The following is a 288,358-nucleotide window of genomic DNA, read 5'->3' on the forward strand; positions in this document are numbered from 1 at the left end:
GAGACCGAAAATACGTTAAACTGTTTCACTCAGGACGAGGTAGACGTTTTATTATTCTCGATACCGTCAGAAATCAGTTATGACCTGGTGCTAGGCGAGCGGGGATAGCCGCGCGGTCTAAAAGCGCCTTGCCACGGTTCGCGCGGCTTCCCCCGTCGGAGGTTCGCGTCCTCTCTCGGGCATGGATATTTGTGTTGTCCTTAGCGTAGGGTAGTTTGTGTTAGATTAGGTAGTGTGTAAGCCTAGGGGCCGATGACCTCAGCAGTTTGGTCCCACAGGAATTTACCGCTCACCTGGTTCTAAGTCAGACAAGTAAGGTGGTTGGTCTAACACTGGAATCCCGTGCTTCGTTACAACACTCTTTACAGGCAAGACGGTATGAACCGATGCGTTGTCTTGATGCAACACCAATAACTTGTTCTTCCACAATTCGGGTCGTTTTTTCTCATTTTCTCACGCAGTTGAGTAAGAAACTTTAGGTAGTAATGTTGATCAATAGTTTCACCTTCAGGAACTTAGTGCAGGTATACAATTCCGTGTATATCGAAAAAACAGTGATCACCGCTCTGAATCTAGATTCACTCATTCGAGAGCTTTCTTCACTCTCAGTGGAGTTGGGTCCCGTCCAATGTGCGGAAGGCGCTTAGTTTCTGGATCATAAGTAAAAAACCAAGGTTCGTCACATGCTATGACTCTTCCCAAGAAATTAGGTCATTTTTAGTGGTGTTAAAACTGACTGTACAAACATTTTCACGAACTTCTTTTTCGTCAATCGTGAGAATTTTTGGCATCGGTTTCCCACACGCTTTTCTCGTGTTTAATTGCTCATGTAAATTATCCCTTACGCATTTTTTGTCTATTCCTATTTTCAACAATTGATCGAATTATCGAACGACGGTCAGATCGAATCAGATTAGCTACTTTTTCGACATTTTCATCCGTTTTTGATGTTGTCGGACGTTCGGGGGGTATGAGTCATCTTCAACACCTCGGCCACTCAAAAACTCGCGTACGTGATAAACAGCCTTCGCCATACACTTCATTCAGTAACAGATAAGTTTCAGTAGCAGTTTTTTCCAAGTTTCATGTGAAAGTTCACGGCAATTCGTCGCTCTTTTGTTACACTCATAATTTTTCCGGCAAAACATAACAGCTCTAACACAAACGAAGGCCACGGCGAAACAGATCTGGCTACAGGCACCAGAGATGCTGTACTCGACTGAGAAGGCTTCACAGGTATTGGTCATTCGTCTCTGTCACATGCGTACTTACCCTGTGACACCATCACTTCCGTAATTTTATAGTCACATCTCGTATTACATTCCTCTGGTCAGAACGTAGGCGATCACTGAGAAGCCTGGCGTCATCTACCATACTAGCTTCCACCTGTACGGCCGTACTCGCGGAGTCCACTGAACCCTTAATTCTGACTGGAGGAAACACAGACCGTCGTGTTCGCGACTTGTTCATCGGTGGACTGGTCTGGCAATCTCGATTACCAGGACAGCTGACAAACATCTAGCAGAGGGCATTGGTTAAAGCGAGAAGTGTATGTATGATGGACACTCTCCTGCTGCAAAAGTACAATTCCATGATGTAGTTGGAACGCCGACATAATGCTCTGGATGTAGTCTACACTCTTATTTCTTTGACAATAGCTAGAGGTTCGATAGTCGCGTCCTATGGCCTACGTAATCGCCGGAACTGGTCCTGTATATACTGTACATACCTGTGAACTCCAGTATCTGACGCAGCTCTGCTCAGTACCGCACTTGCAGCTGGAGATCACTGGTCCTAGAGAGGAGTCCGCTCTCAAAGTAACAGACAACTTTGCCTCCAGCTGCTTCTCCACTGTACCGTCCTAGTCTTGTGGTTCCGTGCAGAGTGCCAGCTGAGTCAGAATACCTCGCGAAAGACGTCCTTGCCGTAGATAAGCAAACATTTCCAGTTAGTTCCAGTACACCGTAGATTAAGGTCACATACGGCGTAAAATGTAATCTAAGTTAACATACAATAGATACAAACATAATGGAATCAGCAGCGATTATCTGAAGCCTACATATTCAAAAAATTCAAGTGATATCTACCATTGCTTAGAAAGTAATTTCGCCGAGAAAGCCTACGAAGTCAGTAGTTTCTGCACAAATCAATAAAAAGGGATTCCTGGAGATTGTTACTCTTGTAATAAAGGAATGTTCATGTATTTGGCCGGCCGGAGTGGCCGAGTGGTTCTAGGCGCTACAGTCTGGATCCGCGCGACCGCTACGGTCGCAGGTTCGAATACTGCCTCGGGCATGGATGTGTGTGATGTCCTTAGGTTAGTTAGGTTTAAGTAGTTCTAAGTTATAGGGGACTGATGACCTCAGATGTTAAGTCCCATAGTGCTCAGAGCCATTTGAACCATTTTGTCCTTCAAAGTAGTCACCAGCGTTGTGTGCATGCGATGTGAAAGGCATAGTATACCTTTAGCAGAGCCTTTTCTGTTGATGGTGCGAATGGAGCGGTCTATTGCCTGTCGAATCCCTGGAACAGTTCTGAAGCGAATGCCGCGAAGTGGTTCCTTCATTATCGGAATCAAATCAAAGTCACAAGGTTCAGAATGGTTCAGATGGCTCTGAGCACTATGGGACTTAACTTCTGAGGTCATCAATCCCCTAGAACATAGAACTACTTAAACCTAACTAACCTAAGGACATCACACACATCCATGCCCGAGGCAGGATTCGAACCTGCGACCGTAGCGGTCGCTCGGTTCCAGACTGAAGCACCTAGAACCGCTCGTCCACACGGCCGGCAGAGTCACAAGGACTCAAGTCCGGGGAGTATGGTGGATGGTAAAGTACTTCTGAGTCCCATCGACCGAACAAGAGCAGCCACAGCTTGCGCAGTATGCGCACGCGCATTGTCGTGCAAAACGATTGGTAGGTTGCACAGAAAGTGTCACCGCTTTTTCGCAAAGCTGGTCGCAGGTGATTCAAATCCTTATGACTTTGATTTGATTTCAAAGATGAAGGAACCACTTCGCGGCATTCGCTTCAGAACTGTTCCAGAGATTCGACAGGCAGTAGGCCGCTCCATTCACATCATCAACAGAACAGGCTCTGCTAACCGTATATTCTGCCTTCCACATCGCTGGCAACGGGTTCTACACCACGCTGGTGCCTACTTTGAAGGACAGCAACAGGTGCAAACATGTAACTCTTTTGTATCGGTTGTGAATAAACAGTTGCCGCTATTTAAGTTCCAACCCTCGTAATGATAACTTAAAAGTATTGAGGTAACATAGTAAGTATCGTAAATACGCCTTACAGGAGTGACAAAGTTTTAAATACGCCTTACAGGAGTGACAAAGTTTTTCAGTTGTCACTGTGTTTAAAAAACAGCAATCGAAATCATGTGACCGATCAGAGGTTGGATCAGCCTATATTGTCTCAGATAACATTCGCATTGTGGCCAGCGCATACTGTACGTGACTGAAAAAGAATTAAACATTATGTAAGTTCGTGTGCTTCAATAGGAATCTGACAAAACAGATTTCGAAGGAGGAAAATGACCTCTTCTTTTTTGCATATACATAACAACATTCCACTCCCATTACCGTAAAACACTGAAATGTTGTCATGTATGGGGTTAGAAAGTAATAGAAAAAGGTGGCATCAGGGCTGGGATGACTGACTAGATTTGAAGCTGATTTATTAGGTCATACTGCTTTCCTCGCCTCATTATCAAAGGAGGGAACTTGGTATCAAAACGAGAGCTACACATACCCGCTCTCAAGGAAAAAAGGGGTTTACAGTTCCCTGGCCCTGTCGTCGTTCGTAGAATGCGGAAAGAATTACGTAGTATTGCAGACAGTCGACGGTCGCGCTGGAGAAACAGCGCTCGCGTCACGATCGACGACCACGTGGTGACGTGTTTTGTTATCTCGCGTCTCTGTCGACTGAGAGGATGCAGAAGATTATTGGTTTAATCCCACATCATGAGAAAGTTAATTCAAGGATATTTCCTAGATCTTTATTGGATATCATGCTTTTTTCATAGACGCCAATGAAATTCAGTATGGCCTTAGACGATACTGTACTGATTCCTAATATCTTCCAACGAGCAGAATTCCTAACGAGATACACTGCGTTTGCACTAGCAGATATTGACCACAAAATAAGCTTCCCCCGTTGGCGTATCTCTTGTTTGTTATGACACCTTAACGCTGTGTCCCAGAATTGCTGTATCCCATCAGTATCGCTGTTCCACTAAAGATTACCGGGAAACGATCGTGATTTTGGGCATACGAGCACATACACTTTGCACGGCATCTAAGTTGTTGGAAGATTTTGTTTCAGAATGGTAAAATTCACAACAGCACTAAGCATGGTGGGCGCGTACATTTTTAGTGAATGTATACCTTGATGAAAAGAAACATTGATGTGAAAGAGTAAGACTTCTCCCAAAGGATCCTGTGTTAACGACAGAACTCGCGCCGATACTACGAACTGAATATGATGACAGCATAGATTCGCGTTATGTGTTGATGCTACTGATGAAAACAGGAGCATTTGTGACAATTGTATTGTCGTGATGAAAAGACTACAGTGGTGTGAGCGTAACAGCGCCGCAAGTGAGACGAGATAAAGATGTCTGTATGGGGCAGTGCACTACAGTCGGATTCCGCCCGTAAGACTGACCCGAGGCTGTGAGACTACAAGGTACAGCCGGTTGGAAAAGCAGATGGCCTCTTTCATATCAGTATGAGGCCCGGTACTATTATGCAATGATCCCGAACATTCCGTTGACATATGTTAAACGATCATTCTAGAGACAGTATTCTCCTCCGATTTTATCGGTAACATCAGTCTGCATTATATCAGGTGACTAAAAAAAAAAGTGTTCTTAATTAACAATTTTGTGCGCATTTCAAAAAATTCTTAGTTTCCTTCTGTTCACGTACAGTTTTCCCCAATGGAATAAAATTTATTCTGTAGAAGTTTTATTAGAATAGCAAGCTGGCTACATAATGCTCTGCTTTTCATACGAGTGGAATAACTGGGAAAAGCGCAAGCACTGGAATGTAAAGGTTGACGAAACTGGAAACATTCTGTGCCTGGTACTAAAAACGTCTTGTCGCTTCTAGACCGCAAAAAAAGTGCCTCCACCGCTATACAGTAAACTAGGCTTCATAAAGTACACTACTGGCCATTAAAATTGCTACACTAGGAAGAAATGCAGAAGATAAACGGGTATTTATTGGACAAATATATTATACTAGAACTGATATGTGATTACATTTTCACGCAGTTTAGGTGCATAGATCCTGAGAAATCAGTACCCAGAACAACCACCTCTGGCCTTAATAACGGCCTTGATACGCCGCCTGGGCATTGAGTCAAACAAAGATCGGATGGCGTGTACAGGTACAGCTGCCCTTGCAGCTTCAACACGATACCACAGTTCATCAAGAGTAGTGACTGGCGTATTGTGACGAGCCAGTTGATCGCCCACCATTGACCAGACGTTTGCAATTGCTTAGAGATCTGGAGAATGTGCTGGCCAGGGCAGCAGTCGAACATTTTCTGTATACAGAAGGGCCCGTACAGGATCTGCAACATGGGGTCGTGCATTATCCTGCTGAAATGTAGGGTTTCGCAGGGATCGAATGAAGGGTAGAGCCACGGGTCGTAACATATCTGAAATGTGACGTCCACTGTTCAAAGTGCCGTCAGTGCGAACAAGAGGTGACCGAGACGTGTAACTAATGGCACCCCATTCCATCGCGCCGGGATGACGAATACACGCTTCCAAAGTGCGTTCACCGCGATGTCGCCAAATACGGATGCGACCATCATAATGCTGTAAACAGAACCTGGATTCATCCGAAAAAATGACGTTTTGCCATTCGTGCTCCTGTCTGTGATGGAGCGTCAAGGGTAACCGCAGCCATGGTCTCCGAGCTGATAGTCCATGCTTCTGCAAACGTCGTCCAACTGTTCGTGCAGATGGTTGTTGTCTTGCAAACGTCCTCATCTGTTGACTCAGGGATCGAGACGTGGCTGCACGATCCGTTAGAGCCATGCGGATAAGATGCCTGTTATCTCGACTGCTAGTGATACGAGGCCGTTGGGATCCAGCACGGCGTTCCGTATTACCCTCCTGAGCCCACCGATTCCATATTCTGCTAACACTCATTGGTTCTCAACCAACGCGATCAGCAATGTCGCGATACGATAAACCGCAATCGCGATAGGCTACAATCCGACCATTATCAAAGTCGGAAACGTGATGGTAAGCATTTCTCCTCCTTACACGAGGCATCACAACAAAGTTTCACCAGGCAACGCCGGTCAACTGCTGTTTGTGTATGAGAAATCGGTTGGAAACTTTCTTCATGTGAGCACGTTGTGGGTGTCGTCACCGGCGCCAACCTTGTGTGAATGCTCTGAAAAGCTAATAATTTGCATATCACAGCATCTTCTTCTTGTGGTTAATTTCGCGTCTGTAGCACATCTTCGTGGTGTTGCAATTTTAATGGCCAGTTGTGTAGTTTGTAAGGATTCTTCCACAAGGTGAACCCTGCGTAAAGTTCCTTTCTATGAAATTTCCCATTGTTTTTGAGAATACAATGAATGTGAGAGAAAATTATGCGAACTATTAGTGAAAACTTTCTATGGAATAAAAAAACATTAAAACACACGAAGATTATCAATGCTATGAAGGAAATTTTCATAAAGTTGAGTTGTAAAATCCACTTCTTACACTCGCATGCTGAGTATTTCCCTTAATAACTGAGGTGACAAAAGTCGTGGGATTCTTCCTAATATCGTGTCGGACCTCCTTGTACCCGACGTAGTGCGGCATCTCGACGCGTTATGGACTCAAAAACCCTTGGAATTCCCCCGCAGAAATATTGAGCCATGCTGCCTCTATTGCCGCCCATAACTGCGGAAGTATCGCCGGTGAAGTATTTTGTGCACGAACTGATCTCTCGATTATATCCCATAAATGCTAGATGGAATTCATGTCGGGCGATCTGTGTGGGCAAATCATTCACTCGAATTGTCCAGAATATTCTTCAAACAAACCACGAACAACTGTGGCCCAGTGACATAGCGAACTGTCATCCGTAAAAATTACATCGTTGTTTGTGAACATGAGGTCCATAAACGGCTGCAAATGGTCTCCAAGTAGCCGGACATCCAAAGGACCCACTCCATTCCATGTAAACACAGCCCACACCGCTATGGAGCCGCCACTACCAGTTTGCACAGTGCCTTGTTGACAATGTGGGTACATGGCCTATGGGATCTATGGCACACTCGGCCCATACCATCAGTTCTTAGCAAGTGAAATGGGGCCTCATATGACCAATTAGTAGTTTTAGAAGCTAATCCAGCTAACGACTTACCCTCACATGTTGATGCCTCCCCGCTAGTGATAACACTTATTACATCATACTCGACATTCCCAGAAATATAGACTCTGATCAAGAATCGCTTGCGTGACTCACAGCCGCGTGAGTGTCCTTATCTCGTCACCTGCTTGTCTCGCACTAGTGACCGATATCTTTTTATCTCGGTGCAAGTGACAACGTCACGTTTTTGGATGCGTTTTTCCCGTTGCATAGACTTTGAGCGGTATCACGTATCTTTAAACAATATACTTCACATCGAAGACATGACTTTCATTTATTGTTCATCTCAGCGTTCCAACAACCGTAATTTTCTTGCCTTTAACAGAGATTATACAGGGTGTTCCAAAAGTCGCTCACATCAATAAGTAATTAAGTACACTCGTATACAGCCCTATTTTATTTCATAATCTCACACATATTGCTTATAATATACGCTCAAAATGGTTACCCTTTTCGATTACGCATTCTCAAACTCCTATTACTGTCTGAGGCCACTTTGCGGAGCATGTCGACATTGTGTTGCTAACCTCTGTTGCTATGTTCATCTTCATTTATGTCACTGTGTGCGGTCTGTTTTTATGGAGCCTTGTTTTCTGATAGCATCACACGAACGGGTCTATAGATGTTAACTCAGGAAAATGTAGAGGCCTACAACCCTTTAGAGACAATTCCTTCATTTAAAAATCCGCTTACGAATTTATTCGCTTCTTTAGACGTGTGGCAAGCAAGTACTACCGTTCTGCTGCAACATTCATCCGCCTGAATAAGCGAAATGAATAGTGTAACAATGCCTCGGCACACAACACTTCATTGTAGAAAACAAGATCCACTATTCGACGACGCTATACGAAACACCATAGTCAAATTTTCTGACAAGGCAACATGTTTTCTGGAAAGACACGTGGATTTTCGGTTGACATCATTTTCGTGTTTCGGCTATTCACGTATCCACTAAGGTAAAACAATATCTTATCAATAGAAAAAAAAACATGCCCAAATATGGGATTCCATGAATGAAAGGAAGGAAACCATGTCTAGTACGCTGAACTCTTTTCTTTGTGCTGTGCCTTCAGTTCCTGCGAACTACGAGAAAGATATGCGCGTAATTTTAACATCTGCATCTCTTGCTGAGCCCTAGCGTACGAAACCTGAAACCACAGAGATACTCTCCTTAAAGTTTTTGAAGGCGAACGGATCATCACATTCGTCACCTCAGGCAGTTTAGCGTACTGTGAAATGGGCGGACACCTGGTTCTGTTTTAGTTTGCAACTGATCCACATTCCCCCAAAAGAGCGATTAATTTCGTTATTGCCGAACTGTTCATCATTGGGGAATCTGGATATTTCCAGCGAAATGTGTCTACAACGCATGCATACAAACAGTTGGCAAAATTCTCTTCAACAGTGACAACACTTTTTTTATCTTGGGAAAACGACACGTTTATTAGGCAACAAACTGCTCAGTATTACAGACGTCAAGTGATCACTAACCGTTACATAGGCACCTTCATTTGTAGTCGGTAATACCAGTGGTGCTATCTTGCGTTCGCTGACACAGCGAATGCAGTGCAACTCCTGTTTAGAGACACATTTACACTCCTGGAAATTGAAATAAGAACACCGTGAATTCATTGTCCCAGGAAGGGGAAACTTTATTGACACATTCCTGGGGTCAGATACATCACATGATCACACTGACAGAACCACAGGCACATAGACACAGGCAACAGAGCATGCACAATGTCGGCACTAGTACAGTGTATATCCACCTTTCGCAGCAATGCAGGCTGCTATTGTCCCATGGAGACGATCGTAGAGATGCTGGATGTAGTCCTGTGGAACGGCTTGCCATGCCATTTCCACCTGGCGCCTCAGTTGGACCAGCGTTCGTGCTGGACGTGCAGACCGCGTGAGACGACGCTTCATCCAGTCCCAAACATGCTCAATGAGGGACAGATCCGGAGATCTTGCTGGCCAGGGTAGTTGACTTACACCTTCTAGAGCACGTTGGGTGGCACGGGATACATGCGGACGTGCATTGTCCTGTTGGAACAGCAAGTTCCCTTGCCGGTCTAGGAATGGTAGAACGATGGGTTCGATGACGGTTTGGATGTACCGTGCACTATTCAGTGTCCCCTCGACGATCACCAGTGGTGTACGGCCAGTGTAGGAGATCGCTCCCCACACCATGATGCCGGGTGTTGGCCCTGTGTGCCTCGGTCGTATGCAGTCCTGATTGTGGCGCTCACCTGCACGGCGCCAAACACGCATACGACCATCATTGGCACCAAGGCAGAAGCGACTCTCATCGCTGAAGACGACACGTCTCCATTCGTCCCTCCATTCACGCCTGTCGCGACACCACTGGAGGCGGGCTGCACGATGTTGGGGCGTGAGCGGAAGACGGCCTAACGGTGTGCGGGACCGTAGCCCAGCTTCATGGAGACGGTTGCGAATGGTCCTCACCGATACCCCAGGAGCAACAGTGTCCCTAATTTGCTGGGAAGTGGCGGTGCGGTCCCCTACGGCACTGCGTAGGATCCTACGGTCTTGGCGTGCATCCGTGCGTCGCTGCGGTCCGGTCCCAGGTCGACGGGCACGTGCACCTTCCGCCGACCACTGGCGACAACATCGATGTACTGTGGAGACCTCACGCCCCACGTGTTGAGCAATTCGGCGGTACGTCCACCCGGCCTCCCGCATGCCCACTATACGCCCTCGCTCAAAGTCCGTCAACTGCACATACGGTTCACGTCCACGCTGTCGCGGCATGCTACCAGTGTTAAAGACTGCGATGGAGCTCCGTATGCCACGGCAAACTGGCTGACACTGACGGCGGCGGTGCACAAATGCTGCGCAGCTAGCGCCATTCGACGGCCAACACCGCGGTTCCTGGTGTGTCCGCTGTGCCGTGCGTGTGATCATTGCTTGTACAGCCCTCTCGCAGTGTCCGGAGCAAGTATGGTGGGTCTGACACACCGGTGTCAATGTGTTCTTTTTTCCATTTCCAGGAGTGTATTTTCATATGCGCGATTTTTCGATGGCACTGTACACCTACATACGGGACGTTGCCAGAGATATGGAAGCACCACAAACACAGTACATTACCAGGCCTAATACGGTGTAGGAAAATCGTTGACACTCAAAACAGCTTCCAGTCATCTCAGAATGGATAAATACAGGTCTTGTATCTTTTTACAGAGAACCTTATATGTTTCCCCCAAGATAGTGGCAAATTCAGGTAATGCTGATGGAGGTGAGTAGTGGACACGCACCCTTCTCTCCAAATCTGACTACAAATTCTCAATAATACTGAGATCCGGTGAGTGTTCCGCCCAGGGGAGATGTGACTATTCATTCTCGCCCCCACAGAACCAGTCCTGGACGATGCGAGTTCTGTGAACAGGGATCCTGTTGCTTTGGAACACAGCATCACCATTCGGGAACAGACATACTACCATGGAATAGACCTTGCAGAGTACACATGGGGACGCGGAATACCACCGCATCCCAGTCATGTTTTAGTCTTCGCAGCAAGCATTGGCCAGAAGTCGTGAACAATGTGAAAGAAGACTGAAACTTCCTGGCAGATCAAAACTGTGTGCCCGACCCAGACTCGAACTCGGGACCTTTGCCTTTCGCGGGCAAGTGCTCTACCATCTGAGCTACCAACGCACGAGTCACGCCCGGTCCTCACAGCTTTACCTCTACCACTATCTCGTCTCCTATCTTCCAAACTTTACAGAAGCTCTCCTGCGAACCTTGCAGATCTAGCACTCCTGAAAGAAAGGATACTGCGGAGACATGGCTTAGCCACAGCCTGGGGGATGTTTCCAGAATGAGATTTTCACTCTGCAGCGGAGAGTGCGCACACTCAGTGGATGTTTTCCGCTTTCCTTGTACGCTGTATAAATCTTCGGTGCAGTGCCTCTTGAATTACCAGACACTTCGGCTACCTTTATTAGGGAAGCAGCCACCATACGAACACCGACAATTTGCCCACGTTCGAATGCACTTAGCACCAACACAGTGTACTCAGAATTACACAGAATACTGTTCTCACCGTGACTGACACCTGCAACGTACTGAGGACATTGCACAGGTGGCGTTCGTTTTCAGATACAACAGCGCCACCTGTCGGCCTGGCCAGCATCTGCGTGTTCAATCACGCCTTTCTCTCTGTGGTCCCATATTTTTGTCCAGTCCCTGTACAGTGTGTAAACGTTTAGATGGCAGACCTCTCCCTAGTCCTAAATCGGTAGAAGTCGGTAAACGTCGGGAGGCTTCGGTAGGCACGCAGTTTCGACTGCTGCCAACATTACGTAGCTGTGTTGTACAAGGTAGCCATTGTCGTCTGCTTCGTTATTGTTTTGCGCTGTACTGTTCTGCGTGTTTTTATTGTGCAGTTGTGCTAAACATTATCAAAATGAGTGAAGAGGCAGTTGCTGGCCCATCTCGGGAGTCGCCAACAACCCCTACCGGTAGGCCTACGGTTGCGATGCTCGCAAAATTATATTGCGTGTGATTGAATGCTGCGAAAGGGAAAGGGAGCAGAAAAAATTGCTTCACCCATTTACAAATCTTCAGTGAGAGCTGCTACATACACAGGACAAAGCATGCGTAGCATTGGAAGATTCAAACTGTTTTCCAAGAATCATCCTGGCGTATCACCACAAACGCCTGGCAAGAAAGGGTGAGTTTCCATTTCAGATATTTTGTTCGCGATCACTTTGAAGGAGCCCCCTATTTCGTCCGAATTATCTTATATTTCATTTTTCCTTGCTACCGTATTGCTTTGTATGGAAACACCACTGGTTACTGTATTATTTCGAAACACATTCATATTACAGTACTTTGCAATCGGATGACTGGTTTGTGAGCGCATAGTAGACAAAAATACATTTTAATGTACATGACGATTTCAGTTTCGTTTACGAACAACATTTAAAGCGAGTTTTACATCCAAGCCTTTCGTCTGCTTTCGTGTAAGCATGACGCGCAATTTGTAGTGCCAGCACTGCAACTGGTAGGCGTGCCTTGTCACCCCCCCCCCCAAACGGCTCCTCTCCTCCCGCCAGCCAATGCTTGCCTCCTCCTCTCCCCGTACTCCCAACACTGCCGTCTTACAGTTAACACACTGTAGTACCGTATTCCAACAGATGCGCTATGTTTAGCTGGTGTATTTCCCGTATCGTCTTCCGACGTATCCCAGTTTCTTTCTGGTATTCACAAGTTTAGGAAAGGAAGGTTAGGGATGAAATGCCGGCCTCCGTGACCGAGCGTTTCTAGGCACTTCAGTCCGGAACCGTGCTGCTGCTACGGTCGCAGGTTCGAATCCAGCCTCGAGCATGGATATGCGTGATGTCCTTAGGTTAGTTAGGTTTAAGTACACTCCTGGAAATGGAAAAAAGAACACATTGACACCGGTGTGTCAGACCCACCATACTTGCTCCGGACACTGCGAGAGGGCTGTACAAGCAATGATCACACGCACGGCACAGCGGACACACCAGGACCCGCGGTGTTGGCCGTCGAATGGCGCTAGCTGCGCAGCATTTGTGCACCGCCGCCGTCAGTGTCAGCCAGTTTGCCGTGGCATACGGAGCTCCATCGCAGTCTTTAACACTGGTAGCATGCCGCGACAGCGTGGACGTGAACCGTATGTGCAGTTGACGGACTTTGTGCGAGGGCGTATAGTGGGCATGCGGGAGGCCGGGTGGACGTACCGCCGAATTGCTCAACATGTGGGGCGTGAGGTCTCCACAGTACATCGATGTTGTCGCCAGTGGTCGGCGGAAGGTGCACGTGCCCGTCGACCTGGGACCGGACCGCAGCGACGCACGGATGCACGCCAAGACCGTAGGATCCTACGCAGTGCCGTAGGGGACCGCACCGCCACTTCCCAGCAAATTCGGGACACTGTTGCTCCTGGGGTATCGGCGAGGACCATTCGCAACCGTCTCCATGAAGCTGGGCTACGGTCCCGCACACCGTTAGGCCGTCTTCCGCTCACGCCCCAACATCGTGCAGCCCGCCTCCAGTGGTGTCGCGACAGGCGTGAACGGAGGGACGAATGGAGACGTGTCGTCTTTAGAGATGGGGGATCCGCTCTTGAACTAATTCATAGAGTTGAATCTTTCAAAGGAGTGAACAATCAGTGATTCAGAAAAAAAGAACGGTAGCTCCAAACGTTTCCCACGGCAGTGAGAGAGAGAGAGAGAGAGAGAGAGAGAGAGAGAGACGGAGCATATCAGCAGCGCCTCTGCTGGTCAGAGCACAGTGCACGCCACACAACACAGCCAGCGCCGGCCTCTGCCCTGCTTCTACCTTGGCTGCCTGCATTGTGCAGTGCCCCATTGGATTTTGTGTTTCACATATGCCGTGCCGTCTCTGTGCGTCGTCTGCCGTGTGCAGTGTCTGGCGCAGCTTAACTTCGCATCGCACTCTGTCGGCGATCGTTTCAGTCGCACGTCCTGCCCTCTGGGCAGTTGATGCGAGCAACAGGACAGAGAGCCACCTAGCGGATAACATAGGAACTACTTGCAAAAACCTGCTCGCAAGGGAACCGACGATTTGGCTCGGAGCGGGTGAGCTCCCCCCACCCTCGGAACTCGCCCGCTCAACGCTCACCCCACCGTCTCGACTCTAGCCAGAGCGTTGAGCAAAGCGACTCAGGTGTCACTCTGGTCTCTGCGGTCTCAGCTCATGCAGTAATACAGCTTGCGGCTCGACCTGCTCGACTCAGCGCCTCTGCATCGGAGTTCCTCTCTACTGGATATTGTTCTTCGTAGTAATACCGCTATGTATATTACATTATTATGTTATGGATACATCAATCGTTTTTATTTTATTTTTATTTGTTTAAACTGATTAGATTAGGTTCCTGATGACTCCTCTTACCATAGGATTTTTATTATGGATACTCGAATTTACGCCTTAATTACGAGCGAACCGATAAAAGTATCGCAAAATGTGATACACCAATATTTTCCTTGTTTTATTCTGCGTAAGGCTATATGCAGCACTTTCGTTTTACAGTCAAATTTATATTTTTTTTTCTTATTCTGGTACGGATTTTGCGATTTTAGGCGTCTTCGGAAGGAAACGTTCACTTTAAAAATATATGGCTTGCGATGTATTTGTATGAGGTTAATGAAATTTTAATACATTATAGCCAAATATATTGTTAATGTAAATCTCAAGTTACAACATTTTCCGATCACCCAAAAAACCACGATAGTGCAAAATAAATCAATAATCAAAAACTTTGTTATATCGTGGAAATTTCAATAAACAATACAAAATTCTTACTCATTATCTGTGTTACTTCAAAATAGGATCAAATAAGATCAAAATACAGGTATAGTACTGGAATAAACCAAGTTTAAAGGGCAATGTGCCTTCCATTTATTTTCTATTGTAAGTGAGTGGTGAGTCATGAAAAAGAGCTAATTCATTTCAGGGAGCGAACAGTTCTGATCCAATCTCTGAAAAGAACAGTTTTGCCCATCTCTAGTCGTCTTCAGCGATGAGAGTCGCTTCTGCCTTGTTGCCAATGATGGTCGTATGCGTGTTTGGCGCCGTGCAGGTGAGCGCCACAATCAGGACTGCATACGACCGAGGCACACAGGGCCAACACCCGGCATCATGGTGTGGGGAGCGATCTCCTACACTGGCCGTACATCACTGGTGATCGTCGAGGGGACACTGAATAGTGCACGGTACATCCAAACCGTCATCGAACCCATCGTTCTACCATTCCTAGACCGGCAAGGGAACTTGCTGTTCCAACAGGACAATGCACGTCCGCATGTATCCCGTGCCACCCAACGTGCTCTAGAAGGTGTAAGTCAACTACCCTGGCCAGCAAGATCTCCGGATCTGTCCCCCATTGAGCATGTTTGGGACTGGATGAAGCGTCGTCTCACGCGGTCTGCACGTCCAGCACGAACGCTGGTCCAACTGAGGCGCCAGGTGGAAATGGCATGGCAAGCCGTTCCACAGGACTACATCCAGCATCTCTACGATCGTCTCCATGGGAGAATAGCAGCCTGCATTGCTGCGAAATGTGGATATACACTGTACTAGTGCCGACATTGTGCATGCTCTGTTGCCTGTGTCTATGTACCTGTGGTTCTGTCAGTGTGATCATGTGATGTATCTGACCCCAGGAATGTGTCAATAAAGTTTCCCCTTCCTGGGACAATGAATTCACGGTGTTCTTATTTCAATTTCCAGGAGTGTAGTTCTAAGCCTAGGGGACTGATGCCCTCAGCTGTTAAGTCCTATAGTGCTTAGAGCCATTTGAACCAAGGGATGAAATCTCGTCGACTACTAGGTCATTAAGGGTGGAGCACAGGCTCAGAAATGGGAGAAAAGCGAAGCGGCCGTGCCCTATGGCACTGTCACCCTCCCGATTACCAAACCAGTTCTCGTCCGGTTATATAATCGCTGCCAATAACAAAGAGATGTACACAGTGATGGGTAATCGAGTTAAGAGACTCCTTCCTACCACGAAGTGAACTTTTGCCTGTATATCGTGTTCAGTGATCTCGATTTTATGCACAGCATTGGACACTTGAAGGCACAATTACTAGCTGCCTGAAATCACAGCCAGAGTTAAGTCCGATACAGCACTGACTTGAATGAAATTCGTAAGTCTATATTTTTCTGTTTAGCTTGGGACACGAAAGTGAGGAAGTATTACTTCAAAAATTAATTGATACTGATCTTGTCAATACTCCTGACCTCCTCCAAGAAAGCACGAAGTATTTTCTGCTAATAGAATATGCTCGTATTAACGATATAGATAGTATACGTCAACCACATAGATGTGAGTTCGTAAATGATCGCTGTAGCGTGTAACCGCTCTTTAGAGAGTGGTTATACAGAAACGAGTATTAGGTTAAATTCTGTAATACGAAATGACCTAAGAGCCAAAAAACGGTAGGATTATTTCGAAGTAATAGCTAGTTAAAATTTTACAAAGAGGAGATAATCGAAATAGAGTAACGCAAAATAGTACAAATTGTTTTGAATGTAACATCTAAACCAATGCGCAGCATTGTTAGGTCCCTTGAGTTTTTGTTTTCAGCGGTGGCGAGTGTGTTCGCAGTTCTTCCGTGGTAGTCGGAATTTTGGAATTAGAAGCCTAATTAAATTGCATTCTTAGAACTGGATTAGACATTGGAGTGGTGGAGAATAGATTATTTTGGGATAAATTCAGAAACGGAGTCAGAGGTGATTGGGTGTACGAACATTGATATTCAAGTGAATGGTGATTGTACGCGTTAAACGAAACGCTGTGATCGTATACTTACGATTGTGAAGAGATGTATCGACAATACGGAAACTTTCATGTTGAATTAGGACTTTATTCGCTGTATGCGAATTATTAAAGAGTATTGGGACCGAAAATAGTTTGGATCTTATCACACTAGTATCTTTGCCGCTCGTTGTCAAGGTGATTCCGCTAATAAAAGAGAAGTGAAAAATAGTGCCCGTTAAGAGACTAAACTTGTGCTGAACAGACATTGAAAGGATTCGAACCCATCATTAATATCATGTCGTGAGAATTGAGAAGCTTATACATTGTAAGCCACAGCAACACATTTATAATTTATCGGACATTAATGGCAAAGGACAGTTTTATGGAAAATCATATCTTTGGTGATAGGTACACGAAGGAATGTAGTACTGACTGACTGTTGTCATACCGCAACAATACACACTAGGATCAACTCTCCTTTCATTGATCATTTTCATTGATCTCATTAATTTAAGAACTTAATTGTGTCAATAAAACAGAAATATACGAGGCATTCCCAGTATTTACTAAATTCCATAAGCAGCTAGTAGGCCTACATAGACAATAATATCTGTGAACATTAAAAGGATTATTGAAGGAAGCTGATAAACCTTTTTACAAACAGATTATGATTCAACGAATGCATACAGACTGTTAAAGTAACTAAATCAAATTACTCAGGGAAACAAATTAGTAAAAATAGACTGGAACTCCAGAGTAATAAAAAAAGGAAACAAAACTGTCTTCGGATCCGTCGTGGTTGAAAGTGTATGAAATATTTTCAACTGCTAGTTCACACGACTAGATTCAAAACGTGATTTAGAGATGTTTTATGTCCGACCCTTACGGCAGGGAATGGTTCTTAACTAGCCGGGACAATATATACACAAACTTTTGAGCTCAGATTTGCTGCCAGTTGGGGGGAGGGGGGGGGGGGGACGGCGAAGCGTTATCTGTGAAGTCGCGACGACGGTGGTGGGTGTGCGGGCATATACTGTATCATGTTCGAATCCATCTGAATTTCTTTCTTTTTCCACCGAAAGAGATACATTTTCAAATCAACAGTTTGTTATCTATGAAGCCCTCCATTGCATTATATGAAATATACACTGAAGACCCAAAGAAACTGGTACACCTGCCCAGTATTGTGTACAGCTCCTGTGAGCAAGCAGAAGTGCCGCAATACGACATGCCATGGATTCGACCAATGTCTGAAGTCTGCAGGGTTGTGCACAAATCCGTAAGACTACCAGGGGGTGGAGATCTTTTCTGAACAGCACGTTGCAGGGCATCCCAGATATGCTCAATACTGTTCATGTCTGGGGAGTTTGCTGGCCAGCGGAACTGTTTAAACTCAGAAGAGTGTTACTGAAGCTACTCTATACCAATTCTGGACGTGTTGGGTGAGGTATTGACCTGTTGGAATTGCCCAATTCCTTCGGAATGCACAGTGGACATGAATGGATGCATTTGATCATACAGGATGCTTACATACATGTCACCTGTCAGACTCGTATCTGGAGGTATCAGGGGTCCCATATCACTCCAAATGCACAAGCCCCTCATCATTACAGAGCCTCCACCAGCTCAACCAGTCCCCTGCTGCCATGTAGGGACCATAGATTCATGAGGTTGTCTCCATACCCGCACATGTCCATCTGCTTCATACAATTTGAAACCAGACTCGTCCGACAAGGCAACACGTTTCCAGTCATCAACAGTCCAATGTCGGTGTTGATGGGCCCAGGCAAAGTGTAAAGCTTTGTGTCATGCAGTCACACAAGTGTGCCTTCGACTCCAAAAGCCCATATCGATGATGTTTGTTGAAAGCTGACACTTGTTGATGGCCCAGCACTGAAAGCTGCAGCAATTTTGTCACACTGAACAATCCTCTTTAGTCCCATTCTTGCAGGAACTTTTTCTGGCCACAGTTATGTCAGAGATTTGATGTTTTACCGAATCTCTGATATTCACGGCACACTCGTGAAATGGTCATACAGGAGAATCCCCACTTCATCGCTTCATGCTGTATCCCATCACTCATGCTCCAACTATAACACAACATTCAAACTCGCTTAAATCTTGATAACCTGCCATTGTAGCAGCAGTAACCAGTCTAACAACTGCGCCAGACACTTCTTGTCTTACATAGGCGTTGCCGACTGCAGCGCCATACTCTGCCTGTTTACATATCTCTGTATTTGAATATGTGCTGGCGTAAGCTGTCACCAGTACACTGGTTGGCAAAGATGTAGCGCGAAGATCGATACAAGGTGCTGTATCAAGTGTGCCTTTTGTGAGAGTGTCCAAAGACACACTCACAAGCAACGAACTGCCAAAACCCTCTAGACCAGGGCTTCACAACATACGTGCTCGCGGAGCAAGCTGTGAGCAGCAAGGCGCGAGCACGGAGCAGCGCGAGCACGCTACCCCCCACTACTGGACCAGAGCGGAGAGTGGGGAGAGTCACGTGGGGCACACAACAGCTGCCGCCAGTCGATGGAAATCCGCGGCCACCTGCAGGGATATCACTCACGAATTATTACTGCGACAAATGAAACAAATAAAGGAGAACGTACACGTGCCACATAATTTTATTAGCTTAGTGTATGCCTCTACCATCTGTAGACACTGAAACTAAAGAATTCCACGACAATCCTATATTTTCAACACTTTCTTCAACACTACTTAAAATATCACCTCCGGTTGTAGTGTTCTTCATGGTTACTACATCGAAGAGCTCCTCCCTCACCTGAAGATCTCTGTTAACACCTCTAATAAATATGGCAAGCTGCGCTGTTCCAGTGATATCAACACTTTCGTCCAGAGCTAGAGAATACGCCATAAAATCTTAACAGATATTTGCAAGCTGGCTCTGGACGTCGTCTGCCATGTCCTGTATGCGACGCATAATGGTCATGTTAGATAATGGCACAATCCGAAACTGTTCAACTTGAGATGGACACAAATGTTCCGCTGCAACTACCAAACATTCTTTTATTAAATCGCCATCGGTTAAGGGGCGCAGGGATTTTGCTAAAAGCAAAGCAATTTTGTAACCCACTCTGAGAGCTGCCTCAGTTGATTTTTCTTCGTCGTCCAGATCTTCTTCGGATAGCTTCCTTTTATGTTTAATAACTTCCTGTGCACGATCTGGTCAATCACATTTTCCACGTCCGTAGTCTTTCGCGTGGTACGACATATAATGTCGCTGCAAATTAAATTTCGTAAAAGAATTCAGCGTTTTGTGACATACTAAACATTTTGATACGACATATAATGTCACTGCAAATTAAATTTCGTAAAAGAATTCAGCGTTTTGTGACATACTAAACATTTTGCAACACCATCTTTTTCAGTAAACAGATACAATTTCTTAACCAGCGAAGTGACTGTTAAGAGCTGATCGTAGTACTTTAAACGTTACACAGTCGGCGCGAATTCAATAGGCACGCTGCGGCCCTATTCAAACGTGCGCGCGCATTTCCCCTCCCTCCCCACCCTCCGTACTCCGCGACCTTGCAGCTGCTCGCGAGCACGTGCTTGAGCAGACGCGAGTACTCGCGCTCAAAACCGGCCAGTTGTTAAGCCCTGCTCTAGACTGCAAGTATTTACGGCGCCATCGCTGACTGGAGGGTCACAGTCGCGGACTCACACTCCAGTTTGGCGTCTGTCATTCATTGCAGTGCAGGCTCATCTCAGGCTACGACAGTACGTTGGGTCACTTTACCAATATTGTCTGTAAGACATTGATTTTTTTGCGGCATGCACTGCAGCTGTAGCGGTTATAAAGCAAAGTACTGACAAACTTACTTGTGTGCTGTTATACAGCTATTAAATTTAATAGTTTTCGGAGGTGTTTCGTGCAGTTTGTGGCGAAATAACGATTTAATAAACGTTTGGAAACGTTGTGTGGCTGTGTTTTTTAGAGTTTTCTGTGCGTTTTTGTCATTTAGTAAATTTCATGCTTTAGTTTTCAGATGACGTTTCTTATTGTTTCTAGTGAAATATTTCAGTAAAAGTTTCATTTAGTGTTTTAACTTCGTTGACTGTTCCAGTGGCCGTTTGAATTTTTGGTTTTAGCTAATAGTTTTGTGGGATTTTGTTGGTATTGGTATTAGTTATGGTATAGTAGTATTAATACACATACTTGGTTTCTTAGTAGACAGAGAATTTCGAGACTGCTATTGTTAGTTCTATAAATAGTTCTACTGGTGTAACTGAACTTCGGTAATGCAGACGTATAGTTTTTTTCAGTAACTGTAAAATTTTACCATGAGTGAGAAGTGTGGGCTCTGTTGTAGGTTTGTGAATAGTGGGTTACGGTGTGGGATTTGTTTGAAGTATTTTCGTAAGATCTGAGCACTTCAGGTACAGTTACAACGCGCAAAGAAGGACTAGGTAGGTTGAGGAGGGTGAAGGGTGGTTGGGAATGGGAACTGGCAGTTGGCAAGAAGGCAGCTAGGAAGAGGAGGTCTTCAAACAGTTATACTTTGCTTATATGCAATAGATTTGACCAACTGTTAGAGCTGAGTGGAGAGGAGCCTCGTGTAACTGTAGATGTAGGTAACATGCAGCAGTCCTCAGCGGTTAGGAGACCTAAGTCAGTTGCAAAGTCTAACAGAAAGAAGAAGGTTCTGCTGCTAGGTAGTTATCACAGTAGAGGTGTGGGCCAGCAGTTGCAGGAAGTGTTGCGGAGTAAGTACCAGGTCACCAGCATTGTGAAGCCTAGTGCAGGGTTGGCTCCAGTGACTGACAGCATAGGGGAGTTCTGTAGGAATTATACGAAGGAGGATCAGGTAGTGATAGTGGGTGGAGCAGGGTACGGTCTTGATAGGGATGAGGAATACGATGTAGGTGGTGACCTGGTAAAGAAAGCTCCTCAAACTGGTGACACTAATGTGCATTTTATGCAACTGTTTCAGTGTCATGATTGGCCTCATCTTAATGTTGCTGTTAGGCACATTAACATGGGGCTGTGGAGAGCGCTGATGGCAGAGGGCATGGGTCACATCTCAGCGATGCCAGTTGGGTCTATCAGTAGATTGGGATTCACTAGGCATGGCCTGCACCTCGATAGGTATGGGAAGGGGACGCTGCCAAAGCTTATAGATAACAGTGTTGTAGGTGGTGGTGGGATCACTCATGCAACAATTATTGTAGTACTTTGTGTTAGAGCGGCACCTTTTTTAGATTGAAGTCAGCTGATAGGGATACCTGCTTAAAGGAAGTCCCTCTAACTAAGGGCTCACCTTCTGAGGATGTAATGTTTCCAAGTAGAGAAGGAATTAGCATATTTCATCGAAATATAAGAGGTGTTAGAGGTAAAGTTATTGAACTGCTTATAGATGTTAACTCTGAAGTTATTGGTATATCAGAGCACCACCTAAATAATTTGACAACTCAAAGGCTTTCTTTACCAGGATACAAGTTATCTGGCTGTTCTTCAAGGAGCTCCTTGCAGGGTGGGGGAGTGGCTGTGTACGTCAACAACAGTATTCCATTTGAGTCCATACACGTATCACTGCGCTGTACTGAACAGATATTTGAATGTTGTGCAGGTGCAGTTGAATTTAGTGAAACTAAACTTCTAATTGTTGTTGTTCATAGGTCCCCTAACTCTGACTTCAGATCATTTCTGCACAAGCTACAGAGGGTTCTTGATTCACTTTGTAGGAAGTACCAGAAGTTAGTTATATGATGTGACTTCAATATAAATTTTGTATCTGATTGTGCAAGAAAAAGGATGTCAGTAGATCTCCTAAACTCATATGATCTGATGCAAACTGTGTTTTTTCCAACTAGGGTGCAGGGGAACAGTAGTACAATCATAGACAATATTTTTATTCATTCTTCATTACTAGATGGGCATTCTGTTAGTGAAAGGATGAATGGCCTTTCAGATCATGATGCACAAATTTTAACACTAAAAGGTTTTAGTACTCAAACAAATGTCATATTTAATTACAAATTATGTAGGAAAGTTAATCCAACAGCAAGATAGAGTTTTTTAAACCTTGTGAAGGAACAAGAGTGGCAGGATGTTTACAGTGTTGACAATATAGATGATAAATATAATGTTTTCCTTAACACATTTCTCATGCTCTTTGAGAGTTGCTTTCCATTAGAACGTTCTAAATGGAGTACTAGCAGTAATAGTCAGCCCAGGTCGCTGACTAGTGGGATAAGAATATATTGTAGAATAGGAATTATATCAAAATGTTAGAAGTAGTCACAATCAAGCTACAGTAGCCCATTACAAGCAGTATTGTAAGGTGCTTAAAAATGTTATTAAGAAGGCAAAGAGTATGTGGTATGTAAATGGAATAGCTAATTCACAGGATAAAATGAAAACCATATGATCAGATGTGAAGGAAGTGTCTGGTCAGCAGCAAAAGGCTGACAATATAAAGTCAGTTCACATTAATAATATTTCTGTTACTGATAAGTCAGATATATGTACAATATTTAACAATCATTTTCTGAGCATTGCTGGTGAATTAAATAAGAAATTAATTTCTAATTGGAATAATATAACTCTCTTGGCAAATTACTTTCTGAGATTGATGTCTGACACACTCCTCTGTGATACAGGCAAGAGGGAGGTTGAGTCAATAATGAAATCACTGAAGACTAAGTACTCTCACAGTTATTATGGAGTGCCTAGCACAATATTAAAGTACTGTGCTGCACATGTTGGCCTTGTATATAGCCATATTTGTAATTTTTCCTTTAGGAATGGTCAGTTTCCTGAACGATTAAAGTACTCGGTACTAGTGCTGCTTTATAAAAAGGGAGACAAGAATAATGTAGACAATTTTAAACCTATTTCTATGCCATCAGTGTTTGCAAAAGTTATTGAAAAGGCTGTGCTTGTAAGGATAATTGAGAATTTTATATGACATGATTTGCTATCAAATGTACAGTTCGGCTTTAGTAGTCGTTTAACAACTGAAAATGCTATATTCTTTTTTCTGTGAGGTAACGGATGGTTAAACAAAAGGTTTCGAACGCTTCGCATGTTTTTTGATTTAACTAATGCATTTGATTGTGTTGATCACAAAATATTGCTCCAAAAATTGGACCATTACAGAATACCGAGAGTGGCTCACAATTGGTCAACTCTTACTTTAGCAACAGACAGCAGAAGGTCATTATTCACAATGCTGAGAATGGCTGTCATGTGGGGTCTGAGTGGTATATGGTCAAGTGGGGGCTGCCCCAGGGATCAGTGTTGGAGCCACTCCTGTTCCTTATTTATATAAATGATATGCCCTCTGGTATTATGGCTAACTCTAAAATATTGACAGGTAAACAGGCCTGTAAATTTAGTGAGTCTTGCCCTAGATGTTTTGCTCGCCATAAAAGACAGGACTGCCCATTAAGTCATGCAAAGTGTTAACTTGTGGAAAAAAAAGGCCATGTCCAAGCTGTTTGTTTGCAACGGCACAAAAACATTAGTTTTGCCCGTTCCCAGAAAAAATAGACTCGTGCACATGCAGTGAACGCTGTGCTTTCAAAACCGACATCAGCTTCTGATAAAAGTAAGATTAAGATTGTGCCTCCTCCTCGCCCCAGTGCTGCGCAAAGACATTCTAAAAAACTATTTGTCTCATTACGAATTGCTGGACATTGTGTGAACTTTCAGCTACACACAGGTGCCTCAGTAACTCTGCCCAATCGTGCCATGTTCGAACAGTTAGGCTCACCACGCCTTTCTAAATCTAGCAAGCACCTCACTGCTTACAACGGACGGATATTCCAGTATAGTTTGCCTGCCATTTACAAATCACACATTAGCACAGTGAATTGTACTGTGTTGAAATCGAGAGACAGTGAGAACATATTCGATTTAGATGCCTTTGATTTCTTGGAAATTCGTATCCAATATAATATACCTTCAGTCTCCGATTTTGAGCCAAAAAACGCTGTATCTAGCTTGCTTAAAGGATTTCCCAAACTGTTTTCGGATGGAATGGGAAAATCAAATAACTTTTAAGCGCATGTTATATTGAAAGACAATGCACAGCCCAAGTTTTTCCTGGCCCACGCCGTTCCAATTGCTTTAAGAGACGACGTAGCCACTGAATGGAAATAATTAAAAAATATAAGAGTTTAATTGCTCCCATTCAAGCTAGCCAATGGGCAACTCCTCTCGTTTTGTTGCCTAAGGTTTTGGTCGCATTCACATTTGTGTTGACTTCAAGTCTACAGTCAACCCACAAACAATAGTTGACACTTACCCACTACCTCGCCCTGAGGAACTCATGGACAGGATTGGTGCAGGACGTTACTTTTCTAAGATACATTTGCGTGATGCCTACTTGCAAATTCCATTGGATGAAGAATCACAGAAAGTGTTTGTTGTAAATACATACTTGGGATTGTTCAAATATTTGCGTTTGCCCTTCGGCAGTGCTTCCGCACCCCCTATTTTTCAATGTTACTTGGAACAAAATGGTTCAAATGGCTCTGAGCACTCTGGGACTTAACTTCTAGGGTCATCAGTCCCCTAGAACTTAGAAATACTTAAACCTAACTAACCTAAGGACATCACACACATCCATGCCCGAGGCAGGATTCGAATCTGCGACCGCAGCGGTCGCGCGGTTCCAGACTGTAGCGCCTAGAACCGCTCGGCCACTCTGGCCGGCTACTTTGACGTAGTACCATTGAAGAATAGTGTTCCATATTTTGTATAGAAGGTTTGCCAGAAGTACTTTTGTCGGACAATGGGCCACAGTTCACTTCACATGATTTTGAACAGTTTTGTGAACGAAATGGCATTCGTCATCTAACAAGTGCTCCACTTCACCCCAGTCCAACGGAGAAGCAGAATGCTTCATATGCACTTTCAGACAACGGGTGACCAAGCCTCGCATCACCCACGCGGGAACAGGTGCTGCAACTCTTTCTTGCCTCCTATCGCTCCCACCCACGAGATGGACCATCATCTGTAGAACTTCTGCATGGCCGCCGCTGTCGGTCACTGCAACACTTGCTACACCCACTGCAGAATCTGGCGCCAACAATGAAATGCAAGTATCGCTTTGCGCCACGCGATCTTGTTCTACAGGGTTTATGGTAACTGTGTGCGCTGGGAAACAGGAGTGATCCAGAAACGCGTTAGCTCTTTTATGTACTTGATTGCAAGGGCTCTGATGGTTTGCAGCGCCGCTACCAGAACCAAATTCGTGCATGTCGTTTGCCCGGTGATTCTACTGCTTCCCTCTCCCCCCCCCCCCCACACACACACATTCACATCCTCATGGGACCGTGCAGTCTTCGCAGCCGTCCACTGGTGCCACCAGGGTATCCCAGGAGGAGTGGATGGACGATGCGCCTTCGCCTCCGCCGTCCCTGCTCGTCGATCTAATGGATGTTGACCCTCAGGCGTGTACCTTGGCAGCAGTTTTCCAGAGCATGTTCCTGTACCCTCGCAAGCCAGATGGTGGGGTATGGTTGAGAGTACGTCGTCCTCCACAGTTATGGCTCCTGGCCCCTCTCTACATCCAGCGTCCTTCCTTCCTCCCCGTTACCGTTCGCATCCTCCCTACATGACAATGGTGCGGCGTTTTGGGGGAAGGAATGTGCTGGCATAAGCTGTCGTCAGCGCACTGGTCGGCAAAGATGAGAGGCCAAAGACACACCCACAAACAACACACTGACAATACCCTCTCAACAGCAAGTATGTAGGCCGCTGCCACTGTCCGGAGGGCCTCAGGCACTAGCTCCATCACTCTGACTCATTCTAGTTTGGCATCTGTCATTCATTGCAGTGCAGGCTCTGTTCACGTCTTACGCTATGATAGTACATAGCGCCACATTACCAATATTGACTGCAAGAGGACTCTTACGGATGAGCTTGTACCACAACTCATGTACTCTATTAAAGTTAAGTAAATAAAGAACCATGTTAATCCACATGTGCATTTGTGTTATAGAAAGAGGATACTGGCCACCCATAACAATATCCTCTCCTTTGCTTCCTACGGTACAATACACATGCCCACACCAGTTTCTTTGGCGCTTCAGTGTATTTCGATTATGTCCAGCTAATACCTCACAGAAGTTGAGATGAAGTTTCGGCTATAAATTTTAATGCGATTCTGTCTGTTTTAATTACTCGGGAATTGACCGTCTGGTTTTAAACTTTCTTTGCTTTTTGCGTTAAATTTATTGGGAAACCGTTGAGATTGAACTTAACATATACATGGATGGACATGAGAGATGAAAGGTTGCAATAAATTTTTCATCTGTGATTATTACTTAACATATGAAATATTCTGTTTCAGATTAATAAAAATGAAATTCTTTGAATATTCCAAAATAATGATTCAAGTTTTACTTTTATTCAAGTACTAAAGCTGTTTCTGCAAGAATGAAAACATTATTGTCCATCGAACTTACCAAACGTTTTCACGTTGCAGTGGATTTTTGTTTAACTGGATATACCCCGACTAGCTTTGAAGCATAAGACTATCTTTACTACATGAAAATGTTTTCTTTTTTTATATTGCTAAGCTCTTATGAAAATTATCCACGTTTAAATACACTTTACGATATGTTCAGAATTTATCACTTTTTTGAATGAAAATTTACAAAAGCTGCAGCTTGTATCCACCTGTGAACGCACAAGATAAAATCTACTATCTCCTTTTATTCAGCGTCTGGAATACTGTGAAAAGAAACACGTAATTATTTTCCTTCACCTCTACCTGTACCCTATTTAGGATGTGGTCGTTATTGTGATCGTATATTTAAATCTGCCGCTCCGCGCCGCCAGCGATATCCAATAAAATGCTGAAATTTCTTAAATAAAATGGGTAATGTCCGGTGCGAACTTTGCAGTAATTGTGACAAACAGATTTTACTAGGTAAATATATTTTAACAAAAACAATTAAAATCTTTACACACCTTTTACAATCCCATCTACAAATGGCGTCGATCATCGACTTATGACAAATGAAGACTACCTAAGAGCCAATGCAACGTCACGAGTTCCTCTCCCATTCAGTCCGTGCAGAAGACAAGCGATTCTATTACAATATATTGCCTATTTATGTCTTAACTAATTCTTGTACAGTGTTTGTCATTTTTAATTACATATCGTTTCTTCTGTGGCGGTTTTCACATCCTCCGATACAGATAGTATTTCACACTCTTTCAATAATCATTTATAACAGCAACATTCATAATTATCTTTTTCCTCAAAAAATTAAGCGTCCTTTTGAAATTCAATTAACAGAAATACACATAAATTATTTGTTACAGTGAGCATTATACATCGAAATGTTCTTTTAACTTTCACTTTGGATGCGTGCTGCCGGAGAACGTCACAAAATTAATGAGAGCCTCTTCTGGTGGAGAATGACCTCGCTGGAGACGAAAACTGAAATTTACTATCTCTGTTTCACATAAGAGGTGAAAACTATTCACACAGGTTCACTTTTGTTCCGTGAAGATAGACTTACTGTCTGTCACTGCAGGTTAGGTCTGCAAGCGCACCATTCTGTTCATAATAGCCAACGACAGTACAAGAGCAAGGTCGAATACCTGCACCACGTCACTTTCAGTCGAATCACATTACTCGTTTGCGACTACGGTTCAAACCCACGTCTGGCCATCCATATTAAGGTTTTCTGTGATTTCCCTAAAATTCTCCAGGCAAAGGCCAGGATGGTTCCTTTGAAAAAGGGCATGACTTCTTTCCTTCCTTGTCGTTGGCGAAATCCAAGCTTGTGTTCTGTCTCTAATGACCTCGATGTCGACGGGACGTTAAACCCAAGCTTCGTTCCTTCCTTTATTCATTCGTCAGGACTCATGAAGGGGCTATTGGTGACGGCGTCATTGTTATTGCGAAGGAAGGCATTTTGATGGCGTCGCGGTCTGAAGCCGAGGCACATGTGCGTTCCTGAGTGCACTGTGCGACCGTGGATGAAACGTTATGCAGATACTGGAGAACCAGGACGCTTGTGATAATTACAGTTTTTCGAATAATAACAGCTGCTCAGCATAATAACCTTCTCAACACGTCACGGCAAAATCCATTTTTAAACACAGTGCAGTCGAATCATACTACTACTGTTTGCCAGACATAGTACTTAGCAAATGTACGGCCATGGAACAGAGGCTCCATGATGACTATCGACCGAGGACAATCTCAGTCGTAACTGGCGGAACGTGATGTTTTCCGACGAATCGGTGTTTTCCTCGACGAGTATGATCGAGCAACAGTATACAGGCTGCCAGGTGTCCATGAGTGGCCATAAGCCTGTGGCAATTTCGGATTGGATGTGTTTCTGTAGACTTGGAATGCCTCGCAGGATGGATGGTCAGCTTGTTGCTGCCCAGTACAGCCGTATTATGAGTAATATTACGGTCCCATCAGTGTAACAATTACACTACTGGCCATTAAAATTGCTACACCATGAAGATCACGTGCTACAGACGCGAAATTTAACCGACAGGAAGAAGATGCTGTGATATGCAAATGATTAGCTTTTCAGAGCATTCACACAAGGTTGGCGCCGGTGGCGACATCTACAACGTCCTGGCATGAGGAAAGTTTCCAACCGATTTCTCATACACAAACAGCAGTTGACTGGCGTTGCCTGGTCAAACGTTGTGATGCCTCGTGTAAGTAGGAGAAATGCGTACCATCACGTTTCCGACTTTGATAAAGGTCGGATTGTAGTCTATCGCGATTGCGGTTTATCGTATTGCGACATTGCTACTCGCGTTGGTCGAGATCCAATGATTGTTAGCAGAATATGGAATCGGTGGGTTCAGCAGGGTCATACGGAACGCCGTGCTGGATCCCAACGGCCTCGTATCACTAGCAGTCGAGATGACAGGCATTTTATCCGCATGGCTATAACGGATTGTACAGTTACGTCTCGATCCCTGAGTCAACAGATGGGGACATTTGCAAGACAACAACCATCTGCTCGAACAGTTCGACGACGTTTGCAGCAGCATGGACTGTCAGATCGGAGACCATGGCTGCGGTTACCCTTGACGCTCCATCACAGACAGGAGCGCCTGCGATGGTGTACTGAACGACGAACCTGGGTGCACGAATGGCAAAACGTCATTTTTTCGGATGAATCCAGATCCTGTTCACAGCATCACGATGGTCGCATCCGTGTTTGGCGACATCGCGGTGAACGCACATTGGAAGCGTGTATTCGTCATCGCCATACTGCGTATCATCCAGCATGATGGTATGGGGTGCCATTGGTTACATGTCTCGGTCACCTCTTGTTCGCACTGACGGCACTTTGAACAGTGGACGTTACATTTCAGATGTGTTACGGCCCGTGGCTCTACCCTTCATTTGATCCCTGCAAAACCCTAAATTTCAGTAGGATAATGCACGACCGCATGTTGCAGGTTCTGTACGGGCCTTTCTGAATACAGAAAATATTCGACTGCTGCCCTGGCCAGCACATTCTCCAGATCTCTGACCAATTGAAAACGTCTGGTCAATGGTGGCCGAGCAACTGGCTCGTCACAATACGCCAGTCACTACTCTTGATGAACTGTGGTATCTTGTGGAAGCTGCATGGGCAGCTGTACCTGTACACGCCATCCAATCTCTGTTTGACTCAATGACCAGGCGTATCAAGGCCATTATTACGGCCAGAGGTGGCTGTTCTGGGTACTGATTTCTCAGGATCTATGCACCCAAATTGCGTGAAAATGTAATCACATTAGTATGTGTATAATATATTTGTCCAATAAATACCCGTTTATCATCTGCATTTCTTCTTGGTGTAGCAATTTTAATGGCCAGTAGTGTATATCCTGAGGGAGCAATCTGTTTCCAGCAGGACCGGTATCATATACACATGTCAGCCATAGTGCAGGAATGATTTGCGGAACCGAATGAGATTTCTCTGAAACCAACAATAGTGGCTAACGGGCAAAAATTTTAACAATCAAGGAAGTAAGGAGCCACTAGGATCAGGCGAGGAAGCACGGCCAAGTGCTGGTAGAAGTAACACAACACCTTACTTCTAATGCATTTATTAAAACTAGCTAAAATACAATATACAATCTGCCAAGATAATGAATATAGGGAGAATCAAACCTTAAGAAACTAGTTCATCAACAATTTAACGTTGTATTACGCAACATAGTACTGCGCATGTCTTAAGGGCTGCAGTCGCAAAGAAGGCCTGAAGGGTCAATTTAGCAAGAATACATATAACGTATTCAGCCTGAAGGGCTAGTAAATTTACAAACCAAAATTCACTTCACTTCAAAATTTAAGATATAAAAGACCAATACCACAGACAAGAAATATTCAAATATAAACATATGAACAGAAGGTTCGAGCCTGAAGGGCCACCAAAATAGTTAATTAGACTTTAGTTAAAGAGCAGATTTTCCAACAGTCTAGGCAAGGCTTTGTGAAACAATAAAGAGGCCTGAAGGGCCGTGCAACTTCCAAGTAAAGGGCTTGAAGGGCCAAATTAACAAAGTAAGAAAATCTTAAAAATATCAACTGGAAAATAACAAGTGCTTATTAACAACTCGACCCTATGGGCCAGGTAATAAATGAAATTAGTCAAACAAATTCTACAATAAGTAAGTAATGGCCAGGAATTTATCAGTAAGCTGGCCTTAAGGGCCCCAGTACACTAACAAGGGAGGTTAAGTATTAAAACTAGATTTCAAAGCCTTAAGGGCTGTAGAGCTTCCAAAAGGGGGGGGGGGACTGAAGGGCCAATTCATCAAGTTACTTAATAAACAGTTCAGCCTGAAGGGCTGGCCGATGGTTAAGGTTAGGCAAGTTCTCAAAAATAGAAGGCAAATCAACAAATTTATCAGTAATCGAGCCTTAAGGGCCACAGTACATTTAGAATCCACATTAATCGTTAAGAACTATCATACAGCGAAGCAATTCCCTAAAACTTAGCAACCTTAAATAAATCAATTGATACTATCCAGCTTAAAACCTAGGGACAACAATACATGCATATAGCTTTAAAAGGTAAGCTTGCATAAAGTCTAAATTTAAAATGTAAACAATCGCACACCAACATGGCCAGAAAATTCACAAAAGTTTAACCACAGTTGCTGAGTATGAAATACAAGCAGCTACAGGGCTACCAGTCAGTCATCGTGCCCCAATATCATGATTTACATTCTTCAGGTAGTACGAAACAGGAAAAATACAAGGCGAGCCCCAAAGAGGAATTAAATGGTGCCTTTCAATTACAAATCATTCAACCGCAGCGTAAAGCTGCCACATTTCACAAACTGGCGTAAAAGCCACCAGCTCAATCGACACTGTTCATATAGGCAAACATACAAATAAAATTCTCTAACCCTGTGAAATTTTCAGTCCAAAAGGGGGCTGATAATAACATACGGTATTAAAACAATCTTTAAGATAAACACATGCACCAACAACTTTTAAGGTGAGCACAGCCACGTACTTCACAATTTTCTTTTCTTTCTCTCACATACATAGAACACGTATGCTTGGAACTGACTACCAAATTGGTCACAAGAACCAATAGATAGCCACCAATACATCAGTACCTAATTAGACAGTCTTCCAGTGTGACATGACAGAGCAACAGTTCACATTCACAGCCTTTGATTCAACATGTTCTACTATCCTCGTTGTACATCGATCATGCCCGGAGTGCCTACTGCTAATTTTAACCAAGCAATTCACGCTCACGTCGACGCCTAACCGAGGAACCAGACCAGCAGTACAAGAACAACCTACATACGCGAAGTCAAACTCCGCAAACGCAGTGCAGAACTAACATTCAACCTTTTCCTTCATAGGTTCAGAACCGGCGAGCTAAACCGGTGGACGGAAAACACACAATGTCGGCGGCAGCAACATAAAGGAAGTCGCAAACACCACCCTAATACAAGGCAATAGCAAGTCAAAAGCACAACGGCAACAGCGAGATATACTCAACTTCAGTCCCGGAGGAAAACCTGCCGCCCTCAGTGCTCAAAACATTCCCGGAGCGACCGTCCTCGGCCACTCCCACTATTCTCCGGAACAGCGACATCACAGCTCCTTATTTCAATTCTCTTCCGAGAAGAACATGCATGATCGCAGCTAACGGCTTCTCCAAGTCAGAACCTCACGGTGAAATGAGCCATCCGACACCACACAAACCACCGCAAGTAAGACAAACAAGCACTTCCGGAGTCGATGGCGTACTGCCACGCTTCACGACCCAGTCACTCCACTCCACCGACCTAGAGGGCAGGGCATGAGACGAGGAGAACAGACGGCGCTGCCACGCGGAAAAGCGCCGGCGGGAAGCCAAGGCGTTACTAGGGCGCGTGTTTAAACGAGACGGACAGAAGCACGTCTCATTCTCTTTTCGAGTTGCATCCTGTAAAAAACTTTACCCTACTGAAATCGTACGGGCAGAGACGAAATTTACCGTATGAGAAAACTGGCCTGACCCTGTGGCGGGATCCCGTGATGACCTGAGGAAAGTCACCCCACCTGCCTGGGAGGAGGTGGCGGAAAATGAAAGATTTGTTACCCTCTTCCAAGACTCACTTCCTCGCCGACTGCAGACAGTCAATGAAGTTGGAGGCCTTTCGTCGGGAAATCAAGTGGTAAAGAAGCCACGCGCTGTGCTCTTTTGAGGGCGCAGTTTTCTTGCGTGTTTTTACAGGGCGCGTCCTTGTGGTAAGGGTTGAAAAGGCGTTAAACCTTCCACTACACACGCAGTAGGAAGTATCCTTTTATGAGTATGTCTGTACACCCTGTGATGTGATTGGCTCCTGCGTGACATGGTGGGTAATTCACGCTCGACCATTTTTAATGGTATCAAGTGTACATCTGCATTGAAAGTGGCTAATTCGTTTTTGTTGTATGATAATATTTTGTAATATTTATTGGTATTTTGTCTGTGTGGTAATGTGAAGTTAAACTTGTGATTAGAGAAACAGTTAACTTCATATTTAAGGTCATAAGTAATCTCGTATTTCTTGAAAAGTGATCAGCAATTCAAACGTTAGTCAGAAACGGAACATTAAATAGTGTACTGAAACGCTTGTGGCGAGATACAGTCTGTTCTGCTGAATTTAGGAAATATGAAACATAAATAACTACCAGAAAGGCGCTGTCTTAAAAGTATGTCACTGTTAAAATGGTAATTGGTTAATTGTATCACACAAAAATTGTAAGTAGCCTGCCTGTTTGCGCAATGCATAAATGCTATCCTGCTGCTATCTCCAAACTACTGCAGCTGCTGCTTCTACGCTAGTTAAAAAATAAAAATTCAAACTACTATCAACGCGATGTGCAATTCGCGCTTTAAACTGTGGAGACGTCCACAAAACTTCTGTACTGATAAATCTCATTACTGCAATGATCACTGTCAACTAAAGTTCTGTTACTGAGAAACTCGGGAAAACAAAAGCACTTATGTGGAACTTTAAATAAAGAGACGAATGCTGATTGATGGAAAAACAACAAAAAGTATTAACGAAACATTACATCACTAAGACAAAGTATTTTAACACTTTAAATATTAAAAATTCACTTTACATTAATAGTGAAAAAACCTGAACAAATTTTCTTTAGTTTCTGACAAACGTGAATGCTATCCATCTTTGAAGAAGAGTCAGTGAATCATCTGTTGTTACATTATCATACTAATCTCCAGTTCCAAATCCCTGACCAAATTAATTACTATGCTTGGATGTCTCAGCAAATGCGCTATTACAGTGTCTTTTGAAGTCTTCTGAATGAATTTACAAAATATCTCTCCATAATTGAAAAATATCATAAGAAAATTATTTCCAGCACAAAGCATGGACTAACACATCTTACTTCATCACAGGATACAATTTGACTGTTCCTCTCACTCTCCAAGACTGCACTCCACTCACTTGAACATCCTGCAACACATCACTGGTGTGGCATCTGAAAAATAACCTTGAATTAATAGCAATACACATTTCTGTGGGTAACACACTACTCTTCTTTAACATGTTTACTATATGTCTTTACTGTCTTACGTTGTATTTAAATTTCGCTTCTATAGGAACACATCAGTCAGAAAACTCTTCTTTACAGATAGACTGGCGTTCTTTGCACTTTTACAGAAAATGTATAACAAATGTTGCAGATCTCACAGCAAATGAAGCTCAAACATTCACAATATTCCTTCTTATAACACAGAATTAAATCTCTTTAGTAAGCCATCTTCATGACGTTGCCACCTCTCACGACTCGGGCTTGCGTAGAGTGTGCTACGATACTACCACAGCCGACTTTACACAAGCCTGAGTAATGACAAGTGGCAGAACTGTGAAGATGATCTACTACTGATGCAGTGCTATATTCAAGGATATACGAATTGTGAACGTTTTGACTTCATTTGTAGTAAGGGGTGCACTGTCTGGTAAAATGTTTCCCCTAGACGTCAAAAGACAGCTAATCTCTCTGTATGTAAAGGGAAGTTTTCCTAGTGATTTTCTGTTATAGAAACGATATTAAAAGATAGTGTAAGAGTTTGAAGACAAAGAGTAAAGTGCATAGCTGTAACATTAGTAAAGAGCTGTGTATTACTTATGTGTATTGTTAGTAGATGTGTATTGTTATTAATTAAATAACATTTTCCAGATGCCATATACAAATACGTTGTCGCTGGATGTGCGAACTGTTGTTACAGAGGCGATATGAGCTAAACCATGGTATTCTCTTTATCAGCAGATACCTACAAGTATGGAGCAATTTACAGGAAAATCGGGGTAGTTCCGAATATATCCATGGTCCATGTGAAACATTTTGAAGAGGAGAACATTAATAGTAATTAATACTTTTCAAGATTTGCAAATAAATGAGCAGAAGAATTCAAGAAATCGTCCAAAATTACGTGAAGGTGCGAATTTAAGAATGTTCCCCAGTGTACCACGTTATTTAATTTAAACAAAAAAAATCAGAGTGTGGAAAATATGCTACTGAAAGTATATGGAAGCGAAAGCAAGATATTCATGAGAGAAATTAAGAGTGGTCTGCAGAAAATGTAATTAAAAGCTTCACTGACATTTGTGAAAATGTGCATAAGATTGCAGGAAATGACAAGTTGTACCATACTGCAATAAACCATTCATAATGTTTCTGTGGGTCATTACTGGAAGGATTTCCAAAATTCATCCCGGTGTAAAGATTCACAGTCGTAAAATTATAACTTCCTTACACAGTTCAGCTGAAAATAAGTCAAATAAAACTATATTTAAGCCATGTCATACCTGGCTCTCAAGTATATGATTCTAGTTTTTACCTGTTGGTTTTTCTGGGTAGGCAAATGTGCTAATAAAACAGTAAAAAAAACTAAATATGTACCAATTTCAAACAACACTACTCAAAACCTTATGCTACCACAAAATGTTTTAAACAGTTATCGTAATTAAATTGAAGTTGTATTCACACTGTGCATGTTCGCTTGCTTTCCATTTTTTTTTTTTGTAGATTTTCCTTTGAGTAATTACTCCTGGATATACAAACATCTGCAATTAACTTATTAAAGAAGTTAATCAGAAGACTGTTGTTTGTAAAACCAGACATATCACATCTTGGTATTTACACAGATTAACAGATAATGAAATTCTTTTTAATTAAGCGTGTGTATAATAACATTACAAATGACTTTTTTGCATCTTACATGTAATGTATGATAGCAAGTTATCATCATCTTTTAGATCTGTTGCCATGGTATAATTCTTTTGATGTGTTATGTGTATATACCATACAGTGGCAGTGAAATTTTTCTGAATTGTTTTTTGTATAATCTTCATTTACCTTATACCGCTTAAAAACACAATAAAATAGCAAATATGGCGATTGTAAAGTTATAAACATAATCCAGGAAATAGTGTAGCTAATAATAGGATGTGTACAGAAGTGCATTCAACTGTATGTGTGTGTGTGTGTGTGTGTGTGTGTGTGTCCGTGTGCATGTGTGAATGCAGTATTGTAGTTGGTTAGGTCCACCAGCTTTGTTGGTTTTCTGCATACTTTCGTAGGTGTGTGAGGATATGCTGTGGTGACACATTTTATTGAATAATATTAGGGGTTTGGAGCTGCTTGGATTTGAACAACAGTTTGCCAGCTCACCCCCTGCTGATGTTCATTCTTATTCTAGATGTAACTGTTTCTGTGGTATGATAGTGGTATAGTTCTAGTGTAAAATTTAAAATGGTATAACTGTGGGAGGACGCATGTGACTTATTCCTCATTGGGAATGCTACAGAGAGTAACTGTTGGGAATGATCCTGGCTTTTGCTTTACGGCCAAGGGGAAAAAAAACCTCTGGGAAAAACCTTAGCCAAGAGACCTTTCATTTGTATTTTACCTAACACATTAACTAATAAAATCTTTGTTCTGACTGATTACTTGTACAGTAGTTGAATGTGGCTACTCTTCTGACTGGAGCACATATCAATTACTCTGTTATCAAAGTTTGAGATTTCTATGATTTACTCCTTATTAATGATACAAAAAAATCTGTGTGTTCCCCCTTTGTGCGCCCAAGCTATTCCTGAGGAAGTTTTTAATTCTTTTAATAGTGCAGTAACTGCACTCTGCTTCTGCTGCTAAAACAGGTCAAGTTATTGCAACCTGCAAAGTTTCATGCATATCAGTGAATGATCCTTCAAAGGGATATTCTCCAAGAAAAGTGAACAGATCCCAAACCAATATAACGCTTTTTTAAAATATCACTGTGATGAATCACTGGCAGTTCATTTTTGAATTTATCATGGCAAGTAAATGGACTGTATCAATTATTATTGTTTATTCGCCTTAACCTTACTGCAGTTAATTAAAGAGAATTGTACACCAGGCGCATTTCACTTTTATTTACAAAGCATCTTCTGTCCTCGTTAGTGCTTCTACCTCTTGTTCACATATTCTCCAAACCACTGCTTCTTCCCTCTTTGTTAGCAGAGGCTGGTATCGAAAGAAACTTCGTTACACATATGTACTTGGCAGTTTTTTACCTTTATGCACTTTTTCGTATGCTGCATTTGCGTTATTTACAATTCACCTCACTTTTGGAAGTCTAACTGAAGTTATGTGTGTTCTAACTCAGCAGAGTATTACAGTGTTTGTGTCTATTCAATCTGAATGAAGCAAACTTTTCTGGTTCAACAATTTCGAAAATATTAAATACATGAGTTTTGGAATCTTCCTTTTAGTTGGTTTCTCATACTTCACACACTTCTTTGGCATCTGCTGGATCGTTTTCGTGTAGAATTGAAACATTGATCTTGAGAAAGGCGATACCTTACAATGTTCTCTCGTATTTCAGAAATTTTCGACTAAAAATTACGTAATGTATTGCAATTTGCAAAGTTTTACGCATATGAGACAATGATTCTTCAAAGGAATATTCTACAAGAAAAGTGAACAGATCACAATCCAATGTAATGTTTTTAAAAATATCAATGCGATCAATAGTACTGGTACATAGAACTGGCATTTCCACTCCAAATATTAACTGTGTTTTTCAAAACATCAACATATTTCATAATCTGATAGGAAAAATTTTGAAGGAACAAAAAGTCTGGAGTTAGAAGTAACTTTCTTAAAGCAAAAGTTTCTCTTATTAGAATGTCATCCCAGGTATCCACTTCCTCAATCGTATCAAAACCTTCCAGTAAGTGTAATTTGTTTCCTTTTACACTATCTACAACGCAAGACTGGAAGTTCCATCAAGTTTAATGGTTCCAAACTTGGAGTTAATTACCCCCTTGAGCGGTAAAATGTAATTTCCCAAGGGTGAAAACCAAAGGGTGCAATTGAGCACTGGTTATGAAACTAAATTACTTTTAAAAGATCATTACCACTGTCACTATTCTGTAAGATTGTAGCAAAGATTACATAAGTTACCAATAATTATATTTCTTAAAGCACTAACTTTAACATGTTACACAATGTGACAGAGGTTACAGATCGTGAAATGAATGTCCAGACAACCTCTTCTTTACTTACTCTACCCACTACACACATACTTCATATGTGTGCAGTGCCTCTATGACGTAAAACTGAGACATATACATAAATTTTACTTAAATACCTCGTGAAAATACCTTCTTCGAGTTGTAGGTAGTTACTGCAGTAGACGAGAAATTGCTTCATTACTCACTTCACAACAGTGACTATGAAATGCTACTGCACTGCATTATTATTATTATTGTTGTTGTTGTTGTTGTTATTGGTGGCTGCGGTCAAACATAAAGCACTGGCTACCTCAAGTACTTCACTTTGTGCCAGCTCGGAAGTAAGGAGCCCAGCAGTCAAGCAATTTACAAACTGTTGGCCGAAGTATAGTGCAGTTTGATTGATTTTTAAGTGGGTTCATGGAGTGTGGATGAAGAAAGTGTGTCTAGGGTGGGGAGTGCCGAAGAGCAAACGTGTTTTATGACAAGTTTTTATCCTCAATGTGGATAGTTGGCTTTGGCTTTCGAGAAAGAGTTGCAGGTAACACTCATGGTGCTCGGAAAATTGCTCCGTCTTTCTATAAAAAAAGATGGTTACAAGTAAACAGTGGCAATTCTCTCTCTGATTCATTAGTTTATGGTTTAATAAAACCCCTAAATATCACTTAGCTTTCATCACTCTAATAATGAAAGTGCTAAAAGAGAATTTATTTCCTGCTGAAGTTTGGTTATGCACTAATGTTGGTGAAGGTGGGGCGAGGGTACGGGGAGGACTAGCTAATATGTATTTCCATACAGAGGTAATGATCTCATGTTGGTTGGGAACCACTGTTCTATTTGAAGATTTCCTAAAAGACATGGCGCATTTAAGAAACTGGCACTATTGCATGACTCCTGTTTTTCATTGTGAGCCTTTAGTGCTAACTCATGAATTCAACAAAAGACTAAGCACTCTGCTACTCTGTTTAATATGTGTCTGTTCTTCGTAACTTACATGTTATGTTTCCAAACTGACGTTATATTCACTGAATCAGTCTGAACAGCACTGTTAATGGTGCCAAATCTTTTGTATCTACAAGTATTTTTCTAAATATAATCCACTTTGCTCTTTCTTTTTATTTCGTTCACTTAAATGGTTTTGATCCTTACAGCTTCACACAATCCTTCACCTCCAAACAACACACAATAGAAACAAAATAATTTTTGTCTCTCTTCGCTCACTGTTAGCAGTGACTTCTTGCAGTATCAAGTATTGCAGAAAGTTCTGTTTTTCTTTCCGAGTTGAGGCATTGTGAAATCTTTTGCTTGATGTGCATCTGTCTGCTTGATTTTAGCTTCTCTTCTGTACTTATTAACAATTAGCTTTATTCATTTTAATGTCACTGTAAGAACATTAGAGTTTCAAACGCTCAGCTCCAGAGTAAGGATCACTACTGAGAGATGGGTCCATTTGCTGTTCGCAACATTTCTCATAGTCAGGAAGGGAGAAAGGAATGCAGTAAGGGACGTCGCAGCAACTACAGGAATGATAAGTTATGTGGGTGAAAATTCAGGCAATGGGCGCAAGCTGGCTGGCCCAAATATTGTGTAGATGTGCAGACACGTGAGCAAGGAGGGGAGAGTGGTAAATGACAGACAGCGGGGTTAGCTGCAATGTAGGGAAAGATAGGTATGCATGGGCTGGTCTATCCACTGGGCCTGCTCGAGCTGGCCCTAAGCCATGCTATGTTGAGGGGCGAGGTGGAGAAAGGGAAATTGTTTGGTCATGACACTATGACTGCAATTTTGGGAACTGGGGATGTGTAGGGAATATAAGCCACCTGACACTCGCCTTCAGCATTGGATGAAGGGGTTAGGGAAAGGAAAACAGGTTCATCACTGTGTGAGGATGTGCTGATTGGAAGGGTGAGAGAGGAGTGGTGGGAGGACCTGGCCCAACCACTGGCAGCTCAGAGTAGCATCGTGTGTCTCTGTAATAGAGCACTGGGAACTGGGCCTTGTTACCTCTGGTTGCTATGACTCGTACTACACCAAAATCATGTCATACTCTAACTACTTGAAATAATACTGAAAAATAGCGTGTAATAAAATTATATCACAAAATTCCTTGTGGGAATAGATTCCCCTGCTCTAAAACAATCTGCCTCTGTCACCATACATTCTGTGTTATACCCGACAGATGCACAATGTTTAGTTTTTGTGTGTCATAGTCTTTCGAATTTCTTGAAATTCGACTCCTACCCATTTAAACAGCGCCAGTGTTATGATTCGTTCTAGTGCACATGTGCTAATTGTAGCATTGTGTTTATGTATAAGCATATGATACGTCACATCATACAGGTTTCCGCATTGTGCACAATGTTCTGTTTTCATGTTTCATAATTTTCGACACTTCTCAATATTACATTTGTGGAGATTTAAGTAGGAAGTTATCAGTGATTGGTTCTTTTGCGCTTGTTTAAACACACAAATGCGTGTATTAGAGAGTAAAAAGACTTTGTTTTTAATTTGCAAAAAGGCGTCCATTATGTGAGTCTGGCCATCTATTTGACAGCTGCGCAGTGTTGTCATACTGAAGACTCTGGCTTGTGTAGAGTAGGCTATGATAACTGTTAGAAGCGCTGAATTTGGACAGTGACTGAGAATGCATTTATTTTTCTGACTGGTTGAGTTTGCTGTATGTTTACTCTTGGTTCTAGTTTTGATACTTCTGTTTGGTTTTAGTTGTCAAGCAAAAATCCTGATTAATCAAGTTAATAAATTTTGTTAACCAGAGTTCATATGAGTCTCTGTATATTTATGGCTGAAATGATGGAAGCAGCCTGTAAATTGATGACCTTGAAATTACACGAAAAAGCAGAGACTACAGAGACAAAAGGGGCCAGACAGATGAACTGCTTTTATGCCTAGAAGAAGACCTACAGAAGCAGATGAGGAATGTGCAAAATCTAATAGCAGCATGAAACGACACGAGTTTATACCATTTCCTCTCTAAAGATGAAAACACATTTACCAAAGTTTCTGCTAGAGAAGCCTGAACTGGGGTTCACAATGTTAAATTTTCAATTGATGAAAAGCAGCGATACTAGCGATTATACGAACTTTGCTGTAGTGGTTAACGGCTTGGATGCTCGAGTATTCGAAATGATGTCGAATGTTATTTTGAAACCACCCTCACAACAATGGTATCTGTACTTGAAGGTTACCTTGGTCTGACAGATGTATGTCATTGGACCAACGAATGCAAGTAGTTCTTCAGTTCGAGCATATCGGCGATAGAACGCCATCTCAATTCTGGTGACATCTGAGGAGCATCACAGAAGATGAAGCAATGTCAAACAAAACACTACAGCGTGTATAGCTTATGCAACTAACGCTTCCAGTGAAAGTGGCAGCATCCATCTAGCAGAAAGAAACACGCAGCCAGATTGTATGAGGATGACGAAATCGTCAATTATGTTGAAACCACAAGCGTTTTTACAATCAGCCAGCGAGATGCAAGTTTCCCTATGCATTCCCAAACGGGTGCAATGACCAGTAGTAGGTGCAACAGGCCACACAGTTCCACAGTAGCGCCAAAGTGTAGATGAGGGCGTTGCCACTATTTCTGCAGACACCAGGGCTGACGTAACCAGAAGGCGCCATAACCCAGTACTCGAGATTGGTCCAATTATTTGTGATTAATCGACCACGTCCGCAGATACAGTGAAGCAACAGTGCCTGCTCACATTATCAGGCCATTTGTATCTGAAAGACAGAAAGGCAGATCAGTGCTGCTTCGTCAACTCGGACGTAAGTGCCCTGCCATTCAGGCAAAGTAATACCACAGTGGTGGGCACAACTCTCCACCTTAAGGACCCTAACAACTCGTCCATCACAACGTATGGCGACTGTGAAGCGGTAGTGGACCTGGACTTCAGTAAAAAGTTTAAGTGGAACTTCACACCGGCAGATATTAATGAACTGGTATTAGGTGCGGACCTCACACGCCACCAAGGACTGGAAGTAAAGGCAAGTATGGCACAAATTATGTTGGGCAGTGCAGCTGTAATGGACACTGTAGGCATAAATTGTAGCAATGATGTTACCTCACCCAGCAGCTTGGTAGTCCAGGAGCTAGATAAGAGGTTGTTGGCCACTTCAGAAGGAATTGCTTACGATAGTGCATCACACTGAGGCAACATCTGGCCAGCTGATCTCTCAACATTCACAGAGACTACTGCCAGACCATTTTTTGGTAGCGAAAGTGAAATTTGAAGAGATATTAAGTGCAGGCATCATACAAAGATCTGACAGCCCATGAGCATCACCATTTCATCTAGTTAAAATGAAAGACAGCACCTGCAGACCCCGCCAGGAGTCCCACACTCTAAACACACAAACAATCCCTGACCGCTATCCCAGTCCTAACCTCAGGGATTTCATGTAGCCAGATCTACAAGCTTCAGCTTCGTGGACTGCAAGGAGGCTTATAACCAGCTTCTGCTCACAGAAGTAGACATTACCGAGATTCCTATTTGGTATCTTCCAATATCTAAACATGCTGTTTGGTTTAAAGAATGCAGCTCAGTTATTGCAGAGGTTTGTGCACAAAGTACTAAGGGGCTGCTCCGTCTACCTTGATGATCTTTTGCTATTTTCAAAGACAGCTGGATTGCATGATGAGCACCTAAAATAGGATACATAAGTATGGTCTGGTGATAAATGAGGCAAAATGTGTTGTGTTCTGCATCAAAATCAGGTGACATTTGTCGGTCATGCAGTTCAGCTACTGATATTTACATTTTCAAAGAAAAGATAGAGGTCATTAAGAACATTCATTGGCCATCATGTTACCAGTAATTAAGAAAATTCTGGGGCTCATCAATTTTTATCGAAGTCACCTACACAGAACAGCAAATTCACTGGCAGTCACAATGCTATGGGAAGGCATCCCCCACCAATTATATCCAGGACGCGGTGAAGGCTAGTTTGCAAAAACCAATTGCCTTATCTCACTAGGTCCATAATTCACCATTAGCGAGAGTAGTGGATCCCAATCATCATGCTATCGGGGCTGCTCTCCATCAATGTGTCATGAGTATTTGGAAACCTTTGGGGTTTTCTCCCAAAAGCTGACAGATGTCCAGGCTAATTTGAGTGCTTATGATTAAGAGCTGCTGGCTGTTTGTGAAGCCGTATGACACTTCCACCCATACATTGAAGCTAGACCGTTTACAATCTACACAGATCATAAGCCAGTTGCTTTCAACAAGAACAAGGAAGATTGTTTTCCCCAGCAATTCTGCCAACTGGGGTTTATTGGGCAGTTCACAATAGACGTAAGATGCATAACACAGGCAGAAACTGTATTAGCTGATTGTCAGCACAATTTAGTTTGCAGTAAATTACCTTCAACTTTGGGCAGTCTAAGCTGCAGACAAGCAGCTGCAACAATATTTGCACAATTGCTCAACAGCTCTGCAGCTCAAACAACTGTGGTTGCTAGGCAAATGGTTCAAATGGCTCTAAGAACTATGGGACTTAACATCTGGGGTCATCAGTCCTCTAGACTTAGAACTACTTAAACCTAACTAACCTAAGGACATCACACACATCCACACCTGAGGCAGGATTCGAACCTGTGATCGTAGCAGCAGCGTGGTTCTGGACTAAAGCGCCTAGAGCCGCTCGGCCACAACGGCCGGCCCGTTTGCTAGGCACAAAGGACCTAGTTTGGTACAACATGTTTAGACCCTCACCTAGACTATTCATGCCCAGATGCTACAAAGAGCAGTTTTTGACAGTGTTCAGACCTTGCTCATCTCAGTGCAAAAGCCACCACTAACTTGATGATGCTTAAATATGTGTGGCCTAGTATTAAAAAAGACTGTCACCAGGATGTTAACAACACGAAGTTGGCAGACAGGTATTCAAGCCAGTGGGAGAATTTCTTGAGACAAGAAGTCCTGTCTCTCATTTTCACATAGACCTCGTTGGCCCACTTCTGCCTTCAAAGGGATATCATTATATGTTTATAGGTATAGGCAGATATACACATTGAATGGAGGTAATGCCAATTGGCGATTTATCAGAAGTGACAGCGACAGCTAAGGCATTCCTAAAAATGTGGCTTCCCCATTTCGTCTGCCAGCTCATGCCACTACAGATCACAGATGGCAATATGAGTCAACACTATTTCTGAAACTGTCTCGATTGTGTGGGTTCCAGCATCATCATACAACTAGCTACCATACCGCAGAGATGGTATATGAAGAGACGATGTGCCTGCCATTTGATTTTTTTCTGTGACAGTGATGCAAATGGAGACAGAGCTACTATATATTCCGCAAAAACTAACACTCCAAATAGCTAAGCTGCTCCCCTCACCAGCGGCCCATTGTGGAGATCGAAGAGAGTTCACCCAGAAGAACCTTCAAACATGCTCACATATGATGTTGCAAACAGATATGGTATGCTCACCATTGCAACGACCATACTCTGGACCTTTCCAGAGAGACGTACAGTGCAAATAATGTACAATGACAAGCTAATGATGGTGTCTTACTAACTCTAGATATACTGGCACAACAGCAAGATATCTTACAACGTTTAGTCATCCAGATAGGGCTACTGGTCTACCAACAGCAATGTCACCATCGACTCAGTGAACAATCCCGCAGGAAGGGCCAAAGACACTAGTAACTTATATAAGGGCGAGTTGACAGGTATGAGATGGATGTCCACATATCTCAGGACCTCCACTCTACTGCAAGGGGGCTGTATCAGTGGCGGATACAGAAAAACCTCAAAGAAGGGGCGCTAAAGATATCTTGAGCTACCTTTACTTTTACCTTAATAAAAACTGATCAAGCCACATGCAAAGTTTAAGAATATTTGGCAAATAGTCCGTATTTATGACACTACGTAACGAAGGTTCTCTGTACAAGAAAACAGTAGAATATTCGCGACTTTCCTCGAACGAATGCCAGACAGAATAACGTATCGAGATCACTAGAATGGCCGCGACTTTTCTCGTAGGTACGTGTATATGCCAGACAGAAACGTATAAAATACGATGACTTGGACGCACGTGCTTCACAGGAAAGTACAACTACTCGATAACTCGATTCAGTCGATCGACTGACGACAGAAACGGACGAATCTCGAAACGAAAATAGCCAATAGCATTTCAGGGTAGCGATATCCAATAGGATTGCTCGTTTCGAAAGAGCCGTGGCGCATTTTTCTCTTTCGAAAGTTACACACACGTGCGGTTTTGTCAGCAGATACGTATGGAATAAGTGTATTTTGCCCTTACTGTTACTTTGTGCTGTGGAGTTGTCCGTGTAAGCAGTGAAATTTCTGTGTCCAACATGATTTTTCAGTGTCATGTGTGCGAGAAGGTCTATCCTAAAAAAAGGAAATTTGAATAGACACCTGTTAGAGGTTCATGGACTGCAAATACAGCAGAAAAAATTGTTTGTGTGCGCCCTGTGTAATGAAAGAAGTACTTCTGAAAAGTGCCTGTTTGAACATTTACGGTCGGCACATGAAGTAGATGTGAAATGTGAAATATTACGTTTTAGCACCGCTGATGAATTTCAGAAGTGGAAGGAGGAAACTGAGCAGACAACGCTCTCAAAGTTCGTCAAACGTCGTGGTTCCCATGCTAAGGTTGATTCAGAAGTTGTTTCTTATATTTGTCACAGGTCTGGTAAGTTTGTGTCTAGAGGAAAAAACGTGCGATGTCTTAAATTGCAAGGTAGTAGTAAGATTGATGCACTGTGCCCTGCTAAGATGAGAGTAGATATGAAAAAGAATGGAACCTGCTGTGTGAAATATGTTTCAACCCATGTTGGCCACAAATCCGAGTTATGTCATCTGCAGCTAACAAAAAGAGAAAGGGAAAGTATTGCTGCAGATATAGCAAGTGGCATACCATTCTCTGTCATATTAGACAAAATTCGAGATACAGTTGTAGATTCGAACTTGGAAAGGATACATTTGATTACGAGACAGGATCTACATAATATAGATCAGTCTTATAATTTGTCCTTCAAGTCAATAAGACACCATAATGATGCAATAAGTGTAGAAGCATGGGTAATTGAAGTAAATGGTGGAGACAGTCCTTGTGTGCTTTTCTATAAACCACAGGATGTAGTCCTTGATTCGTACCCACAATTAAAGCGCTCTGATTTTGCATTGATAATTATGAACAATGCTCAAGGCGAAATATTAAAGAAATATGGGAACGACTGCGTTTGTGTTGATGGGACACATGGTCTTAATGGATATAATTTTGAACTTATAACTCTACTAGTGCTAGACGATCTGAGACAAGGGTTTCCATGCGCGTTTCTAATATCTAACAGAAATGACTCCCAGATGCTGTCCATATTTTTCCAGCACATAAAGAGGCAGGTAGGATCAATTTCGCCAAATGTTTTTATGTCGGATTTAGCCGAGTCTTTCTTTATTGCATGGAATGATGTCATGGCAGCTCCATCTATGCGACTTTATTGTACATGGCATGTTGATAGATGTTGGAGGAAGAATATCAAATGTAAGATTCAAGGTGCAGAAAAACAAGGTGAAGTATACAAGCAAATCAGAACTTTGATGCATGAGCAGGATGTAGATTCATTTGATGAGATGTTAAATATTGTGCTAGAGAGATTGGAATGTGATCCTGATACAGTTCAATTTGCCACATACTTCAGAGAGAACTATGTTGGGAATGCAAATTGTTGGGCATATTGCCATAGATTGAATGCTGGAATCAATACCAACATGCATATAGAAAGAATGCATCGCACTATTAAATATATATATCTAGGTAGTAAATGTGTCAAGCATTTAGACAAAGCTATTTTTGCATTGATGTCATTTGTGAAGCACAAGCTGTTTGACAGGCTTATTGTGCTAAATAAAGGTAAACTGACGAGTAAACTTACGGACATTCGCCTTTGGCATAAATCAGGGAATAATATTAAGGAGGACTTCATTACTATGGAGTTTTCTGGTTGGAAAGTGCGTTCTTCTTCAAGGTCAACAGATTATTTTGTATATGATAATGAATTTCAGTGCAACTGCAGATTGATGTGCATTAAATGCAGGGCTTGCATTCATAGGTATTCTTGTACATGTATTGACTATACCATCAAATGGAATATGTGCAAGCACATACATAGTGTTTGCCAGATTCAGTTAAAGCAGCAACCTTCTGAACACCTAAGAAATAGTGAAGTTACACTTATTGAGAGTGAAGATATTTCTGTTGTAGACGAGAAAACAGAAATACTAGCGGAGGTAACGAAAAAAGTGTTAATGATTCTGTACCTTTGTCAGTCCAAAGAAGGGAACTTATCGCAGAGTTTTCTGGTATTGTATCTGAACTGACCTCAAATGACTTGGAAACTGCTAAAAAAATGTTATCATCACTAAAGGCAACTGTAGCTGTCGGAATGTTGCAGCAAAAACAGCCACTGCTGCAAATAGAAAGGAAACAAGCACAAAAGATTTTACCTCAACGTAGACTGTACTCTACAAAGAAAAACAAAAGGGGTAATAATGCATCCCTGGTGCTACCAAATTCAGAAGAATCCAGTTTGATCAAATTATCTCTACTGGCAGACAAAGAAGATGCACTTGTGGAAAAAGGTATGTTACTAGTGCCCCCACCCCCTTCCCCTCCCAACAACGTACATCCCTGCAGCAAAAAATGCTTGTAATGAAGCAGTCTGGTAAAATTCTACGTATGACTCAAGTGGCATAGTGTGCTGCTGATGGCAATGATCAATTATGAAGTAAATAATTAATGCTGTTCCTGTTCTCTAGTTGTCAGGTTCTCGTATGTACCCTTGTTTGCTCAGTAATTTAATTATCCTTGTAAAGCAAACATTTAGAACAAGTATTTACAAAAAACAAAATATACACAATAAATAAACCGTCATTGCCAGTATCACAGCACCACGCCGCCTGAGCTATAAGTAAAATTTAACCAGTGCTCTATTATCTGTTAATGTCAGCAGTCTAATATAATATACTGTTTGCAGGTTCAGCTGTTCAAAAGCAACCAACAATAAAAAATACAGAGGGTGTAGCAGGTCCATTCCCCATTACAGCATGTGCCCTACAGCACAGCCCGACGAATCGTGAGTATTATAAATCCAGGTGTTAATGTCCCTTTTTGTTATAAAATATCATTCTAGTTTTATGCCCTAGTTCCTCGTAAGTTACAGCAATCCGGTTTGCAATTCTGCTTGCAGGCTCAACTCCCATGATTCAGCCAATAGCAAAACAGGCTGAGGTGGTATCTAGTCTGTCTCTCGCTACATCGCATGTGCTGAAACACAGCCCGAGGAATAGTGAGTACTATGAATCAAGATATTAGTGCACCTCTGTGTTATGCCATTGTTTATTTTTGTCACAGCTCCTTATAAATTACTTACTGTAACTTAGTTTGCATTTCTGCCTGCAGGCTCAACTTCAATTCAACCAATACCAAAACAGGCTGTGGTGGTACCACATCCATCCATCCATCCATCCATCGGTACAGTGCGTATGTTGCTACACAGCTCAACAAATGGTGATTTTCTATGAATTCAGGCATTAGTGCATCTCTTTATTATAAAATGTTATTCCAGCTTTATGCCATAGTCCCTTGTAAGTTATTTATAGCAATTTGGTTTTAAATGCTGATTGCAGGTGCTGTTCTCCCACATTTAAACCAGTGACAGGGCAGGATAAGATGGTATCAGTGCCTTCCCTTACTACAGCGCATGTTCTGCAACACGGCTATGGAATGGTATTATAAATTCAGGCAGTATTTGTGGATCCTTTCTGATCTGAAATTTTGCTTGTCAACTACAACCTTCCTTATGACATTTCATTTCTGATTTATACCTAAGACAAGTGTCCTTTTGTTTAATTGAAATTTTTTACCACTTGTCAGACTGGTTTTTCTTCACAAAATATATTAGTACAAATATAGCTATATAATAGTGTGATACATTCTTTCTGTATTGATGATATTATGGCCAATATTGCACATTACAGGCATAGGCAATTGTCTTGGTTACGAATTAAACTGTATCGGGATCACATACATCTTTGTTGTGAATCATGTTGTCTGCACTGGCGATTTGTTCACGTGTCCCAGTACGCCTCGCACATGAAGTACACTTCACTAGGAAAATTAAAAAATGCTGTAACTTTTGAATCAATGCAGATAGGATGTAAACTTTCACCTTAATCCATAAGAAACACTACAGTTTACATCCTTAATGGACATTACATGCTAGTTACACCAAGAATTATATTTAGCAATCATTTTTAAATGAGGCTAAATTTCACTCCATAGTCTTCCTTATAATAATATCATACACACTTTATTTTACTCCTCACTAAACTTGAATTCAGAGAATCTTACCTTGCTCACTGAGGAGAAAGTGTCAGATGCAGTAAACACCAAATGAAAAGGCTAAATAAGACAATGCAGTGTGGTAGTCAGCACTCAGTATGATATAACCACCACTAGATATTGACATCTTCAGCCTTTAGTGCATAATTTCAAAAGTTTGATTAGTTGAACAATCTTTTTAGCTTGAAGTAAATGAAGTTGTCAACATAGAAAATACCCGACATTTTTATAATTTTCATTCAAGTTATGACTCGCTATAAATAGATTTTTAAAACACAGGTCGGTTGTGAGACAGCATGGATGTGATAGATGGAATGTGCCATACGGTATATAGGCAAGATTGTGAACTCACTTTGTATCAGTGTTTTTCTCCATAATTCTCTCCCATGCTGCTCAGATGTCTAAAAATGTATTCTTTGTGAAGACTGTCTCTGTAAGTTGAAGCAGTGACCAGCAACACAATATTCTGTTTACTCTTGATTCAATGCTTAACATATTCTGCAATTGACACTTATTACAAGTTAATAGCACATGCATAAGCCAACAGCGAATGTGTTAATTGCTAATATTTGAAACTTGTGAGTAGCTAAATGACATAATGCTAGTTTAATGGCTTCCTACTGCCCTCACAAATTATAAGTATTAGTTTTTGAAATTTTTTTCCCCTTCACACCACTTTTCAGCACCTGATATGTCCTTGCAACATTTTTGCTGTTTGGAAAGGTTTTAAAACATTTTATTTCAACACAGTTAGCCAAGATATTTTTAGCCAAAATAATCAAAGTTTAGTTCTGCTAGCTGCAAAGGTATGCAGTGAACTCTTTAAATGCTATTATTAGACCTTACATGAGGATTGATTGTTGGGGATATGGTAGTTACTTTATGCATTGATTATCTCTTTGTTCTGTGTTCAGGATATATATGTAATCTTCACATGCAGGTTCGCAACAGATAATATGGTAGTTTATGCATTGATTATCTCTTTGTTCTGTGTTCAGGAGTGTAACAGGCTCGTACTGTATGTGATGAGACTAAAAGTTTTCCAATGAGAGTGTGGATGTGCAGTTCTTAACATACTAGACTTCCATTTGTTGGTGTGACAGTCAATTCCTAATCTAACAACACAGGTTCGTTTTTTCACTATTTTTGAAACTCCCTCCAGACTAATAGCCAGAATGCTTCTTTTGAGAATTTAGGGATTTTTCCTCCTAACTTTGGATGCCTGTTTCATTGTTAGCTGTTTCACCCTGTCAGTTACATATAATGGTAAAATTTTACTTGTGGTTCAGGTGGCGTGCTGTGCTGATGTCAACAGAGACCAACCATGAAATAAATCATTAATCCTGTTCCTACTCTATGGTTGACGTGTTCTTGCATGTACCCGCGTCTGCTCAGTAAATTAATTATCCTAGTAAAGCGAACATTTAGAAAAAGTGCTTACAAGAAATGAAATATTAGAGAATAATTTCCAGCACTGCACGGTCGTTGCCAACATCACCGCACGAGGGCGCCTAAGCCGTAAGTAAAGTTTAACCCATATAAATGTGATATCTTCTTGTTTCCTCATTGTCATGCCACAAGGAGCATGAGTGCACCAGTTAATGCGCAGCATTAAGTTAATAAGTTACTTGTCCTGTGACGAGTCGGAGAATTAAAGTCCCATAAGATTACACCAAGCTTCCTGGTACGACAGTGGCCACCAATAGACACTGTAGTATTTGTGAGGGTGAGTGTGTCAAGTTGACAGATTCTCAGTATGTCCTACAAATAATTATTTGATAGTGTGCGCACTTGATTGTATGTGGGCCTAACTTTTTGTTCTTAGTATTGGTTACGTTGAGGCTTCTGTGCATCTCATCTCTACTGTGATTTTCAGAGCAACTGTATTACCTAAATTTCTAATCCAAAGTTCCATTAATGTGGTTGTTCTTGAATCCTGTAGTCTAGGATTATCTTTTCACACAATTTCTTATGGTATTTCCAGTACTTGAGAAGGAACTCACAAATTGTTCATTGTTTTGAACACATATTATCCACTGCCCACTTACTGTTCCATATTGAAGCATAACTACTGTTTTGTAATAGGATTAGTTACATTTGGCTTGTAAATGTCATGTGACGTTACACATTGTGCCACAATAATCTTTACTAATCGTTAATTGTGTCTAAAATTAATAAAGTCTTAGGCCAACATTCCTTACTAGTTCCAAACTGTTTGCAGTTTTCACCACTGGCTTGTGAAATATACTTGATTACACTTTCGATACACATAATGTACTAGTGCTACCATTGTGTGTCTGTGCCCAGTGCATGTCAGGAGAGCACCAAACTGGGCAGTGACTTTTAAGTATTTTATTTACTGCCAAAAATATGTCAATAAATGTGATCTTTAAAAACAAATAAATCACCAAAGTAAAAACTGAGATTAACCCATCTGGAACTGACAAACTTCCATTGCTCGACTGATTGCTGTGGGATGTTGACAGTTGGATAAAATAAAATGGTGTGTTTTTTTTCCTTCGCAACATATAGTGTAAACCATCATCCCATCCCCTGTGTTAGTCTCACCTGCAAAAGTTAACAAACATCCAAAGGTTATACTTGACAGTATTACATTTCCAGATCAGTATGATCAGTATTTAAATTCTAGTTTTCTGTACATTTGAGGTGCAATGAGTCTCATGTCTTATGCTGATTTCTCTTAGACAGGTAACTTTTGAAACTGAATAAGCTCACTGCACTGTTCATGGTAACAACTTATTTATAGTTTCCATCAGATAATACTAACCTTACAAGAATTCTTGAGCTATAGTTTATGGGTTGAAAGGCTGTGGTCAGTGTATAAAACTACTACTCCAAGTGCGGGAGACATCTTCAGAGGTACAATGGTAACTTCCATTCTACCTCGGAAGATGTCTCCCGCAGTTAGAGATGAAACGTCAGGAATAAGTAATTTTATACATCAACCTTGGCCTTTTAACCTGGAAATTTTGTCTCAAGAAAATGCTGGCCATGAAAGTCTACATTGTATGACTTTACAAAAATTGTCACCTGCCGTGTCCCATAGAAGTAAATAGTTAATAGTAGTAATGTTTAAGCACATACTAAATAAATCAATTATATTCAGCAACATGTTCAAGCATATTTATTTAAGGATGTATCATTCAAAATTAAGCACAATTTGTTTGTTTTCACTGAGAAAGAAATAGAACTACACAAACAATTTATTTTACGATATTTTAAACCAGCATGCCGACCATGTACCAGTATTTACGGATGGCTCTAAACAGGGGGACTCTGTTGGTTGTGCTGTTGTTTTCCCTGATCGAGTCACCAAGTTACGGCTTCCTGCAGCGTTTACCATCTTTGATGCCGAATTGTTTGCGATCTTGCAGGCATTGGAGCAGATGAGATGTGTTCCCAATCTTAAGTTTCTCATCTGTTCTGACTCCCTGAGTGCCCTTCAGACCATGCAACAATTGTACCCAGCAGATACGGTCGTCCAGAACATCCATGATGTCCTACTCCAGCTGCAACGGCAGGGGAAGGAGGTTTCTTTCTGCTGGGTGCCGGGGCACGTGGGTATTAGGGGAAACGAACTGGCGGATGTGGCTACCAAAGATGCATGTTCCCTCCCTCACGTTGTTGAATGTGCCGTCCCCCTCCATGCTGTTACCTCCCTTTTGCGTTTTCGTGTTATGCGTCAATGGGAAGAGGAGTGGCTGACAGTCAGTGAAAATAAGCTGCGTTTGGTCAAGGCCACCACGCGGCCATGGCATACGTCCTACCAGTCAATGCAGGCGGGATGAGGTTCTCCTCACTCGCCTCCGCATCGGGCACAGTCCCTTAACGCACGGTTTTTTACTCCGGCGGGAGGACCCCCCAATCTGCAGTGCTTGTGGCGTCCAGATAACTGTCCGCCACATTTTACTTGAGTGTCCTTTATTCTCTGACCAGAGGGCGGTGGTTTCCTTGCCACCGGATTTGCCCTCTATTTTGCAAGACGACGCAACGACTGTGGTTAAGGTCTTACGGTTTTGTGTCCCGTCCAATTTGTTGCCTCGGATTTTAGGGAGAGGATTTTAATGTGCTGCTGGGTGACTGGCTCACCCAGGCTTTAGGTAAGAGGTCCGCCAGTCACGATTACCTACTTGTTTCACTTCAATTTCTGTTCTCTTTTCCTTGTGTTTCCTTTCCTTTTTTAGTGCATTTCTTCTCCTCTTGTTTTGCCTCTGTATGCGAGGATTTGTAACTGCGTCAGGTCTGTGTCTTTTAGCCGTTCTCCTTGTTCGCTGTCCGTCTTCGTCCCTTCACTGCATGTGTTCCTGTTTCTATGCGTTTGGGCGCTGATGACCACGCTGTTTAGCGCCCGAAAACCTCAAACACACACACACACACACACACACACACACACACAATGTATTCTACACTATGCTAATCTTTATTTTACATCTTTGTGCTGTTGTGAATTGGAAATAATACCTGGCAGAAGAGATATGGTGTGATTTGGATCCATTGTCTGAATGGAAATGTTGGTATACGTAAAAGCTTTATAGAAGAGGTCAGGACATGTCAAATTAGCAACAGATATAATATTTGCGCACCGTTATTTCTAGGTACTATTTTTGTACTACAATATGCTAAGAGGGCAGATTATCTATATTGATCTGTTTCACCTTGTTCAAGTACTTAACACTATGTTGCCTAGTATGTAGCCTTTTGACATTGCATACAGCTAAACAAAAGGACACTTTCATTTTGGGAACTGCTTTTCAACAATGAAATTATTTCAGAGATAGTACTCAGAACCATTGAAAAAAGACTACATCATTGCCAGATAAGTAAAGCAAAATTCTGTCTGAAAAGTAACTGACAATACGTAAATCAAGATAATTGTTGGTGTTTGTTATTTTTGGGGAGCTTTTAGATAAGTGTGTGAAGAACTGGATTGGTTGTATGCTATAAACGGCACTGGTAGACTGAATTTTGGAGCAACTATACCCTTGAAATGTCTATTATTTTGCCCTCGATTTGATGTTTCAGCAACCTGTGATGCCAGGAAACTCACAGATAAACTAAATCATGTGCCAGATGTCTAGCACCATTGTGTTTGGAAGTTCCATTGTTCTGTGTGCAAACAGTTTTGGAAGTTTGGATGAATCAAGTTTCTGAAACTGACTGGAAAGAAACTTAATTTTCAAAAACTAAGATTTTATTGCAATTCATGATACTGAGAAATATTTTTATAATTGCTGTACATTCAGCTAAAAGTTACAGTAACATTTTCTTGTAAGTTATGCCTGCAGAAACTTTTGTACTGAATTTAATATTTTCTTTTGGTTTATAATTTTGATGTAAAATCTATTTTCTGTTTATATATGAAGTTTCAATTGTGTATCTTAATATTTGTAGCTGATGTGTAGAATATTTGAAAACTGTTTTCATGTTCTGTATGTTTTGTACGTCACTGTATTACTTCATAGTCTATAAGATATGATGACAAATTATGAATATAGTCTTAAAATTGTACTAATAAATCCTAATTAAAAATTTAATATTTAAATTCCAATCAACTGTTTAATTTTTTTCCCATAACATACTCAAAATGTAAATGTGTCCTGATGACCCTGGTGTATCTTACCTGTTGCAATGTTTAAGTGTGCCAAGTAACAGGTAATAATGAGAGACAATTCGTATGAGTGACTGCATTGGCAGTGTAAGCTGTGAACGCAATTTCATGTTAGCAAAAGCAAGCATCATCTGCAGGGAACCAGCGACTGTTGGCTATTGAAATTGTAGACCAGCCACAAGTTACCAGACTGTATACAGCACCGACGTCATACGAAAATAAAACAACGAACGAATGGACATCCATGTTAGTTTTTGGGATTTGAAATAAGTTGCTGATCTCGACCTGATACTTTGATTCTGTCTTTATTCAATGTCAAAGAGCCTATGCTTTGAAAGGACCTTTTAATTTGCAGAATATTTCTAAAATTTTCCAGCTTGGAAGTTTTTGAATAATGAAGTAAAATAAATTTCTGGTAACATGAAACTCTTGCAGTTAGGTGGTTGTAACCCGCATATAGTTCATTGCACTTTTAAAACTGGAGTGTCACAAACAAATTAGGAAAGACCACCATTTTCAGAGCCTTGTATTGTGTGTTTCACGATTTGCCTACGCGAAGGTGTCAATATACAGAATATATAGTGTCTTCAGGTTTTCCTTTGCAATTCTGTGGCCCAACTAGCTTTAAAATTCTCCCACATCTAAGAACTTATATTTCTCAATTGGCTAAAAATTAAACTCTTACCTGATTCAGAGTGTTTGAAAATTCTATCTTAACAATTGGAGACAAATTCTTAGGTCAAAAATTGGCTTTTTTTTTTCACTGACAGCACATCCTTTCGAAAAATTTTATGTGATTTTCTAACTGATGTACCTATGGCTTATTTTTTCTGTAACGAGTTGTTCACTTGTACCACCTGATTAATGCAGCAAGTTGTCAGTTCAGACATTTTGCATAATCGGAAAATCCCTCATGTAGGCTGACATGAATATTAAGAATCTGATCACTGCACAATGCTTCGTGTATTTTGGATTTCACTGCAAAGGTACCAAAAGAAAGTTAAGGACTTGACTGACTGACATCTTGAGACTAAGAGAAGAAATGTATTCCTGTATTATTGGTATAATACAAAAGCTACTTGAAGGCGAACCACTGAAATATAAACCTACTCATACCATTTCATGTTTGGACCCATCAGCAGCATTAAATCAAGAAACAGCTGTATAAAGATTGACATTATGACTTTAAATTCTCTTTCTGGTGAAAATTTGTGTTTGTGTCAAACAACAATTTGTCAATATTTGTAACGATGCTCATATTCAAAGAAAAAAATTGGCATTTTTCAAAATAAGTGAAACTTGGTTGGATGAACCTCATTACATTGCCACAAAAGAATGTTGTAATTTTGTAGAATTTCTTAAAATGTCAGTACTTTTGCCTGGAAATGCTGTTGTAGAAAGAGGTTTTTCAATAAACTGAATGTATTTCCAGAACTGATACTCACTCTGTAGCAGTGTGTGCGCTGATATGAAACTTCCTGTCAGATTGAGAATGTGTGCCAGAGCTAGACTCAAACTTGAGTAGGCAGTGATGTACTGGCAGAAATGAGGTTGGGGTTTGAGTCGTACACGGGTAGTTCAGATAAGAGAGCACTTGCCCGAGTTCGAGTCTTGGTCTGGCACACGGTTTTAATCTGTCAGGAAGTTTCTGAGTGTATTGTTGAGAGTTATAGTGAAAAGTATTCTTGCTCATAATGCTTTCACAGTGTTGACAATTTTAAAATCAACAGAAGTTTAATTCTGTCTATGTGTAATGCAAGTTGCTTGTACATAGATGACAAAAGAAGCAACTAAGTGAAACTGAAAAACAACAAGGACAAAAATTATCCACAAAAGGAATGAAATCTAAAATTAATGTGTTACAATCCCTGAAAACAAGAGTCAGCTGAAGCACCTAAAATTATGTCAGAAATTGATGTTTGAGAAAGTATACATTGGTAAGTGTGCTACAGAATGGTCGGTCAAAGTCAAACATGCAGGGTAGCTAATGCAGATGGGCAGGGATATGCAGGGTGTATGTTGTACCTGTTACTCACACTTTATCACTGGTCTCAACAGACTTGATGGGATGAAAAATCAGCTTTCCTGACAAACATTCAAACTGTCACATCACCAAGTAATCATTGATGAGTCGCCACAGTTTATTCAAATATAGCTAATACACAGTTCTGTAACTTCATATTGCATAGTGTAGGTGTAATGACAATTTGCTGCAAAAGGAATTTTTTTTTGTAAACAAATCAATGTAAGATTATGAATATCTTAACAAAATTCAACGAGAAACTTCAAGTTTTCTTTCAAGATTAACTGTAACATTCTACCATCATTAATCCATGAGATGTGACTGTGGATTTTAATCTCTCTGTTCTGTGTCACATTTTCATGTACTGGCCATTTAACCCTTCAGTTGACCCTAATATGTCTGGCTTAAACAAACAGACAGTGTTGCATAAATGCAACCATGTGACATTTTGATGTGCACTATCTTTCAGATGATCACTCCACTTGGTCAGTCATGCTGTATGTGGTGTACATCTTGACATGGTTCATATCGGACATAATATATTTTTAAAACAAGCAATTTGTTCTTTCCAGTGTAGTATGTATGCCTAAACCCATACAGTAAATATAATACATGACAACATTGAATTTGAAAATTCAAATTTGTTGGCCACCCTGATGTTTGTACAAAGAATAAATTACTTTTCTGCAAATAGATTCTGAAATTATGTAAAGCCTCAGTTTCATTATAATAGGTAGCAGCCAAAAGCAAGGAAATGTCTGGCCATAGTGAGGTTTAACATGGCAAAAATTGGGGAAATGTGCCATTTCATTTTCAATATTTTCGTTTGCTTTTGTTATATAATTTAGAACACTCGCTCCCCACAGAATTTGAAACTATAGAATTACTGAAGTAATCTGTAAACTAATTTGTATAGCAATCGTCCTTAATCGGGCCATCAGTGGTGCCTCGACCCTACTTATGTTAAGCTACCATGGAACATGCCATATCCCAGTCAGTTTGCTGCACTAATTGTAACACTTACAGAACAAAAGCCACTAAATATTACATGTAGTACATGTGTGTGAAGCTACAGTTAGGGAACGGGACAACTTTGCTTTACACCCTTTACGTGTAAAATCTTAATTACTTTCACTAGGCCCAAATATAATGAGAATTAAAACATGTCTAAAGTGCGAAAATTACGGAACAAACCAGAGTCGAACACCTTAATCTCAAAGTCCATTCTCTGTTGTGTACAAAATTGTTTCTTGTGATACGTGCTGACACTGCATACAACATAATGAGGGAAATACGGAAGCGTCCGATCCCACCCGTCTGCTTTGACCCATGACGTCACAAATATGGCGGAAACAAAAACAAACACACACACTTTCCACAAGAAGCCTAATGACACTAACGGGACAAGCTCGGGAAATGGGGTGTGTTGGGTGGGGGGCATACTAAATATAAACAAATTTAGACGCCTTGCGTAGCTACAACGTGTAAGTGAAGACAGCCATGCATGAATACCCACCCACCTCCCCAGGGGTCGTAACCCCTGCAACCCATAGAAGATAAAGATGCTTCAGTAGCTGATTAGTGTTTTTTGTCTTTTTTAAAAAAAAAATCTCACGGGATAGAACGAACAGATCAGAAAGATAAATATAATAAACTAAAACAGAAATTCGAGGAAACAGATAATTAAAATAAGTAATAAGTGTTTTTAAATTACAAAAAAAAAAAAAATCTCACGAGATAGAACGAACAATCAGAAAAGTAAATAAAATAAGATAAAACAGAACTGGAGACTGCCACACTCAAACCAAACTCCGCGCCGTCATGACGTCACACACGACAACACCCTTACGTCACGGGTCAAAGCCGACGCGTGGGATCGGACGCTTCTGTCGACCCAATAAGTGTTTTTAAATTAAAAAAAAAAAAAAAATCTCACGAGATAGAACGAACAGATCAGAAAAGTAAGTAAAATAAGATAAAACAGAACTGGAGACTGCCACACTCAAACCAAACTCCGCGCCGTCATGACGTCACACACGACAACACCCTTACGTCACGAGTCAAAGCCGACGCGTCGGATCGGACGCTTCTGTCGACCCCATAATGAGTTAAGTTTGTTACAGGAATAACTTTATTACCAATCTAGAGGGATATCGAAAAAGTTGCAGAAGTGGATGGCTTTGAATATATCCACATGAAACTAAACTGAAACGTTCAAAGGAATTTTACATTGCAATGTTACAAATTATTTTTCTACCAGCTTTATGTGATTTTTTCGCGGCATATACACTGCCATTTTTTTGTTATAAGATAAATGATCATTTAATGACAAATAAACAGATAATTGTAGCAAGCAACAAAGCAAGACAGATATTCATTAAACTAAGTGCTACAAGTTACAAAAATATCAGTGTTCCAGCACAATAAGCACACGCATATTGACAGAAGAATGTTGAAGATTAGGTGGGTGGATCACGTAACTAATGAGGAGGTATTGAATAGGATTGGGGAGAAGAGAAGTTTGTGGCACAACTTGACTAGAAGAAGGGATCGGTTGGTAGGACATGTCCTGAGGCATCAAGGGATCACAAATTTAGCACTGGAGGGTAAAAATCGTAGAGGGAGACCAAGAGATGAATACACTAAGCAGATTCAGAAGGATGTAGGTTGCGGTAGGTACTGGGAGATGAAGGAGCTTGCACAGGATAGATTAGCGTGGAGAGCTGCATCAAACCAATCTCAGGACTGAAGACCACAACAACATTGACAATATGAATCACGTTATGTTTACCTCCCTTTTTTCACAAAAATGACAGCAGTGACAAAATACACCATTGCACTTCTTATAAAAAAGTAACGAAACATTTCACTAGTATAGTTGAAAAATCGTCAAAAAGCTGTTGCCAAACGTATTTTGTCTTCCTCTCCTAAGTAATCGTACCACTAAAAGACTGTCAGTGCAAGGAAAACAGGTAATTACTGATGATGCGTAATTTTGTTGCTCGTAAAAAGAGTTGTCAACACGTTTCACTTGGCCGCATGTAAAAACGGTAGGTATCGTACTAACATAAGGAATTTCGCAGTAACTACGTTAACTGTACATCTACATGTGAAAAGGCAACATGACAAGACCATTTATTGTTAAAATTAATGCCAAATTTCAGTTATAAATGAGAAAACCAATAACTATCTCAAAAGATCGGCGCGTATGCAGTCCACGTTATTGAAGATGACATGTAAACACCAAAGATAATGTTGTTCACGCCAGGTTCATCCAAAGCGAAGCAATCCTATTGGCTCTAGCTACCTTGAAATTCTATTCGTTGGTCTCGTTTCGAGCCGAGCTGTCCCCAACGGCAAGTCGAATAAAGTGCAGGCCGACTGGCGAGGGCGGCGCGGGTGGCAATGCTGGCGGCCCCGCAAGAGGGGAGCGCACCCCCCCCCCCCCATATGTATACGCCACTAGGTTGTATGAGAGGCACCGAATTCGGACAGTGATTGAAAACGCGTGTATTATTCTTTGGTCGACCTGCCGTATTTGCTGTATGTTTACTCTTACCTCTAGTTCTGACAGTTCACTGTTTAAATCTGGTTGACAAGTGAGAATCTGATTATTAATCAAGTGAATAAATCTTGTAAACCAGAGTTTGTGTTTCTGTATATCTATGGCTGAAATGATACAAACAGCCTATAATACTACATGATACCGCATACGTGTATCTAACTTTCATATACAGCAAGAAACATTGCTCAAAGGAAGTTCAAAGGTACTTCTACTCCTTCATTTACTTTTCGAACTACACTTCGTCCTCTTTCAACAATGCTTTTATTAACGTGTCTGACAACCCCAAACACATCTCATAAGAAATACATTTTTGTAGCCAATAAATGTGGCATCGTGTTCTTTTTATTAACGTTTCTGGGATCTCTTGAGCCAAAAGCTGCACAATTATATTTACGTCTCCACAATTCATTTCAACACAACAGGAACCAGCAGAAAATCGGATTGTGCAAGTCGAAAGTCTTGTTGACCTCCGCTAACAGTGATTGTGGTGGCGGGGGGGGGGGGGGGATACATGGACATTTTTCGATAGAGACTAGAGTGTCAATAATTCAATATCTAGTAAACAACGACTACTGCGCCAAAGATTCTACATCAACCGCACCAAAGTGATCTTTGTTTACGTAAGATTTTGTTCGCGGCGGACCGGCGGTTGTGTTAAATTGTGGAAGGAGGGGACGGAGTCTATGGGCCATGTGGTAAGTCCGATGCCTTGTTTAAACGTTTTAGGCAACTACATTTTCGTCATAAGTTTATCGTTGTTTTGTTAGAATTGTAGGTTCCATGTGGAAAGTGCAATATGTTTTGTAAGCGTTTTGAGGCAACTGCAGTTTAGCTTTTCTGGTAAGTTTGTCGTTGTTTTGTTATTATTTAGTGATGCTTTAGCTTTAACGTTGACTTGATCATGCTGTATTCGGCCACTGGCACATCATACAGAACTGATATTGCATAAACCAATTCACTAAACTATCCGAAAAATTAACAAGAAGATCCAACTTTAACTGCTGAAATCCGTTTTACAGTTTCTATGAAGTTATGAAAGTTACTATTGTCTTTTTGAAAGCACTGTATTTGTAGACAGTAGCCTAAAGTACTGTAGCAGTGAAATTTTATGAAGAAACATTGGTCGTGGTTAAACTGTTGCCAAAAATATTAAGGTTCGATGAGTTAAAAACGTCCACATTGGCAGAAGAGAAAGTTCGATGTCTACTTTCTTTGAAGGCGTATTAACCACTTTGCTGTTGCTTTCCGCTACACATTATATGGTTATGTTTAAGCTCTCCATAGAAATTATAGAGTATACTTTTCGTATGACGTTAATGTTGTTGTCTTCATTCCAAAGACTGATTTGCTTTAGCTGCCAATGCTACTCTATCCTGTGCAAGTGTCTTCATCTCAGAGTACCTACTGCACCGTATATCCTTTTGAATCTGCTAAGTGTATTCATCCCTTGCCTCAGAACGTGTCCTTCCAAACGATCCCTTCTTATAGTCAAGTTGTACAACATACTCCACTTCTCCCCAATTCTATTTAGTACCCCGTCATTAGTTATGTGATCTACCCATATTATCTTCAGCATTCTTCTGGACCACCACATTTGAAAAGCTTCTATATATTCTCTTCTCCTCTACACTGTGTATCTCCCATGTTTAACTTCCATACATGGCTATGCTCCATACAAATAATTCCGGAATAGAGTTTGACATTTAAATCTATACTTGATAACAAATTTCTCTTCTTCAGAAACACTTTCCTTGCCATCACCATTCTACATTTTGTACCCTCTCTACTTCGACCACCATCAGTTATTTTGCTGCCCAAATAGCAAAACTTATCTACTATTTTTAAGTATCTGATTCCCTAATCTAGTTCCCTCAGCATGACAATATTCAGTTTGAGTACATTCCATTATCTGTGTTTTGCTTTTGTTGATCACTTATATTCTCCTTCCAAGACACTGTCCATTCTGTTCAACTGTTCTTCCAAGTCTTTTGCTGTCTGACAGAATTACAGTGTCATCAGCAAACCTCAAGGTTTTTATTTCTTCTTGGATTTCAATCCCTTCTCCATATAGCCACTGTTTAATACTGGTCCGTACTTAGTAGTAGACAAACCTTGGAATGCAGATGTAGTGAGCATTGACATCACTAACACCAAGAGTTAATGGCAAATAAAAAGTTCTTACTGTACAGGAATTCTTTAATATATGTATACATCAAGCTTTTGTTTGGATGAGTGCAGGTTTTGCTAAACAAAAACTAAAAGTACTCAATTAATTTGTTTTTAGGCAGTAGCAGGTTGCTTAAATTACGTGAGATGTAGATTGTATGTGGAATAAGATATTATGACTTCATTTCTGCAAGTACTGTGTTGCTGGTTGACACCCCCCACCCCTCCCCCACCCTCAGCACCACCGTCACCCACCCTGTATGTATCCTGTCATGTTATGACTATCTTAACTCATGGTTTGTGCAAAATAACAGGCAACAGTGTAATATGAACACCCCCCCCCCCCCACTCCACCCCCAGTGAAATCTTGATTGAGGTGACGAGTCTGTAGCATAGTCCAAGATCCAGGTAGGCCTAAGTTGAAAGGTGATAATTTGGATCTAGTTGACAAAGATGACAAATGTTGATCATCATAAACTAAAACTGCAAGATAAATTTAGAAAACGTGTTTCAGATAGTGCAAACTTCCAGTGAGCATTTTGCTTCATATTATGTGCGTATGTGGTGTATGAACTAATAGAAGTGCAAGTGGGACTCTACTGTGTAATGCTTATAAATGTAACTCCAGCTATGGACATTTATTTCCTCACATTTGGCCATTGCATTATAATAATAGTAATAATAAAAAAAATTGTCATTTAGCTCCTACAGCAATAGACAAAGTCAAAAGCATACATTTGTACTTTAACTAATGTATCAGTGTAATTTATTTTACAAGAAATAGGTAAAACTAGAAACTACATGTTAGAAAGTAGTATTTTCACCTTCAAAAAATTCATCACCTGTGTTAAAAGAATTGGTTACTAATAGTGTACACAATTTCTTTAAAAATATTTAAAGGCAATTCTTTAAAATCTGATCTTAGCCCATTGTGCAGGATCAGTTATAGACTCGTATCACAATGTAGTCGTGATGAAGAATGGGCTGTAATTTAAGAAATTACTCGGGAAGAATCAATATGCAAAGAAGTAGGATACGGAAGTGCAAAGGAATGACAAGATAAACTTGAAGTTCTGTAAGGTTATAGATGCAGCAATAAGGAATAGATCAGTGTACAGCACAGAGGAATGGACATACCTAAAAATGGCAGTCACAGAAGTTGGAAAGAAAAGAATAGGTACAGAAAAGCTGCAAAGAAACCATGGGTAACAGAAGAAATACTTAAGTTGATAGATGACGGAAGGAAATACAAAAATGTTCAGGAAAATTCAGGAATACAAAAATAAAGTTGCTGAGGGATGAAATAAACAGGAAGTGCAGGGAAGCTAAGGCAGAATGGCTGCATGAGAAATGTGAAGTCGAAAAAGAAATGGTTGTTGGAAGGACTGACTTAATATATAGGAAAGTAAAAACAACCTTTGTTGAAATCAAACGCAAGGATGGTTATGTTAAGAATACGACGGGAATTCCTCTGTTAAATGCAGAGGAGAGAGTGGACTAATGGAAATAGTACGTTGAAGGCCTCTATGAGGGGGAAGATTTGTCTGATGGGATAGAAGAAGAAACATGTGTCGATTTAGAAGAGATAGGGGATCCAGTATTAGAATGAGAATTTAAGAGCGCTTTGGAGGACTTAAGATCAAATAAGATAGAAGGGATAGATAATATTCCATCAGAATTTCTAAAATTATTGGGGGAAGTGGCAACAAAACGACTATTCATGTTGGTATGTAGAATATGTCTAGAGACATATCATCTGACTCTTGGGAAAGTATCATCCACACAGTTCCCAAGACTCCAAGAGCTGACAATTGTGAGAATTACTGCACAATCAGCTCAACAGATCATGCATCAAAGTTAATGAGAAAAATAATATACAGAAGAATGGGAAAGAAAATTGAGGAACTGTTAGATGACGATCAATTTGGCTTTAGGATAGGCAAAGGCACTAAAGGCAATTCTGATGTTATGGTTTATAATGGAGGCAAGAAGACAAATTCATATGATTTGTGGGCCTGAAAAATCGTGAAAGTGTAAAATGGTGCAAGATCTTTGAAACCCTGAGAAAAATAGGGATAAGGTATTGAGAGAGAAACAGGTAATATATACAAGAGCCAATAGGGAATAATAATAGTGGACGATGAAGAACAAAGTGCTTGAATTAGAGTGTAAGACAGGGATGTAGTCTTTCACCCTACGAAGAGGCAGTGATAGAAATTAAAGAACAGTTCAGGAGTGTAATTAAAATTCAAGGTAAAAGGATATCAGTGATGTGACTCGCTGATTGCATTGCTAGCCTTGGTGAAAGTGAAGAAGAATTACATGATCTAGGTGAAATGAACATTCTGATGAGTACAGTGTGGATTGAGAGTAAATCAAAATGAAAGTAATGAGAAGTAGTAGAAGTGGGAACAGCGAGGAACTTAACGTCAGGGTTGATAGTCACAACGTAGATGAAGTTAAGGAATTCTGGTACCTAGGCAGCAGAATAACCAGTGATGGATGGAACAAGGAGGTCATCAAAAGCAGCCTAGCACTGGCGAAATAGGCATTCCTGGCCAAGAGCAGTCTGCTGGTATCAAACATGGGCCTTAATTTGAGGAAGAAATTTCTGGGAATGTATGTTTGGAACACAACATTGTGTGGTAGTGAAACACGGACTGTGGGAAAACCAGAATAGAACAACATCGAAGCATTTGAGATGTGATTCTACAGATGAATGTTGAAATAGATGGCTGATAAAGTAAGGAATGAGGTGGTTCTGGGCAGAATTGGAGAGGAAAGGAATATATGGAAAACACTGACATGCAGAAGGGACAGGATGATAAGACATCTGTTAAGACATGAGGGATTGACTTCCATGGTACTGGAGAATGCTGTAGAGGGCAAAAACTGTAGATTGGAATACATCCAGCAGATAATTGAGGATGTAGGTTGCAAGTGCTACTCTGAGATGAAAAGGTTGGCACAAGAGAGGAATTCATGGCAGGCCACATTAGACCAGTCAAAAGACTGATGACAAAAGTCCAAGGACTAGTTAGGAGTTGTGTGATTTAGATAATCTGTCATATGGCATGTCTACATGTATGTTCTATTTCTAGTGTCACAGCTATGTACATCACTTCTCAATACAAATTAGAAACATTTTTCTGACATACAGTAAAAAATTGTAGGTGAATAAATTTGCTACTGTCTGACATTGCAGTTTAATGAACAGAGGTTTACAATGGTCTGTTTTATTGGAATCAGTTATTCTTATTACTTTCTTCTGCAAGAGTAAAATGTCATTTACATGACAACTACAACCCATATGATAAGATACTTTGGAAGAAAGCAAAATATGATGATCTTACATAGTTATTTGGAACATATGTTTAAAGTCCTAATTAAATAAATAACTCTTTAAAGCATAGCAGATATATTTTTAATGTGTGTTCCCAGGTCAGTTTATTGTCAGTAAGAATGTCTAGAAATTTAATAGTTTCTAAATCATGATGGTTACGAATCTCTTTGAGGTTAAACTTAAATACGGGTGTTTTACTTTCATTTAGTAGAAAAGTGTTTACTCTAAACCACAGTGAAGACTGGGTGGGGGTATTTTCGGTTTGTTCCTTAGTTCTCTTTCTTTCTTTTTGTAGTTACTAATATTTACTGTACAGTTTTTCAGAGGGATGTTGGTTTCAAATATATTTAAAAATGCGGAGGAAAAACTCATTGAAAACATTATCAGAGGAACAACATTGAAATCTATTGAAAAGGGAGTCCCAGCTGTAACAAGCAAGGGCATGTCTAAACCTGTCCATCATCTCTTTTCTAATCAGTGTAATAGTCACAGTTTTAGATTTTGGTTTGGAGCAGTCTGAAGGTATAATACTAAGACTAATAAATACTGCATCATGATCTGAAAAAGGGAAACTAAATGCATCAGAGGATATACAAATTCTATTAATATTTGTAAATAATTTAAAATGGGCCAGGCCTCTTGTAGGTTTACAGTTAACTTAGTAAAGGTTTCAATATAATGAAAAGGATAGTTGCTACTCACCATATAGCGGAGATGCTGAGTTGCAGAAAGGCACAACAACAAGACTGTTGCACAATTAGCTTTCGACCAACAAGGCCTCTGTCAAAATTAGATGACATACACACACGCTCATGCAAACGCAGCGCCTACACTGTAACCACAGTTTCCGACAGCCCGAATCAGGTTAAATTGTCAAAGCACATTTTGAGCAGTCAAGATTCTTTTTGTCCTGCAGTACACAAAAATTTTAATTGACATCTCCACCAATGACCATATCATATTTTTCCTATTTTAGTATAGTACAGATGCACGTTAGGATGTCAGTTTGTAAAGAAAGATTTGGGGGATCATCACTAGGTAGCCTGTATGCTATTACTACAACTACCTTCAGACTCTAAATTACTGCACCTGATATTTCAAAATGCAGTTCAACAAAAAGTGTAGAGATCTAGCCTACCAAAGTTTGGCACAAGAGGTATTCCCCCCTCCCAGGGTAAGTGATGTCCTCTACTACAGCAACTAAGCAATGTGTAATCATTCAGTACTTTTTACCTAAGCTCTTCCTCTTAAACATACAATGTCCAACTTTCATTTAAAAATTCATTAGTTATTAGGTTTTTATCTGCCATACCCTGAATGCTGAGGAAGCCTGTTTTAAAATCTATTTTTAGAATTACTTTTTTTGCACATTTACTCAGTTGAAATAGGCTAATCTTACCATGTAAAAGTTGACCAGGTTGTGTCGTAGTGGTACTGGAACATCTAACCTGGTCTAATCTTGTAAGTTTTTTGTTATCTCAGTTGAAACATAAACCAGAGTACTAATCTTTCTTCCTTTCTAAGCTTATCCAATACTATTCTGAGAATTGTATCATGTAAAACTTATTCACACAGTTTGTTGAGATGTTGGCCATGCTTGGTACACCAATCTCTTCTATAACTACAGGTGTTAACTACAGAAACATTCTTAAAGAGCTTACAGATAGCTTTGTACTCTGTGTTGGTTTTTTTCACTTTGTTCTTCACACATGACCACTGAGGCAAATCATGCTGATGAGGCACATTGATGACAATCACATTGGTGTGGGTTAAAACTTTCTGTTCTTCAGTGTCCATGCAGCTATCTTACTCTCATTTCTGCTGACGCTGTTTGCTCCGGCCGATACCATTACAAAGTCTTTGTCTGCAAGGGTTGTGCTGTCTTTCTTGATTAATGTTTCAAAATCTCGTAAACCGGCCCCTGGTTTAATGATTCCTTCCATTTCAAACTTTTCCATCACAGAAACTCTACTATCCATTAACATAACTGATAATCCTTGCACATAATTGTGTAAATCTTGATTTTTATGTTTCTTCTGATGTATTAGTTTGCTGTTTACTATGTTTTGAGTCTCTTGCATTGCCCTATCAGATGAGGATGCTGATAAATTTCCACACCATCCGTGTTTCGCAATGAATTATATTTATTAATTGGTAGAACAAAATCCTGCCCATATTTATTTTTGATGGGTTTGTAAGAGCTCCTCTTCGATTTCAGTTTCCCATTCTCAGCTGGACCTGTTACTGTGATCCACTACAGTCCTAACCTAAGTTCCTGGCAATCCTTCCAATTTAGGAATATTGAGACATACCTGATGATCACTCTCTTCCAAAGTATGCTCGAATCTTCTGTTTTCATCACTTAGTATTTTTAAGTCCTTTTGTAGCTTAGCAATTATTGATAATAAGGAATTTTTATCTTCATCAGATAATGAGTTAGGTTTTACAATGTTACTGATTGTTTCACCATTCCTTGGACAAATCCACTCAGCACTTTCTTTTCGGTAATATTTGCGCAAGCATAGCGATTCCAGTGATCATACAAGATACCATTTTTATTAGGTTTTACATATTTAATACTACGGTCAACCTGTTTGTAAGGGAACTGAATCACTACCTAGTACTTAGACTGCCGCCATCTTATAATAAATATGGGGCTTTAAGTAATTGTAGAAATTTATTCTTTATACAGAAACATAAGGGAACAAATATACAGTGCGTAGATAAAACTTGTAGCAGCTGAGTGGAACAGAAAAACAATTAACAAACATTGTAATGGCTGGTGTAAAAAAAAAAATCTAAAGTTAATTACCCATTAGAAGTTAGAAAAAGAGATGTCATCCATGTTAAAAGCTCAGTTTAGGTCATTTAACACACCCTTATCATTCAGATACATCCCAGAACTAATTTCTTATTTTTCTCCTATGTAGTGGAACTTACTAGCTCCACTAATATTCAGTATCTTTTTGTGACAAAATTTTGCCTCTCTTGAGAAAGCCATATGCAGCCTTGGAACATCTCAAATCCACCTTTTCAATAAGTTTTCGCATAGACACACAGTGATTTTCCCTAGTAACTGGAAACTCAATGTTGGAACAGTAAAGAATTAAATCCATCAACATTTTCTATGCCTCCGTCTCCCACCCAATTTCTCTTAAGACAGTGTCCAGTAGATTTTTATGGACATAGACCAGAAATTTTAATTCATAATGTTCTTGTAGGATCATACAATATGGCTTGCAGTAGCAACTTTCTTCAGCAGTAGCCTTCAGTCCATTTTTAACTGCGCTGGGAGAATACTGAAATCCTTTATTCTGTGGTTGACTCAAAAACCTTGAGATACAAAAATATTATATTTTTATAATTTGTGTAGCACATTTTACAATGTTACAAGGGTAGGTAAATATATATGAGATGCTCAGGCGAGACTTCATTAGGTCTATCTTGATATAAAAAATCAGAAATATTTCAAATCAGCCTACTTAAATGAAATTAGTATAATTAGAATTCAGGCCAAATCTGTATTATAGATGTTTTGTATAAATTTTTAAAAGTTGCCAATGTTATGATGACGATGATCGAATAGTCACCAATGTGAATGTCTGGTGGCCAATGCTAAATAGAAACATATAAATATTTTCTTTGCATATACAGCAGATTTGTCAGTGAGGTCGATAAGGAGCTGACTGCATGGTCCTGGTCTACAACGAATAAAATAATTAGAAGTCGTTGGTAAAAAATATATATATAATGGTACAGGAGTCTCCATAGTCAGGAGATATATCATTACTAACAGAGAGCTATAGAGGCATCACATAGGCCATACTTTAACTAAGTGCCTTGTTAGAGGTTGCTTCCTATCAGCTGAAGGCTATACTATTTTCCTACTTGACGTCCCGAGCAAGAATGGCCGAGCACACGCTAGAGATTTGTTGCAAACTGCGGAGCGGCGCTAGTCTCGACTCGTGGGTCCATAGATACCAGCATGGAGTGCGGTCGATAATATAAACATGAGGTGCCTGCACTTTTACAACTATGGGAGGAACCAAAGGGCTGACCTCCATTGGTTCGGGGCACCTGACAGGCAACGAGGACTGGAAACTCGAAGTGCAGACTGTTCTATGGCCGTGGACGGCGTCGTAATCGGAAGTTCACTGTGCACTATCACACTGGAAGGCACCTGGTCCATATGGTCATCTGGTTGCCGCAGCAATGCTGGCGCTGCAGATGACTCCGGCACAAGACATGACATCTGCGCTGGCACTTTGGTGCGTGGCAAAGGCTAAGCTACGGGTGCCGGCACCCTGGTGCGCCCCCCCAGGGGATCCACAACTCTTTTGTGGATACGTGCGTAGCGAGCACGGGACCCCGAGCTGATGTGGCCTTCCTTCCTTTCCGGGCTGCATACCTTCCCTTTCCGCATCCTTCCCCGTCCCCCATCTTCGCCCCCCCCCCCCCCCCCCTCACCTCTGGCTCTTCCCTTACCTTTCTCCCCCTCTGGGAGTATAGTTTGTGCCTACGTCCGGAGACGGACGCTCGAAACTGTTCCAAATTCCTTGATTTCTACGCTTGCAAGTCCTTGTCCTTCCTCTGTCCTTCTCTTTTCCTTCCCTTTTCTCTTTGCCCTTTTCTCCGCTGCGGCGTTTGAGACCCCCTCTTCTTTCCTTTCCCTTTCTCTTTTTTCCTCCCTGTGCGTGTCTGAAGGCCGACCCACGCACTTCCATGCGTAGCCGGTGACGGGGTAACGCGTAATTCCCCGCCCCGGGTAGACAGGTAGGACACGTACGTACCCCCTGGTAACGGCCAGGCCCAGGGAGGGGTGATTACCCGAGCTGATACCTTCCGAAAGTGCCGATTGGTCCCTCCGTCCGTTTGTCGGGAGGTGTGACCTGAGGTGTGAACAATCACCTAAGGCGGGAGTGCCCTCAGAGAGGGCCCCCACAAGGGAGGAGCGCGCCATCGGAGACGCCGGTAATCATGGGGGATTCTTCCGCAATGGTTTCCTCACCTTCCACTATGTCTGCTCACAAACGTAAGTTCACTGAGTCTCAGCCACAGACGGTTCTTCCATCGTTGCCACAGTTCCTTGTTGTTTCTCGGTCTGACGAAGGTCACGACTTCTCCACGGTCAACCCTTTCATTATTCAGAAAGGTGTCGACGCAATTGCAGGTCCTGTAAAGTCTTGTTCCAGATTACGGAATGGCACCCTGTTGTTAGAAACACACAGTGCCCTCCAGGCACAAAAATTGCTGCGTACTTCTCTGCTCCACACCTTCCCTGTCCGGGTGGAACCGCACCGTACCTTAAATTCCTCGCGTGGAGTCGTTTATACACGCTCCCTCGATGGATTGTCTGACGAAGAAATTCAGCACTACCTGTCTGACCAGGGCGTAATGGCTGTTCATAAAGTTACGAAAAGGGTTGACACGAAGATCGTTCCAACCCGCACTGTCTTCTTGACATTTGACAAAGTTCAACTACCATCGAAAATCAAAGCCGGCTATGAGATAATTTCCGTTCGCCCTTACGTCCCGAACCCTACGCGTTGCTATCGGTGCCAGCGGTTCAATCACACCAGCCAGTCCTGTTCCAATCCGGCCAAATATGTTACGTGTGGCAAGGATGCCCATGAGGGTGTTTGTCCACCTCCATCCCCTCGCTGCATCAACTGTATGGGTGACCACGCTGCTTCCTCTAGAGATTGCCCAGTTTTTAAGGACGAAAAGCTCATCCAGGAAATAAGAGTGAAGGAAAAGGTGTCGACCTTTGCTGCTCGAAAATTATTCGCCAGTCGACAGCCCACCGTGCCTCAGACAGGCAAATACAGCACTGTCCTTGCTTCCCCTCGGCCAACAAAGGAGGCGGCCACGCAGACTTGCGACCTCATCTTTAGTGCCACGGTCGTCCGATCGGCCAGCGCAAAGATCGCCCGTTCAACTTCACCACTTTCGCCTGCCCACTCTATGGCTCACCCTTCGTCGGGTTCTGCTAAATCTCGAGCCCAAAAGTCAGACACCAAGTCTTCGAAGAAAGAGCATACTCGTGAAGAGTTTTTACGTACGGCAACTTCACCACCATCGGTTCCTCCTTCATCTAAATCTCATACTTCCAAGAAGGCTACAAAGAAACCCAGTTCCTCTCCTTCTCCGCCAAGGCGTGTCCCATCCACAGCGCCACCTGGCGGAAATCGCCCTCGGCCGTCTTCTGTGTCGCCGAGGCGCACTGCTGTTGGCCGGTCAACCGGCCGATCGCTGGTGGCAGGAGCTGCTCCTGACCAACCTATGGATCAGGATCTTCTGCCTTCGGCTGAATGCCATTCCCTGCTGTCGGTCGCAAGCTCTGAGCAGTTGTTGAGTTGACAGCACCCTTGGTCACAATCCTCCATTTTCTGTTCACCCTATGTCCATTATCCACTGGAATATCCGCGGCATTCGAGCCAATCGGGATGAATTGTCGATCCTCTTACGATCCTACTCGCCGGCCATCTTCTGTCTTCAGGAAACAAAGCTGCGTCCTAATGACCGCTTTGTTTTCCCTCATTTTCAGTCCGTCCGATATGACCTCCCCTCTGTGGAAGGCACTCCAGCCCATGGAGGACTCATGATTCTTCTCCATGATACTCTCCATTATCATCCAATCCCGTTAAACAGTTCCTTCCAAGCTGTCGCCGTCCGTCTTTCCCTTTCTGGATACACGTTCTCTCTTTGTACTGTATACATTCCATCGTCCACACCAATGGCACGAGCTGATCTCCTTCATCTTCTTGGTCAGCTTCCACCCCCCTATTTGCTGGTTGGGGACTTCAATGCCCACCACCCGCTTTGGGGATCTCCACATCCTTGTCCACGTGGCTCCCTATTGCTAGACGTCTTCCACCAAGCGGATCTAGTTTGCCTCAACACTGGGGTCCCCACATTTTTGTCTGCCTCCACGACAAATTTATCTCATTTGGACCTTGCGACCGGTACTGTTCCGCTAGCTCGGCGCTTCGAATGGTTCGCCCTTGATGATACACACTCCAGTGACCACTTTCCATGTGTCCTTAGGCTGCAGCCTCAACTGCCATACATGCGCCTGCGACGCTGGAAGTTTGCCCAATCCGATTGGACACTTTTTTCGTCTCTAGCGACATTCGATGACCGTCGCTTTCCCAGCGTCGACGATGAGGTCACACATATTACCGACGTTATCCTTACAGCTGCGGAACGTTCAATACCACGCACCTCCGAATTGCCCCGGCGCCCCCCAGTTCCTTGGTGGAACGAGGCATGCCGTGACGCAATACGTGAGCGGCGACGTGCTCTTCGCATTTTCCGTCACCATCCTACTTTGGCAAACTGTATCCGCTATAAGCATCTCCGTGCGCGATGCCGTCGCGTCATTCGCGATAGCAAGAAGGCAAGCTGGAAATTCTTTATTAGCTCCTTTAACACCTTCACTCCCTCCTCGGAAGTTTGGAGTCGGCTTCGACGGTTCTCAGGCGCGCCTAGTTTCTCCCCGGTCTCTGGGCTCACTGTCGCGCATGATACCTTAGTGGACCCCGTCGCAATTTCTAACTCATTGGGTCAGCACTTTGCTGAGATTTCAAGCTCTTCAAATTACCCGCCAGCGTTTCTCCCGAAGAAACGTGCAGCGGAAGTGCGACATCTTGCTTTCTCCTCTCAAAATCACGAAAGCTACAATACTGTTTTCTCCATGCGGGAACTTCAACATGCCCTCTCTTCTTCTCGCTCCTCCGCCCCTGGATCGGATGGTATCCATGTCCAAATGTTGCTGCATTTATCAACCCATAGTCTGCGTTACCTCCTTCGCCTTTATAATAGAATTTGGACCGACAGTACCTTTCCCAGACGATGGCGGGAAGCTATCGTCGTTCCCATTCCGAAACCTGGAAAGGACAAACATCTCCCCTCTAGCTATCGCCCTATTTCTCTCACGAGTAGTGTCTGTAAGATTTTGGAGCGTATGGTGGATTACCGTTTAGCTTGGTGGCTGGAATCACGCAGTCTTTTAACACCTGCCCAATGCGGATTCCGAAAGCATCGCTCTGCAGTTGACCATCTCGTTGCTCTCTCCACTTATATCATGAACAATTTTCTCCGGAAACGCCAAACGGTAGCAATATTTTTTGATCTGGAGAGAGCATACGATACCTGTTGGAGGACAGGCATCCTCCGCACACTATTCTCTTGGGGCTTTCGAGGCCGGCTGCCCCTTTTTCTTCGCGAATTTATGGCAGAGCGAACATTTAGGGTGCGGGTGAACACTACTCTCTCCCGTACTTTCTCTCAAGAAAACGGGGTACCCCAGGGCTCCGTGCTGAGTGTTGTACTGTTTGCCATCGCTATAAATCCAATTATGGATTGTCTCCTTCCTGATGTCTCGGGCTCCCTCTTTGTGGACGATTTTGCGATCTACTACAGCTCTCAACGGACCAGCCTTCTTGAACGACGTCTTCAAGGATGTCTCGATCGCCTCCACTCTTGGAGCCTAGAAACCGGCTTCCGTTTTTCTCCCAGTAAGACCGTTTGTATTAATTTTTGGCGACGTAAGGAGTTTCTTCCGCCCTCATTACATCTAGGTCCTGTCAACCTTCCGTTTTCAGACGTCACTAAATTCTTGGGTCTTATGTTTGACAGAAAACTGTGCTGGTCCTCCCACGTTTCCTATCTTTCGGCTCGCTGTCTGCGAACGCTCAACACCCTCCGTGTCCTGAATGGTACCTCCTGGGGAGCGGACCGAGTGGTCCTTCTCCGCCTCTATCGCGCCTTAGTGCGCTCGAAATTGGACTATGGAAGCATAGTCTACTCCTCTGCTCGGCCGTCTATTCTTCGGCATCTCGACTCTATCCACCACCGTGGATTACGTTTAGCGTCTGGAGCTTTTTACACTAGCCCTGTGGAAAGCCTTTATGCTGAGACTGCTGAACCTCCACTGTCCAATCGGCGAGCGGTCCTTCTGAGCCGTTATGCTAGCCATCTGTCTTCCATGCCTGCTAATCCAGCCCATGACCCTTTTTTCGACGCCTCCTTTGATGTAGGGTATGCAGGCCGCTCCTCCTCCCTACTACCCCCGGGAGTCCGCTTCCGTCAACTGCTCCATTCTCTTTCCTTCCGCTTTCCTAAAACCTTCTTGACAACTTGGGGTACAGCACCGCCTTGGCTCCGTCCCCGGATCTGTCTGCTCCGTGATCTTTGTCAATTTCCCAAGGATGGTACACCTTCACTTGTTTATCGTCGGGCATTTGCTGCTCTATGTGCACAAATGACGGACGCCACCTTTATTTACACCGACGGCTCGAAAACATCGTTGGGTGTAGGGAGTGCCTATATTGTTGGCGACGCCCCAAATCACTTTTGGCTTCGCGACCAGTGTTCGGTTTATACTGCGGAGCTTTTCGCTGTTCTCCAGGCTGTCCACTACATCCGCCGCCATCAGCGGATACAGTACGTAATCTGCTCAGATTCTCTCAGCTCTCTCCTCAGTCTCCAAGCTCTTTACCCTGTGCACCCTCTGGTCCACCGGATTCAGGACTGTCTGCGCTTGCTCCACCTGGGGGGCGTCTTGGTGGCGTTCCTCTGGCTCCCGGGACACGCTGGTATCTGTGGGAATGAGGCGGCTGATATAGCAGCCAAGGCTGCAGTTTCTCTTCCTCGGCCAGCTATTCAGTCGCTTCCCTTCACCGATGTACGGAGCGGTTTATGTCGCAAAGTTGCTCAATTATGGCATGCGCATTGGTCAACACTTCCCCGAAATAAATTGCGGGAAGTGAAAGCCCTTCCTTGCGCTTGGACCTCTTCCTCCCGAACGCGTCGTCGGGAGGAGGTAATTTTAGCTAGACTCCGGATAGGGCACTGTCTTTTTAGCCATCGACATCTTTTAAGCGGCGATCCTCCCCCACTCTGTCCGCACTGCTCTCAGCTGTGGACGGTAAGACACCTTTTAATTGAATGCCCCTATTTTAATCCGTTACGCTCCTGTCTACAGCTATCGCCTGATCTATCGTCGATTTTAGCAGATGACACGCGCTCAGCCGACCGCGTTCTCCAGTTTATTAGTGACAGTGAAATGACGTCAGTCATTTGAAGTTTTGTCGGGGACCGTCAACCCATCTCTGTAGTGGACTTTTAAGCCTTGTTTTTGCTTTTAGTGTCTCCAATTATTTGAGTTTCGTTCCCATTTTTGCTGTTTTCCATTTTTAGTTTTTATTATTTCCTCAGTCACGGACCGGGCGCTAATGACCATAGCAGTTTTGCGCCCTAAAACCACAAAAAAAAAAAAAGAAAAAAAAACCCTGGTGCGAGGAGAGCAAGGAAGAGGGCCCGGGGGGGAGGGGGGGGGGGCAGCGCCATCGGCATCGAGACTGGGAACATAGGGCAAGCGGCAGAAACCCCATGACGAAAGAAGTGCATCTGATTCTGATGCCTGCACACCTCACCAGACGGACCTGAGGTGATAAACAGTGCGGCCAAGATGGCGGAGAAAGCGCCCTTTCAGCCATCGGCGATTGCCGTGGAAATGACTAAAATAGACAATATCATCTGGCCAGAATTTGTGGGTCTGCCATGGCAAAGAAACACAGTTTGGAGGATGCGACAAATTCATCAGAGTTCTGTGAGGATGACCATGCAACAATTCAGCTGGCGAAGCACTGTCACGGGGCTGCGATCGGTATGAATATAAAAACAACAAAAGAGCGTCCACGCGAGAGTGAGAGGCGTGCGATTTAGATATTTGCGACTAAACATCCGAACGAATCTTTGAGTGGCTCCGTTCGATTGAGGAGAGAACGGTGCGGAAGTTAAATGCTGAATACCATTAGATTCACAAAACTTTGAACTCTGCAGACATAAATTGTGGTCCATTGTCACTGACAATGACTTGTGGCAATCCTTCAATGCAAAATATAGAAGAAAAGGCTTTAATGGTAGCTGACTATATCATTGATGACATGCGAACAACAAATGGAAAATCGCTAAAAGAATCAACAAGAATTAACTATTGCGCATCCCAAAAAGGACCAGTGAAATCTAAATACAAATGATTCCATGGCAAAAGAACAACAAATTTTGGTTATGTCACTATCAATTCCAAACCAGGTACAGTGATGGCAAGCTAACTGTTTTGTCCGTGTGAGACCCCAGTGACCTTGGTGAAGAAGTTGTAGCACAGCTGACTGCAAAGAACTTGGAAACAACACGAGACTGATCATTCTCCGTGCACTCAATCCAATTTTTAGACAAAGGCCATTGCGTATTGACATAACGCAAAATAACACTTAATACTGGGTCGTTAGCTGTTGCTGTTGCTATACAACAAAAGTCGACAGGAAAACTTTCCACATCAACATTTTGCACATCTCTGAACATACAAGCCTGTTCGGGAGAGTCGAACAGCATGTCTTCAGCTATAGGCAATCAGGATAACGCGTCGGCGTTACCATGCTGGGCAGTAGGCCGATACAAGATGTCGTAACAGTACTGCGACAGTGATCAACGATTAAATTTTTGAGCCATACGCGGAGTCACGGGCTTTGATGGGTGAAAATTGGACATCAAAGTCTTATGGTCGGTGAGAACTGTAAACTTGCGAGCATGTAAGAAGTCGTGGAATTTCATAACTCCAAAAATCAAAGCGAGAGATTCCTTCTCTATCTGCGAGTAGTTACACTGCGCAGAGGAGAGTAGCTTCAATGCAAATGCGATCGGGCGAGCAAACCAAATTTATGAGCAAAAACAGCTCTGATCCTGAAATCGGAAGCATCCACCATGAGGACAAGAGGTTTTGTAGGATCGAAGGGCGTAAGACATGTACTAGATGACAACGCAGATTTAAGCTGCTGAAAGGCATGTTCGCATTCAGGCGACCAAATGAACGGAACGTTCTTCCGACGTAGTCGTTGAAATGGTGCTGCAAGAGGTGCTGTGTTAGGCAAAAACTTGTGATAATAATTGAGCTTTCCAAGGACGAATTGTAATTCTTTAACTGTCTTGGGTGCTGGTAGCCCTGATATTGCTCTTAAATGATCCGGACTTGGATGGGTGCCTTGAGAGTTGATTATGTGTCCCAAGTAGAATAACTGCTCAGAAAAAAAAAAATTACACTTGTCCCTATTGAGTCTAAGTCCATTATCACGTAGCACTTCAAATAACTGTCTCAAATTATGCAGATGTTCATGCTGCGTAGAATCAGAAACTGCAATGTCATCTAGATAATTACACACCGAAGGAATTGCCGCACAGAGTCTGTGAGTATTGCTGAAATAGTGCCGGGGCAGAGGCACATTTGAATGGAAGTCTTAAATTTGTAGAGACCTAAATGGGTATTCACGACAAGAATCTTCTGGGATTTGTCATCCACAGGAATATGAAGATAAGCATCTTGCAAATCTAACTTAGAAAAATATTTGCCGGAACACAATTTGTCAAAGAAGTCTTCTGGATGTGGTAAAGGAAATGTTGCAACAAGTTGAGGACTGATGGTGGCTTTAAAATCCACACACAGTCACAGTTTGCTCAATGGTTTCATTAAGATAACCCACAGCGTTGTCCTGCAGTTCAATATGCGCCTGAAAATTTTTCGCCACAACCTAAACGTGGTGAAAAATGTTGGCAAACTCTTGGACTGTAGTGACGGCTAGTAAATCATACTGCACAGTTAAGGAAAATACATCAAATAAATCAAAACCAAAAATATTTACAGGTGAGGGTGAACACAGACATGAAAAGAAACCACTTGAGTTTTTCCACGATATGTTGCTGGCAAACTACACAGTCCTAATACCGGGATACTTTGACCACTATAGGTAGCTAAAGTAAAATTTGCGTTACGCATTGGAGGTGAACCAAGCAATTCGTAAGTTTTGTGTTTCATTAGTGAAACAGACGCGTCAGTGGCCATCTGAAAATGAATCGTATGATTCCGAATGTTCAAGTCGACAAAAAGTTTATTCTGACGTCGGCGTAAAATGTCGGTCGGAGAAGCCATGTTTACTGGCAAATGTGGACGGGCAGATCAGATCAGGCGTAGTGGGACATCTTTAGTCGGCGTGCACTAGCCTTACAAGCAGTTGTCACAATCGGGTAAAGGCACAGTTACTGGGGTGAATTTACAACATTTATTTCCATTTTTACAACATTTATTTCCATTGCTTGGGGCTCGTTGTGATAGGAAGTCTTACATCGGGAACTGTTCCAGCGGAAGCTACTTCATCCGGAAACGTGATACTGTCAGATTTTTGTCGTTTGAGGCACACTGCCTTGATATGTCCCTTCTTGTTGCAAAAATGGCACATGGCCTTGTGCGATGGGCAATTCTGGTGAGAGTGCTTTGAATTACATTGCAGGCATTGAGCGCAAAGCAGGCGGCTGCTGCCGGCGCATAATAGGTGTCTGTTTCCCGAAAGTGAATTGGGCAGGAGCTCGATGAGCTAATAAAGCACCAAGTACATGGGAACGCTCAGCTGGCTTTCTAACCTGACAGACAGCGGGAGGCAATTCGAAAGAATTTGCAACAAAGTCCAGTGTCCTGTCTGTCCAAAATGTCCAACACTTGTTCTAAAGAGAGGTTGAATAATTTAAGAATTTGGTCTCTAATGCATGTGTCTGACACGTTTTGCGCAGTAGCGTCCCGTACCATTATGTCAGAATATGATATTCCACAAGAACACGAAAATTCAGTCATGAGTGAGGCCTTGCGTAGTGGCTACCCTCTCTCGGTAATTTCGCTGTAGGGCATGTGTTGTGCAGAAAAATGTTTACCGCTTAGCCACAATATTTGTTTTCCTTGTAATAACTCGTTAATGCCTGAAAATGTTCTTCAAAACTGTACTGATCTGGAGAACTTCTCGGGAAGAGTTTGAGGAGGATTCTGTACGATACCATACCGACTCGATAAAAGCGCATGCAGCTTTGTTGTACCTTGGATGTCATTTGCAGCAAGGTGGTGTGAAAATTGTGCCTACCGCTTCCACCATCTTTCCACGCTGGCATCGAACACTCGAAACGGCGGGGCTGTGGCCCGCTGTACGGTCGGCTCCTGTGCAGCCAGCACATGTGGCACAGCGTGTTGTCCTTGGACAAGCTGTCCCAAGGCTTGCAGTAGTATGTTAGACTGCTCATTCTGTAATCGTAACAGGTCTGCCAGTACATTTTGTTCCTCCAGATTTGCCATCACAAATAAATCAAATAATCACAAATGGGAGTAGGAAAAAATGTCTTTCACTCTTCACTCCCACAGTGCGGTGAGGATGGGTGGTACAGCCGGGTATATAATCTGTAAACACACATAAATAGAGATAGTGTAAACACAAATAAAATAAATGTCTCGTCTCCGATGTATCGTTGAATCAGCTCTGCTTTCACTGCTCTGCTTTCCAAATAATCCATTGCCACTTCCAAATAACGACGAAAGAAACGAACAAGAGATTTACACTGTACGTCGCTGACACTGTTAAATAACGATGAAATACTTTTACCCTCGTCGCCAGTTATTATGACGACGAACGAATGGTTACCAATATGAAGGACTGCTGGCCAATGCTAAATAGAAACATACGACTCTTCTTCCTATACATACAGCAGGTTTGTCAGTGAAGTCGATAAGAAGCTGGCGGCATGGTCTGGGTCTACAATGACTAAAATAATTAGAAGTTGTTAGTAAAAAAATAATATATTGCACTTAACTGGTAGTACAGGAGTCTTCATAGTCAGGAGAAATAAAATTTCAAACAGAGAGCTATAGAGGCATCACATAGGCCATACTTTAACTAAGCGCTTTGTTAGAGGTTGCTTCCTATCAGCTGAAGGCTCTATTACTTTCTTACTTGACGTCCCAAGCAAGAGTGGCCGAGCGCGCTCTAGAGGCTTGTTGCAAACCGCAGAGTGGCACTAGTGGCACTTCACTCGACTCAACTTGCGGGTCCAGCGATTAGTATTACGGTCCGCGGTCGATAACTGAAACCCCTACCAAGTGTGCTATCGAACGTTGATACCACAGCCAAAACAAGGCACAAATGTCTGTACTTACTGTCACAAGTATGGCCGTAACACGGAACCAGGACAAAATATGGATTCGTTTACGGCCATAAAAGTTTAATGGTTTATTTTTGGGTTGCACTATATTTAAAATGTAAGAAATGGAACTGTAATACATAACTGTACCTCCAAACAGATTAAGTTTGTTCTGATGTTTAAATAAAACATCTAAAATATTAAAAACTAACTATAAATTGCTTGAAGAAAAACTTCACAAAGCTCGACATTTTCAACACAGATCATTTTCACAGGAATATGGCTCCAAATAAGAACTTACGAAGAAATGCTTCTATATCTACCTGAATAGCACATTTCATATTGTTTATAATAAGCTATTGTAAGACTAGCTGCTGTGCAAAAAGGCTTAAAAATTCACTAATTACATCAAAGTAACCACTAGTGGGGTAGTGGCTAAAAATGGAGCCTGAGCCCTAGTCTCATCTGCTCTGGCTACTCTAAGGGTATCTGAAACTTGGAAAGTGCAAAAGACTAGTCTGGTTACACATTAAATATGAAATAGTAATTAGGTAGTACAGCTTTAGAATCCAGCTACTCTTAACTTGCTTTGATTATAAGTGTGCTGCATGGGCTCAGTTGTTACAGGTTGTTCCAGTGTTGGATGTATTACTCTACTTGGATTCGGAAATATCATGCTGGCACAGTTGTCAGTCCCAACAAGTACTACACTAAGCATTCATCTGTACAGTAAGTGCTTGTGGAGCACCTCAGGTATTACCCTACAAATTTTGGCTTTATAACAGCAAAGATTTGACCAGCAATTAATTTTCACAATCTCATTGGAGTTTGTGACATGATGATGGACACACATGCAGTCTGTTTCATTATGTAATCTTTCTTGCATCAGAGACTATTTCTTTCTCAATCATCAAGAAACTCTGAGTTAACTGTATCTTGTTCTAATGTATAAATGCTACTGATTGAATGGCATAATAAAAAATTCTCAGTAAAAGAAAAATCAGTGCTGTGAAAGCAGAGGAGAGCAAAGCACTACATGCAAAGAAAGTGTTCACAGTAGGCATCCAGTTAAAAGGTCTTGCATTATAGCTCTTCCACAATATTTACACGTGGTTACAAAATTGTTAGACCATAGGTTTATAATTTATAAAAAAAACAGCTACCAGCCACATGTATGGTTTAAAAGGTTTATTATCTTCAGACCATGACCGGCTTCGGATTTTTCTTTACAAATCCATCTATAGATGGCAGTTACTAGCATTCTTAGTTGGACCTAGTTTTGTTTTTGTTATTCGTTTGCTGCACTGGGAAAGAAAAGAAATATTTTGTTGTCATATTGGTAATGGTATTTTTATGAAAGATTTACTTCTTTTCAAAATCTAATTGCTCATGAGATAGTTTTTTGTTGTAAACTTAGTAAACGTGCAGGTTAGTGTACTTACGAGCTATGTAGTTCTGCCTGACGAAATATTCGTGCGTTTATGTTTTCGAACGCAAGCTTAATACACTTTTCAATATGCACTATGTGAGTGCTATTCCAGTCAATGGATGTCACTTTCAACCTCATCATCTTAATTACACACGCAGCACACACGAATAACGTTTACAAAATGTGGCCCAGCTTCATATTACAAACGAGAACAATATTTGCAAAGAGCTTACAGTCATAACGATGTTAACTTACAGATGCTGTGTAGTCGATATGGGTACAGTAAAATATCTCTTTGCTAGTGTATGAAATTAATCTAAAATGGAATAAATAAAATTACATACAAATAAGATTAAAAACATTATATGTAGTACAGAATTACTGTGTGTTACTAATTAGTTGGTACAATTGTAGGAGATAAATTCTAATATATGACATGATAAGCTTGCACGTGTTTTCATTATGCAATGTTTCAATGACATATAAGCAGTTTTTGGGGTCCTGTATACTGAATGTTTTTAATGGAATATTAGGCTTAAGTTATTTTAAAAAAGTGAAAGCTTCTTCAAAGTTATTTAGGAAGGGGTTGTTAACCGACTCTGTCTGTTCATTCAGAATGAGATCAGGGAACCTGTTTTTATGTGTATGAATCTGTCTCCTCTAGGAGATTCAATGTGAAACCCTTGTCTTTGAGGTGTAATATCTGCAGGTTGTTTTCTATATTCTCAACTGTGTGATTGTTTTCTGCAAGATGGGTGGCAAAAGCAGATTTGCTTAGGTTTTTCAGACGTAGGGCATCAAGGTGTTCCTTGAATCTTGTTTCAAAAGCTCTACCTGTTTGGCCAATGTAGAATTTAGGACAGTTGTTACACTTGAGTTTATAAATTCCAGATCTTTTATGGGGTATGCTATTGTGTGGGAGTGAGTGTATGACTCTTTGTTGGAGTTTGTTATTGGCAGAGAAACTGATTTTGACATTCTTCTTCTTGAATAAGTTGGAAATTTTGTATGAAAGTGGGCCTATATATGGTTGTTTCTAATGTTGTGTATAAGATGCTTACTTGTTTACAGTGTGTTGACACTGACAGTAAACATTTCCAACATAATTTTTGCATCATCTTCTATACTATGCTCAGTTAAGAGTTTGCTTGTTGCTCATCTTTAATAGTAGTCAACTTACAGGATGAGGGTCATTCTGTGTGATGAAGTGGGACTTTTGCATAACATTTTAACATGTCTCACTTTCCAAAATTGAACCCTGTGGTGCATGATTTTCACTGCAGTGGACAGCTTTTAATGATTATTTCTCTGATGTTTTCAGTCTTCGTGCTGTTAATGCATGGAGGGCACAATGCCAGTAGGGGAGGGTCCACGGCAGTGGGCTGTATGCATTTGCTTTCTCAGGACTGATTGAAAGTGCCAGAGAAGTGCCTATTAACAGCTGTCCACTGTAGTAGACACTATGCAACTCAGGGCAAATTTATATTGAGACAAACTCTTTTTCTCTGGCCTTCAAATGGTGTTGTGCTAAATATAATTTTAGTAAAATAAAGTGACTGTACCGAAAGTACAGATTCCATCCATCTGCGTGGCATGATCAAGATGGTGGATACCCCTGTTTCAAGCACAAACATAATGCCACTAAATATATCCGTGAACGATGAAGAAAATGACGTGAAATATTTAACTCTAGCACTGAAACGAAACTAGTGAGACAACTGTAAGGAGTTTGAGGTTTTGTGTGGCAATGGCTAAATGTAAGACAATAATTAGACTAAAAAGTATAAAATAATGTCTCCTAGCCCCATACAGATTCCTAACTCCATACAGTTACTGCTGAAAATTTGTACTTCTGAAATTTAATAGCTATAACAATGCAGTAAACCATGTCATGTTCTTCTGTAAAATTTTCCGGAGATAATAGTCCCCCAATCAGATCTCCATGTGGGACAACGTGAGGGGAAAGAATCCCAATTTTAACATAGCCAGTTGGAATGTGAGAACACTGCTTCAGTGTAGCAAACTTGAAAATGTAAAACTTGAAATGGAGCGACTGGAAATAGATATCCTAGGCATATTGGAGATGAGGTGGACCCAGCCAGGTGATTTCTGGCCTGGGGAATAGTCATTCACACTGGAACTGACCAAGATAGACCAGGGATGGAAGGAGTTGGAATAATTCTGAGGAAAAACTATGGCTCACGTGTCAAGGGATATGTGCAATATAGCTCTTGAATAATGCTAGTCAAACGTGAAACTAAACCAAAGGACACTGTGATAATACAAATATACATGCCAACATCCAAAGAAGAAGATGCAGTCATTGACGAAATATATGAAGAAATATGTAAGGTGATGAGAAATGTTAAGGGAGATGAAAACCTGATTGCCATGGGCGACTGGAATGCGATTGTGGGTGAAGAACCGGAGGAAGGAATTGTTGGCAAATATGGACTTAGAAGAAGAAATGAAAGAGGAGATAGACTTATCAAGTTCTGCTCGAGGAACCAATTAGTAGCTGCAAACACACTTTTCCAACATCACAACCGAAGAAGATACACATGGAAGGCCCCTGGAGACCTGTGGAGACAACAGATTGATCACATTCTGGTGAAAGCACGTTTTAGGAACCAGATAAAAGATTGCAGGAGCTATCCATCTGCAGACATAGGCATTGATCATAACTTGGTCTTGATGAAAAGTTCACTGAGATTCAAACATTTGAAGCAGAAGCCAGTAAAACTTAAATGGGAACTAGAAAAAATGAAAACTGAAGGACTGGCAAAGCGCTATACTCATGAAACAGATAAATTAGCTAACAATTTTCAACATGGCGGAGTAAATGAAGACTGGGATAAAATTAAATCTGGTATATCCAAAGCAGCAGAAAAATAGTTGGAAGAACTGAACCCAAAAACAAGAGGAAATGGATTGCAGCAGATATTATTGAGCTTACAGAAAACAGGAGATTATACAAAAATGCAACTGATGAACAAGGAAAAGCTGAATACAGAAGACTAAGGAATTTAATTAATAGAGAAGCTAGGAAAGCAAAAGAAATTTTTCTTGAAGAAATGTGCAGAGAAGTGGAAGAAAATATGCTAAACGGAAGAACTGATTTAGCCTATGGAACAGCAAATCAATTTTTTTTAACAAACGTAAAACGACACTCTCAGGCACAATAGAAAATAAAGAGGGGAAAATGCTGTTTGGTGAAGACATGGTGAAGAGATGGAAAAAATACATAGAGGAGTTGTATGCTGGAACACCTCTTTCGAAGGAAGTAATAGGAAGAGAAGAGCAAGTAGATGAAGATAACAAGGGAGGTGGACATTCTGCAAGAATAATTTGATAGAGTTCTAAAAGAACTACCAGACAACAAAGCAATGGGTATTGATGACATCCATGCAGAACTAATAAAGAATGCTGGTGACAGCATGAAAATGATGCTGCTTAAACTTATTAGGTCCATCTATAACCCAGGAGAGATACCGACAGACTTCCAGAAATGTATTATTGTTCCTATACCAAAGAAGGCAGCAGCTACAAAATGCGAACAGTACCGAACTCTAAGCCTAATATCACATGCATCAAAAATTCTCATAAAAATAGTTCTGAAGAGAAGGTGGAGGATATGCTGGGTGAAGATCAGTTTGGTTTCAGAAAGGGATTGGGAACAAGAGAGGCGACTCTGGCACTGAGACTTGTTATCGAAAAGCAATTACAGAAAAATAAACCAACTTATATTGCCTTTGTAGACATGGAAAAGGCATTTGATAACGTTATCTGGCAAGAGATGCTCAGAGTGCTGAGGAAAAGTGGAATAAAGTACAAAGACATCTGTTTGATACTCAGTTTCTATAAGAATGAGGTGGCAGTGATTAGGAACTGTCACCATGAACAAGAAGCAAATATTAGAAAAGGGGTAAGGCAAGCATGTGCTCTCTCTCCTCTTATATTCAGTGCTTACATCAGGAAGCTATAGACAAAGTTCAAGAAACTACTGAGGTGGGGATCAAAATTAATGGGCAGAAGATAACCATGCTACATTATGCAGATGATATTGCTGTATTTACGGAGACAAAAGAAGATCTAGAGGAAGTCCTCAGAACAATGGAAAAAATTCTATGCAATCAGTATGGAATGAGAATAAACAAGAAAAAGACTAAAGTGAGGGTATGCAGTACAGGAGCAGAATATGAACCTCTGAGAATGAAAATTGGAAGAGAGGAGCTGGAAGTGATAGAGGAATTTACTTACCTGGAAAGCAAAACCACAAGAGATGGTAGAAGCCGGAAAGAAATTGCGACCAGAATCCAAAAGGCCAAAATTGCATTTAATCAGAAAAGGAACTTACTCACCAGCAACATCAGTCTGAAAATAAGGAAACGTACCATGAAAGGTTTCGTTTGGAGTGTGGCCCTATACGAATGTGAAGCTTGGACAATTGGAAGAGAAGAGAGAAGATGGCTAGAGGCCCTGGAGATGTGGTGCTATAGAAGGATGATGATCAGCTGGAGAGACAAAGTAACAAGTGAAGAGGTGCTTAGCAGAGTACAGGAAACCAGATCTCTGTGGAGGCATATCCAAACAAGAAGAGACAAACTTGTAGGGCACATCCTACGACACATCATCATTATTGGAACAATAGCAGAAGGAGCTATTGAGGAAAGGAATCGGCAAGGGCCAGCAAGGATATCATACATGCAACAGATCACGAATGACGTTGGATGTAAGACATACGTGGAAATGAAGAGGAAGGCAGACAGAAGAGAGGAATGGTGCTCTGCTGCAAACCAACCTCAGGGGTGAACACTAAAAGAACAACAATGCTTACAAAATTTTAAACAAATAACATGGTATGCCTGCATTAATGTATGAATAGCTCAGCTTTTTTTTATTCCACTGTAAATTAAAAGAACTGTTGTGTGATGTTTTTGACAGCTACTCTCTGCACTCCTTACTATTATCTATCGCACACGTCCCATGTGTTTTATTTTAAATTTTATAAGTATTGGCAATTGGGAACACTGGACAAAAATGGGTTAACATTCACAACTCAAATTTGATTAAATGTATTTGCATTTAAAAGTTGCAACACAGAAACAGGAGGAACTGGAGGCGACTCACATCCAGTGTGTAGAGGCAGCTGTCTGATGACTTTCTTTCCATTCCTGTGAAAGAGTGGGCTAACACGCCAACTAACACAACTTGGTCATTGGGATGTTGGGATCAGTCAAAACGGGTAGGTATCAGTTAATAGGGAAAAGATATCAGTACAACAAGCATGCATTTTCAATACTTAATAACTTCAGTGGATCTAAGTTGTTGTCACCACTTGGAATTAATGCAATGTGGGAATGTGGAAAACACTCTTATTACTGAAAAACTGATACTATAAGCAAATGCCCAAAGAAACTTTTACTGCGTGCACAGAAGACAAGATAAATATAATTCATACATTAATAACCTCATTGGACACACACACACATGGAAGATGAAGATGTAACAATATCTTAAAGATCACTTACGTCTGACAAGGGCATTTCAGACGTGAAAGCCTCCAATATCACATGCAACACACATGAAATACTATAGTGAACCAATAGGAGGCAACACAGCAGCTGAGTCAGCTTTTCCATTTTGTGCTATTGTTCCATTATTGGACAAGGCTCTATGAGATGAATTATAACTGCCACTGCTGTTTACGTAGACAGTATTGGACTTTTGTTTGGATAGTGTTTGTCATGCTTTCTAGTTAACTGCATGATTAGAGTGATGTGCTTGTTGTCTGCATTTCATAGGCTGCTTTATCATTTTCATGTAGTTGTATTTGGTGAGTGTGTGTTTGACCACTGTGCTTAATATTATAAAGCAATATGCATGAACAGCAGCAGCTGAATTGGTCTTCGTTGTAATCAGGAGCTATTTTAGTTTGGTTTTTTGGGCTAATAAAGAATTTAATCTGTTAGAAATTTTATTTTGTGTTCAACAAATGTTGGTTCTAAAGTGAGTGTAACAGTACATACATCAAAGCCAAGTAGTGTCTAATGTAACCAGAGATTATCACTAGTGATAAAGTACTTTTTACTAAAATAACTTATTCTGAGTAAAATGTACCACAGTGGCAGAAACAATACTGTTCACAGATGACAGCAACTTCTTAATTACTGCTGAGTTGCCAGAAATATCGAGGTCATAATTGTACCTATGGTAGTACAAACAGAGGCAATAAGTAGCAGAGGTACATAGATAAATTGAAAACAATGAACTTCTGCATAACGAAGAAACCTGACCTTGTAAATCTTAACATTATCTAGGCGCGCAGTCCGGAACCGTGCGACTGCTACGGTCGCAGGTTCGAATCCTGCCTCGGGCATGGCTGTGTGTGATGTCCTTAGGTTAGTTAGGTTTAAGTAGTTCTAAGTTCTAGGGGACTGATGACCACAGCAGTTGAGTCCCATAGTGCTCAGAGCCATTTGAACCATTTTTTTAACATTATCTGAGTCCCAAACACTAAAATCTTAGCTGTGTATGCTGAAGGGCAACTGATATAGGACAAGCACATCAAATACCTTTGAAATATAATGTACACACTACAAATACCAGACCATCTACATAACTGCTCATGATTTAGAACATTTTACTTGTTTGGTGGAAATGGTGTTGTTATTCCGAGGTCTGATGTGGCATGAAACTCCACTAGTGATTAGATACATCTGAAACACAGTCCTATGCCCCAGAAATATTTCAAAACTGAAGCACAAGAAATTATTTTTTATAACTGTCACATAACACAGTTCAGATTCACAACTACCTAACATTTTGAACCAGTGCATGCATAGCAGAGGTTTTGCTGGCCATAGTGTGGCAAAATTTCAATCACATATTCTTCTTTATTTTCAGGCAGAACACCTTAAGGCAAAATCTGACATCATTTCTCTAATTTCAGCTTAATTTTGTGGCAGTCAGAAGACTGAACTCCTTCGATTTTATAATGTCTATGAAATTTATCAATGACAAACTGAAAACAGTTCAAATTCTGTGTGTTTTCAAGTGTAGGAGCAATACTCCTTAATCTTCTGTTTGTCTGGTATATGAAGCAACTATATTCAGGCACTTCTCACATAGCTTATCAAACTTTATTGCCCTTCCTATAATTTACCCAGCAATATCATATAACGAATTTCTTTCAGTGTTACCTAATTAATCCTCACAACTGATCTCGTGCTCTTTCCAATCTTTTGGAAGCTTAAATACAGGCTGAGTTACAGATGCTATGGGGTGTGTAATGGAATGTTGGTCAATAAAACTTGAAAGATACACTCATTCTTGTCATGGCATCCTTTTCCTACATCCGTGAAATACTGAGCAACACAAATAGTTTTCAAATTGTTTTTTGAACTGCAGTGCTATGGGAACCTTATGAATACTTCTAACACGGGAGAACAAATTTTCTAGACAATCTTCTGTTAATCTAGCTGTCAGCAGAAATTTGTAATTTTTCTTGAAAAAAAAAAATTTCCTGCTGATAAAGTTCACATTGTGTGGACAGTCTCTCGCCACTTGGAACAGGTTTCTGGTGACCAAATTTTCCAACTTCAATGTGCTCAAATATCACCATAACTTCATTCGCAACATGATAGCCTCCTTGTATCATTCTTGAATGAAGGTGCTGAGGGCAGAAGTCATTGTTGAAAACCACTTGTCAACTATCTCAACAAACCATGCTATTATTCTATACTCAGTAGTATCAGTTTAAGAGGACATAAACTTCAGCCCACAACTGGTTTCACAACTGAGAAAAGTATGTGTCTGAGAAACTTTAATTTTGCTAAACTTATTTGGTTCTATTGCATCTGCTGTTAGCTTGGGAACAAGTTTCAAATCATTATCCTGATCAAAATAACATAGTTCCTTAATATGATTACAGTCAACAACTGTGTATGGCAACTTGTACTTGTTCCTTATCCTCTCAGGTATGTTTATAACAAAGTTATACAGTAAACATTATCTAATGTTTTTTGAAAGTTATGGCACATCAGCAATAACCTATATTCTTCTAGCTGGATCTTCAGGATTTAAAATGTAATTCTGAATGACAGAAATTTTTCCAGAAACAATTCCAAAAGGTCTCCACATACTTTGATTTGCAACACCCATATGTGATACCACACACAGTACACATGTTCACTGCATATAATTATTTGTAAAATAATGTCCCACAAAACTTTACCACTTACAATACTTCCAGTAAAATATGCCACTACTTGCTTCCATCTGGAAGAGATTCCATCCAAAGGAAAAATACAAGCTTGTGTGCAACACCTTCATGTTTTGGAAGGATAACATGGCCAGTAAACCCACCTGTTCCCACATCAAATCCCTGCTTGGAGTAATTGGCATTTCATCAAGCAGAACAGTCATGTTCGTTTTTGCTTATACTCTGACTTTTCTCTGATAAGTGTGAAATTGTTCTAGAATACCATAACTGAAGTTTAAATGTTGAAGTCACCTCTTTAGTGTGCACTGAGATGGCAGTGGAAAATCTGAACAAATTAAAAAATAAAATCCTTTGCTACCACATGCAAATTTCAACTGAAGAGCTTTTTTCACACTACTCGCTGTCCATTTCACTTCTTATTTAAACTTGCCAGTTGATTTCAGTTAAATAATGTTTTAGTTTATGTGCAACTGAGTGATACATACTGTGGAGTGTACTCATTTCTTGTTCATAGTTTCTCTTGTTGAGTGGGATTCTGTTTAATCTATGTAACATGTGGCTTAGTGCTGCAAGTTTCTGGCTGTGGGGGTGGTTGGATGTGGAATGTATTATTGTCTGTGACTGTTGGTTTTCTAAAGATGTTAAATGTATGCTTGCCATTTTCTTTTTTTTTATTGTAATGTCAAGAAAATTTGATTTTCTTTTTCAAGTGTGAATTTTATGTTCTGATGAGCTTTGTTTATTTCCGGATGGAGTTCATCTATTTTTTCTCTTGGCTCATCTACCAGACAAATGTCATCCACATATCTGTACCAATATACGATTCTGAAACTTTCATTAGTGCTTATTTTTTCAAATATCTGATTTTCTAGATGACTAATGAAAATGTTTGCTAGTGTTCCTGATATTGGGGATCCCATGGGCAGTCAATCACTTTGTAGATAATATTCTTTCTGAAACTGAAAGTAGTTTTCTTCAGTTGTCAGTCTGAGCATATATATTATTTCTTTTATTGCGTCTGTGGTGAGGTTGCTGTGGGATGAGAGATTTTGTTCTACGATTTCTATTGTTTATGTGATATAGATGGAGGTATACATATTTTCTATGTCTAATGAATTCAGTGATACTGTGTGTGGTACCTGTATGTTTTCTATTAGGTTTCCTGTGTTTATCACTGTTCTGTTGCTTTCTACTTCATAGTGTTTTGTAACTAACTTTTGGAGGTGTTTGGCTATGTGGTATGTTGGGGCTTTCTTGAAGTTGATAACAGCTCTCATTGGCATTCCATCTTATGTACTTTCGGTTGACAGTGCAGTGTTGGTGCTTGTGGGTTTTTCTGTTTATGTAGTATTTCTGTTTGTCTGTGAGTGTGTATTCAATGTTTTTCAGTGTTCGTTTCATGTTTGCCTGGAATCGTGTAGTTTGATCTAACTTCAGTTTTTGTATGGCATTGGTGTTTATGTATTCCTTTGTTTTTGTGATGTATTGCTCTTTATCATGAGTACTATTACGTTTCCCTTATCTGCTCTTGTTATTAATATGTTATTGTTTGTTAAATTTTGTTTTAACCTTTTCAAAGTGGCTGCTTCTGTTTGGTTGTTCTTATTGTGTGTCTGCTGTGTTTGTTTTATTATGCCTTTTATTTCTTCTTTTACTAGTTCTATTGTCAGTCCTATGTTTATTCCACAATTATTTTGTTGTTCTTCACGTGTAAGGATGTGTTCAGTTTCTACTATGAGATTTTCTATGTATTGATTGTTCACTTCGCTATTGGTGCAGTGTTTCAAACCTTTTTGAGTACAATAATACAAATAGCTAGGAACAACGGGTATGACACACGTGTGGTACAGCGGCTCAATCAAAAAATAAAAACACAAATACAAAACAAACACAAAATTTCCAGAATACAAGAGAACTCACAAGCTGAAAACTTACAAACACATTCAACAAACACACACAGTGACAAGACCACACAGAAAAGAACCAGATGGTACACCATGATCTGCACACACATAAACTAACACACAGAGTTGCAAACATCCTAAAGAGACAGGGCTTCAAAATAGCATATAAGCTTGGGCAAACCCTCCAATCACAGGAATATATAAACTTGAATGTCAAAGTTGTGATGCAGTATACATAGGCATGCCATGCAGGAATTTTGAAACACGATACAAAGAACATATCAGATGTTGGAAGTATGGAAGAAGAAATGAAAATAATGAGAATGAGCAACCATGACAAACATCTTATACCAACACAAGAAAACTTCCACATTCAGAAAGCCATAGCAGAAAACTAACATGTGATAAATTAACAAACACACATCAGCACAGGCTCCCTACTACACTTAATAAATTGTATCACACACACACACACACACACACACACACACACACACACACACACATTATATATTGTAGGTGCCCCGGAGGTCCCGGTCGCCTACGGTGTGGACTGGATGGCCGAGCGGTGACCTCTCCAGTTGTTAGGATGCTAGGAAATGTCTGGAGAAGCGTCAGAAATGCCAAAGAAACATTATTAATTCATAACATCTTTATTCCTGCCGAGTACAATGTGGCCCGCGTAACACAGGCTGGCTGAGCTTGGTGATATCAACGACCTTCCCAGAGTCCTTCCTGACTCGTAGCGATGACACCAGTTCCTGGCCGCACAGTCTTGCTAGTGCAGCGCAGCGTGCTGTGACGTAGCGGAGGAATGCCTTTATTTTGGCCGCGTGTGGATGGCGGCGCCCGGCTGGCCGGCCGGCTCGCGGTGGACAGCAGGCTGCTGCGCGTAGAGGCTCCGGATTGGAGTCCCTGGCGCTGTCGGCACCAGAAGCGTTCTCGTAGTGCGGAGTGTACTCTATCCCACACCGTCTTCTTCCCTGCTCCTCCTGGTGGCTCGTCCGCGGTGGATGAGCGGAACGGGCTGCAGTTCCCCAGCGTCGTCGGCTCACCCGGTTGTAACGGCGGATGCACAGGGCCTAGGCCCCGCACGATCTCGACGACGGTTGACTGATGTGGTCAGCATTGGCGGCGAGCGAGTCTGCCGCGATGTCTGCTAATCCTGGGTTGATGATTGACAGCGGCAGCAGAGAGGACCAGAGCTGGTACTGTTCCCTCACGTCTGCTGCTGGATGGGTCGCCCTTACTGCAACACCTTCTCAATAAAGACTAACATGTCGATCACCGAGCTGAGCGCTACGCAGCGACCCAGTACACATCTAACTGCAAGTCTAACTGCGAGTGCCTTGTTGCTATCAAAGCTGGCATATTTAAAGGAAGCACGAGCGACGTCCTGGCGTCATGCTCGTTTGTAATGACCGCATTCGTTCCACTTATACTGCTGATTCATCTGTCGTACTCGCCCCTTAGGTGTTCTTGCGACAGAGTTACGTGTTGTTGCGGCGGACTTACGTGAAGTTGTGAAATGCAGTACACCTGACGCTATACCTCTGTCTTGCACTCTACGAAAGTCTCCGTCTAACACAAACCGGCGTGCTAAGCAATTCTCTCTTGCCTGCTGTGTGTAACCAGGCCGTTGCCCCTGCCTGATGACACATTCTGATATATGTGCAATCCTCCTACCACTTGGCTAACGTACTGCCTCTGGCTCTCTGCATAAGCAACGAAACTTTGACAATATTCCACATTTCCAACTCTTTACTATTCCGCAACACTACAATATATATATGAACAGATCACAGATACTTCAATAATTACACTCGAAAGTTTGGCAAAAACATTTGACAGTCGGCAATAGAAACCAAAACATTGCATTGAAACAAGCGTTCAGTTCATAGTCCTGTGGAATGTGGCAAAAGAACCGCAAATTGGCATTCATAAGAAGAAGAACAACACCAAAAATGCAACAGGAGCATAAAATGTAAGAAATTGCCCACACAACCTGTCAGTACAGTTCAAAACATTACTACTTAATAGGAAATACTAACCACCAGAACTGTTTATAACATATAGGTACAGTGACAAAAATGTAAATTAAATAGCAAACATATGTACATATTCCAGACCACTGATGATGCCTTGCGTAAAATAAAGGCTGCCGTCAGACGGTCCATAAATAAAAATTATCAATATACCGTAATATTACATGCAACTGAGGAAGATAGGACCACAAAAGTTGAATATGTCAATACTTATATTTGTCCTTGTGCCATCACAAGTGACTGCCCAAATTCTGATGCCTGAATTGCTTAGCCTCTCCAGAGTAGAGATTATTAACTTTGCCTGCACACTACCATCAAAGCCATTCACTAGAAAATATGGTACAGGACACTTAAATTTACCTTTTATGGACACAAGCATAAAAACTAATGCCTCTGAAGCTTCGTTTGATCAACTTCTCCTCCAAAATCTACAAAGCCTGTATAGCTCTTAGTTTCCTGGTCCCACACTACCTGTTTTCTAATTACCATACTGTCTATTATGAGGCTAGAATCTTTAAATTCAGTCCTCACTTGATGGTTAAACTCAAAGTACCTGAACACATCACTTAAAAACCCAAGATCACTATTCACAGTCCCTGCCGAATGAGGAAACAGTGATTTGTGAGGCAGAGGCATTAATATCTGTAAATATTCACAGAGAGTAAAAATACACAGTCTTTTCAAACATTTTAATGTCTGTTTTGTACCTGTTCACTTGGATGACGCACTATTATTCAACAAATTGCATACTAATTCCACCTGAGCCCCTGTTTGTTGATTCAGGAATTCATGCATAATCTCTGTTAGATGTCCCTTCTCTTTCAGAGTACTTATGTCTTTCATTGAATAGTTTTCTTCTGTCTTCTTCTAATTTTTTCCTGCAGCCTCTTGATTTTTTCCTCAGTACCTCCACATCTGGTAAAAAATTGTATGTGCCAGTGGCCTTGTCAATTATTTCTGTCTGTGTTTGAGATCCACATTCCTTAGATGTCTCTCAATTCTGAGAAAACTGAAACAAGAATAGAAGACAAGTAGTACAAGCATGAAACAAAGTTTGGCAATTACTTACGAGAAAACATGTTTGTTTGAAAACAAAAACAATGTTTATGTGAAGTGACTCTGTTCAATATAATCACAAGTTTCTGCAGTAGACTGTTCAGTTGTTATTCTAATCTGCCGTCTTGGTTGTTTTTCCTTGGGCATTAAATGCCTCTGAAACACAAACTGTGATGGCACTGCATCAGGCTTGAAATGCAGTACCACTATTTACTAAATAATCTTCCAAGAAGTGATCTCCATACAAGAAACTATCCCTTGTAGAAACCCTTGCATTTAGTTTCAACAAGTGACCTTTTTGCAGAGGAAATCTGTCCAAAACAGAAGACACATTGTATTGTGAAAGGCGACGACCAAGATATTTAAGAGATTGTTGTCATCTCTTAACATCCAGTTATTACCTGTGGAAAGTTAAATAACTTTCCTTGCGCCACCGGTTCGTACAGTTGTATGCAGAGCAAGAAATAACCGTTTTACACTCACAACATACACTTCGTTAACAGCAAGAGAAACTTTCTACCTAACTAAAAAATGGCGGACGATGTAAACAAACAGTCCTAAGACGCCACGGATAAACACTATGGTCAAAGACAGAAGATGTACATCCAGTAGGGGCATTTCTTCTTCTTCTTCTTCTTCTTCTTCTTCTTCTGCTTTTACGGCCTCATTGCACCACTTCAGTCAATCATTTCTGGTCCTCTTCTTTGGTATTTTCCCCTTCCGAGTGGCCCAGTATCTCTTCATTCGTTCCGATGCTTTTCGTCGTTCCTTATCTGTAAATACCCTTTTCATTGTATGTCGTTTGTCAATTTTTGGTTTAAATCTTATTTCTGTGTCCCTCAACTTCTTTAAATTTGGCGTTTTGTTCTGCAAATCATCCAGAGTTATTTCCAGTTCTTCAATATCCTCTCTTATTTCCTTAAGCCATCCTCCTTGTTGTTTCAAATTCCAGAGTTTCTCAATAATTTTCCTTGATAATCTGGTTTCTGGTGTCCTCAGAATGTGGCCACAAAAAGAGATCCTTTTCTTTCATATAGTATCAGTGATGGGCTCCAGTTCTCTGTATACCACTTCATTTGGAACTATCCGCCATTGCCCAGCTTTTTGATATTTCTTATTTATGCATGTTCTAGCAATTCTTCTCTCTACTTTTAAAATTTTGTCAATTCTGTTTTTCTGGGTGACTTTAAAAAGAGTTTCACTTCCGTATGTAACCTCTGGTTGAACCACCGTCTTCTAATGTTTTAATTTTGTTTTAATTGATAGACATTTTTTATTGTATGTAGACCATGTTAGTTTTTGAGCTTTTATCATTTTATTAGTTCTTGCTCGCCATGCAGGTTTCTCGTCCAATTTATGTGTTATAATTTCACCCAGGTATTTAAATTGTTTCACTATTTTAATTTCCCTATTGTTCACTGTGATGTGATCTATTACAAGTGGATCCGTTACCATTATTTCAGTCTTTTCAAATGATATCTGGAGTCCTAATTTTTGTGCTATATTTTGTAAGCTTGTTATTTGTTTCGTGGCTTCCTGAATATTATTAGCTAGTAATGCTAGGTCATCAACAAATCCCAAGCAAATTAGGTTTATTTTATCTTTCTTAGTTCCAATTTTAATATTCATAGGATTTTCCTTGTACCATTCTCTCATTACATATTCAAGAGCACAATTGAATAGCAATGGTGATAAACAATCTCCCTGTCTCAACCCTGTTTTAATCGTAAATGGTTCAGACATTTCTCCTCTAAATTTTACTTTGGATTTGATGTTTGTTAAGGTTAGCTGTATCATTTTTATTGAAGATCTATGGATGCAATCATACGCCTTTTTGAAATCTACAAAGGTTATGACTAGTTGTTTTTGCCTTCTTTTGTAGACATCCATAACTAACTTCAAGGTGATTATCTGTTCTGGGCAGCTTCTCCAGGGTCTAAATCCTCCTTGATATTCTCCCAGTTCCAGTTCTAGTTGATCTTTACAGCGGTTGTATAGTATTCTTGACATGATCTTATACGTGCAGTCCAAAAGGGAAATTCCTCTATAGTTGCCTGGATTTGATTTTTCTCCTTTCTTATGTAATGGATGTATTATAGCAGTAGTCCAATTTTCTGGTAATTTCTCTTCATTCCAGATTTTTACTATGCATTGGTGTAATGCTATCTTTACTGGTTCTGCTGCATATTTCCAAAGTTCAGCAAACGTTTGATCTTCTCCACTTGCTTTGTAGTTTTTGAGTTCTTTCAAAGCTCTGTAGACCTCATTAATTGTAGGTGGATTTATATTTTCTGCTGGTGTTTTAATTGGGGTTTCTGTGTTTATCTGAAGAAGTTCTGGGGGATCTTCACAATTTAGTAACTTGTTAAATGTTTCTGCTAGAATTTCTGTATTTTTACTATTGCTATGGGCTAGGTTATTATCTTTATCTTTTAACATTAATGTTGGAGGATCATATCTTTGTAATTGTCTGCCAAATATTTTGTAATAGTCTCTTGAGTTTGTTTTTTCACTATTTGTTTCTATCATTAGAAGTATATCTTTTTGGTACTGACGTTTAACTCTCCTTATTATTTTTTGTGTTGTCTTCCTTTGTTTTGTGAGTTCCAAATATGATTTTTCTGTTTTTTTTTTTTCATTTTGATGCCTTAACCAGGCTTGGTGTCGATCCAACACTGCTTCATCACATTCATCGTTCCACCACTGGTGTTTTTTCCTTGGATTTATAGGGCCAACTTGTTCAGCTATTTGTTTCAATTTGGGAATTATTTCTTCCAGATCATCTGTTATTTTTATATCCCTGGTTTGTGCTTCATAATCCTCATTTTGTATCAATTTATGAGGGTCATAGGTTCTCTTCTTCTTCTGGTGGGATTTTTTCTTTGCTAATGGGGTTAATTTAATTTTAATTTTTATCATGTAATGATCTGATCCGGTATCCGTCCCTCTCAGTACTTTCACATTGTAAATTTCCTTGTGGTAATTCTTATCCATGCAGACATGGTCCAGTTGCCATTCTCCTTTTTTCCAGTCTGGATGTTTCCAAGTTTTTAGTTTACTTGGTCTTCTCTTAAAATACGCCGACTTTGAGATCATGTCATGGTTTCTGCAAAATTCCACTAGTCTTATGCCATTTTTGTTTGTTCTTCTTTGTGCTGTCCATTTCCCTATTATGTCTCTATATCTCTTTTCCCTTCCTAACTGGGCATTGAAGTCTCCAATTAAAATTTTGATGTGATTTTTATTAATGTTATTCGTCGTTTGATCTAAGAGCTCCCAAAATTTTTCTACCTCTTCTCTGTGTTCTTTTTTATTATTTTTATCATTTGTCAGGGCATGGGCATTTATTATTGTGTACATTTTATTTGCAGCTTTTAGAGTTAATGTTGAGAGCCTGGGAGATTGTGCTTTAAATTCTATTATGGACTCTATTATTTTCAGACTCACCACGAATCCTGTTCCAAATTGTGGACACTGTTTCATGACTCTTTTCCCTGGTATTCCCTTATAAATCCTATATCCTTGTGATTCTATCGGCTCCTGATCAGTATTTCTCATTTCTTGAAGTCCGGTTATGAGAATCCCCTTGCGATCCATTTCATCCGTCAGAATTTTGAGTTTGCCTGGTTGTATGAGGGAATTTATATTGTGTGTCGCAATGTAGTTTATTTGTCCTGTCTTGAGTTTTGGTTGTCTGTCCGTTTTGGGTATTTTCAGATGCTCCGACTCATCCAAGTTATCTTTCAGGTGACTGCCCACCGTATCCGAGTGCAGTCTTCCTTGGTTATTGCCAAGCGGTGGATTATTCCTTGAAAGATTTCCTTCCATGTTTGACTTTCAAAGGTAGTCAACCTTGTATGGAGCAAGCTCCGAGTTACAACTACGGTTGTTAGCCGTAGAGGTTGTTTAGTGTTTGGTCCGCGAGAGCTATTTTATTTCGTTCAAGTCCGCCGGTAAACCGGTGAGGACCCCCCCTATCCGCCACCTGGGACGCGCCACGTCCCGAGTATCACCTCTCCGCCTGCTACGACACCGTAGTAGGTTCGTGGGTAGGGGCATTTATTTATTTATTTATTTATTTACCTGGCAAGATTAGGCCTTCAGGCCCTCTTACACCTAACCAGGCATACTCAGATTGAACGAATTTCAGTTTGTACAGAACATTATGGACATACCACGTGTTATAAAGTATTAATATTAAAGAAAAAATAAAGATTATAACAGTAGTACAAGGATAATTATAACAATCAAAAATTATATCAATCAAGAATAATAATAATAATAATAATAGACGAAAGTAAACGTATTTTTCTTTTATGAATGTCAGTCCTATTGCTAGTTGGGAATTTTCTCGTTATGTTCTTGCAGCTTGTGAGATATTCACATCGAGCAGAGATATAATACGATAGAATGGGGTGAAAGAGATATAAAAGAGGTAGCTAGGTTAGAGGAAGAGAAATAGAATGCTAAAATTCAAAGCTATGATGGAGAGGAGAAAGAAAGAGATGAGAGGGGCACAGCAATTGTGGCTATACCATCCGTAATATGTAAGTTTTGAGTTCCCTCTTGAATGTTGAGTGGTTCTGGATAAGACGCAGATCACAGGAGAGTGCATTCCATAGTCGTATGGCTGAGATGGAGAATGACACGGAGAAAGATTTTGTGTTATGCAAAAGTACAGCCAAGATGGTAGACGTATCCGATCTGGTATTGTGATTGTGGAATGATAAGTGTTTAATGTGAGAAGATAAGCATTGGGACACCAATGACTAAGAAATAGGTGAAGTATGCACATCGTGTGGAGATCACATACCTTTTGTGGGCGTATCCAACCTAGCTGGGAGTATGAAAGACTGATATGATCATACAACCGTATATTGTACACATATCTAATGCAAGCATTCATCACTAGCTCGAGGCATCTCGAATTTTCACTATTTGTGGCGTGTTGAACTACATCACAGTAGTAAAGATTAGGCAAGACTAGTGTTTGGACTAATTTTTGTTTAACATGGGTTGGAAATATTTTTCTAAATTTTTGTATTGCATGTAGGGAGGAGAGCAATTTCCGGCAAGCTGTGACTGTCTTCCCAGTTTAGGTGTTCATCCAAGATTATTCCAAGGTCTTTTACTGTTTTTTGGTGTGGTAGTTGGGTACCATTGAGAAAGTATTTGAGGGACTGTTTTCACAAAAGTACCGGCTGATTAACTTTGGATGAGATATGACTGTCCTAGGGTTTAGTTTCAGACCTAGGTTCTGTGCCGATCGAGAAACAGAGCAAAGATCTGCGTTCATACTCGCTACTGCGTCTGCAATGTTCTTGGGTCTTGTACTTATGTACAGTTGGATGTCTTCAGCATATAGATGGTAGTTGCAGGAGTGAATCACTGAAGAAATATCATTAATGTACAGTGAGAGGAGTAATGGACCAAGGATGGAGCCTTGGGGAACTCCAGAGCGCATGTTTTTCCGTGATGAATTCTCCGAACCACAAATAACGTGTTGACTTCTGTTTTTGAGGTAGCTGTTGAACCAGTGTATTGCACTGTTTGAGAAATTCAGCTGTTTCATTTAAATTAGTAATATATCAAAGTCAACTGTATCAAAAGCCTTGCAGTGTTAGGATGGTAGCTTCACGTCTATCCAGCAGTGTTAGGATGGTAGCTTCACGTCTATCCGTAGCATGTTTAATGTCATCAGTTACTGTGATTAATGCAGTTGCTGTATATGGTGCTTTCGGAAGCCTGTCTAATATTTATCATGGGTGTTATGAGTTTTGAGGTAATCCGTTGGCTGTTCATGGACGATGTATTCTAGGGCTTTAGATATTGCAGGTAGTATGCTGATCGGCCTGTAGTCACCTGGCGACTTTGGGTTGTCAGTCTTGGGTATAGGTTGAATTAAACTTTGCTTCAACTCAGTAGGATATGTACTACTGACAAGAGACAGGTTGAAGATGTCTATGGTAACTGGAATAATAGTGTCTACAATGTTCTTAATCATGCCAATGCTCACTCCATCATTTCCTACTGCCTCGGAAGAGATTCTCATAATTGTCTTGTGTACTGTGCCTGTAGTGACATGTTTTAGGAAAAACTTGTCTCTTGAGAGATTGATATCTTGGGGCTGGTAATTTGTCGCTGTGTGACAGTTTACAGCTGTTGAGAAGAAATCGTTTAATTCTTCTGCGGATGGTTGATAAACAGTGTCAGATCTTCACTTCCCTATACCGAAACTGCGCAGCTTTTTCCACAGTGCAGCAGATTTCGATATGCCGCATACGATAGAATGGGCATGTCTGATTTTGGCATTCCTCATGCTTTGCTTGGTTCTGTTTTGGAGTTTCCTGTAAGCTTCATACGCCTCAGGAGTTGGGTTACGCTTGAAGGCCCTATGTGCAGCATCACGTTTATTCATTAACTGGCGTAATTCAGTGGTGAGCCACGGAGCGGGAGCTCACTTTACCTTGACAGTGCGTTGAGGAGCATGTTTGTCATACAGTGCAATAATTATGCGACATAATTCCCGAATTTTTCCACCTAAAGTCGGTTCATAGCTTATATCATGCCAAGGGATGTCTGAGCAATCCTTTTGAAGAGCGCCATGGTTAACATTTTTTAGGTTTCTGTAGATTACTAGGTGAGATTTTTCTTTGGTACTATGCATTGAGTAATTTAAGAATATCACGTCATGAGCAGAGAGGCCTGGAGCGGATGTCTGATTGACGTGAATTATTTTATCTGGTCGCTTTGTTGCTATTATATCTATGAGTGTATGGCTGTGTGGCGTGTGATGGGTTGGGTCCAGCAGTGTTATATCATTGGAGTGGAACAGTCTCCTTAGTTTTTCTGCAGAGGGAGATTTTAACTGTAAGTTGATGTTTGTGTCGCCCATAACGATTATGTCTTCTTACTGTGACACGAGCAAGGACAGGGAACACTGAATGGAGGACATAGTACTGACGTTTGGAGGTTTATAGATTACTCCAATTAGCAGTTTCTGATTTGATGATGTATTTATTTCGGAAAACTAGAACTCTGCTTCTCCTTTGCCCTTTGCACCCGATGTGCATAGTGTAATAGGTTTCAGATCAGAGCGAACATAGGCACCCACACCACCCCCGCGTCGTGTTTCATGATCTGCCCTTAGGAGAGAGTAACCATAGTGTCTGAATAAATGTTGGGTTTCAACCAAGTTTCAGAGACGAGGAAAATATGGAACAGCAACTGGTAGAACAGGTCATAGAACTCGTTGAAGGGAGCTGTTAGCGACTGCGTGTTCGCGTGGGCCACAAAGAGCCCGCCGCCAGAACCGGTCCGTCCCATTGTGGCTGCCTGTAGAACCGAGCTCGCTCCGTTTACGTGCTGGCAGGAGAGCGACAAAAGCTGGAATTCGCGGGGGGGGGGGGGGGGGGGGAGAAATATTTGCAGGTGTGCCCAAGGTTGTGGCTGACTCAAGTGTCTGCGGGCTAAAAGGTGAAAAACAGGCTGAAAGTATCGTAGAAGGGAGCAAAAAGAAAGATGGAAAGTGGCAGTAGTGGTTACGAAAAAGATGATAGTAGTGGTAGTGACGAGGATGAAAATAATAGATATAGAAAGGAGAATGGTAATTCCCGTTTGACTGACAATATGGATGTACATGAGCACTTATGATAGAGAAATAAAGTAGCGATATTTATGTGAGACAATTGACTTATTTTAAACAGAGTACTTACGTTAAAAAATGAAAAAAAAATAAAAATTAACTTATTAGAGTACAGTATGATATTTCGCTCAGTCTTTCAGTTCGAACATGATCGTCGCCGTTTTCCTCCTTCCTTCCATCTTGACTACGATCATGCTATCCTGGGTCCATACATTTTGAAGGCCAAGCTGTGTGATCGCAGCGTTCAAAACTTTGTCTTTGCGTGTCAGATCTTTCCTAAGGGTAAACCCACTCTTGGCGAGTTTTCTTTTCTGAGCAAACCCTTCAGCTCTTTTCCGGTAGGACACAAATTTAATTATTATGGACCTGGGTTTCATGGCACCTGGTATCCTGCGCCCAACATGGTGGCTTCTGTCAGTGTCGGCCACGTCGACCTGCACGCAAAGTTTCTCACTCAAGAAGCTAATGACCAGGTCGTCGGTGTTTTCACGATCGTTTTCAGCTACCCCGAACAAGCGCAAGCTGTTCTTTCATTGATACTGCTCAATTTCATCGGAGACCGCAGACAGTTTAGCTTCTAGGTCGGCGGCTTTTGTCTCTTGTGCGGCCAGGGACTTTCTAAGAGATGGGTTTCGGCGCTGTTGCGCCCGACAGACTCTTGCAGTTTGTCCATGACCGCGGCCGTCACAGAGTCCGTGATGGATTGCACGATTACACCTAGCGTGTCTTTACTGTGCAGCGCCACGCTCAGCTTGGACCCGACGAGCTCCCTGATGTCGGGAAGCGGGGCCTCACCTGCCACCGGAGATCGGGCGCCCGCGCTGCCTACGCCCCTGTAGTTTCGCCTGCTGCCGCTTACTCGTGCTGTTCCCATTTTTCACTCACTTATCGCTTGTGGTAATCAACAGAGAACGATACACCACGGCAAGTAACACTTGTTTAGTCGGATGCACACGTTGTGGACTGCTGCACTGCTCTGTAACACCTTCAATGAGCGGAAAAACTCGCAAGCCGAAGAAACGCATGTCACTCAGTGGCCGCCATCTTATACATTCTCACTATGGAAAGGAATTCATATCACAAGGAAAAAATTTGTTGTCACTGTAAGGTATCAACATGATTAATAAGTATGTCTTCATCTCTCAAGTTATTCCACCCTCCCCAAACTCTATCCATCAAAAAAAGAGCCTAACCTAGCTTGAAAGAAAATCCATTTTTAATATGATGATAAGTCACTATTGACTTTGCATTTTCTTTCTCTAAAATACTAGTCATCAGCATAAATAAGTCACAAACACAACAGAAAATACTTTGGGTGTAAGGAATAGGTGATCATGCGAAAAATTTGGTTGGTAAGACAGAATTATATTTTCAAAAGACTTTTTATTTAATTCAATTTATACATACAATCAACATTACATGTTGTAACAAACATGTGAATTACCATTTATACTTTCCAGTACTGGCTCCTTTTCTAGGGCACTATTCCATAAATTTCATTTTTAGCTTTTATCTGTTGCGTTGGGGACAATGTTTTTATACTGGCACTTGTCCCTGAAAGAAAACTGTCAGTATGATTTTCCTTTGGCTATGTTGTTAGAATATAATTCATCAGAGAAGCTGACGCAGATTCTGCAATTCTCCGCTTTATGCCTCTTGTGCTACACTTTTGCACATTAATTTTTGTGTTAGCCGAAGAGCCAACACCGTGTTAAGAGTGGAGGCCGAAATGCACGCGTTTTAGCTCACGCAGGCTGGCGTGAGGAGGGAAGAACTATACTGACGTGAGGTCTGGAACATGACAAGGAATGAGAATTCAGAAAGCGGACGTAATTAGTTTTATACTTAACTTTAATCCATTAATGATGAACATCGCTCTGGACGGTACATGATTCACAATATTATCTGTTCAGAATACATTCTTGAAGATAGTACACTGCTGGCCACCGTAAGTGCAACACCAAGAAAGACAAGAGGTAGCACAACAAGATTTATTTTGTCTGTGACATGTGGTTCCTGCCAGAATCAGTAGCCAGAGTAGCCGCCATTGTTGGATATCACGGCTGCCACACGTCTCGGCATTGAGTCAAAGAGACGTTGGATGTGTTCCTGTGGTACAGCAGCCCAAGCAGCTTCCACACGTTGCCAAAGATCATCTGGTGTGCCAGCTGGGGATGTAATCTGGGTCACTCGTTGAGCAACCATGGACCACATGATTTCTATCTGCGAAAGATCCGGAGAGCGAGCCGGCCAGGGAAGCAATTCAATCAGGTTATTGACGAAGAACCTTTGGACAATGCGTGCCACGTGTGGTCGCGCATTATCCAGTTGAAATATGGCTGTGGCCGAGCCCTGAAGGTAAGGAAGGACAACTGGCTCCAGCACCTCAGATATGTAGCGCCGGCTATTTAAAGTACCGGCAATGCGTACTAGAGGCGTGCGAGAGTAATATCCAATACCGCCCCATACCATAATACCCGGTGCAAGACCAGTGTGGCGGTGCATAATGCAGCTGTCCAGCATCCTCTCTCCACGGTGTCTCCACACTCGAATCCGACCATCGTGGTGCTGCAGACAGAAGCGTGCCTCGTCAGTAAAAACATCATCATTCCATTCTGCCGTCCACATCCTTCTGTCATCACACCATTGGCGACGGAGACGTCTGTGGTTCTGCGTCAATGGTAGACGAAGCAATGGACGTCTTGCGGACAGACCACTCTGCTGTAAACGGCGTCGAATGGTACGCACAGACACTGGATGATGCGTTACAGACGCAATGTGCTGTGCTATGGTTCGGGATGTCGCTGAGCGATCCGTCACTGCCATGCGCACAATTTGCCTATCAGCACGTGCAGTGGTGCATCGAGGTGAATGCGATCGACCACGTCGGTCCGTCGTACCCTCCTGCATCCAACGGTCACATATCCGCATTACAGTTGTTTGGTTTCGTCCAACACGACTAGCGATTTCTCTGTATGATAATCCACAATCCGGGTAAGCCACTATCCTTCCTCTGTCGAACTCGGATACTTGATCAAAAGATGTTCGCTGTTGTCTACGAGGCATAACTGATCGTCTTGTGAAACAACCACAAGGTAAACACACGTGCCGAACGTACACTCGTCGAAATCGCCAAGCCTTAAATGGCGCCACAGGCGCGCGTGATGTGCGTCTGCGCTGAAATTCTAATCAGTTGCATATCTCATCGCTGCAAACCCATGGTGTAAATTTCACTTGATTCGGATGCTTCCTTCAGGGTGTTGCATTTACGGTGGCCAGCAGTGTAATTATAGTAACTGAATAGGGCGCCTTGCTACACGACTCAACGTACTTGCACCACTTCTTATGGGCCGGTTCTGATTTTCCATCATATGTGGCTATGAATTTTTTTAAACTGGAAAACAGATCAAAGCAGTTTTCTTCGTCAGTTTTAATATATTTATTCAACAAAAATTTGATTGATTCTTCCACGTAAGACCACGATATACAGTATCTGAAAAATCGAGCCACTTAAAACAAGCAAATTCACAAAATGGTTCCATTCACATATTCAGTTACTTCAAACATCCTTCAAAGAGGGTACCAACATGGCACTTACAATCCTTCACCTTCAAAGCATAACCATCATTTTCCATTTGAAACAATCTTCCTTTCACACTCAAAGATACAAAATTTTCCATCTTTTCTGTGCTGAAGAACACCACGAAGGGAATACAGTACATTCATGACATCAATAAGAGTTTTCTTTTATAAGATACTAATATAATTATGAAAAATGCCAACTAAAGATTGGATATGCCATAGATATAGCTCATTGATAGGGCCCATAAAAAAATTCTTTAGGACTGTTGAAGGTTTGTTTTGTGACAGAAAGGATTTCAGATCGGGGAAACATCTCTGTAAGTCTCTGAATGGCTGGAAATAGTGACAGCCATCGAGTCTTGCTATGGCTGAAAAGTTGTTGGTACTCTTTCGACAAAATCACAAAATTTCTTTAGTGACTACACGGCCAGTATATACCAAACAATGATTACATATTTTCATTATTAATCATTGAAAGTCAATTTCAAGGTCAGTTCCGTGCTGAATGCAGTTATTAAGAACATGAGCAGGACATCCCACTCCAACCAATACCTTGTTAAGTACCCTCTTTAGATTAGCAAATACATTATTTCCTTCACCTCTTTTAATGCCACCAAACATAGTGTTGCAATTATAAGCACCAAACACCACACATTTGTCCTTAATTTTAAACTTGTTAAGCGTATCAGTGATATATGTTGAAATGGTTTCTGCAGTTTCATTTGGTCTACTTTCAATATTTAGAAGTTTAATTTGCAGTCCTCCATTCCTGTGATCAAAGTAATGAACTATAATGGAGATCATTTTAATATTCCCATGGTTGTTAGAATCTGTCGAGACATCAACAAAAGGAATGCACTCCAGATCTTTCATTATGCATTCTAGTGAATGAGGTGCTAGAACTGAATTCACTATTGCTTCAGTTTTGACACATCTACACGAGACTTTTGATGACATGGACGAGTCATGGAAAATTTCTCTCAACAGTCTGCTGGTACAGTCCATAGATTTGTAACTGCTGTGGTGAAACACAGTATGCTAAGCAAGAGTTCCTTCAGCAGCTCTTACTTTGGTGTGCAGTTCAGCACAGGGTTTTGTAAAAAAAAAATTACTCACTTTACCTCACGAACTTGCGCCTCTAACACACTTCATATGTTTTTCTGTTTTCATGTGCACTACCAGATTGCTGGTGCTGTGATTTGCTATAGATACATAGGTCCCTGGGCAACAAACCATATGTTCTGCTTCCCATTGAACTCTTCCAGGATGAAAGCTCTGGTATTTTTCTCGGAGTTTATGTGTAAATGCACACTTCCTCTGTGGCATGATGAGAAATTATCTTAAAAGTTAAATAAAGAATGTTCAAAACGTATTGTGCAGCTAAACCATGAAAAAGTCTTCACTTACAAAACTTAACTATAATTCTGTGCCATAAGCTATATTTTGAAATTCACGAAACTTACCCAATAAGATGAATACGGAAAGTAAAGATGCAGCTGAATTATCAACAAGTTTGCTAAAAACACGTGTGTCACACAAAAACAAACAGCATGTAGACAATCACAGCTGTGCTTTGACCGTAGATACTACCTATGGTCGAAGCAGCTATCTCGAAGGTAAGAGATACCGTCAACTGGGACTACATTGGCCCATTTATTTGCAATATCTAGTTTAATTCTGTAATATTTCGAATAAATCTGTAACAATTTCACAAAAAATTGTTTTATTTAACAGATGTTTACTCAAGTATTACTGTATTTACTCGAATCTAAGCCGCACGTGAAAAATGAGACTTGAAATCAAGGGAAAAAAAATTTTCCTGAATCTAAGCCGCACCTGAAATTTGAGACTGAAATTCAAGGGGGAGAGAAGTTTTAGGTCACACCTCGAAATCGAAACCAAGTTGGTCCATTGTAATATGAGACACAATTTAGGGTCGAATGAATGACAATACAGCTACAGTAGTTTGGTTCGAGTCGTAAGCTTAGCAGTTAAGGTTTACCAGGTAGGCATTGCTATGCGTCAGGCGCTCCGTCCGTATTTATACGGGTACCCTTCCTTTTTCACGTGCTTCGTCTGGTTTGAATTGATTGCTTATTTTTCTTTGATCTGATAAGTGCCGTTCTCCATGTTATAGGTGTTTACGTCACTCGAAGCTGAAAATGTATTATTGTACTGTGTCATGCATTGTTTGTCACATTCTGTTAATGAGTGTTAACGGCCTGTCGCCACTCGCGGCATGGCTTGCTGTTGTGCGCGCTACCATGGCATAAAAGAGGAATCCTCTCATTAGCGAAACAATGGCAAGAGACTGCTATTTGTTGTTATTGTTACTTACACTGCTGCTTTCTTTGATAATGATCAACAAGAACGAAATAATAGACTGCGTATGATAGATGATGTTCTGAACTAGAGTTTAGCGAAAATTTTTCTCCGTTTGAAAATCTTTGCAGACGCCTCTTTAGTACATTACATTCTGCACAGGAATTAGTCATCGTAGATTTAAAAACCTAGTCAGTTGCCGTGCTTCATTTCAGACTGTATCACTATTAGGCATAAGAATAATACAAATATAAACATGACATACGTATATTCTCCAGTGTTTGCTGTTGTCTCACTCTAGTTTCGTAGTTTATTAGGCAGACAGGATTTAAATGAGATAGCAGCAAACACGAAAGAATACATGGCAAAATGTTTATATTCGTATTATTCTTATGGTGCAGAGAATACTGTATGTGATTCACAATTCATAAAATTCCTGTTAGCAACGATCTCTTCTCCCAGGTTGCAAAAAATTCAGAATGTGGAGTTGGCCATATTGATAAACAGTCTTTCCAGTCGGATTTTTGTAGTACATTGAAATGCTGCTACATTCGAAGATGAACAATACGGAATTTGTGTTTACTACGTTGGACAATGTATGAAAAATGCAGTGGTCGAAACTCGGGGCAGAGAAAACGCTCGTCTTCCACCTTTTTTTAATTTATTTGCTGATGCAGAGGTTTTGGCGCCAGTATTTATCTTTTTGCCTGCAAAGCATGCCTGTATAGCGCTACATATATTTGACGGCAGAAGTTTGTTGTGGCGGCACCTACCAACATTTTTCAGAACTTCCGCTTACTTTGAACTCGATTCTAAGCCGCAGGCGGTTTTTTGGATTACAAAAACCGGAAAAAAAAGTGCGGTTTAGATTCGAGTAGATACGGTACACCACATTAACAGCTTCTGCATATATATAATGTGTGTGTGTGTGTGTGTGTGTGTGTGTGTGTGTGTGTGTGTGTGTGTGTGTGTGTGTGTACTATGCCCTCACAAACCATTCACCCGACTGCAACGAAACTTAGGTGAGTTGTTCTCCGAACACCCGAAAAGAGTAATGGACAATGTTTCAACCGTTGGGTCATTGTAGCATGTGTAGCGCAATTGATAAGGTAAAGGCTTGTCATGCAGCAGACAGACCTGGGTTCGATTCCCACTGCTTGCAATTTTTTTTAAATTTTTTTTTCATTCCCTGCAATGATAAACTATTAATTTGTTGTTGATGTGGTCTTCAGTCCTGAGACTGGTTTGATGCAGCTCTCCATGCTACTCTATCCTGTGCACGCTTCATCATCTCCCAGTACCTACTGAAACCTACATCCTTCTGAATCTGCTTAGTGTATTCATCTCTTGGTCTCTCCCTACGATTTTTACCCTCCATGCTGCCCTCCAATACTAAATTGGTGATCCCTTGATGCCTCAGAACATGTCGTACCAACCGGTCACTTCTTATAGACAAGTTGTGCCACAAATTCCTCTTCTCCCCAATTCTATTCAGTACCTCCTCATTAGTTACATGATCTACCCATCTAATCTTCAGCATTCTTCTGTAGCACCACATTTCGAAAGCTTCTATTATCTTCTTGTCCAAACTATTTACCGTCCATGTTTCACTTCCATACATGGATACACTCCATACAAATACTTTCAGAAATGACTTCCTGACACTTAAATCTATACTCAATGTTAACAAATTTCTCTTTTTCAGAAACGCTTTCCTTGCCATTGCCAGTCTACATTTTATATCCTCTCTACTTCGACCATCATCAGTTATTTTGCTCCCCAAATAGCAAAACTCCTTTACTACTTTAAATGTCTCATTTCCTAATCTAATTCCCTCAGCATCACCCGACTTAATTCGACTACATTCCATTATCCTCATTTTGCTTTTGTTGATGTTCATCTTATATCCTCTCTTCAAGACACCATCCATTCCGTTCAACTGCTCTTCCAAGTCCTTTGCTGTCTCTGACAGAATTACAATGTCATCGGCGAACCTCAAAGTTTTTATTTCTTCTCCATGGATTTTAATACCAACTCCGAATTTTTCTTTTGTTTCCTTTATTGCTTGCTCAATATACAGATTGAATAACATCGGGGAGAGGCTACAACCCTGTCTTACTCCCTTCCCAACCACTGCTTCCCTTTCATGTCCCTAGACTCTTATAACTGCCATCTGGTTTATGTACAAATTGTAAATAGCCTTTCGCTCCCTGTATTTTACCCCTGCCACCTGTACAATTTGAAAGAGAGTATTCCAGTCAACATTGTCAAAAGCTTTCTCTAAGTCTACAAATGCTAGAAACGTAGGTTTGCCTTTCCTTAATCTTTCTTCTAAGATAAGTCGTAAGGTCAGTATTGCCTCAAGTGTTCCAGTATTTCTACGGAATCCAAACTGATCTTCCCCGAGGTCGGCTTCTACTAGTTTTTCCATTCGTCTGTAAAGAATTCGTGTTAGTATTTTGCAGCTGTGGCTTATTAAACTGATTGTTCGGCAATTCTCACATCTGTCAACACCTGCTTTCTTTGGGATTGGAATTATTATATTCTTCTTGAAGTCTGAGGGTATTTCGCCTGTTTCATACATCTTGCTCACCAGATAGTAGAGTTTTGTCAGGACTGGCTCTCCCAAGGCTGTCAGTAGTTCCAATGGAATGTTGTCTACTCCGGGGGCCTTGTTTCGACTCAGGTCTTTCAGTGCTCTGTCAAACTCTTCACGCAGTATCGTATCTCCCATTTCATCTTCATCTACATCCTCTTGCATTTCCATAATATTGTCCTCAAGTACATCGCCCTTGTATAGACCCTCTATATACTCCTTCCACCTTCCTGCTTTCCCTTCTTTGCTTAGAACTGGGTTTCCATCTGAGCTCTTGATGTTCATACAAGTGGTTCTCTTTTCTCCAAAGGTCTCTTTAATTTTCCTGTAGGCAGTATCTATCTTACCCCTAGTGAGATAAGCCTCTACATCCTTACATTTGTCCTCTAGCCATCCCTGCTTAGCGATTTTGCACTTCCTGTCGATCTCATTTTTGAGACTGTTTGTATTCCTTTTTGCCTGCTTCATTTACTGCATTTTTATATTTTCTCCTTTCATCAATTAAATTCAATATTTCTTCTGTTACCCACGGATTTCTACTAGCCCTCGTCTTTTTACCTACTTGATCCTCTGCTGCCTTCACTACTTCATCCCACAAAGCTACCCATTCTTCTTCTACTGTATTTCTTTCCCCCATTCCTGTCAATTGTTCCCTTATGCTCTCCCTGAAACTCTGTACAACCTCTGGTTCTTTCAGTTTATCCAGGTCCCATCTCCTTAAATTCCCACCTTTTTGCAGTTTCTTCAGTTTTAATCTACAGGTCATAACCAATAGATTGTGGTCAGAGTCCACATCTGCCCCTGGAAATGTCTTACAATTTAAAAGCTGGTTCCTAAATCTCTGTATTACCATTATATAATCTATCTGATACCTTTTAGTATCTCCAGGGTTCTTCCATGTATACAACCTTCTATCATGATTCTTAAACCAAGTGTTAGCTATGATTAAGTTGTGCTCTGTGCAAAATTCTACCAGGCGGCTTCCTCTTTCATTTCTTAGCCCCAATCCATATTCACCTACTACGTTTCCTTCTCTCCCTTTTCCTACACTCGAATTCCAGTCACCCATTATTAATTATAAAATTTAAATATACTTAAACAGGTCATATAGTACAATGTAACTGTCAATCTCTCTCTCTCTCTCTCTCTCTCTCTCTCTCTCTCTCTCTCTACACACACACACACACACACACACACACACACACACACACACACACAATTGCCATAATGTACAAGAAGACCTTTATGTGCATTAACACTATCAGGAAAAGGATAGTTTGCTATTCACTGTACAGGCACAATGTAAAGACTGTTACACATTTAGCTTTTGGGCAAAGCCTTCTTCAGAAAAGAAAACACAAACAGATTTACACACGCAAGCACACTCCCTGCACACATGTTCACTATCTGCAGCGGGAGATATTGGTCATATGTGCTGGCTAGTGTTAAACTGTCCGTGTTTTGTTCTGTGGAGAAGGCTTTGGGCAAAAGCTAAATGTGTAACATTCTTTACATTGTGGCTACCTGCAACTCAACATGTCACCTTTACAGTGAGTAGCAAACTATTTTTTTCCCAGTATTGTTGATATTCCAACCTGGAGTTTACTTTTTTAACATTTCCTCACCCTCACAAAATCCTTTTCTACTTTGTGGAAAAAAATCTAGCCTGTGATTCAATCTTGGCATTTACATTTACTGTATTTTCTTGTGAGAAAGAAAAATCTTTATTAAGATTACCAATGTTCTTCTTCAGACCTTTCAATAGTTTGGACTTTGTCTCCTGTCCACACTGTGTTCTTTTGCTGAGTGCAACTATAGTTTGACAGTGAGACATCACATCCTGTTCAAATGTGTCAGCAGATTTTTCTGAATTGCCAGAAAGCAATGCTGACACACATTCATTGTCTGCACTAGGGGGCAAGGAACACTGTTCACTGTCCTGGACAGCACCAGACAATGATTTGGCACATGCATGTGTATGCTTACAAATGTCAAAATTTAAAATGTTGCCTAAACAGCTGCATTTATACGAGTGCACACACATGTTGCAGATGTTACACTTAAGTGAACATTTTCTTTCACATATCAGTTCTGAATTTTTTACAACATACACTTCCCACAACGCTTCACCCCCGCACAAAATCATCCCATTTGTTATCTCTGAGCTACTGTTGTGGCTTGTTTTCACTCTTGACGCCCTAGAGCATTGTTTACGTTTTGAGAGCTTCACTAAGCCCTCGTATACTTTGTCTCTCACTAAACATAACAAAGCATTTAATGACTTGTCCAGCCTTCTGCACATATTCCCTTCTAGATAACTGTATTTAATTACTTTATGTAGGGACTTCAAGTAATTGTTTGATTTAATGCCCAATCGGTGCCTAGAGCAATACGTCCACTTTTCCACTCGCTGACAGTACATTTTGAGAAAGTACCTGCCAAATTCTGCAGTATCTGGATCATTCAATAAGTCTTCCAGCACTTTCTCCAGACTACAACTACGAGGGTCAGTCAAAAAGTAATGCCTCCTATGTTTTTTTCTACGTTTAATTGTCAGGAAATTTAAATGCAATTACATAGGTTGAAAACCACAACATTGAGGATCATTTTGTCATTTTTCAATGTAATCTCCGCCCATCTCTACAGTTTTGGTCCATCTTTGAACAAGGGCATGTATCCCAGCACGGTAAAAATCACAGCTCTGCTTCCTAAGCCATTGACGCACGGATGTTTTGACGGCCTCCTCATCTTCAAAATGAATCCCACGATGAGCTTCTTTTAGTGGCCCGAACAGATGGAAATCTGATGGTGCCAGGTCAGGGCTGTATGGGGGATGAGGCAAAACTTCCCATCCAATTTTGACAATCTCGTCAGAGGTGTGACGACTGGTGTGTGGTCTTGCATTGTCATGCAAAAGAAGAACATCTGCCATTGATTTTGTTGGGCGAACTCGCTGAAGACGTGCTTTAAGTTTTTTGAGGGTTGTGACGTATTGAACAGAATTTATTGTGCATCCCTGCTCCAAAAAATCAACCAGAATCACACCCTCTGTATCCCAGAAAACTGTTGCCATAACTTTCCCTGCCGATCGCACAGTTTTGAATTTTTTCTTCCTCGGCGAGCTTGTGTGACGCCACTCCATTGACTGCCTCTTTGATTCGGGTTCAAAAAAATGCACCCATGTTTCGTCCCCGGTCACAATTTTTTTCAGAAACTCATCTCCCTCCAAACGGAAGCGCTGCAAGTGTTGGGAGGCTATTGTTTTCCTTGCCTCTTTATTCTGATCGGTTAACATTCTTGGAACCCACCGTGCACAAACTTTTGAGTACCCCAATTGTTTAATAATCGTGATCACACTGCCTTTACTAAGAGAAATAATGCGACACACTTCATCTGCAGTCACCCGACGGTCACCACGAATGATGTCATCAACTTGCTGAATGTTGTGTGGAGTCACTGCACTCACCGGCCTGCCGCTCCGCTTTTCGTCTGTCAACGGTGTTTGCCCTTCAGCTTCCTTACGACGACGAACCCATCGTCTAACAGTGCTGACATCCACTGTCACAACACCATACACCTTCTTCAGTCTTTCATGAATGCGTATGGGCGTTTCACCTTCTGCATTCAAGAATTCAATCACACAACGCTGTCTCAAACGAACATCGATGTCGGCCATCTTACAAACTTCTGCTGTGCTGCCACCTGTTGACACAGAAAGTTACTACTGCAGTGGATTGCAGAAGAAGGTTTGAGGAATGGCGCCAAATTCAAATTTTTCACTTAACTTAATTTCTTTAAGTAGAAAAAAATGGGAGGCATTACTTTTTGACCGACCCTCGTAAAAACATCTATATCCAGTTGTCTGAAGTTTCTTCAGTGAACTAAACACTGCTAATTTTTTTTCCTCACTACCCCCAGCAATTCTCCTTAAATTCTGAGACCAGTTCCGTTGTATATACCAAGAACACAGCAACTAGTTTGGCACAGGTCCCATTACTGCTTACCATGCATTATAAAATGCTGGTGCATCGTCAGACATAAACACATTGGTGTTTACAGTGCCCACCCTTTCTCTCACACATTTGAAATAAAAAGACAGTAAGCACATGTCTCCCCTATTTGAAAAACAAAATGCAACTGGCATTCCAGCACCATATCTGTCGACGATGACAACAGTAAAAAGTTGAAAATCGTATGTAGTCATGCCATGAGTGCCATCCACACATTTTATCTTCTCGATACTTCAGAAGTTGTTGAGCCTGAAAGTCTGTCATTATAATAAGAATGAAGTCTTTATCTTGAAAATTGGGATCCACTTGTTTTTGCTGCTTGAAATACAGTACTGGGTTGTCACTTTGTCTCTTCATTTCTTCAACCCACAATTTCACACTCACTGCATCATTTTCATGCTTCTTTGTTGCATAACAAATATCAAAATCCCTTTTTATGTTGTGCAAATCTTTTTTTCTCAAGGAGATGGATTCTCTCCACACTTGCAGCAATTGATGCACTTCGTACATCTTGTAGAACTCGTCCAACAGGAACACCCTGTGGCAGCCGCCCTGAAAAAAAGAAAAAAAGGAAACAAAAATGAAGCACAGTGATAGGCTCTACATGTCTGTTCACACAAATAAATTTGATAATTTCTTGTTTCATGTACATGTGTCACATTATCCATTTTACCTGCTAACTCTCTCTCGTTCCTATGCAGAAATATTCTTCCAACATCTTGGGTGTGTCCCATATGTTTTGGAAAAAATTTTAAGCAGCATTAGTCGTCTGTTATTGTCACTTGCATGATGGATGGACAAGTACTGCCTATTTTATTCGTGCCCGTACTTTTGACACACCTGGCACCTGTTCCTTTAGCACTGAAATTGAAAGAGTGATGGCAGTGGTAATATCGAATACATTTTTCTAGTCGCTTCTGCTCTGAACAATTCATTACATAACAAACATGGTTTACTTTTTCGTAAGAAATTTTCCACTATTCAAAGTCTGAAAAAAATGTGAAGGCAGTATTTTTAAGTCATGTTCTTGGGACCAACAAAGTTTACTAAACATGACTAACACAAATATAAAAACAAACCTGCAATACAACAAAATCTATCTCTTGGCACTCAAAACTAACATCATGGTTGTCTTGAATGTGTGTTCTCAGTGTGTCATAGGTGAGAAACGAGAGAGAGCACTGTGGGCAACTAATGTGGCATTTCCGACTGTTTTTCTCCTATTTTGTGCCATGCAGTTATTTGATGCCGTTTTAACCCTTTCAGACCCGAATTATTCTCAGCCATGAAAAAAATATCTATTCATTGTAATAGCTAAAAATGGGTATTAGAAACATAATAAATCCAACAAAATCACTGAAAACATTTTTATTTACATTTTACAGAATGTCCATTGTAATGGACAAAGAGTATCAACGGTTGTTACATCCTGCATTGTGGAACATTTTGAAACAATTCCTTCCTTTGACAAAACATAGATGAACATTACATTTCTCACAAAATACATGAGTTTAATTCTTACAACTAGGCATTTTACACCTTGAAGCTTCTGTATTATCATGGTACTTAGGAAAATGTCCAGTAAGATCATTCCGAATCTCTGGTGCCAGACGAATCTCAGTTCTTGCTCTTTTTGCTTTTATGTCCTGTAAATCACTACTGGGTCTGCCACGTTTCACTTTGGTACTAGTGCCCATTTTTACAAGAGCCTCTCCTATTCTCATCTTAAAATGAAGCAAATCCATTGTCTCTTTCTCTCCCAGTAATTCAGTATTTCTTTTGTATTCCAACCAACTGTTCACACACTCTAAATCTACAGCGTGGAACAACATTCTCAATGTCCATTTTCTAGATTTAATAAAAATCCTATACATGCTAATTAACACATCTATTTTGTCAACACCACCCATAGCATGGTTGTAACGACGTACAACTGCAGGCCGTGAGACAGAAACATATGTCTTTCTTGATTTTTCCCAGCGCTGTACTTCATCTTGACTACCACGTCCTACAAAATTTGATGCCAGAACTACTGGTCTGTTGTCAAACCATTTACACATTATCACTACTTTATTCATGCTCACCACTTCTTCAGAAAAACCACGCCCTTTCTTTTTCAAATCCTTATCACTGGTGAAAGGTACATTTGGCATGCGACATAGTCTTGCTGTTCCTGCTGCATATATATTTTTTTATTTTTAATATTTCTAGTAAGTTGAATGTTGTGAAGAAATTATCAAAATATAAATAAGCATGTTCCCTGTTAATTCTCTCAACAAGTTTTAGAACAATAGATGCCCCTAAACCAAACTTTTTTACAAAAGTGTTTGAGATTTCTGGAGTATCTCCTCGGTACAACAGAAAGTCATAGCACAGACCACTTCTTCCACATAATAAAAACAGTTTTATATCCCAAGGTTTAGGCTTTCCCTTACAATACTGCTTTATTCCTAAATGATCTTTGAAAGGAATCATTTGCTCGCCAACACACAATTCTTCCTCAATCTGTAGTTCAAAACATCTACGTCTAATACAATCATAAATGGGTCTCACTTTGTAAAATTTGTCTTTGCAATTTTCTGGCCTTGCCAAATTGTCAACTACATGGAAATTTGATCTCAGTTGGAAAAATCTCTCTCTTGACATACTTTTCACAAAGAGATCTAAATGCAATGCTGAATCCCAATACATTCTAACTCTGGGGTATTTCAAGCATCCCATAATTATATGAAGTCCTAGGAAAGCCTTTACTTCCGTTGCATTTGTCGGTGTAAATGTTTTCCCATGTTGCAATGCATACATGTTGGTTTTTTCAACCATATTTTCTAAGCAAGCATGAGAAATGTACTCTGAAAAATATTCAATGGGTGTCATATTACACTCTGATGGCTGCACTATAGGTGTGCTTTGGAGTGTAGGTGATTTTCTTCTCCATCTAACATCACTTTTTTTCAGTGAACACCCACTCAGATGGAATAATAGTCTTCAACATTTGAGTCCTGTGCATAAGTATGATTTTGGTCATCATCTTCTGTGCTGCAACTATCGTCCTCCAGTTGTTCCTCTTCGTAGTTTGTGACTACATCAGCACCTAAAAATAACAATGCAGCAACCAGATCAAAATATATATAATAGTCAGGTGAGATTGATAGTTTTATTATTACATACCAGGTCTAGTGCATTGTGGAATAGATTCTGCATCATCAGGGCCACTTTCATCGTTTTCTGAGAGCTCTAAGTCAGAAACCTCACCTGACATCAGCAAATCCAGTATTTGGGAAGAATCCCTCTCAATATGATAAAATTCTGAAAATCAATACGTCAGATGTAAGCAATTTCATGAACAGTGTTGAAACAAGACGCAAATACCAAGTCTGAATCAATAACATCAAGTACAACTACTGCAATATTGTACATAAATGCTTGGAATTTTATCTACTGAACATCTGTACATCAAGTACAACTACTGCAATATTGTACATAAATGCTTCGAATTTTATCTACTGAACCTTTGGTAACATAAAATAGTTTCGTCCTCTATGTTACAAAAAAAAGGCGCAGTTGCATCACAGAAGTTATTTTCATATAGCAGAGATACATTACAAGCACACAAGTAAAAACAACCATTGGGACTAAATGTCCATTTCAATGGACATAAGTTTTGTAACGTCGATAATACAGTGATTTTCCGAAGCATGTATCTAATTTTGCTATAGAAAGTATCCAAAACCTTACTAAAACAAATAAAACTTAAAAACAAGGGGAACTCTAACCTTTAAACACGTAAAATTGGTCGAAATATGTACCCACCTTTTACATGCTTCCTCTGTGCGGCCATCTTGTCTCAAACAACGTCCAAATACTTAGTGACTTCACCACTAGATGGCAGGATCGCCCATCAGATTGAACTACAAGACTTCCATTGCGACGTACAAGCAATCCTAAAAACATCTGTGCTCTCAGATATGAGAAATTACTCTTGAAAAGTAGTGTCCATTGAAATGGACAAGGGGTCTGAAAGGGTTAATGAACTGCATCTCGTAAATGCAATTCCGCACTGGGGACACGATTCACTACCTTTTCCTTTTTTAGACACATGGGTGTCAAGTTCATGAACTTTCCTCATATGGGCATAGAGGTTCTTTCGCATTTTAAACTGTGAACTGCATCCCTCGCACTTATAGAGCGTTTCGTGGGAACCACTCACGTTTACCAAAAAACTAAACAAGAAAAAAATAACAAAACGGAACAGCAGCAACGAAATAACAAGAAGCAGCAACAAACAACGAAAGCAGTTAAATGGAGCACAAGGCAAACATCAGCATGAATGGCGTCTTCGTACTGGATGACTCTTCACGTGAAACCAACTTCCGGTCAGTAAATGTCAAAACAGCCAAGTGCGTACTGTCGAGAGACACTCCCGTTGCGCCCTCACTTGAATCTACAGAGCGACAAGCAACTTCGGCACTGCAGCCGAGCGACCTTTCACGGAAAGAACCGAAGATGCACGAGATACCAGATGACACGCAACTGCGGCTGACAACCGAGCCACTTTGTGAAAAAGGAGATCTTTTAATTACTGTATTATAAATTTTTACTGTTTTTAATCACGAATGTAGCAGAAAATGAAACTATTAAACAAGAAAGCCAAACATACAGCACTGATTTAAATTAATTTCTTCATATTTAATAAAGGATGATAGTCATTCTTATACCACTGACTGAAGTCTAATAGCAACAGCATAATTACGATGTGAACTGCAAAATACCAAGAAACGTCACAATCAAAGGAATTAGGTAAGGTAAAGTTTACTGTATAAACGTCAACATCTATTGACTGTCTTGTAATTGAGAAACAGTAATGTCTTGTGCCTCAGCTGTACTTGGTTTCTCGAAATGGTGCACTATTTTCCTCCTTTTTTTTTTTTTTTAGAGAACAACCGTCTCTGAGCCGGCCGTGCGGTTCTAGGCGCTTCAGTCTGGAACCGCGTGACCGCTACGGTCGCAGGTTCGATTCCTGCCTCGGGCATGGATGTTTGTGATGTCCTTAGGTTAGTTAGGTTTAAGTAGTTCTAAGTTCTAGGGGACTGATGACCAGAGATGTTAAGTCCCATAGTGCTCAGAGCCATTTGAACCAACCGTGTCTGAGGCTCTATATTTTGTTCCGTTCTTGATGAAGCAGTGCAGGGGCCAATTCCTTTATGATCTTTATTGGAGTTAACAGCAGCTAATGTAATTTTCAAGCTTAACAGCTAGCGTTTTAAAACTTCCAGTTGTCCCGTAGAAGATATTGTCAATCACTTCAGCAAATTTTCTCCCGAGTTAAATCTGAAGATTCAATGTTTCATTTGCTGTGCTCGACCACTATACTTTCTTTTTCACTTGCTACTGATTCCCCTTCTTCATAAATATGTAGTATATCCTCGTCATCATTAACATCACGAAAATTACTGACGTTCACTGAACTGGATGACTGTCTTGTTTTGTATAGGCAGACAGTGAATATGTTTACAAATGTTCCATCTGATACTCGAATCTACGCACGAGCATGTATACTGATGTATGCAGGCCTGACAGTCAATACAAATCAATTTACAGCTGCAGTCTTGCACATTTTACTGTACAAAATGTGACACCCACCTCAGAAGTACATGGTACAAGCCAGCATTTTCCTTCTTCAACTATGCGTTCCTGAACCACCTCAGAACTTAAGTCATTGTATTGATACCACTGTTAGCTCTGTAACAATATGCCCAGCACCTGGTTCTTTAACATAATGTTATTGGAGGTAGAACCGAAACTCAGCTGTTACAGGATCTGAAACCAGGCGCTCCAGAGCTAAATGAAATACGTGCTCAGATGTTATGACGTCTCTTTCCTGCATTAAACTCCTCACTAGCTTATAAGTTTCAACTTGTCTTTCCTTTGATTAGATTTTAATACATATATTTTTCCTCCATGCCCTGTCAGTATGCCACGAGCAATAAATTCTTCTCACAGGTTCTTCCCTCTCTGAAAGCCAAGTATTGTAAAAAGACTCAGCTAAATCCGACATGAACACTTGAGGACGTACTTTTCCTACTTTAGTCTTTATTTCATTAAAAAATGACAGCACATCTTGATCAGACCTGTTTGAGATAAGAAAAGCACAAGGAAAACCTTGTCTCATGTTGTCAAGCACAAGAAGTGTAATTAACTCGAAACCATAACCGTTAGTTCCATCGATGCAAATACAGTCACTGCCGCACTTCTTCAGAATTTCACATTGAGCATTGTTCATAATGATGACAGTCTTCACTTCTCAGGAGAGGATGACTTTGGCTGCTTGTATCTTGTGGTTTGTGGAATAAAACACTGAGATTATCGCTAGCATTGCTTTCGTTCACCCACGTTTCTACGCTGATGCCATCGTCTGCCTCATGATCTTGGAACGTAAATTATTACACTGCTCAATGTTGTATAAATCTTTTTTTGTCAATAGATGGATACGCTCTAGCATGGAATCAGAAAGTCTCTCTTACTTTGTCGAGTATCGCTTGCAATGATACCTTGTTTGCGATGTCAGCGACTAACGTGTTTCTTTCTTCTTCTGTCGAATCTAAATTTCATAACACCATTTTGATGACCTACATAAGTAACCACGTATTTTGCATTGCAGCTACCGTCTCCAGCTTCGGTTACTTCAATGCTGGAAGGATATACACCTCCTATTTTGTTAGTGCCTTGGATTTTCATGCGGTGAATACCTTTACTCTTACATACATATTGTCCTGAACGATGGCATACAAAGGAATGCCGAATGACATTGTCCGAAGTATGATACGACCCACACTTTTTGACGTAAAGTGACATCGTTTTTCTCTGTCTGTTTCTTCCACTCACTGAATTCCTGAAAAAGATGCAAATTCAGTCTCTTCAAATGCTATCGACACAGCATGTTTCATAGGCTAGTGATCATAATAATTTTTCTTCTAAAGAACTGAAATAATGCAAAATAGGCATTTCACTTTCATAAAACTGTTTTCCAATCCATGTTCCTTTCTTTCGTGGCACATTACATTGTGCTCATGGTAGAACTGTTTGCCACATAAACTATACAAATATTTATAAAACTTTTGCACTTTTAATTGTGGAGCGATATCATTTAACATTCCTTGATGTACCTGTGGTACATGTTTCCTCAGAGTCTTGTTATAGCTATAGCTTTTTCCACACTCTGAACATGTGTATCTCTTTTTCTGGATTCATCATATTTCTGATGGTGCTGTCCTAGTTCAAGAAGGAGAAAACCTTCAGACTTACACGACGACAACGAAAACTATACACGCGACATATACACAATAGACCACATAGGCTACTAGCATCAGGCCACTATTTGCCGAACATACCATTTTCCGTGTCGTCTGCTGCATCGGCTCTTTTCGCGAACGCTTGGCTCCGGTTCCGCAGTTATGCATCGTTCAGCATCGGCTCTTTTCGCGAACGCTCGGCTCCGGTGTGCAGTTGCTTGCATGGAGGTAAGAATAAGGGGAGATGGCGCTACGTACCCCAGCCGTACTACGTTTTGAAGCCATGGGGGCATGGCTCGCTGCCATGACACTCTGACCAAAACATTGCCAGTGTGCTATAGCGCTGTGTGTATTAAAGTCTCTAATTGCACCATATACGCATGTAACATCATCACAGGGTTGTCAAAGTTTTTGTTTAAAATAAAATCTCGTAAAGGCGAAATTCCGCGTTTCTTCTGATTAAAAATAGTTTTTAATTTAATATTACGAATAGCTAGTAGTATATGCCGGTCTTCAATGTAAACGATACCATTTTGTTAATCCATTAATAAACGTGTATCACAAACTCTGGTTCTTTCTTTACTTATTCTTACGATCATCTGATACAACCATCTGATCGGACGAAGCAATGCCAGATTTACGGAAAGTGATGACGTCTTTTCCGATTTTTCGTGACATACAAACCAAAATTTTCAGTTGTTTGAGTTCAGAATGATGTATTGTGGCAGCTATTTACTAATGTGTAACGGACTGATTGTGGTTCTGACCACCACACATATCTGAAGAGGTAACCAAATGATCTGTCTTTGTTGTCAATTATTTAAACAATGAAGCAGCAGATAAATAAATCTGATAAAATAACTCAATGTGAGTTAATGTTTGGCCAACAACCTGTCACATTGTGCACAACTTCATCCTGTTGTCAAGTGGAATAGAACTGCGGAGAATCCCAAGAAATATAAATTAGGTGTTTGTTATACACAAAAAAGGTACTTTCAGTTTGGATAACATTGACCCTGAGAGGAAGAAAACAAAACTCTTTGCCATACAGCTCATACACACTTCAACACATACCCACATTTCTTCTCTTACATGGTATGCAGCAGCTCTAATATGAGACTAGGGCACTTTCTTTAGTAACTAACAAATCAACTGCGGCAGCAGCTCTTACATGACATGTCTGTTAGCCAAGGCAGTATAACAGTGTTCCAATTTTCATCTGTTATGAGAGTCATTTTAATATTAGTAACAAGTTCTACTTATTGCTTACTTACCTTAGGTTCCAATTTCTTATTTTGGTATGAAAGAGATTTCTTAACAGGGCAACAATGTACCAATATTTTTAAGTAGCTTAGGTATGAACCATTTTACATTGAGCTTTGTTTATGTCATTCCCTATTTTATAATTTTCATTCTTTTAAATGCAAGCCTTTCTTGTCAAGCTGACAGGTATTTACAGTGGTACAAAATGAAATGATGAAGGGATTAAGACAGATCATGGAGCAAAACCGTACATCATAGTTTGAGAAGTGTGGAATGTCTCAATCAATAAGCAGAAGCTTCTTTGCTTGCCAATGACAAAGTTTTACTAACATTGAAACTAGGATTTGCTTTTGAAATCATTGTCCTAATAAAAATATAGGCTATATATCCCTTATTCATCCATAAAAAGTATGGTAACTGCGAATGAAATAAAGCATAAATATTAGGTACTATATTCAGAATTTTATTCCAGCAAAAAAGCTTTTCTTGCTCTGTTGTTATCCACTTTGTTGAATTGCTTGTTACTGGTATACAGAAAAATTATTACAATGTGACTGTTTTCAGTTAACTGCCTTTTTCACAAGACTGTGGAATTTAAAAATAACACAGTTCTATGTAAAAAATATATTATAATATGAAATTGCAACAAATTCCACATCATTGCTTGTTGAGAATGAAAGAAATGTCTGTCTCCAGACTGATACAAATGTAATACTATTTACCATTCCACATATATATGATTTATCACAGTGGTCCCGCATAAACCAGGAAAGTAGTCAAGCAAACAAACATAAGAAAATATGCAATCATTTATAAAATATGTCTTACTACAGATATAAATGTTGTGGGCTGTAGTTTCTGTACAACACATGGGTTACATTTCAGTGGATTAGGGGAGAGACTGCTAGAAAATTTAGTGCCCAATGAAGTAGTGAAAAACCAATAACGCTCACCTGCGAACACGACTATCTCTTATTTTTTGAGGGTAAACCACTGTTGGACTAGATCACAAAAAAATACATTTGTAATGACACACAAGCAAAAACCATAACATACCACACAATGATGGGATGTATTTCAGTGTGCCAAAAATGAGGCAATTCTATTTCTGATTAATATTGTGTAACTCATGATGGAAACTTAATTAACAACACTGGCTAGAACATACTATAGCATACTCTGCCAAACGATGGCTAAATATTTCAAAAAGAAATGTATGTCCCATTTGGAAGCACACAGATCACAAGCTATTGCAGAACTAGTGCTGCATACTGGTATGGTGGAGTATCAATAACTTGGAAACGCTCTACATATAATATAGTTCCAAATGTTTGTTTGAGGAAGATATATTTGTAAGGTATTACACACACACACACACACACACACACACACACACACACACACACACACACACACACACACACAATTATAATTGTCTGACTCCATGACACACTAGGAACAAATTTTCATAGATGCACTGAATATGCTAGTACTATTAGTTTTAAGATACAGACATCACAAACATTTTGTAGCTGGTTATAACAACATAGACATAACAGAAAAGGAAGAATGTGCACCCTTTTTTTAACTACAATAAGGTTACATTCCCAGTTTGCCTCAATATAATGACTGCTTGATACTAGATGCCTCACACACTAGACCTCTGTGTACAAATATGAGTTACTGACATTTAAAGAGTACCAGTTTTGTATAGGTTGTCCTGATTTTATTTTCATGCAATGCATCACTTATTCTCTTGGCTGCATGTCTGTGCCGTGTCAGGAGGTATCGTGTGGCAAATGCTTTAATCAGCAGTATCATATGATTGTCCAAGGGATGCTGATTTTTCATGTGGTCTGCTAACTCCTTAAACACTGGCTTGAATATGAATTCACTAAGCACCTCAGACACACATTTGGAAAACTGATTTTTCAAAGAAACTTTTGAATTACCTGTAGTATAGCACCTGAACACTTTCTCTGCGCACACAGATGTCAACATCATTCGACGGTAAAACCAACCATCCTCTACCCTTTCTATGAATGAGAGAATAAGCAACATGGCTACCATCCCCTCTCAACACGGATAAACATGGCTCACATTTTAAGGTTTTTTTTTTTTCTAAGTGACGCACCACAAATCCAGCTATATATACAACAATATGGACTGCCACTTCAGAGAGATAAGTTCCAGTAGCAAAGTAATCATAATCGTGGTCAGTTGTCGCTGCACTATTTTCCATGCTTAGTAACTGCCACTGTTCCGAAGTGTTATTTATGTGATCTTCAACATTGGAACTGCTGGAAGTAAGAATGGGAATATCTTCCAAAGTTATACAATTCCCTCTTTCTGATCCATGGATCTCACTATGAATTAGTAGCCTCTTGTATGCTGCAACAAACTGGCGAGCAGTGGGGCTGTTAATCCAACCATCACGACTTCGGATGGCACTAAAAAACATTTCCAAATGGCCCTGAGAACATTTGTACAGAGGTAGAAACTTCAATAGAGGAGCATGAGTTTATCCCCCCACTACTTTGGTATACATGTGTAAAACACTGGATATACACACCAGGAATCCAATAAACCCTGGCTTTCTATTTGAGTCAACAACTCTCATTGCTTGAGGATTTGGACCAACAGTGAGTTCCTTGATGTACCTCTGTGCCTTTAAAAGAAATCCCTCTACAGCACTAAAATTTGCTGTATTTAATGCCTGCTTGAAACCACTTTGTAAAAGTGCTCTGGAATTGCAGATATCAAAGAGACAATTGAAAATGCGTATAAATCTTACTGTTGCAGAAGCCTGTTCAAAACCTGGGAGTTTCATATCACAACAGTACTGTATGGCATCTGCCACAGAATTGGTAAGCAACTGAGTAGCCAGTTTCACCTTCATTTTATTTAAAAAAAAAAAAATCAAGGTCACTGGCAGTGATCTTGTTGCCTATGTGGAGCCCTTCCTTGACCTGCAATTTATGTAACAGTTCCAAAAAGTGCCAAGAAATGACACCACCTTGCTCATCCCAAAGAAATTTTTTTATTTCGTAAAGTGTTGCGCACAAGTTTCAACATATGTGGAGGGTCTAGGAAAAATGACATTTCATGATCATTCCCTTCAACTGATAAAAGTACTTCTCAAAGTTTCACAATTGAGATTGCAGCCTAAACATCTAGCCATTGACAAATTGCTAGCTGAACAATCACATGTGAGTGAAACTACTTTCACACCACTTGAATTGGCAAGATCAATGCACTGTTTAACTATCTCGGCTTTTTGCTCACCAGTTATACCAGCAGTCAGGAAATACCCAACTGAGAGCTTCCAAGAAGCATTAATAGCCACAAGCATGAGCACAAATGCTTCTTTGGCAATGGGCAAATTACCTTTGTGTACAGATGACCCCATGTCAACATAACCGTAATAGCATGTACCATCAAATTCTACATGTTGCCTGATGGCAATTTCATCAACTACCAAGCTACATAGAGTTCGAAACTTTGTTTCAGGGTGACAAGCTTCTTACGTAATTACCTTAAACGCCTCTGATGTGAAGCCAGGTGCTCCATCCACACACTGGTACCACTTTGTTAATGTTCTGGGGTGTGGCAAACATGTATTAAAACAGCGCCTAACATAATTATACGCCATATGGGAATAAAAATGCAGTGTTATGGCAAAGGAGCGCAGTTCTGGGCTGTATGACCTAGGTACAGCCTGTGCCCTAGCTTTCGCAGTTTGTCGCTGCAGCAAGTCTCTCTGCATTCCAGGTATGCTTTCTAGTATATTTAGTGAACTTTCATCCACAAGATGCTTGTCTTTCAGTACCTTAATGACAGCACTTAAAGAAGCCACTTTCTTCTTGTCGTCGCTTAGACTGCTGAAGAGTTTTAATTTGTTTTTTTGTACTGATCAGTTTTTGTTATGAGGTGTTCACACTTCGTCTTCAGTTCGTCACTTTCGGAGGATGTCTGACTACGTTCTGGTGGTCTTGCGGTGTACCCAGGAACAAGAGCAGGAACTACTTCATCCTGCACTCTGCTGACTATAGCCAAAACTGAAGATGGAAAGGAAGAGCTCTCCTTCCGCAATGGTGGCTTTCTCTTCTTGTCTCCCTAAATGAAATAAACAGTTGGAAAACATTATGCACTGTTTTTAACAGATGGTTGAAGGTGTTAGACTTTTGTCATGAACAGCATGTTACAGCCCACTAATTACTCCGATTCTTAGTTCTTTCCAGAAATATAAATTCTATTTTTCCAGCAACTATTTATCTTGTTCATAAAATACTCATTACTCTAACAAAAACCATTGTTGTGTTCAGCAGACAACTTGAAATGCCTCCCATGTGCGGAGCTACAATTAATACACACTTATTGAAAAAAATATAAACTCTGAACATGTAAAATATTTCTGCTGGGGTGTCTTGCTGGGGTGTCTTGTTTAACTATCACACTGTATCACTATGGGTGCTGTCAGTTAACAAGCTCTCAATACAACTGGTCCAACAGTTAATGATATAAAATTGTGTATTATATCTAATTTTGCATTAGTGGTTGGTGCATGTTCAATGTTCCACAATAGAAATGTTCATTTGCTGTGCTTAACCCAAATACAGAGTAATATTTAACACAGCCCAAGTGTTAATTTCTGTGACTTCACTAAATAATTGGAGGGTCCTATGCCAGAGTGAACCAACTACAAATTACATGTTTCGAGATATTCAGCTCTAAAGTTCAACTACAGAAAAAAATCTGATGAGATATTGAGGGCAGTAAATGATCAACAGATTGCTAACATATACTGAATCTTGTTTGTTGGCTTTTCAATCAAAATGCACCTATTACAGGTCTGAAAAAAAGGGTGATTATAAGGAAGTGAAATAGTGTTTGAATAAGTACATTGTCTCAGCACAGATGTAATTATTAAAGCACTTTTGTTTCGTCACACATGTTATGTTTATAGCAGTCTTGTTTCATTCTTCAACAGAAAACATCATATACTATAAGGAAACTGTGTCTGGTACATTTTATACAGAATTTTCGGGAATCTCATTCATCTTCTGATAACCCATCTTCATTAGAATTTCCAGCTATCTCTGCAGCACTTCGCAAGTTCTTGTAAAAATCATGGTAGATAGGGGGAATGAAGCACAGCATTGACTCAAGATCTTTCTTCTTTGCACTCATAAGTGGTCTTCCTCTGGGATACTTGAGATTCAGTGCTATGTGGTGAAGATTTGGTGTCCGACCTCAAGCTCGTTTAGAGAAACTAACTTCGTAGTACTCCACATCATCATTATGTGTGTACTTGAACTGCATTACGTTGGGCTTCTGTTTGCTTATTCTGATGCATCTTATTTTCATCCAATCTACAGTTAGTTCATCAACTTTTTTCCTGTTTCTTAAAACTGATGTTAAGCTGTCAAAGCTGAAGAAATCATCACATTTCATTTCCACCACACCAAACTTTTGTTTCTTGACTCTGCATGTTTTCATCATGTTCTGGATTTCATGCATATGGTAAATGTTTTGGTTGCATTTCATCGTGTTCTCAATATGACTGAAATCAGTGTCATTGGGCAGATAACTGTGGCCTGGGATTAAAAATTTTTGAATGATTTCTTTGACATGCTGAGCAGGATCTTGAACGATACGCATTAGTATTGTTACCAGTTTGAAATTTCTATTTTGGCCACCACATGAGACTGACCAAAACACAACAGTTTCTTTCGTATGATTAGCATTTAGGTGTTTCATAAGACACGATCCTACCTCATCTGGTCCTCGACCTGCTATTCCCTCATGCCAAAGGTGCATAGTTCCTTTGGATGTACCCATATCATGGATACCCAAATTGAAGCAAGAAAGTTTACGTTTGTAACACACACCACCAGTGGGAACTTTTGGGAGCGAAATTGTCTTTTGCAGATCAAATGCAAGGACTGTGCACTCACCATTTACCGCTTTCTCTTTGTCTTTTCGTGGTGTTGCCCTTGCAAGGTCAACCTGTCGATGATGTAGCTCTCTTTTCATCTTTACATCTTCAAGAGCTTTCACATTGTCAGAAGTGTTCTCTAGTGCTTTTAGAGAGTTGGTTTTAATTTGAAAGATATCACATTTCTTGCATGTGTCTTTGTGTGGCAATTTAAATGAGAGGTTGAACTTAGTTTTGAAAACTTTTTCATACAACGATTGTGACACAATGTCAGTCTCTGCGTTTTCTGCTACCAGTTGCTCTTTATACAGCCTGTACATCAAGCTCAAATTTAGGTGACAGGAGAGATACTTCCTATCGGGACTATCCTTCCAACAATAGTGGCTCCTATAGCATGGAAATGAATTAATATGATCTCTGATGCGACGAATTCTTTCTTCAGGAAATTTATTATGCGGCTCATGTTTACCTCTTCTGTCTTGTAGTTGACCAGACTTCACTTTCAGAAGAGCTCTGTGAATCTTTGCACTGTTAACACAGTGTGTGTTTAGGAACATATATTTGCAAAACTTCACGTCACCTGATGTGGTAGGAATAAAGTAATGTCGAGTAAGTGAAGGACTTTACAGACCGTCCAATCAAAGCTGTTTGTGTTTCATACCGTCCATCACTGTAATACATATCAAAAAATAACTGTCGATCCTGCAGTGAGACTTTTTCATAACATTTGCGACGACATGTGCAGTGGTAGTCCTTTAACGTTTTCCCCATTACTGTTTGTTCCATCGATGATGTAAATGTGTTTCCGCTGTTTTCGCGAGTCTTCCGAACATTCTTTTTCTAGTTACCTGGATTGCTTTTCTTGTGCTTCACCCTAATTGGTTCTTTAGATTCTGCAAAAAATAAAAATGTTTCTTAATGTAAAACTATGGTGTACATGTTCTCCACTTACACCATTATGAATACAATTTAGGGAGTAAAATAGTTAAATAAAAGTTGACAACAGATGTGCAGTCAAAACGATGCGTTTTCGTATATTTCATTTGCCAAAGTGTACCAACTACGCTCCTAACACTGACGGCATTCTCGATGTTCAGCGACTGTAACAATCGATCAGTAACATGTCCCTATCGGTAGTTGTGAGTATTCCACTACGTAGTTCACAGTTTACTCCCTAGATGGTAGCACAGCATATAATCATGTAGTTAGTTCACTTTTGCATATGACAGTAGACTTCAATAATCACATGCAACGAAGTAATGTTGTACACCATTCTTAGCCAAATTTATGCAGTTTTAAGTATAAAACATACCTTCACTACTTGATTGACGTGGTGATGGCACATATTCATCGCTGGAACCACACTCAGTGTCAACATTACTGTCATTTGACTCTTCTGAACTCCTGTATGCAACTTCGTTTGTCATCTTGTTACTGGATTTAGTTCACTCTGGCACCATAGATAAATGTAGATCTGAGACACTCCAGAAGCGCCAACATAAAAAAATCGCTCAGTGTCCCTCAAGAGTCCTGGTTCGTTTTGCCATATGAATCTTTATAATTTTCTGCACCATTATCAATAGCTAACCTAAAATGTCAAAATTTGTAGTTGGTTCACTCTGGCATAGGACCCTCCAATTATACCAGACAAACTTGTTAGCTTAAGTAGTCTCATACTCTGAACAGTGAACCTGAATTTTCTTCTCAAATATTCTCTTGTGTGCAAAGGCTGATGCTCATCAAAAAGGAGTTTCATAAATTTGTTTCTACATGACAATGTGGAGAACCAGATTATCTCTTTATAACATACTGTGTAGATGCAGAAACACTTCAGTGTTCCAGCACCTCCCCTCTTAAATTCTATACACAGCATGGAATCATTCCTAGGCAAAAGCTGTGTGTAATGGCCTAATGAGGTGGAAAGTGAAATTAATGTATTCAAATGATCCGAAGGAATCCTCCCAAAATCAACATATATAAGTAAAACTAGAGCTGTGTCAATTACTCCTAGAACATAACTGCCATTAACTAGCAAAGACAGTGCAATAAAAATGTTGTAAAACACAGTAGACCAGACAGTGAGATGCTCACAAACTACTGCCTTAAATATTCTCAGAACTGATAACATTTACTTCACGTGTGTATTCAATTACTTTCGGAGTTAGAGCTAAATAATAGAAACTGAAAACTAAGTTAGCTGTACCCTCCTTCCAAAGCCCCATAAATACATCTTGTTTGTAACATGTACTGGAACATTTCAGTTATGTTACACTACTGGGAAACACTGTTCATTACCACCAATATTTACTGAAATATGGTACATAGAATGGCAAATATACACAGTGTCCTGTTTAGGCCTATACTTTACGCCAGTTAATGTAGTGTTAGCTTTTAATTTGGTACATGATGAGGACAAAGTGAGTTACTCAACACTTTGATTATTGACTATACGTATGTATTATACTGAAATGTGAACTTGAAAACTAAGAATTTAATTCTTTGAATTAACATACCATTTGCAAATGTTTTGGGTGTGTAGGTAAAACATGATACTGCTATGTCTCAGAGCCTTACTGTTGAAAGGGAAGTTCGGTCAATGTCCTCTTCTCAAAAATGCTGAGAACATATAGTGCTCCATTTAGACGCACGCCAATTCTTCCTCCTCACGGCATTCTCCCGCAGAGCTTTCCGACTTTCATCTTTAGGAAATCTAAAATCATAAAGGAGAAAAATATGCTATAGTAAAAGTACAGACGTAGTACACTTTCATTCACAATGAAGTTGTAAAATCACACTTAGCGAGACAACTTACACATGAAATGTTATTCCCTTCGATTTTGCATCACAATCAGAATGATTCGTACACCCGAACACCACACAAGTCACCATAATAGCGCAAAATCCTTCCAAGAGCGAGCGACATGCCTATGCACACAAGCTTACAGCAGCAATATTTTGGTTGGATTGAGATGGCTACCCTCGGCTTCACATAGCTTCGCAGCTGTGACGTCACGGCGTCTCCCTCTATTCTTACCTCCATGGTTGCTTGTCACCAACGAGTTAAAATTTCATAGTGGCTATACAGGGTTATTACAAATGATTGAAGCGATTTCACAGCTCTACAATAAATTTATTATTTGAGATATTTTCACAATGCTTTGCACACACATACAAAAGCGCAAAAAGCTTTTTTAGGCATTCACAAATGTTCGATATGTGCTCCTTTAGTGATTCGGCAGACATCAAGCCGATAATCAAGTTCCTCCCACACTCGGCGCAGCATGTCCCCATCAATGAGTTCGAAAGCATCGTTGATGCGAGCTCGCAGTTCTGGCACGTTTCTTGCTAGAGGAGGTTTAAACACTGAATCTTTCACATAACCCCACAGAAAGAAATCACATGGGGTTAAGTAGGAAGAGCGTGGAGGCCATGACATGAATTGCTGATCATGATCTCCACCACGACTGATCCATCGGTTTTCCAATCTCCTGTTTAAGAAATACCGAACATCATGATGGAAGTGCGGTGGAGCACCATCCTGTTGAAAGATGAAGTCGGCGCTGTCGGTCTCCAGTTGTGGCATGAGCCAATTTTCCAGCATGTCCAGATACTTGTGTACTGTAACGTTTTTTTCGCAGAAGAAAAAGGAGCCGTAAACTTTATACCGTGAGATTGCACAAAACGCATTAACTTTTGGTGAATTGCGAATTTGCTGCACGAATGCGTGAGGATTCTCTACCGCCCAGATTCGCACATTGTGTCTGTTCACTTCACCATTAAGAAAAAATGTTGCTTCATCACTGAAAATAAGTTTCGCACTGAACGCATCCTCTTCCATGAGCTGTTGCAACCGCGCGGAAAATTCAAAGCGTTTGACTTTGTCATCGGGTGTCAGGGCTTGTAGCAATTGTAAACGGTAAGGCTTCTGCTTTAGCCTTTTCCATAAGATTTTCCAAACCGTCGGCTGTGGTACGTTTACCTCCCTGCTTGCTTTATTCGTCGACTTCCGCGGGCTACGCGTGAAACTTGCCCGCACGCGTCCAACCGTTTCTTCACTCACTGCAGGCCGACCCGTTGATTTCCCCTTACAGAGGCACCCAGAAGCTTTAAACTGCGCATACCATCGCCAAATGGAGTTAGCAGTTGGTGGATCTTTGTTGAACTTCGTCCTGAAGTGTCGTTGCACTGTTATGACTGACTGATGTGAGTGCATTTCAAGCACAACATACGCTTTCTCAGCTCCTGTCGCCATTTTGTCTCACTGCGCTCTCGAGCGCTCTGGCGGCAGAAACCTGAAGTGCGGCTTCAGCCGAACAAAACTTTGAGTTTTTCTACGTATCTGTAGTGTGCCGTGACCATATGTAAATGAATGGAGCTACAGTGAATTTATTCGCTTCAATCATTTGTAATAGCCCTGTAGGTCTGCCATGTTTGAAGCAAATTGAAGTTCTGTCCGCCATGTTTTCTTTAGTCAAGGCCTTCGTCTGCTGTGTCCCGCCCCCTTGTAACTGCGTTTGACTTACTTGAAACAGCCCATACTAGCTTTATTTTTTCTAAAACAAGCAATAGACAGCAGTGATTTCTGTGTACACTGACAGCAAAAAGGGATGTTTTTGTCGAAATATGGCTAAACTTTTCGATGTATATAACACTACAAGACAATTCAAATAAGCCCGCCAATCCACTATAACGTCACTTGTTGCCCATAAATTAATGCAGTTAGAGCATGTACCACCAGAATATTACGGTGAAACTTCTAAACAAGCTGTGGTTAACTATTAGAAACAGTAACTCGCAGAAATGCGATATTTTTGTCGCTATTTCAAAGTGAACAGTCAAAGCCTCAAAAACCAGTACACTGTGAATGAGAATATTATTTGAAATATGTGTTACAAGTAGTTAACACAAGCATAGTAATTCAATAATAATAATAATCGACAAGAAAAGTAGAATAATTTATTTATATTTAATTTTTACAACGTTTTAACTGACATTTGAATTTTTTCAGTCTTTTCACTGACCTTTAAATAAAATGAGCTTGGTGTATAGTTGTCTCACAACTTTACCTTTCTGCTCAGAAGATTTTGATTTGCATAAGTGATTTATTCGACATTAAAAATACCGTTTGAGCAGCATTTTTATCAGTTTAACATAATGGGCTTCTTCACCAAATTCAGTTTCTGTAAAAAGATGTTCATTGTTTATAATTAAGGAGCCTCTCACCAATTGCAACACTTCTGTCTGGAACCTCAACAAAACGTTCTTCTGACATTTCAGGATTATGTCCTCATTATTTCTGAAAACCTTCTCACCAACATTACAAAGTTTAACAACATCATTAGCTGGATTGATTAAACTGGTTTTCACATCTTTCACTGCAATCAGTGCAGTTCTTTTAGCCTCAATAGAAGCAAAAATAACTTCTAAGCAATCAGTACAGTTAATTTTATTTGTCACCTGTCTCACTATACTTCCAGCTATGTTCTCAATGACACATTCAGAGTACATACTCAGTGAGGCATAATCTGGCACATACACATGGTCTACAGCTGCAGGGCTTACCTTAGCAAAAGGACGTGATGGAATGGTAGCAGGAGGTAGCATACTAGTATTTGATTCTCGGCAATTTCCATTTTGAGAACCTTCTATCTGTGCAATTAAGCATTTCCTGTATGCTGATCTAAACTGCACAGCATTTGGGTTATTTCTGTTTCCTCCTCTACTATGTATGCTGGAGAGAAATAATTCCAAGTTATCTTGACTTGTTCTACGGGTCAAAATATAATTGAGCTCTTCATTTTCTTTCCAAACATACAATTCTGCAATTTGCCTTATGCTAATTAAATTCAGCATAATTCCATACAAAGGCATTTTTCTGTTAGATGGAATAACAGGACTTCCATGAGAAAGCTTTAAAGACTTGAAGTAATTAATGTATTCATTGATCCTTTTACAGACTGTGTCTCTATTCCCTCTGAAAATTTGTGCTTTAGTGCCCTTGCCCATTGTGTGACAAGAATTTAATAAATCAAAGGCACTGTCTAACATTTTGATATATTTAACTGTTGCCTCACACCATAAAATTCTTTAATGCCTAAATATTTGCTGAACAACATGGCATTTGCAACAGAATTGCTAAGTGTTTGTGCTGCCAAAGCCACTTTCATTTTTTGAGTATGGTACAGAATGTGCTGCCTCCTAAGTTGGTTTGCAGCATGCAAACCTTCCCTTTCGTGCAAGTCCACTAACTTTTTAAAATATTCCCATTTAATTATGTTATCACTGCCTGAAATGATACCATCTAACAAAAAAATCTTTTCTGCAAGTAAATTACATGCCAGCTTTAGCATGTGAGCTGTGTCGAACATGCAAAATACCCTCATATCATTATTTGAAGGGTGGGGAAATGAACACTGTGCTCCCTGTTCATCACATCTGATCCCTAAATTTGCCATTAAAGATCTATTTGTGGCAGTACCATCGCAAACCACAGCTACTATAGAAACACCAGTGTCTTCAGGTTTTCGGGGATACTGTTGTACCAAATTTAGCTTTACAGTAGAAGATAGGGAGTGAACTAAACAATAACGCACAGGAATTATCCTGTTTAGCGCTCTGACCATGAACACAAGAGCCTCTTTTGCTGCCTCGCTATCATCACTTTCTATGCCACCCTCCCCAAAATCAACATAGCCTATTATTTTTTTCCCATCCCAAACAAGGTCCTTCTTAATAGCCATCTCATCAAACATCAATGTTGCAAAAATTTGGGTTGTGCTATTCTCAACTTCAGAGGCAATTTTAGTGAAACCCTCCTCAGTAAAACCTGGATGGCCACCCACAGACATTGCCCAACGGCGAAGCGTTCTTGGGTGGGGTAATTTCACAAATTTTCGTAAGCAGCTATATGCCTTGGCAGAATAAAAGTGTACAGTCAGGGCAAATGTCCTTATTTGCTGAGAGTAATGGCATACTTTACCACTGCGCTGAAGTTCCAGTAGCTCCTTCAACAAACCAACTACATGTTCACTGTTTAACACATCAGAAACTGAACTACATAGCCTTCTTCTCAAACCACCAACTAAAGTCTGTAACTGCACTATTTTTCTTTTGTGTCGCACACTAAGTTGCTTCATTTGCTGTATCCGCCTTTTTAGTCGCACATTCTCTGCTTGTACTCTGTCATATTGTGTTTTCAACTTCTTAGGCCTTGGTAGACAGTAATTGTGGTCAGCAGAAACAGAGGGGGGGGGGGGGGGGGTCCAATAGGCACTGAAAGAATGCAGTTACATCATAAGCTTATAACAGAGGTACACCATAAGATTATAATAGTAATAAGAACATGGAGTAAAATTAACAGCACTGTCTTGCAAACTGTCGAAAGATCGCTTTCTGGGTTGTGGTCGTAATACTTTTTTTTAAATGTGGTAGAAAATTAAAGATAGTTGGTACTGCTTTTGACAAAAGGCGCCTCTGGACATTTGTGTGGTACATATATTTCTCTTCAAAATGAGCTGAACAGAGGTAACTGGCTGTAGTAGGAAACCAGTTTTCTCGCTTCATATTTATAACCCATCTTTTGTAATTTCCTTATCTTTTAAAGGAAATCTGTAATTAACGATAAATAAATTACTTTCCTGCATTTGTCTTAAGCATAATTACAGTTCCAATGCAAATGACTCTTTAATAAATATTAAAAAACGTGTGTCGTATTTTGGTACTAATATATTTACTTATAATATGAAATATTTGATGTTTTATCGCTGCGATTTGTGCAGTTGAACGCTGAACAAACTGCAGGCGTGTTGACTTTATATTTTGTAACAAAAAGTCAACTAGAAAAATTAAATATTGCAGTAATATCACAACAGCTGACACACTACCAACATAAACAGCAGTAACGATTTCGCAATGTTTTGACTAAGGAGAACATGGCGGCGGAGTTAGTGTTGGTTGCCGCTAGGAGCGCTGTAACTAGTGTCTCAGCCACTCTGAAATTTTAACTCGTTGATTGCCACCCTGTAGACACAAGTCTCGCCGTCATGAAACGTGCGTCTCGCAGGCCCCGAGGAATCTCTTCACGACGTCATCAGAAAAGCCGGAAGCGTCACAGCGCTGCCTTGTGACTAGACCTGTAAGCAGCTCTGTTGGTGTATGTGACGTCACATGTTGGCCACAGTAATTATACAGAGTTGCCTTCATCTGTTGCTTTGCAACGTCGTCAATCCAGATTGTTTCCATGAAGTTTCCGTTGACAGAATTAAATGTAGAAACAACGTTCGAATGCGAATAATCTCGATTAAGGTGACATAATAATCCGCAGCATAGTCAGTCTTACGTGATTGATGCCAACTAATTACAAATTATTAGTTGAACGGCAGAGTGATTTATAGCATAACACATATTACGCTTTCAGGATAATGTCTGAATGTTTTTAACGCATTAACTGCAGCTTACTAATGTAACTACCATTCAGACGTGCAGCACGAATTTGTCTTTGAGATTATACGAGCAGTAACAAATGCGGAAAAACGGATCAAGTATGGTAAAGGATATGTAATGGAATGCCCTGCATTTTTCCAGTTTGTGTACGACATCTGTACGTAATATGCATCAAAACACGTTGGATGCTTGTTCATTTTCTATGTTTTTGGGGATGACTTAGTAGTTTTATTTTGTATTATGAAAAATGCGTTAAATATGGGAAAGTGCATTTAAATATGCCGCAAACAAAATATTAGGCAAAGTCCCACGTCTTTCTGTTACCACGATAGTTATTTTTATTCGCTGTGTTCCACAACTGTCAACAAAATTATCACTTTTCAACCTAATGTAGACCTCACACTGCTACAAATAAACTTGTTACTTCAGCCAAGGTTTCTACGGAAAAGGGGGGAGGGGGTGAAATCCAGTATAGTACTGTAGCCCAGATATGTGCTCTTATCCAATGTGCGTTACTGATATACTTAAATTCTGATCGTTGTTGTTCTGTAAACAAACAGCTATACGCCAATAACATCTTCCTGTATGTAGTTTCTCAAAGTCCAGTTTATTTTTATGTGATCTTTTGATAAAAACAGCTGAATGAGCTAAGAAATACTGGGATCTCCTAATTGTAACACTGCTATAGATGCAAGTCATTAATTATCAGTGTGTATCAGGTACATTTGAATGTGGAACAAAAAATTTGAAGTAAATCAAAGAGTTTTAGGTTAGTTTCAACTATATTTTTTAATGTAGTAGTCAGTCACAATTTATATATATACACACAAGCAACCAAATGGTGCATGGCGGAGGGTACCTTGTACCACTGCAAATAATTTTCTTTCCTGTTCTACTCGCAAATAGAGGGCAGAAAGGCTATTTATATGCTTCGATACGAGCCCAGAATTCTCGTGCCTTCTAAATTTTCTCAATAGTGTTCTACAAAAAGAACATTTTCTTCTCTCCAGGAATTCTCACATGAGTTTGCCAGGCATCTTCATAATAGTTTGTACTGTTCTCCGGTCTCCAGCTGGGTGCAGTCGTTTTCAAACCACGATATTTCGACAGCGTTCCTTGCTGTCATCTTCAGGTGATACCTGCAGACTGAGCATCTCCATTTTTGGAAAGGATGGGGCCCCTCCATGCCCACACCAATGTGGTGACCAAATCAAAAGTTCTACTGTCACCTCCGTATAACATGTTAGTTTTTGAATCAGGAGTCACAGGATGCGGGCTGTGATGTTATCCATGTGTCTGGGTAAGATTACTCATTTACATAGTCCATCAGGAGATAGAAGTGGTCGAAAACGATCGAAGGGTAGCGGTTGTAAGGGCAGAGAAAAAAAGTGCAAAGGCAAGCGCCAAGGGGGAAAAACCTCTGCGACAGTAGGACAGGTAGTAAGGGCAGTAGCGGCTTGCTAGCTGTGACAGAGCATGAAAGGTGAGGTAAGGTTAGTGTGAGCTATCGTGCATCGTTACCTATGTTGCTGCGTGTTCGTTAAAGCTGGGTCAGTCCGGGTGCTGTGGCTGGGCGCGTGTGGATTCTCCTGGGCCCGCTGCAGTGGCTTCCTCCCTCTAACAAGGAATTCAGTGTGGCAGTGCATGCGTTGCCATTACACCATCTACTGCGCCGTGTCGTCAGTGACTTCGTACAGCTCGTGCAGCTTTATCAGGCTGGTCCAGAACAGCGGCGGCCGGCCGCTGTGCAGCGTCCTCCTCTACTGTACGGCACAGCCCTTCTGCACCTGAACCTCTAGCAGCTGCATTTGGTCAGTAAACTGCACCGCGTCAGCGTCGGAGATGTGCACGCCGTTCGCTCACACTTCTGCAATAATGAGGGCTGCCCTTTTGTCTTCTTGGTCCCTTTCGGGGGCCACCCATGCGGCGGTTGGCGTCGCCACTGGAGCGACGGCGGTTGCCTTCTTTGGACCTTTCACCTGCGGTGTTGCTGGGGCAGCCGCTGGGATAGGCACGCAAACATCCTTCTGCGAGGTTGCAGGAGTGTTCGCAGGTACTACTGCACGGAGGCCTTGGGCGAAGACTGTGTGCAGTTGCCTCAAGGCCTCTTCCTTCTCTGCAACCACGGTAGCTGCGAAGGCAGCCCTCTCTGCCACCATGACGGATTTGAAGGCTGCAGTGGCCTCCTTCACGGCAGTGCCAAGATCGAGGCCACAGTTCTTCTCAAGGGTGCGAGCTGCATCCCGACTGCCCATCTCCTGGCGGTCGTACCCACTCCTGGCAGGTGGAGCTGCTTCTGCACTGTCCCTCAGCTGCGCCTGGCTTGTCTGCACCCTACGTCGTTGCCAACATCGTCTTCTCTTCTTCCGGTGTGTTGCTTCGGCCATAGCCACCTCGCCGCCTTCGGCACGGCTGCAGTTTGAGAAAGCCGGGCAACCGCGCCAACTGGCGATGTGCAGGCCGCCACACCGGACGCAAGCCGGCAGAACGTTACTACCATGGTCGCAGGTGCGCCTGTTGTGCTCGCCTGAGCACTTGACGCACCGCGCCACGTTGCGGCAATACTTTGTGATGTCGCCCTCACCCTGGCACCTGAAGCACTGGGGCTGGGGGTCCATGGCGGTCGGAAGAGCTTCTATCGTAACCGGGAAGCCCAGCAACTTTCGCAAGTTGAAGATGTCGCTCCCGCCGTTGGCCATTTGCACGGTCACGGCATAGAGCGGTGCCTCTTCTCGTTGGTCCGGTTGTGCAACCTTGCGGTTGCATTACAAAACCCGGCTCGCAGCAGCCCTTCCCGGACCACTGCCTCGTCACAGCACCTAGGTAACTCCCTGAGGAGTGCCTTGGTCGTCTTCATTCTTCCTACGGAAGACGCCTTCTCACGTGCCGGCTGTGCGTCGACAATGTTGTCGGCCACTGCGTCCTTGATTGCCCTGTGGTCGGCCACGTTTACAGCTCGAACGCAGAGCATCGAATCTGTCTCTGTCGACATACTTGTAGACCACCTCATTCTTAGCGTATTTCGTCATAATGTCGAACAGCACTGTCCACCCGCCTTTGCACTTGACGTACAAATAGGGGACAGGCCACGACATGTCTTCTTGGGGCTTCCTTGCTTGGTTGGCAGACTCAGTGAGTTGCACAACCGACAGACCCTTTGTAGCAGCAGGTTTCCGCTGCGCATACTTCTTTCCCATGCTTCAGGGTGCAGAACACGACAATCTGCAGGCGGTGTGAAAACAACACACGACAATTTGCTTCCCGCAGCGCCCATAGCACAGAAACCTCTTCACAAGCTCTCAACGTCGAGTAAGCGTAGCGCGCAATGGCAGCGTTGCGCTTGCCTTGCTAGCTCAGGCCGCTCTTGAGCGTCTTGGTTCCCATTGCCGTTATCATGGTGGCAATTGCCCATGTATTTTTTTTAAGGGTCAGTGGACTTTCCCATTATACCTTCTGTCTGAGCTAGGGTGGTTTGAAGTGATGTTGGTAATGCTTGTGTTATGTTATGTGTGATTTGTGTTTTTTGTTGTGTGCATGTGGTTATACTCTGAAGTGGCGAGTTAAAATGTTCTTCGGATGTTTGTAATTTACATTGTAGTGGATCAGAGCCCAGGGCAGAGATGAGTAAGTGGGGTGAAGCTTTAGAAGAAGCGGAGGAGGATTGAGTTTTTTGCTGTATGAGTTGTGTTATGGTGGGCATGTTTGTGTTATGGTGGATGACTCTGTTCGAGGCGAACCATGGAGCGGCAGTGATAATCCTGAGAGCCTTGTTCTGCAGGATCTGAATCTTTTTAAAGTGGGTGTCTGCTGCCATACCCCAGACCTCACAACCATATAGTAATGAAGGAAGAACCACCATCTTCCATATAAGTAACTTAGCTTTGGTGGTCAATCCAGTACCTTTTAGTAATGGGTATAAATTATAAATACTACCCGAACCTCAATTACACATGTCTGTTAAGTGGGCGTTCCACAGTAGTCAAATTTTAGGCCGAGATATTTTACATCATTACACCAGGGAAGGTTTCTCCCATCTATGGAGACTTGACGGTTTGGTGGTTTCCTCCTGGTTGTAAACATGATTGAGTTGCATTTGTCCGCATTGATTTTAATTTTACAAATGTTGCACCATTAAGTTATCTCCTCTAGGTGCCTATTTAGGTTCATCGTTATGTAATTTAGGTTGGGATGAGTGGAATAGACGGCAGTGTCGTCTGCAAATAACGCTAGTTGTGTGTTGGGATGCTTGGGGATATCGTTTGTGTAAATACTATAGAGGATTGGTCCCTACACGGAGCCTTGGGGGACACCTGCTTCTATAGTCTTAAGCCTACTTTTACATTTTACTAAGCTTACAAAGAATTTTCTGTCTACTAGGAAGGAAGCTAGGATTTTAGTGATGTGAAGTGGGCATTCGTATTGGTGGAGTTTAAAGATGAGCCCGTTATGCCTGACTCGATGAAAAGCTTTTTCAATATCAAGAAACACTGCTCCCATGCTGTCTCTGTCTGCCCTTGCCTTGCAGACCTGCTTAATTACTCGGGTGGCTTGTGATATGGTGCCATGCCCAGCATGAAAACCAAATTGCTTGGGAATGGTAATGTTTTTATCAGTGAAGAAGGACTGGAGTGTTTGTAGGATTAAGTGTTCAAGGATTTTGGCTTGGAAACTTAGGAGTGAGATAGGGCAATAGTTTTGAGGGAAGAGGGGATTTTTGTTTGGTTTAGGAATGGTGATGACCTTAGCTGTTTTCCAGGGGGATGGGAAGTACATCAGTTTCAGACAGGAGTTGTATATCGTTGTGAGGAAGAGGAGAGCTGGGGGGGAGGTAAGTTTTTAAGCTGTAGGGGCTTTACGCCATCAGGACTGGGTGACTTAGCATTGCCGAGCCCTTTTATAGCTGAGCAGACTGTTTGGCAGGTGATAGGTACGAAAGACGTCGTCGGCACTCTGCACAGGATTCTTGGGACCTCTCTCTCGACTTTGTCTTCTTGGTTGTCCACCTCTTTGTCGTCGACGATGTGTTTCTGGAACTGGAGCTCCAGTGAGTTTGCCATGGCCTCCGCCTTATCTTGTGGGTCATATACTAGGCCATTTTCTCCGTGGAGTGGTTGCATACTCCTTGGTTTCTCACGTCCGGATTTAACAATCCACCAGAACTTCTGGGAGTTGTCTTTCATATCTCATAGCATGTTTTCCCAGCGGGTACTCCTGCACTCCGCTAGTTTGATTCTGAGCTCTTCAGCTAGGCTGTACATTATTTGCTGATCGATTGGATCACGATAGGCCTGCCAGCGGTTCCTGAATCTCCTTTTTGTACTGATACGTACACGGTGTTGTGCAGTCGTGTTTGCTGTCGATGGTTTTGATGTAAAGCAGGGAATTGGTTAGATGTGAGAGCAGGGGTTGGCTTAGGTGCTACAGTTTCTACTTTGTGTGTGGTATTTGCTCTCATTTGTTGCGTCGTGGTTGCCCATGCTGTGCATTTCCTATAGTTGGCTGGGTGCACCCCCTGTCAGTGGACGCACTTTGCCAGTGTCGTACGTGGTTTTGTGCACAGGTTGCTAAAGTGATCTCTGGCGCACTTAATGCAGCGGGGGTTTGCATGACAATTTCTCGAACCATGATTAAATCTCTGGCATCTGAAGCACTGGGTAGGGCTGTCTGATTTTCTGTAGGATTCGATCCTACACTTAAAGTCTAGGAGGCGTTTGACTTTGTATATGGAATTTCAGTTTGGACTTCTGGAAATGGTGACGCAGAAGATGGGCATTTTTCCAATCCGCTGCGTCCCTTCGCATCCTCTGCCTTTTTGTATGCGACAGTGTTGTGGACTTTGTAATTTAAGTCCTGTATCACATCCTTGACTTGAACTTTTTCTGCTTCAGTCGGGAGATCTCTTACAATTACTTTTACGAACTGTTTTGGATCCAGGTTGTAGGTATGATACTGGATGTTTCTTTTGTTGAGACATTTTTCGACATATTGGTAGTCGTCTATGTTATCTAGCTGGATTTTGATATTGTCCTTCCTGTATGAACACAGGATTTAGCTTTTTAGTACTGACTTTAGTTCTGATACTAGGTCTAAGTACCCCTGCGTCATGTAGCAGATGATGGGGGGGTACTTTGTATTTCTTTTCCTGTGGTTTTGAGGTGCTGGGGCGGGGAGCGTCTTCCGCATCATGAGTAAGAGTCTCGAATCAGTTGGCAGTAGGTATTGTAACCTCCATGTTTAGGTTCTCACATCTTGAGGTAGGAGGGTTTCAGCAGCTGCTGTTAGGTCCTCTATGGCCTGATGTTTAACCTGGCTTATTTAGTGTTCGCGTTTGTTTTCGCGGGTTTCTCTGTTTTGTCGAGTTGTCCTGGGTGTGGTAGCCTAAAGGGCTGCCACAGCGGGGTGGGTTAGTGTCCTAACCAGGGGCGGTAAGCTCAGAAGTTTGGCCTTGGGAAAGTGCGCCAGCCTCCATTCAGGGTATGTCAATGACACCTTCGTTAACACCGCAAGGTAGCTGGTGCAGTGCTGATCGTAGCATACACAAGCGCGGGACACCGGGCAGCACCACGGGCCCTGGATTGGAGTAATCCCTATTCTTGGTGGATGCAGAGTGGGAGCTCTGCTGCGTATTGTGCTGGTGGCAGGAAGAACACGACAACTTTGCGAGCTAGCCAAGTGCTAGCATCTTGAACAACCTCGTGAACACAGGCAAGTTTTGCTTTTGTTCCACACTTGTAAATGAGCGCACAACAAAACACCTAAATACAATGGTGAAAGCTCTCCGTCTTTGTTCTAGACCGCAGTCTGAACAAAGGCAGGAATGTCAGCAGCGTTAGTGCACGTGCGCCGGAGCAGGTCGGTGTCGCGGCTCAGGGTCTTGAGCGTCTCCGCTGAATCTCCTCCCCTTTATACCCTGATAGCTTCCCACCCCCTCCCCTGCCTCCTGCCATATGCGGCGCTGTGTGGAGGGGTGACTGTGAACTGTGGACCATCAGATGTCCTGTGGCCTCTGTAGGGCGCGGAAGTAACTTTGGGTCAGTGCTGTGCTTTTAGTTGGCTGAGTGCTGAGTCCCAGGCTTTGCTGAGATCGAACCTGGGGTCTCTGTTGATCAGCCCATTAGCTACACGTATTTCAATCGCCTCCTTCGGAACACAGTTCCAAAATGATGAGGCCTGCTGTAAAACTGCCCTGAAGAGACTTCTGTAAGAGGCTGAGCTATTGATTTTAGACAATAATTTTACTCGCATGGATAAAAAGTTCTGTTAACTTGACACATCAAATTTGTATAAAATCCTAAGATTTTCATAAAAGCCTCCATCACCATAACCAGTAATGGTACCAGTATGTAATGGTATGATGTGCTGTAGCAGCACATGAAAAGTGTTTCAATTGAATTGATTCTGCATTATTTCTCTTCCCCATGTCCTTGGCATTAATGATGCAAGTTATGTTCTTGTATGGTAATTAGTTTCCATGTTATAACATGTTAAATATAGAAAGTGTAATTATAACCAACTGATACTTTTCCTTGATGACAATATCAGTTTCAGTGCACAACTGAATTTCAAAATCTGTGTTGGGTTAAAATCCATTACTGCAGTTATCTTCTTTTGCTGAAGTTATGAATTACTTCATTTGTAATACAGTTTCACAGTATTTGTAGCTGCTTATGATCTCTATGCTTGTGCACAATAGATGTAGCACCTGCATACGGAACTAATCTTTCAATTTGGGGAGCAGTATTTTATGTCATTTACCTAAATCAAGAAAAGAAGACATCCCAGTACAGAGCCCTGGCTACCCTGTATTACATATCAGTAATGTTAGATCTCTCTCTCTCTCTCTCTCTCTCTCTCTCTCTGTGTGTGTGTGTGTGTGTGTGTGTGTGTGTGTGTGTGTGTGTGTGTCACTCATCATTCTTAACAGTAAAAATCGATTCCTGGTAGATAAGATTGTATGAGACCATGAACAATTATCAGCCTATTTACCCAGACATTTTCCCAGAGTATTTATCATCTCTCTCTATAAGCATGTGATGGAGATTAGTTAGAAAAATGTCCATACTTGCAGATGGAGGACTGTCTGTACCCACAATTATGTGTTTCCTTTTCCATCTATAGTTCATCACAGAAAGTCCAATGATGTATTCAACAGGTAAAGAACTTACAATATGGGGCAGCAATTATTCCAACTTTTTGCAAATATTGAAACACTATCATAAGGCCTGAGCTTCCTACTGAAAGATGAGGTGAGATTCTTTGTTAATGGATGCATAATAAGGTTCTTCTTTGGTGTACCAGTGCTCAGTAATAACTGAAACATCTCATTTATTAACATATGTTATGATGTCCTAATCATTGTACATACTTCCAAGGCTTGTAAAATTTTGGTTGATAATCTTGAAACTATTTGGATTTGTGGATCATATCTGCAGATTTAACTCCGAACTGTATATTACCTAAGTTTACAGGCTGCATTGTCACTACCTTTTTCTTTTCTTTGTTTGAAGCCATAAGTATCCTCATTAAGCAAAGCAGATGTACTTGTCAAACTGGTAAGAGGCCACACATGTAAAAAGATAATGATAATAATAATGATAATTATAATTATAATAATGACATTTCAAAGCAGTTCCTGACAGCTGAATGTAAAATTTTTGTTTTAGGAGATATTAAGTAATATCTATGAATGCTGTTAGTTTTGTGTCTTCAAGGTATAATGCTGCTTCATTGATCATAGCAAACAAACAAGCCTGAGATAACAGTACTGTGATATTACCTAAAAGGAAATCGATGCACTGGGTGTGAAGTGCACAATTTACTCTACCAGCAGGTATTCCAGAAGATGACCTCACACAGTTCTATACCATCATGAATATCTTTGTGGTAAATACATCAGTGATATATTCATCATTGACAGAAAATTGAGTCTTATTTTTGCTTAAAGTCCCTATAATGGCAGTTGATCAGACCATATCTGAAGAGACAGCTATCAACCTGCACTTTCCGTATGAGGTAGAACTACCAGTTACCAGAATTCTGAAATTTGGATCTTGTAAACCTAGAGTTGATCTAGCAAAACAAGTAAGAAGTGGCATGTGTTCTAGATCACAGATGGTGAAAAGAAAAGGTTGGTGTATTAGTTATAGCACACAAATAAACAGTGGCTAGGAAGTGTCTGTAATGACTGTTCAAAGCTATGTAGATTTAATTCCTGTTTTAAGTAATTTGCATTATTTCATTGTAATGGTTCCTACTGTTATCCATTAATATCAGAATGTCAACAACCACTTCGTTACTTCAAAATCTTCGCAAAGTTCACTGTGGTCAACACAAACCACCAACCCTGTGCTTTCAAGTGTCACCTGCTGTGAACTGTGGAAAAAAATATTATCATTATTTTAAAAAAAATGTTATTTATTGGGAAATCCTAATTCAGCTTCCTTTTCAGGTATGTTCTTTTTGAAATATTAAAACTAATAAGATTTACATTCCTAGTCCCCTAATTTTGAAAACTGGACAACCTCGCCAGTGGAACAAAAAGTACACCATACACACGACAGGTTCAGTGTAAGCTCTCCTCTCCCAGAAATTCGTACCACAGACGTGTTGGGAACACAGGAAACAGCACCAAATACGCAAATATAATTCCACAGTTCAGTTTCCAAGTACTTAAGCAAAACCAGTTCTGGCATGCCCAAGTTTATCTCATCTATGCACTGCATCTTTTCCTTAATTATAGTATGCTTTGCAATAAAATTTGTACAAAGAGTTCTCTGAATATTCTTTACCTACAGCCAGTGAGTGCATAAAATGTATTCCTACATCCCTCAGTGTTAACATTTTAGATCATGCTGGGGAATATACTAACAACATGGTTCAAACATACCTCAGAAATTTTATTTTAGTTGCTTCAACCACAGAGAACTAGAGACCAAGTTCTGTGTAGTAATCGGTTGGCTGTGACTGGTAGTGGTCTCATGGTAACAACCAGTTATCAGCATTTTTACGCTTTAATCGTATTGAGCAAAAATATTTGTATCTGACATTCTTTATCATTTCCACAAGACTTTTGGCTCCACAGTATATGTATTTCAGTATCATACAAAATGAAATGATTAAATGTTCAGAAAGGTGTCCACAAATTCAGTTTTAGATACATATTTCAACACGGGATACCTGACTGTGTAAAGGGCAATCCCTCAGACAGTATTATAGATGCGTATACTTTGTGCTTCAGGTTACTAGGAGCCTGGCTAACACACTGACTGCCATCCTGCTGCCACCGACAATGGCAGAACCACACACCTGACTTGGTGTGCCCAGCCTGGCAGTGTAACGTCTGTCGCTAACCATGTCAGTCAACATGTTAAATATAGAAAATTAAGGCCAGCAATTGCTATAATCTAAAAAAAAACTAAAATTACAACTGAAAAGGCAATTTTCAATTGTGTCTACCAACTGAATTTTGCTTTGTGTCTGTGATTTCTTTTGCCACAACTGACGAGTAAACATGCACACTCGAGGACTTGTGAATATTGATACTTTACCTGTGAAAAATAAGCAAAGCCATTAGAAACAGCTATGCACATAATCCAATTTATGTTGAAATTATTACCTGGGTATTTCAATTAAATTTGGGAACTATAGGCAACAAGATAAAAAACAAAAGAAACAGACAAACACAGAGTTAATTTCTTTATTAACAATGCTTGGGTTTCCACATCACCGTAGAGGTACCGTGCTTGATGCATTACTCGTTATTTTACATGGCGAGTTTCCCCAGTAGGCCTACAAACCATGAAACTGTCACAAATCGAGGGAAGATCAAGTTAGATCTTACAGTACGTGTGATTGAAACCAGTATGTACAGTCAACACTTCAGAGTCAGGTTGTTTCAGTGCACTAGCAATGTTCAACTTTTCATCAGTGGTTGGTTTGGCAAGTGTGCTCTTTGGACGGATGTTATGCTTATTAGGTATTTGTTGCACTTTCACCTTTTCATTGTTGGCACAATGTCGACCTTCCCTATTGCAGCAAGAGTTAACAAGTAATAGCAAACTGTCAATTTCTTTTTCCACAATACCTACTGTTTCTGTATCCAATTGATCTACATGGCTTAAGAGAACTTTCAGTTTGGCTTTTAACTGTTCCATGAGAAGCAATTTCCTCATTGTCATTTTGTTTTCTCATCAAGGAAAAAATGACAGACGCCTCTTTGATCGAAGTAGTTTCCATCTGTTTGCCTGTTTTAATGGAATGTAATCCATACATCGTAGAGACAGCGTGAATATGTGTGCATATATTCAAGTTGATTAAATTGTCTGGGCAACAGCAAGAAAAGCTGTGCACACACATCTCACATGCAGAGCACAACAGTTTGCACTTCAGGTCACAGTCCAGGGTTTGTAGGACAACAGTGTAAGTGATACCACTTATTGACTGAGATTTAACCTGAAAATGCTTCTCATTATTACTGGCCATAATCTGTCCCCTGTCAATTTTTTTTACCCTGTATGTCATCATTCAATCTGCTGCAGTCTATGGGAATGCCCACCCTTAAGAGTTCCACAATTCTCTCAAAAAATTTATCTCTAGTTAACTTCATAAGTATGAGCAGCAACTTATCCAGTCTGTTCTTAGTCTTTCCGTCCAGATAACAATACTTCAATACTCTATGCGTGGCTTCAAGGTGCATATTGGTGTTGATATTTAAACTGCAGCGATGACAGTAAGCGCAATGTTGAAGCCTGAATCCGTAAGTATTTGAGAAATACATTCCAAAGTATTTCATGCTTTCATCTTGTTGAAGTTCCCTCTCAAACAATTCTAACAGCTCACCGAACTTTTCTACATCAGGTTCTTCCAGCAGCATGCGTAAGGCTTTGTAAACCTGGGTTTCTCTCTGTGGACAACCATGCACTTTCCTTAAGTTGTTTCTCCAGCTACAGTCAACATGCCACATACATAGCAAGTTATTATCTGCTAGGCCCATTACACGCACCCATGCACATTGGAAAATGTGTGTATCATCTGACATGAAAACAGCTGGTTTTATTAGACCTGCTTTCTCTTTGACAGACGTAAAAAAATTGTCATTACAGCCGTGTTCCCTTTATTCGAAATACAGAAGGCAACTGGAATGCCGCTTCCAAATTAATCAATAACTAATAGTGTTGTAACTAGTGACTTGTACACATTTGTACGATGCATTGAATCTATACACACACAATTTCTGAGCCATACTTTTGAAGCATTTGACACTGTAGATCTGTCATTAACACAATCACCTCATCTTTGTCTGATGAATAATCTATATTACCAATGACATATTTATTCAATTGAATGCAGACTTAATTTGTTCTAAAAAGATGCTTACACTTGTATCATTGGCATGGAACTGGTGAATATTAATTCCAAAGGCCTTCTTTATATTATGGAGATCCTTTCGAGTTAAAAGGTGGAGTCTTTCTACCTCTTCGGAACTGGTAGACTCTCTCACATCATCCAAAATTCTTTGGAAGGTCACGCCTTTGGCTGTTTTACCTGTACCATTTCTACAATTAATAAAGCTTTACTGTAAGTACAGTTACTGCCGCTCAGACACATTTATTGTCTATAAAAAAAATCACTGACAACTTGTAAAGAATATTCAGTGAAAGAGAGCGCACAGTTAAGATCCAAGAAAATAGAATTACCTTTATGCAGTAATGATGAAATTATTCTCTACATTATTGTAAAGTCTCTTAAAGGCCAACTTAAAACAACTGCTGTACTGACTAGAAAGAATCAGTTACAGCATCTTCTGTACCAATAAAAACTGGGCAAATGACTCTAAAGTAGATTAGATTAATACTTGTTCCATAGATCATGAATATGACACTTTGTAATGATGTGGAACGTGTCAGGTTAATAAAAGATGCCTGTACAAGATATTACATTACACAAAATATTGCATGACACTAATGTTTAAGTTGTTGTTGGTTTTTTCCTAAAAATTCAGCCAATGAGTAGAAGGAGTTGTCCTCTAAATGTTAGTTGGCTATCTGTCAGGCTTTTGATGCAGTTTGGTAGATGACCAAAGACTTTTGTGGCAGCATAATTTATCCCTTTCTGTGCCAAAGTCAGATTTAACCCTGCATAGTGAAGATCATCCTTTCTCCTGGTGTTATAGCTATGCACACTGCTATTACTTTTGAACTGGGTTGGATTATTAACAACACATTTCATAAGTGAATATATATACTGTGAGGATCCCTAGATCCTTAAATAGATGTCTGCAGGATGACCGTGGGTGGGCTCCAGCAATTATTCTGATTACACGTTTTTGAGCAATGAATACTTTTCTACTCAACGATGAATTACCCCAGAATATGATGCCATACGAAAGCAGTGAATGAAAGTAGGCATAGTAAGCTAATTTACTGAGATTCTTATCACCAAAATTTGCAGTAACCCTAATAACATACATAGCTGAACTTAGACGTTTCAGCAGACACATCAATGTGTTGCTTCCAGTTTAACCTCTCATCAATGGACACACCTAAAAATTTTGAAAATTCTACCTTAGCTACAGACTTCTGTTCAAAGTCTATATTTATTACTTGAGTTGTGCCATTTACTGTACGGAACTGTATATACTGTGTTTTATCAAAATTTAAAGATAGTCCGTTTGCTGAGAACCACTTAAAAATTTTGTGAAAAACATCATTTACAATTACATCACTGAGTTCTTGGTTTTGGGATGTTATTACTATACTTGTATCATCAGCAAAAAGAACTAACTTTGCATCTTCATCAATGTGGAATGGTAAGTCATTAATGTATATCAAGAACAGTAAAGGACCTAAGACCGACCCCTGTGGGACCCCGTACTTGATAGCCCCCCAGTTTGAGGAATCAGCTGTTGTTTTAACATTACATGAACCACTTATTTCAACTTTCTGCATTCTTCCAGTTAAGTATGAATGAAACCATTTGTGCACTGACACCCTCAAACCATAATGATTTAGCTTATCTAAAAGAATTCCATGATTTACACAATCAAAAGCATTTGAGAGATCACAAAAAATACCAATGGGTGATGTCCGGTTATTCATAGCATTTAATATTTGATCAGTGAAAGCGTATATAGCATTTTCTGTCGAAAAGCCTTTCTGAAAACCAAACTGACATTTTGTTAGTACTTTATTTTTACAAATATGGGAGGCTACTCTTGAATACATTACTTTCTCAAAAATTTTTGATAGAGCTGTCAGAAGAGAGATTGGGCAGTAGTTGTTCACATCTGATGTATCCCCCTTTTTATGCAATCATTTTACAATGGCATATTTCAGTCTATTGGGGAAAACACCCTGCTCCAAAGAGCTGTTCATACATGACTGAGAATCCTACTTACCTGTGGGGAACAAGCTTTAAGTACCTTGCTGGAAATGCCATCAATTCCGTAAGAGCTTTTACTTTTCGGTGAGTTTATTATTTTACTGATTTCAGAGGGAGAGGTTGGTGGAATTACAGTTGTTTCAAACTGCACAGGTATGGCCTCTTCTATTAGTAGCCTTGCCTCTTCTAGTGAAGATCTAGATCCTATTTTCTCCACAACATTTAAAAAATGATTATTGAAAATATTTTCAATTTCTGATTGTTAGTACACTTGTCGTTCAGTTTTATGGCACTAAAGTCTTCCTGTGCTCTTGGTTGCCCTGTTTCCCTTTCAATAATATTCCAAATAGCTTTAATTTTATTATCAGAGTTACTGATCTCAGACATGATACACATGCATCTGGACTTTTTAATAACTTTTCTTAGTACCGCACAGTAGTTTTTATAATATTGAACAATTTCAGGGTCAGTACTCCCTCTTGCTATTAGATACAGTTCTCTTTTACGGTTGCAAGATATTCTTATTCCTTTAGTTAGCCAAGGTATTCTATATGTTTTCTTGGAATTATGTTTAACTATTTTCTTGGGAAAACAATTTTCAAATACCCTTAAAAATGTATCGTGAAATAAGTTATATTTCAAGTTTGCATCAGGTTCCTTATACACTTCATCCCAGTCTAGCTGCTGTAGGCTTTCCCTAAAGTTTGCAATATTTATGTTGTTAATTGAACGCACTGCTTTGAAAGTCTGATTTGATATACTGCATGGAGCTATGTCATGTACTGTAACTAGCTGTGCACCATGATCTGAAAGACCTTTCTCAACAGGATAAGCATTTATGTCCTTAAACTTATCTTGGTCTATAAAAAAGTTATCTATTAATGTACTGCTATTCTTTGTTATCCGAGTAGGAAAATCAATGACGGAGCTCAAATTGAAAGAACTGAGTAACACTAGAAGGTCATTCTTCAAATTACACTCTCTCTGGGGATCAACATTGAAATCTCCACAAATGATAATTTGCTTCCCCGTCTGACAGATAGCACAACAAAGCATCCAAGTTTTCTAGAAATAGCTGGAAATTCCCTGAGGGGGACCTATACACTGTTACAATTATGAAAGTGCCATCATTTAGTTTAAGTTCAGTGGCACATGCTTCCATATGTTGCTCTACACAAAATTTTTTAGTTTCTAAACTTTTTACACTGTGGAAGCTTTTGACATATATGGCAACTCCTCCTCTCATCTTATTATCTCTACTTACATGTGCAGCTAATTTGTACCCATTGATGCTAACCTTTTGCGTATCAGTGACAATGTGATTCTCAGACAGGCATAGTACATCAATTACTTTCTCAGATTCTGTATCTTCTAAACAAAGCAGAAGCTCATCAATTTTATTCTTGAATCCCCCAATATTTTGATGAAATATACTAACATTATTTTTTCACTCTACTTTTGTTTACAGATTTGCTCTTTACTATCTACTGTTTGGTAAATTCTGCCAACCAAGCATTGCACAGTATCGATCTACATAAAAACTCCTATTCTGAAAGATGAATCTCAAAAGGTACTGAAGACAAGGAAATGTATATAAATCTAAAAATATAATTGCTAGATGTAAAGCACATGAGACTGTAAACTCTAAAAATAATTCTAAAGCAGCTTGGAATGATACTGAAAAGGAAATGATTAATCGTAGTAAAGAAAATTGTGTCCCACTTGTCTTTACAATTCTCAGTATCTGTAAATCATACTAACCGCACCACCCTGCTCAGTAATTGCACCTTGGATGATGTAGAAACCTTGTTTCCTCAGACTGAACACTGTGTGAAATTCTTTACCACAAAGTTCCTTCGTCAATAATTACTGTAGGAATACACGTACAAAATTTTTCAGGAAGTTGCTACATTCAGAGCCTTTAAATAAATATAAGGGAGCATCAGATACTTAGCTTAAGTGCACTGAATTTTATTCTGTTGAACTCTTAGTAATGAACCAAATTGAAATGTGATTCAAAAGTGAAAAATACATTGTAATTGTTATGCAAGCATTGCAATATATTGTTACTACAGACTTCAGTCCATCATGTGATAAGGGGCTTCAAATTCATGCCACACACACACTGCTCATGTCCGTTATAATTATCTGGGCTGTTGTGCCGTGGTCGGTTGATGAATTCTGTGTCAATTCCCAACGTTCAGACCGTTATTTGCACCGGGATTCGAACCACCACCCACAACAGAAGCGGGGTGTTACCAAGACGTTAGCGGACAGAGCTTAGAAATATTTGTGAACCTGAGTTGCTTGACGCTGAGATGGAACATCTCCACAATGCCTAATGAAGAATGGATCTTCGTCCGCCGAAATATAACGTACGTTGAGACAGCCATGCAGAAATCAGTGACATACAGGCTACTGCAAAATCCAAGGTTTTCCTTCCGTTTGTTAAAAATGTAACGGAAAGAATAGGGAGGATCTTGACAAAGCGGAATATTACCGTAATTTACATGCCCACCAGGAAGATACAGGAATACCTTAAGCCTGCCAAGGACGGTCGCAAACCATTGTAAAATGCTGGAGTGTATTGGATCCCATGCAGCTGTGGAGATGTTTATGTGGGTACCACTAAAAGAACTGTTTCAAAACGTTTGGAAGAGCACAAGGGCAATTGTGGAAGAGGAGAAACGGAACAATCAGCTGTTGTGGAGAATGCTTTCCAGCCAGGTAACCACCATATTCGTTTCGAGGAGACGCAAGTACTGGCTGCCACAAGCGGATAGTACGAAAGGCTCTACAGGCAGGCAATCGAAATCACCAAACACCCTAATAATTTCAATTGAAAGGAGGAGGGCGTGAAATTAAACGTTATACGGATGCCGGTGTTGAAGAGGATACCACTACTGGGTGATGGCAATGGCGATCGACAGCAGCGGACAACGGCCAATTGCACTGACGTTTTCAAAACGTGTGACGTCCCGCCTCAGTGCGGGAGCGCGTGGACATGGAATTTATCGGCAGTCAGTAGTGAGCCAGTGGGTGTGTTGGACCTTCCATCAAGCTACAGACCCCCGTGAAGGTGTCCTCCGCAGACGGGGACGAAACATTGGGAATTGACACAGAATTCATCAACTGACCACGGCATAACAGCCTGGATAATTATAATGGACATGGCATTTCTGGCCGTGAAAGTCTACATTTTAGTATCACACACACTGCTGTGCAGACATCAATTTTCTCCACTAGTTACACTGCAATTCATTTTAATGTAATAAAGTAGTATTTCAAATAAAGGTTTTAATTGCACAGGCAAATAAAAGGGTAAAGGTATCAATTGAGACAACAATGCAAAAAAGTTCTTATTTTCTTTATTAATGTCGCTTGGGTTTCCACATCACCAACAGGGGTACCAAGCACAATGTGTTACTCTTTGTTTTACATGGCGAGTTTCCCCGGTAGGCCTACACACCATGGAATGTACAAGAACACACACATCTAAAACTTAGTACCGACAGTAATTATGGATAGAATCAACGTGAACATTTAATATTTCACTTTCAGGCTGCCTCATTGCCGAAACAATATTTGCTTTTTCAGCAAGGGTTGGTTTCTTCAAACTGCCCTTTGGCTCTTTATTACATTTACCAGGTCTTCGTTGCACTTTTACCCTCTCGTTGCTGGGGCGTCGAGGAGCTTCCCTGTAGTCTGACTGAAAAAGTGACAGCGAATGAGGTGCATCTTTCTGTAGTGACTTCAGAATTTCTGTGGACACTTTACCTGAACTGACACAGTTAATCAAAATTTGGTATGTGGTCACTAGTTCTCGGGCCAGAGATGTGTTCTCGTGATCCTTAGTATTTGTTTGCAGTGAACACAAAATGGCAGTAGCCTCTTCTGTTACCGTTGCTTCACTTGGTGTAAATGCGGCACTTGAATGTAATGCATACGTCATTGACACTGCATGAATGTGTTTGCATATGTTCAAATGAATTAAACTGTCCGCACAGGAACAACTGAAAGCATGTATACATATATTACATTTGGAACACTTCAACTTGCACTCCAATTCACATTCAATGTTATTTAAAATCACAGTATGTGTTATGTCACAAAGTGTTTGGGATTTCACATGAAACTTTGTGCCATCAGTATTCGCTGTAATGTCATTCTCCTTAACACTACATGAAGCTTTATGACGAGCCTCAATAATGTTATTTATTTATTTAGCATATGTGGTTTTCAAGTACAAATGGTTTCATGTTTAAAAACATACAGACAGATAAAGATAAAATCAACGTACATTATAACACATAAATAATGTCTCGTCTTACGGACATTCAATTAAAGATAAAGTAGGCATACACAGGTTGTTACAATAAGGTATCTTGTCATAGATAAGATAAAATTATCATATAGAAATTGTTGCTATTAGATCATTCAGCAATCACATATATGGAATCTAAAAGTCTCTTTTAAGTTCCATGTCTAGGTTTTCCATCCACTCGACGGCTGCAGGGGAGACTGCATAAAGTTCTCGAATGGATCCTTTAAACGCACGTTTACGGCATTCCTGAATGATGTGCTGGATCGTTTGCTCTGGATGTCCACAATCACACTGTGGTGGATCTCATATGCCCCATGTACAGAGCATCTCGCCACTTCTGCCATGACCAGTTCTGAGTCTATTGAGTATAACCCAAGTTGTTCATGGCAGGTCTGTACCAGGTAGGTTTCCACCAGGTGATATTTCATTGCAGTTCTTGGATAGTCCAGTCTGAGACCATTCATTTTTCCATGAATCCATAGCATTGTAAGACGTAGCCATAAGGTTTTGAGCTGTTCTCCTTGGTGGTCTTCTAGATCATTGTCGGGAAAGTTTTGGGGCAATGTCCTGATGGATTGGAAGGCTGGTATTGGAGGAGATTTTACGCCAATCATTAACTAAGGTGGTTTGTTGCCTAAGATGTGGTGGAGCTATACTGCAGAGAACAGGAAGCCAAGGTAGTTTTCTTCTTCTTCCGTATCCGGATGCACCAATTATATCTTCCCTTCCCAGTACTTAGCAACGTAGTTTGCTTTGTCATTGACTTTCAAAATATCACCTTTAGTGCATGTTATAGACATATCTGGGCAAATCAGTAGGTGGTCCAAGTCCTGTATTGCTCCGCATTCACACCTATCGCTGTCACTGTAACCCCATTTAAATAGGTTTGATTTGCACCCAGTTACTCCACTGCGCAGCCGGTTTAATGACCTCCAAGTTGTAAAAGGTAGTTGAAATCCTGCAGATCCCTCCTCAAGTAGTTCCTTTGTGGAGTGTGGCACCATTTCTTCCCAAAGAGATAGCCGCCTTGCGACGGGCTTGGTGGCGAGCTCTTCAGTAGTTTCAATGAAACTCCTGCGGGATTTCAACCGGACACGTTGTTTTCGGTGCATATGCATCGGGTGTCGAGGATCATTCTTTTGTTTTGATATTTCGATCTCGGCGGCTACTTGTCTGCGGATAGTGGGTGGTGCTATGCCTATGATGGGATAAATGATGTCTGTGGGAGTTGGTTTGTGGCAATACGTACAGTTTCGTTTACGGTGACGTCAACTTGTTTAGTGTGAACAGAGTTCCTCCAAACTGGCGCCGTATATTCCGCTGCTGAGATACTCAGCACCAGACCCATGGTGCGCAAAACAGGTGGTTGAGCTCCCCACGATGAACCTGTTAGCTTCCGCAGTATGTTGTTCCTGGCACAGATCTTTTTTTTAGTGTTGTGACAGTGCTGCTTAAAAGTAAGTGCTCTGTCCAGTGTTACTCCCAGGTATTTTGGGCTGTTTGTATGTTTCAGCTCTTCCCCTTGCCACATGACTCGGAGTTTCCGTTTGGCTCGTTTGTTCCTAAGATGGAAGGCGGATACTTGAGATTTACTAGGGTTTGGTTTGAGATTATTGCCGTCGTAATAGGTAGCAAGTTCTGTTAAGGCTCCTATGAGATTCTCCTCCACTTGTTCAAAGGTTTTATCCTGAGTGGCCACTGCTGCATCATCAGCATATATGAACATTCGTGTCTGGTGGCTGATGGGAAGATCATTGGTATAGATGTTAAATAATATTGGAGCCAAGACACTACCCTGTGCAAGTCCATTTTTCTGTGTCCTCCATGGGCTGTTTTTAGACTGTAAGGTTACATAGTAGCGTTTGTTCTGTAGCATGCATTGCACGAACATAGAAAGGGTGTAGTCCTTAGTGACATTATACACTTTCTGGGTAAGCAACTTATGGTTAACTGTGTCATAAGCCGCACTGAGATCCAGGAATACGACCCCAGTTACTTCTCCTCTCTGATAGCCGTCTTCGATGTACTGTGTGAGATTAAGGATTTGGCCACAGCATGATTTTCCTGGTCGAAATCCAGCTTGTTCGTTAATAAGGGCTTCGTCCACATTATCAGCTATGCGTTTGAGGATCATTCGCTCCAGCACTTTAAATAAATGACAAAGCAGTGAGACAGGCCGGAAATTTTTTAGCTTCAGCTGGGTCTTTCCCTGTTTTAATAACGCAATAACCCGAGCTTTCCTCCACAGTTTAGGAATTTGCATTGTTGTGATAAAGTTATTCATTAGCTCTAGGATCCATGCTTGTACTCCCGGTCCAAAATGTTTAATTTGCTCAGATCTCAGATCGTCGAGGCCAGCGGCCTTATTGTTTTTCAAGGTAGTGGGGTGGATTTAATGGTCCCAGTTATGGTTCTCATGGTATTGTTTAGTTGAGTATCCACTTTAGATGTGTGGCTGCTGTTAAGCCAAACAGGGCTGCAATATTCTGCAACAGAGTATACCAGTGCTACAGAAGAAATCTTTAGAATATGTACATCAGCTCTGCAGCTAGTATTGGCGAGCTTTTGAATAATATTATTTCTTGTACGTATCTTAGCAGTATCTATTAGGTGTGGTTTGAATGTAAGCGATCTATCCAATTTAATACCAAGATATTTTGGGTTTGGGTTATGCTTTAACTTTCTACCAGCAAACGTAACGTCAAGGGATCGGGTTGCCTGTTGGTTGTTTAAATGAAACACTGTAACTTCTGACTTTATTGGGTTAGGAATTAATCTCAAAGATCTGAAATATTTACCCATTACTCCGAGGTCTTGGTTAAGGCAGTTTTCACACTGTTCCAAACTTTCATGTTCCACAGCCAGGGCCATGTCATCTGCGTAACAGAACTTCTGCGCGTTTGTTGTTGGTATGTCGCTTATGTACACATTGAAAAGTAATGGTGCCAATACAGAACCTTGTGGTAAACCGTTGTTTGAAACAATGGTTCGACTCTTCTTTCCTTCTAGATGAACTTCAAGGGTTCTATTGCTGAGCATATCACTTAGTAATTTGTACAAGGTCTGGCAAGGGATAATCTCAAGTATCTTGCTAAGAAGACCATGCCTCCACACAGTATCGTATTCAGAGATTAAATCTACAAATGCAACAGCTGTTTTAAGTTTCTGTTCATAACCGTTCTCGATGTGTGTTGCTAAAGCCAGTACTTGGTCGCAACAGATACGTTGTGTTCGAAAACCAGCCTGCTCGATGGGGGTTCTTTCATTCAAAGTCGTCCCAATACGATTATACAAGAGTCTCTCCAAGAGTTTGAAGCAGGTGCTCAGGAGAGAGAGTGGTCTAAAATGTTCAGGCTTGTCTGGTGTTTTCCCAGGTTTTAATATTGGCAATACTTTAGATCTCTTGAATATCTTAGGCACTCGGCCTTCTTCAAGGATGTTGTTATAGAAGTTCACGAGCCAGTTGATAACATTTTTCCCACTATACTTAATAAATTCTGGGTATAACTCATCTGACCCAGCTGCCTTCCTAGTTTTGATGTTCGAGATAGTCGTTTTCAGTTCTTCCATTGTGAAAGGTGCTGCAGGATGTGATCTTTCAGTAGCTGGTCTCCACCGTGTTTTAATCAATTTCTTAATGTTTCTGACGGTTTCTTTGTCAAGAGGTGCCCTGGACATATTGGCTATACGGCCTGCAATTGCATTGGGGGTGGTTTTTGCTCTTTCACAGGGATTGTATGCACCAGATCCTAGTTTCCTGAGTAGGGCCCACGCTTTTCTACTGGACTTGATAAAGTCTATACCTTCCACGGTTTTTTTCCACTTTTCTCTTCGGGTGCTGTAAAGTGGCTTGATAAGTTCCTCTGCCACTTCCCTGTCTCCATATTTTTTGAACTCGTTATAGAGGCGATCAGTTGTTTCATTCCAGGCAGGTGTATATTCTTTCCTGAAACTACGTGGTGTAGTTTTCTTAGCTGATGCAATAAGAGCTTTACTAAATCGTTCATAGTTGTTAATGATTGGCTTTATCCACCGTACAGTGGCATTGGCACGTTTTGCGTATGACTCCCAATCAGCCTTTTCAAAATTCCATCTTGGTTTTGGAGCTGATTTTATAAGAGGGACTTGTATTCCAATGTGGGCAATGACAGGTCTATGCTGGCTGTGTGGGAAGTTAGTTAATACTTTCCTGCTTGATGAGTAACCTTTACCCTTGTGGTCTCTACTAACAAAGCACAGATCTGGGTTGAAACCGTGTTGCCATCTAGCTGACCAGAAAGTGTGTCCCTCTTTAGCATCATATATTAGTTGCAGGTCTTAAATATCTGCCCACTCAAGTAGGGCTTGACCATTATCATCGTTTTCACTATAGCCCCATAAACTGTGGTGGCTATTGAAATCGCCCATTAAGAGGGTAGGATATTTTGTTTCAGGGAGTGCTTCTTTTGGCCATTGGATGTTAGGAGGCTTATATACATTGACTATTGTGAGGTTACTTACTAGTGTTTCTATTAAAAATATGTTATCCAAATAACTTATTTTTATTGGAGCCCAGTTATCAATGTCACTACACACGTATGTAGCAGATCCATAGTTTTCATGGTGAATGGTATCCACCTATGAGACCTCTTTTCATGAGATCTGCCTCGTGGTTTACATGTATTTCTTGGACCAGTATGGCATGTATATTGTTATCCCGTGCTAGTCTTGAGAGGATATCACATTTAGTCTTACTTATACCTTCTATGTTTATTTGCAGTACTCGGACTGATGGGCCGAGGTATCTTGTCATTGGGTTTTGAGAAGACCCATTCATTTTATTGTTTGCTTCCATTTGCACTTTTAAGCCGCGAGATGAGTTCACACTCATAGTGCAGCGCCACGATAGTAGTAGACTTTTAGCTACCTTTCGGCATTGCCCGGGGTGTACCACTTGGAGGCAGTCTACTTTTACACCCCCTCAATAACATTGATTCTATATTAATGGCCACCCTTATACAGTTTAACCATTTAAGCAGTTTGTCACACACTAATTTCATCAACACAACAAGTAGTTTGTCAAGTCTATTGTTTGTTTATCCCTCTAGATAACAATATTTTAAAACTCTATGCATTGCTTCAATGTGCATATTTGTATTTATACCCAAATTGCGACGGTGACAGTATGCCCACTGCTGAGGCCGGAATAAGTAATTTGAAAAGAAATATACACCGAGGTCTCTTGTACCTTTATCTTCTTGAAGCTGCCCGACGAACGATTCCAGCAGCTCATTAAAATGGTCTATGTCTGCTTCTTCAAGCAATCTATGAAGAGCTTAGTACACAAGTGCTTTCTTTTCTTCATTGCCATGGACTTTCTTCAAATTATTCTGCCAGCTGCGGTCTATGTGCCAAGCACACAGTAGATTGTTTTCTGCAGGTCCCATGACTCGTGACCACGCACTACAGAAAGTATTAGTGTCGTCGGACATGAATACAGACGTTTTTATGATCCCAGCTCTCTCTTTCACAGCACTAAAGAAATGAGTCATTATGGAAGTAGTCTCCCGATTTGAAACACAGAATGCTACAGGCATACCTGAACCAAAATCGTCTACCACTAACAATGCGGTCACCAACAGCTTATAAACATTTGTACAATGTGTGGAGTCTACACATACAATATTTTGTCCAAATCTCTGTAATAACTGCTTCTGGTAGTCAGTCATTACTACTATCACAGAGTCAGTGCTATCAAAATCTTCCCTGGCCTCACCTTCTTTCTTATAGAGGAGAACACAGTCTTTCATTTTCTCCAACCACATACTAACACTGACTTCATCAGTGTTATGCTGCTGATCATCACCAATGGCAAAGTCTCTCTTAATGTTATGAAGGTCATGTCGAGTCAGGAGATGCAGCCTCTCCACTCCGCTGGAATGAACTGAGTCCCGCACATCATCCAGAATTCTCTGGAAAGTGACCCCCTCAGCAATTTTACCTGCAACATTTTAAAATTACTCCACCTACAAAGAGGCCAATTGTGAGTATATACATAAAAACACTATGCAGAAGGGACACTATAGTTAACCACCCCCAATAAAAAAAATTCATGCAATATAACAGTTGCTAAGTACTTGTAAACTGGATAGTTAAACAAATGGCTTAACAGTATATTCAGCGTACCCTTCCAACAGTACTGAAGATGCTATTAGCACACTGGGGATTGGAGAATAAACTGAGACCTGATTACAGCACCTGTTGCAATGTGATATTTCCCAGTTTCAGCTACCAAGGCTATTTTCTGTTTGTCAGGATAGACGTCAGGAGCGGAGGGCGTTGTAAAATGAAAAGTAATGAAGTGGAATGGACCCAGTTTATTCCTGTAACGATGATACATTGGTGCCTACGTAGGGCTGAGCAGCCCCAAGAGAGGTTGCCGTCTGCTCATCAGAGAGGCAGAGGCTAGAGGAGTGACTACTCGGGGCCGAGGTCTGAAGCTAAGAGAGCGCGGAGCTGTTTCCAAGCCGCCCTCGCCGCTCCCGGCCGCGTCCCCATGTGATCACACGATTAGTCTCTGATAGGAGGGTTGATTCCGCCAATGTGCTTTGCTAGTAGCGTACCCCCGTCACCCCGTCAGCGCAACCAACCCGTGGGACTTGAGTCTGACCGAGGGGCACGTGGCAGGAATGTGCCGACCATGGTCTTCCGGCCAGCACCTTCCACCACAGTATGCCCAAGCTGGCTACGGCCGAACATTATGCATGGAAAATTTATTTAATAAAATTTTGTCGGCAATGATCCCTCTTGGGGGGTCTCCTCCCTGCACATCCTTTCCCAGGTGATGATGAGGGGCACCGGAGCACAGCACACTGAAACACTCCACCCTCGTGGGGGAGAGCGAATGCTCCCAGGCCTAACAGTCACAGGAGGTTTTTCCCCGTAATATTACTTTGAGTTCTTAAATCTAGGATTACAATGGTAATTGCCCAATTGGGTGAATGAGAACATTACAAAATGACAAAAATTTAAAGAGAAAACAAAATGTCTTACATGAGGGTTAAGACTCGAAAGTTAAATTGTGATTCCATAGACTTTACATAGAAATACAAATCCATTACAAAATTAGTTCATTGACCTGACACCTAGACTACAACTTAATTCTAAGGGGGGGGGGGGGGTCATGCCTGATCGCATGCACCAAGGTTGGCAGGTAGTTTCAGGTGTGATATTCACCTTCAGGTTGTGGGGGTGGTACTACTTCTCGGAAGGAAGTGAAACATTTGCAAAACCCTCTTTTACAGAGTATCCAGGATACTACAATCAGAATAATTACAATGATGATTACCGAACCAGCGCTGGTAATACAACGGTGGTTAATCGCTTGGTTTGGTGCCAATCAGCAATATGTGAGGCCACTCGGTCAAGAGCAACTTGGTTGTGTTCCTAGGTAAGGAGATGATTGATCGATTGGAGTAGATCTGAATCATCGGTATTCGGTAAATTCTTTAGCTTCTCATGGTGATGGAGTTTAAAAGAGAGTTCAGGAAGGTATAAGGTAAATGTTGGGATGGTGACATGAAAGGTGGAGTGCAATTGAGCTGATATCCTCATAGAAGCAGCGTATACGTCACATCTTGAACTATTATACACTAGGCCGCTATTATTCAGTGTTACCCGGTACGATTCAGTCTCTGACATTGAATGGTGGCACACCAGGATGGCGGTGACAGTCTGTGGAACAGCGAACAGAAAACTGTTGCCAACAGGCTGAATTATTGGTTGACGAAGTGAGACTAGAACACGAGGACATGGAGGTGTAGTAGTTTCAGCTAAAAACAGTGACATCTCGCACTCAGTAGTGTTAGTGTGTAAAATTAGCGTGGAGCATAAGTAATGTGTTGTATGGAAGCAACTGGATAGTTCAGCGGGAGCGAGAGTGGCGTGAGTTTGTCGATCCCGACTAACTATTAAAGATTCTTGAGTCTGTCAAACAACATGGTGGTTAAGGGTAGCCCAAGGGACTGGAAAAGTGTATATTTGATAGCACTCGTATTCGCAATTTGCGCACGTGATTGGCAACCTCATTCGCATCCAAATACCGTCCGAATTACGGGTAAGTCGGACCTCCAACGCAGCATAGTAAAAGGGGAGGTTGCTTTCCCGCACGGCATAAAGCATTTGTTTAGGGGCCAAAATTTGCGACGACACATTGTATAGGATGTGCAAGAAGGGCTCTGAGGGTAACAGATGTGGTCTGAGCTTTCCTTGCAGTCCGAGTTTAATAGCCGAGTGTAACATGTGCACGTGTAACTGTGCTATGTGTATATTAAATAAAGGAATCTGCGTGGTCTTCACAATGTGCAATGTGATAGATTACGTAATCCCGAGCGAAGATGAGTCCACTCTTGGTTAAAGGATTGTCCAAGTGAGCCATAGTGTCGTGTTAATCTGTCGGCTACAACTTGTATTTGTCTAGTTGTGGCTAACAGGTTATTCTCAAGATGTGTCAGGCGCACCTGTTGATGTACCAACACTTCGTGATTAACTTGTGTTTCCGAAAGCGCTTGCTGTGTGTCCAAATCCCAGCGTTTTGCGTCTGTTTCGTCAGGAGTCCCAAAGACAGATTTTAATAATGTACCTCCAACGGGCAACCAGGCTTGTTTGAAACGAGGCCGTGGTACTGCATCCCTAATACTGTTCAATTGACATCGAAGGGTTGAAATAATTCTAGTCATTTCCCACAAAGATCGGAGAAACTCATGTTCCTTCGTCTGCGTCTGCGTCAAGAATGTTTCATATTTTGACAATTGCTGAGCTGTATCATATAAAGCACGGTCTTCCTCTTCTAATAATGTTAAGTTGACATCAGCTAACACAATAGCATAATGTGGAGTATGCACCAGATTATGACGACGTCCAAAAAGCACGCCAGATGTGGAAGGGTAGACGTGAAATGGAGGCGCCTTAACGGCGACGACGACAACCATTGAGGTTAACATGCTTCCCATTGCGGATGATAAATTGGACAGCCATTTGAACGGAGGTTGCTTTCAGCTTCCAATGTTGATAACGGTCGACTGCGAGAGAAAGTATTAGTGACCCTACAAGTAAAAATTTCCTGGCTTACTTGATGAGTAATTCAGAGATGACAGAGGGGGTACAACGTTGTAGCAATAATTACCTGGCAAGTAGCGACGATGGACCAGTTCAGTCACGCTTACTGATGAAGAAGGCTACGAAGTAGAATCACGGCAGGCAACCAACAGTTTGGCAGCCGTGGGGGGTAGCAAAGCGGCAAGACAATGGTGTAATTCAACACTGAGTATCCACTGATCAATCGCGTCAGCAAAAAAGACGCTGAACGCGGAGGCAGTACTACGCAGCGCAGACTAAGCGTAACTCGCTGGAAAAATTTTTCAACCTGCTATGGGATGAAGGCCAAGTGTCGTTAATTAATTTGAGATTTTGTACGAAGAAAGTTTTTTTTAAATTAATAAAATGAGAAGGAATCCTGTGATCGCGGTGTAAACCTGCACAGCCTAGGCACCTCCCACGCATTGGCCACTACGCAGGGGCACACACCCCGCTAAGGCTCGACACGGCGGGACAGGTGAAGTACTTCATAAATTTCAGAAATAATATTGAGTGGTTTTTCAGCTGTAGAAAACCCGAATGAGGGTAGGACAACTCAAGTTAACTCAATAATCATAGGATCTTTAATTACAGAAGTGGTCAATAGACAGATTAACTGTACTTAAGTCGGAAATGAATGTTAGCGAGAGCGAGTCTGTTGCTCGTTAGTACATAGGCTGGGCGTGAAGCAGTGGAGGCGGCGCAGCGCAGCTTTAGGCCTGCCGCACACTGCACGCAGCAGAGGCAGAGCAGAGGCGTAGCAGAGCAACATGGGTTTTGCCGGTCAGCGCACACTGCACGCAGCAGAGGCACGGCAGAGCTCAGTGGTGGCCCAGCGCTCGCGAAACACAGAACGCCCAGCAATGTCCACCGCGGGTCTGTCTATGCAGTTAGACTTAGATTCCGATTCCGATTCTGATTCGGAACTCAGGAGTGTTATTTTATTGTACACTGCATACAAGAACAGAGAAAGATCTCTATGGAAAAGCAAGTACATGCAAAAGCGAAGAACACATGGCGAATACGCGTTGTCTCCGGAAGTTCCTGATCACGTATTCAGGGAAAGCTTCCGACTGAACAGACGGCAGTTTGAAGAGGTTCATACACTGATAGAGCAAGACATAAGAGGAAAACCAAGTCACATGCGGGAGCCCGTACCTACAGAAGAAAAATTAGCTGTATGTTTAAGGTATGCAATTGAAATAAAGTATTTTTTCTCTCAATATTTATTAAAGTTCAGAGAAACAATTTCCATTTGTAAATTTGTTAAAATAGTGAACATGATAACACTGTTTATAGTAAATGTGGTGCTGAAGGTTCAAACTCTATACCAGGAGAGTCAGATATTGACGTGGTAGGCGAACTATTTTCTGTGCTGCATGATGGTATTGATGATGTGGAGCCACTGATTTAGTCAAAATTTCCTCCTCCGTTTCAGATACTATCTGAAACACTTTTTTCTTTACCAACACTTGGTACGCCTTTGGCATCTCTTTTGTCGATAGGTACATCGACATGAAAAATTGGTGTAAGGCGTCATTTTCTTGATGCAGTGATCTTTCGCGTAAAATGTCTCTTTTCTTAGCTCTCTCTTCGTAGCTGTTAATACTTTCAAGAATGATTTTACTGACATCTGCTTTCTTCTTTTTCTTCTTTGACAATGGCGTCCCCAAGTCGTCTTGTGTTTCGTTCCTCTGTGTGTCTGTTATGTCATCTCCTCCACCATCATTTGCAACGCTCGTTGTAGCATTTACCTCATCCATTATATTTGTTACAGTACCTCTGTTGGCCATATATGGAACTAAAAATTCCATCTGATTTTGGTACAGCCATGGGCGGACTGAGGTCGCTGCTTGCCCACTCTTCTTTTTCTGTCTACGGAGGGCATCTCGATGACAATCCCTAAGTTTTCTCCAATTTTCTTTCGCTGTTTCCCCTGCAACAAGGAATTCCTGAATTTAGTTTTTCGTATATTTCCGTATAAAGTAACATAAGAAAGGTGAACAGTTACATTTTCGAATAGTTTTGCCCCATTCCCCTAGTAGTGACAGAAACAATCTGTGATTTCGTGTACACGTACCATAAATGTCGAAACACTTAGTAACTTTCTGTCCACTCTGCTTATGCAACATAAACGGATTGTTGTCTTTTTTCATTTTAGGTATTTAACGACGGGGGACATGTTTAAAACCATCGCTCTAAGCTACCGCATGGGTCAAAGGACAGTGTCGAAGATAGTTTATGGTGTGTGTGGAGCGATATGGAAGCATCTACAACCCATTTATCTACCTGAGCCAACAACAGTTATGTGGGAAAATATTGCTTCTGACTTTGAGAGGAAATGGCAGTTTTACAATTGTCTTGAAGCTGTTGATGGGAAACATATCATTTTGCGAAAAACCTCAGTTATCTGGTTCCTCATTTTTCAATTACAAACAGCATTGCTCTGTAGTATTAATGGCTACTGTCGATGCTCATTGCAGATTTACCTCTATAGACGTCGGTTCAATGGGCAGATTTAGTGATGGAAATATTTTTTCTAATTCAGTATTAGGAAGAAAACTGACTGACGGAACTTTAAAAATCCCAGGAGATAAATCGCTTCCTGTACAACAAAATAGAGCCCCTTACGTTTTCGTAGGTGATGAGGCATTTCCATTATTAAAAAACTTAATGCGACCGTACCCTAAATGCAGAGTTACTGGCAATGACAAATATAAAGTTTATAATTACAGACTGTCTCGTGCTCGTCAAACTGTAGAGTGTGCATTTGGTATCTTGAGTTCCCGATTTCGTGTGTTTAAACGGCCTTTTGAGTGTAAACTAGAGACTGTAGATAGAATTGTGACAGCTACATGTGTACTTCATAATTACTTGAGGACTGATAACATTACGTCAAATGATCTCGCCGAGGAGGACGACATGGGACCACTGAGTACCAACCAGCTTCTGTCGCCTGCTCCAAGTAGGTGCAGAAACACAAGTGAAGCGTTTCTTACGAGAGAAAAATTTAATGAGTGTTTTAATTCACCGGAAGGTTCTGTTCAGTGGCAGTATGCAGCTATAAAAAGAGGCCAATACTAAAGAGAACGACTTATGTCATTAATATTACATGTATATTTTGAAAATGCATATAAAATAAATAAATCAATTAATAAATAATACTTACAATTGCTGTAATGTAATTCCTCTGCAACCTTCTTCCATATTTCGTCCTTCAATTTACCATGTAATCCGGACGACTGGTGTCGTACAGCACTGGGTTGTCCTGAACTATCTGAATGAGGTGTTCCATAACTAAAAAACTTCGTACAAGAACGAAAGTGAGGTACTGTCGCAGACGCACACACTGCTGCTGGAAAGTCACTACTGGCCGAGCGCAGCGCGGTGCCACAGACCACCTCTGTGGTGGTGCGAACCGCTGACAGAGATGGGATCGGAGATAACGGGCCCCTCGGGCCGCAGGCAGAGGAAAACTGTGCGGCTCGGACAGAGGGCTGACCCAGCTAATCCTGCCCTGCGCCTCGGCTGCGTGCAGTATGCGGTGCCCCATTGGAAAGCGTGCTCTACAAAAGCGGCTCTGCCTCTGCTGCGTGCAGTGTGCGCTGGGCCTTATCAGCGCTGAGCCGGCAGAGTGCTGAGCTCAGATAACAGCGTCGGAGAGCGCTAGTGGCTCTGCGTCCGAGACTAAGACATTGTAAGTGCAACTTAAAAGTAACACTTTATTGCAAAGCAATAATAAACGAATAGCTGATGTCACAAAGACGTTTGATTCCATTTTAACAGAACAACTTAAGTGTTCAACAGGTAAATTGATTACGTTGTTGATTAAAAGAAACTGCTACTGAACATAACGTACATACATACGTACGTACTTCCCTTTCCCCTTCCGAAGAGCGGAGGGCATAAACGATAAAAGCCTTGTTCATGTACTTAGTATATGACAATAGAGGACTGGTAACATAAACAAGTTACACCAAGGTAGTGTGGATATGAACAGTGTGAGTGTGTTGTAAGTTGTTATTGGGCGTATGAAGTGCTGTGTAAATGTGTGACTAATGGTAGCTGATGGCGGATACGAATTGAAGGCCAATAGGTGCTATCAGAGATACTTCCAGTCGAGAAACAATGAAAATTAAAAGGGAATACCGAATATGACACAAAAATAACGTATAACCATAAAGTGTACTAACATTAATCATAACTATAAATTGATAACAATAAGACATGACATTGAAGTAATAATAATTGACAAGAAATAAAATAAAGGGAATATTTCCCGAACATAAACTTCCGAATCGGATACGAAATCTGTCAGGGGATGTTGTTTTTTAGTCTGTTGACGAAGTGCATAAGGGACTGCGTCAGTAGAATACGACAGTGTGTGTATATAACAACATTGTTCTTAAAAGTTCAGTTTGCACTGTCAGATGGTAAAAAGCAACGAATCCGTTCAGCAACGGAAAAGGCTGCCATTTGGGGAACGGTATCTGAATCTTTGGCAGAATCCGATGATTTTGCAATGGAATTGCCATGTAGAAGAAAGTGGCGTTGTATAAAATGTAATAAGAGCGTCTGGGGCTCAGTTCAATGTGGTTGAGTGCCAAAGGCGTAGTGTGAGCGCAAATTGTCTCACGGTAATTGATGTATGAACTGTTTTGTGGTCAACCGAGGAGCCTAGGATTCGGTGACGTGTAAGTACAAGTTCGCGGTGCGAATGAGCTACCTGCGAGTGACTCGACTAATAAGTTCAGCAGTGCATTAGTGCAATCTGCAGACTTGGATTGATGATTATATAATTTGCAGGGCAATGGAGCAACCTGCGGACAGTGCTAAGGCAACCTGTCTAATAATTGAGGGGTGGGCAGTGCATTGGAGCTATCTGCGATACCGTGGTTCAGCGGGCCTAAGGGCGTCCGTCTGACTTAATAAGAATTAGTGTAGGCACATGGGTTTCCTGCGATACATGGAATAAAAGTATCAGCGGCGTTATTAGCGACCTGCTGTACTAGGAAATTGTCGACTGTTCAAGCAATAAAAATAGCTCTGAAGCTAGAATAGCATACATGCATAAATAGCGTCACTTTTTGTGCGCGCAGTACATAACACTACATAAAATGAAAATCATGAACTGTAAATCACTAGCGCTAACATAATGACATAATTAAACACAATGACATATATTGACAGGAAAATAAAAACACAATTATGTATAATAATAACGCTGTAAGTAGTCGGGACGCTCAACGTTAACATGTAACACTGGCCACCTGGGGCTGGCTGCTAGGCTGCGTGTGTGTTAGTTTTAAAACTGACGATAACAAATTGAACTGAAAGGACAACTAGGCACAGTTCCCGTAGCGCTTACATCACCGGCTAATTAGAGGCAAAGTACGTATCTCACAATGGATCATCGGCCGATATTTTGGGGCAAGACTGCAACAAGGGAGAGCAATATCTCGGTGTAAATGGGTGGTAAGATTAAAAGACCGGTACTGTCGGAATAGGGTACCTAACATGTTGTAGGGGCCTCCTCATCGACAGGAGGAGGAAAACAGGATAGAACAATGACCACGGCGGTAGAGTAAAATAAATGGGGAGGGCAAAAATAACTGCGTAGCAACCAAGGAACAATCGCCCACCGATATACGGCAGCCCGGACGATTGGTCGTTTGTGCCTCGTCAGTAGCCGTTTGTGCCTCGTCAGTAGCGTGAAAAACCCGTGGCATTGCATTGGTTTGTCCATATCCGGCCTTGTCCAAGGAAGATAACGTTAAATTTCCTCATAGTTCGATGTGTAAGAGGGTTAGGGCTGTAGTTTGTAGCTTATACAATGAATCAAAGCAGTAGTGAAACTTCACTTATAGGATTGGCAGACTAAGGTATGCAGAATAATGTAAATCGTTAAGAACTTCGTGTGATTTATCCAGCTAATGTGAAACAAAACAAGGAAAAGAATTTAAACAATGAATCACATCTACTTAACATTTATGTTAAGATTTATTGGGATGTTTGAATGAATTTTGTTTGCCGTGTCTTCCGGCTGCATGAAAGAAACCAGCTTGGAGCTGTTAGCGAGCGCGCAGCGCACGCGTAGGTGCGGAGTAGGCACCGGCACGTCAGCGGTTATGTGAGACGGCGTGTAGCCGCGAGAGACCGGCCGCTACTGCAGCGACAAATATCACGCGCTTAGCGTGTACAAGAAATAACGATGAATTAGAAATTGCTAATTATCTAGAATAAGAGTTTTTTAAAAAGGCTGTTAGTTATATAAAATGATGGTAAGTGCATTGTAGTCTGTCATACACGGAGGATAGGGCAGTAATTTGCGGTTTGTTTTTGTAACTACTCGGACGCGCCGCGTGTTGAGACGCTGGAGGCGGCAGCGCACGTGGTGATAAGATACGTCATCGCGCGAAGCGCTGTTACTGGCTGAGAAAAATGATGGCCGATGGCCAGTTCTTGGTGAGGAGATGGGACAGCGCTGAAGAGAGGAGGGGAGGCGACAGCTGTTGTGTTGCCCCGCCAACAGCTGGTCCCGTAAACAATGCGTACGAGGCGTATGCATTTCAAGTCCTGGCTTTTTCTGTTCCGATTACTTACGGTTAGCTGCAGCAAATACAGAACTAAGACATATAATACAATACACTAGACGACAACGTAACAAGTATTAAGAAAAGCTCGGAGTAAAAATACTCAACATGTACTGGTTTGCCAAATAGATGGCAATAGAGGACATTGAAGAATATTATTCGGAGTTAGCAGCCGCGGTACTGCCAACACCAAGTGTAATGGTTGCATTTGAAGCAAGTCAGTTGCGTGACGTCTAATGCGTGGCAGTGCTTGCAAAACATAAAACATAATCATACATATAAAAATGAGGAAAAATACATGACAGGACTGGAAATTGACAATTGAGAATGGCTGGGAACTCCGTGGTGGCCAGGCACGTCTTGCTTCCAAGTCCCTGGGGAAAATGACTTAAACTAAGCTGCAATAAAACATAAAATAAAACTCTAATTAGGCGTGATTAATCACGCGACCTCAACCCATAAGGGTGTCGATTCCGCAAAGGGTATCTACAACCCTGTGGAGGTAATCTCCTCCGTTTTTTCTTTCGTCTTTGTTCCACTTGAGGTGGAGGTGACACAGGCGGATCGGGGGCTGCGACCTGTTGTGGTGACACAGCCCTACCGTGGTAAGGTTGCAGGTGGTCAAAGTGCACTATCACCGTACGATCGGTTAATTGCAGTTCTGCATTGACTGGTGAGGTCAACCGTACAATCCGATACGGGCCCTCAAAGCGGGGAGAGAACTTTTTAGTTCGTCCCTTTTTGATTGCCGGGTTTCGTAGTAACACTAAATCACCTGTTTGATAAGTCGGTAAAACAGCATTTTTGTTCTGCCTGTGCAACTGTTTATTTGTAGCTTTGATATTATTCCTCTTTACCTTATACCAGATCGCTTTTAGCCGGCGGGCTAAACCTTTTACTTCCTTTATTTCTACACCTTGAGGTAGTTTGTCTATTTCGAACGGCGAATTCATCGGCCGTCCAAACACAGCTTCGTAAGGGGTATACCCCGTGGATTCATGTATTCGGGTGTTGTATGGAGAAGAAATATACGGTACATATCTGTCCCAATCAGCGTGCGTTTTTGCAACATAATAGGATAACATTTTACAAATTGTACGGTGTACGCGTTCAACGCGACCGTTGGCTTTAGGATGGAAGGGGGTTGTACGCCATTTTTTGATTCTTAGCAATTTACAAACTTGTACAAATAAAGCAGACATGAAATTGGTTCCTTGATCCGTTAAAATGGCATCAGGACTTCCAAAAGGTAGTATCACACGATTTACAAACTCTCTCGCCACAGTTTCAGCTGTCATGTCGGGGAGGGGAACAAAAATTAGATAACGTGCAAAGTGATCAATAACAGACAAAAAGAATTTGTTACCTTGTTGCGACTGTGGAAAAGGACCTTGGAAATCTAAAGCAAGAATTTCGAAAGGTGAAGATGCCTGAGGAAGTGGTTGCAGCGGCACTCGCGGATGCCTATTTTGTGCTCGTTCTGCACACGGCAGGCAAGATCTTACGTACCTGTCCACGTCACGTTGTCGGTATTGCCACCAATAACGTGTCGCAATTCGAGCGTTCGTAGCTCGTTTTCCGCTGTGACATGCTTGGATTGTAACATGGCATTGCCGCATTATACGTTGCTGCAAGCATTCCGGTATTACCAAACGATTTTCATGGGGAGTTCTTCGATACAAAAGGTCGTCTATTACTTCAAATTCTGGCAAGGTGGCGTATCTTTGACATTGAACGTCCACCTGCTGTGCTTCTTTTAACTCTTCAATTGATACCTCATGTGATTGAATGACACTCACTTTTCTACTTAACGCATCAGCATTTTGATGCAACCGACCAAGCTTGTGCCGAACTTCAAAATCATATTCTGACAGTTTCATGGCCCAGCGCATAAGTTTGCTGCTGGGGTCTTTAAGATTCAATAACCACTGCAGAGCAGAGTGATCGGTAAGAACTGTAAACTTGCGACCATAAAGGTAACATCTAAAATAATTAATTCCAAAAAGAAGGGCAAGCAATTCCTTTTCTGTAGTACTGTAATTAGTTTCTGCTTTATTCAGTTGACGAGAGGCATACCCAACGGGTTTTTCCTCACCATCTTGCACTTGGCTTAGGACACATCCTGCAGCAACATCAGATGCGTCACAAGATAAAATAAAAGGTTCAGCGAAGTCTGGGTAAACAAGTAGAGGTGAACTAGTTAAAATAGTTTTCACTGTCTGAAAGGCGGTCGAACATTCATCCGTCCAAACAAAAGGAGTATCCTTTTTCAACAATTTAGTAAGTGGTTTGGTAATAGTAGCATAATCTTTAACAAAACGGCGGTAATAATTTGCAAGGCCAAGGAAGGATTGTAATTCCTTTAAATTTGTTGGAATAGGAAAAGTGTCTACTGCTTCAGTTAATCGTAGATCTGGCTTGACTCCGCTGCAACTGATGACATGACCTAAATACTGCACTCGTGATTGAGCAAAAGAACATTTTTCTAATTTTAAGCTTAAATTAGCATTTTGCAAACGCAACAGTACACTGCGTAGATGTTCAGCATGTTCAGCAATGGATTTTGAAAATATAATTATATCATCAAGATACACAAGGCACATGCAGGTTTCAACCCACGTAATAGCAGATCTGCAAATCGCTGAAAGGTTGCTGGCGCGTTGCGAAGCCCGAAAGGCATCCTTAAGAATTCATATAAGCCACCAGGAACTACAAAAGCTGTCTTAGCTCGATCTTGAGGAGCAATTGGAATTTGATGATACCCACTGCGCATGTCTAATGTTGTAAAGTACCGGCAATTGCTCAGACGATCGAGTGTTTCATCGATCCGGGGTAATGGATAATGATCTGGAGTAGTAACTTTGTTTACTGCTCGCATGTCTACACAGAGGCGATAGGAATCCATGAATCCACGGGGTATACCCCTTACGAAGCAGTGTTTGGACGGCCGATGAATTCGCCGTTCGAAATAGACAAACTACCTCAAGATGTAGAAATAAAGGAAGTGAAAGGTTTAGCCCGCCGGCTAAAAGCGATCTGGTATAAGGTAAAGAGGAATAATATCAAAGCTCCTAATAAACAGTTGCACAGGCAGAACAAAAATGCTGTTTCTTTGGATTTCTTTGGAACGACTACAATTGGGCTAGACCACGCACTAGAAGAGGGTTGTATTATTCCTGCTTCTAGTTGCTGTTGTATAGTTTCCTCTACCACTGACTGAAGATGGTAGGGAATTCGGTACCCTTTTTGAGCTAATGGCCTAGCATTTCCGGTTGGAATCTCATGTTGGATTAGATCTGTAGCTGGTAAATATTTCCTGTCTTCAAACAACCATGAATACTCATTCAATACTTCATTTATTAGCTTTTGTTCATGCAATGGGAGGTGACTAAGCTTAGCTTTAAACTTATCTGTCAGATGTGACGTGATTGTCAAAAGGTGTTGAGAGGCGGCAGCAGTCTTTTTCTTTTTCAGAGAAGGGGTTCTCATTGGCAACTCATCTTCTGTGACAACCTGTAAGCTGGCTAATACTGTACCACGTGGTATTAAAGCTTGCTTGTGACTAAAATTGTCTAAACACACGGGTACGCAATTTTCTTTCTCTACTTGCTGCGCTTTGCACAGGGTACGTTTTACGTGGACCTGCATCTGGTCAAGAGTTTCATTCTGGCAGAGTGGATCTACCAAGAAATGAACCTCTTCGGATTCACGTATCCCGACAGGCACCCAAAGGATCTTTCCTGTGCCTTCTGGTATTTCCACGGGATTATCGGCTTTTAGCATCGTTACGGGAGACTCCGAAACTTGGGAAACGGATCCTTTTTTCCCAGCTCCGCTCGCCCGCAACGTGCAGTCACGTCCAAAACGGTGCACGTTGTCGCCGAATTGGACGGTATTTAACCTATAGTCAATAACCCCCTGGAAATGACGCAGAAAGTCACTTCCCAGGATGATGTCGTAATCCGTGCGCCTGTTCCGTACAACCTCCATCGCAAAAGCATATTCTGTGGAGTCCAACATGAACTCAGCGCAACAGCTGCCATCAGGTTTCACTATGCCGGGACCAATACCACTGATATGGTACCGCGGCGGTTGCAATGTTCTTTTATCTCTCTTCGATAAAAATGCCAAGCTGATCTGTGCGCCTGTGTCAATTAGCACGCGTATTGGTTTGCGGCCTCTTAACACCATCGACAACCACGCTTGCCACCTGCGTGATTCCCTTATAAGCTAGGGGGGGTCACTATTTTTAACGGGGGCCGGGAGGGGTGGCACTTCCTGCCCCGCGGCCGTTTCCCGAATTCTGTGGTTGGTTTGCATTTCGCCTGGAATTTGCAGGCGGTTGTGGCCTACTATTTGGACAATGCACGCTTTGGTGGCCCATGTTCCTGCACTGATGACAATATGGCACGCGACATTGCTCTGCCACATGTCCTTGTCTATTACAGCGCCCACACTTAGTATCGTTCGAAAAGACACGTCGGGGCTCGCTTTGCCGCGCGGAGACGGCCACAAATCGGCTCGCCTCCTCTCTCAAGAGTGCTAATCGCACGGCTTCGTGTAAGGTGCCGAGGGGAAGCTAACTTGATTTCGCCCCCTATTTGAGGGTTTATGCCACGAATAAACACGTCTATCGCACGACATTCTGATTCTTCCAACAGAACCTCGTTACGAGCAGAACTGGCACTTACTGCGTACGTGTGGCATGCGACGCTTCTAATCCTGTCCGCGAATGCTTCTAAATCTTCACCCGTTTTTTGCTTAAGGGTGGAAAGCAAGTCGCGATAGTAACTAGTACCACGTTTGTCTGTATACCTTTCAATCAACCCTGTTGCAAGGGACTGGAAGGTAGGGGCATTTTTCAAGCTCTCGACCGACTGCACGTAGTTCCGCGCTTCGCCTGTGAGTTTAATTTTCATCACGTTTAAGAGAAATTCATCTGGCCAACCGCAAAGCTTTCCGATGTCCTGGATATTCTGGACAAGCGTTTGAATATCCTCGTGCGGCTTTCCAGCGAACGCCGGAATAAACGCTACTGCTGGAAAGCTCTGCACCAAAGTAGAGGTGGCTACTGCCACAGGTGATTCTGCACTAGTGAGTGGTGGAGTCACCTGCTTCGGCTGTTCTTCCACTAGTACTTGCTTAGCAACATTAGATTACGGAGAAGCCATTTTAAGATCATCTATCTGTTGCTTAAGCTCCGCGTTAGTTAAAATTAATTGATTTAACTGGGACTGCAGCGCCAAGAGGGGATCTTTATACTCTCCGGCTGCTCCTGCATCCGATTGCTGCCTGGTGATCGGCATGTTACAATAGTGTGGGCATCTACACTACCGCAGCGTCGCTAGCGACTTACATTATTCGGTGGCGTGCAGACGACGGAAGGCGGCGGTGTCGACGAGCGGCGGCAGGCGCGTTGATCACGCGCGGGCGCAGCAGGCGGTGGGCGACAGCTGCGACGGCGCGGCGCGAGAGCCGCACCCTGGCAGCACCCCCTATGGAGGAAAGCCTGCGCGCCCGCTCAGTGACGTCACGCACGTAGTCTGGTGCCGGTGCTCGCAGTCCGTTTGGCCACAGCAATAGACTGTTACGGGAACCGCACGAGGAAAATTCGTAAAGAAATCTGACATACCTCTCTCATGAATTACAAGATTTCCTTTCTTAAATGACCCAGTTCTTTTGTCTGTAACTTATTTCTGCATACCTTTTAGCCCCGACGTAAAAAGTGGCTGTAATAACTTTCACTATCTGAGGCATCAAAACTCCCAAATGAATGGACCCATTTCATTGTAGTTTATTTTAAAGTTGCTTTAATGGGGATTGTCACGACTTGTTTGATAGCAGTCTGGTTAGCCGTTCAAAGATCGTCAGCTACACAAAGTGCAAGTGTTTGCCACCAGTGTGTTCTTTTCCAATACCATTCCTAAACTGTAAGTACTGTAGTATAAATTGTAAATCTCGAAAAGGCCAATCTAAACGTCTGCAACGGTATACATTTATCTTTTATGGCTGACCACCATTCACCATTCTTCCGTTTTGCAGTGCCTGTGTAAGACGATTTTTAATGACAAAAATTTTGATTGAAAGCCACCCGCCAAAGATTCTCGTATGCTCTCGCGGACTTTCTATTAGGGTTTTTGTTTTGTTTTTTAAGTTAAATATTGCATCACTTTGACGCAGGTCTAATAACGTGGACGGCATTTTGCAAAGTAGCACACTGGCAGCTAACATTTTACGGACACTGTTATTGCCGCTGTTTATTCCTTATGTAGCAAAATCCATTCTAAAACCTGATTGGATGATATACCTGTGAATTAAAAAAAGAAACACGAAAATTGGGCAAATAGTGTTCGAATTATAACGCCCCCTATAGAGAGGCACTGGTAATAAGCAATTGTATGAGTCGTTTCAAAAACGTAACACTGCCCTGAAAGACATGTTCTACATATGTTTTAGTCCACCATTTCAGCAACCTTGTATTCATGCTTTTTTTTTTTTTTAATTTAAAGAAATTTCTCCTGTTAATAGTTTTTAAGTGAAGTGCAGTTCTAATGAATGATATCTCTTCTCAGTTTGTGCACCTTTTCCTAAGAAACTTTCTTTCCATTAAGAAAATCTCACTGATCTAAGATGAGTATGTAATGGTATTGCCATAAAGTTTTGGTATGCCAATACAAATTTCAATGAATTCTCTTTTCACAGTAAGTTAACTAAATTTCCATTATGTATTGAAATTACATGAGGTCTCAAAATACAGATTACCAGGTTAGAATTTCGCTGCTCTAAACTGAATACCTTTGAAGAAAGAATGTTTCTGTACTAAGAAATATATACTTTGAAACAAACTGTTTGCATGAATTGCACATAAATAAATTTCAACTACGAAGTAAACTTTCATTTCATCTGTTGAGAAGTTTTATGACGTGATGTGACCTGTGATGAAATAATTGTGAAAAATGAACACTTACCTTCATTTGGCATAACATTTGGGCTGCACTCACCAGTGGCTTAGATACTTCATCCTTCCATAAGTTTGGAGAAAGGGGTGGGGGTGGTGGTTCAGCTCTATTTAGTTGCAATACTTTAACAGATCATCATTCCAAAATATATATACTGATAATTGTTTAGAAGTGGAAAACAAGTTTCATCTACTGACCATGCTGATATGAATGAATGCAAATGAAGTAAAAAAATTCTGTATATGAATGAATTTATTTATTTCTTTTATTCATCTTCCATACACTCTTGTCAATAATCACGAACACATGGAATGAGAAAAATTTTAGATTATAGTGGTTCACAATAGAAAATTATAGATGTACAGCATGAATACTATGTAGGGACAAAATAATTAAGACTTATGGACACCAAGGCCAAACATTAACAATAAGCACATTCGTGAGACTTAAGTTTCATAATTTTAGGAATAATAATGATAAATGTTGAACAACATTAATTATTAAATTGCTATTTTATAATCTCCAGGGTAGTAATGGAAGATCTTTAAGTAAGTGGGACACTAAAAGAATGCAAATAAAACACTGCACCATAAAGTTTTGTGTAGGAAGAATGCATATGAAAGCACTGTAGTAGAAAAATGGCGATGCATATAGACATTATATTAGGTCACCCTGTAAATTGCAAGTAATTACCATCTGTAAGTGTATGTTATGTGGCAAAAATGTGTCAAGTGGTGTTGGAATATGATTTGGTTACATTAATTAGATTAGGTGAGTTAAAAGCAATTGTGACAGGCTTAAGCTTTTTGAATATTCTTTTATAAACAAATATATTCAAAAAGCCAACAGAAGGGCGTACCTGAGAGTCCACCTCAGATATTTTCCTCCTCAGCAAAGATGAGCTAACAAGAAGGCACTTTATGGCACAGAGCAAGCATCTATTTCAAGAGCTCAGTAATTAGTCAACCTGAGGATTAGTGGCACTCAATAGTGCTTGTAACAGAAGTGAGAGCTGTTCCACAATTACATTACTATTAGATGAGGAGACTGGCCAATCATTATACACAAAGAAGGCCATGAAAGTACTGCAAAGCCCCCCCCCCCCCCTACCAGCTTCTCCATTTGTAATGGTAATAAAACATATACAAACATGATCTACATAAGAAAATGTTGAGAGAACAACAGTTATAACAGCTGCAGAGAAAGTAGTAAACTCAGAAAAAGAGAGGCAATTGTCACAGCATGCACATCTGCACTCATAACAGTGACAGTAGTAGAAGACAGAGGAACACCACAAACACTACGTGAAATCGAAGTTTGTCTACCTAAAGAATGCATAAATACTATAGTAGCTTTTTCAACAGTAACAATTAATGAATCATTACAAATTGGCAGATTTGTCACATGTATCACAAGCTAAAGTAATAACTTCAGTATACAAAGAAAAGTGTTGCAGAGAATGTAGAGAACTATAGAGTAATTTTGCTCTTGTCTTCCATTTATCACCAAAACAAACTAACCTTGTTTGCAAAAAAAAGTGGAGTCTGCTACAGCATAGCTTGTGTAAGTTTTTCTCAAAATAGTAAAGGAAGGTGATCAAAATGGCATTGTCTTGTCTTTGTCAAAGGCATGTGCCATGTTGGGCCACATAACTTTATTACACAAATTAGAAATACTATGAATGTGGCGTGCAGCAAAGAAGTGGTTTAAGTCATACTTGGAAAAGCAAGTGAATTGATTTTTAGGTTTCACATACTATAAAAAGATTACTATTGGTCCTCTCTGCCTGCCACACCCCCTCCCCTCCCTCCTGTATGTATCATTCACCACCCAACTTCAACTGAGAAAGAATTAATGTAAGATTCTTTATATTAAAGATTAATTTCTTTGATAAAAATTTCAAGTTAGGCTATTAGTGTTGATAGCTGTTAGCAGCTGTATATTAAAATATTTATATAAACTCTCAGCCATAAGTTGCAATTTGGTAAGTTTGACTAGTTTCAGATTAACCTAATTAGTTCAGCTTAAGAGGAATTTGTTGATGTGCCAATATTACTGATGACAGGTTTTGTATTAATGATTTAAAAAGAATCTAAGATAAAGATTTAAAAATTATGTTGTAAGAGTTTGCAGTTTTCGCTGAGTGTTTTTTGAAATGTTTTTTCCATTAACCTTTTTACAGTAGTTGTTTAAAAATATATTGACACCAAGCCAAATAACACTTTTCATTATTGCCTGGGATGAATGTCCATTGCAGCATACCCCATCAAATATTAAGAAGTCATTTTCGTGAAGAGTAGCAAGTGCTACTGCACAGGCAATAGCACGTTGATTCATACAGGCAAGAAAATCTCTTTCATGTTCTTTGAGAAGTTTGCTGATGACAATATAAGTGTAGACAATCATATTTAAAATAGTGTCTGATGGGTATTTTAGTCCTCCATGATCAAGTCTCTGTATCAAACTAAAATGTTCGTTGCATGTGCACAGTAGCCTGCAATGAAAGTTAAAGACGTTGCAATATCTTTCACTGAAAGAACATCGTCTACAGTTACACTGACTTCTATGTCTAATGTGTCTGTTTCTTCAACTTCAGAAAACATAAAATTTTTTATGGCCCCTACTGTGATATTGCCATAGGAAGGAGAACATAAAACTAAAGGCATTACACTTTGAATTCGAAGCTTCTTTTCTGCTTCATAGACTTGTGTCACTGAAACATTGTATTGGGAACCTGCAAGCTGTCTATACTTTCCAAAACGCCGCTCAAGCACATCTGTTTGTAGCTTGGCTGTCAGTAAATAGCTCATACCTAGCTCTTCAGTACAGTATAGAGCAATCTCTACAATGGCATATGTGGTATGCTGAATAGCAAAAAATGTTTATTTTGTGAGAAACCCACTTGACAAACCCTTTGCTTTCCAGGCATTAAACCAGTCTAGAAAATCTAGCAAAAATTGCATAGAAACGCTGTCAGTTGTCAACGGATCCATATAAGGATTCTGTTTGTGTTTCCCTTTAAACACTGACTTCACATTCATGACATCAAACCATTTTGTTATTATTCGAATGTATTCTGCTGTTGATGGTTCATGTCTCAAATCAAATTTATCACTAGCTACCTCAAGGCCCTCTGACACATGTCGATTGAATATCTGCAGCACTAGTTTCATGCTCTGTTTTTCTAACGATGTAGGGCAAAGTGATTTGAGAGACAATGTGTGACAATATTTTACTAAAGAACTGGAATCTATGTCATAAATCTGTTTCAGTGTTTTAAAAGAAGCTACAGAAAACTTATTTTCTTCCACTTCTTTTCTAACTGGAAACTGAGGATAAAACATATCTTTACCATAATTTTTTTGGTTCAGCCACACATTTCTTATGCATTTAACAATGTGTATGGCACCAATTAAAAAGAAAAGTGGGCGATTAGGATCAGATGGATGTTTAAAAACTATATTAACAGCTTTATCCAGAGAAAACATGGACATGATTTTGCTATTGATTTTGTTGTTGTCAGTTACCACACAAAAAAACCCTATAGCCTATTAGTTCAAGGCCATTTATTATGGCCAGTAGCACATCATATAACGCATTAGATGAAATGGTTTTCACCGGTAAAATGTGAACAACATCCCTGTACAAAGACTTGACACTCTGCAACATAAATACAAACGCTGAATTTGCAGCACATTCCGAGTTATATGACATGCCCAAAACACTACCTCCTTTATATTCCAAATAAGAATTTAGATGAATTTCATCTACACTCAAAACAACATTGACATCATCGCTGTTCAACTATTGAAATTTCTGTCTTGCATAGGACAGGAAATTACTTCCCCCAAGCCTTTCGTGAGATGCATTCACATTAAATTTGCTGCAGATCCTACACAGAGTGCTTGGATGTGGCATTTTCATTAATGAACTGCTACGTAAAAAATTGTAAGCATGAGATGAAATTGAAAATAGCAAACAACACAGTATCATAAATGTAGAACTAAACCTATGATTAAATTTCTTGACATTTATGAGACTAACTTGTTCATATATAAAGTCTACCATCTCCTTTTCACTCTCCTGTACACTGTCTTTCAGCACTCCTAGGCTGTCTTTCACTATGTCTACAATACTATCTATAGAAGTTTCTGAGTGCTCACAATCTGTGTCTGAAAACTCCTGCAGTACACTGACAATTTCATGGATATTGGTTACAATTACAGGAAAAGATATTTTTCCTAATGTCTTAATTTGTACATCTCTCTTAAACAATGAAACATTTAAATTACTATCTATAACGACAGAAGGTGTGATAAATGGTGCTGGATTTCTTATTATCTTTAAAAAACAAACAAAATCACTGTGTTTTTCGATCACACTCCACTCGTTGGGCAAATCCACTTCCTTCGTACGCAACATCAACTCTTCTAAAGAACTGAAGCTGAAAGTGTTTTCATAGTCCTTCTGTGATGCTAAACTATATTGTAATGCTGCAGCTAACTGCTCATTTTCAAGCCTTTGCTTTTTCTCCTCTGGCCTTTCACGTCTACTTTCTTCCTTTGAAAGGTAGGAAGGACAGTTTTGGAGTAGTGATGGAACTGCATCTGTTCTCAAACGTGGTTTGAGAAGGGGGGCTCTTAATAACTGAACAGTCCTTTCAACCACAATTTGTGTTTCCCAAATAACATCATCCTTGTGGAAGTGAACATGACATACCTGTAATTAAAAATGAATAAAAAATGAAAAAGGTGATTACAACTGAATGTGATGACAATATTAATAGTGTGAAAACAATTTATGAATATAAAGTTAGTTTCTAGTTCTAAAATACAAATAGACTCCCAGAAGAATACTCAAGTGATAAATGCGGCCATGGAACAGTAACTCTATAAAACAGTAACACTACAATATCAAAACACATGAAGTTACATGTCATGGCAACAAGCTCTTAAAGAGATGGTGAAATGAAGAAAGTACTTGCCCCATCAATAATTACAAACATTGACTAATGTTTGTAGCATAATACAATAACAGTGATAATTTTTTTATAATTTAGCCTTGAAGCTCATATATTCACTAGAGGGGTGGGATTTTTGCTTAATGTCTTGCTCTATTGCCCCCCTCCCCCCCCCCCCCCCCCCCCACACACACACATCACGGACAGAAGAAAGCATGATGACACCAAACTCACACAGGTGTAATCCATAGAAGCAACTGTGACACAGTAACAGAATAATACAAAGTAATTATCACACTGTGTAACCTTTAGAACTATGAAATACTTAAAGGTAGTGCTTTTTATCAGATAGACACAGTTTTGCTTTTGTATTTCAGCTGCTATTTCCTAATCAATATATCAGTTCATAGCTTACATAAAAACTGACAATATGATGAACTAATACATTGCAACCTATGTGCTACCTATTAGGCTAAACATGAGCACACAATTGCTTTCAAGTACTTTAGCTGTGTATCTATAAGACAGCTGTGTAGGCCACTGGCATGTATCTGAAATTCCAGACCCAGAAAGTAAGAATTTGTAAAATCCACATGTATTTTTTTATTTTTTACATGTTTTCACAGTTTCTCCCTTTGCATTTTGTGATGACCTGTTAATCAATTCATGTACTCATTCATTTTTCCTGTCTATGGTTCACTGTAAAGTCTAAAGCCTACTATATTCCCTAATAGTAACATTCCTTGCATTGACTTCAAATTCCCACCAATAATTTATTAAAAACAAGCGACTGAGACACTGTTTTTACTTCATTTTCAACTTCTGGGTACACCACGTTACTTGTTTTTGAACAGGCAACTTCCTAAAGACTTTTACAGCAAAAAGAAACACTAAATACAGAAGCAGAATACATCTGTATCTTAAGTGCATGTAGTTAATTATAAACCAACTTTTATTCCTAACAGGCAGCATAAACAGTAAGTATAAAGATATACTGAGATATTTAACTACGTAAGTATGACTGTGCTTAGGCTGTACTGGTTGAACTTGCAGAATACAGAATTCATAAAACCCATACCAGCTAAACTGTAGAATTGCCAGGGCAAGAAAACGAAACACTATTTTCTTTGGCACTTATGCAGTTAAGATCTGATATATTAGTCAAAATGTCGCTGACCTTCCTTACTGCATAAGTGCCTATTCTTTGTTAGCACACTTAACCTCTTTTAAGAAATAAACAAAACAAATACTCACTCTTGATCTTGAAGAAGGAGTGAAGTTATCTCTGCGAATACTTGACAACCATTTCTTCCTCGTTGCTTCATCCTCCGGAAATTTGAACATGGTTACTTTTGGTCCACCGTCGTAATTTCCTCTACAATTTGGCACACAACAACGATACAGCATTTTGCAGGCGACGAAATTTTCGCAGGCAAGAAAAACAGATCACCAGTTTAGCGCACAGAAACCAAACAACCAAATCACGTACACTAACGCAGGAACACCATTCACTATATCAGTAAACTGACGCGAAACTCGCCGAACGACTATTCACAAGCACTGTTCCGTGAAACTGTTGAAAAAGGGACTATGTGTGTAGCCATCTTGTGACGTCACGCACTACGTAGACAGGCTTTCTTTTACAGGGGGTGCTGACCCTGGACACTGTCGCAGGCGGTGACCCGTGGCAGCTACGGACGGCGGCGGCGGCGAGCGTGACTGCATCGCGGACCCTCCTCGGCTCGCGTCCGGCGGCGAACTGCGTCACGCTTGTGGCGCGCTAGTGCGCGGCCACGCAAATTCTGCAACGCAGGCGACCGGCTGGCACGCGCATGGCGCGCTGCAGCCCGGCCACGTTCGGTCTAGTTTCCTTTACTTGCTCAGCCTTGGCCCCTTTGTAGTACTCATACTCAACTGATGAGTTGATTTTACAACCGTAAGGTGGGTCGCATCCCACTTCTGACACCACTTGTTCGTCAGGATAGAGGTCAGGAGCGGAGGACGTTGTAAAATGAAAAGTAATGAAGTGGAATGGACCCAGTTTATTCCTGTAACTATGATACATTGGTGCCTACGTAGGGCTGAGCAGCCCCAAGAGGGGTTGCCGTCTGCTCATCAGAGAGGCAGAGGCTAGAGGAGCGACTACTCGGGGCCGAGGTCTGAAGCTAAGAGAGTGCGGAGCTGTTTCCAAGCCGCCTTTGCCGCTCCCGGCCGCGTCCCCACGTGATCACACGATTAGTCTCTGATTGGAGGATTGATTCCGCCAACGCGCTTCGCTAGTAGCGTACCCCCATCAGTGCAACCAACCCGTGGGACTTGAGTCTGACCGAGGAGCACGTGGCAGGAATGTGCTGACCATGGTCTTCCGGCCAGCACCTTCCACCACAGTATGCCCAGGCCGGCTACGGTCGAACATTATGCATGGAAAATTTATTTAATAAAATTTTGTCGGCAATGATCCCTCTTGGGGAGGGGGTCTCCTCCCTGTACATTTCAAATGGTTACTGGGTCTACAAGTACATGTCAGAGCATTGTAACTGGTGTTTTTGTCTAGTCTCAAATCCATTATTGTAGTTGCAGATGCCCTGATCCACCATGTTTAACATGCTGGACAAGAAACAATAAATGTATTGCCTTTAGTCTACCCAGATGCATTAATGATCTATTCTTAAATAGATGACTATGAGACAAGCAATAACACAGGGCAATACATAAGTATTTCAGAACTTATTTCCACACTTGCATTACTGTAATGCATTACACCTGCTGTCTCACACCCAAGTACATGGCATTACAGTCACCAATATTGTGGTCAATATGGATCACAACATCTGGTCTTTTACAACTGCATTCATGCTACCATCACAAATTGTATTCATATGAACTGCCAGTTGATATATTCACACCTTTTACTCCAGGTCACATATCCATAACAATATTAATTTCTCAGCAGTAAAAAACAGTGTTCCTTCACTGCAAAAAAGTAAAAGTCAACTACATATAACTAAAAGCAAGCCTGACAATGGATTCTGAAACTTTCACGCCATATTTACTTGGGGATCATTGAAAGACCAGCAAAATTCTACAATTAAGGTAATACTCACCAGTGATGGCTTCTCTATCAGAACTACTGAGGTGCAGAAAAGCAATGTTCTGGTCGTGGCCAAAATGTGTTCTGTAGTAGATGACACCACAAATTCCACTTTCTTCTTGGTGAAGCTCTATGGCATCAACGCGGTGGTTCCCCATCTTGGAAGTGCCCTGGGACTTCCACAACCTTTTGCCACCTGACTTCGAAGAAAATGTGCCACTTCTGTGGCACACAAAAGTGGTTTTTGCAGTGCCATCCTTTAAATGCTTAGTGCCATAATGAGAGACAAAACTACTTTTTGTTTTTCTCTCCTCCTCAGACTTCCACTTCAGAAAGTCTAAAACAAAAGCATCGATGAAAAACAATTACATTCAGATTCAATAAGTGCAAAGTACACAGCAGGAGTAAAAAAAATAAAAATAATAAAAAAAAAACTCTGCACTGTTAGATACCTTCAAGAGTTACTGACACCATGTGGTTACTGGTTTGATTTTAATCATTTAAATTTTCAACAATTTAACCTATACTTAATATAGCATACAGTAAGTTTACAGTTTATGCGAAATGCGTCTTTTCAGGCTTTCAAATAAGCACATGTTCTATTGACCTACAAAAACAAGAGCTAATAGCCACGGGTCAGGCTAGTATGCTCCTGCTCCACATGTAGTTGAACTGCAATTAACCGATCGTACGGTGATAGTGCACTTTGACCACCTGCAACCTTACCACGGTAGGGCTGTGTCACCACAACAGGTCGCAGCCCCCGTTCCAGGCATTCACCAACAATGTGATTTATTGTTTGCAGTGCAGCTCCATAGTCACAATCTGGAGATGTTGCCCAGCCCCATTTGTGCTTTAGATATCCGCAAGTCCCTTGTCCTGTTCAGATGCAGTTGATAGTTCTCCACTGGCATCTGGGTAATGTGAAACCTGGAACTCGCATGGAAGGCTTTTCAACCATGCCTGGAACGAGCCTTCGGGGGGTCGTCACTTACGAATTTTATGTTCACTCTAGCACACTTTTCATGAAGCCAATAGTTGCACTTCACACATAAGATTCCTCTCATAACATGCTTTTTACACTGTTTACACAATGAACCGTTTTTGTTTACTATTTTTGTATGCATGCAATGTGTCATTACACTGTTCAGTCGGTGCCATCTTGTTCTTGGTTATGTTCACTGTCAAACCACCTCACTGAAAACCCAGCTGCTTCCTGTTACAGTCTGAATTTTCCTTCCTCACTTCACATTTTCCCTTTATACCTTTTACATCCCGCCGTCTTTCAGCATTAACAGGGAAGACTTCCTCCAGCTTATTGGGCAACTCCCTCACTTCTTTTTGCTGCTTTGTGACTTTATTGTGCACCATCCCCTTTGGGGCTCTTCCAGAACCTCTCAGGGAGGTGTCCTCTTGGCTGACTTTTGCAATCAACTGAATCTCATCTGCTTTGACACTAGAGCACCCACATTCCTTTCAGACTCCACACACACCTATTTCCATTTTGACCTCTTGTTCTACACTGGCCAGCTTGCGCATCATATCTAGTGGTCCATTTCTCTCAGACATGTACTTGAGTGACCATTTCCAGGATGCAGTCTGTTTCCTGACTCCTGCTCCAACTCCATGTAAACCCATATGACAGCTTTCTAAGGCCAACTGGAGACTTTACTCCTTCCCAGCGACCTTCACTGAACGCCATTTCCCCAGTTGTGATAACCAGGTAGAATACTTTACAAACATTATCTTCACCCCCACAAAACATTCCATTCCTCGCACTTCACCTTTACCATGCCATGTCCCTATCCCTTGCTGTTTTGAGGCATGCCACAAAGCAGTTTGTGCATTTTCGCCATCATCCTATTATGATGAACTGCATTCATTATAAACAGTTGCATGTGCATTGTCATTGTATTCTTCGGTATAGCAGAAAGGCTAGCTGGATTTCTTTTACTAGTTATTTTAACAGTTCCACTCCCTCTTCCGTCATTTGGTCCAACCTCCTTTGGCTCTCTGGAACCAAGGTCCATTCCTCAATTTCCAGCCTGACTCTAGCAGATGATGTCATAGTGGACCCTGTTGCTATCTCCAATATCTTCGGCCAGTATTTTGTAGAGATTTCAATCTCCACCCATCATCACCCTGACTTCCTCCATTGCAAACAAGTGGAGGTGGGTTGGGTGATACCCTTCTCCTGTCAGAACTCTGAGTGCTACAATGCAGCTTTTACTGTGAGGGAGCTAGATCATGCTTCATCCTGATCCTCCATGTCAGGGCTGGATGATTTTCACATTAAGGTGTTGCAGCATCTTTCTCTTATGGGGATGTATTTTCTCTTTCATACATACAGTCACGTCTGGGCAGAGGGTATGTTTCCCAGACACTGACGTGAAGCCACGTGTCCGATATTGGGTGCCCGAAACGGATTTTAAAGTGTGTCTTGAAGTACTGAAAGTAAAAAATCATATTCTACTGGAGATTCAGGGTGCTTCTCCATGTACAAATGATGCAATGTATTGATAGTGAGGTCAGCAGGCAAGTACTGTCTATTGCCATTGTCTCGTCGACTGTAATGCGATTCTCGCTTAGAAAAACTGTCAATGTGACAATGGACCTTTTGCACAGTTTCATCTGGAATTTTTGTTGGGTCTTGTATTATGGTTTCCCCTACCATTTGGTTTTGGTGTGATAGATCTGTCAAAAGAAGTTGCTTTGCGATGTTTTGCACCTGCTTTCTGGACACCATGCAGTGACACAAATGCTTTTTTACAGACTCTTGCCTTACTCTCACTGACTCGAACAGTATAAACATTTGAAAATGCCCTGGGCTTTCCTGTTCCACTGTTTGGCCTATTTATTTTAACAGGTAAAACTTAAATACAGCCAGCCAAATACACATCTTGGGTATGCTTAGTCATTAGGCCATTAAAAGCATTAGTAATACAATGCCTTGCTTCAATGTCAAATTTAGTAAAACACTTGTATTTGCAACTGCAATCATTACCTGTAGTCCGGCGAGGCATGTTTTTTCCACTTGTGCTCTTGTACTTCTTTCCGTGAACCTTCCGCTGTTTTCTTATGTTCCGTTCCCATTGTTCCTTGTGCGATCCTTTTTTCCTCTTCAGTGGTCCAACAACTGCATCTCTGCTTCTTGAATCTTCTTCTGAATCAGTAGAAGTCTCATCTCCACCAGGCTCATAGTTTTCTGAAGAGTCACAATTAAACACTCCTTCCTCTTCTGATTCGCTCATATTGACAAAAACCGTGAAATCAAATGTCGATGAAGTCACAAAACAGATCGTAAACCTGATAAAAAATATCCCTCACAGAGAACGCATGATGTTTACACCGGTCTGCTGAACAATACGTAAAACAACCTCCTTCCTGCTATTGTTTTGGGTAAGAACAAGGCAGCTCCTGGAGCTGCCTCTGTTTTTATGCAAACTCTGAGTACAGGCAGCTCCATCTGTTCGATTTGTCTGATAAAGCTGCCTCTTTCTTGCACCAAACGCAGGTGTTTTTTTTGGAGAGAGAGAGAGAGAGAGAGAGAGAGAGAGAGAGAGAGAGAGAGAGAGAATGATCAACTCAATAGAGACAAAAAGTGGATCTGCCTCCTCCTTGCCCCAAACCCCTCAATTTTTAAAAGACAAGAGTTTTCAAGGTATGTGTGGATTATGCGTTGTTGGACAGCTTCATGCAGGAAAATGCTGCGCCTCAGGGCTCCATCTTGAGTGTCATCCTCTTGGCTATTGCCATTAACCCTATTATGGCCTGTCTCCTTCCAGGCATATCTAGCTCCCTTTTCACAATTTTGTGATCTATTTTAGTTCTCCGTGGACTTCTTTCCTTGAGCAGTGTCTTCAGAGATGTCTCGATCATCCTTACTTGTGGAGCATCGACAACAGCTTTTGCTTTTCCACTGACAAAACTGTTTGTATGACTCTGGCAGCACAGTGGGCTTCTTCCACCATCTTTACATCTTGGACCTGTTGCTCTTCTGTTTGCTCAAACTAAGAAATTCGTGAAACTCATTCTTGATAGGAAACTTTCTAGGTCCTACAATGAGTCTTATCTGGCCGTCCACTGTACGTGGTCCGTCAGTGTCCTGTGTGTCCTCAGCAGTACTTCCTGGGGAGTGGATCGGATGACCCTACTCGATTTGTACCTAACCCTTGTCTGTTCGAAAATAGAGTTTGGGTGCTTCGTTAATGCATCTGTATGTCTGTCCATCATATGCCGTCTCTATACAATCCACCATCGTAGCTTCTGTTTGGCCATTGGCACCTTTTAACTACCGCGGTTGAGAGCCTGTATTCAGAAACTGCCAAGCTCCTGCTGTCATACCAATGTGATGTTCTCCAGTTCGAGTTCGCTTTCAGCTATTGATCTAGCAGTTTAACTCCATGCTACCTGCCACTTTCCTAATAGGTATGGACCCTTCCCCACCTTCCCGTCATGCAATGACCTGTGTTCAACTTGGACTTCATTTGCTTCCTAAGGATACTACTCGAGACTCCTCAATCACCATAACTTTCTTGACCTTTGTGCAGAACTTCACGATAGTACTTTTGCATACACTGAAGGCTCTCGGACTGACCATGGTGTCGGGTGTGCTTTCGTCATTGGCACCAACTACTTTCAGTATAGGCTTCTGGAATACTGCTCAGTATTTACAAAAGAGCTCTTCGCCTTTTATCAGACCACACAGCTCACTTGACAACATGAGCTTTTCAGTTGTCATTTGCTCCGACACTCTGTGCCCTTCAGAACTTGTGTGTGCTGCACACAGTCCATCCCTTCGTGCAATGGGTCCAGGAGAGCTTCCACTTGCTCACTCTTGATGGGACCACTGTGATGTTTATGTGGGTTTCTGGTCACATCAGTCTGATGGGAAACAGGGCTGCTGACACTGCAACCAAGGATGCAGTCCTCTTACCTTGGCTTGTTAATTCTTCCATTCCTTCTGATGATCTCTGTATTGCTGTCTGTCAGCAGGTGGTACCTTTTTGGCACCACCACTGGTCTTCCCTTCATGGGAACTTGCTCCAGGAAAGCTGCATGCTGTACCTTTCTCTGGTATTCTCGCCGAGAATAGAGATGTACAGAAGCTCTGAAGGCAGGACTTAGGTCACAGGTCTTATCCGCCTTAAATCTTTTACAGAGGCTTGGCTGATCTCCTCTTGCCACTAGGAGATCATTTTAGCTAGGTTGTGTATAGGGCACTGTCATTTTAGTTATTGCCATTTGTTAAGTGGTGATCCCCCATAACTTTGTGCTGTTCCGTCTCCGTTACTCCTCCTCTCACTTTTTTACCACTGGAGTTAATTTTATTCGGCTTGTGGTTTTATTTATTTAGCTATGATTATATATGTGTAGCAGCAAGTAAGTTGGTACATAGTAACTAGTAACTTTGCTTTACAATATTAAAGTATGGATTTGCAATGTGCAGACTGACATAAAACTGAAACTGTGAGCTGATAGCAGTACACAAAATTATTTGTAACAAGTTGCTATGGTTTTGATTCAGTGTTATTACACTGTCTTTACTTGGTAATTCTTTCTTCATAAAAGCAAGTAACTTTGAGTAATGTTGAGTAAATATTTCACTTTGGCTGTATGAGTCAAACTAGCACACATATGTTAAGTTCAGACATGGAGTGGGAGAGGGAATAAACACTTTTATCATAAATGTGGCACACCGTGGATCAAATTATTGCTTTTCTACATCTGCTCTGGATAATCATGTAGGAAACATTCACTTGCTTCTGTAACGTAATCAAGTAAGAAAGAAAACTGTATCTGAACTCACTACCTTGCATTGTATTCAGAAAATGAAATTCAAATGATCGTCACAGCACTGAATGTTGGTTATGTTATGCAGTGGATTTTTGAATACTGTTAATTAGAACAGGCGCGCGGCTAGCCCGTATTCTCTTAATCTCAGGGAAAAAATGTGAAATATTGCTTTAGTTTCACAGAGCAGACCTTACCACAAAATGTGATAATGATAAAGTCATAACACAGTTATTTGTTATATTTTTGTGATCGCATAGAACATGTCGCACAGTACTTTCCAAATCAAACTGAGAAATGCACTGAATAATATAATATAGTCTGCCGGCACTGCTGTAAGCTGTAAGAAAATGTTAAATATTATTATGTTACCTCACTTTACCGGCGAGATGACTGTGATGCCTGAAATAAATATTTTTTAAATGTGTCACGTCTGTGGCAGTTGCCCTCGCAGATTGGTACAGCGGCTTCCGCTAAATTAAATGCTGAAAATATCTCAATTATTTACGGGACGAATGACTGGCAACTCTACAAATTATTTTAAAAACATATTTGCTCAAACTCTACATATTCAAACAAAAATGCATTAATTTTACACGCCTTTTTACAACAATTCACCTAATGGTGGATCTCAAACTTCATGAACACAAGACTCATGACCAGCATATACATTTGCTTAACACGCAAGTGTTACTTGTAACGAAACCCAAAGAGAACAGAGAAATTATTACAATGCTTTTTACTATTTATACATGTACTGAATTGTTCTTTTTATCTGAGGCACAGATCATAATCACTAATTCATTTAACAAGAAAAAGATTGTCAAAGATAATAATATGTCATGGATTCAAAGTTAAAAAATGCATAAAACGCCAAATAATTATGAATGTTCTACATACACACATAATATATTTGGGAAATGTTTACACAGTCTTGCTTTATTGGTTCACTTGGTCATGTTTATTTGTGTTTAAATTATTTCTCTTTCACCGTGTGCGTGGCACTATATCGATACATGTTAACTGGTCTTACACACACGGAAAAAATTCTGTCACATGCTTCTTATGATGACTGGCCAGGAGATACTACAGTGCCCATTGCCATCAACCTTTGATGGTTTGCCTTTTCCTGATTGTATGCCCTTTTTTTAACCACTTACATTCTCATATATGTTTACCATCTGTATTATCAGCTGTTTTATCGATTGATGCATGGGCTGTTGACTGAATTTTACTTTTTATCCATTGTAGCAACATGACAAAGGACATTTGATCTTTAGTTCGTGTCGCCCATTGTCTCTGTGGCATATTTTATGGACTTTACTCTCCTTGTGTCGATTAGGCTTAATGTGTAGTCACTTTTAACCCCATTTTCACCTTCGTGTTCTACAATTCTGATATGGGTGCATATCACCTTAGTTGTTTTTGCTCGCTAAAACAAAACAAATCAAAACAGTCTCTTGAAATGTCTTAAAGGACTGCACTAGGCCACGAACAACATCTTCTCTTGTAGTATGTGCCATGAAAATGTTCTTTCATTTTGGCGAACAGGTCATAATCGTATGGACTCATATCTGTTGAATACGGTGATGTTCTGGTATCTCCTATCCCCACATGTCCATGAACTCCTGCACAGGGTTCACCATGTAGAATCGTGCATTGTCATAAAAGATGGTGGGATGCCATATGTTACAGTGTAAAGTCAAGTGCCGGCTTGCCAGTCGGGAACGAGAGAGCTGTGAAAAAGACGTCAACCCGTTGCATGCTGACTGACCCTTCTCCAGGACGACAATGCGACCGCAGTGGCCTCTATGCAAAGAGAAATAAGAGCCACGGCCCATTTCTACAGAAGCCTCAAGAGTATCAAGCCGAATAGAAGTGTCAACTATATTACTTCATTCATATTAGGCTTTGTATATACTGAAGAACTTGCTTATTGTCTTGCTTGCGACTCATCTGTGTAAGTATAAAGTTAAGTATTGTAATCATTTCCTTTTGTAATAAAACTCATCAATATGATGTGCTTGAATTGTTGTCTAGTGATCCAAGAAAGCAGGTTTTCTAGGCATTCCATATTTGACAACTATGCCAGATTCAACACTATATCAGAAGATTCCATTGCTTTCTTCTCAGTGCAGGATGAAGGTGATGTAAAACAAATTACAATAGTAGGGTGCAGTGACAGGCTGCCCCAGCAGTACAGTGTGATGCAGGATTAACCTACAGATATAATAAGCCACAATAACTATCACTTTGGTACCAGCTGGTTCACGGCGGATGTTTTGTAGGCAAGGAAAATCAGGGAATTTGCAGTCAATGCACCAGTCTTGGATGACATTCAGCCATCACAAAAGACTGTCACCCATCCCATTGCTGTATGATGTGACAATGTCACATCACCACACGCCTCACACAGTCCCTGAAAACATTTTTGCACACACAGACCAAATGCCACTGTAATCTGCATCCACACACTTTTTCACATTTCTTGTTTGGGTGCTTGAGGTGGCCTCAGCACTTTTGGACAATACACACTGCAACTCACTCAAACACAACCGTCACTGCTCTCTGAACTACTTAAGCTGACCTTCTGCAGTCAGCTACATGTAGCACGCATGCCTCTGGACACACATCCTCCATATTATGGGAGTATTGTCACTACTTTTTATCCACACATAGTGCTAATAACTTCATGGTGTGGAGCATTTTGCTTAATAAAGCTCTGAATCTCATGATTTGAATTTTTTTCCAGATGTTACTACAGCATCTGCGCTGCCTCTCTCACTCACTTTGTATTTCTATAACATATTTTTTTGACCTGTAACTTTTTTGATGTGATTAGATGATTTTTATTCTGACATGCTACTGGTATCTTTGAACAAAGTTACTTGTGCTATTTTATTTTTGTTGGTTGATAAGGAATATCTTTGTGTTGCACTGGCTTTTTGCTGACTGGCATCAGAACAGTTTCTTTGTTTGTAAGTACACTTACTTATTCTGTAGACTTTTTCCTGGATAGCATTGCCACTTAGAACATACAATGAGAACATGAGTTTGTCTTCGATTGCAGTATTAATTTACCTGTGTTCAATACCCTTCTCATTGTACTCCACTTTTCTATGAATATGTGTCTACTTAGTTTTTACAGTAAGTCATTGATTATCATTCGTAGTGCACCTCTGTACTTTTGGAAGACATTAGTTATCGTCCTTCACTGCTGAGTCTGTTTTTAGACTTCAATGTCCTTGCAGCATCGTAATGCAGTTCTTAATTCTAAATCATATTGACAAATATTTGCAGTTAATTACTTTAAAAACACACAATAGCACAGGCATTCTTTATCTCCACCTTTTTTCATACACTTTGCTCATCATAAGTTGGAATTTATATCAGCTTGCAAGAGCTGTGAATAAGTATCAATTTAACTCTGCCAGATCGTGAAAAATAAATCAGTTCAGATTAGTGCTTTTATTAAGGCCGTTTCACACCGCAGTCACACTGTGTCACATTACGTAAGGTAACAGATTTTTCAATAGTTTTAAATGGTGTAATTCACACTGACCTCGCATAGCCTCACAGACGCCACAGATGAATCTGCGAGATCACTCGGAGAGCAATCTTTTCAAACCATCTGTCGATGTCTGTGGCCTCGCGCATGCGCAGTGGTATATACTACACTGCCATGCGCGTGACCACACCTGTCGTGCAGTTTCGTGCTGAACTCATTACAAGAAGCTGTATTGCTAATTTTGTTGTTTGTTATGGAACAGGTAACTGAAACCATCAGAACGCGTCCACTGCTGTGGAATACAGATTTGGAGGAGTGTAGAGACAGCAATTCAAAGAACACAGCATGGGGTGAAATAGCAGAGCAACTGGGACAAAATAGTAAGTAGTTCTTAATTGTATTAGTTCAAGCTTAAAACCTTTCAAAATAACCATTCATAATTGGGTATAATCTAATAATATTAACAACATAAATGTGTTGTGTTAATATTTATTATACTCTTTAATGAACAGCCCAAAGTAAATTTAGTACAAAGTCTGGCAAGGGTAACAAATCACGACTTAACAAAAAGAAACTCATGCATGTTAAATACAAATTGACATTATGTTTATATAAAAATGACCCAACAAAAAATTACATATCAAATAATGTTCATATACAGACAGTAGAATAAACATTCTTACTACATACCACAAACTGTTAGCATCACAATTTTTTTTGTTAATATTAATCATACACAACAGCAGAATAAATACAAATTGTTAGGAAAAATGTTGTTTTGGTTATCATTAAATGTGGTTCCACTGGCTCGGCACACTTCCTTCTTTGGACATGAAGTATTTAACAGTGATTTTGTACCTTGGTAGCTTCTTTAGATGCCTGAGCACCATAACGAAGAATAGGTCACCATGCTATGTGATAAGCTTCTAAAATTTCATCAGGCATCATTACTGGAGATAATGATCCCTTTGAGCAAAGATAATTGTGGACAGCTGTTGTGTTGACTATCTTGTTTACTACGTGCAGCTTACAGTCTAAGGGTCTGAAATAGATATGTCATCTTTGTGCAAGAATGCCAAAAGATTTTCAACCACTCTTTTTCATCTACGAAGACTGTAGTTCAAAATTCTTCTTTCATCGTTAAGATGTCAGTTCTTTGGGAATGGACGAAGCAAGAGACGTTTAAGGGGAAAACCTTCGTCACCCACAATCATATAAGGAACATTGAAGTTTTCCTCAAATAATGCTTCATCAGGAGATACTGTCTTTGCCCTAATTCACTCTCAACAAAAATAGTACTGTCAGATTCTTTTCCATAGGCACTACAATCTATAGCGATGAACTTGTATTCTGAATCAACCAGTCCCAAAAGGACACTAGAGTAGTATTTTTTGTAATTAAAAAAGTTTGATCCAGAGTTCAGGGGGGCTTGTACTTGTACGCGTTTGCCATCAATGGTTCCTGGGGGAAAATCCCATCTAGAACGGAAGCCCTCTTCAGTGTTTCGCCACATGTTTTTGTCTGGAGTTGACATGTATAGAGATTGCAGGTTCTTCCACAAAGCATGACACACCTCTTCAATTATTTTTGACACGATACTAACTCCAATTCTGTAGCTGAAGCTGATTGTTGTAAATGTATCTCATGTAGACAAGAATCTGAAAAAACATGGCCAACACTTTGTGTTTATTTTTACAGAGGCGAATTTGAAAGAGGAATGGAGGAACTTACGTGACCACCACTGCCAAGCTCTCTTCCAGAAGAAGACCAAGTCAGGCCAATCAGCTACAAAATGCAAGCCATGGAAATACGAACAACGAATGGAGTTCCTCGTTACAACAGTGAAACATAGGAAGTAAAGACCTTTATACATTGTCAAGTACATATGCAAATATTTTTGAATCTAAAAGTGATAAGGATGAGGGAAGACTGTGGTTGTCATTTTTAAGTGACAATGTTTCAGTAATATGAGAAGTGTTATTGATGTTGCAATGTTTGCAACACTTTACATCTTATAGCAATTAAAATATATTTACAGTTATACTGCACATAAATACAAGACCGTAAACGTACATAAAAGGCATTTGATTTCAACCAACCACATTGGTCATCATGAGGCACATGAATGGCAGAATCAATATGGCAACACTAATTAAATACTAACAACAAGAAATAACAGAATTGACCCCTGTGGCACGTCTATCATAATTTGTATCCGGAACTTCTGGTAGCCAATAGTATTAAAGCAGTGACGCCGTTTTATTTCTGCCATTCTTAGGCCTGATGATGACCGATGGGATTGATCAAACACAATTGTCTTGTATATATATTTACAACCCTGTAAATAAGAGTTGTAAGACATAAATTATTACATACATTGCAATTAATAATTAAACGTATACACATTAAGTTTTGAAATTTAGCTCTCCTTTTAATTATTGATATTAAATATGTTTCTGCATGTGATATCACCATTGTGCTACATCTTTGTTTTTGTGTGTTGCAGGTGTGACACTAATATCCTTCCAATGGACCAAAGTGTTGTTGGGGGAACAGTCCCTGACTGCGACCGTCCTCTCACTCCAGGAGATGAAAGCATTACTGATATAGTCCCCTTCCCTCTACTAATGCGTCAACACCAGGTGAATCCCGTAAACATCACCCCAGACATATGGACAAATTAATTAATTATTTGCAAGGAAAACAGAGCACCAAAAGAAGTGCACCAAAAGCTGATGACTTGGACTTACTTTTTGCCAGTGCTTGCAAGTCCACTCGTTTGCTCCCTCATTTTTTACATGAAAAATATTTAAAATTGGCCTTTATGATTCCATTGTACAAGGAAAATAACTCTTTTTTGGAAAATTTAATGTAATTGTATAGATAAAATATCAACACATCAAATGGGAGCAGGGGAACACACATGTATATCACAGGTTGTAAGCTTTTGGAGCCAGTGGCTCCTTCTTGCAGCAGAGGGGTTGAAGGGGAAGGAGGAGAGGTGAAGGAATAGGACTGGTGAGGTTTAGAAAAAGGAGTAGAGTTCAGAAAATTTGCAAAGAACCCTGGGTCAGAGGAGACTTACCAAGCGGGATGAGAGGGAAAGACTGAGTGAGTGTCTTTGCCGAACTCTGCCCCTTTTCCTAAACTTCACCAGTCCTTTTACTTTTACCACTCTCCCTTCCATTTGAACCCTTCTGCCAGAAGCAGCAGCCACTGGCTGGCCTTTTTCTGCCTCGGCAAAGGATTACTCCGAAAGCTAGCAAGTTTTCTTATTTTCTGTGTGTATGCCTATTGACAACTCGAGCTTCTTTTTCTTTGTGAGTAGTCGCCTGTAATCCAAAAGTATTTACATTCTGCCACAACTTCCCTACAACATTTTAAAATACATTTAATAAGCCCAGTGGCCAGCTTGACAGTCTCTTGCTGATCAATTGGCAAAAATATTGAAAATGAAAGGTTTCTACCATTGCTGGCTCTTGTCTTCCTATGTGGTCTTTTGAAAACTGATGCAGATCATATGGGTGACAGATCCTGAAATGATTTCCGATGGATAGTTTTACCACCTGGGTCTGCTCAGAGACTTCATTTCTCCAAGCTTGTGAGCTTCGGAATATTATGAAGTGTCCTACATCGACTATACGGAGGTCCTTTAGCACCACATAGCTGGACTGAAACATGCTTATTAAAATCAGTTTCTTTCTGTTACTGTAAAAGTGTGAAAGATGAATAATGAGAACCAGGTGAAGGAGTATATATAATGACACTGTATCTACACAATAATTAATATGACAGATCTTTTTCAGTTTTTTAGTTTGTTTTGTTGAAGATTACTGTCCCACAAACAGCTAAAGCATGAATGCTATGTTAATGAGTGATTCTAGTTACATTAGGGTATGAAAACATTCTTCTGCTCTTCATAGATTATCATCTCTGGAATAAAATGAAGTACTTACAAGAATTTGGAAGCAGATATGTGAAATATCAGTTTATTAAGCAGAGCATGGAAGTTTGTAAACTGAAATACTAAATTACTTATAGAAGTGTTCAAATATGTAATTTATGATTGTTTCTGCATGAGTACTGTTCCTAAGATATACATAATGGAATGAAATAGTTAGAGAAATAGCCGAAGTGCTCTGACTGAAATTGTTGTTTCTGTAAAGTTCTCTAAGTTGTTAAATAATGCATTTTGTGCAAAATATTTTCAATCATTAGGCATTTCGCTGTGCAGACCTGTCACATCAGTAACTTGTACTGAAATTACATTGTATCTAACACTTTAGCTGTACAAAATCAGTATGATTAAGTATCAAACAATGGAAAAACCAGTATGGAATAGTGGCATTATGAAAAAGGATAGTGTTATTCACCATATAGAGTAGATACTGAGGCACAACAGGCGCAACAGATAGACTGCTAAATGTGAGCCTTCAGCCCAGCCAATGGGCCCTCTACTAAAGCGCGCGCGCGCGCACACACACACACACACACACACACACACACACACCCGTGCGTGCGTGCACAAGTTTACTTCAGAAGAAGGCCTTTTACCTGAAAACTCATGTTTGAGGCAGTCTTTTTATTGTGCCTGCCTGTGACGCAGCATCCCCTCTACATGGTGAGTCGCAGTCCATGATTGTCATAATATTGTATAACAAATTACACTATTTATATTGACTAAAAAGTACTATGCATGTAAAGGGTTTTGGTTATTGCCTATTTCATTGTTAATAATGCTATCAGATTCTTCACACACATTGTATTACAGTTCTTAGTATATTTGAAAACAGTGAGGGTGTATCAGTTTTGTAGTATTAAGTAAAGACAATTTTATACTTCCTGTGCTTTATGTAACTGCACATATTTTCTGCTTTTCTTAAACTTGTAAAAGTATAAATTCTGAGACCAGAATACAAATATCAGAACAGAGGAAGATCACCAGTGTGTACTGTAACTATACAATTGTAGCATTAGAATGTATATGTATATTTCAATCTTTTCCCAGAATTTAATGATAAATGACACATATAGCTGATTTTAACAGAAAAGTTTAGTTATTAAGTGAGATGTGGTTTTGAACAATCAGAATTGTTATCCATCATATAGGTGTAATTTGTTCTCTGTAGACAGGAATTACAGATGTGACACTCGATAATTTTACTTTATTCACTTCCATTTGTTGTAACTATTTGAGTGTGCATATTGCTGAGTAGTGTTCATTAAAAAGGCACATAATTTGCCAGTAAGTATCCATTTAACATGGGAGATGTAAATTCATCAACAGTTACCTATGTAATATAATTATCAGTGCACCTTTCGTGTAATCTTGCTTGCTCTGTCTTATTGGTACAGTGTAAGCATCAAGACACTGATAGATGTATAGCTCACAATGGTGGATTCACATCTAATTTTTTTTTCAATGCCTGACAAAAAAAGTGAAGCAACCAAGAGACGTGGTCAGATGTGAATGTAACTTTGTACATCTACACACCAGTGGCAAGTATATAGATGATTAGAGTTACAATTCTGTGAAAAAGTTAGGGCAGCCAACAGGGTTCATTAGTGTTGTAAATGTTCAGTGCTGTTAGCAGGCCTGGTGAGATATATAAGGGGGCATGAAGTGTGTCAAATTTTGAGTGATGACTCCAAAGGCCACTGACATGGCATGTGAGACAATATTATTAGCACCTGACTATTTGAAAGAGGCATCATTGAGGGATTCCATTTGGCAGGCTGGTTGAATTGTGCATATCCAGATTTGTGGGGCATTAAATGTGACTGGCTTGATATAGGACTATATGGAAATGTGAGAGCAGAAATAACTCATCGCCAAGCTTCTGGTCGACCACATCTGACGACTACAAGGGAGGATCACCATGTTTTGCACCGACGATTTTGTGGCTGTGCCTGGCATCCGAGAATAAGTGATGGACTCTGTGCAGCATTGTGCGCCGTCCTGCACCAGTTGTTGAAGACTAGCGGCAATTGGACTATGGAATTACCAACCTGTGCATAGGCTGCCATTAACACGACAACACAAATGGTTGCTTTTGGAGTGTTGCCTTGATCGAGAAGCACAGACTGCTGGTGAACAGTGTCACATTGTGCTCAGAGATGAACTGTGCTCCTGAACTATCCCATATGGCTGTTTTCGGCGAGTACAGAGGTGATGTGGGGAGCAGTCCCATTCTCCTAATGTTTTGGAGATGCACAGTGACATTTCGCCAGGCGTGGTGTGGGGAGCCATCGGTTATGACTTGAGGTCATGGCTGGTAATGATGCAAGGAACTCTGAGGGCACAACAGTACGTCATGGACCTACCTCATCCTCACATGTTAACACTCGTGTGACATTATTGTGATGCCATTTTTCAACAGAACAGTGCTCGACTACACATTGAATGTTCATCTATGAAATGACAGTTGGACACTGAGGTACTTATGTGGCTAGCAAGGTCACTAAATCCATCCCCAGTAGAACATGTATGGGACCAGTTCGGATGTCAGCTCCACACCAGTATAATTATTCAGGGTATCGAGGACCAATTACGACAACTGAGGACCAGCTTGCCTCAGGGGAAAATAAACAGCTGTATGACTCCCTTACCAACCAGATTAGCACACACATCCAAGCCATGTGGACTGAAATGTCATTCTGCCAGTTTAATGGGATATGACTATTTTGTAATCACAGAAAAAACATCACATGCCCTTTCTGCTCATGAAATTTGTCTGGTTTCTCATCCTCTTCTGGGTGCTTGACATTTTTTTTCAGGCAGTGTATTTGTAGACATAATGTTAAAACTAAAAATATGAACACCACTGGTAATACCAGTGGTTGTATGTTACGATGTAGCATAGGTTAAGTTACTGCAGAGAGTTAATGTGGCAGAGTTTAATGAAAATGTGTGGAATGCATATATTGAGAATGTAACGTTGTCATTGGTGCAAATCATTATTTTTATTGGCGAGTGTTAGAATACTAGATAGTTACTTGTATCTGTTAGTCTTCTGTTACTTCAGAAAGGACTGGGTATGGCACCATGTTTAGGTAACCTGAATGCAGGTTACTGTAAAATACATTTAACCACTGAAATGAATATAGACTGTTCTTGAGCCATTGTCATTCATTAGAGGTATAATGGTGAAGGGGCAGCTTGTATATACACTGTTTGAGCTGCAAGAGATGATATACACACACTCATATGGTTCTTTTTTCTCTCCCAACCATTATCTCATTGCTTTTACAAGAAATGGAACTGTTGCACATTATAGCATCCCCTTTGTTACAGCTTTTCTGTCCATCCTGATTTGTTTTCCGTGATTTCCCTAAATCACGTTCCGGGATGATCCCTTTGAAAGGACACGGCTGACCTCCTTCCCCATCCTCCCCTGCTCTGATGGGACTGAGGACCTCACTATTTGGTCCCCTCCACCAAATCAATCAATCAACCAACCATTTCTCATAAACTAGCAATGCTTTACTAGTGATGACATTTTCGAAGTATAAAATATTGTTTCACTTTGTTTTTTAACGTTATTACCAGATGAAATATTATGCTTTTTGGAATAATTGTTGTTCGTTCAGCCAGAGGAAATGTAACAGAAGCAGGAAATTGGGAAATGTTGGTTTGATAATAGAGAAAAAGTTTGTAAATAGTTTCTACCCTGTGTGTTCAAGGGTTTGCTACAGAATTTCATTAAAGTCAATAACAATACAGCCAATCTTTAAATTGGTAATTTGCTTGCTAAGTACTTAACGTTGTTTGTTTTTTTAATAAGTCTGTAGAATGTACAGCCACATCAGCCGTACCAATTTTAATGTAACTTTTGTCATTTACATTTTATTTTGTTCATACTGTAAACTGATTTTGTTATCTGTCATTCCATAAAAAGCCAAGTTTTGGACATGCTCACCATGCTGTGAGCTGCATATTGCACAAAGACGATGGACACTGTTACATATCACTCCACAGGAGATGGTTTGGTCGGTAATTGCTTTTTCAGTTTTCAGGCAGACAATAAATCTACAATTAAGATCTCACATGCAGAGTATTTTGAGTATGCATGTACATTTATGGTGAATCTGTTTCTTGGTGCTATCACCAATAAAACCGCAACCATCAACAGTGAACATCAGATCTGAAGTTGGCTGGACAAAGCAGAGACTCACAGGCCTTGGGCATGAAAAAAATGTCCTGACGCTTGCTGCACAATGTGTATTCAGAAGCTGCTCCAAATACCCCATCTGCATAACCCATCATTGCAAAACTATTAGTTTGGATATTGTAAACAGGTAACATATTTACCAGTACCAATTTTACTGGACCATCCAGCACACACATGCCCCACTGCGACAAATTTGACTACTTCTGAGCAGCAAGTGTTGGAACAAAATAACCACAAAGTGCAACTGGAGCAGAGTGGATACTGGTGACTGCAGTCACCTTACACTTCTCACCTCTAAATAGTGGAAGGTATGATTTTGACACCATGATAAGTTTGCTGGATTTTGCTATCTGCAGACCACTCCAGACTACTGATCGTATATAAAGGCTGGCACTCCACTGACTGTCATACTGTCACTAACTTTTCATACGGTAACAGTAGTGAAGGTGTATCCTGCCTTCTGGAATGCACTAATGGTCTGAGCAAATGTAGTGATCATTCCATCATATACACTTGCAGTGATTGTCTTAAGTGAGAGTCACCCTCCACCCGCAAGCAACATCAGAATTAAGATGCAAACATCATTTGGCAGCACCAAGTTATGGCATTACTAATGTGGAACAACCTGAGAGATGCAGTATTGGCAACTTTCAACAACCGGCACATAACAACCATTCTAAAAGAAGAAGAAGAAGAAGAAGAAGCCAAGTTATAGCAGTGTTTTGCAAGCGCCTGCCTTTGTTTGTTTTGTATTCCACCATCTTGTACCACTTCATGGTATCGTGGTTTCTCACTGAGTTACTGGTTTGACCCATTCATCATCAACTGTGATCACATGTGAACCATTCTTTTTTTGTCTGTGGGTGCGTTCAGCTTGGAAGAAATAAAATTAAGTAACTTGTTGAATTCACACCTTGTATTGAATACTTATCCTTGATTACCATGTCATTTGCCTCAAAGGAAAAACAACACATGTAGTTTCACACTTGATTGACATCAGTGTCTGGCTACTTCACTAATGGACATTTCTGTTTGACCTTTTCTGCAAGCAATTCATGTGTACACAGATGTACATAAGAGAGACAATGCAGACAGTCTACTGTGAGTGTGGGATAGATAGTCTGCAGTCTTCTTCAACACTGTATTTGGGCTGTAGATAGATGGTCAGAATGTAAATCTTGTATCAAATAAGTAAACACAAGGATGTGTTACCATCTGCCTTGTTGGCCAGATTTACCTCGGAAGGCTGATGACTGTGTGTTGAACCAACATGAATTGACATTTATCTGTATCTAGTGCTCACGTATGTGATCTAAAAATGAGGTTGCGGTCAATGTGAAATCCAAAATTTCTCCCCAGTGAACTGAAAATTTGGTAGACAGAAGAGTGAAATTAAATATTATCTTCAAGCATTTTTGTATGTTCTTACTTGGCTAATTTGAAGTTAGACATATTTGTGACCCCACTGAGTATTTTCTGTATACTTTGTATGTATATTTACTGAAAAGAATATTTTATGTTTGTACCTATATGCGGTGCAAACGGTGTTTTTTTTTTTTTCTCTTACTTTGGTTCTGTAAAGGAGTATTGATGCCATTAATACTTCCAACATACTGATTGTGTGTTTATGTTCACATAATCAGTTACATGTAGTTATACCAATAAATAGATTTTATGAATAAATTCTGTGTTGACACAGCTACAACTACAGTCTGTTCAATATGTTAAATGAAATGAATATGTTGTATAAGCTTTTAGATTTTTAGATAGAATATACACGAATTATTCTGTGCTAAATGTTTTGTATATTTTTGCAACACTTCTTCATAATTTAACATTTTCTAGTTTAAAACGTATAATTCAAGATTTTTAAAGTCTGCAAAGCAACAGACCTGCTTTTTATTTTGTTGATTAAAAGCTATTATTCATTAACCAAGGCAGAAATGAGGAAGAAATGAAGCAATTATTTTCTTTATTGTAACTTGAGTAAGTTATATATTAGTTCATAAAAAGTAATTTAAAATAATTGTAGATCATTTATAAATTGCAATGTTTTATGTTAAATGTATCTGTGGAATTAAATGAAACAAAAAGTGTTTGGATCAAGGTGGACCCAGAATTCCATAGTGTTTTATGGAAACCCTGACCAACAAAACAAGACTTCATGTTACATGACTGTTTTTTGCTAGTGCAAAAGCTTGCACAGAACCTGAATGGTTGTTGAAAGGACTCACTGATAGTTGTTTAACTTATGCACTCTCGAGAGTGTGTTTGAAAGGCTCACAGTTATCAGTAATTTTTAAGTGTATATTCACCATTGGGGATCTCATCTTTTACTCTATTGTGGATTGTTACATAATCCATTTGTTAGCCATTGCTTTGATTACTGTGTAATTAGTAAAGGATCTAGAAGTTATTTATATTTTTTGTGGACTGATTTCTTGTATGTCTAATATGCTTCTATTTTACTTTTACAATTGTACTTAATGTCAGTTTCTGGTATTGTATTTGTTTTTGCAGTACCTATGTTCAAGGCTTAAAGTTGAGGACTGCTGCTCTCAAGAATCACCATTTATTAGTAAGATACTGTAATGTAATTGTTTATGTAGTCATTATTTACTTTAATGTGTGTCTTTTTGAGAGCTATTAAACTTGTTTATTTTGAAGAAAGCTGTAAAATTGCATGTTATCCAAGAAGCATGGGTCAAGGTAATAATGAAATAAAATACTGTAAAAGATTTACAACTGTGTGTTTTAATTACTAACCCACAAATAAAAGGCATAAACAAGCTGTAATACTGTAGTTTTAGCACCATTACCTCATCACATAGTTGAAAGAGCCATACATACATACTCAAATATTGTGCCAAAGAAACATAATTCAAAACATAGGCATTTTTACATTAATGATGTGAGAAAACATTTAATGCATTACTCCCTTTCTAGTGATGATAGATCCAGTTTTTTTAAGTGTACTTAATTTATTCCTCCCTCTTACAGTTAGTTTAGCTTCAAGCTCTCATGTCAGTGTTTCTTAGTTTACAAGAACTGAAAATCAGAAGCACTGAGTTGCTGACAGGCACACACAAAAGAAAGAAAACTTGCTAGCAGAGTTATCCCTTTGCGAGCTAGTGTCTCTCTCTCTCTCTCTCTCTCTCTCTCTCTCTCTCTCTCTCTGTGTGTGTGTGTGTGTGTGTGTGTGTGTGTGTGTGTGTGTGTGCGTGTGCGCGTGTGCGCGCGCGCGTTCTATGAGAACTTTCCCCACAACATTTACTTTACAATAAGAGTGATATGAAGCAAGTTGTGATTGTGTATATGAATATTAAATACTGAATTTCACTAACACGGTGATAAGAGCCATAAACAGCTGGTTATTTAATATCAAATTCAGTTGAAGTGTTCTGGACTGCAGACCTGGTGCAGGCATCATTTAAATTAGCCCACTTTAGGCAAATAATTTTCAGCCAGATTTGATGGAGGTGCACCTACCGATAACATGTTTATACAGGTAAATATGGTAATGTTAGTTTACACAGACAAATACTAAAGCTGATATCTCTTCTCACTCGAAGTTATTGTGATGTTGACTTTGGTTGGATAGTGTTGAAAATATAAATAATGCAAGCACATGCTTTGAAAATAATTTGTTAGGATAAAATACAGTATGAGAATATTGTTCTGAATTCATTGTGGTATAGTGTGAAGGTCTGATGGCACAATTTAATTTGTACACCAATTTTTGTCGGGACACAGCAAAGAAAAACTTTGTATGGGATAAACAATGGGAACAATCTTCTTAACTTTGTATATTAGCTATGATCTATAAAATCATATCACATATGGCTGTCCAAGCACAATATTAATGTCTGAATACAGTTTACAAATTAGAAGTAAACTGCTACAGGAACATAACAGAATATGAGTAACATGCATTGCAAATGAATTTCACAACTATAAACAAGAATATTGTATGCGTAAAATAGAAGAAGCAGCATGTACATACAAGGAGGTACTTCCTATGTGGAGGTGGCAAATAACAAAATAAGATAATGAAGAATGCTATGTAATTCCTGTTATTTAAGATTAGTTTCAAACTTCTCACTAGAATTGGTAATAGCGTCTAATAGATAGTTGCTCATGAGGTCTAAATTAACATATACCAAGAGCAAATCAGCTGTAGTCAGCAGGTCTACCATAATTTAAGCACCAGTCTGGGAAACGATTAAAGTAGTTAGAGAATTCATAACAGACAGTTTCAAAGGATCCTGAATTTATATGGAGCAGAATGCATTGTACACACATTAAATACAAATTAGAAAAATACTAGTTTTACAGATACATATTTCTGCCTTCATCAACTGTTTTCAATGAAACCTGTAAAGCTGTTCATTAATATACAAACAATGGAAAATCCAGGATTGAATACAACAATATTATGAAAAGGATAGTAGCTACTCGTCATATAGTGGAGATGCTGAGGTCCTTAGTCGAAAATACACACACACCCCTCTCACCGTCTCTGGCTGCTGAAGTCAGAGGGCAAGCAACAGTGCATGATTGGAGAGTCAACTGGGTGGTGGGGTTAAGGAGGCTGGGACAGGGAGAGGAAGGGATAGCAGGATAGGTGAGGGGGACTGTAAAGTGCTACTTGTGGGAGTGTACAGGGATGAGGTGGTGGGGGGGGGGGGGGCGCAGGGCAGCTAGATTCAGTTGGGTGGATAGACAGAGGCGGTGGTAGCAGAAAAGTATAGAAGTGAAAAGAGTGAGGGTGCATTGGTGGAATAGAGAGATGTGTAGTGCTGGAATGGGAACCAGGAAGAGGCTAGATGGGTAAGGACAAAGAATAATAAAGGTTGAGGCCAGGAGGGTCACAAGAATGTAGGATATATTGCAGGGAGACACCCCACCTAAGTTGGTGTTGATGGGAAGGATCCAGATGGCACAGGCTGTGAAACAGTCATTGGAATGAAGAATGTTGTGCTAGGCGGCATGCTCAGCAAAGGGATGGTCCAGCTGTTTCTTGGCCACAGTTAGTCCTGGTCATTCATGCGGACAGACAGCTTATTGGTTGTCATCCCCACCTAGAATGCAGCACAGTAGTTGCAACTTAGCTTGTAGATGACATGATTTGTCTCACACGTAGCCCTGCCTTTGATGGGATAGGTGATACTTGTGAGTGCTCTTGAGTAGGTGGTGGTGAGAGGCTGTATGGGACAGGTCTTGCACCTAGGTCTATTATAGGGATATGAGCCATGAGGCAAGGTGTTGTATAGGGTTGGACGAGGACATTGTGTAGGTTCAGTGGGTGGCAGAATACCACTGCGGAAGGGGTGGGAAGGATAGTGGGTAGGACATTCCTCAGTACAGAGCACGACAAGAGCTAGTCAAACCCTGACAGAGAATGTGATTCAGTAGCTCCAGTCATGGGTGGTACTGAGCCATGAAGGTAATGCACCTCTGTGGCCAGATGGTGAGACTTTGTGAGGTGGTGGGTGACTGCAGAGAGAAGGTGTGGGAGATCTGTTTCCAGTTTGAGGTTTGGGGGTAATTACAGTCTGTGAAGGCCTCAGTGAGATCCGTGATATATTTCGAGAGGGACTGCTCATCTCTATAGGAGGACAGCCAGTAGTAGCTAGACTGTATGGAAGGGACCACTTGGTAAGGAATGGGTGGCAGCTGTCGAAGTGGAGGTATTGTTGCTGGTGGGTAGGTTTGTCAAGGACAGAGGTACTGATGTTTACCGTCTTTGAGGTGGGGGTCAATATTGAGGAAAGTGGCTTGTTGGATTGATGAGGACCAGGTGAAGCTAATGGGGGAGAAGGTGTTGAGTTTATGGAGGAATGTGGATAGTGCGTCCTCACCCCTGATCCAGATAATGAAGATGTCATCAATGAATCTGATCCAGGTGAGGGGCTTGGGATTCTGGGTGATTAGGAAGCATTCCTCTGGATGGCCCATGAATAGGTTGACATACGATGGTACCATGTGGGTACCCATAATCCTACCCTGTATTTGTTTGCAAGTAATGCTTTCAGAGGAGAAGTAATGGTGGGTGATGGTATAGTTGGTCAAGGTGACCAGGAAGGTGGTCATGGTTTGGAATCCATTGGGCACTGAGAAAGATAGTGTTCAATAGCAATAAGGCCATGGGCATTAGGGATGTTCGTGTAAAGGAAGGTGGCGTGGTCGCAGGTAATAGGCTGAAGGTGTTGGTTTATGAGAGCAGAGATCCTCTCAGTGGAGGCACAGTACCCGGTCTCAATGAGGCGTCCTAGTTGGTTGGGTTTATGGACTTTAGGAAGCATGTAGAAGGTACAAGTGTGGGGAATGGTAGAGGTGAGAGAAGATGGACTCCAAGGAGAGGTTCTGGGACAGGCCTAAGGATTTGAGGAGACACTGGAGATCCTGCTGGATTTCTGGAATAGGGTTCCTGTGGCAGGGTTTGTAGGTGGGTGAATCTGACAAGTGATGGAATCCTTATGCCAGATAATCCTTGCAGTTCAAAACAACAGTGGTGTAGTGTTTGTCAGCAGGTACAATTATAAGATCAGAATGACTTTTTAAGTGGTGGATTGTGGTTATTTCTTTAGATGTAAGGTTAGTTTGCATGTTGAGGGATTCAGGAAATGATGGTGAGGCAAGGTTCAAGGCTAAGAAATTTTGGAAAGTTAGCAGAGGTTGTTTGGAGGCAGTGGGGCTGGATCACGGTTAGATGGAGGAATGAACTGGGGCAGGCAGCATTCAAAATTGGTCTTTGGTTGAGTCTCATTGGTAGGGTTGGTGGCAAAAAAAGTGTTTCCACCATAAGGACCAGGAGAGGGATAAAAGGTCTTTAACAAGTCCTGCATGATTGAATTTAGCATTGAGGCAAAAGGTAAGGCCTTTGGAAGGGATTGATGCTTCTGTGAGGCTAAGGCTTCCTTCATGGTGGTGGGAAGGAAATTTTGAGGGTGGGGTAAATGTAGTAAGTCTGTAAGCTTTGGAGGTTGTTGTAGAGGTGGTGGATAGTGGTAGTCCAAGGCAGGAGTAGGAAGTGGACAAGGTGGAAAGTTTTTTGAGATGGCATTGTGCATTTTGTTCTAGTTCCTGGAGGGCAAGAGTTTCAATGTGTGATTTGGGATCCAAGAATTTTGGACTGCACAGCAGGTGAATTTTACAGATGGAGAGAAGGTATTGCATGAAGATTTGGGCTTGACTGATAAGGTTTTACAAGACTATGTTGGTGAGGGCTAAGAATTGGTGGAATCTGAACAGATGGAGGTCATTGTGGAAGGAAGGGTAGCAGCTGGAAGTAGTAAGGAAATTTGGTGGTATTCTATGAGCCAAGCAACTATGCAGGAACAGTAAGTGGGACTGGGTTCTGGCTAGGGATAAGGAAACTTTTCTGGTATGGACATGTGAAAGGAGCAAGGATCCATGGTGGTAGATGAAAACATATAAATATATGTAAATAGCGAAGAATTACATCCTAAAAATTTCGCAAAAATACACCCGAACACGTGGGAAAAATCACGAATGGATGAAACAGATGAAGTAAGGGGAAAGAATATGAAATCTGAGGGAGTGGGCCAGTAGTGAGAGGTGAAAACTAGCTGTTATTGGCATGAAGACACAATGAGAGCAGACAAAAATATGTAAAAAGATTGTAATGTGCGTTGCAGGTCTGTGGGTGGATAAATGTGGAGGGGGATGGCAGATGTGACGATTAGGTGAAGTTAGTAGGTGCAAGCTGGAGTAGAGAGGGTGAGGAGCGTAGGGTGGGGAGGGGTTGGTAGGATGAGATACAAGTTCGTGTGGCACAGGAAAGGCACGGAAAATAACACAAGAAAATACGCAAGAGTGACGCAGGAAGAGAGATCAATTTGAAGGTATAGGATTGATGATATCGGTGGGACATAAGAGCACCAACAATCAGTGTGGTCTTGCAGACATCTTTTGTGCACGGCTGACACAGTTGGTACAGCATAGTTTGTAAGTTGAGCGTGCAGTATGGGTTGTAAGGTGACAAGAAACAGAGGAAAGAAGAGAAAGAAGAATGGACACTGAGTTTAATAATGCACTAGAAAATGGTAACAAAGTAAAACAGTACTGGATTATGGGATGAGGATGGAATGTAACAATATGAAAAGGATGGTTGCTACTCACCATATAGTGGAGATGCTGAGCCCCTCCATAGACAAAACACACACACACACACACACACACAGTGATCACAGTCTCAGGCTGCTGAAGTCAGAAAGCAACAGTGCATGATGGGGGAGGCAACTGGGTGGTGGAGGTAAGGAGAAGGCTGGGGTGGGAAGGAGAAGGGATAGCAGGCTATGGGTGGGGGATGGTGAAGTGCTTATTTTGGGAGCATACAGGGACAAGGTGGAAGAGGGTAGGGCAGCTAGGTGCAGTCGGGAGGTCAGACGGAGGGTGGGGATAGAGTAGCAGAAAAGGAGAGCAGTAAAAAGACTGAGGGTGCGTTGGTGGAATATAGAGGGCTGTGTAGTGGTGGAATGGGAACAGGCAAGGGGCTAGATGGGTAAAGACAATTACTAATGAAGGGTGAGGCCAAGAGGGTTACTAGAATGTAGGGTATAATTTGGGAAGAGTTCCAACCTGCGCAAGTCAGAAAAGGTGGTGTTGGTGGGAAGGATCCAGATATCACAAACTGTGAAGCAGTCATTGAAATGAAGAAAGTTATTTTGGGCAGTGTGTTCAGCAATTGGGTGGCACCTCTTTGCTGTCTCCCATCCCTACCCTGCCCCAGCCTCCTCCACCCAGTTCACACACATCACGCTCTGCTGCTTGCAGTCTGGCTTCAGCTACTAGAGACTGTGGTCATGTGTGTGAGACTTGCATTTGCATGAGTGTGTGTGTACCTTGTTTATTTTCATCGAAGGCCTTGTTTGTTGAAAGCTCTCTTTCTGAAAGCCTTTTTGTTGTGCCTATCTGCGACTCAGCAACTGTTCTTTTCATCAATATACACAATGATGATTATAGTTGCTGTTACAAACTGGTGTAACAAAAAGAACTGCTGCTCAGAATCGCATTTAATTTAAACAGAATACTATCAAGGAAGGGGGAAACATTATGGAAACAAAGAGCATTAATGATAATTTTCCCATGAGATGTCACTGTAAGTTTTATAACATAAATTGACTTGGCTACAAAGACGGTTTTATTGCAATATGATGGCTATGGTGTGAGTTACACATTAAACCAACCACAATGTGCAATGTACATGACTGTGCAAGTTTGGCATTCAACAGTTGTGGCACTGTTAGTTAGATAAACCCATGCACTACGGCAAGGTCATACTACAATGGATGGGATAAACTAGGTTTTAATTTCCCTAAGGCCAAAAACTGTATAAAAAGCAACAATGGACTCAGTTTTTAACTGTTGTGAGGCTGCAAGACATGTTCAAAATGCTATACACCCTTTTCTGCAACAAGTTGAAATTGGAAAACGATGTGTTCCACAACAGATTGGAGTGTCTAAGGGGTTACATTCAGAATACACTGCTGTGTGCATGCCTCCATTTCAGCTGCATTTGTAATCAGAGCACTGAACACAGCATTTTTCAGGTGACACCACAACCAGCAGTGACATGGATTAAGATCAAGTAATCTGGGTGACCAGGCTTTAAGGAAATGATATCTGATATTTCTGTCATTTCCAAAATGCCTCTGCAGCAGCTGCTTCCCTGACTGTATAATAAGCATCTCGCATGAAAATGACCATATCCTTATATAAGCGCTGCCTAAGGTTTGAAATGATGTTGGTGTGGAGAAAGACTCTCATAGTGTCCACCAGTGACAGTACAAGTAACAAAACCCACAGGACCCACCTCTTCAAAAAAATACAATAAACAATGCCGTCAGCCTGTACAACACAGTCACCTTTGTGGAATGAAGTTGCACCGGTTTATGTGTATCTGGATTTCCCATTGCCCATATTCTGCAGTTCTGGGTATTGACATGTCCTTGGATATGGAATGAGCTTTGTCTGTCTGCAGAATACTCTATGACCGTTCATTGCCCACTTCAGTGTGGGCAAGAAGTTCTAGAGCAAACGCTTTTCTTATTGGTAGGTCTGCATGAAGCAACTGCTGAACATGGGTAATTTTGTATGGATAGCAGTGCAAGATGGTTCATAGAATTTTATGCACCATGCACAGAGGCATGTCCCGAGTTCAGGCAATTCCCCATGCACTGCATGTTAGCACACCACCATTAAACTGCTCCTGCAGTGCTGTGGCCACATCTTCTACTGATGTTGGATCATTTTCCCCCCTCTGCCTCATTGTACTTCAAAAGAACCTGTCTTTTTGAATTTTGTAATCACTTTCTCCAGTCCTTTGACAACAATCGGACAAACACCATTTCTTACCCTTGAGTGTTTGGTACTTCTGCAGAGCAGCTGGTGTGCAATCACTGGTCTTGTAAAAGAGCTTTACCAGCAGTGAGCATTGAGACCATCATGCCGAGCATTTTAGAGGCAAAGTTTCCCCCTTCAATAATATTCCAATAAAATTTGATGTCATTCCAAATAGTGTTTTTAAACTAAAAGTTTTATTGGGATCATGCTGTAATACTGCATAAACCTTAAATAACAAAAGGTACAAAAATAATTTTTTTGTAAGAAAGGGAAATACAGAATAGTCAAGGTAACACCTAGAGACCAGTACTTCATGTACGTGCTACTTCTCTCTATCAGCAAGAGCTATTACAAACTGAAAAAAGCCTTTGTGATATGTGAAAAACCAATACCTGTGGAAATTAAATGAAAATTATAATATAAAGTGTTGTGTCTAGACCATACAGCCTAGACACAATGCTGTAGCCGATAGGGCACGCAATGCTAACGCAGATGTGCGTGAAGTCTGGAACATGAGACTTATAAATGAATAAGAAGAAAAGTACGTAGATGCTTGTTACTTAACTTTTAATTAGTCCTTGGAATACATCTCTCTTGAATATTAGTAAGCTATAGGCACTGATACAAATGGCGCCTTGCTAGGTGGTCGCCAGTTAACTTAGCAGAGGGCTATTCTACTGTCTATCTCTCGGCAAATGAGAGCAAGGCTTAGCACGTCCAATCGCTAGCTATGTTGTCTGTACAACTGGGACGAGGTCTCCTCAGTCTCTCGAGACCTGCCATGTGGTGGCACTAGGTTTGCGATCACACAGTGGCGACACGCGGGTCCGACATGTACTACAGGACCGCGGCCGATTTAAGTTACCACCTAGTAAGTGTGGTGTCTAGCGGTGACACCACATAAAGAGTAACTAGGAGCCAGTTACAGAACAGACTAATGTACTTATTATAAAGAGCATATGATACATAGACGTGTACATAAAGAAACATTTTTAACCATCAGTTCCTGGACACAATAGGAAAATGGGTGGTTATCTCAAATGAAATAGGAATACAATGTACATGAAAAAACATCCAATTAATTTCCTATTACCTCACCTACTTCTAGGGATATGGGTGGGTGGGAAATTCATTTGTTCATCATGTCACATCATTTTACACAATACGACTCAGTATGATAAGAAACTGATCAGTACTGTCAGCTTACTATTGCTTTAAACCAGTTACATCCTGAAAGATGTACCATTGACTACAATGAAATATTGTTGGATTGTGTTGGAATTTTGGTTTGATTACATTTTTATTGCAAAGGTTGGTGGACCAGTAGAAGAAATGAAAATCAAGCTTTACAGCATGAAGTGAAATGTGGATTTGCTTGAGTGTACTGTGCCGGCCACTGTAGCCAAGTGGTTCTAGGCACTTCAGCCTGGAACCGCACTGCTGCTACGGTCGCAGGTTCAAATCCTGCCTCACGCCTGGATGTGTGTGATGCCCTTAGGTTAGTTAGGTTTAAGTAGTTCTAAGTCTAGGGGTCAGATGGCCTCAGATGTTATGTCCCATAGTGCTTAGAGCCTTTTGAACTCATTTGAATGTACTGCTTAGTTTGTAAATGTTCACTATATGGGACCCAACTTAGAAAAATAATGGTGCTTCAGTGGACATCCAAGAAGTATAAACAGCAAAGCTAGTTACGTCATTCAGTTATGTCATTCTGTTTCAACATTTTGGCCATCTACCTTTGGTGTGTGCAGGAGAACCAAGGTGCCAATGAACAAACTACTTGCACATGTGTGCTAATGCATATCAGTTGTTTTGGAAATTAGCTGCCTGAGCAGTGAGTGTTCTGTGTGCTTTTAACAAAGCAAAATATATGAAATCAAAATAATAAGACACATTAAATATAATAAAAAAAGAAAAGGATGAAGAAAATGTCTTAAATACACAACAACGTACCATGTTTGGCACCTCATTCAGTTTGTTAAAACAAATGACCCATCCACTCAGATGCAAATAAGTAATATATACAGAAGCACCTACGTTTGTAATACAGTTGCAAACCTGCATCTGTAGTGAAACCAGATATTTCGTCCAAAGATTTTATAAAGCCCACAGATGCCAGCAGTAAAAAATTTTCACAGTGTCCCAGTTGGGAGGGAGAAAACATGAACAGTACACCCATCACTGTGAAAATTTCAGTGTCTTGCCCCAAATGAAAGTATGGAGGAAGTACCAAGGAACCAAGAAACTCAAGATACTTCTGACTCCGCACCAGAATTAATGACATGCAGAGTTCTCCTGCGTAGACCAATCAGTTTCTTAACTAAACACACAAGTCACAAAGTGCCACCCGGTGAAAAGAAAGAGAGGGTGAAAATTTTCAATGCCCACTCACACAATGGCTCCCATACTACAGGAAAGACCCTTCAGTGAGGAATGAGGAAAAAGCAGAGTTGCCATCTATGAAAAGTGTGCATGCCTCTCATCGTCTCCCCAAATACCGCCAGTTTACAGCTAGTTAACCATTCTTTGCTACGATTTCAGAATATCCAGTTACTTTCCCAACGTGAGTTTCACATTACTATGTTTTTAAATGTGTTCTAAAATGTTTTGTTATTGCTGTAAGTTGGTTCTGATGAATGGTAGTGACACTGTGACTTGCTACTGAAACACTTCTACATAAAACACAACAAATGCTCTCAGATGTACAAAGACATGATACAGGAGAGTCACTATCTGAATCATATGTTTATAGTAAAAGTGTTAGATCGCTGTTATCATGAGAGGAAACACAGAAATATGAGTAGTTAACGTCCAGTAGTTGTCCATTGTTCAAGGGATTCCACTGACAGAAAAAGTCAGGCACAAAGAAGTGTAGGAGGAAACAGAATGAAACTGCACACGTAGAAGAGGATATGTGTCATTATTTAGGTTACTACAAAATCAAGTCAAATTTTCAAATAACTTGGCAGTAAGAGTCCACATATCAGTATGATGTTGAAACCCATCTGGCCTGGATGCAAGCATTTATTTGGCTGAGAGGGTGTCATAAAGTCATTTTATCCTGTCCTTAGGCAAGGTGGCCCACAACAGTTTTAACTGGTCCCTTATACTCTGGATGCTAGCATTGGGACAGAGTAGACATTAGAGATGGTACAACATGTTCTATCAGGCACAGGTCTGGGGCTCCTGTTGGCCACAGGAGTGCCTCAACATCATACTGACAGTTCATAGAAATATATGCAGTGTGTGGTCAAACATTGTTCTGTTGACAGATGGCACCACGATTTTGCCACACAAGAGGTATCTCATGAGGATGCAGAGGATCCGTGACATACTGTGGTGCCATCACAGTTCTATCTGTCATTACCAGTTGTGACCCAAAGTTATACCTAATGGTTCCCCACACCATGACACCAGGATAATACCTTTGTGCTGTCCAAAACATTGGATGAATGGATGGGACCTCCCCCAAGATTGCCTCCATACTCACAGGTGATGGTCATCCAGGATAGTGCAGTAGTGCAATTCTTCGCTAAATACAATGTGATGCCATTTAGCAACAATCTGTGCTTCCTCCTCATACTACCACTCCAAATGCAGTCATTTGTGTTGTGGTAACAATGCATGGGATGGTAATTCCCTACTCTGGCAGCTGCTGGTGTGCAACCAGTGGTGCAGGATGACAGAATGTTGCAGGGATTTCATTACTTGTTCTCGGCTGGCAGGTACAGATGTGAAGGAGTTGGTGCAAAATTTGATGATCCTCTCTTGTGGGTGTTAGACGTGGTCGACCAGAACCTTGGTGACAAGTATGCCTGCGCTTGAGTTCCTGTGCAGTGCAACATTTAGGAACTGGTGCATCCAGAGGCACCACATATCTGGATATTGCATAACTCGACCAGCTGGCAAAATGGAGACCTGAGGCCACTTTTAAACTTCAGTTGCTGATAACACTGTCTCACATTAGCGTGCAATGTGTCTGTATCCTCCTCAGTGATCCTCCTTAGTTACCAGGGCTGGTAACGACACTAAACGTGAAGAACATTAATACACTGAGATGAAAAAAGTCATGGGATAGGGAAATGCACACATTCAGAAGGTGATAGTATTGTGTACACAAGGTATAAAAGCGCAGTGCATTGGCAGAGCTGTCATTTGTAGTCAGGTGATTCATGGGAAAGGTTTTCCAACATCATTATTGCCGCACAATGAATATCAACAGACTTTGAATGTGGAATGGTAATTGGAGCTTGATGCATGGGACATTCCATTGGGGAAATTGATATGAAATTCAATATTCTGATATGCACAGTATCAAGAATGTGCCAAGAATACCAAATTTCAGGCATCACCTCATGGCAGAGACAATGCAGTAAACGACAGCCTGCACTTAACGACCAAAAGCAGTGGCTTTCACTTAGAGTTGTCAGTGCTAACAGACACTGTACAAAATAGCCACAGAAATCAATGTGAGACATATGGCAAATGTGTCTATTAGGACAGTGCAGCAAAATTTGGGGTTAATGGCTACGGCAACAGACGACCGACGCAGGTGGCTTTGCTAACAGCACAACATCATGTGCAGTGCCTCTCCTGTGGATTATAGACAACTGGACAACTGTGGCCTGCTCAGATGAGACCTGATTTCAGTTGACAAGAGCTGATGGTAGGGTTTAAGTGTGGTGCAAACCCCATGAAGCCATGGACATAGGTTATCAACATAGCACTCAATAAACTGGTGGGGGCCCCATAATGGTGTGGGCTGTGTTTACATGGAATGGATTGGGTCCTCTGAACAGATCATTGACAGGAAATGGTTATGTTCAGCTGCTTGGAGACCATTTTCAGCCATTCATGGACTTCATGTTCCCACAAACACACTTGTGAGACAGTGCTATCAGTAGCTGACAGTGTTTGAAAATGGCATCGGATCTCAACTTGGCTGTCCAGTCAAACTGTGCAGTATCCAGGTTTGTGGGGCATTTGGATGTGACAATAGCCCAATGTTGGACTATATGCAAATGTAAGGGTAGGGTATACATGTCCTCAATGTTCCAGTTGACCACATATGACAACCACGAGGGAGGATCTCAATATTGTGCACATGTTGTGGTTCCATTCTTGCAATGTTTTGGAGAGGTGCAGCAATGTTAACCCTGCAGTCATGAGGTGGTGAGTCTTTGGGTATGGCTTCATGTCATAATGGGTAGTGATTGAGGGAACTCTGAACTGTACATCACGCACATCTTGTACACTCATGTGTTACCTCTCATGCAACATTATTATGATGCCATTTTTCAACAGCACGATGCTCATACATAAAATGCACGTGTCCCTATGAAATGTCTGCTTGATGTTGAGGTACTCCTATAGCCAGCAAGATCCCCTAATCCACGCCCAATAGAACATTTGTGGAACCAGTTTGTATGTCAACTCCACAGCGTCAGTAGTGAGGATATTGATGACTAGTTGCAACAATTGAGGGCCAGCTTGCATCAGGAGAGGATAAAACAGCATTACAACATCAAATTGATGCATGTGTCTAGGCCAGAGGGGTCCACTGTCGTACTGATGAGTAGATTGACTCTGCAAAATTCTCCATAAATGTGACTTTATTTCGTTTCCTCCTCAACTTTTAGGTGCTCCACTTTTGTCAGGCAGTGTACAAATCAAAAAGAAGAAGCTGACTGATACAATGCATACCCCACACCACTGGTATTAAGAAGATGAGAATTGGAGGAAATAATACTGTACAGAAAGTTCTGGTTGAGAACTCGAATTATTTAGGAATAAAGGATATGGCACACCAATAGGCAGAAGCATGCTTCCTTGATAGGTACACAAACAAAAGGTACAGAGCTTTGCAAGCATTCGAAATAAACTTCCTTTTTCAAGCTTGTAGGAGAAACATGCACACAAACACACACACTCACTCACATGCACACACCTGTCCTCCTACATTGTGCTCAGTTGACTGCCAGCTATTTCCTGGCCCACAGTGAGTGTACAGGGGTGAAGTGGTGGTGCAGGATGAATTGGGGTGAGGGATGGAGAGAGGCAGGGAGAGGATTGGGGGAGAGTGTCTATCAGCTTGTGGGAGAGTGGTGAGCTGTCTGTGGGCTAGCTAGTGGTGCAGGTAGAGTGGGCAGTTAGCAGATGGCTGGGCATGCAGTTTTAAAGACTAGGGCATTATACAGTTAACACAAATTAGGTGTTCTCTCTCTTTCTCCCAAGTTACCTTAAGTTTAGGGCAGGGAGGTTACAAGAGTGAAGGATGTGTTGTAAGGATAGTTCCCATCTGTGTAGCTCAGAGAAGCTGCTTGTGGTGGGAAGGATCCAGGTGGCAAGAGTTGTAAAGCAACTACTGAAATCTCGCATGTTGTGCTCTGCTGCATGTTGTCCCACTGGGTGGTCCATCTGGTTTTTGGCAACAGTTTGGTTGTGACCATTCATTCTAGTTCACAGGTGGTTGGTTGTCATCCCAATGTAAAATGCTGTGCAGTGGTTGCAGAAGAGCTGGTATATAACGTGGCAGCTTTCTTAAGGATAAGATTGTGATGCAACTGGAGTAGGTGGTGATGGGTGGATGGATTGGGCAGGTCTTACACCTGGGTCTTCCACAAAGGTGTGATCCCTGTAGCAGGGGAATGGGAGTGGGAGTGGCATAAGCATGGACTAGGTTGTTGTGGCAGTTGGATGGATGGCAGAACACGATTTTGGGAGGGTATGGAAGTGTCTTGGGTAGGATGTCCATCATTTCAAGGCATGGTGATAGATAATCAAGCCCTGATGAAGGATGTGGTTCAGTCATTGCAGTCCCAGATGATATTAGGCAACAAGGGGGTGTGGGGGGGGGGGGGGGGGCACATCTTTGTGGTTGGTTCTTGGGATGGATGTGAGGATTGGGTGTGTGGAGGGATATGGCACAGGAGACCTGTTTGTGTATTAGGTCTGGAGGGTGTTGCCTGTCTGCAAAGGCCTTTGTGTGGACTTTAGCATACTGGGCAAAGGAGTTCTCATCACTGCAGATGTGTCTACCATAGATGGCCAGGCTATATGGTAGGGATTTTTTGGTGTGGAAGCAGTGGCAGCTGTCAAAGTGCAGGTACTGTTGGTGGGAGGTGAGTTTGATGTGGACTGAGGTGTGGATGGAACCATCTGAGAGGAGGAGATCGACACCTACAAAGGTGGCACGATGGGTGGAGGAGGGTGAGGTAAAGTGAATGGGAGAGAAGGTGTCGAGGTGGTGGTGGAACGATGATAAGGTGTCCTTGCCTTGGGTCCAGATTACAAAGATGTTGTCAGTAAATTTGAACCAGACCAAGGGTTTGGTGCTTTGGAAAGCTTGGAATGTTTCCTCTAGGTGACCCACGAAGAGGTTGGCACAGGGCAGTGCCATGTGGGTGACCACGGTAATGCCACCAATGTTTGTATAGCTTGCTATCAAAGGTGAAATAGTTTTGAGTTAGGATGTAGTTGTTTAGGTGTAGGAGGAATGAAGTGGTGGGTCTGGAATCTGCAGGCTGTTGGCAGAGGTAATGGTCAATTGTGTCAAGGGCATGTGTAGTGATTCAATAATTTCTGTGTAAATTTTAGAAACACTCAGCCTTCTACCGTCTCGAACACACGTTATTCTGGATATGAGTGTGGGATGGTAGAATCCTATCTACTGCGTGTCACATGTTTGTGTGTGCAGGTTTAAAATCAGTTGCAGGAAGAATGTAGACACAGCAGTTGGACGGCACTGACAAGATGTTTAATGAATGTGTAAGTAAGAACCATGGAGTTTATATACAGCTCTGTGCTTATTGTGCCATTGACTATTGTTATTAAAACAAGAACAGTTGAAAAAGTACCCTTGTAGAATCTTGACACAACTTTGTGAGAGGCAAGACTCATTTCATGATTCATGTTAAGAAAGATCATGATATCCAAGCCAACTTTCTTTTAAATGTAACTCAATTTGTTTCTAACGTCCGATTATATGAGAGACTTGCAGGAAGTTACATATTCATGTGAAAAGTGAAATTTTTATTGCCTATGGAGATCAAATACATTGTTAGTTGACGAAAAGTAAAGATTTTATGTCTTCTTATTTCATAAGTAGAAAGAGTCTAAAAATTCCTGTACCTGGCATCATTCGATGGAGAAGAAGTCAAGAGGGTTTCGAGCAGCCGGCTATTCAGTAAAGAAGAGTGGCTGCAAATTCCAAGTAAGTCACATCGTAAAGAAGTGGAAGGTGGTTTGGGGAAATAAACCGATATAACCCAGATCCACACTGACACTTTAAGTCAACGGAACATTAGAACCTGGTGACCTGTGCGAAATGACCGAGAAAACAGGAATTTGATGTCAAAAATGAGAGAAGAAGTGGAGCATTGTAGCTAGGCTGCGTATCGGGAACTGTCCTTTTAGCCACCACCATTAATTAAGTGGTGTTCTCCCACCATTTTGTACTCATTGCGCTCAACCTTTGATGGTCCGCCATTTCCTGACTTATGTCCCATTTTTTTTTTTAAATTACTTACATACTTGTTTGTGTTTGTTGTCTGAGATATTGGCCGATTTAGCAAACAAAATGTGGCCTGTCAACTACTTTTTACTTTTTATCTGTCGTAGCCATGTGGCGAAGGCATTTAATTTTTAGTTCAGGACCTTTATTTCTCTATGGCATATTTTATAGAACTTTCTCCACGTCCTGGGTTTCTGCTGTCTTCTCTGCCGTTGATTGGGATTGACATGTAGTCATTTTTAACTCCTCTCTTTGTCTTCGTGTTCTACAGTTCTGATGCAAGCGTGTATGATTCTAGTTGTTTTTGCGCCCTTAAACAAAACAAAACAATGGCATTGGCATGCGATGTGCATATGAGCATTTGATTGCGGGTGAGCCCAACTTCCACTTTTATCCAGTCACTGCCTGGCCACGCACGGTGCCTGTACCAGGAGTATGGAATGGGACAGATTGAAGTGGTCTGGAGAGGCATGTAAATACAGTACTAGCCTGGCTACAGCAAATGTTTAAAGTGACCACAATTCATCTCTTGGCACTTTTGGACCCTGGTCAGGAAGTGGCTGGTTAGGCACATAGCGGCTGGACTGCCAGAAACGTTGCAGTCTCAACCAAATGTTCTGCTGCAGTTCTTGAAGACTATTGATCAGGGTTGTTCCGATACACCTTAAACTTGAGGGCTCCCCACACAAAGTAATTGCACAGTGGCTGGTCACGTGACCTGGGTGGCCAGCTAGGGTTGTGATCAGACTGACCTCTGCTAACAACTCCATCAGATGTGAAGATCGTGTAAACGTGCTCCAAGATTCAACCAGCTGTATGGGCAGTTGCCCCATCCTGTTGGAAGTAACTGTAGGTCTTTTCCTCCATTAATGCTGCCAGAAATGATTTCAAAATGTTGTCATATAACACGCCGAAGTCAGCATACATTGCGTATGCTATAAAACTGTGTTTCAGCATGCTCCGTGGCGATTTTGTATGACATGTTGCTATTATTGTATTTAACTATGGTCTTATTTTGTTCAAGTTTGTAGTACAGCTCGTGCCACGACAGTTTGAATATTTTTCATTCTTGACGTCAAGAGGATGTCGTTTAAGCATTAGAAAACAGAGTCTAAAACGGAGTAAAGTCTATTTGTGAAATGTCTTCTATTTGTGTTTAATAAAATGGTGAAAGCAATCGAGGCAATTCAAAACACCTGTGCCCTGTATGGAGTGAGTGCTATAGAGAAATTCAGGTTGTATCTATTCAAGTAGGGTAGTTTTGAGATGAATTAATCATCACATTCAGGAAGACCGAACGGCGTTGATGAAGGATATTACTGCGTTTTAGTGGGTAAGCGATTACAAACAGTATCGCAAATGATGACCTGTATACGTTCACAAAATGTACTCTCAATGATATACATCTGCTTGCTCAAAGAAGGTGTTTTGTGTTACAAACTGCTTCACAGGGATGTGACATTCGCAGTTGACATTTGTTGCAAACAAATAAGATGCCTCGCAGTTGCAGAGTAGCAAATGTGACCTGTAAGACAGAACCAAGGAGCTTGGATGGAAAACACGCCAACAACACGTATTCTAATCTAGCACCCGCATATGTTTACCTCTCTTGCTCCATATCGATCAACCACCAAGAAAATTAGTTTCTGTTTTGTTTTTCTGTTTTTTTGTTTAAATTTTTTAAACGTGGCTTAAGTCAGAGCCAGCAAGTTATATATGCATGGGATCAACTAGCTACCTGCCTATCATCAGACGATTTTCGATGCAGAGGTGGAAATACTGTTCACAAATTCTCTGATATTTGTGTCTGTTTTGTTTAGTAACCTAATGGAAAATGCTCATAATATGCACTACACTAATACAACTGGTGTCTCATCATAATACCACACAACGAATGGCTATCTTAATGAAACATGGAGTCTTTTGGCATAGTAAAGTAGCTGTACAGAATACAACGTAAATGCAACAGTGTGGCTGTGAGAATAATTGAAGAATGAAACATAGTTAAGAGGGTATTCAGTGATAGGAGTTCATTAACAGATTTGTGTATTTTCAGTAGCAGTTCCACAGTATTTTATGTTTCTTGCCTCTAGATTACTGACTACTGAATATTGCGATTCCGAGACGTCTTATGATGACAAGATGTCTAAGGATGTCATTCTGAGTTCCATATAGCGTAATCTCCCATTTCTGTAAACGTATATCAGATAAGTGGATGACACACCGAAGTGGAATTCATTCAGAATCTTTGTTTGGTATACCACGATTATATCAACTAAATCTTGACAAGATACTTTTCTGTCATTCGAGGAAATAGCAAAACTATCCCAGCGTCACCAGACATGTTCTCTTTATAAGGGAATTGTCTTTCTTGAGTCAGCTAACAACCTAGGTGTGTGTTTTGTGCATCAAAGAAGCAGCAGTTAAATCACTTTCTCCTATGACGTCACGAGGAGTATTCTAGTATTTATCATGAGGGAGAAGAATGAAAAGTTGCTCAGACCACCACAACACATATGTAAGAAAATAAACGTAATCCACTGAGTTACGGATCCATTTCATTGATATCGACCTGTAGCAGGATGTGTGTGTTGTCCTTAGCATATGTTAGTTTAAGCTTGAGTGAGTGGTGTGTAAGCCTAGGGACCGATTACCTCAGCAGTTTGGTCCCATAGGAACTTACCACAAATTTCCAAATTCCCACTAAATCGCAGAAACGTGTTTCATCAACGTCTTTTTGTCTTCCTGACTGTGGTGATTAATTTACGTCAGAACGATCCTACTTCTCAATAGCACTCACTTCATTCAGGGCACAGGTGTACTGAATTGCCTCCACTGCTTTCACCATTTTATTAAACACAAACAGAACATAATTTCACAAATGTTAGACTTTACTGCGTTTTAGACTCTGTTTTTTAATGCACAAAGAACGTTCCTCTTAACGTCAAAAATGAGAAATATTAAAGCTGTCATGGCACGAACTGTACTACAAACTTGAACAAAATAAGCCCGTAGTTATATCCGCTTATAGCAACATGCCGTTCAAAATCGCCACGGAGCATGCTGAAACATACGTAATGTTATACTTGCTAACTGAAGTGCACAAAAGTCCGCTGGAGATCATAGGCTCTACGTCCTAAGCGCCACGATCACTCGGGCAGACGCCAGTCTCTATCAACTGGCCACTGGCAAATGGCTTTGTAATTGGTCTTACCATGACAATTACCCAAAAAATGATTCAAATGGCTCTGAGCACTATGGGACTTAACTTCTGAGGTTATCAGTCCCCTAGAACTTAGAACTACTTAAACGTAACTAACCTAAGGACATCACACACATCCATGCCCGAGGCAGGATTCGAACCTGCGACCGTAGCGGTCACGCGGTTCCAAACTGAAGCGCTTAGAACCGCACGGCCACACCGCCCGGCACAATTACCCACAAGCCCTTTCCACAAACATGTTTCTGCAAGGTTTTCCTATTACTGGCTGGCTAGAAAATGAACGAAACAGTCTCCGATTTTCTATCAGACTCTTGCTACTAGCAGAGAGACAGGATACGGCTTAAAAAGGAAAGCAAATTATAGGTTTGATATCACGGCTTTGCGTTCACAGTGCATGACGTTGTTTATTAGACCACGAATAGGTCATTCACAACGACAGCTGAAGTGGAAGTCAACACTTCTCGTACCATGTGGTGCGTACTCCATTATGACGAAAACACGAAGCTAACACGTGTGAAATTCGGTGCTTGGTTGGACTGAGGCTAGCTCGTAATGCCTAAGGTGGAGGTTCGATTCTCGCTGGGGGTACTGCCTCCAGCAAAGCCAAGTAAAGAATGCAGGACTGTGCGGTGGTTCCAAATCAACATTAAACGTGTCCATTCACTACTGACAGGCACAGAGTTGGATTAGTTTTGTCTGTCAGAAGCGGGAATTACTGCCTACAGAAACTCCACCTTTAGTAAGCTTTCTTTCACCAGTAATGTTATTTTAGTTCACGAACCAGTCGTCATGGAAGGTTGTAGGACCTTCATTTTTTATTTTAAGTGGCCTTGACATTTTGAAAGTATTGACACTGGACTGGGATTCTAGCTTCAATCCCAAATTTCCTCTGGTTTGGACCCTTCGAGATGATACTGTCCCATCATTTCGTTGTTTCTTCACGATGCCAAACTCCTCCAGGTCTTTACGAACTGTGTGATCCTAACTACTAGTAAAAGAGAATGCGACAGTTGATGCCTCTTCGTGTGGGGGTCAACAACTACGATACGCGCGGGGCTGGAGTCCCAGGCAGCACAGAACAAGTCATTGCATTACCTCTAGCTGAACAAGTGCTCGTCTCGCTACTGGCGAAGAAACAATAAATACCTCGTGTCAACTCATAGCTGTAAGACAACAGCGAAAGGTGCTGTGTTCGAATCCCTGCCAAGAAAAAATCATTTGTATCGTCGTTTCAGGTTCCAGTATCACGCTGTTAGTAAACATATTTAATATCTGACATCTGATTGTGCTTAGTTGAGAATGCAGATAGCTGCTAGGCTCTACTCCCCGTCCATCACCACAACTTCATGGAGTTTCACATATGTGCGTTGGACTTTACTACATAAGTTTCGTGGTTACTTCTCAGAGGCAATATAAGCTTCATGGGGTTCCCTGTGCAGTGGTAAACGTATCGTATTTCCAGGTTAGGACATTCGGCCTTGTAAACTGCTACTGGTGAACAATTTGATACTTTACGTCTTTTTAAGCCTGGTTGAGTCTCGACCAGACACACAAGCTTGGTTTGTTTAACAATAAGTTCAAATTCGGATGATGATAGACAAGTCATCATGCTATTTAATGAGAGTGATAAGACTTCTGCAATGCCAGTTATTTGGTTAAAAGTCGGTTCAAATTCGGATCACGAATAAAAAACTCATCACGTCATGCAAAGAATATGATATGAATTCTCCAGTGTCACTTATTATAATGAAGTTTAATTTACAAGCGTTAGGGACTGTCTCATCTCTAATAACTTGTTTTTTTTTTTTTTCAAATATTTGTTGTATGGCGGTATTAAGTTTACATCTGGACTGACTGGAATAAAGAGCAGTGTTCTCTGGCGGTACCCACTGCGTATAGTCAGACGACTGTACCCCACAGGCTTTCGGCGTATAGAGGACCTGCGAAACAGCTACGTTATGTTGGTTGCAATCATCACTGGCTTACTTTCTTTGCTGTCAAGTGTATATGTAAGTCGGTACATGCTGTGAGAAAGAAACATATGACAACCACACTAATTCCAGGGGTACAATGTAGGCCAGACAGATGTTAAGGGCAAATTTCTTGCTTCAAAAGGTCAACGTTGAGTTGGGGACATACCACGTGAATATGAAATTTCACGGATGGTATTACCAAGCATCTGCGAAAACGTAGCTCTTCAAACAGTGCACGTCACCATACACTCACAGTTGTGTAGGATGTGACACTAAAGATGGCATGTGTCACGCAGTTCTATAAGCTGTGTTATACTATCCAGTGACATTAATGTGGCCCCCTGCCGAGAGCTTGAATAACTGCCTTATGCAGCACAGATCGCGGTGAAACGTGTAGTAATCCAAGCGCTTACAAATCGAAACTGACGAGTTTCCTCGTGGATCACTTCTTCTATTCTGTTGACGAGTTCCTTGAAAAATTAAGCTGATTCTTATGTTATATTGTTGATTGCGTTTACTTAAAATTATGGCTTGACTTTTTTTGGGTTCATAAACATTTTATTTTTATCTGTTATTACTTTTATGTTGTAATTTTATGTTCTGATACTTTGCATGACCTCGGAGATTTGGTCCGCAATTTGGTCCTACGGAACTAGACGTGTAAATAAATAAATAAAATAAAGAAGAGAGGAGTCAGTAAGATTCTGGAGTGCATCGACGTGGATGTGAAGCAGTGCCGACTGCACTGTCGTAGCCAGGTGCGTTAGTTTTCTCGCTTGAGGATACGTGGCGTGTACAGCCTGATCAGTGTGGCCCCACAGATTCCCGATTGGGTTTTAATCCGGGGACTTAGGTGGCTAGGCGAGCACGGTTAACTGCTGATGCTCTTCAAACAGTGCACATACACTGCAAGCTGCTGGTAGAGGCCATCGTGCCGAGGAGAAACAAACCGCATGTAGGGCTGGACAAATGCATACCTGTGATGACACATTGTGCGTCCCACAATGGCGAGATCATACGGACGGCGCCACGAAAACATTCCCCAGACCGTAACGGTCCCTCCTCAGACCTGGACCCTTTCAACGATTGTTGCAGTGTGTCCACTGTCGGATGTTTCACTCCGAGCACGACAACGGCCATCTGACTCATGGAGCATAACACATGGTTGATCTGAAAAGGCCGCCAATCGCCATTAGAGTCTGGTGTCGCATGTCTGGGCAGTGTCCGTGCAGAGGCACGTCCGAGTACCGACTGTCAGCCGGAGGACGGAGTCTACCGTTAAAATAAATGTAGGCGTCCGACATGCGGGTGCCGTGCCTGAGGAACGAGAGCATGCCGGGAGGAATTTGTTCTGTTTAATTTTTCACGTGAAGGACGACGTGACTGTAGAATTATTATGTTGGCTGTGCAACTCTGCAACACTGTTTTGCATGCAAAACAATGGGCGTGGAAAGACTTATAGAAGAAGGTGGTAAGTTTCGTGTCCATTACGACAAGACAAGTGAAAAATACCGGAATGCCGAGTACACCGACAGAGTCTGGAAGAAAACAATAACAAATCTGCAATCCAAAGATTAGATAAAAATTATACAAATTGTAATAGCAGAAAGATATTTATTTAGTTTTTACTTTGCAAACACTTAGGTTTTGCTTTATGTCATCCACATAATTCCAAGGCGAAGTGTTCTTCGCATTCCACATTACCTTACGGATAATTTAGAAAGATTTTTTAGTTGGTCTCGTACAGCAAATGCGGCATCTGCTGATCTCCCACTAATTCGAGGTAAGTTTCAGAGATTTGACGCTCTTTCAGATCTTTCAACAGTTGTTTTTTGATCCATTCTCTGTTAGAGCACCCTATAACCATCCATTTTTCGAATAAAGTTGCACAATACACACGCCGCCATCAGAATCCTTTTTGTTTACCTTCAGTTTACTCTTTTTTTAACCTAAATTTAAAAAACGGCCAGGAGTTCTTTGGGTCTAATTTATTTTCTGAATTTTGGTTCTAGTCTGTTTGAAAGTTGACAGAAGATGTGCTGCGTCATCTTAAAATATTGATACTACTTTGTTTCATCATCCATAAGATGAGGAAACAATACCTCCTTGTACTGGTCTTGTTTTCGAAGCACTGTGCATCCACGTATTTCTTCTTTTTTATTTGGCCTTGCTTCTTTTTATTCCCCTTGTAAGAGCAAGTTCTTTAAATCCTAATTCACAGTTACGAAAATCAGCGAACGTATTTGCAACCTTCACCAACAGTAACTCAGACCACCACATCTAAGCCACTACAAGGAACACCAGAAACACAGATGGCCTCGGTTACTTATGGTTTCCGGAGGAATGGAGTGGAGCACGGCTATTACCCGACCGACGCTCGGTGCTAACGAGGCCCAGACCTGTGAGTCCGGACTTGTAAGTGGACGTCCAGTTGCGGTTTAGGCGTGCAAATTCCGGCTTCCGTCGCCGATGAACGGCAGTAACCACGGGCTCGCAAACCACGCGCCAGCTGTGGATGCCCATACGCTGGAACGTTCTTTGGATGGTCGTTGAGGAGACAATGTTGGTAGCCACTCGGTTCACCTGGGCGGTCGCTTGCTTACTAGCGGCACGTCTCTTCGCCTGTACACAGCTCTGCAGACGTCGCTCACCCCTGCCATCTATACACCATGGTGCATCACAGTCGCTTCGGCGCCGGTTTTGGATAGCGCCATTTTGCCATTCAGGGAATACTTTAACCGCCGCGACATGCGAACAGTTTACAAATTACTCATTACGCAAATGCTTCCACCTTGGCCTGAAAGTCAATGATCGTGCCCTTTTGGACGTCAGAGAAACTGCTCCATTTCCGTATTATGACAAAGACGACACAGTTTTTCCGCGTCCTCGCGGCACGCCTTAATATACCCTCCGCTGCTCGTGCTGCCACCTGTGTATGGTTATCGGACGTTGACGTCGAACGTAGGCGGTGACCACATTAATCAGGATGGACCATGTATAACACTAAGAAATACATCCATTTACGTACATATGACATAAACTAAGTATGACCAATAGGGGAGAATTAGCGATGTTGTTATATATCAGTGAGTCTAATGCCCACAGGAAAACATTGACACTAATATTATACGGACCTCCAGCTTCAATTAAATGTACTTGACCTGTAGTGTGTGCGACCTTAGCAATTAGGTGGCCTATGTAGCATAACAAAACCAAACTGGTGGGGTTGAGTTACTGTGTAACTGAGACAGGTACATTCAGGCGATGTGCAAATTGGATGTGTGATGTGCTGAAAAAGTGATTGCAAACATGGTGTATAATAACGAGTGTCAGAAACTTAAGAGATTTATTCTTGACATAAAAATATTACAAAAAGTTCAGATCAACATGGACTCAAGAACCCTTCATTATGGGGGTATGAAGGGGATTCCCTCTAGTGACTCTGAGCTGTACATTTTATCCCAAATGTGACATTCTACGATAACCTTCGTCATAAAATATCACAACGATGTATTCTGAATACATGTTGAAGGTGATCTAGGTACAGAAGATTGTCATGTAGAATTTTCAAGATCATCATGTGACTAACTCGATCGGTTCTTGCAGTTCTCCATGTACTACTAGATGGACCGTGCATATAGTGGATATACGTCATTTCAGACACTGAATGAATCATTGTGACGAGCTGTGATGGAAGTTAATGACAGGCCAAATGACAATCACATAAAAAAACGAAATGCCATGACTAAATGTAAGTGAGTAAAACTGAGCATTTGAATAAATTATGCAAAGAGGAATCACTACAGCAAATTCCTCTCGTACCTCCCAAATGATGGGGTTTCAGACCCATTCCATATGAAGTATTTGTGACGTTTTGATGCCAACTACACATACCTAAAGTTTATGAAACATGCTTTTGTACAACCCACATACATATCTGGGCATTTAAATTTCACCCCATGAAGGATAACCAATTATGAAATTATACTTTCTGTGTCTACTGTATGCTACGAAAAATGCATGATCAAATTTGTTGTTGATTTGGTGGTATACAGTGGGAGAGGTTGAGTACATACAGCAGTCACATTTAGTGGCGAACACCAACTCCAACTCACCCGGATGTCGATTGGCATTGAGCTCAGTTAAGAAGGTAGGGCCTAGCTACATAAGAAATGTCACAGCTGCTGACCAGATCACTGACACGCTACCACTTGTTCCTACCTCGTTCATCAGTAACCAGCAAGTGGGCAGCACACCTTACCTCAGCATTTTGTTTGCGGCAACCACCAGAGACAAGCAGAGACTCACCGCCCTCTCTCGGCATCCCACCATGACGTCAGCGCCAGGAGGCAGACTGGGAGCGGCTGGGGGCGGTCTGTGTGGTTCCTCTGGGCGCCGTCGGCGGTCGGGGGGGGGGGGGGGGGGGGGGGCGCCAGCGGCGCCGACATGTAAACAAAACACATCAGGGCTAACAACGCCGTGTAGCATCTGAACCACACGTGTCTATTGCTAGTAACTGAGAACTACACACGTGAAATCATGAGGTGCATGCACAAAGTCGTTTATTTCTTGCTAACTACTACAGTTTTTATAGAATTGTTGTTATGAATTGCTACTAATAGAAACTAGTTCGCAGATGGTCCGGAAGTGACGCTACCAGAGTCCTCGTTTGTTGCCCCCAACTTAACTTCCATTCGGGCAACTACTAAGGTTTGGGCCGCTGCCGCTCCCGGACCTCTGGAAAGGAGAATGGAAGCAACTGGAATACTGTACCGGGGGCCGCCGAAGCGGCGCCGAAGGGGGCGAGGTGTTGGGGCCGCCTACAGTTCCGTCCTCAGGGGACGGACGTATTTGGCCCGCGCGTGCGCGGCAAAGTTGTACGCGCACGGCTCGCTTGCGCGGCGAACCGCACCGTGGTGACCCGCCCCCCCACCCCCCCGCCCCAGGATCACGTCACGGTGCGACCACGCAAGCGACAACACGTCGCCCCGGACGTGGCTGACCGTCGGCCGGAAGGCGCGGTCAACCACGTCCCCTAGAACGCATCTCAAAACGTCCCAGAACATAGCAATCAGCTCTCGTGAAAAGTCACAAGAGAAATGCCGTTTCCGCGGAAACTAATCACCTACAGACACATTGTTGCAACAGCACCAACTATTGTGGCTCGCCATCGTTTTCAATTACTGCAAACGACTGCAATTCCAACGAACTTTCTCGCATACTTTATCATTTTACTTGTTCTCTTCCTTCGTAACAGTGACGGTTATTTTGAACAGAATGATTGAACAAGGTGAGTCACAAAGTTTTTAAAATCATCACGAATAAATGTTTACGTTGTCTGTCTAACAGGATAAAATCTCAGCACAAAAGTAACATCTACAGCACATCGGTAGAAGCGCAAAAACCATAACGACTGGGCCAGTTCGTGAAGTGCAGCTCCCTGCAGTAATCCGTTTTCTGCATTTGAAGGGGGACAACACTCCAATAATCCGTTCTGAGTTTTCGGACGACTATTGCATGGATGTAACATCTTACGAAACAGTGATTAGATGGTGTATACGCTTCTAGCGAAGTCAAACAAGTCTGAATCACGAAGAATGAAGCGACAGACCAACTCCCCGTGAAGAGCCGGATATCGCAAAAGAAACGGCAGAACTGCTGCTCGAAGGCAGACAATCCAGACGATAGTGGCAAATGCGAAAATGGTCACCGATCAGTTTACAACATTCTTCAGGGCATTTACAGCAGGTGAGTGGACGCTGCTCGCTGCTCTCAATCATTTAAAAATCCCGACAAACCGCGGCAACTGCATTAGGATAATCCATGCGACTTCTGCAGCTGCCGGATCGCCATGGCAGAGTGCTCTGGCGAAGAAGCAAAGCGAGCAGTGCAAACATGTGGATTCGACACTGCCGAAAAATGGCGAAAGGCCAGCTACAATCCGTAATGACTAAACCTTATGAAGACGCAGTTAAGGACTGTACACGCGAAAACCGTTCCAATGTAGTCGCCAATCGTGTGGTGACCAAGTAATACGAGGGCCGATCCAAGTAACACAAATGTGGCTTCATTCATAAACCTCTGAATAATAACGAAAATAAGCCTCTCATCACTCCACAGGTAACAAGACAGAACAATCATATAGAAGGTGCGACATAATTATACAGAACAACTGGTGATAGCTGTGCAAACTAAAAGAACGTTGCGAGAGTAAGACAGCAGTGCTTTGCGCATAGGACTTCAAGAACAACGTCTTCGTCATTAGTTGGCTTGCATTTGGACATGCTTATGGGTTTCAATGAAGTGGACATAAGGTTCGTTACTATTTCTTCAAGTTCCTACTCAGTTTTCTGCACTCCTGTGATGAGAACCTTTGCTGCTGTGTTTCCTCAGGTTCCTGTTCGGATGCTAATGGTTTTGTAGCTGTCTTACTGACATAGTCCTCGGTGCAGACGTTGTTTGAGTGCTCCTAACACACCTTAACTCTGTTTTCAGTTCCAGAATCTCAATATCGTACTTCTTTAGTATGTGTCTGTACACCGATAATTTATTTAAGACGAATATTTTCTTCGCATTCTTTATTTTATTGTTTTCATTAAACAGGAAATCATCCATTTCCTCTGTTACGTTAACCACTGCCTAAACGACGATACATGTCTTTGAACAGTCCTTGTCAGTAGAACTCGTCAAATTTCGACCAGGTTCATTCGCCTTCTCTACATTCTCCTTACTAGGACCCATTCTGAAGTGACCTCGTAGGACAGCTCAGTCACTTAAGGCTGTGACATACAGCAGTGGCGAAAACGTGTTTAGGAACTAGAAACGATTTGCGAAAACAAATATTCTCACAATCCCTGTCGGCCTAAAATGCTCCAGGCGCTGGTTTCGTTCGTTACCAGGCCTTACCACCAGCTATGTGGCACAAACGACTTCCGAAACCAGCAAACATACAAGAAAGGTAAAGACATGTTATAAAAAGGCATGAAACGACCTACGAGGATAATATTCTCAAATTTTTATGAGCTTAGACTACAGCCAAGTAATCTCTGTTTTCTGTCACTGCACATCCATGCACATCCACCAAGTACTGTGCACTCACCATTTCACTTTGGCAAAAAGGTTTCCTAAATAACAAACATACAGTGATAGTAAGGACACGCTATGGAAGGGCGTGGAAAGAGCTGTGGGAAATAATACACTCACAATTTTTGTGAGCCTGACCAACAGCAACAGAAACTTTGAGTTCTTTCACTGCATCTACGTACGTGTCGGACATCACTTTAACAATTTGATTTCTTAAACTAACAAAAATAAAAGGGAAGGAAGACACGTTTTGTGAAAAAGAATGAAACGACCTACAGAAAACAAGCACAATTTTGACCGAGCAAACAGATAACAGGGAATACCTGGTCTCTTCCAACACGCACGAGCTCATTGCAAATATGCCAGATCAGCAGCCACATAGCCCACACGAATTTGCCTTAGCAAATAGACTTCCTACACTGGAGTACACACATGATTAGTGGAGAGATATTCTGAAAGGGCCTCAAGCAACCTACAAACTGGGCACTCAAAAATTCTGTCAAGGTAAAAGAGTAGCAACAAAGTCCAGCTTTTTATAATGCCGCACAAAAGTGGTTATAATTCTTTAACTTTGAAAGGGATAAAATAGGAATCTTGGAAACATTGCAGCAGTTGGCAAAGCACCCTATCTCGGTAAATGACTAGGGATTAAATATGAGTCTTGGACATAAACTTTAAGCAATAATCGTTATTATTTGGATAAGAAACCAAATGACTGTTCCATTATCCTGATAATTTAAGATGAAGGTGGTGGCCGTGGCTATTTTCTGTTGATACTCAAAAGACTTGCAAAAATACCTGTAGCTCTTGCCATGTAACAAGCTCTGAAAATTCTCTTCTTAGCATTGCAGTTTTGTACTACAAAACTGACCAACGTATGCAACGAATAATGAGTCAAACTGCTTCCACATCTGAGGCTATATTAAGTAACCTTGCTGCTCTTCTTGCCTCGTTCAGCACACAAGATGTGAACACTTTGCCTGCTATCCATGACTATCTTGCCATAAAACAGCCTTGCAGTTCGACCGCCAAATCCACCCTTTTGTACCCATCGAGTCAGTTCCATTGAGAGGGACTTTCCTCCACCTACTTCCCTATACATGAACCAGTACTACAAGTTAAGTTTTAACATTTCCATTTTTTACAGAACATTACTTTCAAAATTACATTCATAGTTTGATTATATTGATGTAAATAGACATAAATAATGAATAAAATATTTATATAGCTGTTACATGGGTATACAGATGTCACATTAAGTAAAAACAGACAAAGAAGTTATGAGATAAATATAGAGAATATCGATATTGGTTTCAAAATCTGAAAATCAAAAAGCAATTTCTAAGCACAGCGAGAAGATTTGAAGCACATTTTCAGCTCATGCATCTCTACTTGAGAACTGTAACAGGTGTGATAATGAAAATTCACGAATTTACACTAGTTATAAGGCTCCTGTAAATATCAATTTCATTAGGAAAAGATGAGAAATATCTTTTTCAGAATCCAAAACAGGCATCACCAGTGAAGCACGATGTGTTCTGTGATGATGAACTATTTCAAAAACACTGCACATGCACTATTTACCACAAAAACACTACAAATTTGAAAACTGACATAAATCAAAAATGGTTTGAGTTTCAGAAAAAAATGCTCAGTGTGCATTGTAGTCTCACAAAGAAATGAATCTATGTGCCAAATTTCAAATGGAAAGCACACAATTTGCCTACCCTAATACCCCAGAGCATACATGATGCACGTCCAGACAAGGCGAAGGACAGTGGGAGTGTGTGCGTGTGTGACAGGGACAGTGAGCAAACACTGTTCGGAACTGGATGACGGATGGGGGGAGAGGGCTCTCTCTAACTGACCACCAAGGCCAGGTGCACAGGAAAATTTTTTCAATCGGCTGATTTTACTCCACCAACAGTGAGCATTGACGTATATCGCAAATCGGTCAATTTCTGTACGCATGTGAACGATTTAGTAAATGGTAAACAGTTGACATAAGCATGGAATTTCAAATGGTTGCTAGTTTTTGCACTTCCCTTATAAAGTGGAGACAAGAAACAATTATCAAAATATTGGGTACATCCAATAATAGGTGTGACGCAAGTAAAAACACAGTCAGTAGGTTGTATGAAGAATACCTGATATCACACTTCGAATTTTGAGAGTACAACCGAATGTCTATCAACAGGTTTGATATGTTACTTATGATTATTTCACCTCATATTACCTATCAGAATGCTGTTCGAGATGATATTACAACTACTGAAAGTCTTCTACTTACCATAATCTAAATACATTAAGAAATAAAACATTTACTATAGTTTTCCAATTAGGTTCTAGTTACTTAAAATTGGTGACAGAAGTTGACAAATTCAGACTCTCATTCCGTTCTTCTATTTCTACTAAAAGTACTTCAATTGGAATCTCTCTTGAAACAACTACTGATGAATGAGATCCATCTTATTCCAAGATATCTTGCTCAGCATCAGCAACGGCTTGCCGGAATTTCATTTTTACATTTGCTTTTCAATGGAAATACCAAAAACCACATAAAATGTGTCCCTTCATCGACAACTTCTTAGCTTTCACTTTCCAATATTTGTAACCTTTTGCCTTTGTTTATTTCCTCAGCATTGGTGGCTGTGTATGAGTACTCGGGCTGTCTGTGGTTTCTGCATCTGTATTGCACATTCATGAATCAACATTTGGTGAACCTAAAGGTTGCTCCCTGTCTGAAAATTCAGAAATTGTAATAGACAGTACAGCTGGTTTTAAGTTACTTGTTTCAAGTTGGGAGCAGGAGCTTCAAAGTTTTCATTCAAAGTCTTGAATAGCTAATAAACAGTTGACTCTTATTTCAGCAGCCTTGGGGAAGTTATAAGAGTACATAGAATAGTACTTGAGCCATTTTAAATATTTAGATAACCTGATAGAATCAGAATTGGTCAAGACATCGGTATGAAGATTACCATATTATGTTGAGGAATTAGACATTTTCTGTGCAGAAAGAAATGAGAATATGCAATATGATAATGGAGAAAATAATAACTCAGACAATATGTGATTCCCAAACAAATTTATTAGCAGATAGAGTACAATTATTTACCAAATACATAGTCTAAGTAAAACTAGAAGGGCATCCAAAAGTTCATAAAACTATAACATAGCCTCACAGGTATTCATGCCTAAGGCGGTAGTGAATAAGGAAGACAACATAGCATCAGTAAATTGAACAGGAACAGAGAACACCATAGTTACAACTAATTACCCTATAATAGTTATGGAATAGGGGAGCGTCCTGGAATAGGGCCAAGATATGAACAGATATTAGGCCAGTTCATACAAAAGGTACTTTCCTTTACTCATAAAATACCCAGAAAGGAATGGTTACTAGATGAGGAAGAAGGACATCATGATGATATTCAGCCAAAACACATAGTAATAATCAAAATGTATCGAAAGCCATTAGATATTTACATCAACACTGGTAGTGAAATATCATTAATTTCACAACTGGTACATACTATGGAAAATAAACTTATGTTTCCAATACTACCTGTTACAGGGGTATATGTAGTAGGGATTACAGGTAAGACAATTAAGCATGAAACAAGAATACCTATACCCAGAGGAGAACAGGTATTTTTTAATGGGATTTGATATAAATTTACCAATGTTACTTGGTATGGATTGGTTGCTAAAGTATAAAGTAGTTGCAAATTTTGATACCAGAACACTATTCTGTAACTTTAATGGAAATAGTAGTATAATACCATTGAAGCCAGATGCCAAGGCAAATCCAACTCTTTTTTAAGTATTAAAATATGTTTAGTTGCTAATGCTCAGACAGCATGTCAAGAAGTAACATCAAATGAGATATTAACTAGGGAAAGTCTAATACGCAGTAATATTACGAGAAGGAAGGTTGCTACTCACCATATGGCGGAGATGCTGAGTTGCAGATAGGAACAACAAAAAGACACACACACACACACACACACACACACACACACACACACACTCATGCAAGCAAACACAACTCACACACACTACTGCAGTCTCAAGCAACTGAAACCACTCTGCAGTGTGGATTGAGCTACTTGAGACTGCAGTCAGGTGTGTGAGTTGTGTTTGGGTCAGTGGATTCCATTCCCCTTTAAACAAACCTGCAGTGACTCCATATTCAGAGACATCTGTTGGCAATTTAAATGGCTCGTTCATTACAGGATGTTTAAAATGGGTGCACCTACTAGTGCCTGCTTAATATTTGAAAATATTTCACCTGTATCTTCATCTCATACCCACACAGACTGTTGTTTTAAAAGATTTAGAAACCGTGGATCATACAAGGCTTGCCCTTCAACATTCCGACAGTAGAATCCCGCTAATCCTAAAAATGAACACAATTGTTTTATATTCTTAGGTTCTGGACACTCCTTGATAACTCTTATTCTCTCTGGGTCTGTTTTTATACCATTGAACCCAGCCAAATGTCCCAGAAATTTTAATTCCTCTGTTGAAAAATGTGATTTTGACAGCTTGATTGTTGTCCCCTTTCATAGAACTTTTTAGACTTTCATTAGTAAATGACAATGTTCTTCAGAAGCTTTCGATATTACAAGTATGTCATCTAAATAGATAATCAGTTCTTGTAACATATCATTACATAATGCTTCATCGAGTACTCATATAAAAACTGAAACAGAAATGTTTAATCTAGAAATCAACACTCAAAATCAGTTAGATTGCTCATCAAATAGAAACACAGTATCTTTTTTGGAGTCTTTGTGTAACTTGTTTTGCCAGTAACCAGTCTCAGATCCATTGATCTTAAGTATGTGGCCCGGTCAAATCTGGCTAATAATTCTTCAACACAAATGTGTCTGCCCCTTTCTGTTTCAGTATGTTCATTTAACGTATGAACATCCAACACTAAGCACATCCCTCTTGTAGCTTTTTTCACAACAAGTAAGAGGTTGTTATATACACTCAGGGTTCACCCAATAACTTGGTTATCTAACATTTTATTAATTTTTGTATGGACTACTGTTCTTAAACTTGTAGGCATTGGGTATTACAAAAGAATGGGTTTGGATCCTTCATCCTAAATTTACATACATAGTTTACAATGATTCGTGGTTTGTCAGAAAATACTTCTTTATACTTAGATATAATATTATATAAATCTTGTCATTGCTCTGTATTTAATAAGAGTGATTCATAAAACTTATTATATATTACACAATGGAAAATCCAGGATGGGACGTAACAATATTATGAGAAGGGAAGTTGCCACTCGCCATATAGTGGAGATGCTGAGTCGCAAATAAGAACAACAAAAAGAGTCTCACAATTAAGTGGGGGAACATGGGACAATAGCTTTCTCTAGCAGAAGCACGAAAAGCATTACATGGTCACAGAGGAAGGGCTGTTCATCACTGTCTGGTGTATCTGAAAATTTCAAATACTGATATATGGTTCACAGATTATTATTCATACAGGCCATCAAGCACTGTAATTTTTCATGGACAGTCAGTTATTACAAGTACATGAATGACTCAAGCATTGGGATGTGCTCTTACAGAAACATAATATAGAAATTAATCATGTAAAGGGACCACAGAATGTAGTGGCAAATGCATTATCACATTTCCTCCAGGTATTAGTAAAGTAAAATGAACTGGAGGTCCAGGAATGATTTTTGCAATAAATTTTTTGAGTTTCAGCTATACCAACAATGATGTAACACATTACGCTTTAAGAATAAAGCAAGAGGTGGATGTAGATCATTATTTCAGTAATAAGTATAATAGCTATAAAAAAGTACCTCAGACGGAGGATGATAACAAAAGATATATTATCCACAAACTAATCTGTGTGCATGCATTATAAAGGAATTACCATTCTATGAAATATATTACACAGGCACAACGCCTTCAGGGATTTCAGGTAATCCTAAATGAAGTACTGCATAGGTCAATAGGATTAGCTCCAGTCCTGCTTATGAATGAAACATTCATAAGCGAACCCTTGTGGAAAAGCTTACCTAGCCATAATCACCAGATACTGACTTACAAAATCTGCAAGAGAGTGTGCATCCGAATCTGCATATATAGGCACAGAAAGGAATCAAGTCCCCAGGAAAGTTCACATCATTTGTGAATGCAGTGAATTGACAACAACTAGCTGTCCTGGTTAAATTGATTTGTTATTTAATGATTAATGGAAAATCTCATATAAAGATGTGAAACAAATACTAACAGAGAGATAGAGGGTCTGGCCAGTACTTACCTCAGCTCAATACAGCCAATAGATACACAAAACAGAACAGAAAATTTACGTTCCTAGCTTTCGGAACTTTGTTCCTTCATCAGGGAGGAGAGAGGGGAAAGAAAGGGAAGAAGGGAAAGTGGATTCAGTTACTCACAACCCAGGTTATGAAGCAACAGGGAAAGTATATTTGTTTTAGGAGCTTCTGCAGTAGGGATTTACTCCTCTGCCAGCATCTCTTCCCCAGAAGCTAGTTCAGAGTTCCTTGATTCAGACTGTACTTCCTCTCAGCCACAAGAGATTTTACAGCAAACGCAAATGTTAATAGATGATGCTGCAGAAATAACATTATTCTCTTACTCACCTGTTTTGAGGTCTCAGAGAGCACTGAAACAACAGAGATTAAGCATGGAGACTTATGAGACTATGAATTTGTCTAATGCTGAACTGTGGAGACTAGTATTACCATACTAGTTAGGTGCCCTGAACAGGAAGCAGCAGAAATTCACAAGAGAAGTGAAAGAAACACAATAAACTGAATTTTGTAATGTCACAGTACAGCACATTTTTTTATTAATTAAAACTTATTCTCTAGATTAAATGTACATTCTGCATTTGCCTAGCTCCATATCGTCTTAAATAAATGATTCAGTACAAATTCCTGTAACACATTCTAGTTTAAAAAGCTGAAGGTTAAAAAATTTGTGTGCTTATTTACTGTAGTATCTGGCAAGTACCTCCACCACATCCTTGAAACAATTTTTGATCAAAGTAAAATTGGTGACAGAGAAGGAAGAAAAATACTAAATTGCTTTTTCTTCTGTGGCAACAGAGCACTGTTTTCTATCCCACCAAAATTGAATTTTGTTATGTCTGAAGAGATAAAAATTATTTTCATTACAAATAATACATGAATTAGGTTTGTTTACAGGATGTTAGTAACAAACTCCCACACATTATATTTGACATATTACATTAATAATTTCCCATCTCCTGTTTGTACTGTGTACATATATGTTTGTTGCTTCCTCTTCTCCCAATGCTGGAACATCATTTTCATAGTCACTAGGTGCCTCAAAATCCTCATCTCTTATTTCTTTTGCTGTGTTGTGCAAATCAAAGCAGTCTATGATTACACTGTGGATTTTTATTTATGCAAGACTTATTTTGTTTTTCAGAACTGGGAAACACCTTTTCAGCTGGCCAAAGCACCATTCGATTACCACCGTTTCCTTAGACTGAAGTCTGTTGTACGCCCTCCCATCAGGTGTTTCAGGATAATGGTGTCATTAACCATGGTGAAAGTACCTATCTTTCAGTACCTAAAATTAAAGCATTGCATGAGTTCTCTTGTACTGTCTGGTATACTCTGAGTTTCTCCACATCCTAGCCTCATGTGCAGACCCAGGCCATGAAGCATTGACATTAGTCAACATTTCACTGTAATCACATGTTGGCAGCACATTTTTTCTGGGAAAGCCCTTTCAATTAATATATCCATCTCCAAGTGCAGCTGGTTTCATTATTGTCGCACAGGTGAAACTAAGAGCCCCCATCACACATGGAAACTGATATGTTGATTGCCACTTAACTTATGCTGATTCTAATGTTTTTCGATAGCCAGATCCACAATGGTGCTTTTTTGGTAACTTTCTGAAGGGCATACGAAAATGGCAGTGACAAAATTGTCTAGTGTATTCCTTAAACTTGTCTGAAAACCTGGGTCTGGTAAACAGTGCAAAAATATTTTCATTTTAGATTCCTTTGAAAGGGTGCCTCCTCCTCTTTTGTAATTTTCTGTAAGAAAGTGATTCACTAGGCAAATAATTTTTGCTTTGTTAAACATACATAAAATTCTACAGTTCATTACTTCTGTGTTTCTTCACCTACATATATCTCTTTTGCCTTTTGACCATCATAAATTTTGCTTTTCTTTATATACACTCAGTAACACTTAGCCACAACAGAACTTACTCAGTTCTAAGTATGCTACAGAGCCCACTTCAAAAAACTAAGAATGATCTTTAACTGTAAGAAACTTCCTTAGTTTTACACATATGAGATTGGAGAATGTTCTGTGTGTTGAGCAACTTCCCCCATCATTTTACTTATGCTGATAACATTCTCTAGTGAAATATATTCTCCAACTCGTTTTATTCATGAGAATCTGAGAGTGTTCTCCAGAATTCCATTTTATTCACATCATCAATGTCCACTATAGTTCTACTCATGTGTATGAGACATTATAGAAAAGAGTTCAGTAATACAACAGTCACCGATTTGCCTCCTGCTCCTGAATTTGTGAGATGCAGGTATAGAATATCACAATACACTTGATTAGTTATTATGGTGCTGCCAGGAACCCAGCAGGACAATGTTTCTGAACAGTAGGGAAAATAGTCAGAACACATGCCAATGAACAACATTCCAGGTGTGTAGATTTCATCTCACAGTTTGAAGGCATAATTAACAGGTTGGTCCATGATTCACAGGATACACACCTGCCGAATTAACTTATGGCACTCACGTTATAATGCTGACTGGAGAACTGCAGGTTTGCCCCAGCCACCTGATGAAATCTAAAAGAAGATTGGCACCACTTAAATTCAGACACACAAAAAGGAAATAATACAAAAGACACAGGAAGACAGCAAAGTCAAAACACATTCATTCAAAGTGGGGGACTTTGTACTTGTTGAGCAACATCCACATCCAAGTTGACTGAGAACAAAATAGTGAAGTTAGTTTCTTTCCCCTCCCCCTCTTATAAACTATAGAAACCCGAAGGTAACCATTCATATTGTAGAAGATCCAGAGATCAGTTCTGAAATGGATTTTCAAGAGATAGGCAACTTGAAGAAATTTTTCATTTGGGAAAAGAAAGCATTAATGAAAGCAGAGACTACTTTCATCCTCTACTTGTATCACATCACAATTATGGATTATTTAAAGACATTTATTGTTATCTAAATGTTATTTAAACAGCCATATTATGCATTTAGTATTTAATGTTGGAGTAATTATTCATATCAGTTGTTTCTGTGTCACTTTATGTACAGTAGGAATCTATTATATCAAGGAGAGTGCTGAGAGTCTTGAAATTCAGCTAGTATGTCATCCCAGGCCATTGGTAGACCTGCAGAGCCAAATTTGGCTTCATTAATTATAGTTCATCATCTCACATGAGTTGTTTTTGTTTGTAGGCAGAGTACCAAAAACCTCTCCCAGGTCATACAGGGTCCTTCAATAAAACTTCCCGCATTTGATGTAGCCGGCGTGCGAGTTGTAGTGAGGATACCAAGGTGGAGTGTGTTTTTTGTTTGAAATCAGTGTACATGCCATTTTCAGTGTGCACCATGGCATGGCTAGGTGAGCATTATGCATTTGTTGTGGAGGAATTAATTCGTAACAGTGGTCCTGTGATTAGTACTCAGCGAACGTTTCCAAGACGATTCGAACTTGGCCGACATGATCGTGTCCTGAATAGAGGGAACTATCAACTGTGAGTGTCAAACCTTAGAAAGACTGGTTCAGCATTGAAAAGGAAACTTACTGGCTGTCCTCGGACCTCAACAGTGTGGGAAAATGCGTAGTGTGTGAGAGTGTCTGTGCAATAATCTCCAATCCGTTAAGCACTTAAATATGAAGATGCCCTTAGACTATCTGATAGGAGTGTAAGAAGAATTCTTCATAGAGAACTTCATATGCACTGCTTCAAAATGATGGAATTAAATGAAAGTTATTTTAAAACTCCCAGAGCTGTGTGTGAGGAAATTCTTCAAAACATTCCACCTGGCACTTTGTTTATTTCTTCCGATGAGGCCCATTTCCACTTATCAGGAACTGTAAACTAACAGCGTTTTCACTACTGGGCTGTAGAAAACCCTCATGAAATTCATCAGCGACCACCTCACAGCCCTCTTGTGAAAGTTTGGTGCACCGTTGCTGAATGTTTTGTGTGGGGACCGTATTTTTTCAAAGAAGGTGGCCACACAGCAACAGTTAATGTAAACCATTATTGTCTCGTGCTAGAGACCTTCCTCCAACCTAGGATAAACCAGTTTATTGCAGATCATGAAGATCAAGAAGTGTGATTCCAGCAAGATGGAGCAACAAGCCACACCACTTGGCATCCTATGGTAATGTTGGGCGAGTTGGTTCCTGGTCATCTTGTCTTCTTGCGAGGAGACATTGCGTGGCCCTCAAGATCGCCTGATTTATCGCCTTGTGATTTTTTTCTTTGGGGACACTTAAAATGCTGTAGTGTATGAACATTGTCCCACAACACTGTAAGCACTTAAAGAGGAGGCAGCGTATTCCAAGAGAAATTACACAAAAACGTATTGGGAACTTCTGGAATAGACTTCATCAATGTGTCACAATGGAGGACATCATTTAGCAGTTATAATTTTTAAACCAAATACTCCAAAATGGCAAAGTATGTATTTTTGATAAATAAAAGAAATTTTTCTCTATCACATTTAGTTTGTTTTTCACAACCTATTGAAATGAGGGAGGTTTTATTGCTGGACCCTGTATGTTACAGTTCAAATGCTGGTGGACTCCTCTACATAGTTGCATCATAACTGAATCTCCTTAAAACATGACTGCATTACCTCAGATAGAACCTACCTGATGTGTGTAACTGCTGTAGCAGACCTACCTACCCTGTGGAAAATATGGTTCCAATTGTAGAGCAACTGGTGTTAGGAAAGCAATTTACTGATAAGTTCTGACACTAGCATACAGACCTTTTAGTCTTGTTAGAATGGGATCCTTGCTCAACTTACAGATTTCAAAAACCAATAAGGTGGAGAGAAAACTTTCATTGCCACAAGAATCCACTAGCTGCCACTTCCTGGAAACTAGCAACAATCACATGAATTCTAATGCCTCACATCTTACTATAGTGTGTCACTAACTCGGTACATGAAGAGGATGAGCTTGTATTAAAGTTTTTATGGATTCCAAGTCATTGTTGCCAGTTACAGAAAAGTTTAAATGTTATATTATCAGTGAATATGTAACACAATTACATGCACATCACTTCACTATTTGCTCTGCAAGGGTGAAAGTGCTCATGTGTGCTTCCAGTTTATTTTAAGTAAAATGACATACCTTACATTGTGTCTGTTCAAAAAATTGGCAGGACGTACAATAGTTTAGTGACATAAGGTCTTACACCTAATCCAATCATTAAGAAAGGATGAGAGCAGCAGTAGACCACCACAAATTCCTAGAAGACTGGATCTTCACTCTACTTTAAAACTCAATTTTTTATAAATATCTTTTCCAAAGTGTCCTGTAAATATTGTGAGTCACTGAATATGATTCAAAGCCCAAGACACCAGAATTCATAGGAAACTAGATGTAATAGTGTTTACATATTCATGTGTTTAATTAAGAACATTTATTTATAAATAAATTATAAACTGTAAAATATTGCATCCTTCGACTGATGTTTATGAAACAGCCAGAAAACCACCATTATCTGTGGCAATTTGAGCTACAATGCAAGAGATTAAATAAAGATGGTGGACTATTTTGACTGGAGGAATGACTACTCATGCTGGTAACAGTCTTTTGGGAACAGAGGCAGCTGTCTGTTGAGTGAAACTTTATCGAAGTCAGGGTGCCAGGAGTGAATGTTTGGTGTCTGGCGTGTACTGCCTGCAGTTACACAACCGGAGCATTGGTGACTGCTGGACCAAAGAGAGAGGTCTCGCATACTGATAGGTGGCCAGCTTGAGTGCCTACATCAAGGATTACCTGACACCTCCACTACTCTTCTTCCTACCTCTCTGTGCTTGCAACTACAAGCGCAATTGTAATTGCAAGATTTTACTCTATAGTAGTGTAGCTGAGTATTTCTTTCTTTTACTTGCTTTTAATTATAATTACCATATATTTTATTTTTTCTGACATGAATAAATAATAATACTATCACAAGTGTGTTCCAGCTGCTGTGGTTCTTTTTTCTGATTTTAAACAATTATATACCTGATTTTGCATAGCAATGTCAACCACATTTTTACTTCAAAGTGCCAACTGAAATTCTGAAGGGTCCCAGGAAGCATTTGCCTGGTGGATGTTGTTCACAACACTCAGTGCTGCTGTGTGGCTATATATCATTTCTCTGAGCTATAGGAACAGACATGAGAAAGCATCTGCAATTTTACTGCCTGAAAAAATTTGACACAAGTATCTTAAAAATACTAGAAAAAGGGATGTGTGCAGTGAAATAAGTATTGAATCTCTTTCCAGTGCTGCTGGCGACACTATTCTTGGTCACTAACATATGCCAATGAAAGATTTTAATCAAAAAGAAAAAAAATGAAACCTATGTTCATATATCAATTGGAATTGGTTGCCAAATATCCCTCAGTGGCCTTCTTATGTCTCTAACATACGAGCACCGCATAAGCTACAGTTACTGATTTCTATAGCAATGGTAACTATCAGTAAAATATTTAACTGCTTGACTATTACATAGCAATAGTATCTCAGCTGGTAAAATACAGGGTGATTTAAAAAGACGGACACAGTTTGAGTTTCTTGATGCAATAATTTACCAACAGCCATATGATTTGTAGAAGTTTATTTTATTTTATGAACTTATATGTGCTGCCAGTTTTGGTATTATAGTGACGCTATCTTCAGGCCCCACTTGTCATACTTGTAAAATCGCTATACACGAAGGAGTCATATAACTGGATCCGTGAATCAATCGTCCTGCAACAGCTCTTGGTGGCCTCTGACATCTATTCTTTATCCATCCACAAACCCGAACATGTCTTATTTCTTTTCTTACACAGCAGTTTCTTACAGACGATTATTAGCCTCAGCACTACTCCGAAACTTCTGTTTCAGACATGAGACAGGCACTCACAAAGCGACACAACTGAAGTGTACACTGGTGTTGCTGTATAAACAGTTAGTCATGTATGAAACAATTTGCTCTAAACTCGTTTCACAACCTAATGTTGTTGTGTAAACTAGCCTTTATGTCAACTTGACTATATGCCCTTACATCCCCTGTTACCCTAGTACAAACACAGGAAGACGCACGCCATATATGGTAAAACCTCCCTCTCAGGAGACATCACCTCATTGTAGGAATGTCCATGGAGGCAAGAGGGCTTGGGTGCTCCCAAGATACAGAGGCCCATGCTAGTGGTAGTGTAGCTACTGGCACGGGCCTTAGCCGAGGTGTCAGAAGAAATGTGTCTCACGATGCCCTTTCTTCCTTTACCCTTTCCTGATTCCTACCCCTTTATTTCAGAGATACAGACTTTTTGCAAGGTAGGGGAAGGACCACTCCAAAGGAAATGCCAGAATCGGCATTTTCATTAGACGTGAGTATGATGCGACTGAAAATGAGCAGCAAATTCGTGCAGACAACTGGACTCCACACATTGTTTGTTTCAGCTTCTGTGGTACCAGTTAACAAGGCTGAGAGGGTGGCACAAGTAGTGGGCAAGCTTACTGGCACCTAAAACGTGTCCCAGGTGTATTAGTGAGAAGAGACTTTGTCCACCTGCAATTATGTGGAATTAACATGTGTAGCAACAGTTTACCACTCATAAATCTGTACAAATAGATGCATGTGTGGGTGCCCAGGATCACTACCAACAGCACGAGGTTCCATCAAAGACTGGCCCATCCTGGTGGCGATGGTTCCTCTTGAGTGTACAGAACACTAGCGTGTCTGGAAGTTGTCGCCATAATGTCGACATCTCCTGAAACAAGAAAGCAGTAAAACTTACCTATCTCAATCTTGGGGCATGGAATATCAGTACTACAACAAAAGGCTTCCCAGATACATGTGGAAGCTCATAAGATCTATGCAAAACATCTGTCAGTGACGTAAAAGTAACCAGACTTAATGTTGCTTTAATAGCCTTTCAGGAAATCAGGCTACCAGATGAGGCTTCAATATGGGAGAAAAGTTACACATTTTTCTAGAAGGAAAGGACATTGCCAGTAGCAAACAATATCGTGTTGGCTTTGCCATTTACTAACATCTGTTACACACCACTGAAAACCTGATCGGTATCTCAGAATGCATTATGACTGTCAACTAGCAATGGTCAAGTGACACTGAGAGCTGTACATGCGCCAATGCTGACCTCAACTCCTGACTTAGAGGATTAGTTTCATGAACATCTCAGTGAAGTGGTGAAGTGAGTGTACCATGTGAACTGAAATTTACTAGATTTTATTTTAACTAAGAGGAACTATCTGCATCATTTTCTCCACATGCACTCCTTCCATAGTGCTGATTCTGACACTGATCATATGCTACTACCAACAAAAGTTAGTTTGCTTAAAGAGATTCACTTTGCTATAACACCTAGCAAAACCATGATCAATCTTTGCAAAATTATGAAACATTCAACAATGTATATATTTGGTTGTGGTGTCTGAAAAGAAGTTGACAACTGGGGCCCAAATGCAGCCCCTGCTGAAGACTGGCTGAAAATCAAGTCATTCCTTATTGGCACATACGGCACCTCACTGTGAAAGCAAAATACCAGGACTGGTTCCTCAAGAATATTGATGTCTTGAATCTCCTCCTTGAATCTATGCTTCAGGCAACTATCAACTGGCTCTCAAAACTTTGCAATGCAACCTGCAGGCATCTAAGCAAAGCAAAGACTATTTTTCAGCACACAGTCCGTAACTGCATTAATACCTACTGGGAGAAAACTTGTGCAAGTATACAGGAGGGTGTCAACATGGGAAACATCTGTGGAGTGTATATGGCAGTCAAAAGGGCTATTAGGTCCACCCTTAAGAAGATTGCCCCATTTATGGCGATCAATGGAACAATCATCACAAATTGCAGTCGACATTTGCAATGATGAGTGAAAACTATTCCAACCTCCATTCACATCCAATCAACATCCACCAGAAAGCAATAGGAGAAATTTCTTAGTTGCCATCTTGCCACAATCTCGATGCCATGTACACTAAAGAGGAGCTTGAGAGAGCTGTCACCAGGCTTAAAAGTGAAAAGTGCCATGGCAAAGACAACATCCACACAGAACTTACTCACTCCTCCCAGTGCCCTGCAACCTTTTATTCAAATGTTGGCCTGAGGATGCTATGCCACAGGGAATGCACAATGCCATCATCACCCTACACAAGGGTAAAGGTGATCATGGTGATTCCAGTTGATACCACAAAATTTCATTGCTGAGAGTCATCAGAAAAGCATTTACCCACATGGTGCTGGGCAGACTGGAGAAACTCTCCAAGTGTGTGTATCCTGAGTCTCAATGTTTATTTTGAGCTATGCAGTCTGTCAAATCCAGGAAAAATACCACAAGCAGGAATCCCATAATTCATTGCCTTTATCAACCTAAATAAGGTGTTGACACAGCCAGCATGAAGGGCCTGTATATTTTATTACTGAAGACAGGGTATACTCCAATACTCTTGAAGATAATCAGGGTTTTTCATGACAATATGGACGGTACTGTGAAATTTGGAAGAAGCATATGAGATACTTTTCTTGTGCAAAAAGGTGTTTCTCATTGTCATGTACTGACCTCTACCTCCTTTGGTATATTCATCTTGTTACTTCTCAAAGTTGCTTTCAGTGAAACAAAGCTTGGTAACCATCTACATCCATCATTACTCAGATCAAAGTGCTTCCATGAGGACTTACTTGTAAGTATCCTTTTATTCACTGAATATGCATCATCCACTGCACATAAGAGGGCTGTCTGAAAAGTTCTTGCTCTCACCCAGAGATCGCAGTCTTACCCACATGATTCTTCTCCTTGTAAATTGGTACAAGTGTTAGTAGGGAGCACATAAAATTGCAAGTCATTCCATCTACTCTCAAAACTAAATAAATTCCTCACTGGTCAGCACTTGCTGTCTAATTGACTCTAAGCAGTCAGTTGAAGAAGTTGTTGTGTGCATACTGTTGAAAATGAAAGAAAGATCTAATATTGTGCAGCAATAAAACGCTTCTTAAATTATGGTTCAACACTAACAGAAACTCATTTGAGGCTCGTAATTTTGTATGCTATCTCTTCACCTTCCATTTCCACCATGAAAAACCAGGTGGCTGAGCTTAAACATAGCCATGAAAGCACAAAGACTGAACGTGAGAAAGCTTTGCACAAAATGGGTGTCTGTGTGCCCTCACTGCAGCTCACAAATGTATTTGCATGACACTTCATAGATTCATGACTAGAAACCTGAATCCTGGCAACAGTGTATGCAGTGGACAGAAGATGGTTCTTCAGTTCCAAAGGAGGCAAGGACTGTACCATTGCTGGGAAAGACCATGGCATTGATAGTTTGGGATGCGGAGGAATTTAGTTGATTGACTATCCTGTAAATGGTAAAATCATAAATGGGAAATACTACTCTCAACTTCTGGGATTTGCACTATGATTTGCTGGAACATCCATTATATTCCTCAGATTTGGTTGCCTCAAACTTCCACATACTCTCAAAACTAAATAAATTCCTCACTGGTCAGCACTTTTTGTCCAATCAAGATGCCATTGGGGCTACAGATGGTTACTTTTCAGCACTTTCACAGGAACACTACAGAGAGAGAGTAAAGACATTGGAACTCTGCTGGGTGTATATTGATATTAGAGGAAATTATGTTGAAAAATAAAACTTGTTTGAAAGTATAAATTGTCATTTTCACAATCAGGCTTATGGACAAATTTGCTGCTGTATGCAAGCTCTTCTCTATGCCTATTAATGTAAAAAAGTCTGTGATTATGCCAGAAAGGTAGACAGATATGTCTGCCATAAGATTACATGTTTCCTTGTTGAATGTAGTTGGGAAATTCTGGTATCTCAGTTTGCTAATATCAGAAGATCTTTCTATAGACAAATAAGTAAACACAAGAATTGGTAAAGTGGTGAACACTTACAGGAAGCTCCACAAAAGAGTGCAGACATGGAGGGAGCATGTGAGAAATGAGAGGGTCCCAAATACAGTGAAGCTACTGAGTGTCATTGAAGGAGCATCACCTATGGTGGCTAGGACCATTTCATTGTATGTGCTAATGTCATGTTCCCCAACACACACTGCATATTGGGATGGCAATTCAGGAGACCCCTGGAGAACCTGCTTTGTGCTTTAAACATTTCATCAAGTGTGATATGAATGCTACAATATAGACTTTGAGAAGGACCTCGCTGAAGCCTGCAGCAAATGGAGGAAACTCATCAATGATGTCAGCAAGTTCCACAATGGCGCCTGGCCTAGCAACGTAGCTGCAAAACAGGTGTGTGTATAAGCACCTATGACTCTAATGAACCGCTCTTTTGGTGTGGTGCTCCAAATGTGGGTGCCAAGTGGGCTCACACATTGGACTCCTGTGTCAGCAAATAAAGTGCCTGCATGATGCTACTTTAGTCTTCCACTAGGAAGTATAGGTCTTTAACTGATGGTAAAACAGACAAGGAAATTATAACTGTATTCACTCTGCAGACTGACATACCCCATATACAGTCATGACAGTGTATTTTAAAAACACACACACACAAACATGTAGCTTATATAGAGATACAAACACTGGATTCCAGTACGCTTACTTTATAGAAGGTGTGTTTTATTTGGTTGCACACTCTTGTGTTACAATTTCATGTTTGAAGATGGTTGTAATGTGCATTATAGTGAGTTATTTGGGTCTATATGATCATTCTATTAAGTTGTGCTCGCAAGAGTATATTGCTTTGCTAGTCAGTTACTTTGATGTCTTGTATTGGGGGGGGGGGGGATTTATGCATTTGTGTTTGTGTTAGGTAGTACAGGGGGGATTTGTAGGGAGGGGGAGCTATGGTTTGTGGGTGTGGGGGGGAGGGGCTATTATTTTGGGGAGTATATTTTCAGATGTTGTTAATCGGGTGCTTCGGACCATAACTGAAAGCATATTTGTGGATTTAATAGAGAAATGTGTTTAGGAGGGAAGTTCCAGAGTTTCTGATGCATTGTCATTCTATTGGGATTTGGGGTAAAGGGGTTACAATCAGTGTCCAGTGTTTTTTAATCTGAATCCTAACAGCACTTTTTTCTCTTTTTTTTTTGGCAAATGGGTATAACAGGGAAATTTAACAGTAATTTGTTTCAGGCTGCACTGAGGGGAAGATATACTACCAGAACAGGAACCATATATGTGGCATTGTCACCATGACAACATCTGGCGATCTATTCAAAATTCATTGCCAATGTGGCAAAGCGTACATATGTAGATGATACGCACAGGACACAAAAGGTGCAATGAACATGAGTGCCACACTCACCTTTCACATTTCAGTAAACCAGCCATAGCTGAGCATTACATTACCATAAGACACTCTTTCTATTATTCTGCCACAAAAATATTGGCTCTGGTGGGATCATTTTTTGATTCAGTAATTAAAGAATCTGTGGAAATACGTCTAGCATTAACTATTATAAATCATGACAGCAACTGGACCTGGTTTGGGACCCAGTGATCTCTCTAATTTCTTCTGAGAGAAAACATTTTATTTGTAATGACACACCTGGTGACATCTGATGTCTGTCTTTAGCAATGCGAGTGTGCATTCTGACAGAGGGCACACATGTAGTTTCATCTTTATACGTGTGCCTGCACACCACAGATGGAACAGTATTTGCAGAGGGTGTGGATTACAATAGAGTAAGCTCCTGTGATGGTCATCAATGCGCATGCATTTCCACGCCAGTTTTTAGTATAAAGCCAACACTGTGAACCAGCAGTTTCAACCCACACAATCATTATAGGATGTACCACCCCTCCTTCCAGATCCACGATTTCTACCTCACCATCTGTGATCATCCTATCCAACTACTCCAACCTTGAAATACCTTGGCCTCACCCTTCACCATCACCTAAACTGGGCTCCCCATCTCCTTACTATTCAACGGGAAGCCCACAATAGACTCCACCTCTTGAAACTCCTCTCTGGCTGGGCATGGGGACTGCATCCTTCCATCATCCTTCATAGCTGCAAATCCCTAACCCAACCCATCCTCTGTTGCTCCAGTGTTGGCTGGATTTCCACCCCTCCTAAATTCTATAAAGCCCTCCAAATTCTCAAATTCCATGCACTCTGCCTCGTTTTCTGCATCCGTCTCCTGCTCCCCATGGGGATCCTCTATGACCTCATCCCTTTCCCACATCTCCTACTTTTCCTTGAAAACATCTGTATCCTATATACTAACCATCGTTTCGAGTCCCCCTCTATTCTGAAGTACTCATCTCTACAGTAAGTGCTTGTGGAGTACCTCAGGTATTGTATTTGTCACAGATTTTGGCATTATAATACCTGCTATGTATTTTTTGTACCTTCATCTTCTTATAGATAGTCAGGCCAGCAACTGATGAATATAGGTGAAGCAATTTTTTAGTAACATAATACAAAGAATTTTAGGTTAAATGTTGTCCAGAGCATTCAGTAATACACTCCTGGAAATTGAAATAAGAACACCGTGAATTCATTGTCCCAGGAAGGGGAAACTTTATTGACACATTCCTGGGGTCAGATACATCACATGATCACACTGACAGAACCACAGGCACATAGACACAGGCAACAGAGCATGCACAATGTTGGCACTAGTACAGTGTATATCCACCTTTCGCAGCAATGCAGGCTGCTATTCTCCCATGGAGACGATCGTAGAGATGCTGGATGTAGTCCTGTGGAACGGCTTGCCATGCCATTTCCACCTGGCGCCTCAGTTGGACCAGCGTTCGTGCTGGACGTGCAGACCGCGTGAGTCGACGCTTCATCCAGTCCCAAACATGCTCAATGGGGGACAGATCCGGAGATCTTGCTGGCCAGGGTAGTTGACTTACACCTTCTAGAGCACGTTGGGTGGCACGGGATACATGCAGACGTGCATTGTCCTGTTGGAACAGCAAGTTCCCTTGCCGGTCTAGGAATGGTAGAACGATGGGTTCGATGATGGTTTGGATGTACCGTGCACTATTCAGTGTCCCCTCGACGATCACCAGTGGTGTACGGCCAGTGTAGGAGATCGCTCCCCACACCATGATGCCGGGTGTTGGCCCTGTGTGCCTCGGCCGTATGCAGTCCTGATTGTGGCGCTCACCTGCATGGCGCCAAACACACATACGACCATCATTGGCACCAAGGCAGAAGCGACTCTCATCGCTGAAGATGACATGTCTCCATTCGTCCCTCCATTCACGCCTGTCGCGACACCACTGGAGGCGGGCTGCACGATGTTGGGGCGTGAGCGGAAGACGGCCTAACGGTGTGCGGGACCGTAGCCCAGCTTCATGGAGATGGTTGCGAATGGTCCTTGTCGATACCCCAGGAGCAACAGTGTCCCTAATTTGCTGGGAAGTGGCGGTGCGGTCCCCTACGGCACTGCGTAGGATCCTACGGTCTTGGCGTGCATCCGTGCGTCGCTGCGGTCCGGTCCCAGGTCGACGGGCACGTGCACCTTCCGCCAACCACTGGCGACAACATCGATGTACTGTGGAGACCTCACGCCCCACGTGTTGAGCAATTCGGCGGTACGTCCACCCGGCCTCCCGCATGCCCACTATACGCCCTCGCTCAAAGTCCGTCAACTGCACATACGGTTCACGTCCACGCTGTCGCGGCATGCTACCAGTCTTAAAGACTGCGATGGAACTCCGTATGCCACGGCAAACTGGCTGACACTGACGGCGGCGGTGCACAAATGCTGCGCAGCTAGCGCCATTCGACGGCCAACACCGCGGTTCCTGGTGTGTCCGCTGTGCCGTGCGTGTGATCATTGCTTGTACAGCCCTCTCGCAGTGTCCGGAGCAAGTATGGTGGGTCTGACACACCGGTGTCAATGTGTTCTTTTTTCCATTTCCAGAAGTGTACTTTAATGGTACTCTAGATTGTAAAACATTTAAACAATGTGCTGAAAAAGTTATTAGAAATACACTAATTACTTTCTATACTGTCAAAAATTGGTGCTTCCACCTTGTACTAATGTAACTTCACATCACTTTATTTGAATATACTATAAAAAACTAAAATTTTTTGAAAGAATATGATGAACAGTATCAGTTTCAAAAAAGATGTTGTTTTTATCATCACAGATGTTGAAGGGAATGACTTAGAGAACTGACACACCTTTATATATGACTTCAGTCATTCACAAGTGCTCAATGGTCTTCATATCAAGGCATGGTTGACACAGTCATGGTTCTGAATTTCCTGTGGTAGAAAAAGTACCAGTAAAATATACATTAGGAAGAGTGCTAAGCAGAATTTTAAAAACTTAGTTCATGAAGTCTTTTTGAAATTACAAATTGAAAACTTTTGTATTTCAGTGTTCATATCAGGATATTCCCACTACATCTCTTATAATGTTTCTCCAACCAGCAATGGGGCAATGAGAAAGGTACCTGCTCGAATACAGCAGTTCACTTGAGAATCCCAGCAGTTGATGCACCTGAAAGGTTCCAGGCAAGTGGAAAAAATGCCAGCTGAACGTTTCCCAACAACACTGAAAATTCTGATTTCATCTGTCTGCTTTGACCATAATGTCACTACATACACCTATGAACAAAAATAGATATGATGTGAAATATTTCACTCCTGCAATAAAATAAAGCTGTGGGAAGTAGGGGGTTCAAGGTGTGGACAAGCAAAATATATGATGGTAGTAATAATGGTACCATTTTGTAACAAATATTATCCACAAAATAAAGCAAAAAAGAGCTCAAAATTCAACACAACACTCCAGAAACAAGAAGAATAGGTATCACACATTTCACTTGATCTATACAACTCAAAGAAAGCTCATGATATGTGGAATCCACACAGAACTCAAGGACCCTGGTATCGCAAATTTCACTTGACCTTTGTAGCTCAAATGCGGTCCTTAATACCTAGAATCACATGCAACTTGGAAACCCAAAATCCCAGATTCACTTCACCAATTAAAATACACAAACAATTATAAACCAAAACAAACAAACCATACATAATGCAGCAAGGAGACACATACAATAGTTTGTGTGGGGGGGTTGGGGAGGAGTGGCTTGATCTGGGCATATGGAGTATTTTTAACATTCACAAAGCCGAATGAAGGCTTGTAAGTACAATAGATCACAATAGGACAGAATACTTTATATGCATTTCAGTATTTTTCATTCACTTAGTTTCATCAAAGTTTACAGTACTGTCAAGTTTTATACAATAATTAACTACATACATAGAAAATAACTAGCTTATTTAAGAACTAAAAGATTTTCTTTATAACTTATGAAAAATGTATATTAAAATGATTAGTTACCACAAAATCTTCAGCTGAGTGGAATTCATGGTATTTTAGCCACATGTATTTAGTGGTACAGTACAAGCTGAGTGTGGTAGCTTATTGAAAAATTGTATGCTCAAGTATTTATAGTTATTATGGACTACAGCAAGTACTGAGGAAGGAAAATCCAATAAATGACATTTCATACTGCTGATGAGAATGGAAGAAAGCAAAAAATGAGAGGAGAAACAACTGCTTGCTCACACCATTACTTGATTTATATAATAAAAAAGTACACAAGCTACTTTGCTGCACACATAATTGGTGTGGTCTTCCCAAGAGAGTTTTTGGTCTATGAACAGTACATGTAGTTTTACTGCTTTATTTTCATTTTTGGTTATGTTTAGATTAAAAATTATTTCTTCAGTTTTTATTTGGTTTATGCATAGCTGATTGATCTGACACCAGTGATTCTTTATTTGTATCATTCCTCTGTCATTAGCTAATACACTTTGTAAATTTTCGCATGTGGTTATTAATGTCGTGTCATCAACATATAGTATTTTCTTAGATGACATATAATTTGAAAAATAATCTTAGTAGACTATAAACAGTCAAGGCCCAAGAACCGAGCCTTGGGGTATTCCTCTTTTTATGGATATATTCTGATATTTGCTCATTTGCATACACAGGCTGTAATCTATTGCTTACGTAAGATATGAATAAACTTTTGATTTACCTTATATGTCATTATATTCAAACTTTTTGATGTTTATGTTGTGTGCTGCTGAGTCAAATGCTGCACTTAAATCAATAAGTATTCCAGACATAAACCTTTTTTATATACTTAATAAACATTATTCTTGAAATCTTCAACTGCTTTTACAGTTGATAGGTGAGACCTGAATCTGAACTGCTGCACATTTAAAGTTCAGTTGCTTTCAAAATAGCCGTGTATCTGATTAAGATACAAATCTATATTATTTTAGATATGATGGTACTGTTGAATGGGTCTGTAGTTATTTGGGAGTTTTTTATTACCTTTTTACACATAGGTAATGTAACCATGAGCTTAAGATATTCTGGGAAAATTCCTTCATGTAGAACTCTGTTAGACTATTAGAGAAATGGCATTTTGATTTCCTTTGTTATACACTTTATGATGAAATGACTGAGTCCAAAATACTATTCTGTATTGGAACTGCTTAGTTTGCATATCGATTTATGAATGTCACTTAACCCTCAAGTGAGCACCCTTGTATATAAGAGTGCACCAATCACAAAAAAATTGTTTTTTACCATTCCATTGTTATTTTACAATTGTGAGCCGATGCCTATTACTTCATTATTGCTATGGCTAACACAGTAATAAGTTGAAAATCCAGGATGGAATGTAACAATATTAGAGAAGGAAAGTTGTCACTCACCATATAACGGAGATGCTGAGTCGTGATAGGCGCAACAAAAGGATTCACTCAATTATATCTTTCAGCCATTAAGCCTTTGTCAGCAGTAGACACACATACACACACAAGCACACACACACTCACACAAACACAACCTGCATACGCGGGTACAGTCTCAGACAACTGAAACCACACTAATAAGTTGTGTTGTCATATGTCCAAGTTATCAGCAGCAATATCGAATAAACGGCAAGCTATGTGCAAGAAAATGACCCTGATTCCAAGCTAGCAAGGCAATCCCACAATGAGGCAATTATCTACAGGATAACTGGTAATGAAATAAGCAGTTGACAGGGATCTGATGTGGCTACACTGTTTAATGCTTTGAGTGGGTCATTACTGTGGGGTAGCACTTGTATGTGGCAACAGAGTGGTACAGTGAAAGGTTTATTTTCTTATTGTTTAATTAAACAGTGATTTAGCATGTATAATGTTAAGTTATTTTATTGTTCTTTAATTGAACTAATATTAAACTACAATTTTGTTCCTACATGTTTACCTTGGTAACCTAAAGACAGCTTTTCTTTTCATTTGCTCACAGTGCACCATACGCCCACTCAGTTATGGAAAATGGCATGCCTGCTCAAGGGTTAAAATGATTAAGGTCCATATAAATTTCTCACTTGTTTGTTTAGCATGAGTTAGCAGGGCTTCTGCACCTCTGGTAGATTTACTGACTGGAATGGTAGTGCTGGCACTATTTACAAAATAGTCATTGAATATACTTTTTTCTTTATTGATATTATAGATTTGCCTTTCAATGACATTCCAGGCTGCTTTACGTTTGTTTTTGGAATTTAAATTATACTCATTATTCGCACTGCACTTGCTTTCATTTAGTTTGGATCTTTTGAGTTTTCTCATATTTATGTAATTTTCCATGTCCCAACCTCTTCTTTGAGGCTTATCTTTCAGAATTAATAATAGTATCCTGAATTTAAGAATTGAAGTGTACCATTTGCTGGTATGATGCTGCTTAACTATGTGTAATATTATATCTAAAAACACAGATGATGTGACTTACCGAACAAAAGTGCTGGCAGGTCGATAGACACAAAAACAAACACAAACATACACACGAAATTCAAGCTTTCGCAACCAACGGTTGCCTCACCAGGAAAGAGGGAAGGAGAGGGAAAGACAAAAGGATGTGGGTTTTAAGGGAGAGGACAAGGAGTCATTCCAATCCCGGGAGCGGAACGACTCCCCACCCTCTCCCCCAAAACCCACATACCCCCCCTCGCCCCCTTCCACATCCTCCCCGCCAGCACCCCCGCCCGGCAAGCCACACCATCCCTGATTTTAGATATATTTTTCCCACGTGGAATGTTTCCCTCTCTCTCTCTCTCTCTCTCTCTCTCTCTCTCTCTCTCTCTCTCTATATATATATATATATATATATATATATATATATATATATATATATATATATAAAAACAAAGATGATGTGACTTACCAAATGAAAGTGCTGGCAGGTCGACAGACACACAAACAAACACAAACATACACACAAAATTCAAGCTTACGCAACAAACTGCTGCCTCATCAGGAAAGAGGGGAAGGAGAGGGAAAGACGAAAGGATGTGGGTTTTAAGGGAGAGGGTAAGGAGTCATTCCAATCCCGGGAGTGGAAAGACTTACCTTAGGGGGAAAAAAGGACAGGTATACACTCGCATACACACACATATCCATCCACACATATACAGACACAAGCAGACATATTTAAAGACAAAGAGCACCCTTGAAAGGTTTTTTAAGAAGGATTGAGATGCGAGGCTGGAAGTCAGAAATTCCTGGAAGGTTTGGAGAGGGTGATTTTGAGGAAGAGGAGGTGGGTCCCGCTGTGACGGAGGACGGAACTGTTCCAGGCAGGGTTCAATTTGGATAGTGTCCTGGGGAGTTGGATCATTAGGAGTAGGATTAGGATCATTTTTCTTCGTGGAAAAGTGATGTTTCCAGCAGAGAGTACGAGAGAGGGCTGTTTGGTTGAATCTGGGAGTGGGGCTGAAGGTGAGGCCTTTGGATAGGACAGAGGTTTCAGACTGGGAGAGAGGTTTGGAGGAAAGGTTAACTACTGAATTAGGGTGTTGTGGTTCCAGATTGTGTTGATTGGAATTTTGAGGTTTTGGAGGGAGTGGAGCTGGAAGTGGGAGATTGAGTAGATGGGAGAGACTGGGTTTGTGTGCAATGAGAGGAGGTTGAAGTTTGCTGGAAAGGTTGTGAAGGGTGAGTGAGTTGCCTTTCCGGAGGTGGGAAACCAGGAAATTGGATAGTTTTTTGAGGTGGAGGGTGGCATGCTGTTCTAATTTGCGGTTGGCCTGTAGGAGGATGCTCTGAACAGCCGGTGTGGATGTGGGAGAGGAAAGATTAAGGACTTTTATTAAGGATAAGAGTTGACGGGTGTGTTCATTGGCTAAGTTGATGTGTAGGTGAAGGATTAGGTGGGCGAGGACAATGGATTGTTCAGTTTGGAACTGGTATAGGGACTGATGGAAAGAAGGGTTGCAGCCAGAGATGGGAACTTTAAGTGTGAGGCCTTTGGGGGTAATGCCAAATGGTAGACAAGAATGAGAAAATAGAATATGAGAGCGTAATCTGGCTAGGGCGAAGGCATGTATGCGAAGGGAATGTAAATACGATTTAATGGGGTCGTCGCAGGGGTGTTGTGAGGGTGTCATGGTATTGGAAGGTGGAAAGGGTAAAATGAGGCTGAAATGAGAACGAAAATAAAAATATATGGGGAGAGATAAAGGTGAACTGGAAAGTAACTGGAGATCTGGTGTGAAAAAGGCGAAAAGGTGTTGGTTACAGCTGGGCTATGTTGGACTTGGGTTGGTAGACAACGATGTGCACAAAGGTTAGGTGGTTGTGTTGCCGCCAAAACACGTTAAAGGACGGAGAAATTCGGGAAAATTTCGAAAAAACTGCGTGTAATGTATTAAAGGAGTGGTTTTGTGGTGGCAAATTATGAAAATGAGGCTAACAATTGTCTGACGAAGAAATAATGACGTTAAAACCTGTGGGAAGCGGCTAAAAATTATCAGTGATGTGGGAAAAACGGAAATGGAAATAAAGTGAAAGTTATTAGAAATAGCCGAAATGGTTGTTTAAAAGGTGAAAGGAACTGTTTGTGAACTAGAAACGGTGGATTTTATAGCAGCGGTAGTGTTGAAAGCGGCATATATATATATATATATATATATATATATATATATATATATATATATATATATATATATATATATATATATATATTGAAGTGGGTTACGTATTATTGAGTATATATAGGCGGATTAAAATTGTATAGCAGATTACGGTAAAAAGGAGAAGGTGAATAAAAAGTGAAACTACTGGCAAAAACACAAAGAGAAAATAAGACAACAGGAAAGATTTCGAAATGCAACAGTGACAATAACAAACGTAATTGTTGGGTTCAAATTAATGATATTAATATAATAGAGGGAAACGTTCCACGTGGTGGAATGTTTCCCTCTATTATATATATCTAAAAACACAGATGATGCGACCCACCGAACGATAGCGCTGGCAGGTTGATAGACACACAAACTAACACAAACTAACACAAACACACACACGAAACTCAAGCCCCCGCAACAAACCGCCACCCCACCAGGAAAGAGGGAAGGAGAGGGAAAGACGAAAGGATGCGGGCCCCAAGGGAGAGGGCAAGGAGTCACCCCAAACCCGGGAGTGGAAAGACTTACCTTAGGGGGAAAAAAGGACAGGTATACACTCGCACACACACACGTATCCATCCACACATACACAGACACAAACAGACATTTGTAAAGGCAAAGAGTTTGGGCAGAGATGTCAGTTGAGGCGGAAGTACAGAGGCAAATATGTTGTTGAAAGACAGGTGAGGTATGAGCGGCAGCAAATTGAAATTAGCGGAGATTGAGGCCTGGCGGATAACGAGAAGAGAGGATATACTGAAGGGCAAGTTCCCATCTCCGGAGTTCTGACAGGTTGGTCTTAGTGGGAAGTATCCAGATAACCCGGATGGTGTAAAACTGTGCCAAGATGTGCTGGCCGTGCACCAAGGCATGTTTAGCCACAGGGTGATCCTCATTACCAACAAACACTGTCTGCCTGTGTCCATTCATGCGAATGGACAGTTTGTTGCTGGTCATTCCCACATAGTAAGCTTCACAGTGTAGACAGGTCAGTTGGTAAATCACGTGGGTGCTTTCACATGTGGCTTTGCCTTTGATCGTGTACACCTTCCGGGTTACAGGACTATAGTAGGTGGTGGTGGGAGGGTGCATGGGACAGGTTTTACACCGGGGGCAGTTACAAAGGTAGGAGTCAGAGGGTAGGGAAGGTGGTTTGGGGATTTCATAGGGATGAACTAAGAGGTTACGAAGGTTAGGTGGACGGCAGAAAGACACTCTTGGTGGAGTGGGGAGGATTTCATGAAGGATGGATCTCATTTCAGGGCAGGATTTGAGGAAGTCGTATTCCTGCTGGAGAGCCACATTCAGAGTCTGATCCAGTCCCGGAAAGTATCCTGTCACAAGTGGGGCACTTCTGCGGTTCTTCTGTGGGAGGTTCTGGGTTTGAGGAGATGAGGAAGTGGCTCTGGTTATTTGCTTCTGTACCAGGTCGGGAGGGTAGTTGCGGGATGCGAAAGCTGTTTTCAGCTGTTTGGTGTAATGGTTCAGGGATTCCGGACTGGAGCAGATTCGTTTGCCACGAAGACCTAGGCTGTAGGGAAGGGACCGTTTGATGTGGAATGGGTGGCAGCTGTCATAATGGAGGTACTGTTGCTTGTTGGTGGGTTTGATGTGGATGGATGTGTGAAGCTGGCCATTGGATAGGTGGAGGTCAACATCAAGGAAAGTGGCATGGGATTTGGAGTAGGACCAGGTGAATCTGATGGAACCAAAGGAGTTGAGGTTGGAGAGGAAATTCTGGAGTTCTTCTTCACTGTGAGTACAGATCATGAAGATGTCATCAATAAATCTGTACGAAACTTTGGGTTGGCAGGCCTGAGTAACCAAGACGGCTTCCTCTAAGCGATCCATGAATATGTTGGCGTACGAGGGGGCCATCCTGGTTCCCAATGGGTGTTCCCTTTAATTGTTGGTATGTCTGGCCTTCGAACGTGAAGAAGTTGTGGGTCAGGATGAAGCTGGCTAGGGTAATGAGGAAAGAGGTTTTTGGTAGGGTGGCAGGTGATCGGCGTGAAAGGAAGTGCTCCATCGCAGCGAGGCCCTGGACGTGCGGAATATTTGTGTATAAGGAAGTGGCATCAATGGTTACAAGGGTGGTTTCCGGGGGTAACAGATTGGGTCGGTGGACACGCGGGCAGGCACGGGCATGCACGGGGGGTTCGGGCTTTCGCAGCCGACGTTTGCTTTGTCAGGAAGGGGGGGGGGTGGTTGGGAGGGGGGGGGATGTGGGTTTTGGGGGAGAGGGCGGGGAGTCGTTCCACTCCCGGGATTGGAATGACTCCTTGCCCTCTCCCTTAAAACCCACACCCTTTCGTCTTTCCCTCTCCTTCCCTCTTCCCTGGCGAGGCAACTGTTGGTTGCGAAAGCTTGAATTTCGTGTGTATGTTTGTGTTTGTTTGTGTGTCTATCGACCTGCCAGCACTTTCGTTCAGTATGTCACATCATCTGTGTTTTTAGATATATTTTTCCCACGTGGAATGTTTCCCTCTATTATATGTGTAATATTAGTGTGATATCTTTTGGTTACAGTGGGGCATGTCTTTTCAACTACACATTTAACATGTCAGGAAAATGGGAAAGTCTTTATGAATTCTTTTGTTATTATCCATCATATGAGACCAATCCATTTCCTTTAACTGGTCTGTCATGCTGTTTACATTTGATTCTCCTAGTAGTCTATATGTCACTTCTCTTATTTCAATACTGACAACTGATTTTTCAATTTGAAGTCTTACCCCTGCATGATTTGATATTTATAATTCTACAACATCGCTCTGAAGAGAGTCTCTGTGTATATATGTTATCAAGACATGAATTCAGTCTGGTTGATTTTTTATTGAGACATTATCCCTAAGGGTTCCAGGACTTTAAGAATTAACCACATACATCAAATTTTTTTCTCTTTGCCCTTATATCTGTGTTAATAGTACCTACAATTATAATTTTATGCTGTTTATATCTGGACAACTGCAAAATTAAAGTAATAATTTTTGCTAAAATACTGTCTCATTAGAGCCTGGAGTTCAGTAAACAGATAATTACAATTTTTTGTGTGTGCATTACCATAGCAGTTACTTCAAATTTGCCTTCAAAGCATGTTCTGCTAAGGTCTGTGACTGAGTAATGTAAAACAAAATTGCTTTCAGTGTTGACTGAGACCATACCACATGACAGGTATTGTCACAACAATAGTATTTTTCATCCTATTTATGTTTAAAAAGCTCTTCAAACCTGTTATACAGTTTTTGGCTTCATTATGTGCTACATTGTTTGCACCAGCCACACACATGTCACTGTCGTTCAGTATTTTCTTAAGTTAGGAGACATATTCAATTAAAATTTTTGTTCTTGCACCTGGTTTCACAATGATGAGAAGTGTTACTGAATTCTTTATGCAACTTTGGCCATTATTTACACTAAGAAGAATATTTGACATGTTTGAAATGTTTTTCTCCACTAACACACTGCAGCCTCTTGTGCACGAGTTTCATATGATTTGTGTTTTTTTTTGTATCACTTTTGTACCTGGCAAACAACTTTGAATACTCTATTCTACGAGGTTTTAGGATTGCAGCCGGATCATGTTGACTCCTTGCACAATATTTTGGGTGGCAACCGTCCAGCCATCTTCAGGCGAGTGTCCGCCACAGGAGAATGCTGTTTCCTTTATTTGATAGGGTAAACAATTGGAGTTAAAATATACAAAAAAAGGTTAGTTTGACAGGGGACACTTACATAAAATCCACATACAATTAAAATGACACTTGACAAAATTGTAGCACATAAACACTAGCAGCACAAAGAGCACAACACTGGCAGCACGATGAGCACAATAAAAAATGGTGCTCACAGTATGTAAGCCACATGGGATGACAACACTGAACACACACTGCATTTATGTAACATACATGGTAAGCATGAATACACAACAGAGATTAACTGATTTAAAACTGGAAGGACCTGCCAAGGGAGGGGAACTCAGAGAGGAAGGAGAGAGGAAAGAGAGATGGTTCGGCGGAGGAGGGGAGGCAGCTAGTAGCACACCAAGGAACAGGAGACAGGGGGGGTGGGGAAGGAGCTCCCCAGGAAGGATTGCAAGGACTGGGAAAGAAGAAATGAGAAGGACAAGGAGGGGAGTAGCAGGGAGGAAACAGCAGAGGGGGTGGGGTAGGAGAGAGAGCCCTAAAGAGGAGGGGAGAGGAAGAGGAGGTTAGGAGCTGGAAGGAAGGATAAATATCAGGGCAAAGCACATCATCTGGGATGGGGAGACACTGGAAGTTTCTTTGGAAGAGGAGCTGGAGGGTGTGGAGATGGAGAGAGGGTCAGACACATTGGTAGAGGTGCAGCAGCATGTGGGGAGTGGAGAGGAAAGGAGACACCAGGGGGGTGAGGGGGACTCAAAGTGATAGTTAGTATAGAGGATACAGATGTGTTCAAGGAAAAGTAGGAGATGTGGGAAAGGGATGAGGTCTTAGATGATCCCCATGGGGAACAGGAGACGGATGCAGAAAACGAGGCAGAGTGCATGGAATTTGAGAATTTGGAGGGCTTTATAGAATTTAGGAGGGGTGGAAATCCAGCCAACACTGGAGCAACAGAGGATGGGGTGGATTAGGGATTTGCAGCTATGAAGGATGATGGAAGGATGCAGTCCCCATGCCCAGCCAGAGAGGAGTTTCAAGAGGTGGAGTCTATTGTGGGCTTCCCGTTGAATAGTAAGGAAATGGGGAGCCCAGTTTAGGTGATGGTGAAGGGTGAGGCCAAGGTATTTCAAGGTTGGAGTAGTTGGATAGGATGATCACAGATGGTGAGGTAGAAATCGTGGATCTGGAAGGAGGGGTGGTACATCCTGTAATGATTGTGTGGGTTGAAACTGCTGGTTCACAGTGTTGGCTTTATACTAAAAACTGGCGTGGAAATGCATGCGCATTGATGACCATCACAGGAGTTTACTCTATTGTAATCCACACCCTCAGCAAATACTGTTCCATCTGTGGTGCGCAGGCACATGTATGAAGGTGAAACTACAGGTGTACCTATGTCGGAATGATCACTCGCATTGCTAGAAACTAATGTCAGATGTCACCAGGTGTGTCATTACAAATAAAATGTTTTCTCTCAGAAGAAATTAGAGAGATAATTGGGTCCCAAACCATGTCAAGTTTAAAGCTGCTGTCATGATTTATAATATTTTCTGCTAGACGTATTTCCACAGATTCTTTAATTACTGAATCAAAAAATGATGTCACCAGCACCAAGATTATTGTGGCAGTATAATCCATAGAGGATCCTATGGTAACATAATGCTCAACTACGGCTGGTTTACTGAAATGTGAAAGGCGAGTGTGGTGCTCATGTTCATTGCACCTTTTGTGTACTGTGTGTATCATCTGACATATGTACGCTTTGCCACATTGGCAAGGAATTTTATAAATCCTGGCCTTCTGCAGACCCAGATTGTTCCTTACTGAACCGACAATGGCACTAATACATTGTGGCAAAAAGTCAACCTCATCCAGCTGCAAACTCAAAACCTCATAGAACATTCAGTATGCCAGGAAAACTTCAAGAATTACTTTGAATATGGCTCAAGGGCAATTTTTGTAACTCACAGTTTTCACTTCTAAGATTAGTGTTTTCTCAGCACAGAATGTCAACAACTTGATGAAGGCTTTCCATTTAACTTCTCAATTTCACCTTTATACTAATTGCAAATTTCATTTTTTTACAACATAACTACAACTTTTAGTCACATATTAATATTACTTTGCAACTTCTCTGGAAAAATAAAATCAATCCGAAATACTTCACACACTCATTCCTGTCTCGTGTGCACAAAAATAAATAGATGAACAGTAGCAAAAATAATAGGTCACTAAAACAGTCCCTCTGTTGGTCCACACAGATTCCTCTAACTAGTTCTTTCTATGTATAGATCGCCAAATGTTGTGTTGGCGACAATGCTACATATAAGGTTCCTGTTCTGGTAGTATATCTTCCCCCAGTGCAACCTGCAACAAATTACTGTTAAATTTCCCTGTTATACCCATCGCTAAAAAAAGAGAAAAAAGTGCTGCTAGGATTCAGATTAAAAAACACTGGACACTGATTGTAGCCCCTTTTCCCCAAACCCCAATAGAATGAAAAGGCATCAGAAACTATGCAACTCCCCTCCTCAATACATTTCTCTATCATATCCATAAATATCCTTTCAGTTAAGGTCTGAAGCACCCAAAGAACAACATCTGAAAATCTACTCCCCAAAATAACAGCCCCCTCCCCCCACACCCACAAACGACTGCTCCGCCAACCCCCTCCAACTCCCCCCTGTTCTATCTAACACAAACACAAATGCATGAACCCCTCCAATACAAGACATCAAAGTAACTGACTAGCGAAGCAACATACTCTTGCAAATGCAACTTAATAGAATGATCATACAAAGCCAAATGACTCACTATAATGCACATTACAACTAGCTTCAAACATGAACATGGAACACAAGAGTGTGCCACCAAATAAAACACACCTTCTATAAGGTCAGTCTGCAGAGTGGGTACAGTTATAATTTCCTTGTCTGTTTTACCATCAGTTAACGACCTATACTTCGTCGCGGAAGACTTTAGTAGCATCATGCAGGCACTTTATTTGCTGACACAGGAGTCTAATGTGTGAGCCCACTTGGCACCCACATTGGGGCACCACACCAAAAGAGGGGTTAATTAGAGTTAGAGGTGCTTATATACACACCTGTTTTGCAGCTACGTTGCTAGGCCAGGCGCCATTGTGAAACTTGCTGACATCATTGATGAGTTTCCTCCATTTGCTGCAGGTTTCAGCGAGGTCCTTCTCACAGTCTATATTGTGGCATTCGTATCGCACTTGATGAAATGTTTAAGCACAAAGCAGGTTCTCCAGGTGTCTCCTGACGTGCTATCTCAATGAGCAGCGTGTGTTGGGGAACATGGCAAATAGCGTGTACAATGTAATTGTCCTAGCCACCGTAGGTGATGTTCCTTCAATGACACTCGGTAGCTTCATTATATTTGGGACCATCTCATTTCTCACATGCTCCCTCCATGTCTGCACTCTTTTGTGGAGCTTCCTGTAAGTGTTCACCAATTTACCAATTCTTGTGTTTACTTATTTGTCTAGAGAAAGATCTTCTGATACTAGCGAAATGAGATACCAGAATTTGCCAATTACATTCAACAAGGAAACATGTAATCTTATGGCAGATATATCTGTATACCTTTCTGACATAATCACAGACTTTTTTACATTAATAGGCATAGAGAAGAGCTTGCATACAGCAGCAAATTTGTCCACAAGCCTTTGAGGGCTGTCTTCAGTATGAGAGTAGTCTGAAAAGTTCTCAGCCTGATTGTGAAAATGACAATTATACTTTCAAAGAAGTTTTATTTTTCAACATAATTTCCTCTAATATCAATATACATCCAGCGGTGTTCCAGTGTCATTGCACACTCTCTGTAGTGCTCCTGTGAAAGTGCAGCAAAGTAAACATCTGTAGCCCCAATGGCATCTTCATTGGACAAAAAGTGCTGACCAGTGAGGAATTTATTTAGTTTTGAGAGTAGACGGAAGTCTGAGGGAACCAAATCTGAGGAATAGAATGGATGTTGCAGCAAATCATAGTACACATACCTCAGTTTCCATTGCCAAGGCATTTTTGTGGTAAGGTGCATTGTCCTGATTGAAGATGACTTTTTTTCTTCATTAAACCGGTGCTGGTTTCATGAATTCTTGTGTCCACTTTCATTAGAAGTTGAGAGTAGTATTCTCTATTTATGATTTTACCTTTTCCAAGATAGTAAATCGACTAAATTCCTCTGCATCCCAAACTATCAATGCCATGTTCTTTCCCAACGATGGTACAGTCCTTGCCTTCTTTGGAACTGAAGAACCATCTTCTGTCCACTGCATACATTATTGCTTGGATTCGGGTTTCTAGTGGTGAATGTATGAAGTGTCATTTGTGAGCTGCAGTGAGCACACACAGGCACCCATTTTGTGTAAAACTTTGTCACATTCAGTCTTTGGGCGGGACGTGACCAACACATTCCTTTGATATCCGTAGAGCATTAGCAATTTCACACACATTTACATGCCCATCTTGAAATATCATATCATGCAATCTCTTGATGATTTCTGGTTAGCTCCGACTTTTTGGACATCCTTCTAGTGGATAATCTTGAATGCTTTCTTGGCTATGTTTAAGCTCAGCCACCTGTTTTTTCATGGTGGAAATTGAAGGAGAAGAGATAGCATACACATTTACAAGCCTCAAATGAATTTCTGTTGGTGTTTATGAAGCATTTAATTACTGCACAATATTAGATTTTCTTTTCATTTTCAACAGTATGCTTACAGCAACTTCTTCAACTGACTGCCTACAGTCAATTGGACAAAAAGTGCTGACCAGTGAGGAATTTATTTAGTTTTGAGAGTAGATGGAATGACTTGCAATTTTTGTGCTGTCTACTAACACATGTACCAAATTACAAGGAGAAAAATCACATGGGTAAGACTGTGATCTCTGGGCGAGGGCGAGAACTTTTCAGACAGCCCTCTTATGTGCTGAGGATGATGCATATTGAGTGAATGAAGGTTACTTACAAGTAAGTCATCATGGTAGCACTTGGATCTGAGTAATGATGTATGTAGATGGTTACCAAGGTTTGTTTCACTGAAAGCAACTTTGAGAAATAACAAGATGAATATACCAAAGGAGGTAGAGTTCAGTGCATGGCCTTGAGAAACAGATCTTTGGGCAATAAAAGTATCTGACATCTTTTTTCCAAATATCACAGTACCCTCCATATTGTCATGAAAAGTTATGATTATCTTCAAGAGTTTTGGAGGATACCCTGTCTTCAGTAATAGAATATACAGGCTCTTCATGCTGGCTGAGCCAAACACCTTATTTAGGTCAATAAAAGCAATGAACTATGGGTTTTCTGTTCATGGTATTTTTCCTGGATTTGACGGAGTGTGAAGATCATATCAGTAATAGATCACATAGCTCAAAATAAACATTGGGACTCAGGATACACACACTTGGTGGGTTTCTCCAGTTTGCCCAGCACCATGTAGGTAAATGCTTTTCTGATGACTCTCAGCAATGAAATTCTGTTGTATCAACTGGAATCACCATGATCACCTTTACCATTGTATAGGGTGATGATGGAATTGTGCATTTCCTGTGGCATAGCATCCATCATCAGGCCAACATTCCAATTAAAGGTTGCAGGGCACTGGGAGGAGTGAGTAAGTTCGATAAGTTCTGTGTGGATTTTGTTTTTGCCATGGCACTTTTCACATTTAAGCCTGGTGAAAGCTGTCTCAAGCTCCTCTTTAGTGTGCACAGCATCCAGACTGTGGCAAGATGGCAACTAAGAAATTTGTCCTATTGCTTTTGGGCTGATGTTGATTGGATGTGAATGGAAGTTGGAATAGTTTTCACTCATCATTGCAACTATTGATTGCAGTTTGTGATGACTGTTCCATTGACTGCCATAAATGGGGAAATCTTCTTAAGGGTGGGCCTAATAGCCCATTTGACTGCCAGATACGCTCCACTGATGTTTCCCAACCTCCTGTATACTTGCACAAATTTTTTGCCAGTACGTATTAATGCAGTAACAGACTGTGTGCTAAACAATAGCCTTTGCTTTGCTTAGATCCCTGCAGGATGCATTGCAAAGTTTTGAGTGCCAGTTGATAGTTTCCTGAAGCATAGATTCAAAGAGGAGAATCAAGACATCAATATTCTTGAGGAACCAGCCCTGGTATTTTGCTTTGACAGTGAGGTGCCAGATGTGCCAATAAGGAGTGACTTGATTTTCAGCTAGTCTTAGGCAGGGGCTGTATTTAGGCCCCAGTTGTCAACTTCTTTACAGACTCCATAACCAAATATATATTCACTGTTGAATGTTTCATAATTTTGCAAAGATTGATCATGGTTTTGCTAGGTATTATAGCAAAGTGAATCTCTTTAAGTAAATTAACTTTTGTTGGTAGTAGCATATTTCAGTGTCAGAATCAGCGCTATGGAAGGAATGCATGTGGAGAAAATGATAGAGATAGTTCCTCTTAGTTAAAATAAAATCTAGTAAATTACAATTCACATGGTACACTCACTTCACCACTTCACTGAGATGTTCATAAACTAATCCTCTAAGTCAGGAGTTGAGGTCAGTGTTGGTGCATGTACAGCTATCAGTGTCACTTGACTGTTGCTAGTTGACAGTCATAAAGCATTCTCAGATACCAACTGGTTTTTCAGTGGTGTGTAACAGATCTTAGCAAATGGAAAAGCCAGGAAAATATTGTTTGCTACTGGCAATGTCCTTTCCTTCTAGAAAAATGTGTAACTTTCCTCCCATATTGAACCCTCATCTGGTAGCCTGGTTTCCGGAAAGGCTATTAAAGCAACATTAAGTCTGGCTAATTTCACGTCTCCGACAGTTGCTTTTTATAGATCTTATGAGCTTCCACAGGTGTCTGGGAAGCCTTTCATTGTAGTACTGTTAATCCATGTGTCAAGGTGGATATAGGTATGTTTTACTGCTTTTTGTTTCAGCAGGTGTCAACATTATGGTGACAACTTCCAGCAAAGCTTGTGTTCTGTACACCCAAGAGGAACCATCGGCACCAGGATGAGCCAGACTTTGATGGGCCCTCGTGCTGTTGGTAGTGATCCTGGGCACCTGCACATACATCTATATGTATAGATTTATAAGTGGTAAACAGCTGCTACATGTGTTAATTCCACATAATTGCAGGTGGACAAAGTCTCTTTTCGCTACTACACCTAGGATGTGTTTTAGGTGTTAGTAAGCTTGCCCATGACTTTGTCTGACACCTTTGGCTAAGGCCCATGCCAATAGCTATGCTACCACTGATATGGGCCTCTGTATCTTGGGAGCACCCAAACCCTCTTGCCTCCACTGATAGGCCTATGGTGAGGTGATGTCTCCTGAGAGGGAGGTTTTACCATAGATTGCAAGTAACAGCCTGCATTTGTACCATGGTAGCAGGAGTTGTAAGGGCATATATCCAAGTTAATGTAAAGGCTAGTTTACACAGCAAGATTAGGTTGTGAAATGAGTTTAGAGCAAATTGTTTCATATATGACTAACTGTAGGCACACCAACACCAGTGTATACTTCACTTTTGTCACTTTGTGAAAGCTAGAATCATGTCTCAAATGCAAGTTTCAGACTAGTGGTGAAGCTAATAATTGTCTGTAAGAAATTACTGTGAAAGAAAAAAAATAAGACATGTTTGGGTTTGTGAATGGATAAAGAAAAGATGTCAGCTTGACAACTTAAAAAATCTTGTTGAAATTAATGGTCGTGGAAGATCAGAAAAGTTATTTCAATCATTTATGAGTGTCACTGGAATAGCTCACATAGCTTTGAAACAGAGTTAATAATGCAATAAATAGGAACTGAAACTACTGGTCACATTGCATTTCTAGGCCAGTACATGTCTACAGTACATATTTTGTATACCAAAATTAACAGATCTTTGGCAAATTTGTTTCACTTGTTTGGTATGCCATTTACACGGGGCTTGAAGAATACATGAAGGCAAAGCACAGCAGTATTTAATTGTTTATTATTATTATTATTATTATTATTTAAGAGCAAAAACTAAGCATAGAAACGACTGCAGGACAGAATAACAATACAAGTTAATTTAATATGGTGTCGTAATACAAAGTGATTTTTGAGCCTGTGAAAGTCCTTCTCCCTAGCCCAATGTTTCTTCAGCAGCAACAAACTGTCCTGAGTGGTAATGTTCTTTTACGTAACTTTTGTCCAAAATATAATTCCACTCAGCCATCATTAGTGACTGAATTTGTTACTTGAGTACTTTTGTTGCAGCCTTCTCATTTGCAATACACTCTTGCTTAACCTGGAAAGTTCGTCATACTCATTAGGCTATTATGTGATTGCCCTTAGAACAGCAGGATCATTTTCAGAAGTTGAGAAGTGTCTGTGCTGCTCTTTCTTTTTGGACTCTGTTATAATGCTGACTGCAAGCTACTGTGTTGCGATATTGGAAACCATTGCTGAGACTGTTGTGTGACTGTGGTTTGCATGCTATGTCTTTGGATGCCTGCAGATACTTTTTTTTTCTTCATCTGCATTATAATCATCTTGAAAGTGTGGGATGAGAGTGTTACAGCTTGACCCAAAGCATAGCTCATCATAATTTGGTAACATGCTAATGAACTACCAAATTTGGATGAATAATAACAATTATTTTTCATACGTTTAGTGTAATTTTTTCACTTTTTGGGTGCTCTCATTTTAATTGTGCTTTCAGAACCATTATTGTTACAGGTTTACTTTTTTTGTTATTAATGGCCCATTGTACAATTTTTTTGGTCTTTAACTTGGCTTCAGTCTCAAGTTCCAGTTGTAGTTAGTAATGTGATCAAGTAAGTACGGCATATGTTCCAGGTTTTCTTTCCCTGTTGGATTTTGCTTAATGGCATCGTGGTGGAGGTGTAAAATGGAAAGATAGAACGTAACTTTGTACTCGCATTGATGACTTGAGAACAGATTCAATTTCTATGTCCACTGATGTCTCAGGAAAAAAAATCTACGAATGTTGATTTCCCAGGAGTAGGAACATCATAAATGCAATTTGATTTCCCTGAAGTGGATGACCCAGCTTTTTCAGAATTTCTAGAATCTTCAGGGGCTGATGTGTGTGAGTACTCAGGATCAGTAGTGAGTGATGAGACTATAAAATCATCACCGAAAACACCCTTGTTAACAGGAAAAATCCCTGTCTTTCTCAAGCAATTAACAGCTACATTGATCCGTTGAATTTTTATGTAGGTTCAATGAGTGTGTTTCATCATGTGAAAAACACTGCAAGACCATGAACTATCTCTTAAAAATGATCTTACTTCTTCACTGTAGTATGACTTTGATGGGGACAAGGACATCATGTACAAAGGCTGCATTTTGCATAAGCTGTGAGGTAGGAAGCACTAAGTGGTGACATGTTGTCCCCGTCTAATTGTGTAACTTCTGTATTGTACTTATGGATAGAAAAGCCATCAAGCACAAGCACAAGAGCTGGTTATTCCTTTGTTGGATTCGTGGTAGTGATAAAATACTCAAACGATTTAGCAAAACAATTAATCTGAACGTGTCCAGATGGATGGCATGAAACTATAGTTCTTGGTGGAGCACCTTTGAAACATTGCTTGTTCACATTTTTCATAGGGAAAATTGAGATGAAGGACAAAACACCCAGCACCCATACAGATAATGAAGGTCACAAGTGACCCTCTTAAAGCTGATGTTAGTGACCCTGCTTGCCTTCTACCTCGCAAACCTGTTCTACATCTATATCTACATCCATACTCCGCAAGCCACCTGCAGTGTGTGGCGGAAGGTACCCTGAGTACCTCTATCGGTTCTCCCTTCTATTCCAGTCTCGTATCGTTCGTGGAAAGAAGGATTGTCGGTATGCTTCTGTGTGGGCTCTAATCTCTCTGATTTTATCCTCATGGTCTCTTCACGAGATATACGTAGGAGGGAGCAATATACTGCTTGACACTTTGGTGAAGGTATGTTCTCGAAACTTTAACAAAAGCCCGTACCGAGCTTCTGAGCGTCCCTCTCGCAGAGTCTTCCACTGCAGTTTATCTATCATCTCCGTAATGCTTTCGTGATTACTAAATGATCCTGTAACGAAGCGCACTGCTCTCTGTTGAATCTTCTCTATCTCTTCTATCAACCCTATCTGGTAAGGATCTCACACTGCTGAGCAGTATTCAAGCAGTGGGCGAACAAGCGTACTGTAACCTACTTCCTTTGTTTTTGGATTGCATTTCCTTAGGATTCTTCCAATGAATCTCAGTCTGGCATCTGCTTTACCGATGATCAACTTTATATGATCATTCCATTTTAAATCACTCCTAATGCGTACTCCCAGATAATTTATGGAATTAACTGCTTCCAGTTGCTGACCTGCTATTTTGTAGCTAAATGATAAGGGATCTATCTTTCTATGTATTCGCAGCACATTACACTTGTCTACATTGAGATTCAATTGCCATTCCCTGCACCATGCGTCAATTCGCTGCAGATCCTCCTGCATTTCAGTACAATTTTCCTTTGTTACAACCTCTCGATACACCACAGCACCATCTGCAAAAAGCCTCAGTGAACTTCCGATGTCATCCACAAGGTCATTTATGTATATTGTGAATAGCAACGGTCCTATGACACTACCCTGCGGCACACCTGAAATCCCTCTTACTTCGGAAGACTTCTCTCCATTGAGAAAGACATGCTGCATTCTGTTATCTAGGAACTCTTCAATCCAATCACACAATTGGTCTGATAGTCCATATGCTCTTACTTTGTTCATTAAACGACTGTGGGGAACTGTATTGAACACCTTGCGGAAGTCAAGAAACACAGCATCTACCTGTGAACCCATGTCAATGGCCCTCTGAGTCTCGTGGACGAATAGCGCGAGCTGGGTTTCGCATGTCCGTCTTTTTCGAAACCCATGCTGATTCCTACAGAGTAGATTTCTAGTCTCCAAAAAAGTCATTATACTCAAACATAATACGTGTTCCAAAATTCTACAACTGATCGACGTTAGAGATATAGGTCTATAGTTCTGCACATCTGTTCGATGTCCCTTCTTGAAAACGGGGATGACCTGTGCCCTTTTCCAATCCTTTGGAATGCTACACTCTTCTAGAGACCTACGGTACACCGCTGCAAGAAGGGGGGCAAGTTCCTTCGCGTACTCTGTGTAAAATCGAACTGGTATCCCATCAGGTCCAGCGGCCTTTCCTCTTTTGAGCGATTTTAATTGTTTCTCTATCCCTCTGTTGTCTATTTCGATATCTACCATTTTGTCATCTGTGCGACAATCTAGAGAAGGAATTACAGTGCACTCTTCCTCTGTGAAACAGCTTTGGAAAAAGACATTTAGTATTTCGGCCTTTAGTCTGTCATCCTCTGTTTCAGTACCATTTTGGTCACAGAGTGTCTTGACAAGTCAGTACATAGAACTTTACTTTCAAAGTCATTGAACGCCTCTCGCGTAGCCCTCCTCACACTACATTTCATTTCGCGTAATTTTTGTTTGTCTGCAAGGCTTAGGCTATGTTTATGTTTGCTGTGAAGTTCCCTTTGCTTCCGCAGCAGTTTTCTAACTCGGTTGTTGTACCACGGTGGCTCTTTTCCATCTCTTACGATCTTGCTTGGCACATACTCATCTAACGCATATTGTACGATGGTTTTGAACTTTGTCCACTGATCCTCAACACTATCTTTTGTGTTGAGCTGTCAGGTACTCTGTAATCTGCTTTTTGTCACTTTTGCTAAACAGAAAAATCTTCCTACCTTTTATAATATTTCTATTTACGTTTGAAATCATCAATGCCGTAACCGCTTTATGATCGCTGATTCCCTGTTCTGCGTTAACTGTTTCAAATAGTTCGGGTCTGTTTGTCACCAGAAGGTCTAATATGTTATCGCCACGAGTCAGTTCTCTGTTGAACTGCTCAAGGTAGTTTTCAGATAAAGCACTTAAAAAAATTTCACTGGATTCTTTGTCCCTGCCACCCGTTATGAACGTTTGAGCCTCCCAGTCTATATCCGGCAAATTAAAATCTCCACCCAGAACTATAACATGGTGGGGAAATCTACTCGAAATATTTTCCAAATTATCCTTCAGGTGCTCAGCCACAACAGCTGCTGAGCCAGGGGGCCTATAGAGACATCCAATTACCATGTCTGAGCCTGCTTTAACCGTGACCTTCACCCAAATCATTTCACATTTCGGATCTCCGTCAATTTCCTTCGATACTATTGCACTTCTTATCGCTATAAACACGCCTCCCCCTTCACTGTCCAGCCTGTCTCTGCGGTATACATTCCAATCTGAGTTTAGGATTTCATTACTGTTTACATCTGGTTTCAGCCAACTTTCTGTCCCTAGTACTATATGGGTGTTGTGACCGTTTATTAATGAGAGCAGTTTTGGGACCTTTCTATAAACGCTCCTGCAGTTTACTATTAGCACATTAATATTGTTGCATTTTGCCTACTCCTACCTTGCCGTGTCTCAGGAGGCGTCTTGTCGGGCCTAGGGTGGGAATTCTCTAACCTAAAAAACCCCCATGTGCACTCCACACGTGCTCCGCTACCCTTGTAGCCGCTTCCAGCGTGTAGTGCACGCCTGACCTATTCAGGGGGACCCTACATTTCTCCACCCGATAGCGGAGGTCGAGAAATTTGCACCCCAGATCTCCACAGAATCGTCTGAGCCTCTGGTTTAAGCCTTCCACTCGGCTCCAAAACAGAGGACCGCGATCAGTTCTGGGAACGATACTACAAATAGTTAGCTCTGATTCCACCCCGTGAGTGAGGCTTTCCGCCTTCACCAGTTCCACCAACCGCCTGTACGAACTGAGGATGACCTCTGAACCCAGACGGCAGGAGTCATTGGTGCCGACATGAGCAACAATTTGCAGTCGAGTGCAACCAGTGCTCTCTATCGCCACCGGTAGGGCCTCCTCCACATCTCTGATGAGACCACCCGGCAAGCAGACAGAGTGAACACCGGCCTTCTTCCCCGACCTTTCCGCTATTTCCCTAAGGGGCTCCATCACCCGCCTAACGTTGGAGCTCCCAATAACTAATAAACCCCTCCCCCGTGTTCCTGCTCGGACCTTGCTGAAGGAGCAGCCACATGTCCACTCACAGGCAGAGCGGGCGATGCCACACGGCCAGCCCCCACATTTACCCTCCGCCTCGTGCGCCGCGAACACCGCTGAACCCGCCAGTCCCCTTGGAGAGAGGGTGGCCCAACCGCGCCCGGTACCCGTGAAGATGTCTCGACAGCAGGGACAGTGGGTGAAGCATGTAACACCTGGGGTGTGCCTTGCGACGCACCAGACTCCCCACTGCCGCTACACTCCGAGGCAGCAGCCTGAAGACAGCTGACCATGGCCATCAACATGTTCAGCTGTTCGCGAACAGTGGCCAGCTCCTCCTGCGTCCGTACACAGCAGTCACACATCCTATCCATCCTAAGGAATCTATTTACTGAAGAGAGTTAATCAACTTTTAACTAGACTGCTAATTCACTAAAGGTGGCTGATAATTGACTAAACTGTGATTGCTAGCCACTTCTTGTAGAAAGCAATGAAAATAGCACTACCTGTCTCTGGACTGTATTGAAAACAAAAACACTAACACTACTGGCACTATGGTTGACTAAAGGGACTCTCTCTGACTGTATTCAAAACAAACACAAAATTTATGGAACACTATTAATAGCACTCAACAATGAAAGCTTCCTAAAAGCAAAAACACACGGAAGAAGAAGTGACAAGTAAGAAAAATACAGTTAATACTCAAATTAAGGTAGCTCGCTGCACGGCAGACGTGAAGCAGATGGCAGTTAGGACGACACTGTGGAGGGGTTAAGGGTTGCAGAGGGGGGGGGGGGGTGTTACCTTCTACCACAGACAAACCAATCTCAGCATCTTTGTAGATGTGATTGGCTGGATTTTTTTTTCTTTTTTTTTTTTTTTTTTGTTCCTTCCTCCACAATATAAAAACAACTTATAAGGTAATCTGCTCTTGAAAAGAAAGTATGTACAGTTTTGAAGGTAGATAAGTTTGGATGCCTTTTCATGGAAGAGTAAAACTGGTCTTTCCCTACTTTTTCACTATTTCTGAAGTGATGAGATATTTTATTCTGCACTGCAAGTTGAGTGGCAAGGGAGAAAACCTCTTTTCTATTGAGACCACTATACATGGTCTCCATCAGAATAAGGTAACTTACTATTTCCTCCCTTAATTCCACAGAGAAAACTATCTTATGTCCTAATTTAGTGCACTGTACAACCTGAAGACTGGGTTCAGGACAGCTGGCTAAGCAAAACAGAATATTTTCTGCACTTTAATTCTCTTTTGAGGCCATCAAAAACCCTATTTTTTTCCCCCTTGCACATCACTGTCACTAGCTTCTCCATGTTGTCTGAGTTCCAACAGTTCTGTGATATTTCTCCATCTTCTTTACCGCTTTGTGTTACTGAATAAGAAAAATTTTGAGAAAAATGTAAAATGTTTTGTCTAATTGTAAGAAGTGAAACATTAAAGAAACATTTGACATGCCTTTGAATTTGCTTGAAATCATGTGTAGCAAATAGTGTGCCAACTGAGAATTTAAATTTCATTGCTTAACTCAGAATTTTAAAGAGTACTAGAAGAAATTTGTCTGGTGGATTAGACACACATGCAGTCTGCTGTTGTGTGGTCTTGAGATGCTGTTGCTATGTGAAGTTCAGCAATAAAATACAGGGTGATTCAAAAAGATGGACACAGTTTCAGTTACCTATATTTCCTGAACTACACGTTGTATTTCAAATCTATGAATTACATGTGGATGCTCTCCTCTGGATGCACAGATAACATCTAGATGGTTGCTTGATTCATCCAACACTCGACGACCAATGTCTTGTGTCACTGAGTTCACCACAGCTGTGTTATTTCTTCCCAGAGGTGGTGCGTAAAACACATCTTTCACAAATCACCAAAAGAAAAAATCTCAGGGTGATGAGATCAGGAGAGCCAGAGGTGAAGTGGTAAATCTTCATTTCCCATATGATCTACCTACTGCTGAGATAGAGATTCGTTTAGGAAATGTTGAACATTCAGGTGCCAATTGGGTGTAAATCTCTCTTGCTGGAAAATTTAATCACCTGAATCTTCATTCATTTGAGGAACAAGCCAGTTTTGCAGCATTCTGAGATACGTTACTCCAGTAACCCTATTGTCATAAAAAAAGAATGGTCCATAAACCTTTGTCAACAATATGGTGTAAAACACATTAACTTTGGGGCTATCCTTCCCATGTTCCATTGTTACAGTGGGATTATGTAGTCACATTTTTGAATATTGTACCTGCTGACTTTCCCCTTTAGGTGAAATGTAGTTTCATCACTAAAAATTGTATGGTTCAGTACGAATTCATTGTCTTCTATGTTTCTACACATTTTACTTTCTTTCTTGTGGGAAGAGCCTGTACCAGTTGTAGATGCTATGGTGTGTACACAATGCAGTGTGCCAGTACACACCAGACAGGTATTTGGGGTGGAACAAGTTTCCTACTTGCTCCGTGGGTTGATTTCATTGGCCTGCATTGAAAGCTCATTTGAATGTGCTCCTCCAATGCATGTGGTCATACTGGGCTTTTACCTTCCTGCTGAGAGCCATTCTTGTCAAATTGTTTAATACAACAATCACTGCTCTACCTTGTTGGAGATTCACTGTTAAACTTACATCAAAATGTATGTTGCACCGCAGTTGCAGACTTGCTTTTACTGATCTGATGAGCGCGAAAACATTTTTTTGCATAGTACGCATTTCACTTACAACTGACACGTTATATCATACATGCAGTGTCGTGTTGGAGCATACTAGTAGTAGTATTCAAAACTTTGCAACATCTTCTTTCAAATATACTTGACAGAATTCAATGACAATGTATAGTGCATGAAATAAAGCCAACTGAAACCATGTCCATCTCATTTAATCGCCCTTTATTTTACCAGCTGAGATACTATTGCTGTGTAAAAGTCAAGCAGTTAAATATTTTACTCATAGTTACAACTGCTATGCAAATCAATAACTAGCAGCTGAGGTGCTCATATGTTAGAGACATAGGGAGGTCACAGAGTGATATTTGGCTACTGATGCCAACTGATGTATGATTATAGGTCCTTTTTTTTATTAAAATCTTTCATTGGCCTTTGTCAGTGACCAAGAATAATGTCGTCAACAGCACTGGAAAGAGATTCAATACTTCTTTCACTGCACAGATCCGTTTTTCTGGTATTTCTATGCTACCTGTGTCAAATTTTTCAGGCACTAAAATGGCTGAAGCTTTCTTATGTCTGCTGCTATAGATCATAGAAATGATATATAGCCACACAGCAGCACTGAGTATTGTGAACAACATCCACCAGGCAAGTACTTTCTGGAACCCATAAAAATTTCAGTTGGCACATTGAAGTAAAAATGTGGTTGACATTGCTGAGCAAAATCAAGTATACAATTATTTAAAATCAGAACAACGAACCACAGCTGCTGGAACACACTTGTCATAGTATTATTATTTATTCAAGTCATAAAAAATAAAATATATGGTAATTATCATTAAAAGCAAGTAAAAGAAAGAATTGGTGAGCTACACTACTACTGAGTAAAATCTTGCAACTACAATTGCGCTTGGAGTTGCAAGCAGAAGAAGGTAGGAGGGACATGTGTCAGGTAGTCCCCCATATAAGCACTCAAGTTGGCCATCTGTCAGTATATGAGACCTCTCTCTTTGGTCCAGCAGTCACCAAGGCCCCAGTTGTGTAACTGCAGGCAGTGCACCTTGACTTCGATAAAGTTGCACCCGACAGACAGCTGCCTCTGTTCCCAAAAGACTGTTACCAGCATGAGTAGGCATTCCTCCAGTCAAAACAGATCATCATCTTTATTTAATCTCTTGTGTTGTAGCTCAAATTGTCACAGATAATGGTGGTTTTCTGGCTGATTCATAAACTTCAGTCCAAGCATGCAATATTTTACAGTTTATAACTTATTTATAAATAACTCTTCTTAATTTAACACATTAATATACACTTGTAACACTATTAAACGCTATTACATCTAGTTTCCTAGGAATTCTAGTGTCTTGGACTTCCAATCATATTCAGTGACACAATATTTTCAGGACAATTTGGAAAATGTAATTTTTAAAAATTTTAACATAGAGTGAAGATCCAGTCTTCTGGGAATTTGTGGTGATCTACTGCTGCTCTCATCCTTTCTTAATGCTTGAATTAGACATAGGACCTTATGTCTCTAAATTAATGTACACCTTCCCAACTGTTTGAGCAGAATGCATTGTAAGGTATGGCATTTTATTTAAAATAAACCAGAAGCACACATGAGAGCTTTCATCCTTGCAGAGCAAATAGTGAGGTGGGGTGCATGTAATTGTGGTACATATTTACTGATAATATATCATTTAAACTTTTCTATAACTGTCAAGGATGACTTGGAATACAAAAAAATGTTAATACAAGCTCATCCTTCTGCTATGCTGAGTTAGTGACATCCTATAGTAAGATGCTAGGCACTAGAATTTGTGTGAGTGTTGCAAGTCTCCAGGGAGTGGCAGCAAGTGGGTTCTTGTGGTAATAAAAGTTTTCTCTCCATCTTATTGGTTTTTGGAAGCTGTAAATTCCACAAAGGCCCCATCCTAACAAGACTAAAAGGTCTGTATGCTAGTGTCAGAATTTATCAGCAAATTGCTTTCCTAACACCAGTTGCTTTATGATTGGAACCATATTTTCCACAGGGTAGGTTGGTCTGCTACAGCATTTACACACATCAGGCAGGTTCTACCTGATGTGATGCAGTCATCTTTTAAGGAGATTCAGTTATGATGTAACTTGGTAGAGGTGTGCCCCAGCATTTGAACTGTAACATACAGGGTCCAGCAATAAAAGGTTGTCAAAGAAAAGCTAAATATGATAGAGAAGAATTACTTTTATTTATGAAAAATACGTACTTTGCCATTTTGGATTATTTGGTTTAAAAATTATAGCTGCTTAATGATGTCCTCCATTGTTGACACATTGACAAAGCCTATGCCGGAAGTTCTCCATACATCTTCGTGTCATTTCTCTTGGGATGGCTGGCACCTCCTTAAGTGCTTGCAGTGTTGTGGGACAACGTTCATACACTAGAGCATTTAAGTGTCCCCAAAGAAAAAAATCACAAGGTGATAAATCAGACAATCTTGAGGGCCACACGATGTCTCCTCACAAGCAGACAAGATGTCCAGGAACCAACTCAGGCAACATTTCCATAGGATTCTGAGAGGTGTGGCATGTTGCTCCATCTTGCTGGAATCGCACTTCTTGATCTTCATGATCTGCAGTAAACTGGTTCAGCATAGGTTGGAGGAAAGCCTCTAGCATGTGACAATAATGGTTTAAATTAACTGTTACTGTGTGGCCACATTCTTTGAAAAAATACGTTTCCCACACATAACATTCAGCAACGGTGCACATAACTGTCACAATAGGGCTGTGTAGTAGTCACATATTAATTTCATGAGGGTTTTCTACATCCCAGTAGTGGAAACTCTGTTTGTTTAAAGTTCCTGATAAGTGGTAATAAGCTTCATCTTAAGAAATAAACAATGCATCAGGTGGAATTGTTTTGAAGAATTTCCTTTCACTTAATTCCTGGGTAACCACCTTTTTGAAGGTGTGCATATGAAGTTCTCTATGAAGAATTCTTCTTACACTCCTATCAGATAATTCCAGGGCAGCTGCACATTTAAGTGTTGCACAGACACTCTCACACATGTCGCACTTTCTCACATTGTTGCAATTCAGAGTTAGCCAGTAAGTTTTCTTTTCAGTGCTGAACCGGTCTTTCCAAAGTTTGACACTCACAGTTGAATAGTTTTTCTGATTTGTTTGGCAGGAGAGCCAACACCGTGTTACTAGAGTAGGCTGAAAGGGCACGCGTTTTAGCTCACGCAGGCTGGCGTGAAGCCTGGAACAGGACAAGGAAATTAGAATTTAGAAAAAAGGACGTAGCTGGTGGAATACTTAACTTTAATCCATTAATGGTGAATGTTGGTCTGGATGGTACATGATTCACAATATCAATAGTAACTGATAATGGCGCCTTGCTAGGTCGTAGCAAATGATGTAGCTGAAGGCTATGCTAAACTATGATCTCGGCAAATGAGAGCGTATTTTGTCAGTGAACCATCGCTAGCAAAGTCACTTGTACAACTGGGGCGAGTGCTAGAAAGTCTCTCTAGACCTGCCGTGTGGCGGCGCTCGATCTGCAATCACTGATAGTGGCGACACGTGGGTCCGATGTATACTAACGGACCACGGCCGATTTAAAGGCTACCACCTAGCAAGTGTGGTGTCTGGCGGTGACACCACATTCCTCCCCCGCAAATCGGCGTACGGCTGTGGCATAAGGCTTCCGCCCGTCGTGGGGAGGATCCCATGTTGACGTATGCGACGAGGTGGGGACCCTAACAACAGGCGAGGCTGTGCCATCCGCACCCTGCCATTCGGACCGCGGGGAGCTAGGAAACGCCTGAAAACCTGCTCCAGGGTGCACGCCAACATGCAGTGTATGCGCCTGCAGAGAGACAGGAGGGGCCGAAGGGTCGACCTCCATCGGGTTGGGGCACCCGACGGGCGAAGACGACATATGGTCCGGAGCGGGCAAGAGTTCCATGTTGGAGGACAACTGGTCCCGGGAAGGGATCGGTGGCACGTGACCCAGGGAGGTGCCCGGCGGCTGCAGCGAAGCATCCACTGCGGGCGTCGCCGGTGGGAGAACAGGCGGTGGCGGTGGCGCGTCGCCATGGGGCAAAATGGAAGGCAGCATCAGTAACACGTGGGGCTGAGGCGAGCCAGTAGATGGGTCCCCAGGG

General features: G+C 41.0%; 1 protein-coding gene and 1 long non-coding RNA gene across 3 annotated transcripts; both read left to right on the forward strand.

Annotated features, from left to right (window-relative positions):
- The first annotated feature begins 47,850 nt into the window (after positions 1-47,850).
- Positions 47,851-55,358, forward strand: LOC126262685 (uncharacterized). The gene is made up of 6 exons (XM_049959461.1): positions 47,851-48,303; positions 48,699-48,797; positions 48,912-49,010; positions 49,124-49,231; positions 49,351-49,450; positions 55,109-55,358. The coding sequence occupies exons 1-5, from the start codon at positions 48,072-48,074 to the stop codon at positions 49,377-49,379; spliced, it is 567 nt and encodes a 188-aa protein (XP_049815418.1). The 5' UTR covers positions 47,851-48,071; the 3' UTR covers positions 49,380-49,450; positions 55,109-55,358.
- A 6,541-nt stretch (positions 55,359-61,899) lies between these two features.
- LOC126262300 (uncharacterized) lies at positions 61,900-209,161 on the forward strand. Of its 2 annotated transcripts, XR_007546716.1 has the most exons (4): positions 61,900-61,977; positions 198,532-198,649; positions 199,968-200,124; positions 200,776-209,161. It is a non-coding gene; the product is annotated as an uncharacterized LOC126262300 (long non-coding RNA). The 2 variants fall into 2 exon arrangements; XR_007546715.1 differs by lacking the exon at positions 61,900-61,977 and having other exon boundaries at positions 197,687-198,649.
- Positions 209,162-288,358: the final 79,197 nt, after the last annotated feature.

The sequence above is a fragment of the Schistocerca nitens genome, chromosome 6, assembly GCF_023898315.1.
Source record: "Schistocerca nitens isolate TAMUIC-IGC-003100 chromosome 6, iqSchNite1.1, whole genome shotgun sequence".
Lineage (NCBI taxonomy): Eukaryota > Metazoa > Arthropoda > Insecta > Orthoptera > Acrididae > Schistocerca > Schistocerca nitens.

What these genes read in the sequence shown, in the direction of transcription:
- LOC126262685 (XM_049959461.1), top strand. Translation starts at nt 48,072, where the DNA reads ATGTTATCATCACTAAAGGCAACTGTAGCTGTCGGAATGTTGCAGCAA. An exon ending in AGATGCACTTGTGGAAAAAG is followed by an intron (nt 48,304 to 48,698) that starts GTATGTTACTAG and finishes TACTGTTTGCAG; the next exon opens with GTTCAGCTGTTCAAAAGCAA. An exon ending in GAAACACAGCCCGAGGAATA is followed by an intron (nt 49,011 to 49,123) that starts GTGAGTACTATG and finishes TTCTGCCTGCAG; the next exon opens with GCTCAACTTCAATTCAACCA.